At 44.7% G+C, this 222,500-nt stretch overlaps 7 protein-coding genes and 3 non-coding genes across 24 annotated transcripts in view; 8 read left to right on the plus strand and 2 right to left on the minus strand.

Annotated features, from left to right (window-relative positions):
- The window catches only part of LOC118389311 (patatin-like phospholipase domain-containing protein 6), a 42,596-nt gene extending 28,640 nt beyond the window's left edge, over positions 1–13,956 (plus strand). Inside the window, exons 28-34 of the mRNA XM_052490321.1 lie at positions 2,550–2,666; positions 4,500–4,648; positions 4,730–4,882; positions 6,770–6,889; positions 7,222–7,318; positions 8,265–8,425; positions 11,477–13,956. Of these exons, the coding sequence (XP_052346281.1) occupies positions 2,550–2,666; positions 4,500–4,648; positions 4,730–4,882; positions 6,770–6,889; positions 7,222–7,318; positions 8,265–8,425; positions 11,477–11,551 (872 nt within the window). The 3' untranslated portion in view covers positions 11,552–13,956. The remainder of the gene's footprint in view (positions 1–2,549; positions 2,667–4,499; positions 4,649–4,729; positions 4,883–6,769; positions 6,890–7,221; positions 7,319–8,264; positions 8,426–11,476) is intronic.
- A 10,423-nt stretch (positions 13,957–24,379) lies between these two features.
- On the plus strand, positions 24,380–51,094 carry LOC118389310 (myosin-9-like). 2 transcript variants are annotated; one of them, XM_035779226.2, is made up of 41 exons: positions 24,380–24,548; positions 30,248–30,579; positions 30,787–30,943; positions 31,033–31,060; positions 31,231–31,324; positions 31,807–31,824; positions 33,676–33,768; positions 33,865–33,928; positions 34,368–34,466; positions 35,254–35,397; positions 35,521–35,616; positions 35,913–36,184; positions 36,425–36,598; positions 36,866–37,039; positions 37,250–37,364; positions 37,708–37,901; positions 38,066–38,187; positions 38,308–38,377; positions 38,463–38,623; positions 38,771–38,879; positions 38,994–39,125; positions 39,467–39,673; positions 39,952–40,089; positions 40,503–40,626; positions 40,776–40,947; positions 41,247–41,459; positions 41,650–41,794; positions 42,345–42,551; positions 43,133–43,237; positions 43,358–43,510; positions 43,947–44,195; positions 44,364–44,576; positions 44,828–45,040; positions 45,181–45,342; positions 47,341–47,469; positions 47,550–47,638; positions 47,745–47,868; positions 48,138–48,346; positions 48,543–48,651; positions 49,245–49,417; positions 49,816–51,094. In XM_035779226.2, the coding sequence occupies exons 2-41, from the start codon at positions 30,253–30,255 to the stop codon at positions 49,925–49,927; spliced, it is 5,889 nt and encodes a 1,962-aa protein (XP_035635119.1). In that variant the 5' UTR covers positions 24,380–24,548; positions 30,248–30,252; the 3' UTR covers positions 49,928–51,094. The 2 variants fall into 2 exon arrangements, with proteins under 2 accessions (XP_035635119.1, XP_052346272.1); XM_052490312.1 differs by lacking the exon at positions 31,807–31,824.
- A 194-nt stretch (positions 51,095–51,288) lies between these two features.
- LOC118389315 (mitochondrial glycine transporter B-like) lies at positions 51,289–68,711 on the plus strand. Of its 4 annotated transcripts, none has more exons than XM_035779239.2 (8): positions 51,289–51,801; positions 52,012–52,119; positions 56,271–56,395; positions 60,430–60,514; positions 62,767–62,949; positions 64,107–64,275; positions 64,730–64,893; positions 65,124–68,711. In XM_035779239.2, the coding sequence occupies exons 2-8, from the start codon at positions 52,105–52,107 to the stop codon at positions 65,244–65,246; spliced, it is 864 nt and encodes a 287-aa protein (XP_035635132.1). In that variant the 5' UTR covers positions 51,289–51,801; positions 52,012–52,104; the 3' UTR covers positions 65,247–68,711. The 4 variants fall into 4 exon arrangements, 3 of the variants coding, with proteins under 3 accessions (XP_035635132.1, XP_035635131.1, XP_035635130.1); XM_035779238.2 differs by having other exon boundaries at positions 51,289–51,796; XR_004826710.2 differs by lacking the exons at positions 51,289–51,801; positions 52,012–52,119 and adding an exon at positions 52,346–53,529 and having other exon boundaries at positions 64,696–64,893.
- Positions 68,712–70,604: 1,893 nt separating this feature from the next.
- Positions 70,605–75,256, plus strand: LOC118389314 (40S ribosomal protein SA). Of its 2 annotated transcripts, none has more exons than XM_035779235.2 (8): positions 70,605–70,691; positions 71,679–71,850; positions 72,423–72,541; positions 72,997–73,242; positions 73,828–73,956; positions 74,494–74,680; positions 74,812–74,856; positions 75,094–75,256. In XM_035779235.2, the coding sequence occupies exons 2-8, from the start codon at positions 71,718–71,720 to the stop codon at positions 75,186–75,188; spliced, it is 954 nt and encodes a 317-aa protein (XP_035635128.1). In that variant the 5' UTR covers positions 70,605–70,691; positions 71,679–71,717; the 3' UTR covers positions 75,189–75,256. The 2 variants fall into 2 exon arrangements, with proteins under 2 accessions (XP_035635128.1, XP_035635129.1); XM_035779236.2 differs by having other exon boundaries at positions 70,668–70,691; positions 74,494–74,662.
- LOC118389646 (small nucleolar RNA SNORA62/SNORA6 family) lies at positions 72,760–72,901 on the plus strand. The gene has a single exon (XR_004826778.1). It is a non-coding gene; the product is annotated as a small nucleolar RNA SNORA62/SNORA6 family (small nucleolar RNA).
- LOC118389665 (small nucleolar RNA SNORA26) lies at positions 74,896–75,014 on the plus strand. Its single transcript, XR_004826796.1, has one exon. It is a non-coding gene; the product is annotated as a small nucleolar RNA SNORA26 (small nucleolar RNA).
- Positions 75,257–75,873: 617 nt separating the features above from the next.
- Positions 75,874–75,946, minus strand: trnar-ccu (transfer RNA arginine (anticodon CCU)). Its single transcript has one exon. It is a non-coding gene; the product is annotated as a tRNA-Arg (tRNA).
- Positions 75,947–75,996: 50 nt separating this feature from the next.
- LOC118389313 (intraflagellar transport protein 56-like) lies at positions 75,997–83,172 on the plus strand. The gene is made up of 18 exons (XM_052490316.1): positions 75,997–76,399; positions 76,736–76,882; positions 77,111–77,203; positions 77,309–77,423; positions 77,525–77,574; positions 79,391–79,536; positions 79,987–80,158; positions 80,301–80,375; positions 80,463–80,565; positions 80,666–80,721; positions 80,831–80,884; positions 81,056–81,119; positions 81,373–81,461; positions 81,582–81,665; positions 81,767–81,836; positions 82,006–82,112; positions 82,289–82,422; positions 82,732–83,172. Exons 1-18 carry the CDS (start codon positions 76,397–76,399, stop codon positions 82,844–82,846), a joined length of 1,677 nt encoding a protein of 558 aa, XP_052346276.1. The 5' UTR covers positions 75,997–76,396; the 3' UTR covers positions 82,847–83,172.
- Positions 83,173–83,694: 522 nt separating this feature from the next.
- On the plus strand, positions 83,695–107,722 carry LOC118389409 (ubinuclein-2-like). The gene is made up of 16 exons (XM_052490155.1): positions 83,695–84,421; positions 85,247–85,396; positions 85,616–85,726; positions 86,068–86,202; positions 86,479–86,582; positions 87,292–87,829; positions 88,314–88,384; positions 88,681–88,917; positions 91,183–91,296; positions 91,490–91,687; positions 93,436–93,478; positions 98,752–99,076; positions 99,165–100,219; positions 100,431–100,617; positions 105,322–105,390; positions 105,703–107,722. Exons 1-16 carry the CDS (start codon positions 84,119–84,121, stop codon positions 105,747–105,749), a joined length of 3,687 nt encoding a protein of 1,228 aa, XP_052346115.1. The 5' UTR covers positions 83,695–84,118; the 3' UTR covers positions 105,750–107,722.
- Positions 107,723–110,044: 2,322 nt separating this feature from the next.
- LOC118389408 (myosin-10-like) lies at positions 110,045–207,601 on the minus strand. 10 transcript variants are annotated; one of them, XM_052490304.1, is made up of 44 exons: positions 207,434–207,601; positions 205,232–205,608; positions 189,896–190,052; positions 165,824–165,851; positions 163,134–163,236; positions 158,736–158,765; positions 158,474–158,491; positions 157,356–157,373; positions 150,343–150,435; positions 147,413–147,476; positions 147,118–147,216; positions 146,699–146,842; positions 146,392–146,487; positions 144,918–145,036; positions 144,467–144,619; positions 143,317–143,490; positions 142,954–143,127; positions 141,961–142,075; positions 133,370–133,563; positions 133,015–133,136; positions 132,825–132,894; positions 132,483–132,643; positions 132,009–132,117; positions 131,721–131,852; positions 131,003–131,209; positions 130,641–130,778; positions 130,160–130,283; positions 129,439–129,610; positions 125,239–125,451; positions 124,817–124,961; positions 123,793–123,999; positions 123,555–123,659; positions 123,152–123,304; positions 121,741–121,989; positions 121,299–121,511; positions 120,673–120,885; positions 120,262–120,423; positions 119,319–119,536; positions 118,700–118,823; positions 118,182–118,390; positions 115,206–115,314; positions 114,560–114,732; positions 110,878–112,787; positions 110,045–110,844 (listed from the first exon to the last, which is right to left on the minus strand). In XM_052490304.1, the coding sequence occupies exons 2-43, from the start codon at positions 205,574–205,576 to the stop codon at positions 112,637–112,639; spliced, it is 6,003 nt and encodes a 2,000-aa protein (XP_052346264.1). In that variant the 5' UTR covers positions 205,577–205,608; positions 207,434–207,601; the 3' UTR covers positions 110,045–110,844; positions 110,878–112,636. The 10 variants fall into 10 exon arrangements, with proteins under 10 accessions (XP_052346264.1, XP_052346263.1, XP_052346262.1 ...); XM_052490303.1 differs by having other exon boundaries at positions 110,045–110,811; positions 163,128–163,236; XM_052490302.1 differs by having other exon boundaries at positions 163,128–163,236.
- Positions 207,602–222,500: the final 14,899 nt, after the last annotated feature.

The raw sequence follows: 222,500 nt of genomic DNA on the forward strand, positions 1-222,500 counted from the left end.
CTCTCTCTCTGGCTCTCTCTCTCTGGCTCTCTCTCTGGCTCTCTCTCTCTCTCTGGCTCGCTCTCTCTCTCTCTCTCTCTCTGGCTCTCTCTCTGGCTCTCTCTCTGGCTCTCTCTCTGGCTCTCTCTCTGGCTCTCTCTCTGGCTCTCTCTCTGGCTCTCTCTCTGGCTCTCTCTCTCTCTCTCTCTGGCTCTCTCTCTCTCTCTCTCTGGCTCTCTCTCTCTGTCCATGTTTGATGTCTCCTCTCCATCTTCCATTCTGACAGGCTCGCTGTGGCGCTATGTTAGAGCGAGTGCCTCCTACACCCCCTATTTACCTCCCCTCTGCGACCCCAAGGATGGCCACCTGCTTGTGGATGGTTGCTATGTTAACAATGTCCCAGGTCAGAGTTCATAGTTCAAACCCTGACCCCCGTCTCACCCCTTAACCCCAAAAGGAGTTGTAAAAGTTGCTCCTGACCACTGATACAGGGTCATATTATTTTCACCCACCTGATGGTTAATGTTAGGGGTTATGTCATCTGATCCCAGATCTGGGGTTAGGGGCAACTTCAACCTTAAGCTCTTTTGAAACGACCGACAATCGACCACTCCCTCCCCCTCCCTCTTTCCCACGTTCCGTCTCACCTTAACCCCACCTGACCAGTCGGACATTGGGAACCCATGGTTTGGAAGGAAAGTTAGGCTAATACAGTGTATATTTCGGTATGTGAGTGGAGGGGATGCAATGTTTCGCTCCCCGACACTCAGAACCACCCATTCTTAACACCAATACTTCTCTATTCAATTTGGCTTCAATAGTTCACACTCATACACACGACAGTTCCAAATTGGCTTTGTCCCGCCCTCCCAGTGTCAGTAAGCCCCTCCCCATGCCTCCGGATTGGCAGTGAGGCTCTGCTCATGCAGGTACATATCCATGGGTCATACAGAGAGGTGCATGATGGTCCTGCTTTTGGTGCCCCGCCCACTCCCTGTTTTTGGTTCTCCATGCTGCTCCACTTCATCTCCCACGTTCTCCTGCACTTGGCTGGTATACTACACACCAAGTGTACACTTACTTGTCTGCTTCTTCCTGAGCATGTTACACAGGCTTTTCCCTGAGGCCTTTCCACGCAGCTTGCTGCTTGTCGTTTCCCACGTTCTAAAGCTTGGGCCTCAGTCACTCGTTTGTCAGTGTAAGTCCATAGGTTATAGCTTTTTTGCGTATCGACCTAGCTATAGGAGCACAACATGTAGCGTTCTCTTCAGGGTTTTGAAGCTGATCCTATGGTGTCGGGAAATAAAGGTTTTGTGTTGAGGTCAGAGAAGGTCACCATATAGGCTATTTCATGTTTTTGTTTTTTAATTGTGGGTCTGTAGTCGGGTTTTTTTCTCTGTCCATTTGTCTGCCCGTTCGTCCATCGCTTGATCCCATGTCGTCATACCGAGCAGTGCTTATGAATGGCTTCTGTCAACCATTTGTACCCCCCTCCCCCAGCAGCTACACCTCCCCCTGTCCATGTATGTGCATGTCTGTGTACTGTACACATCTATATATCTACTCTTTACATATATATTGATGACAGTGTTGCTGATGCTACCCGTTTCCCTTTAGCCTTTTCTAGCGAGATGCCAAAAGTGTTCTGGATCCTACCAATGCCCATAGACGAACATACAGTTCCATCACTCTTGTCAGTGAAGGGCTTGATTGAAGCCTCAAATTAAAAGTGGGCTGAAAATGGTGACTGTGCGTTTTGTTAGTACTTCTAAGTCCAGAACTAGTTCAGTTCAATGATTCCACATTGAAATTATTCAGTCTCCTATGTCCCCTTCAAACTCCACCCACACACACAGCAGCATCCTTCTCTTCCTCTGGTGCTCCTTCTCCTTCCAATCCATGCAGCGCCCAGCCTCCCCCTGCCCTCTCCTGGTCCGGAGTGGTATTACAGGACTACAGCTCTGGGCAGGGCTGGCTGGTTGCCCCTAACATGTTCACTAGTGTCTGAGAGATCTCCAAATGCTGTGACCAGACGACCAACCCCCTGTGCTCCTTGTGTCTAGTTGAGGAGTCAGGGAACTGAAGGCAAAGTTTAAAAGGTTCCTCATACCTGTATTTTTGGTGATATTTGTTTTTGTATGTTTTCAACCAACTGACACTATTTTTTGTAAATGGTTATAAAAGAAAAAGCTTGACTTTGGCCTAATTAACCTTTCACAAGGGTTAACTCACAGGGAGCATACGGTTGTGGTTGGGGACAGAGTCTGGAGATCCAACCAACCCTTAATACTCTGTGGCTGCACCCTTACCCTGTGCCTAGACTTGACACACACAGGTCTCTGTGCATGGTAAGGTGGTTCAGGGGATGCAGAAGCAATTTGAGAGGTTGTGCAGCACCACATTCACATCCCGTGGCTAACCCTTTGATGGTTATCCACCTCTGGGTTAACCAATCGGGATGGCACCCTATGGTTTGGGGCTGTGGTCTGCTGCCAAAACGCATGACCAACCTGAAGTTACGCCAACATTATTGAGATGTTATCCCCCCCCCCCCCGGGTGTGGCTCACAGGGTCACTGTGGCGCTATGTGAGGGCGAGCATGACCCTCTCAGGGTACCTGCCGCCCCTCTGCGACCCCAAAGATGGCAACTTGCTTATGGACGGGGGCTACATCAACAACCTGCCAGGCAAGTAGATGATGAGGAGGAGAATAGGGAGGAGGGAGGGGGTAGTAGGACATTTTCAGAGTTATTTTAGTTGAGGGGGGGTTGAGAGATCGTCCATGGGTAAGTAGGGGCTGTCATTGACCATGGTGGAGATTACAATTTGACAGAATTCAGTTGCATTTTCTACCATCTGAGCAGTGGGAATGAGCGTTCAAATCGTTTCCATTGTCGAAGTGTTCAATTTAATTTGCCAACAATTTGCTCAAAATATAACCATAGAGGCAATTGACTGAGAGGGAAAACAAATATGTAAATGATCCCCGTAGTGTATTTGAAATTGGTCCGTAACATGCTTTCAGCTCAGGATCAATCTTTACCTATCAGATGGGAGTAAATTCAACACAGAGCGTCAAGTGTGTTAGTGATGGTGGACACTGGCGGTACAAAGTATCCCATTGTCCAGTATCCACAAGCTTTTTAAATCAGCACTAAATCAACAGAGTTTCAGAATGCTATGTGTCTGTCAGTAAGGCTTCCTGGTGTCTTACTGGCTGAGAACATCTAAAGGTATGGGACATACCATGTTCCTCAGATTATTTGGGTGTTGATAAGAGTTGTGAGCTTTAAAAACGATATACAGTTAGCTTTCTCAATGCCATAAAACAAATCCGTGACCTACAAGACACCAGTCGGCTCTGACGGTACATTCCCTTCCAGTATGAAGACGACACGCAGTATCAGGTCCCTCAACAAACTGCTATTCATTAGGCTGTTACCAACCTGGGAGTAATTCCAAATGGATGTATGGATTGCCTGTTGCATTCCTACTGGAAAAAAAGACAACTTGAAACACTTTTTTTCTGCATACTACTCAAATGTCTATCTCTTCTGCTATGCTACTCTTATCTCCTCTGGAAGTGGTCATTGTAGCGTGCAGGGAAAAAATGTGACTCACAAAACGATGTTTCACAAACCTGATGAAGTTGAACATCATCCTTCTCTATTTTGGGTGATTTAGGTTCATTTTAGATGTGGAATCTCCTTGCGGTTTGTGCAACATGGTCGGGTGGCTTCGAGGTTTACGATACTTGTGATTATTTGATGTTTTGGGTGGACACACCCACAGAGTTGGACCCAGTGTCTGTCAAGGTAAAGCAATGACTAGTCTCACATTCTAATAGGCAGAGGATGCGCAATGCCATAGCCACCATCTAGTGTTCAGTGGATTTAGATAGCTAGTACCCATAGAACTAAAGCTAATTATATACATTTAAGCTTTACATTTGTCATTTAATAATTAACAGATGCAACTTACAGGAGAAATTCGGTGCCTTGCTCAAGGGCACATCGACTGATTTTTCTCTGGCTTCGGGGATTTGAACCAGCAACCTTTGTGTTACTGGACCAACACTCTAAACCGCTAAGCTAAACACATTGGGTCAACACTGTGGAGTGGACTGGTGAGACCTGCACCCTTCACAGGGTACTTGGTCTCAAACCCTCTCTGGGACTCGCACCATAAACACACACCAAGGCTGCATTATCAACCATGCAGGAGCGAACCAAACGTGGAGATAAGAATTCACCCAAACTTTGGGACCATCAAAAGTAGATGCACTGTATAAAACTGGAAATTAAATGAAGTTTTGATGTGATTATCCAGTGAGCGATAATCCAGCCAATTGGGATGTCTGTTTCTGGTGGAGTGAGTTTGAATATGGTAATAAAGTATATGAAGGACAAGGTTCCTATGAGGAATTAACCCCAGACTGGGTTTTCCTTATCGTCCCCGCTGCCGGCTCGTGTACGTCCGTGTGTGTGTGTGTGTGTGTGTCACAACGTGACGTCCCACAGCGGACATCGCGAGGAACATGGGCGCCAAGACTGTCATCGCCATCGACGTAGGTAGCCAGGACGAGACGGACCTCTGTAACTATGGCGACAGCCTGTCGGGCTGGTGGTTGCTGTGGAAACGAATCAACCCCTGGGCAGAGAAAGTGAAGGTATGATGTTCAACGCAAATGGGCCCCACACACCGACACGCGTGCACACACTCCTACACACTATCGTCTATACCCACCCAGGTTCCAGACATGGCAGAGATCCAGTCCAGGCTGGCCTATGTGTCGTGTGTACGTCAGCTGGAAGTGGTGAAGAAGAGTGCCTACTGTGAGTACATCAGACCACCCATCGACCGCTTCAAGACAATGGACTTCGGCAAGTTTGACGAGATCTACGTGAGTTCCACAATTCCTTCTCAACACCTCTGTCTCGACTCTGGGATATGTTCAAAGTGTATTTACATTCATGATCACTTCTTTGTTACAGTTGAAGTCGGATGTTTATGTACACTTATGTTGGAGTCGTTAACTTGTTTTTCAACCACTCCACAAACTTCTTGTTAACAAACAATAGTTTTGGCAAGTTGGTTAGGACATCTACTTTGCATGACACAAGTAATTTTTCCAACAATTGTTTACATACAGATTATTTCACTTAGAATTCACTGTATCACAATTCCAGTGGGTCAGAAGTTTACATACAAAGTTGACTGTGCCTTTAAACAGCTTAGAAAATTCCAGAAAATTATGTCATGGCTTTAGAAGCTTCTGATAGGCTAATTGATATCATTTGAGTCTATTGGAGGGGTACCTGTGGATGAATGTCAAGGCCTTCCTTCAAACTCTGTGCCTCTTTGCTTGACATCATGGGAAAATCTAAAGAAATCAGACAAGACTTCAGAAAACACCACAAGTCTGGTTCATCCTTGGGAGCAATTTCCAAATGCCTGAAGGTACCACGTTCATCTGCACAAACAATAGCATGCAATTATAAACACCATGGACACATGCAGCCGTCATACCGCTCAGGAAGGAGACGTGTTCTGTCTCCTAGAGATGAACATACTTTGGTGCGAAAAGTGCAAATCAATCCCAGAACAACAGCAAAGGACCTTGTGAAGATGCTGGAGGAAACCGGTACAAAAGTATCTATCCACAGTCAAATGAGTCCTTTATTGACATAACCTGAAAGGCCGCTCTGCAAGGAAGAAGCCAGTGCTCCAAAACCGCCATTAAAAAAAGCCAGACTACGGTTTCAACTGCACATGGGGACAAAGATCTTACTTTTTGGAGAAATGTCCTCTGGTCCGATGAAACCTAAATATATCTGTTTGGCCATAATGACCATCGTTATGTTTGGAGGAAAAAGGGGAGGCTTACAAGCCGAAGAACACCATCCCAACCGTGGAGCACGGGGGTGGCAGCATCATGTTGTGGGGGTGCTTTGCTGCAGGAGGGGCTGGTGTACTTAACAAAATAGATGTTATCATGAGTGAGGAAAATGATGTGGATATATTGAAGCAACATCTCAAGACATCAGTCAGGGAGTTAAAGCTTGGTCGCAAATGTGTCTTCCAAATGGACAATGACCCCAAGCATATTTCCAAAGTTGTGGCAAAATGGTTTAAGGACAACAAAGTCAAGGTATTGGAGTGGCCATCACAAAGCCCTGACCTCAATCCTATAGAAAATGTGTTGGCAGAACTGAAAAAGCATGTGTGAGCAAGGAGGCCAACAAACCTGACTCGATTACACCATCTCTGTCAGGAGGAATGGGCCAAAATTCACCCAACTTATTGTGGGAAGCTTGTGGAAGGCTACACTGAACGTTTGACCCAAGTTAAATAATTTAAAGGCAATGCTACCAACTACTAATTGAGTGTATGTACATTTCTGACCCACTGGGAATGTGATTAAAGAAATAAAAGCTGAAATAAATAATTCTCGCTACTATTATTCTAACATTTCACATTCTTAATAAAGTGGTGATCCTAACTGACCTAAGACAGAAAAATGTTACTAGGATTAAATGTCAGGAATTGTGGAAAGTTTAGTTTTTAAATGTGTTAAAGGTGTATGTAAACTTCCGACTTCAACTGTATGTAATTTTAGATAACCACTGACATTAAGTTTTGGTCAAATACAGTCTCCTGTTCATAGCTAACAAATCACACGGTAAAAGACCATCTTCGAAGCTTGGCCTCCACCAGACTCTGTTGCTGAGGTAGCTTGTTTCTGTAAAACATGGTCTGTTATCCCAGGCTAACGTGTCCTCTCTGTCAGGATGTGGGCTACCAGCACGGCAAGCTGCTCTTCACCGGATGGGCCCGTGGTGACATCATCGACAACATGCTCAAGGACCACCGCTCGGCAGACTACAAAGACAGCAAGACCAAGACGGACGTGAGTCACACAAACACACACACGCGTCACAAATCTTACATTCACCATCTCACAGCTGCTCCACTTTACATTAGCACAGTTACATTTCTATAACGTTATTATAAGTCTTTACATTATGACCTTCTCCTAACATAACATTTACCTAACATTATTATAACATTCCCATGACATTCTCTTGTTTTAAGCTTTGTTCGTTATTACATTTTTACACAAATTCTAACATTCTCGTACCATAATGACATTGTCTTGTTTTAAGCTGTGTTCGTTATTACATTTTTACACAAATTCTAACATTCTCGTACCATAATGACATTGTCTTGTTTGTATTCCAGTCCTATACGTGTCCAGGGTCAGACTTCACTGACCTGGCTGAGATAGTGTCCAGGATTGAGCCGGTCCAGACCTACGTCGATCCCGACGCTGCTGAGGGTAAGAGGCTGTTATAAAGTGGAAAATGTACCGAAGTCTGGCAGCAGTAACCCTGCTGCCATGGCGATAAGGGTTTGAGCCTTTCCCCTTCCTCTCCGTTTGCCTCTTTACCCTCTCCGTTTGCCTCCTCTCCGTTTGCCTCCTCTCCGTTTGCCTCCTCTCCGTTTGCCTCCTCTCCGTTTGCCTCCTCTCCGTTTGCCTCCTCTCCGTTTGCCTCCTCTCCGTTTGCCTCCTCTCCGTTTGCCTCTTTTTTTCCCTCTCCGTTTGCCTCTTTTTTTCCCTCTCCGTTTGCCTCCTCTCCGTTTGCCTCCTCTCCGTTTGCCTCCTCTCCGTTTGCCTCTTTTTTTCCCTCTCCGTTTGCCTCTTTACCGTGTCCTAACGCTTCCAAGTGTCCTGCAATAAAATAATAATCAGAGCTCCAGAGCCAGTGTCCATGAAGCCTCTCAGAGCAGGATTGCTGATCTAGAATCAGGTTTGCCTTTTAGATCATAATGAATAAGATTTCTATGGAAAGATCCTAGGTCAGCACTCCTACTCTGAGACTGAATACGGGCTCTGGTCACCTTTTAAAAAATATATATTGAATGTGTCTTTACTTAAATTGTAGCTCCTTTATGATAGGAATATACCTGGAGAGAGACACTATATATACCTAGGTGTGGACACCTCTTCAAATTAGAGGATTCGGCTATTTCAAACAGTCAAACATTGGCAGTAGAATGTCCTTACTAAAGAGCTCAGTGACTTTCAATGTGTCACCGTCATAGGATGCCACCTTTCCAACAAGTCACAACACCATATTAATGCCCGTGATTTTTGAATGAGATGTTTGACAAACATCCTGTCGGTCATGTAGTGTATCACATGGCAATCTTCAGTCTTGCTAGAGCTACGGTATGGCTGGTCTCTTTCATATAGCGCATTACTGTGTCTGTGTCCCCCCCAGCGGGGGACGAGTCGGACTGCCTGACGGAATATGAGGAGGACGGGATGGACACGGTGAGAGAAGAGGAGGAGGAGGAGGAAGAAGAGGAGGAGGAAGAGGGGGAACAGGAACTCGATGACCTCTCCCCGGGAGAGTGGGGTCAGAACGGAGTCTTCCAGGCGGTACGTGTAACACACAGACCCCATATCAACATCATAGACTCACACACCCTGCTGTTAGTAGTGTAACACACAGACCCCATATCAACATCATAGACTCACACACCCTGCTGTTAGTAGTGTAACACACAGACCCCATATCAACATCATAGACCCACACACCCTGCTGTTAGTAGTGTAACACACAGACCCCATATCAACATCATAGACTCACACACCCTGCTGTTAGTAGTGTAACACACAGACCCCATATCAACATCATAGACTCACACACCCTGCTGTTAGTAGTGTAACACACAGACCCCATATCAACATCATAGACTCACACACCCTGCTGTTAGTAGTGTAACACACAGACCCCATATCAACATCATAGACTCACACACCCTGCTGTTAGTAGTGTAACACACAGACCCCATATCAACATCATAGACCCACACACCCTGCTGTTAGTAGTGTAACACACAGACCCCATATCAACATCATAGACCCACACACCCTGCTGTTAGTAGTGTAACACACAGACCCCATATCAACATCATAGACTCACACACCCTGCTGTTAGTAGTGTAACACACAGACCCCATATCAACATCATAGACTCACACACCCTGCTGTTAGTAGTGTAACACACAGACCCCATATCAACATCATAGACTCACACACCCTGCTGTTAGTAGTGTAACACACAGACCCCATATCAACATCATAGACTCACACACCCTGCTGTTAGTAGTGTAACACACAGACCCCATATCAACATCATAGACCCACACACCCTGCTGTTAGTAGTGTAACACACAGACCCCATATCAACATCATAGACTCACACACCCTGCTGTTAGTAGTGTAACACACAGACCCCATATCAACATCATAGACTCACACACCCTGCTGTTAGTAGTGTAACACACAGACCCCATATCAACATCATAGACCCACACACCCTGCTGTTAGTAGTGTAACACACAGACCCCATATCAACATCAGACTCACACACCCTGCTGTTAGTAGTGTAACACACAGACCCCATATCAACATCATAGACTCACACACCCTGCTGTTAGTAGTGTAACACACAGACCCCATATCAACATCATAGACCCACACACCCTGCTGTTAGTAGTGTAACACACAGACCCCATATCAACATCATAGACTCACACACCCTGCTGTTAGTAGTGTAACACACAGACCCCATATCAACATCATAGACTCACACACCCTGCTGTTAGTAGTGTAACACACAGACCCCATATCAACATCATAGACCCACACACCCTGCTGTTAGTAGTGTAACACACAGACCCCATATCAACATCATAGACTCACACACCCTGCTGTTAGTAGTGTAACACACAGACCCCATATCAACATCATAGACTCACACACCCTGCTGTTAGTAGTGTAACACACAGACCCCATATCAACATCATAGACCCACACACCCTGCTGTTAGTAGTGTAACACACAGACCCCATATCAACATCATAGACTCACACACCCTGCTGTTAGTAGTAACACACAGACCCCATATCAACATCATAGACCCACACACCCTGCTGTTAGTAGTGTAACACACAGACCCCATATCAACATCATAGACCCACACACCCTGCTGTTAGTAGTGTAACACACAGACCCCATATCAACATCATAGACCCACACACCCTGCTGTTAGTAGTGTAACACACAGACCCCATATCAACATCATAGACTCACACACCCTGCTGTTAGTAGTGTAACACACAGACCCCATATCAACATCATAGACTCACACACCCTGCTGTTAGTAGTGTAACACACAGACCCCATATCAACATCATAGACCCACACACCCTGCTGTTAGTAGTGTAACACACAGACCCCATATCAACATCATAGACTCACACACCCTGCTGTTAGTAGTGTAACACACAGACCCCATATCAACATCATAGACTCACACACCCTGCTGTTAGTAGTGTAACACACAGACCCCATATCAACATCATAGACCCACACACCCTGCTGTTAGTAGTGTAACACACAGACCCCATATCAACATCATAGACTCACACACCCTGCTGTTAGTAGTGTAACACACAGACCCCATATCAACATCATAGACTCACACACCCTGCTGTTAGTAGTGTAACACACAGACCCCATATCAACATCATAGACCCACACACCCTGCTGTTAGTAGTGTAACACACAGACCCCATATCAACATCATAGACTCACACACCCTGCTGTTAGTAGTGTAACACACAGACCCCATATCAACATCATAGACTCACACACCCTGCTGTTAGTAGTGTAACACACAGACCCCATATCAACATCATAGACTCACACACCCTGCTGTTAGTAGTGTAACACACAGACCCCATATCAACATCATAGACTCACACACCCTGCTGTTAGTAGTGTAACACACAGACCCCATATCAACATCATAGACTCACACACCCTGCTGTTAGTAGTGTAACACACAGACCCCATATCAACATCATAGACTCACACACCCTGCTGTTAGTAGTGTAACACACAGACCCCATATCAACATCATAGACCCACACACCCTGCTGTTAGTAGTGTAACACACAGACCCCATATCAACATCATAGACTCACACACCCTGCTGTTAGTAGTGTAACACACAGACCCCATATCAACATCATAGACCCACACACCCTGCTGTTAGTAGTGTAACACACAGACCCCATATCAACATCATAGACCCACACACCCTGCTGTTAGTAGTGTAACACACAGACCCCATATCAACATCATAGACTCACACACCCTGCTGTTAGTAGTGTAACACACAGACCCCATATCAACATCATAGACTCACACACCCTGCTGTTAGTAGTGTAACACACAGACCCCATATCAACATCATAGACTCACACACCCTGCTGTTAGTAGTGTAACACACAGACCCCATATCAACATCATAGACTCACACACCCTGCTGTTAGTAGTGTAACACACAGACCCCATATCAACATCATAGACTCACACACCCTGCTGTTAGTAGTGACTGTCTGTGTGTTGTTCCTCTAGGAGGAGAAGTCAGTCCGCCAGCGGAGGAAAACAGAAGGTGACACCAACACCTACTCCGAGCTCTCTGACTGCTGACAGGAGGAGAGGAAAAATGATAAAGAGACCGACTTTGGGTCCAAGAACTATGAGGAAGGAAGGAAAGGAGATATGAGTCAGGCTCTGTGTCCAAAAACTAAGGAGGTGGAAGATGAAAGTTGGATGTCGGGCAATTTCTGCAGCTACTGTAGTTCAACAAATACTTATTTATCCCAACTCTAATCTACCACACCTGATTCTAATAATTAGCTGGTTTATCAAATAAATCAGGGTAGTTACATCAAGGGTTGGAGTGAAAACCTACATGAGCGCTCTCCAGGAACAGTGTGGGAGAGCCCCGCTCTAACCCCTGACCCTTAACCCGTAAGCCATTGGTCCACTGGTGTCCAGTGTGACTTGGACCATGAATGGACTCTCTCCAATCTGAAGATGGACTCAACTGGGACCCCTCCACTCTCTCCCTCCTGCCAAAGCTGAAATACTTTTATTGGGGTGACTAAAGTGTGTCCCTCATACCACAGAGAACACATTAGTACTTGGTTGAAGTTAAAAACCTAGTCTCTTTAAGCTCCAATGCTTTGGGCCTATTCAGACTGTCTGTCTGCATGTCCTGTCTGTCCATAATCAGGAGAGGTTCTTATTGATGGTTCTCTGTTAAGACACAGATGGGTATTACGTGGATGGAAGTTGGAAAGGTGTGTGTGTCATTGTGATTTATTTGCTAGTAGTAGTATTGATGTTGAATGGAGAGGGAGAGAGATGTGTAAAAGGCTGATAATGAAAGAGGTGCACAACCGCTGACGCGCACAAACAGTAGAAAGACGGATGTATACTGAACAAAAATATAAACACAACATACAACAATTTATAAAAAGTTTTACTGAGTTCATATAAGTAAATCTGTCAATTGAAATTCATTAGGCCCTAGTCTGGATTTCACATGACTGGGCAGGGGAGCAGCCATAGGTCCACCCACTGGGGTGCCAGGACTAGCCAATCAGAATGTGTTTTTCCCCACAAAAGGGCTTTATTACAGACAGAAATACTCCTCAGTTTCACCAGCTGTCAGGGTGTCTGGTCTCAGACAGTCCCACAGGTGAAGAAGCTGGATGTGCAGGTCCTTGACTGGTGTGGTCTGCGGTTGTAAGGCTGTTTGGACGTACTGCCAAATTCTCGAAAACAACGTTGGAGGTGGTTTATTGTAGAGAAATTTACTTTTTTTAAATTCTCTGGCAACAGCTCTGGAGGACATTCTTGCAGTCAGCATGCCAATTGCACACCCTCAAAACATGAGACATTTGTGGCATTGTGTTATGTAATAAAACTACACATTTTAGTGGCCTTTTATTGTCCCCAGCACAAGGTGCACCTCTGTAATGATCATGCTTTTTAATCAGCTTCTTGATATGCCACACCTGTCAGGTGGATGGCTTATCTTGGCAAAGGAGAAATGTTCACTAACAGAGATTTAAACCAATTTTTGCACAAAATTTGAGAGAAGCTTTTTGTGTGCATATTAAACATTTCTGGGATCTTTTATTTCAGCTCATGAAACACTTTACATGTTGCATTTTATATTTTTGTTCAGTGTATATTATTGGAAGGTGAAGTAGGGAGATGAAAATGTGTGAGGAGAGGTGTGTGTGTCATTGGTTTCCACCATGCTTGCTACTACTGTATTCTGCTTGTTCCAAGCAGAGGATAACAATGCCTTTTTAACCTGAATTTAACAGTTTAAAAACGATGGAGGGGAGACTTTGCCAATGGACCTTTTAGTATAGCAACCCCTCGCCTCTCCCTACTTGCCTAATGCTTGCATGGGGTCCTGTGTACTCCCTAACCAACAAGTGTCAAACTCATTCCACGAAGGCCAAGTGTCTGGGTGGTTTTCGCTCCTTCCTTTTACTTGATGAATTAAGGTCGCTAATTCATAAAGAACTCCCTTCACCTGGTTGTCTTGGTCTTAAATGAAAGGAAAAACCAAAAACCCACATCAACTAGGCCCTCCATGGAATGAGTTTGACACCCCTGCCCTAACCTCTCAAATGGTCATAGAGTAACTTAGTCTAATCTTAGTAATAACTATATATACACACTATACGTACTTTACACCTGTTAATACTCATATGTATATAATAAATACTTTCTATGTCAATCTTTTTCTGCTGCGAAACTAGGACTCTTTTCGCCTGAGAGATGTCCTTCCTAAATCCATTCAAACGTGCACAGAATTTTTTTTTTTTGCCAATTTTAGTTTTTATTTTGTTTTACCACTGGCTTTTTTTTAAATAGCCTTTTTTTTTAACACTGAACAAAAAGGAAACATAATCCTAATGGAGAATTCTAATTACAGATGTGAATAATTAACTATACTGTCCTTTCTTATTAGATTGTGTTTCGCTATTTTGCACTGATGAATAAAAATAATGTTCCTTGGTTGGAAAGGAGGCTGTTTTATTTGCATCTTCCTTAAGATGCCCTTTGGAGACAGGATGGTATGGGATGTCATTTCAATTTAAAGAAATGTTCAAATGCATAACGAATAATACATCTAAATTGTAATGCAAACATTGTTTTTATTTTATAACAGGTAGAGGAGAGGATTTCTCTCCGGTAACTTTGCTTTTCCTGTACCTGTAGTTTCTGTAGTTGTCCACAGGAGGGAGCCCTGTTCATTCAACGTGATGAGAACCCCCCAACACAGCTCTACTGAATCATCATAGTTTGCCAGCATCACACCTCCCTCTCTCTACACAGCAGAGGTGGATGTGCAGAAACACGTCCAGAAGCGGCTCATCCATGCACCCTCTCGCTCCACCCCAGCCTCCGCTCTACATCTCTGGGTGCTGCGTCTGCAGTTCCCCCTCAGTGAAATTACTCAACCACGTTACATGACTGGACATGACCATTCCCTCCAATAACAGTCTTTGGATGCTTGTGAAAGGGATATAACATAATCTCTCACTCTGGAGGTGTTCATTGTATTGCTCTTTGTATTCCTACTGCACTAATACCTCTACATGGTATGTTGAAGCCATTAACAGTCCCATTACACTTTTTAACCTGTTTTGTCCTATGTTGTCCAGAAGCCGATGACAGGATGTTACATCATGACCTATGTTGTGTTACATCAAACCATGCACTGTGGTGGTACAAAATTGACTAACAGGATATTAAGAGTGAAGTCACACACACACACACACACACACACCAAATACTAAGAAGTGAACTACTGTGACAGACAAATTCCCCACATTTAAACTGTAAATCAGGTTGGTTTTATCAAGATGGCTGGTGTAATCTCAGGTAATCTAACTGCATAATATCTCTCCCCTTCAGTTGAACAAAATTAGTTCTACCCTGGACTGCAGATACCATATGTAATAAGTGTATGTTCATGTGACAGTGGTGGCTGGTGGCTCGCTTTCACTTTAGTGTCAACTGTTGCGACACGCCTACTCGCCTCCTCGGAAGCCTATCTGTTCATCTTTGATGCCAGGCTGATTGAAGGAGAGGGGGATGGGGTAATAGCAGGGTTGTAAAAGTAACTTGACACCACAGAACAAGCACAAAGAACCACACCTCCCTACCACTCTCTCTCTCACTCTTCTCTGGCCCTCTTTGACCATATTAGGTAGAGAAGTCACAAATGCCTACATTGGGGAACTGAGAAAGTGGAAGTGGAAGACAGTATCTCCTTATGAATGGTAGAAACAGATTGGTACATGTTTGTTTGGGGATTAGTGAGTCATGCCTGGGGCTAGTTTTCATACTCTTACCTGCGGAATCTTTTTTTGTGTGCTTTTTAACCAGATCGGTTTGTGAGGCATGTCATATCACCATACCTGGCTGTCTGTAATTGGCTGCGTTTCCACAGGCAACCCAATTCTGATCTTCTTTTTTTCCCCGCTAATTGGTCTTTTGACCAATCAGATCTGAAAAATATCTGATGTGAAACGATCTGATGTGAAATGATCGGATGTGATTGGTCAAAATACCAATTTAGTGGAAAAAATATCAGAATTAGGCTCCCTGTATAAACATAGGCTTTGGAAATTCATTCTTCTCTCATGACGTGACAAGGATGACGTGACAAAAAGTTGTATAATTATGTCACAGGTGTGATGAATGCCCTATTATTACTGTGCATGCACTCGCCCAGGTGCTCCTAATTTAGTCTTTGTTAACTGATTCATTGAAACATGTGATTGGCTGTTTTCCCCTGTCTCTTCATAACCCTTGTTCAGTTTGTTTGAGGTGTGGCTGCTTAGAGGAAGCAGTGGTTGTGGTAGAGTGCCTTTTAAGCCTTGGTTTTGCAAAGAGAAGTATGATTTGAGGAATGATGATGATCTGAGTTGATGTTTAAATGCGTTCCCTGCACAGAAACCTGTTTTTGTTTGATTTGATTGTTTTGTGTTAAATCCTCCCTTCATGTTGTTTTGCTAAGCAGAGATACTGTACATATGACAAGATGGTCTTGTCTCTGGGCTAACATTTTTGGGGACTCCAAAAAGTGGGAAGGTGGGTGGTCTGCTTATTGTGGACCGAGTTTGACGGGAGTTTAAACCCTCTCTCGTTGTCTCTTCCTCTCTGGGTAGAGTTAACTTGGTTTAGGGAAGCTGAAATCGGGAGTGAGAAATAAACTGTGACCTGTCTCAGACTTTCATTTCATGTACTTCCACTCAAGCCCATTCTAAAACAACCAGTGTGGTCTGTGCTATAAGTTATTCAGTGGCCCCTATGCGCTTGGTGTAAACCTAGGGTGTGTAGATTTGTCACATGCACCGAATACAACAGGTGTAGACCTTACTGGGAAATGCTTACTTACAAGCCCTTAACCAACAATGCAGTGCAAGAAATAGAGTTCAGAAAATATTTACTAAATTAACAAAAGTCAAAAATACCACAATAAAATAACGAGGCCATATACCGGGAGTACTGAGTCAATGTGCGGGGTACAGGTTAATCGAGGTAATTTATACATGTAGGTAGGGGTAAAGTGACTATTGTACTGAACTGAGTTGTCACAGCACCTCTCGGCCAGGGTCTGTCAAATGCATGCAAATGTTTACCTAGTTTTTAATACATGCTAAAGTGTACAGTACATGGTGAGGTTTTCAATCACATTGATGAAGAAATGCTCCTACAGCATCATTAGTGTATCTTTATTGACACCAGCCCACTTTGGCCATGTTCAGAGTGGCTGCAGATCAGACCTTTCTTACACCCCTCTCCCCAACAGCTAAAGGTCTCAAAGCTTCTACTGTCTCTCCCCCCTCCAGCCCCCAAGCCTTCTGTGACCTGGCTCAGAATATCACAGGAAGGGCAGGTACAGACAAGACTTCTGCATTTCTCCACACATACTCTCCTCTCTCAGACCAGATGCTCACCTTCTGTCACAACACCCCTTCCTCTCTCCTTCCCAAGCCTTACCATCCAGTATGGTTAAATAACAAACAGATCTGTTAATAGCAATATTTATTGGCCTGGGTGAGGTCTGCCTCTGGAGATAAGTGTTAGATATTTGACTATGGTGCTAAAGTAGTGGTAGTTTATTCTTTGGCAATTGACAATAGAAAGTGATAATTCACCAAATCAAACACATCAATATGCATGATCATCCCTCCAAATCCCACCCTATTTCTCCTACCACATTATGATGTTGTTGGTTGATACATAGGGTGTGAGGCACAAATACCTACCTGCAATATGGTGAACTGTCCCGGGTTGAAACGCCCAGAGAATCCCTGTCACCTCTTCTTTTGGCACCTGGCTACTTCCTTGTTCTAGAAGGTTAGGAGAATTATTAAAGCAGGTTAGGAGAACTAAAGTAGCAGGTTAGGATAATTAACATGGCAGGTTAGGATAATTAACATGGCAGGTTAGGATAAGTAATGTAGCAGGTTAGGACAACTAAAGTAGCAGGTTAGGACAACTAAAGTAGTAGGCTAGGAGAACTAAAGTAGCAGTTTGGATAATTAACGTGGCAAGATAGGAGAACTAATGTAGGTAGCAGGTCAGGATAACTAACTTGGCAGGTTAGGAGAACTAATGTAGCAGGTTAGGAGAACTAATGTGGCAGGTTAGGATAATTAATGTGGCAGGTTAGGAGAACTAATGTAGCAGGATAGGAGAACTAATGTAGCAGGTTAGAATAATTAACGTGGCAGGTTAGGAGAACTAATGTAGCAGGTTAGGAGAACGGAATCATAAAACACGGGACGAGACGTTAAAAACTGTCCATTGTGCCAATAGATGGAATGCACTCGCATGAGATTTGCCGTGATGTTGACAGAGTGGCATGGGAGGTTTATTTCTTAGACTGGGGTAAGATGTCAATTTTTGGGACACATCCTCAGTAGTGTGCCTTCGAATCAGTGGGTGTTTCAGCCTTTAATCACTAAACACCCTCATCAAAGGTGGCCAGCTAAAGGGTGATCAAGCCTTAGCTTGTGTCCCAATTAAGATGTCCCACGGGACTATGCAAGGCAGGGGCGTCCTCTTCCCTGAGCCAGCCCTACAGCTGACCGCATACCTCATATGCCCTCCTCAAGTTGGAGGGATCTGAATTGGGTTCTCAGGTGGGGGTGGGGGGTCATGAAGTTATAGCCCAGCAAGGGTCCTTCCGTTTGATCCAGATCCACTGGCTGCCTCTTTCAGCTGCTTGAGAAACTGCTCTGACGGTCTGCCGCAGAGCCTGTCCATGGATTCCAAGTTCTTTCAGCAACCTGATGATGGAAGAAGCCACAAATCCTCTGCATCCCACTTCAACTGGCCAGACTTTTGCATTCCAGCCACGCTGAGTTGTGTCTGCTGCTAACTCTGTGTAACACAGTTTCTTACGCTCGTAGGCCTCTTCAACAGAGTTTTCCCACGGGACTGTGAGCTCTATGATGTACACAGCCTTTCGTGAAGAGGACCAGAGTACCATGTCTGTCCTAAGGTTGGTAGAAGCAATCTCAGGTGGAAAAATGAGTTGCTGGCCAATATCGACAAGCATCTTCCAGTCCCGGGCCATGGCTAGGTGTCCAGTTTCTGGCTTTGTAGGAGGATACTTGGGCCTTTTCTGTCCCTCCCGGATGAATGTTGTTGTTTTGACGGGATTGCTTGTTTTTGGAGGTAATGAATTGGTTGCACTCCTCTTGGTCTCAAGTGCTGCAGCCAGGCTCTTGAGGACCTGATTGTGCCTCCAGGTGTAGCGGCCTTGTGAGAGGCTACTTGTCATTATATGACTGAGAGTCGCTGGAGCTGGGCAGAGGAGGCAGGTCGAGTCGTCGCCATACCATTGATGTAGATTTTTTGGTGATGGAAGCACATCATAAACAGCTCTTATGATGAAGCTGATGTTGCTTGCCTCCATTTGCCAAAGCTCACTCCAGTTGATCTTTCTCCTCTCCAGGCCTTCCCACCGCGTCCATTGCCCTTGTTTAGCAAGAGAGACAGCCTTTGCACTTCTTGCAGTCTCCTCCTGTCTGCGCACCTCCTCGACCACCAGCTTCCTGCGTTCAGATGTTGTTGCCTTATGGAACGTTGGTTTGCTTGCTGCCAGGCCAAAGCCTCCTCTTCTATGCTGGATATTCCCCACAATGTCTTGGTGTCTCAGGGCTGATGTTGCTTGCTGTACAGCCTTGGATGATGTCCATTTCCGTCCAGTTTGTAGGGGAGGTGCAGCCTTGCTAATGGTCTGGTCTTTGGAGTCCTTCAATGTCATCTGAAGTCTTACTTTAGAGCACTTGTACTCCTCCGTTAGACTTGTAAGAGGTAGTTCAAGGACCCCTTTGCTATAGAGGCCGATGTTACTCAGGCATCGTGGGACACCCAGCCATTTCTTCACGTATGAGGTAATGGTTCGCTCCATCTTCTCCACTGTTGTTATTGGGACCTCATAGACGGTGAGTGGCCACATTACCCGGGGGAGAAGTCCAAACTGTAGGCACCAAAGCTTGAGCCTCCCAGGCAGTAGGGTCTTGTTGATGTTCTCAAGACCGTCGGCGATGTCCAGCCTTACTTGCTGCACTTGATCTTTATCCTGTAGGCTTTCGTTGTACCATCTACCCAGGCTCTTGATGGGTTGCTCAGACACCGTTGGTATCGGGTCATCTCCAATGCAGAACCTCACATCTTTAAGCTGTCCCTTGACTATGGAGATGCTTCGAGATTTGCTTGGCTTGATTTTCATCCGGGCCCACTTGATGTTATCCTGCAGTTTTGCAAGTAGCCGCCTGGTGCATGCTGCAGTGGTGGTCAGTGTAGTCATGTCATCGATGTATGCTCGGATAGGTGGGAGACGGAGCCCTTCCTTAGTTCTCTCACCGCCGACCACCCATCTCGATGCCCTGATGATGACTTCCATGGCCATAGTGAAGGCCAGAGGAGAAATTGTACAGCCTGCCATTATGCCTACTTCCAAGCGCTGCCATGTTGTTGTGAAGTCAGGTGTTGTGAAACACAATTGCAGGTCTTAGAAATAGGCCTTTACCAGTGTAGTGATGGGTTCTGGTACATGGAAAATGTTGAAGGATTCCCAGAGGAGTTCATGGGGAACTGAGCCAAAGGCATTGGCCAGGTCGAGGAAGATGACATAGAGGTCTCTCTTGTCCTTCTTATCTGTTTGGATCTGGTGCCAAATCATACTAGTATGTTCCAGGCAACCAGAGAAACCAGGAATGCCTGCTTTCTGTACAGATGTATCAATGTACTTGTTCCTTTCCAGATAAGTGGACAGCCTCTGTGCTATTATACTGAAAAAGATCTTCCCTTCGACGTTGAGAAGGGAGATTGGTCGGAATTGACTGATGTCTGTCACATCCTTCTCTTTCGGGATTAGCACACCACCAGCCCTTCACCATGCCTTTGGTATTATTTCCTTCTGCCACACTATCCTCATGAGCCTCCAAAGAAAGCGTAGAACATCCAAGGCATTCTTGTAGAGCTTGTATGGTACTCCATTAGGCCCAGGAGCCGAGGCCACTCTTGCTCTTCGGACAACGTTCTCTACTTCCCTCCATTTTGGAGGGTCAGTGTCCAGATTGAATTATGGTGGTTGAATAGGTGGGATGTCTTGTGGGATGACTATCTGCTCATGCCTTTTCATGTCCTGGTGGACCTTTTCCAGATGTTCTTCCAGTTCAGGCTTTGGAGTTTTTAGGATTCCGCACTTTTCCTTTGCGAAGAGATCTTTGACAAACTTAAAGGGGTTTTTATAGAACCGTGTTCTTGGGTGTTCCTTCTTCCTACGAAGTTTCCTTAAGTTTTCCGCTCTTCGCAAGGTTGCCAGGTCTCATGCTTGGAGTAGCATGAGACCTTCTCTCTCTGCATCAGAGGCCTTCTTCCACTGCTTCCTCAGCTGCCTTCTCTCTCTGACAAGTATCTCGATCTCCTGCTGCCTCCTAGATTTGGCTGGCGCGGGTGGTTTCTTGCCACTTCTCCTTTCATTCACTCCAAAGTGCTCTTCTCCGTAGTGGTAGATAATGTCTCCCATCCTTTCAAGCTTTTTCTCTGCTGTTCCTACCTGTTGTTCCAGGATTTTTGTCAGGTCGTTGTTGATTGTTTCCCACTCTCTCTTTTCAACAGCTTTGGGCCACTTCACACTCGGTCTGTGCCCTTTGATCTTTTCCTCTTTTAGAGGTCTCTGTGGTCGGGTGAGTTCATCCACCGACATTTCTGTGCTTGTGTTATCCTCCTCAGTTACAGGGGTGCTGATGCTCTGCAAACTTTGGTTTGCGTCCCGTCGCTGTGCTTCATTCGACTGATTTGACTGGCTGCTTCATAAGAAGTACTGGTCAATGCGAGGTCCCTGTCTCTGCTCTCCCAAGCACCTTTTCCTCCCTTGATGGATCCTTAACCCCCTTGCCGATGTTACTCTCTCCCAACCACAGCTGCACACCTGAAGTGTGTGTCCTGCTGCTGTTATGGTTGTCTCATGTGCTGTGTTCCTTTTTTAAATTTTTTATTTCACCTTTATTTAACCAGGTAGGCTAGTTGAGAACAAGTTCTCATTTGCAACTGCGACCTGGCCAAGATAAAGCATAGCAGTGTGAACAGACAACACAGAGTTACACATGGAGTAAACAATTAACAAGTCAATAACACAGTAGAAAAAAATGGGCAGTCTATATACAATGTGTGCAAAAGGCATGAGGAGGTAGGCGAATAATACAATTTTGCAGATTAACACTGGAGTGATAAATGATCAGATGGTCATGTACAGGTAGAGATATTGGTGTGCAAAAGAGCAGAAAAGTAAATAAATAAAAAAAACAGTATAAAAACAGTATGGGAATGAGGTAGGTGAAAATGGGTGGGCTGTTTACCAATAGACTATGTACAGCTGCAGCGATCGGTTAGCTGCTCGCTGCAGCGATCGGTTAGCTGCTCGGATAGCTGATGTTTGAAGTTGGTGAGGGAGATAAAAGTCTCCAACTTCAGCGATTTTTGCAGTTCCTTCCAGTCATAGGCAGCAGAGTACTGGAACGAAAGGCGGCCAAATGAGGTGTTGGCTTTAGGGATGATCAGTGAGATACACCTGCTGGAGCGCGTGCTACGGATGGGTGTTGCCATCGTGACCAGTGAACTGAGATAAGGCGGAGCTTTACCTAGCATGGACTTGTAGATGACCTGGAGCCAGTGGGTCTGGCGACGAATATGTAGTGAGGGCCAGCCGACTAGAGCACACAAGTCGCAGTGGTGGGTGGTATAAGGTGCTTTAGTGACAAAACGGATGGCACTGTGATAGACTGCATCCAGTTTGCTGAGTAGAGTTTTGGAAGCCATTTTGTAGATGACATCGCCGAAGTCGAGGATCGGTAGGATAGTCAGTTTTACTAGGGTAAGCTTGGCGGCGTGAGTGAAGGAGGCTTTGTTGCGGAATAGAAAGCCGACTCTTGATTTGATTTTCGATTGGAGATGTTTGATGTGAGTCTGGAAGGAGAGTTTGCAGTCTAGCCAGACACCTAGGTACTTATAGATGTCCACATATTCAAGGTCGGAACCATCCAGGGTGGTGATGCTAGTCGGGCATGCGGGTGCAGGCAGCGATCGGTTGAAAAGCATGCATTTGGTTTTACTCGCGTTTAAGAGCAGTTGGAGGCCACGGAAGGAGTGCTGTATGGCATTGAAGCTCGTTTGGAGGTTAGATAGCACAGTGTCCAATGACGGGCCGAAAGTCTATAGAATGGTGTCGTCTGCGTAGAGGTGGATCAGGGAATTGCCCGTAGCAAGAGCAACATCATTGATATATACAGAGAAAAGAGTCGGCCCGAGAATTGAACCCTTTGGCACCCCCATAGAGACTGCCAGAGGACCGGACAGCATGCCCTCCGATTTGACACACTGAACTCTGTCTGCAAAGTAATTGGTGAACCAGGCAAGGCAGTCATCCGAAAAACCGAGGCTATTGAGTCTGCCGATAAGAATATGGTGATTGACAGAGTCGAAAGCCTTGGCGAGGTCGATGAAGACGGCTGCACAGTACTGTCTTTTATCGATGGCGGTTATGATATCGTTTAGTACCTTGAGTGTGGCTGAGGTGCACCCGTGACCGGCTCGGAAACCAGATTGCACAGCGGAGAAGGTACGGTGGGATTCGAGATGGTCAGTGACCTGTTTGTTGACTTGGCTTTCGAAGACCTTAGATAGGCAGGGCAGGATGGATATAGGTCTATAACAGTTTGGGTCCAGGGTGTCTCCCCCTTTGAAGAGGGGGATGACTCGTAGTCGTTTCCGTTCCTGGGTCCGTAACCGTGTGATCAGTCGTTGAGCCATCTTGCGCCCCAGCTCTCGCAGGCTCTAGGGGTATGTTCCTTTGTTGACTTTCAGTAGCACTTAGCGGGTGTCTCCAACATACTGAAACAGCGTCGGAGACTGCCAACATGGGTAGCTAGCCCATGACAGCCCCAGTGGGGTCTATTCCCTCCGGTCAGCTGTCTCTCCAAGCTGTCACACAGACTTTCCTATGTTGTCAGCTGTCCTTTCACAGCATTCACTGGACTGGTCCAGATGATCAGAATCATAAAACATGGGACGAGATGTTAAAAAACTGTCCATTGTGCCAATAGATGGAATGCACTCGCATGAGATTTGCCGTGATGTTGACAGAGTGGCATGGGAGGTTTATTTCTTAGACTGGGGTAAGATGTCAATTTTTGGTTAGGAGAACTAATGTAGCAGGTTAGGAGAACTAATGTGGCAGGTTAGGATAATTAATGTGGCAGGTTAGAATAAATAACATGGCAGATTAGGATACTTAATGTAGCAGGTTAGGATAATTTATGTGGCAAATTAGGAGAACTAATGTAGCAGGTTACGATAACTAATATGGCAGGTTAGGATAATTCATGTAGCAGGTTAGGATAATTTATGTGGCAGGTTAGGAGAACTAATGTAGCAGGTTATAATAATGAACTAGCAGGTTAGGATAATTAACGTGGCAGGATAGGAGAACTAATGTAGCAAGTTAGAATAATTAACTAGCAGGTTAGGATAATTCATGTAGCGGGATAGGATAATAAGGTTATGGTCAGCAAAAGGGTTAGGCTTAGGTAAAATGCTACAGGGAAAGCAGGTAACCTAGCAGTTAATGTTGGGCCAGTAACCGTAAGGTTGATGGTTCGAATCCCTGACCAGACTACGTGAAAAATCTATCGATGTGTACTTGAGCAAGGCACTTAACCCTAATTTTTCTGGATAAGAGCTTCTGCTACATTACTCAAATGTAAGTAGCCAAGAGCCAGTACAAGAGGGGCGGGCTTTCTATGGGCGTGGGCGTTTCTTACCTCGTTTTGGCGAGGACTCGGGTCGCAGTCAGACCTTTCTCACACCTGTGAATGATAAAGTGGGTGGATCATAGTTTAGATATGTCCACCCCATTTCAGTCACGCCCAGCGCAGAGACAACAGAAAGGGAGATAATTGAGAAGGAAATAATCTGCAGTAGGGTTTCTTGAGTTTGCTGTCGCGCGGAAGAAGTTGCCTTTGAAAACACGGAAACCGGTAGAGCAAACGAATTCACACCGTTGTGCCTACAACCCGAGTAGAAGGTAAGTTGTTTTTAATCAAGGTTACCTATCAGCTGCTCCCTCCGTAATCCTCGTGGGATGAGATCTGTTTATAATATGTTAGTACTCTCTTCGAGGGCTGTTGCGGGGAACTCTACGAACGACAGACAAGTAGGTTATTTTTTATTAGATCTGTGTCATGTGCGCTTTTGCGTTTTTATCGCGAATGTAGATCGAAAGATGACGCGTCCAGCAGAATCCGCACTACTCGACGTCAAGGTAGCCTTGTCACTGCTTCAGGTGAGAACCTAGTCGGTGGTAGTAACGAAGGGACACTTGGAAAGATTGCAAACTAACGTTACATTGCTAGTTGATGGGATTTAATATTGATTCTCTTTCTAGTCATTTCACATTAGTCCCGTCAAACTTGCACTGTTGCAGTTTGATTTGAGCCATTGAGTAAAGCTAACCTGGATAGCAGCATCTGCAAGGTTAAGCCAATTGTAGGCTACCTATACAAACAATGATTATTTCACCTTTCACCACGTAATTAACAATGACAACACCCAGCCAGTGTCCTATGCTCTGCTTCCCGAACTTGGTGGTTATTCCAACCCACAGCCATCAACCCTGTAGTAGTGCACTTTACGTTGACCAATTTACTGTTTTGGGGAAACTACGCTGAAAATATAGTTCACTAAGCTACCAATCATTTAACACTGAAAGAAGGTGAGCTACACTACACTAAAAAACACATGGTTTACTCAACTGACGGCTATAATACATTTTGATTAAATATGACCCCAAAGTGATTTGTTCTTTAAATTTGTAGTCTGACATTTCAGAAAATCTAAAAGGTATATTTTAGCCTATTAAACAAACCATGTTTCAAGTGAGAATTAGGCAGGTCTGATGTGGAAAAATATACATTTGCCTACTAAATATTTAAATGACTAGTTGGACTAAATGGAGTACACTGCTCAACACTGCCAATATATCTGATGTTTGCTTGTCTTGGTTTGAAGTTGTAATTTGAGACCATGGCTTGTAGGGTTGGTTGGAGCACAAAATGCACGCACGCCCTGATGGATCTGCCCTAAGGATACACAATTTGCACACACTTGCATTCAGATGTTTTTGGCACCTGAAATACTGGGTCTCGTGTTTGAGTTGTTTCGTCTGGTAAAGGTGTGGCATTCAACTATCAACTGTTGAGCCAAACCTGTATTCAGTTCAGTGAATGTCCTACTCAGGCCACTGCGCTGTCTCCAAGCTATTTTAGCAGAATGCAATGTTCCTGGTAGGAATAGAGTCCTTCCTTGGGGACTAGACCATACACACCTTAAAATATAATTATATGATTAGTACATGCATAGCTGTTCTGCAATCATATCTACCATCTTGCTTAGTTACTTCCCCCACCCATTTTATTATAGATACTAACGTTGTTAATGCCGGCCTCTCCTAGTACCTGCATTAACTAGATGATAAGAGACAGTCTGGTCTCAGACTACATGTAACATAGTAAATGTAAATCCGGCGGGACTCAAATGAGTATGAAATGTTACATTTGGTATAGTAGGGCGCCAGGTAGCCTAGTGGTTAGAGCGTTGGACTATTAACTGAAAGGTTGCAAGATCGAATCCCCGAGCTGACAAGGTAAAAAATCTGTTCCTCCCCTAGGACGTCATTGAAAATATTTTTTTCGTAACTGACTTGCGTAGTTAAAGGTAAAATGGTTACGTATGACAAGGTTATTTAAGACAAAAAAATAAAGTAGGGTGGTTGAGCGGGCAGAAGTATAAAGCACATTTCTTGTAACCCAAAGGTTGTGTGTTCTCATGATGATGGCCATCCACAAATTAATTCGTACTAATTAGTGTCCCAAATTTACATTTTCCCAAGAGTCAAGATTTTAAATAGGGGGGGCATTAAGCCTACCTGGAGTGCCAGATGGGTGATGTTTGCACTGTTGGGACTATGCCATTGGTTCCATTGTGCCACGAAATTAAGCCCAACTAGTATTTTACAGATTTTTCAAAGTGATGTTTGTTTCAAACCAGGTGTGTTGAGGTCACCACTGGCTAATGTCTAGCTCTGACAGACCTGTCCTCAGCAACACGTTTCAACACCTCTACGCACTTGTGTTCTTGGCCTACATTCAATCCAGTCTTTAGCTTGGATTCCCCCTGCCCTTTTAACAGCCACCCACATGCCACCTCCATCTGCAACAGCTTGAGCTATAGGACTTTATTATGCTGTCTGACAACAGTTTTGAGATACAATGACTGCATAACATAGGTAAATGACACTGTTTGGTAGCAGAGCAGTGTTTCCTAACCGGCTACCAGGCAGCCAAATACATTTCTTATTTTTCCCGCTGGTTTAGGACTCATTTTCTTACCTTTGTTTTTCAAGTACTTTTTGAACCCAGATCTAGACCCAATGCACATAAATCTAATCGGGCAACTGCAAGACGAACCATGCCGAGGTCCCTCGAGTGAATGGATAAGGAGTTGTGTTAAAGGGCAATTCTGCCACTTTTCAACCTCAATCAGTATCTCCAGTGACTTCTAAACTTGATGTGCATTTTTAAAATATGTAGATGGACACTGTTGTGCTGGAGATGATGGAAATTAGGTTGAAAGTGGTGTAATTGCCTTTTTTAATTGACACACTAGTCATTTGAGTTGGCAAGCCAGTCATACGAGTTGAAAGATGACTAGGAAATCCTTGACAGCCACAGCCCACTGCATGGGCTTACACTCTGATCCCCTTAACACTGTATGACAATGGGTACCGTCAATTGTGGATGTCAGTAGTGTCCTTTTCTAGACTGAAGTTGGGCAATAAGACCCTCAGGAAATGCATGTGTCAACACTGCAACACCATATCAAGCAACTTCCTGTGGAAGTTGGCCCACAGTTTGCACTTTGTTGCTGAAAACCCACGTTTGTGAGTCTCTCATTCTCATCTTGTCTGCATTTCCTCATGTCTCCCACGAGAACCCATTCCTCCTATGTGTTTCAGATGGGCTTATGTACATGAGATCAGCCTGATTCCCAGATCTGTTTGTGCCAACTTCTTGTCAGTCAGTGTCATTTTCGGTCTGAGTGACAAGGAGTTGGGATCAGGCAAGCTGATCAGGGTAGCATGCCTGGGTCATCATGAGTGGGAACAGTCCTGATTTTTCATCTGTCTACTCACACTGGTTTACTCTGGTTTAGTAGTCCACTCCTGCTGGCACATGTAGTGGGCAGCCAACAGCATGGACACAGAGATCCTTAAGGTGATCCTCCCCCTCTGTCTTTAATCAGAGCATCAGTCTGAGCCCATAATGAACTTAGACACCTGGATGTTATCCCTCTGTCCCTCTCTATCCCCCTTTCTCTCTGTCCCTCTCTATCCCCCTTTCTCTCTGTCCCTCTCTATCCCCCTTTCTCTCTGTCCCTCTCTATCCCCCTTTCTCTCTGTCCCTCTCTATCTCCCTTTCTCTCTGTCCCTATTATTTCACACTTTCTCCCTGATAGGGGGGACGTGGGTTAGAAACACAACACTGTTTAGTGTCACCACCTCGGGCACTATGGGTGACATGATCAACACGCGGTGATGTTTTGCTTGGAAGCAGGAGAAAACCTTGAGATATATGCTGATAGATCTGGACACAGCTTCATTAGCCTTCAACCAGTATACGGCAGCGTTTACACAGACATCCAATTCTGATCTTTCTTCCACTTATTGGTCTTTTGAACTATCACTTAAGATCCAATTGGTCAAAAGACAAAATGGGAGTTCTGAATTGTGTTGCCTGTGTAAATGCAGCCTAAGAGGCATAGCATTATAATGGTGGACAAGGCAACCCTGTACAAGTTATGTAATCCTAAAGATAATGATCTCACCTGGAATGTAATTAAAGTGTTATCATGGAGGTAAAAACTGGTTACGACTGGGTGTTGTAGTCTGTACTTGTAGCCTGAGGCCATGAGTATGTACACACACACACACACACACACACACCCTTGAAAGGGTCATAGCTAGAGACGCAAGCAGATAGAAATAGAAATTGACCTAGAATACCTGGGCCTGTATTCATAAAGCGCCTCAGTCTAGGAGTTCTGATCCAGGATCAGCCTTTTGGATCATATTGAATAAGCTTATGGACAGGTGGGCCCTTATCCTAGATCAGCACTAGAGCTACTCGGAGACGTTTTATGAATACAGGCCCAAGGATAGAAGGGGGAAGTAGTAGGTTAAGATGTGGATCTGTCTGTGTATTCACCAATTTAACCTGAAGAGTGAAGGTTTTCTTAAAGAGACATGGTGTCTGTTCTTAAGGGAGTGGTGGCTGAGTATTATGAAATGTTTCTGTCTAAACTTGCTCCAGACATTCCTCACTGGCTGTCCTGTTTTCTGTTCCCCTTCAAAGGAAGTAAGGGAGCCCTCATTTGTCTTTCTCTGACTGGTCCACCGCTCTTTACTTGTCTGTAAGACAATGTTATGTAATACATGACAGCTGGAGTGCATTCGTTATGGCAAACCGTAGCAATTTTTTTTGCAACAACACACAAAACCAAGCGATTCTTATTAGAGTAAGTTCAGGTAGTACTACCCCTCGATGTTGTCAAATTCATCGACTATAGGCATCAAGCTATAACGGGAGTGTTCTGTTTTTGGTTATTAAGGGACAGGAAGACAAGGGGAAGGTTAAGGTGCATGTATGGATCAGTTGTGGGAGAGAAAGACCAGCTTGTAAGTGCCAAAGGTCACGATGGAAAGGTGTCACTGGCTTTGTGTGTGTGTGTGACTCCAATGACGTGTGCATGCACAATTCCTGATTGTCACAACCCATTTAGAGTCTGATCCAGTTTATGCTTGGGCAAAGTCAGTCCATAACTCCTCTTATGTCTCATGGGGACAATCTACCAAGCTTATAGAGGATCATCCTCATAATACATCCTCATAGTACAACCTCTAGCGTGCGTGTGCCTGCGGGGGGTGTGTGAGCATCCTCTCATACATGGCAAATATTCCTGAGATGCACATTTCATGTAACACATGTTTATGTCACGCATAACAATCCATTTTCAGCAAATGGGAATCGCATGTTTAACATTGTAGAACAAGCTCATGTTCAGCGTTCTCAACAATGATCACGTGTTCTGAAATGGTTCCAGTCATTTATAGGTCCATGCTGCGCGTATGACCTGAACTTAGACAGGTTGAGTGAATTATACACTTAAACATTTCACTCAAACTTCGTCTCTAAATGGTGCTAAATCCAAGGAATGGGATGCTGTATGATCAAAATAATTACATCAGTTGAGCTGTACCTTTTACTCATTTGGTCTGAACTGCACCTGCATGTTGTTTGTGGTTGCCCCTCACTTTAAAGTAAGGCATTTCGACCAAAATAGTTTGCTGCGCTGTAACAATCTTAGGTTATTTCAGCATGTCTGCATTTTTATTCCTCCTCTGGACACTTGTCCTATTTTCCCTATCCATTCTACAGCCATGTCAGAAACAAATCAGTTATTGTACAGGGAGAAGCCGAACTCGATAAATCCGATCATGTGTTCCGTACAAACTCCTGGGCCAAACCATGATCATCAATTTTATTTTTCACTGGTTTCCATGTCTTGTTTTTCCTCTCCGCTCTACAGCCACTATGTTCTGGCTCACGTTCCTTTCCCTAGCCTCCCTCCTGGGTGGTCTTATTGTTTGTTATTGTCTTTGTCCTACAGCCACCATGTCGGAAGCGGACAAGTTCCTCTACAGAGATAGTGGGAAGGTCGCCAACCCCCTAGACCAGGCCGACTGGGCCACCAAGAAGCTCGTATGGATCCCTTCGGAGACGCTGGGGTTCGTGGCTGGCTCCGTCAAGGAAGAGAAGGGAGAGGAGTGTCTGGTGGAGCTAGCCGACACAGGCAAGAAGGTGACTGTGAACAAGGACGATATCCAGAAGATGAACCCTCCCAAGTTCAGTAAGGTGGAGGACATGGCTGAGCTCACGTGTTTGAACGAGGCTTCAGTGCTGCACAACCTCAAGGACCGCTACTACTCTGGCCTCATCTACGTGAGGGTTTTGCATGCTTCATATGCACATATTTACATAAAGACAGAATCCCCATAAATACGTGTAAAATAACACCGGTATACAGAAAACCCTTATCCAGAACAATTTACATTTCTGATAAATACACAGCACTCTGGACGGTTTTGTAACTTGGTATAGATGGTTAGTGTTGCCTGTGTGTTCAGTCCCTTCTCTTGTAACTTTCAGACGTACTCTGGCCTCTTCTGTGTGGTGATCAATCCCTACAAGTACCTTCCCATCTACTCTGAGAACATCATTGAGATGTACAAGGGCAAGAAGAGACACGAGATGCCCCCTCACATCTACGCCATCACAGACAACGCTTACAGGAGTATGATGCAGGGTGAGAGAATGTGATGCCACACACCTGTGCCACATACACACCTGTGACGCTCGCACACACTCACATGTATTTTCTGTCTTCTATTTCAGATCGTGAAGATCAGTCCATCCTCTGCACGTAAGCAATGTCTCTGCTCAAAATCTTCCCTGTTTTATTTATGCTTGTTGTCTAGCAAAAGACATCTCATCTGAGCTGTCTGTTCCGTTCAATCAGCAACTCCTGTTCTCTCCCTCCCTCTCATTTCTATCTAATTTCTCTCCTCCCTTTTTCTCTCTCCTTTCCTGCAGAGGAGAATCGGGAGCTGGAAAGACTGAGAACACCAAGAAAGTGATCCAGTATCTGGCACACGTTGCCTCTTCCTTTAAGTCAAAGAAAGACCAGGTCAGTACCAGCCCTCCTTTTCACCTCCTCACTCCCCCTCTTCCTACACCTCCATTCTGTCCTCTGTAGTTTTCCTGTTCTGCTGCTCCTTTTCTCATCCCCCTGTACTTATTCCGGGTAGTTGTCCCTAACATTCCTGTTTCAGGCCCGGACCTGCCTGGCTCACCTCCCTGTAGTCACCAGTCCCAGTATTCATAAACCGTCTCAGAGGGAGTGCTGATCTAGGACCAGTTTTAGCATTTTAGCTCTCAATATGAGCGAGATTTCATGGACTGAGCGACCTGATCCTTGATCAGCACTGTTTCCTACTGAGACGCTTCATGAATAGGGGCCCATTTCCTGATTTCAGGTTGTTGGACACAGCCCATTGACATTGGATGGGACTGTAATGACTGTTGCATGACACTGTATTAGTTTGTTTTACCTCTGTAGGCTAGAACTTGTGATAAACTCTTTCTCTTATCCATCGTTCCCATCTCTAGGGTGCAGCGTTAGCACATGTGAGTTAATCGCTCGCCATCTCTCCCGCTTGCCAGCGTCCCCCCCCCGATGTACATGTATACTAACTGCAGTCTGTCTGCAAGCTGTGTGGTGGTGTAATGTACAGGTGAAAGGGTGTATTTGAGGTGTGGTGAAGTGTTATGTTATACCGAAAGCTTAACACCTTAGAGATTTAGGCCGAAAAGAGTACTGTGTGATATTTCAAATGACTGCATAGTCAAGCAGATCAAGTAACAATGCTTCGGACTGTTGACACAGGCTGCCCAATTCTGATCTTTTTTATTTTCTTCACTAATTGGTCAAAAGACCAATCGGATCAGCTCTGACAAAGATCTGATCTGTAGTGGGGGGGGGGATCAGAATTGGGATGCTGTGTAAAAACAGCCCTAGAATCAAATGTAAGTTGTGTGTGTTTAGCCATCAGCAAAGTGCTCATGAGTCAGGCCACACTAGTAGTGAAGGGGTAACCCAGTCATTTTTGTCTGACCTGTCCCACTCCCTGGCCTTTGTCCACCTGATCTGGTTGGTCTTAGAACAAGTGGACAACAACAAAAGCTGATTTTATCTGTTTTGGGTGTTCCATGCCTGTGTGCTGTCTTGGGATCTTGGCGACTGTCTCGAATGTACTTTAAGTGCTTATCTTTTATGCTTGTAAGGCTGGGCTTGTGGTTTGGACGGGAGAGTGTCGGAATGTGGAATATTTAACATGAATGAGTGTGGGGGTTTATTTGGAAATTATAGCTTCCCTGGGGCCATACTTTCTTGGTTTGTATCATAATGGTAGAATATCCTGCTGTTTACTGCTTACAGCTATGCACACCTGCTAATTTATGTCTATGATAACTGATCTAAGGCAATATACACCATCACATTCACAAAAAATAATTTGCTCCTACAGACAGTGAGTCAACAAGCTGTGGCTTGCTATAAAAAGCAGGCAGACGAGTATTGAAGCATTCAGTTACTGTTTGAATGTTAGAATGGGCAAAACGAGTGACCTATGACTGAGTGTGGTATGATCGTTGCTGCCAAGCACCCCGGTTCCAGTATCTCGGAAACGGTCGGCCTCCTGGGCTTTTCACTCACGACATTGTCTAGGGTTTACAGAGAATGGTGCGACAAACAAAAAACAGCTTGGGTGAAAACTGCTTGTTAATGAGAGGTCGAAGGAGAATGGCAAGAATTGTGCAAGCTAACAGGAGGGCCACAAACAGGCAAAAAACCGGAGGAATGCACAACTCCTCCATCCTTGTCACGGGTGGGCTATTTCATCAGACGACAGAGTTCCACTCCGATCAGTGGCACGCAATCACCAACGCTGGACACTTAAGGAGTGGAGAAACATTCCTTGGTCCGACAAATCCTGGTTCCTTTTGAGTCATGCTGATGATTTTCAGGATTTGGCGTAGCACCATGAGTCCATGGCTTCATCCTGCCTGGCGTCAACGGTACAGACTGGTGGTTTCATGGTTTTGGGAAGGGTTTTCCTGGGGCACATTAGGTCCCTTGATACCAATTGAGCAACATTTGAACACCACGCCTTGTAGAATTGATGCCCCGGGTCCAACCCAATACTAGATGGTCATACCTAATAAACTGTCCGGTGAGTGTACGTGTGCATAACATGGCTATAGTTCCACGACAAACACATGGAGTCAAGTGGGTGCTCCCAATGCTTCTCGCCAAGATGAAATGCAATGCTTGCAGCGATGAATTAAGGAGTTGCAGCATCTTACTGCATGAATGCCCATGTTGAGTCATCCTGCCATCCTACTGCCATAATGATAACATGTGGTATACCTGTGAGTATGTTTGTGAATATACTGCATCTATATGTTTTTTGTCACTAGGGGGAGCTAGAGAAACAACTTCTGCAGGCTAACCCCATCCTAGAGGCCTTCGGAAACGGCAAGACGGTCAAGAATGACAACTCCTCCAGATTCGTAAGAACCTTTTTGTTAGCGTCTTTGTGCAATTATGTGGTGGCGATAATGACGAGACCAATATTGACTGTAATCTCTCCTTCTCTCTCTTTCTAGGGGAAGTTTATCCGGATCAACTTTGACGTCAATGGATATATTGTGGGAGCCAACATTGAAACTTGTATCCTTTCGATCAATACGTCTTCATAGTTCTTGAAGGACATGTACAGCCTTCACGCTAGAATCGTTAGTTGAAAAAGCTGAGGGATGGGCTTGGATAAATAAACACCCAAATTCATGGCTAGAGCTATGGGTGTGAGGACTGACCATCCATGATGGCAACATTTTAGTGTTAGCCATGTCTTGAAGCTATAGTGTTTAACATTTATATTTGTTTACAACCATTTTGAGTCAAACAAGCTTATATTTTGGGTTCTTGGGGTGCACGGCAGTATAGCTAAGCTAATGAGGCAGTTTAAGTTATTCTTCAAGAATCAATGGGTATATATCACTAAGTCCAGAAATAGGTGTAGCAACAATGGATTGTAGCTTTAACATCAAATATTCCACAACTTATTGGATGTCTGTGGTGGGTTTTTCTTGACGAACCATGTTGCCAGATCTGCTGGAGAAGTCCAGAGCCATCCGGCAGGCTAAGGATGAAAGAGCCTTCCACATCTTCTATTACATGCTCACAGGAGCTGGGGACAAAATGCGCTGTGAGTGACCAACAAACTCATTTTATATCAATGTTTATGCCGTGTCATTTTTTGGGGCGGGGGGGCAATTTATTACATTTTGTGTCATTATAGCAAAAACTTATCCAAAGTGACTTGGAGGAACAAATAGGAGTTCCTTGCTCAAGGGTACATTGAACAAACAACCGTTTGGTTACTGGCTCTTAACCGCTAGTCTACATGCCGGCCATTATTATAAGTATAATGTAAAAATAAGTTTTGATTTTAAATCAAATTATATCCAGTAACACATTTTACTTGAAGCATGTATCTTCCTTTTATTTATATATATATATATTTTTTTACCCCTTTCTCCCCAATTTCGTGGTATCCAATTGTTAGTAGCTATCTTGTCTCATCGCTACAACTCCCGTACGGGCTCTGGAGAGACGATACAACAAAGCCGCACTGCTTAACACAGCGCGCATCCAACCCGGACGCCAGCCGCACCAATGTGTCGGAGGGAACACCGTGTACCTGGCAACCTTGGTTAGCGTGCACTGCGCCCGGCCCGCCACAGGAGTCGCTGGTGCGCGATGAGACAAGGATATCCCTACCGGCCAAACCCTCCCTAACCCGGACGACGCTAGGCCAATTGTGCATCGCCCCATGGACCTCCCGGTCGTGGCCGGTTACGACAGAGCCTGGGCGCGAACCCAGAGGCTCTGGTGGCACAGCTGCCGCTGCAGTACACCTCCTTTAACCGCTGCGCCACCCGGGAGACCATATCTTCCTTTTATAATGGCTTATGTGTTTTGTCTTTAACCAGCTGAGCTGTGTCTGGAGGACTACAAGAACTACCGGTTCCTGACCCATGGGAACGTGACCATCCCTGGTCAGCAGGACCGTGACCTCTTTGTGGAGACCATGGATGCCTTCAACATCATGAGCATCCCAGAGGAGGAGCGGATAGGTACACAAACTCCCCTCTGTCACACCTGATTCTTAACCTGTACAGTATTCAAATAGCTTTTTCAAGATCAATGCAATTTCTGTAAATAACTGATATATTGTGACTGGTCTTGTACTCCATCAGGTCTTCTGAAAACTGTGTCCGCCGTTCTCCAGCTGGGTAACATGAGCTTCAAGAAGGAGCGCAACTCTGACCAGGCCTCCATGCCTGATGACACAGGTACTTTACATCTGTTTTTCACTAATCATTTCTGGGGTTCCCCCAGGATCGGTACTGGGTTCATTTTTTGTTTTATTTCGGCAGTAACTCAACTGTTTCTACTAATGAAGAGCTCTGTGATTTAATTGAATGAAGTGTATTCTGGGTTGGAACAAAAGTGTGCACCCTCTACTCCACAACTTGGGTCCTTAATGACACTTTGTCTCCTGCAACCCTCCTTCATGGCTTCGACAATCCCTTACGTTCTCCATTCATCCAACACCAACCACTCACCCACCCCTTTCTCTCTCCCTCAGCGGCCCAGAAAGTGTGCCACCTGCTGGGCATGAACGTGACCGACTTCACCCGGGCCATCCTGTCCCCCAGGATCAAGGTGGGCAGGGACTATGTTCAGAAGGCCCAGACCCAGGAGCAGGCTGAGTTTGCGGTGGAGGCCCTGGCCAAGGCCTCCTATGAGAGGATGTTCCGCTGGCTGGTGATGAGGATCAACAAGGCCCTGGACAAGACCAAGAGACAGGGAGCCTCCTTCATCGGCATCTTGGACATAGCTGGCTTTGAGATCTTTGAGGTGAGCCGAAGGTTGTGGGAAAGGGGTTTGTTGGTCATTGAATACAAAACAATGCATTGGCGTGAGTGGTCATTGATTGTCAATTTGTTTTCAAAATGCATCTTTATCTCTATTTAGATGGTGCGTGGATATCATTAATGTTTCCTCACATTAAGATAAATGTTGCATTTCTTAGTTTCCACCAACAAGTACTGTCTAATTCATGTGTACCTTCTGTCTTTTCCCTGCTTTCTCCTGTAGCTGAACTCGTTTGAGCAGCTGTGCATCAACTACACCAACGAGAAGCTGCAGCAGCTGTTCAACCACACCATGTTCGTCCTGGAGCAGGAGGAGTACCAGAGGGAGGGCATCGAGTGGAGCTTCATCGACTTCGGCCTGGACCTGCAGCCCTGCATCGACCTCATCGAGAAGCATGTAAGTATATTGCCGCTACCACCTCTTCGCTAATGGACATGAGGCTTATGTGATTTGTTCTGTTCCAAATTACACATTGTCTTTGAACAAGCATAAACAGCAATCCAACCGATGGTTGTTTACCTTGCTGCTGTCACCAAATGCAAACTTAGGCATTTTTTTTCTTCACAAAACCAATGCAAGTCAATATCCCCTAAAGTTAGCATGTCCTGCACAACCCAACATGCACTGAATTTATGTCTCCACCTTTCTCTCTGCTGTTCCTAGGCCAGTCCTCCTGGTGTGCTGGCTCTGCTGGATGAGGAGTGCTGGTTCCCCAAGGCCACGGACAAGAGCTTTGTGGAGAAGGTGGTTCAGGAGCAGGGCAACAACCCCAAGTTCCAGAAGCCCAAGAAACTCAAGGACTCTGCCGACTTCTGCATCATCCACTACGCTGGAAAGGTCAGTTTACCATTCGTGGGGAATCTATCAATCACTAATAGGGTGGTAAAATTCAGGACTTTATGAAAGTTTTCAGAGATTCTACAACTGGGTTTTCTGAAGAAAAAAAAACGGAGTTTTGCAACCCTTATTTATCTTGAACCTGAGACTTGGTAATACCACAACTTCTTGACTGGTCAGCTATGTGATCACAAAATGGTTCCTCCCCAGGTGGACTACAAGGCAGATGAGTGGCTGATGAAGAACATGGACCCTTTGAACGACAACGTGGCCACGCTGCTCAACCAGTCCACTGACAAGTTTGTGTCGGAGCTTTGGAGAGACGGTAAGTCTCGTGAGATACTGAGAGCTGATTAGACCTGTGGCGTCTGACGGTAGGAGGGCTCCTAATGATGGTTATCAAATGCCTGAACCATTCATTATGAGCCATCCTCCCCTCAGACACCTCCACTAGACTAGAAAGTAACTGGGTTGGGCTGTAGACTGTAGGCTGTATACTAATAGTGTCACCTACTGTTGGTACATGGAACTGCATGATTGGTGTTGGTAAATAGAACTACAGCAACCTTTCTGTGTTTGAACTGAAAGTATATGGTGAAAGAACTGCAGGAAAGATGAGTTGATAAGTGTTATCTATGATCCTGTTGCTCCTTTTCATTGTCTCTCAGTGGACCGTATTGTGGGCCTGGACAAAGTTGCTGGGATGTCTGATGGGGGGCTGCATGGGGCCACGAAGATCCGAAAGGGCATGTTCCGCACCGTGGGCCAGCTCTACAAGGAGCAGCTGTCCAACCTCATGACCACTCTCAGGAACACCAACCCCAACTTCGTCCGCTGCATCATCCCCAACCACGAGAAGAAGGTATGGTGTCTACAGACATAAACTCTTCCATTGATCAAAGTGTTTTTGACTAAACTTAAATAATAAATATATGATAAATATGAGGCCCAAGCAGTTGGTCTTTGCTTTAGCACATATACTATAAAATGTATATTTAAAATCCTACTTCACTTTGTCACTGTCAGGCTGGTAAGCTGGAGCCCCACCTGGTTCTTGAACAGCTGAGGTGTAATGGAGTTCTGGAGGGGATCCGTATCTGCAGACAAGGCTTCCCCAACCGCATCGTCTTCCAGGAGTTCAGACAGAGGTAACCACGGGAACATATCTTTGTGTGCTCATCTCCTACCTGTTTATCAGCTTCACTGTGAGCAGACTAGCCTGTTACTGTTTTTCAGTGTCTTACCTTAAACTTCTCCTGTTGTCCCAGATATGAGATCCTCACTCCCAGCGCCATTCCCAAGGGATTCATGGACGGCAAACAAGCCTGTGTGCTCATGGTAAGAGGCGTCAGAACAAACCATCATTCAGCAGTCTTCCAATGTCATTCCCATATGTCATCCTCTCTCTCCTTCCTCTTCCCAGATCAAGGCCCTGGAGCTGGATTCCAACCTGTTCCGGATTGGCCAGAGTAAGGTGTTTTTCCGGGCCGGTGTCTTGGCCCACCTGGAGGAGGAGAGGGACATTAAGATCACCGACATCATCATCAGCTTCCAGTCCTGGTGTCGTGGATACGTGGCCCGCAAGTAAGGAATTTGTCATTTAGAGCAGTAACTTGCATAGGTTTGGCTTGTGATTTTTCTACTGTATATTAGTTTGTTTGTGAGCATTCTATGTACACATTCCAATAACATCATTTATATTGATGAACTTTTATTTTTTTCTGTCTCCAGAGCCTTCACAAAGAGACAGCAGCAGCTGACTGCTATGAAGGTGATCCAGAGGAACTGTGCTGCTTACCTCAAACTCAGGAACTGGCAGTGGTGGAGGCTCTTCACCAAGGTACACGCACTGTTGCAAATCCATATGGGAGCATCCTAATATCAGTGTTTCAGACCTCATCCCCTACTCCTCAGCTACTTGCATTGTCCCCGTCTTCTTCCCCTACTCCCCCAGGTGAAGCCTCTGCTGCAGGTGACCAGGCAGGAGGAGGAGATGCAGGCTAGGGAGGATGAGCTGGAGAAGACCAAGGAGAGGCAGCAGCAAGCTGAGGAGCAGCTGCAGGAGTTTGAAGCCAAGCAGCAACAGGTATGGCGGGTCCCTTCTAGTAATTATATTTCTATGGATTGGACTAAGCACCAATGTAAGGTAATGACTGGTACACTCAGAATGATTATGAATCGGTGCCTTTTCAATACGTCTTATTGGTGTAGTTTCAGATTGACTCGTCCTGGACTGAAAAGCATTTATCTGAGTCACCATTGAGTTTGCTATTTAGTCCAAGGCTTAATCTGTCCAGGAAATCGCCCCTCGTGTCTTATACATTGTTGATGGATGGAGTGAATTACTTCCATTATAAACCAACAAGCATTTCAGCCTTTCTGTGTATCATTGCCCTGTTTCTAACACATGCCCCCGCCCCCCCCCAGCTGAATGCAGAGAAGCTAGCCCTGCAGGAGCAGCTGCAGGCTGAGACGGAGCTGTGTGCTGAGGCGGAGGAGATGCGCTCCAAGCTGGCCACCAGGAAGCAGGAGCTGGAGGAGATCCTCCACGACTTGGAGTCCAGAGTGGAGGAGGAAGAGGAGAGGGTCACCCAGCTACAGACCGAGCGGAAGAAGATGCAGACCAACATCACGGTAGTTTTTTTTTGTTTTATATATTTATGGTGGACTAACTTTCCTTTAATTGAGCCTTGTGGTCAACTTGTCAGTCACATGTAAAGATATGAACTTGATTTCTCCTATTAAATTGCCTTTGCAAATTGTCAATTTTCACTGGTTTTCATTTTCCCTTCCATTTCACCCTCCAAGGGGTGTGGTGCTTTTAGTGAACTTTGAGAGGGAGTGATGGAAGGAATTGAGGTTAAAACATCCCAATGAAAACGTTCCATCCCTCTCCCTCCGTCTGTCTGTAGGACCTGGAGCAGCAGCTGGATGAGGAGGAGGCAGCCAGGCAGAAGCTGCAGCTGGAGAAGATGACCACCGATGCCAAGCTGAAGAAGATAGAGGAGAATGTCATGGTGCTGGATGACCAGAACAACAAACTCAATAAGGTTTGTAGTAAAAGTTGATGCATTAGCATGTTTTTTTTTAGACTGGTGGAAGAATAAAATAATCAATTAGGCAGTTATTCATTCAGCCCAGCAATAAAGCAAGTAATCATGGACCAATTTTTATTAAGAGTAAATTAGGGACTAGGTGTTCTTTGAATATAATATCTGGTTGTGCTCTTATGGTTCAGACATTGTGTAACCGTGTGTGGGGTTATTTTGTAACCGTGTGTGGGGTTATTTTGTAACCGTGTGTGGGGTTATTTTGTAACCGTGTGTGGGGTTATTTTGTAACCGTGTGTGGGGTTATTTTGTAACCGTGTGTGTGGGGTTATTTTGTAACCGTGTGTGTGGGGTTATTTTGTAACCGTGTGTGGGGTGTAACCGTGTGTGGGGGGTTATTTGTTTACTTGCAGGAGAAGAAGCTGTTGGAGGAACGTATCTCAGAGTTCACCACCAACCTGACTGAGGAGGAGGAGAAGTCCAAGAGCCTGCAGAAACTCAAGAACAAGCACGAGGCCATGATCACTGACCTGGAGGGTAGGTGGACCGTAGACATACAATGACATAGATTCTAAGTTTGAGGTGAACCACTTTTCCTAGTCTCTTATCCTTCTTCTGTACTGATCTGAAACGCGCCGGTGAGAGCAGTAGTATTGAGACAACCCTGGTTTCTTCTCCCCCATCAGACCGTCTGAGGAAGGAGGAGAAGAGTCGTCAAGAGCTTGAAAAGAACCGCAGGAAGCTGGAGGGCGACTCCACGGAGCTGAATGACCAGATGGCTGACCTGCACGCCCAGATAGCTGAGCTCCGAGCCCAGCTGGCCAAGAAGGAGGAGGAGCTAATGGCTGCGCTGGCCAGGTGAGGGGGAAGGGCAATGCTTGATTGGAGAAAGGGGCCTAAATTAATTTTCTGATGTGTGTATTTTATAAATGACGCATGTATGAAGAAAAAACTCAGGCCACATTTAATTAGCATTTGGTTGGTCTGAACGAGATGTTGTTTTACTTTCCATTGAAAGAGTTTGATCTGCTGTTTATTAGGATTTATTTTAAGCCCATACAGTAAAACCAAAGTCGAGAAAATAATCTTGTATGATTTTTAATTTCAATGCTTTACACTCTAACCCCCATCCTTCTTTACTCCCCACCATCCTCCAGGATAGAGGAGGAGGCCGCGGCCAAGAACACGGCCCAGAAGAAGATCCGGGAGCTGGAGGCCCAGCTTTCTGAGCTGCAGGAGGATCTGGAGCTGGAGAGGGCTGCGAGGGCCAAGGCTGAAAAACACCGCAGGGACCTGGGAGAGGAGCTGGAGGCTCTGAAGACTGAGCTGGAGGACACACTGGACTCCACTGCAACACAACAAGAGCTCAGGTACTGGGAGTGTGCACACACACACACACACACACACACACACACACAGTTGGAGGTGAAGGACAGTGGTTTACTATGCATAAATGTCAAGTTTTAGTTATAGACCATTACCCGTTGAGAAGACATACGGGGCCAGTCCTCAATTCCCCTCTCCCTCCACCACTTTCAATCGCTCCGTCCTGTTGTTCAGAACCAAGCGCGAGACTGAGGTGACCCAGCTAAAGAAGGTTTTGGAGGACGAGGCCAAAGTGCACGAGCAGCAGGTGGCCGACATGAGGCACAAACACAACCAGGCCTTCGATGAGCTCAACGAACAGCTGGAGCAGGCCAAGAGGGTGAGGGCTCTTTATACTGTTCGTATGTAGGCATCATGGGGTGGCAGGGTAGCCTAGTGGTTAGAGCGTTGGACGAGTAACCGAAAGGTTGCAAGTTCAAATCCCAGAGCTGACAAGGTTACAAAGCTGTCGTTCTGCCCATGAACAGGCAGTTAACCCACTGTTCCTAGGCCGTCATTGAAAAATAAGAATTTGTTCTTAAACTGACTTGCCTGGTTAAATAAATGTAGTAATAATAATAATAATAATAATAATAATAATAATAATGGGTATTTCTCTCTTGGGGGGGCATATGGTTCTTTAGCATGACTGTGAATGGTGGAATCTTTAATTTTATATTGCCTGTCGATTGACCGGTCAGCCTGTAACATTCAAAGTTTTACTGTACTAGTTTGTATTTCATATTGAAGTTTTCATCCGCATGAATTTATATCACCAACAGTACAATATGAACATTAACTCTTTCTCTGAAGTAAAACAAGCTGTACGATATAGTATTTCAGGAGAGAACCGCCTGTGTAACCTCCTGTCCATGTGTCTGCTCGTTCAGAACAAGGCTTCAGTGGAGAAAGCCAAGCAGGCTATGGAAAGCGAACATAATGAGCTGGCCATCGAGCTGAAGACCCTGACCCAGGGGAAGAGCGAGTCAGAGCAGCGCAGGAAGAAGGCTGAGACCCAGGTCCAGGAACTGCAGATCAAACACTCTGAGAGCGAGAGGCAAAGGAAGGAGCTGGCCGAGAAGGTGGCCAAGATGCAGGTGGGTGTGGACTGGATGTTGGATACTGTGGCTTGGCTGTTCCTGATGGAGAAAGGGATGATATAAGGCAAGCGGGTGAATGAATGGGGTATCCAGAACACTTTGGGGGATTTCAAAGTACATGTTGGTGGATGGATAGATTAACATTATACAATAGTATTTGTCACATGCACTGAATACAACAGGTGTCGACCTTAGAGTGAAGTGATTACTTACGAGCCCTGAACCAACAATGCAGTTCATGTTTGAATGGAGTTAAGAGCATTTTTACTAAATAAACTAAAGTACAAAATAAAGTAATACAATAAGGCTTTATACAGGGTGGGTACCGAGTCAATGTGCCGGGCTACAGGTTAGTCAATGTGCCGGGCTACAGGTTAGTCAAGGTAATTTGTACATGTAGGTAGGGGTGAAGTGACTGCATAGATTAATAAACAGCGAGTAGCAGCAGTGTAAAAACAAAAGGGGGGTTTAATGGATGGTAATGAATATATGCATGTATATTAGGGATCATGGATTAACGTGGTTCTGGAGGATGAGGTTAAATGGCTGTTAATTCCTCCTTTCTGTGTCTTGTCTAGTCTGAGCTGGACAACGTCAACAGTGTGTTGAGTGTGGTTGAGAGCAAGTCCATCAAGGCAACTAAAGACTGTTCCACTGTGGAGTCTCAACTGCAGGATGTACAGGTACGGTCACACAGATGCGCTCGCCAACAGACGCGGTCACACACACCCATGTTGTGCTGTTTAGAAATGGCCTTAAATGCACACTAACCATGTTTTCCCTCCTTTTTGTCGTCTTTCTAGGCGCTGCTCCAGGAGGAAACTCGTCAGAAGCTCTCCTTCTCCACTCGTCTGCGTCAGATGGAGGAGGACCAGAACAACCTGAGGGAGACGCTGGAGGAAGAGGAGCAGGGCAAGAAGAACACTGAGAAGCAGCTCTACACCCTCCAAGCTCAGGTTAGTGCCAGCTCTACACCCTCCAAGCTCAGGTTAGTGCCAGCTCTACACCCTCCAAGCTCAGGTTAGTGCCAGCTCTACACCCTCCAAGCTCAGGTTAGTGCCAGCTCTACACCCTCCAAGCTCAGGTTAGTGCCAGCTCTACACCCTCCAAGCTCAGGTTAGTACCAGCTACTATCCAGTTTTGTCCCCTATCGTGCATGTATTACACCACCATACTGAATGCTTAAAGAAATCTTCCTATTTTCTCAAAATCCAGATTTGAACTATGCCACCTTGTACGCTAGGACATACAGACCATGAAGTCTGAGGCATTACATGTATTTTACGTATTGACAACTCTTTAGCTTGGCCAATCGGCACTATCTCATGTGCAGCTCTTCCTCTCCCTTTTTACCTTTCTACTGAACTTCTCATACTCTTCCCTTATCCTCAGCTGACGGAGATGAAGAAGAAGATGGAGCTGGAGACCCAGTCCCTGGAGGGGGCGGAGGAGAACAAGAAACGTATGCAGCGGGAGCTGGAGGGCGTGGTCCAACAGCTGGAGGAGAAGGCATCGGCCTACGACAAGCTGGACAAGACCAAGACCCGTCTGCAGCAGGAGCTGGATGACATGATGGTGGACCAGGACAACCTCAGGCAGACTGTGTCCAACCTGGAGAAGAAGCAGAAGAAGTTTGACCAGGTGAATTGTTTGATGGGTGATGATGGCATAGAGGTTCTATAGCATCATATGATGATGAATAGATCAATCGTTTTCAGTTCATATTTGCTTTGAGCACTATATCAAAACAAAAAAAATTGGATTGGACTCTGTCTTACTAAAATACCTTCTCGCCTGTCCCTGTAACAGATGCTGACTGAGGAGAAGAGCATCTCCAGCCGGAATGCTGAGGAGAGGGACCGGGCTGAGGCAGAGGCCAGGCAGAAGGAAACGCGGGCCCTGACTCTGACCCGCGAGCTGGAGACCATTAAGGACATGAAGGATGAACTGGACCGGGCCAACAAGGTCCTCAAGGCAGAGATGGATGACCTGGTCTCATCGAAGGACGACGTTGGTAAAAGTGTAAGTCTGATCACGAATGTTGCTGTGGAACTATTGCTAGTGGGTGACTCAAGTTCTCGATTCATTGCGTCCTGCCTTATAGACTCCTAAAAAATGCAAATCCAGTCTGACCTTCTCCTCCAATGTGTTTTGAAAATCGTGAGGATAGTTTGGAACATTTCCAAATGCCGTAAAATGTGAATGCACCATCCCTCCCTCATTGTTGAATGAAGATGTTTTTATTTTATTCCTCCTTCTTGCCTCTTGTGCAGGTCCACGAGCTGGAGAAAGCGAAGCGTGCCATGGATCAACAGTTGGAGGAGATGCGCGTGCAGCTGGAGGAGCTGGAGGACGAGCTGCAGGCCACGGAGGACGCCAAGCTGCGTCTGGAGGTCAACATGCAGGCCATGAAAGCCCAGTCCGACAGGGACCTGCAGGCCAGAGACGAGCAGGGTGAAGAGCGGAGGAAACAGCTGGTCAAACAGGTACTGGGTTGTGTTCATTACATGCCAATTAGAAGAAAGCATTCAAACCCGGAACAGACAACTTGTACAATAAGAAATGCAAAAACAAAAAAAACTCTAACCTATAAAACACAACCTTGGATCTGTGTGATGTTCCCCAGGTGCGTGAGATGGAGACCGAGCTGGAGGATGAGCGCCGGCAGAAAGCCCTGGCCACGGCTGCTAAGAAGAAGCTGGAGGCAGACCTGGGAGAGCTGGAGGCAGGCATCAGCATGGCCAACAAGGGCCGTGACGAGGCCCTCAAACAGCTGAAGAAACTGCAGGTAATACAGAGGCACGCACACAGGAGGGCAGTGTGAGTTTTGGGCTACTTTTTGAGGCACTCTGCTTTTACTGGTATTTCTAGGATTGTTCGCAAGTGTTGCTGTAATTGAGTTTCAGCTGAACAAATGTTTGGTGGCCATTAGGTTAGAACATTGTTTGCAGCTGGTATTTATCTACTGTAGGGCATTTAAATCTAAAAAAATATATATGTTTTGCAGGATTAGATTTCCCAGTTGGGAGTCTGAGTATCTGTTAGCGCTAGGCTTAATGGCTAACTGTTGCTATGGTTGGTAGCATTGTGCATGGCATGCTTTTTTTTTTTTTTTTTCCCCCCTCGCAGTGGTTCTCTTAGGCTTGGAGCATGTGCATGTGTTTGGTTAGCGGTGAGCTAATGGCTAACTTGTCAGTTGATTTATTGGTTTTCTTTGGCATACTGATTTTAACTATGGGGGCATTTGAGCTAGCAGTGTATTGTGTAGGGGTAGAGGATGTTGGGGTTTCCTCAAGCTAATGAGGGATCAGTTATTGAAGGTGGCAGAAATGCTGGAGGTTGAAAATGGCAGAGAAGTCTAACACTGTAGAGGTTACTTTGAATGATCAGTGCTTTTTGGGCTCCTTGGTACATCTCAAACTTTAACCCCTACTTTAAGTATATTTTTCAACTTCAAATGGGATGCGTCCCAAGGATCCCAGATGACGAGGATTGTTTAACAGACAGGTGTGTTTTTCTCCACTTGGTGGGTACGGCTTTTTCGCCGCACTGGTATGGCGGGAATTACGTATTTAAAGGACAGTGGTCATGCTAACAGGGTTCCCTAACTCTCTTTGTCAACTGGTCATTCAGAACAGCACTTGATTAAATGACTTTCCACTTTGCTTTGTACTGAATGCAGCCGAGCGTAGTTTCTCAAGGGGCGTTTTGAGTTAAGCCCAGTTTGTAAAGTTAATCATCTTTAGAGTGCTGATGGAAAAAAACCACACAAAAAACGATGGAGGTGGATTTGTGGGGGGCCCTGAAATAGTTTTTGCTAAACTAGATGGTGGCTCCCAGAATTCTTGTCTCTAGCTGAGACCTTCTGGGCAGAGATATGTGTGCCTTCTGCAGTTTGAGAGATTTGTGTCTGTTTACAGAAATGTTCCTTGTCAAAGTAGCTAAGGTTGTGGTTCCTCAGCAGGCTGACCGTGAGCTTGTTTGGGTGTCAGATTTATCTGACAATTTTCTCACTAAACTGTGTGAGGGAGATTCTTCCCAGTTGTGATGCTAGTGTGAATCTGCTGGGAGAGCTGATCTGGGTTTTGCGGGGTGACACTGCTGTTTTTGTGAGGAGAATCAAGAGCTTGAAAAATAGTTTGGAAAAGCCAGATCCACTGGTTTTGACACTTCCTGTTGAGGGGCGGTTGACAGTTCCTGTAGTATGTAGGCTTAGTGAGTCTCCTGTTAAGGTGGAGGAAAGTGAGGATATGGCTAGCGGTTTCCCTCCAGTGAGTACTCAGGGCTGAGGAAAGAGTAGTTGGGGAACAGGCTTGTTCCTAGTGACTTTTTTGAAGTTGGTTAATGTTCACTTGTCCCTGGTGGTGGTTGCTCTCATCGGTGCATGCATATCAGATGGCACTTGGTGCTTGTGACCACGGGCCTAGTTAATGGATTTGGTCTCAGTTTAGAACCAGAGGGGCCACAGCTGGTCCCTTGAACAAACCAAGTCAGACTTTTAGCAGGAAGTAATTACCTGAGTGCAGAGCTCTAAATTTCATGGGTTTTTGTTTTAACTGGCTTCTGGTTTTGAGAATGGTTTGATCTCTCACATACAGTAACCTTCTCTATGCACCAAAAGTGAGCTGAAGGCATGTTTAACAGCGGTTAGGTTTACACGGACAAAAACGTAGTTCACCGCTCACTACAAATTAGGCAGTGTGTGTGGTCTTTTTCAGTAGAAGGATACCAAGCCCTACAGTCTGGTGTGGTACTTGACTAAGTCCTTTGGTTCTCTCCTATACAGGCCCTGTTGAAAGATCAGATGAGGGAGCTGGAGGATCTGCGTCTGTCCAGGGACGAGGCCCTCAACATGGCCAAGGAGAACGAAAAGAAGGTCAAGGCAATGGAGGCTGACACCATCCATCTCCAGGAGGTATGTCTGTCTGCAGGGCTCTGGCTCGCTGTCTCCACCCCCACTGGCTATGTTCTTATACTCCTCTCCATCTTCCATAGGAGTTGGCGTCTGCTGAGCGAGTCAAGAAACAGGCCCAGACAGAGCGGGATGAACTGCAGGATGAGCTCAACATCCACAACGCTAAGAAGTACGGCTCACAGACACCTCATAGAAACACTATGAAAATGCATGGAATTTGCAAGTTCTGTCATGGTTTTCTTCCTCCCAACCAAAATGTCCCCCCCCACCCTCAGTTCCCTGACGGTGGATGAGAAGAGGAGGCTGGAGGTTCGTATCGCTAAGCTAGAGGAGGAATTGGAGGAGGAGCAGTTGAACACAGAGATGGTCAACGACCGCTTGAGGAGAACCACACTGCAGGTAATGAACTGATCGCAAAGCAGAAGAGCTGTAGCGAGGAAAGTTTCATTTATCTGGGTTAGTCACAAGGACTTGAAGTGAAAAGAGGGATTCTGGTTGAAGAATAATTGAGTTTGTGGTGTTTCAACCTGAGTCATTAGAGCTCTATTTGTAGGAAAAGTACTCCACTGAGACCAATACACCATGTCTAACGTTATGGGCTGGCCACTACATTGTCCAATTAATCTCAATGCATAGTCTTGTTCATACCTCCACACAATCCGCTCTAGACTGACCAGCTGACCATTGAGCTGACAGCGGAGCGCAGTACCGCCCAGCGCCTGGAGGGGACCCGGGCCCAGCTGGACCGGCAGAACAAGGAGCTGAAACTCAAGCTGCAGGAGCTGGAGGAGACTGTGAAGTCCAGATACAAGGCCTCTATCGCTGCACTGGAGGCCAAGATACTGCAGCTGGAGGAGCAACTGGACTTGGAGTTCAAGTAAGTGAAAACCATTGGCGCGGTCTCCCTTGGTCTTTCCTCAATTCCTCACGTCCTCTCTCCTTGTTTCGTTTTCAATGTATTGTAGGAGAGGATCCAAGGTCCCTACCCTTTGACTAACCAATGAATTTTGAGAAGCAGGTTAGGAGTAAACACTCCTTCATGAGTCATGTCTTGACTTTTCTTCTGTTCTTAGGGAGCGTCAGCATTCGTCCAGGCTGGTCAGGCGCACGGAGAAGAAGCTGAAGGAGGTGCTGCTGCAGGTGGAGGATGAGAGACGCAACACCGAGCAGTACAAAGCAGAGGTGGGTCTACTCCGTGTAGAACTCAATCAGTTACCTACTCCATCAGTTGCCTACCCCTATATCAGTAGCAACATGGGTGTAATGTATATCGGTGAAGGCTGCTGAATTTCTAGAACAGAGCGAATGGCATCAAACCCATATGTTTGTATTTGATATCATTCTACTCCAGCCATTACTAGGAGCCCGTTCTTCCCAATTAAGGTGCAATGTAACCAGACAAGTGAGACGACGGCTGCAAATTCTATTGTAAAGATCTGGGGAGTTAATTATTCAGATTGTAAATGTTTCCGTTGCAAAACAAACGGAAGTAAATGGAGAGGGACCTACCTGAATTTGTCTAATAAACTATATTTTGTTGCAAAATGTTTTCTGTTTGGAGTAAACGATTTCTGTTACTAAAACATTTTGCAAATGAATATATCCCAGATAATCTGTGCAGACCTGTCCTATATCTGGGAAAACAACAAGAAACCCGCATGCTGTATAGCTGCAGCCCACTGAACCACCTTGCACAGTCACTGTATAGCCTCCATAGATGAAGGATACATATATTTGCAGCCACTGATCGAAGGTCCTCTGCCTGTACTCCACAGGCAGACAAGGCGAACAACCGCACACGTCAGCTAAAGCGTCAGCTGGAGGAGGCAGAGGAGGAAGTGACACGGGCCAACGCCAACCGCAGGAAGCTGCAGAGGGAGCTTGACGATGCCACTGAGTCGCAAGACGCCGTGACCCGAGAGGTCAGCACCCTGAAGAGCAAGCTCAGGTATGGTCCATCCCTCCTCCCTCTACCCTATATTCATTAGAGTGAAATGTTGCACACTGTTTTGTTAGAAATTGATTGTGTAGAGCAGGGTTTCCCAAACGTGGTCGTGGGGCCCCCCTGGGTGCACGTTCTGTCTTTTTCCATAGGTGTAGAATGTATGTCGGATAGAATAAGGGATCATGTCAAATGTGTTTTTGGAAACATTCTGAATTCACTGAATACAACACAGCCTTTTTCTAGTTATGGTGTTTTTGTCACACCTTTTTACAGAAATACAATGTGTTATTGGGTCTTTTGACTTTGAAGAAGCATAAAAGGATCTCAATGTATTTAAATAATTGCGCAGTCATAAAACCTGTTACCAAATATCTCTGAAGTCGTTGATTTCCTCTTTGCAGGCGCGGGGACTTGCCTTTAAACATGCGCCGGGTCTTGAATCGCACAGGCTTGGGGGACAGTGATGAGGAGATGGATCTGACCAGCGACGCGTCCAAGCCTATACCTGAGTGAGATGAACGTGACAGGAGAGAGCAGCCAACTTTTACAGGGACCATACTGGAAATGCAACATTTATCATGGATTTAAATAGTGCATTCTATAGCTGCCTGCTCCATGAGCTATCCTTACTATCATACAAATAATTGTATACCAAGATTTATACTATTCTCCATTTTTGACACTCTGTTTTGTTCAGGTTGGAAATCTGAGATCGTTCTCATAGATTTACTCATTCACATTCAAAATCTGTACAAGGCATTTTGTGCGTGTGTGTAAAACAAATGTGGCCAAATTATATTTTGTCATAAATATTACTTTTTTTTTTTTAAGAGGCTAGCGTTCCAAATATGTGACTTTCTAGATCCATTTTTCTACTCAGCCATTTTCAATATTATAAAAAGTATATTATTCAGACATGGTTTAGCAGCTTAAATTGTTAGGTGTATTCTAGCCACACTATCTGCTGCAACCTCTTTTTCCCTTGGAACTTGTATGATACTGTTTCTGCCATCTTTTGCTGTGCACATATGGTTTTTCTTTATGAATGCAGTGATTTAATATGGGTTATTAGTGTTCTGGTGTATTTTTTTTTTTCCACTGGTATTTTCTGCACACAGTAGTACTTCACTTTTAATCCACACATTGTAGTACTTGCATCACATTAGGACATTTGTACACAGTTATTACATCTACAGTTAAAGCCTGCACTTTATACCTAACGGTCACACAGGAATGGAGTTGGTACATACACTGAGCATAACTACAGCCTAAACACTTGCAAATCGTATTATGCTGAAACGTGTGGTTTTCTCCGATAGTTATTGGTCTCTTGAAATTATTGACTGCTTTCGGTTGATCCATGTGCTCTGCTAAATAGGGAGAATGGTGGTGGTTTAGATGGCACTGTTCTTTGCACATGAGTGGCAGTAAATACAATATGGTGTGAATTCTACTTCATATCGAAGAATAGATACTCTTTTAATCTAGCTCGGTCACTTTCATTTGCTGTTATCGCACTTTCACATTTCTATTGAGTTTCTAGAGATTCTGCAAGATCTAGTGGGGATGTATGCTTATGCGCAATTTTCACTGTTTTAATGAATTGTAACGGGTATATTGACAATTTGTTTTTTCAGTATTTTATCAATGCCATGTGTCAATAAAATTATATTAAAAGGATGACTGCAATATTTAACCCTGAAATTAATTAATTTTGATGCAGTGAAAACATTTTCTCACACTAACAGGAGTTTTAAACAAAGGAGCGATACCACAAATTAGCTGCAGTATTTACACATGCAGTCCTCAAGGACACCACCAGAGGGTTCCGAGTATAACTATAAATATTGCCTATGCTCCCCTCCCACTATATTTTGCAGTGGAAAGCGAGATGAAACCGGTTGGCCCCGACTGGTACAGGGCAGAGAGGTGCTTGGGGCGACGTGGGGGGAAATTGCTTATCTCTCACTACGCAGGTTTGACAGTAAAAAAAAAATTAAAAAAATAAAGTGGATGGCAGTAACTGCATGGCTGTCTACGTTTTAAATCTAGTGAATTATATTTTACTAGCTAGTAGATGAATACTCGTCGGTTGCTGTGAGCAGTCAAACGTTTTAGTACAAAGCCAGCAAACTACTTTTGCGAAGTCAGTACAGCTAACGTTGGCTTAATTGCGTCATTTTGGTGAGACAGTTTGCTAGCTATCTAACGAGTAAAATTAGTATTTTAGCTAAACACAATTCAAGTATTACTCAAAGGTCCGCGCTTACTAAGTCGCTAGTTTTTGGTTCGGCTAACAGTTCGCTAGTTGGTGTAGTGACCGACTTAACGGGAAAATGTCTTTGAAATTAATAATCGATCCCTAGCGAACTTCAAAGCCAGGTAAGGTATGTTTGCGTGCCGTGTCCATGTCATTTGACCACTTTCAATAGCTAAAGAGGTAGCTAACTAGTGTGCTCAGTTTGAACTAATATATTCAGTTTGACCTGATGTAGTCATTTTATAGTTCAGTAGCTGTAGTGAGTCTCTGCAAAACATTGCATCATTATGTTGAAGTGCGTATATAATTGGTATAGCTATTCACCCCCTCACTGTAGTTGGGGCTGTAAACAAACCGCGACAAGACGGCAAGAGAAGGGAAGGAGGCGCTCGAATCGCTCCTTCAGGATTCATCCACTGCATCATCAAAAATGGAGTTTGCACTGGTAAGTTAGTAACGTTAGCTACAAATGTATACATGAACACTGTAGTTCACAGGCACCTGGCATCTTCGTCTTTGTTACTATACAAGCGAGCTTACCTGACTGACGGAGTGATACTCAGTCTCAAGATTCAGTTTAAAACTGCAGAAAACGCTCCACCATTTCCTGGTTGCTAAAAATCTAATAGTTAGCCTAATTTAAGTTTATATGACAAAAGTGTTGGGTATCGTTTTTTTTTACCATATAAACCGCTGTGAAATATATTTTCCATAACCAAATATATATCTTAAGATGTTTGTAGTTGGTGTGCAAAATTAAGACGCAAAAAACGAAATTAAGAACAGGAAGCATATAAATATGTACATAGAGCAGATCTAATTTAAAATGTATGTCAAATAAAAACCAATGACTGCAGAGTTAAACAAACCATACAACTCTCTGCACAAGGACTACTTCTACCAAATTCCACAAATGTTACTAAAACACATTTACTTGAACATTGCAGGTGCAATGTTTGGTAATAGAATGATGGCACAAACAGTTAGCTAAATTCGTTTTCTGCAAATATTTGGTTTGAATACCTGCGGTCATGGGCAGGATTTGACTATAATCTTCCGAAGTGCATGGAGGTGAGGCCTAACACCCTTTAATGTTCTATAGGTAGCCCTTTATTGGTCATAGTTGTCTGTTGCCATGGCATTCTTCAGAAAAATGACCTTTTTTTTTGTAATGATGAGAATGTGTTCTGAGCCTGTGACGTCGGGGTAAAGGAGGCTGCCATAGACGGAGAAAGTTGTATTTTCTGTGCAAACGTACTATTCTACTACACTAATTTTACATTGGTTATGTCATCCTGGCCTGGGGAAGACCGTATAGTGCACACAGGCTGAAAGTCACACATTAATTTGCATAAACAGACTCCCACCACCATCCAATTCTCAGTGACCCATATTTAGTGTCACACAGAGACAGACTCTCTCACACACAGTTTAAATCACAGACACTCTCACACACAGTCTAAATCAGACAGAGACACAGCCACTGCATGACTCATACATCATTTCATAGAGACAAAATTTGTCAGAAAGCGATTTAGAGGGGAGGGGAGAGATCAGCGCAATTCTGTTTGTGTGTGTGTGTGTGCGAATCAACGAGCAATTGAGAGAGAAACCAATTTAGAAGCCTGTAGGTGGGGGCGAGAAGAGGGATAGCAGCAGCAAACCATTGTATGTTAGATCGAGAAGCAAACCATTGTGTTTTAGATCGAGAGAGAGAGAAGTGAGAGATGGAGATGTCTTATTTTGTAATATGCTGTTCGTAGCAGCAGCACAGAGAGGGAGAGAGGTGAAAGAGGGAGACATGCAACAGAAACAGGATTCTCAAGGAGGCAAACCCTCAAGCATCCTGGGAAAGGTAGGGAGGATAGCCAGTGTCGTGTGTGTTACTGTCAAGGTGGATGCGTTTTCATGCTATGCTGTTGTGCAGTTGCGTCTACATGCTTTTAAAAGTCATTGTTAATCGCCATGCCTGTCGGCATCGATATGTCTTTGTGTCATTTGTGAGAGAGTGTGTATATATGTTTGTGTGTCCATGTGTTTCAGATTGAGTGTTTAAAATTCACATGTACAGGGTTGCAGGTGTAGTTGGATGGTACAGTGAACATCTGCTGCAGGACAATGTGAAATTAAACAATAGAAATAGCACTATAAACATAACTGGGGCAGTGATGAATAAATACATGTCCATTGAGGCAGAATAAAGACTGTTGGGGGGTGGAGGATGAACAGTGGGAGCAGCAGGCTGACTAAGACTGTTGAGGGGGTGGAGGATGAACATAGGGGGAGCAGCAGGCTTACTAAGACTGTTGATGGGGTGGAGGATGAACATAGGGGGAGCAGCAGGCTAACTAAGACTGTTGATGGGGTGGAGGATGAACATAGGGGGAGCAGCAGGCTGACTAAGACTGTTGATGGGGTGGAGGATGAACATAGGGGGAGCAGCAGGCTGACTAAGACTGTTAAGGGGGTGGAGGATGAACATAGGGGGAGCAGCAGGCTGACTAAGACTGTTAAGGGGGTGGAGGATGAACATAGGGGGAGCAGCAGGCTGACTAAAGACTGTTGGGGGGGAGAAGCAGGCTGAATTGACCATTGAGGGGGTTTGGGGACCAAGTGAAATAAAACAATAGAAATAATAATAATAATGTACATATTTACATCTGCAACAGTGATGAATGTCATTGGGGTGGAGAGGAAATGTCCATGGGGTAGTAGGATGCTGACGTGGTAGCTATTCAGCAGCCTGATGGTCAGGGTGTTGAAACTATTGGCCAGTCTTCCAGTTTTAGCCATGATGCTCCTGTACTGTCTGTATCTGAGTGATGGAAGCTGCGAGAACAGGCCGTGGCTACGGTGGCTGAGGTCAATGGTGATCTTCTTGGCCTTCCTGCAACACCTGGTGTTGTAGATGTCCTGGAGGGCAGACTGTGTGCACCCAGTGGTGCGTTTGGCTGAGGTGCCTTACGGTCAGAGGCAGTGGAGTTGCCGTACCAGGCTGTGATGCAGCCCGACAGTATGCTCTCGATGGTGCTCCTGTAGAACACTGAGGGCCCTCTTAGAGAGGCCCAATTTCTTCAGCCTCCTGAAGTTGTTCTGCCTCCTTCACCACGGTGTCCGTGTGATTTGACCATTTTAGCTTTTCTAAGACTTCTAAACAGAGGAATTTGAAGTTCTTGACCGTCTCCACGCGGTCCTGTTGATGAGGATGGGGGCTGTCCGACCTGGTTCCTACGGAAGTCCACAATCAGCTCCTTTGTTTTGCTGACGTTGAGGGAGAGGTTGTTTACCAGGCACCATGCCGTCAGAGTGCCTACCTCCTCCCTGTAGTTGTTGGTAACCAGGCCTACTACTGTTGTGTTGTCAGCAAACTTGAGGATGGAGTTGGAACTGTGTGAGGCCATACAGAGAATACAGGAGGGGCCTGAGGACGCACCCTTGTGGGGCCCCAGTGTTGAGAATCAGTGTCGAGCACGTAATGTTGCCTACTTTCACCACCTGGGGGCGGCCCGTCAGGAAGTCCAGGACCCAGTTGCATAGGCAGGAGTTCAGACCCAGGGCCGTGAGCTTTGTAATGAGTTTATAGGGCACTATGATATTGAAGGCTGAGCTGTAGTCGATGAACATCATCCTCACATATACATTCCTTTTGTCCAGATGAGTAAGGGGAGTGTGCAGTGAAATGGTTTATGTATGTATGTATGTATGTATGTATGTATGTATGTATGTATGCATGTATGTACATGCGCCTGTGTGTTGGTATTTATCAGTGTGTGTCCCATTTATCCCTGCGTCTCGAGCTATATTTAGTGTTTGTCTGTGTACATCTCCCCCTTCCATGTATGTCCATCAGACGTGTGAATAATGAGAATGCTCAGTCTCCATGTGATTCGCCATGACAGCTCCTCTGTTAGTGTGTTGACTGTCTGCACGCATCTCCATCACCACTGGTTGTGTGTCGACTGTCTGCACGCATCTCCATCACCACTGGTTGTGTGTCGACTGTCTGCACGCATCTCCATCACCACTGGTTGTGTGTCGACTGTCTGCACGCATCTCCATCACCACTGGTTGTGTGTCGACTGTCTGCACGCATCTCCATCACCACTGGTTGTGTGTCGACTGTCTGCACGCATCTCCATCACCACTGGTTGTGTGTCGACTGTCTGCACGCATCTCCATCACCACTGGTTGTGTGTCGACTGTCTGCACGCATCTCCATCACCACTGGTTGTGTGTCGACTGTCTGCACGCATCTCCATCACCACTGGTTGTGTGTCGACTGTCTGCACGCATCTCCATCACCACTGGTTGTGTGTCGACTGTCTGCACGCATCTCCATCACCACTGGTTGTGTTGTTATATCTGCGTGTACTTGTGCATATATCATGAACATGTTTCCGTACTGTGCGTAGCCTTTTAGGGCATCGTTTGTGTTTTCACAAACGGATTGTGCGGTGTAAGCTGTATTTCCTTCCTACATGCCCGTGTACTTAGCATCAGTCACACATAAAATGACATGTGGACGTGTGCTTATCCCTCGTCCTCTTTTTTTCTCACCCTCTTCTCTCCTCCCGACTCGCTCCATGCCCCCCGCAGGCGCATCCAGCTCTCAAGGCCTTCATGTGTGGCTCCCTCAGCGGTACCTGCTCCACGCTGCTCTTCCAGCCTCTGGACCTGGTCAAGACGCGCCTGCAGACCCTGCAGAACACCATGAAGCCTGGGTATGTAGTGGAGCTCGGCAATACAGACAACAATCCATATCGCCATAAATGGACACATTTGTTGCGATTCAATTAGGCTAAATTATTTTTGGGGGAGGTGCACAGTTACTCTCCGTTTGCACCCTATTTACACTGTGTCAAAGAAATGGCCATAATATATTATCCTAAGTTATTTGGTTACCAGGTGATCCAGCGTTTAAAAGATGATGTAACACTGCGACAGGAAGAGACCTGTATTTTAAACCGTCTACAAAGCACCTGCAGCTTCAGCTTCGATGTTGTGCAGTGTCAATGACATGTAGGGCTTCGCCGTCCTACTGGATCACATTTCAGTTGTTGCCAAATACTGCTCTGCACCCGTTTCAGCTCCGATGCTATTTTGCCATGACATTGTATTTCTTGTCCAGATTGTGAACCATCTTCTTTTGTGATGTGGTACGTTATGTCATCTGTAATTTCATTCCATCGGTTAGTGTGTGTTGCATTGTGTATGCAAACGATTCCTTATTGGGTTGTTGATGTATATGTTCCAAAGGTCTGCATCAGTGGCTTGTAGGCTATGTGTGGTAGCCAGAAATGCTAAACACGTTTATGTTAGTTAAGTCAATTACCGTTAGTCAGGCAGTTATTTGCATCACAGTCACCCGCTGTCAACTTTTCATGACAGTCCTAGTCATGACACTTGTTGACCTCTGCCTAATTCTTCTTCGCCATGCGTTCGTCATGCTGTATTACCTGCCTGTGTTTCAAAAGGTGGAAACAGTTGTTGGTGTTACCTCGAGTGGTTGTTATAGTTGTGCGACAGTTCAAGCACATCGCCTCACTCTGCTCAATGTCACTGGGTTGAAAACCAGAATAGGCCCAAACAACGGACACAGCGTCCTTATTTGGTAGCAATTGTTCTTGGATTTCTGGGACAGCAGTTTGTTTGTCTCTGTTCATTTGACCCCGCTAATGAACAAGGCTACTCGCAACATCACTTGGGAGAACTGCCAACAGCAGGTGTTGGAAGCTTGGGATAGAACACGGCTCTGATTGGCTCAAATAAAATGGCATAGATGAAAGTGTTGTGCTCCGGCAGCGTGATGCTTTCATATATGCATTCGCAAAATTTCTTCGGTATGATATGGAATGTCAGTGTCGGTAATTTTTGGTTTCTCGTCCCAGCTCTAGTCTGTAGGACACATACACAGAAAGAGCCGGAGACACACAGGCACACACACTCGCGCATGTATACTTGCATAAACACCGATACAAACACGCTGAGAGATGCACATACTGCAGGGTAGAATCCCTCTTCAGTAGCTTTCAGACAGTTTGAATCCCCTCATTTGGCCCATATATGCTAATTAGACACACTTCCATGCTAACAACTCCTCACTAAAATTGACCCCTGAAGACGTGTTGTGAACATATCTACAGGTGAATCTGTCTTTTTAGACTTTCGCTTATTTTCAAGTATCCAGTCTCTAAGCTTAATGGGTGTGTGTCGGAAAAGCTGACCACGACTCCATTTTGTTGATCCCTGCCTACAGACAGAAACTAAAACAAGAAGCTCCCGCGCTGAGGTCTGTTCAACGCTTGTCCGACCAATCTGATTCCACACTCCAAGACTGCTTCCATCACGTGGACTGGGATATGTTCCGTATTGCGTCAGACAACAACATTGACGAATACGCTGATTCGGTGTGCGAGTTCATTAGAACGTGCGTTGAAGATGTCGTTCCCATAGCAACGATTAAAACATTCCCAAACCAGAAACCGTGGATTGATGGCAGCATTCGCGTGAAACTGAAAGCGCGAACCACTGCTTTTAATCAGGGCAAGGTGACCGGAAACATGACCGAATACAAACAGTGTAACTATTCCCTCCGCAAGGCAATCAAACAAGCTAAGCGTCAGTATAGCGACAAAGTAGAATCTCAATTCAACGGCTCAGACACAAGAGGTATGTGGCAGGGTCTACAGTCAATCACGGATTACAAAACGAAAACCAGCACCGTCACGGACCAGGATGTCTTGCTCCCAGGCAGACTAAATAACTTTTTTGCCCGCTTTGAGGACAATACAGTGCCACTGACACTGCCCGCAACGAAAACATGCGGACTCTCCTTCACTGCAGCCGACGTGAGGAAACCATTTAAACGGGTCAACCCTCGCAAGGCTGCAGGCCCAGGCGGCATCCCCAGCCGCGCCCTCAGAGCATGCGCAGACCAGCTGGCTGGTGTGTTTACGGACATATTCAATCAATCCCTATCCCAGTCTGTTGTTCCCACATGCTTCAAGAGGGCCACCATTGTTCCTGTTCCCAAGAAAGCTAAGGTTACTGAGCTAGCACTCTCTTCCGTCATCATGAAGTGCTTTGAGAGACTAGTCAAGGACCATATCACCTCCACCCTACCTGACACCCTAGACCCACTCTAATTTGCTTACCGCCCAAATAGGTCCACAGACGATGCAATCTCAACCACACTGCACACTGCCCTAACCCATCTGGACAAGAGGAATACCTATGTGAGAATGCTGTTCATCGACTACAGCTCGGCATTTAACACCATAGTGCCCTCCAAGCTCGTCATCAAGCTCGAGACCCTGGGTCTCGACCCCGCCCTGTGCAACTGGGTGCTGGACTTCCTGACGGGCCGCCCCCAGGTGGTGAGGGTAGGCAACAACATCTTCACCCCGCTGATCCTCAACACTGGGGCCCCACAAGGGTGCGTTCTGAGCCCTCTCCTGTACTCCCTGTTCACCCACGACTGCGTGGCCACGCACGCCTCCAACTCAATCATCAAGTTTGCGGACGACACAACAGTGGTAGGCTTGATTACCAACAACGACGAGACGGCCTACAGGGAGGAGGTGAGGGCCCTCGGAGTGTGGTGTCAGGAAAATAACCTCACACTCAACGTCAACAAAACTAAGGAGATGATTGTGGACTTCAGGAAACAGCAGAGGGAACACCCCCCTATCCACATCGATGGAACAGTAGTGGAGAGGGTAGTAAGTTTTAAGTTCCTCGGCGTACACATCACAGACAAACTGAATTGGTCCACCCACACAGACAGCATCGTGAAGAAGGCGCAGCAGCGGCTCTTCAACCTCAGGAGGCTGAAGAAATTTGGCTTGTCACCAAAATCACTCACAAACTTCTACAGATGCACAATCTAGAGCATCCTGTCGGGCTGTATCACCGCCTGGTACGGCAACTGCTCCGCCCACAACCGTAAGGCTCTCCAGAGGGTAGTGAGGTCTGCACAACGCATCACCGGGGGCAAACTACCTGCCCTCCAGGACACCTACACCACCCGATGTCACAGGAAGGCCATAAAGATCATCAAGGACAGCAACCACCCGAGCCACTGCCTGTTCACCCAGCTATCATCCAGAAGGCGAGGTCAGTACAGGTGCATCAAAGCTGGGACCGAGAGACTGAAAAACAGCTTCTATCTTAAGGCCATCAGACTGTTAAACAGCCACCACTAACATTGAGTGGCTGCTGCCAACACACTGACTCAACTCCAGCCACTTTAATAAGGGGAATTGATGGGAAATTATGTAAAATATATCACTAGACACTTTAAACAATGCTACCTAATATAATGTTTACATACCCTACATTATTCATCTCATATGTATACGTATATACTGTACTCTATATCATCTACTGCATCCTTATGTAATACATGTATCGCTAGCCAGTTTAACTATGCCACTTTGTTTACATACTCATCTCATATGTATATACTGCACTCAATACCATCTACTGTATCTTGCCTATGCCGCTCTGTACCATCACTCATTCATATATCTTTATGTACATATTCTTTATCCCCTTACACTTGTGTCTAAAAGGTAGTAGTTTTGGAATTGTTAGCTAGATTACTTGTTGGTTATTACTGCATTGTCGGAACTAGAAGCACAAGCATTTCGCTACACTCGCACTAACATCTGCTAACCATGTGTATGTGACAAATACATTTTGATTTGATTTAATGGGTGTGTGTGTTTAACCATGTATTTATCTCCTGTCTCAGAGCTCCTAAGGTGGGAATGATGACAGTGCTTATCCAGGTCATTCGGACAGAGAGCTTCCTGGGCCTGTGGAAGGGAGTGTCACCGGTGAGAGTCTAATCGAAGCGGTCTGGCTTCCCTGTTCATCTTGTGGTTTACTTTCCCTGTTTTAACACAGTCTGTATACGAAGTCTGACTAACTGTATCACTTTGGTTAGTGAATCTTTTTCTAAGAACCAGACTATCTTAGTAGATCACGTCGCTCTCCAAAAGCGACAGGACTTTTTTTTTTACAACTGTTTTCTTTTGTGTTAACAATAGCAGAGATGCATGAAGATGGCGGCCCCGTGTACAGTTGATTTCAGAAGTTTACATACACTTAGGTTGTAGTCATTAAAACTAGTTTTTTCAACCACTCCACAAATGTCTTGTTAACAAACTATAGTTTTGGCAAGTTGGTTAGGACAGATGTAATTTTTCCAACAATTGTTTACAGACAGATTATTTCACATATAATTCACTGTATCACAATTCCGGTGGGTCAGAGGTTTACATACATACTAAGTTGACTGTGCCATTAAGCAGCTTGGAAAATTCCAGAAAATTATGTAATGGCTTAAGAAGCTTCTAATAGGCTAATTGACATCATTTGAATCAATTGGAGGTGTATATGTGGATGTATTTCAAGGCCTACCTTCAAACTCAGTGCCTCTTTGCTTAACTTCATGGGAAAATCAAAAGAAATCAGCCAAGAACTCCGAAAACAAATTGTCGACCTCCACTAGTCTGGTTCGTCCTTGGGAGCAATTTCCAAATGCCTGAAGGTACCATGTTCATCTGTACAAACAATAGTACGCAAGTATAAACACCATGGGACCACGCAGCCGTCATACTGCTCAGGAAGGAGATGCGTTCTGTCTCCTAGAGATGAACATACTTTGGTGCGAAAAGGGCTAATCAAACCCAGAACAACAGCAAAGGACCTTGTGAAGATGCTGGAGGAAACAGGTACAAAAGTATATATCCACAGTAAAACGAGTCCTATATCGACATAACCTGAAAGGCCGCTCAGCAAGAAAAAAGCTCCAAAACCACCATAAAAAAGCCAGACTACGGTTTGCAACTGCACATAGGGACAAAGATCGTACTTTTTGGAGAAATGTCCTCTGGTCTGATGAAACAAAAATAGAACTGTTTGGCCATGACCATTGTTATGTTTGGAGGGAAAAGGGGGAGGCTTGCAAGCCGAAGAACACCATCAAAACCGTGAAGCACGGGAGTGACAGCATCATGTTGTGGGGGTGCTTTGCTGCAGGAGGGACTGGTGCACTTCACAAAATAGATGGCATCATGAGGTAGGAAAATTATGTGGATATTTTGAAGCAAAATCTCAAGACATCAGTCAGGAAGTTAAAGCTTGGTCGCAAATGGGTCTTCCAAATGGACAATGACCCCAAGCATACTTCCAAAGTTGTGGCAAAATGGCTTAAGGACAACAAAGTCAAGGTATTGGAATGGCCATCACAAAGCCCTGACCTCAATCCTATAGACAATTTGTGGACAGAACTGAAAAAGAATGTGCGAGCATGGAGGCCTACAAACCTGACTCAGTAACACCAGCTCTGTCAGGAGGAATTCACCCAATTTTTTGTGGGAAGCTTGTGGGAGGCTACCCGAAACCTTTGACCCAAGTTAAACAATTTCACGGCAATGCTACCAAATACTAATTGAGTGTATGTAAACTTCTGACCCACTGGGAATGTGATGAAAGAAATAAAAGCTTAAATAAATCATTCTCTCTCCTATTATTCTAACATTTCACATTCTTAAAATAAAGTGGTGATCCTGACTGACCTAAGACAGGGAATTCTTACTGCGATTAAATGTCAGGAATTGTGAGTTTTGGCTAAGTTTTGGCTAAAGTGTATGTAAACTTCCGACTTCAACTGTACTTATCACAAATGCCTCATTTGCGCATTTCCCTGAATTGTACATGGCTCTCCTTGACTCTTTTATCGTGTTCTCATTAGCACAATATACATGACAACAATTCTAGCTCCAAGACGGCAGCAATTTGAAAACCCCAAAAAGTTGATTGTGCTGATTTATTGTTGTTGAACCATGTCGCGCTCCGTCGTTTAAAAACTCAGTGGATGTCATGTCTGAGTTCCACCGTCTTTATCCACTTCGCCATAGTTTCTACCTTAAAGAAGAATTCAGCTACAATCTACATCTTGAACTTTCTCTCTCACTCTCTCTCTCCCTCTCTCACCTCTCTCTCTGTCCTCGCACTCTCTCTCTCTGTCCTCGCACTCTCTCTCTCCCCTCTATCTCTGTCCTCATACTCTAACTCTCTCCAGTCTTTTGTGCGCTGTATCCCAGGCGTAGGGATCTACTTCTCTACCTTCTACTCACTGAAGCAGCACTACTTCCAGGAGGGCCGGGCCCCTAACGCAGGGGAGGCTGTGCTGCTGGGGGCCGGAGCCAGGGCCGTGGCTGGGGTCTGCATGCTGCCTGTCACCGTCATCAAGACACGCTTCGAGGTGAGAGCTTCTTCTCTGTGTTGTGAATGGGGATGGACTAAAATAAAAGATGGAGAGGGAAAGGAGCTGGGATTAAGTCATGGTTGACTGGGCGAGAGGTTGTTACAGCTATATCAGGATGGAAAAAGACTGAGGCAATGGTGTAGGATGGAGAGAAGGGGGTGGAGGGAGAGGAGCAAGGATGAGGTGAGGGTTGCTACAGCCATGAATGTTTAGGATGGATTTGGAGGAAGATTAGCATGAATGGATGGAAGAAGGGGTGGAAGGATGTATGAATTAAGATGAGGAATGGTTCAGAATCAGAATGTGTGTGAGAGGAAAGGGAGAATGAAGTCAGGAAGTAAACAAAGGAGGAAGGGGAGGAGTTGGTGGTTCAGTAATAACATAGAACAAGCACTAGCAGATAGGCTGGGATATTTCTGGTGTCTGTGGGCTGGAGCTGGAAGGTAGAATTAGAGAGAAGATGATGGTAGAATTAGCAGCCTGCCACCGCAGAGAGAGAAGGAGAAGATGAAGGGAAAAGAGAGGCGAGAGAGCGTGGAGAGAGAGAAGGTTATCTGATGGGAGAGCTGATTGCCTTGGGAATTAAACGCTTCTATCTGCATTTGAATAAATTCTGTTGTGTTGGTTTTATAAGGACTGAGCATCTAGCTGTGCGTAGTTGATCTGTCACGACTACAAATGTTTAATGTAACTATGTCACCTGTTAGTTTCTTCATCTGTATGACTACGTGTCATCTGTTTGTTAATGGCGCTCCGTTGGTTTCCAGAGGTGGTGGATATCTATCTGGTTTAGTGTTTAAATGTTGCTAGTAGTTGTGTGTAATGTTGTGTATTGAGTTAGTTTTCAATCAGTGGAGGCTGCTGAGGGGAGGACGGCTCATAATAATGGCCGGAATGGAGTGAATGGGAAGGTATCAAACAGATGAAAACCATATGTTTGATACCATTCCATTGTCTCCATTCAGGTCATTACTATGAGCCGTCCTTCGCTGTATTCAGAGTTGGGGTCAATTCCATTTCAAGTCAGTCAATTGAAATGGGACCGACCCCAACCCTCTTGGTAATCTGTAGGTATTCCAGAGCGGACGGTACAACTACGTGATCTACTGTGGTTGTAGTGTATAATGTGTTGTATTACTGTGTGTGTTGCGCAGAGCGGACGGTACAACTACGTGAGCGTCCTGGGAGCTCTGAAGAGCGTGTGTGAGACGGAGGGGCCCAGGGCTCTGTTCTCCGGGCTGACGGCCACACTGCTCCGAGACGCCCCCTTCTCTGGCATCTACGTCATGTTCTATAGCCAGGCCAAAAAGTCCCTGCCACCGGGTAAGAGAAACACACTCTCTATGTGAGAGGAGGGGAAGAGGGCGAGTGAGAGAATACAAAATGTCACACCGACACACTGAATAGTGTGTTACTTCAGCAGGATTTCTTTACATTGGCATCTGTTAGTGTAAACAGCTTTTAAACGCCATGTGGGGTATTGCTTGCATGTGAATTCCAAGTAATCCAGAATAATGACATGTTTATTTTACCTTTTTTAAATAGGCAAGTCAATTAAGAACAAATTCTTATTTACAATGACGGCCAAGGAACAGTGGGTTAACTGCCTTGTTCAGGAGCAGAAAGACAGATTTTTTTACCTTGTCAGCTCGGGGATTCGATGTTGCAACCTGTCGGGTTTCTAGTCCAACACTCTAACCACTAGGTTACCTGATGCTGTATTTTCTGTTAGTGCCCGTGTAGGTCTGACCATTCTCTGTGTGGTCTCTTCTCTCAGAGGTGAGCTCGTCACCCTATGCCCCATTGGGGAACTTTGGCTGTGGGGTGATGGCCGGAGTCCTAGCCTCTGTGGTCACCCAGCCAGCTGACGTGGTCAAGACTCACATCCAGGTCAGCCCCTCCCACTGGACCACCAAGGACGCCATTCGCTACATCTATACGGTGAGGCCTGAATCTTAATGAAAATAGACACTACATGATTAATTTCCTATGTGTAAGGTACCATTCTTGGTCTTCCATTTTTTCCTATTCTGAGGGTATTTTAATACATGAGATATAGCTATGGAGCACTTCTTATTGATCGTAAATGTTCCTCCAAAAGTGACTGAACATCTCTTCTTGCGCACACTATTGTTTTTACCAACTGAATAGTGAACTCTTCTCTCCTTCAGGAGCATGGTCTGAGGGGTTTCTTCCGTGGGGCTGTGCCACGCTCTCTGAGGAGGACTCTGATGGCAGCCATGGCCTGGACCGTCTATGAACAGCTGATGGCCCGCATGGGACTCAAGTCCTGAGGAGAGAAGACAGGGAGGAACTGATAAAGGAGGAATATGGGGACTTGTTTTTATACAAAGCAGCAGTATGAAGTAGAAGAAAGAGAGGAGGATGAGAAGGAGTGAAGGAGGAGGGAGAGAGGAGGTGTTTATCACTGCAACTAGCTTGGGAAAGAAAGAGGTGGGTGTCTGTGGCATGGAAGAGTGTGTGTGTGTTTTACACGTTGATGTTTATGAGTTATTGTGAATGTTTGATGTATGTCCTTACATTGTCAAACCTGACCTTAAATGACATCCCCTTTTGCTGAGAACTGAACTGATCCCTCTCTGACTGGGGAGAGCCTAGAGAACTATCTATTTCTATGGGGGAGACCATAGGAATGTATTTAATATATTTATATGGGGGAGACCCTCTCTGACTGGGGAGACCATAGAGAATGATCTATTTCTATGGGGGAGAACTTCAGACTGGGGAGACCATAGATAATTATCTATTTATATTGGGGAGACCCTCTCAGACTGGGGAGACCATAGAGAATGATCTAATTATATTTCTATGAGGGAGACTGCCTGGGGAGACCATAGAGAATGATCTAATTATATTTCTATGGGGGAGAACCTCAGACTGGGGAGACCATAGATAATTATCTATTTATATTGGGGAGACCCTCTCAGACTGGAGAGACCACAGAGAATGATCTAATTATATTTCTATGAGGGAGACTCTGCCTGGGGAGACTATAGAGAATGATCGAATTATATTTCTATGGGGGAGACCCTCTCAGACTGGGGAGACCATAGAGAATGATCTAATTATATTTCTATGAGGGAGACTCTGCCTGGAGAGACCATAGAGAATGATCTAATTATATTTCTATGAGGGAGACCATAGAGAATGATCTAATTATATTTCTATGAGGGAGACTCTGCCTGGGGAGACCATAGAGAATGATCTAATTATATGTCTATGGGGGAGACCTTCAGACTATAACCACTGTGGTTTAGCTCTGGATACCACTCCAGTGACAGAGACTGTCGCCGACTGTCACCCACTACCACTGTCTATGACTATGAATGACTGGGACCAACATCTAGGTGTCTCTAACACTCCCAAGACGAAACAGCAGCTTTGATTGAATTAGCTCAGCAAGAGGTTATCCGCTGGCTAAACGTGTAGTGGACTGGACAAAGCTACCCAGTGCCATAACCACGCAACATATTTACAAATGACCGGCAGAATACATTATAACAGCACAGTGATTATTGTGACCTGTCGACTGACTGAAGGAAATACTATATTTATTGACTGACTAAAATATTTCTTACTAGCTTGGACAATCAAGACAATATTGCTGTGCATTGTAGCAAAAGACTAGGCTGATACTTTCTATACTGCAACTGCACAATTAGCTACTAGCAACTTGGCATTGGCATACTTAGCCATTTTAAAATAGTGTACAGCAGGTGTTCTCTATACCCAATTCAACTGGGATCTCATTTCTAGTGCATTCCATTCTGGTTGCAGTGTTGTAGACCGGATGTGCTTTATCTAACCAGTAATGATAGTCAATCCCAGAGTCATAGATGGATAATTGATTCTAGTCAATGCCATTGGAACCCAGACAATGCAACTCTGGCCCCCATTGTGCTGTAGCATTGTGAGACAATAGTCAACATCACGATCATGAACATGCAGCTTCAGCATCACTGTATTACATGGGCCGGATTCAGTAGTCACAAAAAGAAAGCAAACCGGGGGGACGAGCTTATCTTGTCCTAAATGACATGTAAAATGTTTTTGTTTTTCAATGCAAAATATTTTGCTACGGTGTGCACTAATGTACACTACCCAGCTAAATATAGGAATCCATATCAGTGATGCCTCTTATTAGTTTTTTAAATTAATAGGCCCATGTATTCAGCATTTTGAGTAGTTCATTTTTGGAAGCCCATACACGTGTATATTTTTTAACCCACAGTGTCCAGTGTGCCATGTCATAGGTATTATTTTTTGAACATGCCAGTTTTAAAGACAATTATTATTGTTATATTTAAAAGTATTGTTAGAGATTCAAAATATACACTAAGTGAGCGCTACTCAGTATTAGGAGGGTGTTCTTAATGTTTGGAATACTCAGTCTATAGAGCCTGAAGCTTTGAGGACCAGAGATGGCTGAGAGAAACTGATTTAAATCCAGTATCATCACTACAATCACTGTTTGCCAGCTGTTTTTGCGTTTTACACACACAAATGTAAAGGACAAAACAGCTTCAATATACACTGTGGCCAGTTTATTAGGTATATCCAACTAGTACCGGGTCGAACCCCCTTTGCTTCCAGAACAACCTGAATTCTTTGGGGCGTGGAAACGTTGCTCAATTGCTATCAAGGGACCTAAACGTGCGCCAGGAAAACTTTACCCACACCATGACACCAAACGCCACCAGCCTGGATGGGGCAATGGACTCCTGCTGTTTATGCCAAATCCTGACTGCCATCCGTATGAAGCAACAGGAACCTGGATTCGCCAGACCAGGCAATGTTTTTCCACTCCTCAGTTGTCCAGTGTTGGAGATCACGTGTCCACTGGAAGCGCTTGTTTATAACTTATAGGACCGGACCCCGGTGTGGTTGTCTGTTGCAATAGGCCATCCTAGACTAGGATAGATGAGTTGCGCATCTCGAAATGCCGTTCCCCCCCATTATTTGCCTGTTTGTGGCCCTCCTGTTAGCTTGCACAATTCTTGCCATTCTCCTTTGACCTCTCATTAACAAGCTGTTTTCACTCACAGGACGGCCGCTTACAGGATGTTTTTTGTTTGTGGCACCATTCTCTGTAAACCCTAGACACTGACGTGAGTGAAAAGCCCAGGAGACCGACCGTTTCCGAGATACTGGAACCGGCGCGCCTGGCAGCAACGATCATACCACACTCAAAGTTGCGTAGGTTACTCATTTTTCTCATTCTAACGTTCAATCGACTGGTAACGAAATGCCTTGATGCCTGTCTGCCTGATTTTTATAGCAAGCCATGGCCACGTGACTCACTGTCTGTAGGAGCGAACCATTTTTGTGAATGGACCTAATAAACTGGCCGCTGAGTAGTTTGAGTCATTGAGAGGGGAAACACTGAGTTAACCCTAGCTCAATGCCAGTCAGTGACTACACTTTTCAACGCATATTTATTCATTCATTCAAGCCCCTTAGCAGCGGCTGGTAAAAGGACTGGGGTGATTGACGTTTCTTGAGAATTGGTAGCTCTTCAGCCCTTGTTTGTGTTGTCGTTACACCAAGTTGTTTTGTGCCATAACATTCTTACCATGGCGATTATCATCGCTATCACTATTGTCCTTGATATTGTGACTTTACACTGTATATTGTCTGTTATTATTGTCAATATTTTGTCTGTGTGTGTGAGTTTGCTCAGACCGATGTTGTGCCTGTTTTGTTTTTAAGTGAATAAAATTCCCCCCATTTTTGTACAATTCCTGGTGTTGATTTGATTTAATCTTTGCCTAGATTAACTTCAACATTGGTTCATCATGTTATCATCCTTTGTGAGTCTCTTTACCTTGAGCTGCTGTATTTTCAGGCTCAAACCTCAGTACCAGGGGTTACTACAACGCTGATCAAGGAGTTAACCAGATAACTTACCTAAATAGTCTTAAGTTTAAATTATTTATTAAAACAAGCATGAGATGGGCATGATCTAATTGATTAAACAAATGAACACACATCTAAGTTTAGCTTTTATAATGAAACAGAAGATCAATAGTTATTTCTGGTTGCTTATTAAAGTTAGCTGGCTAACTCATTGATCCTAATTTGTTGTATAGCCCGCTGGTCTCTCCAAAGCAACGCCACATTGACATAACAGACAGTGACAGGCTACAGCTCATGTCCTCAGAACACCAGGGTCCATGTGTCCTGAGGAAGAGACAGGCACTACACTAGATAGCCCCACAGCTGACTTTCCCTGATGTGGAGAGGGGGGAAATAATCAGTGTGATCGACACATGCTGATATGCACAAGGACACAGTCACTAAGACTGAGGTCAGGATAACGTATTCTTAAATTACCTCTTTAGCAAGTGTTCTCTAACAGCATAGTAGGAAAGATCTTCCTTGAAACACCAATCCACTGTATTTGCTCTCACACTTACCATTGACCCTGTTAAAATAACATGCATAACCATGAGAAATACATACACTCGTGAGTACTGTACCAATCCATAATGCAAACAGACTTGGCCGATATAAACAGAGTTAGGTGGTCAACCAGTGACCGAGAGGGGAACTAAAGACAGTGATGAGATATCAAACGAGTGAGGAGTTCACAGAGAAGTCTGGTCTTTCAATGGATTATCAGCCATTAGATATAGTTAGGTATGCTCTTGTATGACTCATTGCTTCCTACATTTACACTTATCCAGTGACTGGTAGTTAGTGCATTCATCTTAAGATAGCTAGGTGGGACAACCACATATCACAGGCAGAGTAAGTATACTTTTTCTTGAGGTGAGGAAGGGGATTGTTTTATATTCTTTGAAAGGGTAGGGTTTCAGGTGTTTTTGGAAGATGGGCAGGGACTCAGCTGTCCTAGCTTCAGGGGGAAGCTGGTTCCATCATTAGGGAGCCAGGACAGAGAAGAGCTTGGACTGGGCTGAGTGGGAGCTGCCCTCCTAAAAGGGTGGGAGGGCCAAGAGACCAGAGGTGGCAGAACGGAATACTCGGATTGGGATGTAGGGTTTGAGCATAACCTGAATGTAGGGAGGGGCAGTTTCTCTTGATGCTCCGTAGGCAAGCACCATGGTCTTGCTCCGCCGCAAAATCCACTGGCTTCCAGTCGAAGCTCGCCAGTGGTTTTTGCGGCGGAGCGGGAGAACTTGGGAAGGTTGAAAACTAGGTGGGCTGCAGTGTTCCTCTTCTCTCTCCTGACTATTTATTTCATCCCAGACAGGAACCGGCTGTAACTAATCACTTTCTTATGATGTGGCCTGAATTGATTTAATTTCAAAGCAGTGGATTTTATATTCCCTTTGAACAGTACCGAATTAGATAATGTTTTAATTGAAATGGCATCAAAATATTAAAAGATATAAGTACCTCAAAATGGCAACCTATAATTTTACTGACATAAACAGACTATAAAGCCGGTCAATCAATCATTACTATATGGGGTGAAGGCATGATCTCTTGGCAATAACTTTACTGTATTTAATTATACATTTAACAGAATTTGCAGTAACAACTGCTTCCATCACAATTTATGCCCGTTCTCATAGCACTTTAGTCTCAAATGATTTGACTACCATCTATCGACCTTTTTATGAATTGGTTCTACTACAATCATGGAGACGGAAATGGAAGATGATTGGTGGAATTTACAGTATATAAATACGTCACTTCCGTTTCTCTTTCTCTTTTACCGTGAGGTACAGAACTCCATACGGCGTTGTCTCGTGGTGAGATAACAATTTTCTATTTTCTTGGGGTAAAAGTTGCGGAGACGAATATTAAAGCCTTGTTACGAACAACTATGAAATTGTGTCTAAATGTTTCCCATATCCGTATAAATCCAATAGCTGTAAATTGAGAATTACATGTTCGACAGCTAGGCCAGAAGCCATGTAGCTACTACTAACCTTAGCACTAGTAGCTAGTTAGCCATGCGTGCTCGTGAAATCCATTGAAGATGCTGTATACTAATAACTGAGGTAGCCAACATCCATAAATTCAATTAGACTAGTTTCACGCATGTAATGCTCTTTTGCAACATTGTTTTTATTGATATGAATTGGTCAGCAATATTGCATTGAATTGGGGTTAGTGGACTAAACTTGCTGCTTACAACACTTTTTTATTTAACCATTATTTAACAAGGCAAGCCGGTGAAGAACAAATTCTTATTTACAATGACGGTCTATCAGGGAACAGTGGGTTAACTGCCTTGTTCAGGTGCCGAACAACAGATTTGTACCTTGTTGGCTCAGGGATGAGATCCAGCAACCTTTCTGTTACTGGCCCAACCCTCTAACCACTGTTACCTGTCGCCCCTCTTCCCCACATGCTCATGTCGATCATCACTCGAGATCAGATGTCATTCATAAGGAACTGCAACAATATTTTTTATTTAATAATTGTAAATTCTGTGTTTAGAAACAGATGCTGCCGCATGCCTGTATAAGTACACTAAATAATTATAAGCATTGCAGCATTGACAGTTGTTCAGCACACAATTAAAGCCTGACTCGGTCTGATGTCTGTGTTCAGGTGTCGGAAGTGTGCCAGAATGATCCGGCCGGGTTTTCGCTAACATCAGTAGGGCTACTGCCCCATGACTGGAGTTTGATAGTGACCTGAGCCACAATGACCCCTCAGTTCCAACTGCAACCATTCTCTGCTTCCCTACCTTTATGTAACATCTCACCTGTCTCATTTTTTTCCTGCAGCTTTTCCATATAACTCGTAACTTAGGAAAAGTGGTCACGATGTCCGGAGGTCTGGATGTGCTGCAGATGAAGGAGGAGGATGTGCTCAAGTTCCTGGCAGCCGGGACCCACCTGGGAGGTACCAACATGGACTTCCAGATGGAGCACTACACGTACAAGAGAAAGAGTGATGGTGAGTGGAGGAATACGAGATCCCTGGCTATTTGTCACTTTATGATCTGAAGACTTCCTAAACTCGCACATATTTTGACTGGAGGGTGTGAATGCTTTTCTTCCAGCCCTGCATTATCATATGTAATTCAACTATTTGTGGTCTTGACGTGATACACTGAATCAGGTGCTGGGCTGGAACAATAGTCTGCACACAAGTTTATAGGATCAGAGTTGTTGATACCTCTGAAATACACATTCCCCTTCTAAAAGCACTTGCGTTGTCCGGTCAGTGACTGGGTGAGTTGTCGTTGGAAGGGAATAGTAAAACCATCACTGTGGGTGAGATGGCAGTCTGAAACCGTAACTGACTCATCTCAATCAGTGACGGAACATCTCTTCCTAATATTGAATGTTTTTCTCTAGCTCAGACATTTATCCAGTAGATAATGAGCTTAATGTGGGTGAAACTCCACTCCTCAGAAGTTTTTTCTTCATGGATTGTCCTGAGAAAGGTTAGCATGTGTATAGACATTATGGCTGTATGCGTGTCGGGTATCAACATGTAAATAATGTAACTGGTTGTCCCCTCAGGTGTGTACATCATCAACCTGAAAAAGACATGGGAGAAGCTGCTGCTGGCTGCCCGTGCCATCGTGGCCATTGAGAACCCAGCTGATGTCTGCGTCATCTCCTCCAGGAACACTGGACAGGTGAGACACCCACTGCTAGCTCACCTGACACATTCGAGGGCCCAGAGTTTCTCCGGGGTTATGTTCAGGGGGTGCAAAATGGAAGTGAACGGTCTAAAGAAGAGAGGTACTATCTAAACTTGTCCAATAAGAAACTTGTTTTTATTTCCTGGTGTGCCCTAATGAACATTACTTTGGTCAGCTCAGTTGGCCTGATGTAATTGTGGGTGACTAGCTAAACGGCACACAATTAAAGCCTGGCACTGTGATGTCTGTGTTCGGGTGTCGGAAGTGTGCCAGAGTGATCCGGCCGGGTTTTCGCTAACATCAGTAGGGCTGCTGCCCAATGACTGGAGTTTGATAGTAACCTGAGCCACAACCAAAACATACTAAATTACTGCTAAGTTATATTCTTGTCTGGGTCACCTGCTTGTTAGCCAATCCACTAATTCCACTCTCCGTTCTCCTCCAACCAGAGGGCTGTGCTGAAGTTTGCATCCGCCACTGGTGCCACCACCTTCCACGGTCGTTTTACCCCCGGAACCTTCACCAATCAGATCCAGGCTGCTTTCCGTGAGCCCCGCCTCCTGATCGTGACAGATCCCCGTGCCGACCACCAGCCCCTGACTGAGGCCTCCTACGTCAACATCCCCACTATCGCCATGTGCAACACTGACTCTCCCCTCAGATACGTGGACATCGCCATCCCCTGCAACAACAAGGTACAGACAGGCCATAGACTACAGATATATGTTCTAGTGGTCTCATATATATATATACATATTTATATTTATATCTATATATATATGAATGACTTTAACAGCCTATCATATCAGTTTTGTCCCCAATGGTGTTTCCTCAAAGTGAAAGCGTAGATGGGGACTTCCGCAGATATCCTGGTAGACTGATGAAAATATGCACCACACAATTAAAGCCTGACACGGTCGCATGTCTGTGTTCAGGTGTCGGAAGTGTGCCAGAGTGATCTGGCGGCGTTTTCGCTAACATCAGTAGGGCTGCTGCCCCATGACTGGAGTTTGATAGTGACCTGAGCCACAACCATGAACCCTACTCGGTCTCTTCCTACCTAGGGAGTTTCCTTTGTACTTCCTCGTCAGTAGTTGAAGATGCCCTCCCATGTAGTCATGTTTTTACTTGGGATCAGTTAATCCACTAACCAATTCTACTAGTTTAGACTGATCAACTCTGTTGATGGCCTTCGTGTCTTTGTATGACTGACTGTTGCCAGTGCATATAATCGTCATTACAACCCTATGTCTAACTGACTGTTGTCTGATGTGTTCCAGGGCCACCACTCCGTTGGTCTGATGTGGTGGATGCTGTCCAGGGAGGTGCTGCGGATGAGGGGCACCATCTCCAGGGAACACCCCTGGGAGGTCATGCCTGATCTCTACTTCTACAGAGATCCAGAGGAGGTAACTGATGTACTGGGACACAATGGTTCACACACTGTTTATACCAGGGGTTTTCAAAACTGATTGTGGAGAGCTGTGTGTTTGGGGTTTTTGTTCTAGCCCTGCACTAATGGTTTGATACAACTTAACTAATCATGGGCCTCTGTCTGGACCACGATTAATTGCATCAGATGTGTTGGTGCTGGACTGGAACAAAAGCCTGCTCACCATGTAGCTATTCAGGAATGGAGTTTGGAGACCTCGAATGCACATTCTCCTTCTAAAAGCACTTGCGTTGTCCGGTCAGTGACTGGGTGAGTTGTCGTTGGAAGGGAATAGTAAAACCATCACTGTGGGTGAGATGGCAGTCTGAAACAGTAACTGACTCATCTCAATCAGTGATGGGATAACTTGAAGCAAAATATGCTTCTGATGTGGTGTTGGAGTGTTGTATGCTTGCGCTAAGAATCTATATACCTGTGGTGCCTGCTTACCTGAGCGCTCATGCAAATTGTGACTGTCACATCCCTAACTTCTAACCTCTTCATCCCGATCCAGATTGAGAAGGAGGAGCAGGCCGCGGCCGAGAAGGCTGTTGGCAAGGAGGAGTTCCAGGGTGAGTGGACCGCCCCCACGGCCGACTTTGCCCAGCCCGAGGTGGCAGACTGGTCCGAGGGAGTGGCAGTGCCCTCTGTGCCCATCCAGCAGTTCCCTGCTGGCATTGAGGGTAAGAGCTTCACCGAGGGTAAGCAATGAATACACAGGAGTGGAGGCCACAAATGCAAAGGTGGATGGAGTAGCACATTTTGACAATCGCAAAACAAAATGTCTACCGGAATACATTTGACTCAAACGTTGTTTAATTCTCCATTTCAGCCGCTGCACCTTCCAAGGCCCCAGCTGCAGCTGAAGGCTTTGCTGGTAAGATCTACTGAAAGTCAATTAGTATTGCCCCTTTTTTTGCCCATCTAGGACCTAAAATGTCCTATATGACTAACACAGGGGGGTAGAGTAGTTCTCTCATAAACCTGTAGTGAAGCCTCAAATCCTCACTGTGGATCCTGTCGGGAGAAACACAATTTCTCTTGACTGTGGAAATGTCTGTACAATAAATGGTTTGATTTGGATTTTCTCACACACATGATTGTATTCCTACAGAGGATTGGAGTGCCCAGCCCGCCACAGAGGATTGGTCCGCTGCCCCCACTGCCCAGGCTACCGAGTGGGGTGGTGCCTCCGCTGATTGGTCCTAAGTGGTGTCAATCAAAAAAGCTGTGCTTTAAACAGTGACTGTCAATAAACTTGGCTTATTGTTTTTAAACTTGTCTATTTTTCTTGGGATGAGGGCGATTACAAATACATGGTTTTATTATATTGTGTTTTTCTACTCTTGTGGTGTCTTCAGTTTCAACACACAACCACAGAGTCACAATGGATACCTAGAAATCCATTCAAATATTATAGTGACTGTTCAGTTTACAATTGATATTTAATGATGGAATCCTTAGTTGCTGCATCCATTTTTGGACTTGAATAGTAAAGACCCATTTTGTTTCTTGAAAAATATAATTTATAAATGCCTAATGAGCTTAGTTCAACTATTACAAAACTTGTTTCAATTAAGGATTCTAGCTTTAAAGGGGAATAACAGACGGTTGACTCCTGTGATGTGAATTTGTGCATAACCGGTTGTAGAAAGTTCTTGACAGATTTGACCTATTTGGCATCGTGTCCATTAAACAAAAGCAACGACTGGGGGTGGAACACCAATTAGATAGACCCAGAGGAGGAGAGTTGCACAGGGTAGGTAGTTATATAAGCTACATTTAAATTACATCAACAGCATCTATGTCCACTTTGCAGGCAAGATCGCCTTTATCAAGACTGATTTCACGTTATTATGCCTACCCAATGAAAGTTTCTGGGTGAAAATAGTATCACCCCAGATGGGACTCGAACCCACAATCCCTGGCTTAGGAGGCCAGTGCCTTATCCATTAGGCCACTGGGGCTGTTCCGAACACATGTGTTGAAACCACTCTTTCAATACCATGTGGTTGGCAATTTGAAAGAGTTAAATTTGCATTTCGACATCTGATCCTGACGTGAAAAGGAAGAACAACGTTGCTAGGCAACACAAGCGTAATCCCCACACAGCAAGGAAATCACAGTCAGATGTTTCATTAGCTAGTGGCTAACGTTAGCTAGCTCTTCGTTCACCTTACTTATTCATGCTATTTTTTGATAACAATTTTAGACAGCGAAAAGAAAAGGTGTCTTTTCTTTTCGTATCTGTTGGTTCACTGTTAGCTAGCCAGCCAGCTATGCTAATTCTAGCTAGAAAAAAATCTAATAGTGCTAACGTGTAGCTAATTTACCACTAACGTTACCAAGTGTTGTTATCTAGCTATAATCAATTTCTCTGAACAGTGACATTATGCAAGGGTAACTGCTGTGCCGTCATGGTAAGTCTTACAAGTTAGCCTACTAGTTGAGTAACATACTAGTTTGTTAGCTAAAAGTCTTTCTGTGTAGTTAACGTTAGCTAGTTAGCTTTTTAGATTAATCATTGTCGCTTGCCAGTTACCAGTCTATTTCACCTATCTGTGATATGTGACGAGGTTAATTTGAAAGTAATGGCAGGTAGCTAGTTTGACAGGATAAGTGCTACACTACATCTATTAAAACATGACCGTCTATCTTACCAAATGTGCAAATAGTGTTTGATTCCCGCTTTAGTAAACAAATTGCCAGCTGTCATGTCCACAATAAGGATTCTCTTCCTTGTCACATCCATCCAGATTCTGTCTCGGGTGAAGCCAGCAGTAGGTGGAGATTCTGCAGCTAGCGTCAGTGAGAAGAAGAAGAAAAACAAAGCCAAGAAGAGCCCTCGCCTGGAGGAATACCTCAACCAGAGAGACTACCTTGGGGCACAAACTCTGTTAGAGGTAGCCAGATAGGAACTCATGTAGCTAGCTGTCATGTGCAATCAGCAAATGAATGATGAGCAACTCTGTAATAAATGTGACAAGATATCATGCGATCTGTGAAAGTCCTGTGTCCTCTTAAGGTCTTTCTGTTTCCTTATTACAGTTGCATAGGTGTGTGTGTGAGCGGTGAGAACGAGCGAGCGAAAGCACTGTGTCCTACTGTTGATGTGTTGCTTTGTCTTCCAGTTTCAGCGAGATGTTGGAGAAAAAGAGGAGCATGCAGACCTTTGGATTGGCTACTGTGCCTTTCACTTGGGTGATTACAAGAGAGCAATGGAGGTGTGCGTGTGTGTGTGTTTGTTCAGTCAAATTAATTATTGTCTGAAAAAAAGCAATTTTTACAATACTCTATTTGACACATATGTCTATTTATATCCATGAAAGGAGTACAGGGCCTTGACACTCCGGTTAGAAGAACAAGGGGAGGTGTGGGTGTATCTGGCCTGCACTCAGTTTTTCCTGGGACTCTACAGAGAGGCAGAGGAGGCTGCAAACAAGGGTGAGTATTTAGCTAACATGTTTTGTAAATGTTCTGTTTTTCATCCTCCTGTTTCTATTTCTTGCCCTAGTCGATAAGGTGTTCCTCCTTTTTTCCTGTAGCTCCAAAGTGCGCACTTCAGAATCGCCTGCTCTTCCACCTGGCTCATAAGGTCAGAACTGTTACTTTTCTGAATTATTTCATATGTTAACCATAATTGATTCGCATTACTTTAATAAAATATTTCAGTTGTTGTGTATATTACGTTTGTTTTAGACCTATTTGATGACTGTATTATTTCATTCCAAGTCATCATCTCATCACCATAGAGCTGATACCTATGCTGTCTGACAAAAACTATTTTACTAGTTCTTCAAAGTAATTAAGGCATACTTTTATGACTGCTGAATACCAATTATCAATCATAGATCATGTATTTTCAGGTAGAGATACGTCACGAAGCAACTGACTGCTCTCTATCCCTCTCGATCACACGTTCTTCTCTCTCTTCTCTCCTTCTCAGACCAGACAAGTAGGCACGCAATGGATTATGGTCATTGTAGTTAATTACCACGTTTTCTTTGCTAAACTATGTTGAATATTGGCCTTTTGGAAACTACAACCACTTACTACATCGTACAGTTTGTGCTTGATTTGATTTATCTGTAGAGAAACTGTGCATTGAGCACAAAATGTAATTAAAATAATTTAACCGGCATCGGTCAGTTAGTTGTTTAAAGACGGAAAAATAACCAACAGTTAATCGCTCAGCTCTCAATACTTATACTGAACAAAAATATAAACGCAACATGATAGGGGCGTGGATCCGAAAACCAGTCAGTATCTGGTGTGACCGCCATTTGCCTCGTGCTGCGTGACACATCTCCTTCGCATAGAGTTGATCAGGCAGTTGATTGTGTCCTGTGGAATGTTGTCTCACTCCTCATCAATGGCTGTGCGAAGTTGCGGGATATGGACGAGAACTGGAACACGCTGTTGTACATGTCGATCAAGAGCATATATATATATATATATATAAGAGCATCAAAGACATGCTCATTGGGTGACATATCTGGTGAGTATGCGGGCCATGGAAGAACTGGGACATTTTCAGCTTCCAGAAATTGTGTATAGATCCTTGCGACATGGGTCAATGCATTATCATGATGAAACATGAGGTGATGGCGGCGGATGAATTGCACAACAATGGGCCTCAGGATCTCGTCACGTCATCTCTGTGCAATAAAATTGCCATCGATAAAATGCAATTGTGTTCGTTGTCCGTAGCTTATGCCTGCCCATACCATAACCCCAGCGCCACCATGGGGCACTCTGTTCACAACATTGACATCAGCAAACCCCTCGCCCACACAACGGTTGTGAGGCCGTTTGGACATACGGTCAAATTCTCTAAAATTATGTTGGAGGCGGCTTATGGTAGAGAAAAAAAAAAAAGATTTAGATGCAAGTGGCTGTTCCACTGGATGTCATAAGGTGTATGCACATTTTCTGGCAAGAGCGTCTGCTAAATGACTTAAATGTAATGTAATGTAATGCAACAGCTTGCCAATTACATGCTCCCTCAAACATTTTAGACATCTGTGGCATTGTGTTTTGTGACAAAACTGCACATTTCAGAGTGGACTTTTATTGTCCCCAGCACAAGGTGTACCTGTGTAATGATCATGCTGTTTAATCAGCTTCTTGATATGCCACACCTGTCAGGTGGGTGGATTGTGTTGGCAAAGGAGAAATGCTCACTAACCGGGATGTAAACACATTTGTACAAAATTTGAGCAAAATAAGCTATTTGTGTGTATAGAAAATTTGGGGGATCTTTTATTTCAGCTCAGGAAACATGTTTATATTTTTGTTCAGTGTACTTTTCTCTTTCTTTGTAATGCAACTGTATGCTACTGTAGGTGCACCTACTTGTGTAATAACAAAGCAATAGACAAACCAACCATCCCTTTCCTTTCTGTTCCCAGTTCAACGATGAGAAGAAGCTGATGGGTTTCCACCAGAACCTGGAGGATGTGACTGAGGACCAGCTGAGCCTGGCCTCCATCCACTACATGAGATCACACTACCAGGAGGCCATCGACATCTACAAACGCATCCTGCTACAGAATAGGTACTTATACTGGGCCATTCTCCCATGTCCCTTCATCAAAATCACTGATAGACAAGAGCATAGTCCCTCATATGCCAGATTACAGTGGTCCCACTAGTACCAATAGGTATTGTGGATTGTCTGAATGAGTCAGTGTCAATTTTACTGTAAATTATTATATCTATATACAGTAAACAAACCATAAGCCATACATTTAGGATGAAGTATTAGAAAATATGAAGGACACATTTCCTTGTGTTGAGACCGAGACAAGAAGATGGAGGGAGGCTATAGTTATTTTGCAGTGGAGGAAGATGCATTGGAGAAAGTGGAGAAAAGTGCATTATATTGGACGGTGCAGTCAAAAAGCAAGAGAGAAAGATGCACAAGGACTTCTATTCAAGAACGCAGTGTGAGCTATAGGACTAGCTATTGCGTGTTTTACCATATTTACATATTTATTTTAACCAGAGATTTCCTGGCTCTTAACGTGTACGTAGCGCTGTGCTACTACAAGTTGGACTACTATGATGTTTCCCAAGAGGTGTTGGCTGTGTATCTGCAGAGTATTCCTGAATCCACCATCGCTCTCAACCTCAAGGCCTGCAACCACTTCAGGCTGTACAATGGCAAGGCAGCTGAGGTAAAGCAACTCTGTATGCGTCTACGGTCAAAACAGACCGCCGTGCATCTACATGCGTAACAACCACAGTCGATGTTTATGCCTACACTTGTCATTGTACAGCAATAAATAATGTGGTTCAATTTGTTCTTTTCTCTCTCAGGCTGAGTTAAAGAACCTCATAGACATCTCCTCCTGCTCCTTTGAGTTTGCTAAGGAGCTTATTCGGCATAACCTGGTAACCCATTCTACCACCTCTGTTGTGTGACTGTGTTTGCAAGACAGTGACCCCATGCTCTATAACCTTTGACCTCTATCACCCCAGGTCGTGTTTCGTGGTGGGGAGGGGGCGTTGCAGGTGCTGCCCCCGTTGATTGATGTCATCTCTGAGGCTCGGTTGAACCTGGTCATCTACTACCTCAGACAAGGTGGACCTTAGCCACTGGTGGTTGTCTTTGAATCCGAATCCTAACATTGAAACGTTGAATGGCTCTTTTATCATCAATAATGTGCATCTTTATGTTTCAGATGATTTTCAAGAGGCTTACACCCTCATAAAAGACTTGGAGCCAACCACACCACAGGTAGTAATAGTTTCACATTATCAGGTGTCATAAGCAGAGGTCTCGTAGTTTAAAGACTAAAGCCTTAATAGCGTACATGCAGTGTCTTAACAAAATCTATTTCTTTAAGGAGTACATTTTGAAAGGAGTGGTGAATGCCGCTTTGGGTCAAGAAATTGGATCGGTGAGTAAGTGTTTGACAAACTACCCGAAAACCTCCTAGGACCACACAGTAGAAATGTCTGAGTAAATTAGGAATGTCTTATAAACCTGGTTAAGTAGATCATCACTGAAATCTGACTGACTGACTGTCTCTATTGCCTCCTCCTCGTCCCTGCCGGTATCTCTGCTGCAGAGGGATCACCTGAAGATTGCTCAACAGTTCTTCCAGCTGGTCGGAGGCTCAGCCAGCGAATGCGGTAATGTGAATGAATGAATCTAAAGCGATTCAACCAAGAAGCTAGGAGTTAGCTTGTGTGTGTGTGTGTGTGTGTGTGTGTGTGTGTGTGTGTGTGTGTGTGTGTGTGTGTGTGTGTGTGTGTGTGTGTGTGTGTGTGTGTGTGTGTGTGTGTGTGTGTGTGTGTGTGTGTGTGTGTGTGTGTGTGTGTGTGTATCTGCTTTGGAGTGAGCATGTGCGTCTTTGTCTCACTGTCTGTATCTCACTCTCCTCAGACACGATACCTGGAAGACAGTGTATGGCTTCCTGTTTCTTCCTTCTGAGGCAGTTTGAAGACGTTCTCATCTACCTTAACTCAGTAAAGGTTTGCATGGCCCAAAACATGTAGCATACAGACCAATAGGACAGTGGAATTAATATGTATACTTGGGGAAAGGAGGCAAGCATTATTTCTGTTTGTTTATTTTTGGTTTGTCATTAACAGAGTTACTTCTATACCGAGGATACGTTCAATTTCAACTACGCCCAGGCCAAGGCTGCCTTGGGCAACTACAAAGAAGCAGAGGAGGTACATCCTGTCAACATAGAAAAATGCATTACTGCTTGCATGAGTAGTGTATTGAATCAGTTCAATGTTCATGTTGTAACATTCTTTTATATTGGACTCAGATATTTCTGCTGGTCCAGGGTGAGAAGATGAAGACTGACTATGTATACCTGAGCTGGCTGACTCGCTGCTGTATGTATCCAGTCTGAAATACATTATCCATTTGTTGTCAATACATTTTCAATACCTATACCTTTACATCAATGCGATATCTACATACATGATCTAAAAAACTAAATATATTACTAACTTATTTAAATACATATATTATCTAAATAGTGTTGTCTCTCCTCTCGCTCAGACATCATGAACCAGAAAGGCCGACTAGCCTGGGAGCTGTATCTGAAGATGGGGGCTTCGCCAGACTCCTTCAGCCTCCTACAACTCATTGCCAATGACTGCTATCAGGTGAGGCTCATTACTATTCTATCTACTAACTTAGTTTCCAGGCTAACCACAAGTCAGCAATAGCTTAATCTCCCACACCAGACTTCCTCCACAATAGACTGGAGACGAGATTAGCAAAGGCCAAGCTTTCTCAATATTCAATGCAATTAAATGTTGCTCTGTCTGTCTGCTTTCAGATGGGTCAGTTCTACTGGGCAGCCAAAGCATTCGATACTCTGGAGAAACTGGATTCCGACTCCAACTACTGGGAGGGCAAGAGAGGGGCTTGTGTCGGAATCTTCCAGCTCATACTGGCAGGCAGAGAGTCGAAGTAAGTATTGGCTAAGTTTCTTTTTCCAATTTTGATACCAACACTTGTCTGTGTTAAAGATTTGTCCCCTATACAGTCACCAACACATAAAATATGAAAATCTTGTCCTCCACAGAGATGTTTTGGCACATCATTTTTGTGCCTTGTGTAATTTACATTGCATGGTAAAGTGTGACTTTTGTGATTCAAGCTCTTTCTTTTTAACTTTATTGACAACCGTTATGGTAATGTTATGAAAAAATTGCCATTGTACAATATGACCTGTTCCTAACTTCCCATCACTAATAACCATTGTCTGTGGTTCCACAGGGAAACCTTGAAGGAGGTGCTGCCCCTGTTGAGGAGCACACAGAACCCCCAGGTGGAGTACATTATCAGAGCTCTGAGGAAATGGGCCAAAGACAACAGGGTTCCTCTGACATAGCAATGTCATATAACGTGCTTAACTCACATAATACACTTACTACATGTTGTTATTACATTATATATGTGGTTTACATGTGCATTTTTTATCAGACTCTTTTACTAGTGAAAAATCTACAAAATAACCTGTTCTCATGAGTCATGCACAATGTGTATTGATGCGCTTTATTGTACGAGTCACAGTATTTATATCATGAAATACTTGTTTTATTTGCAATGTATATAATTCTGTACAATCTCGCCAATCAATTGTATTCAAATGTGTATTTTGTATTACTCAAATGATGCTGATACAAGTATTAAACAGTGTTCTCTTTATAAAGGGTTGTTGACCTTTTTCTCTATGGTTTGTTCTCTCTGCATTCACTAGTTCTGTCATGATGTCGTTTTTTTGTGGCCATACTGACACAAATACTGTAGGCATACATTTGAATTAAATAGTAAATGTACTGTCTTTTGAAGTCCAAAATGCCCTATTGCTAATCAGCTTCGTCCTCATCTAAATTAAAGGAAGCATTGTCTACAAAATAACTGAACACAAAACCCATCAATTTCAACAGGTGTCCACCAATGTTTGCTTGTGTTGCGTCATAGGTAACTCACAGAGCCACCCAACTGGCTTGTTTGGTTCCTTTTGGGATTTACTGTGAGTGTAGCTAGGTCATTGTGGAAAAACGCACAATTCAGCATTTCAGGACTGAATGGATGACATAAGAATGGCATCAAAACAGATGCCATCCATTTTCTATATTAGTGAGCAAAATGCATAAATTATTCTGGAGACATGATCTGATAAAATGTCCTTTCACAAAAGACATCTCCGTTAAGGTCATAATACTAGTGCCATCTTCAGATGTTCTTATTATCGCCTGTTGTGATAGGGGTGGGATTAAAATGGGGGCGAATGCGGTGATTGGCCATGATAACCGCCCTCGCTCACGCTCCTTCCGTTTTGTCTGTGCGCGCAGGCCCAGTGACCTCTCTCTGATATTTTATTTACTCCTGAAATCCAAGATGGCCACCTTGAATATCTCGATCCCATAGCAATTGAGGATGCAAGTAGCTACCGAAAAAACAACTTTTCCCCGACCATCTCATCCCCTGAAATTCAATTCGAATTTTGCGGATGACCCCCTTACATCTTATTAGCCACTAAATAGCCATTGCATTTTCGCGCAAACCCCTTCAATTTGCCAATTTGAAGTAGTTTCACGAAGTAGCTCGCGCTGTCGCTGTCTGTCCGAAGCGAGGTTCAGACAGGCAGCACATCCAAATGGCCGAACCGAGAAAAGTACAATTTGTCACCCTCTCGGCCTTCGCTGCTGGATCAGCCACGGAGACTAGGAAACGCCGGTTGGAGGATGACGAGGCCGACATCGACTTGGATGCGGAATGTGAGGGCGACACGAAAGCGTCCGGGGCAGATGGTGGCGGTGGGCTTTTCGGCAAAACTAGTAGTGACAAGGACAACGCTGAAGGAAAACGGATTACCGTGCGGTTGAACCTATCTCTGTCTGAGCCCAGCGATCAATCGTCGGCCGAGTTTAACTACAGCGAACTCATCCAAAACATCCAGGTATGACTCCTGTTTGGCCAAGAAAGACATGGATCAACACCAGTTGATTTTATTAACTTGGTTAGTGGGGACTTGTTATAAGATAGGATATGAAAGTGGGTGTATCTTGTCTTTCCACGGAATAGCGTGGTCGGTGGGAGGAAATTACTAGTCACGGACTTCACACAAAAGACCCTAACTCAGCCATTCATGAAGCCATTCACTCAAATCACTTGGTACTCAACTCGAACGGCACGTCAAGATTACAGTTGTAGGCACGCCTAATGCACATGCAGTGATAAAGGTTGTCTGGCGTTACCTGTTTCCTGTTCTTGTTAACTTGCCAACTCTCTTGTTAGTTTACACCAGTCATACAGCCATTAATATGGCACGTAGAATAAGTGCCCCAGTACAGTTGAGTTTAGCCTCCTATGGGTGACATATTGAAGATCAGTCAGTGCTGAATATATGGAGTAGGTTTGAAAGTACAAGGATGTAGCCTAAATGGAGTTGTGAAAATATCGGTGTATTGTGTTACCAAGACACTCGGTGGTGTGTACAGACATCATTGCATGGTACAGTAGTTTACGCTTTTATGTTACATATTTGCATAGCGATTATGCTGAATATATAATACATTGTTCTCAAACTTGTACAAGTGATACTACTTTATAAACCAGCTGTAAATATAAATGCGTCCTCACCAATGCTATTTGGGCTATATGATTGCATGACAATATGCTTTACATCCGGTACAATAACAACACAATATTATTTGGTCGTTGTTTGTTTATTGTGGGTAAGTCCATTTATTTTACAGTACACTTTTCTTCACCCCCCTTCTAGGCAAAAAAGATCACTCCTTCTCCAGCCCCGACTCAGACTCCAACTCCTTTTATCCTGCCTCCTGCCCTTGACCCTAGCGACCCTTTCAACAATGACGAGAGAGAACGACTGCAGGTGGAGGCCCTGGCCAAGAAGTTTGAGAACAAATATGTATGTTATTTTTTGGAGCCGTGGTAAAACCTTGTGCTCTAATAACTCCACTTATAAGATACACGTTTTAAGATTAGTTTGACTTGTTTTTATCTGGTTAATAGTTAGTTGTACCAAGTTTTAAGCCTGTTATATCTGGTTATAAGCCATGTTTTTCTCGTTTATGACTACTGGTTATACAGTATGTAGATGTGAAAGTATGTATCGCCTGTGACACAGGGCAATGAGAATGCACCAGGAAAGAGGAAGAGGAAGGATAGGATGCAGGATCTGATTGACATCGGCTTCGGCTACGACGAGACCGACCCTTTCATTGACAACTCAGAGGCTGTAAGTATCCCTTTATTTTTACCTTCTATACCCCTTCATGTGGAGAATGCATGTTAGGCTGTATTATAGGTGGAGAAAACAGGAATCTGCTCGATTCTGGCAAACTCCTCTCTGGAGTTTTGCTTCCTGTTTGGAGCGTGCTTAAGACTGTCAATCAACCACAGCACCAATTTGCACAAGCAATCAACCTCACCCCATAAATACTAACCTACATCCACCACAGTGACATGTTTTTTTTGTTTTTTTTGTCAGAGACTCATTGAAGTTACTCTGTGTTCTGCGTCTATGCTCTCTCCTGTGTGCTATGAATGTAACGGCTGCCATTTTGTTTTGTGTGACAGTATGACGAGCTGGTCCCGGCCTCCCTGACGACCAAGCTGGGAGGGTTCTACATCAACACGGGCACGCTGCAGTTCAGAGCTGCTTCCGAGTCCGAGGGAGAGGATGGGGGCAAGGATGTCAAACCCAGAGTAAGGGTGGGATACTGCCATGATGTATTGTATACAGTGAAATTACACTATATTAGTCAGCTGGGGTCAATTCCATTTCAGTGATATCAATTCAGGAAGTAAACAGAAATTCTAATTCATTCAAAATCATTGAGAAAATCCATGAATTTTTGTTTACTTACTGAATTGATGAGAATAATTGACCCCATCCCTGATAGGAGTATGACAAACCTGCTTTATTTGTGTTTATCCAACTGGTTTTGGTTTTTCATGAGTTGTGTCTGTGCCTTCTGGTGGTAGCAGGAGCTGAAGGATGGCGAGGAGCAAGTGATCAAGAGACGAAGGAGGAAAGAAGGAAACAATTTGGAGGAGAAGAAACCCCGGAAGAACAGAGTGCCCAAACCAGGGTGAGATGATAGGATAATGGGATGGATAAATCGCTGCTTCTTGTGCCTGTCAGACATGTCTGTACCTTCACAGATTACAATTTCAGATAGAATGGTTGTTGAATAATTCGGATGATTTTGTTCTTGCTGTAAGAGCAAATCATCTAAGGGGACATTGTGGTTCTATGCATATTTCTCAAATAGAACTGAGCACATTGCAAGAACCATTCCTCAAAATGTCTTGTAATGGTTTTTGATTCAGTTTTTATACCTCCCCGCGTCAAACCCTACCGAATGTGTACTGAAATTGAAATGTGTGCACTTCAGCATAGAATACAATAGACAAATTCAACAATATTTTTGTTCATTCCTACCCATGTACAGATATGTCTGGCTATGACATGATACAATGTGATGCTCTCCCTGAATGGCTCGTGGGCTTGTGTGACAGGCCAAGTGTCCTTAACAAAGGCTCCATTAGCTACGCTCTGATAGGCTGATCACTCCGCTGCCATAAATACACCTATTCCCAGAAATAGACCAGCAGATATTACGAGACTGTTTTTTCCCTTGTATCATATTGACAAGACATTGCCTTGCTTATAGGTTTCTTGTCTTTGAGATTACACATCAGAAAGTCCCTCAATATTTTCTCTCTCCTTTCTTTTTCTTCCTTTTCTCTTCGCTCTCTTTCCCCTCTTCACCCCTCTCTCTTGTCTTTCTGACCCAGAGTGTCGTCTCTGATGAACATCCACCGGCCAGAGAAGAAGAAGAGGAAGAAGCTGATGAAGGACTCGTTGTGCTTGGCAGCCATGTTGCGCCGCTTCACCCGGGAGAAGCAGGAGATGAGGAAGATGAACCCCACCGTGCCGCATCCCGGCATGGGTAGCTCCGTGACCAACGCCCCGCGAGCCAACCACCTGCTGGCTAACTCCCACCTGCACGCTAACGCGGCTAACAACGACGTCTCGTTGGCCGAGCTCACGGCGGACCCCGCCATGATGTCACTGCTGGGCTCGGCAAATGAGAAGGAGCTTCAGGATCTTTTGGGTGACCTGGACTTCAGCCTTCTGGACAGCTCGACTAATCCGCACGTGGCCACGCCCGGGAGAGAGAATGGTCTGATGGGAATTGGAGTTTCAGGGCCGAAGCCTAGTGGGGGCGGGTTAGGGAGGGGGCTGGGGGTTTCAGGGGGTCTCCTACACCCACCTCTGCTCCCTGACGGCCTGCCTGCTCCCCTCATAAAGCGCATCGAGGACCTACGGGCGGTAGGTCTCACTGATGAGTCTTACTGATGAGGCTTTTTTTATTTTTTATTTTTTGGTTATTTAATGTTTATGTGATCATCCCTCGATTTAATTGTTGAGTAACTTCCTGGAAGTTTGTACAGTTGAAATGTGTGGCAGCCATTTTCTTAAACCATGACGATATCACTTAAAATAGTGTTTCAGTTCTTGGACGATTTGTAATGCATTTCTTGACAGGCTGATAAAAATGCAGAGAGGTTAGAGAGGAGCAGAGCAGAAAGGAAGAGCGGATGAGAGCAAAACACATGAAGGAAAGGTAGACTAGCAACAGACAACTGGTGGCCAAAAGGGAGAGAGAAGAAAGAGAGAGTGACAAATCAAGGATGAGCAAAAACTGGCAAGATGACGATGCAGCCATTTTGAAAACTGACATGGAAGGCTTATTTTTGCTTTTGTGCATCTTTCCATGGAAGACAGTATGCTCACCAACCGCCTTTCTTCACAGGCCTCTCGTCAGTTTGATCAAGAGGGAAGGAAGAAATTCTTCACCCTGGATATGAATAACATCCTACTGGAGTGAGTTTGTCATTCTTTTGACACGTTGTACATCTCTCTCCATCTCCACCCTGAATGTGTCATACTGCTGATATTGGAGTCGATTGTTCACCTCTTTCCCTGTCTTTTTCACCTCCACTCTGTTCCACATTCCTCCCAACATCCTTCTCTCTCGCTCAAATCGTTTTATTCTTTGTCGTGTCTCCTTTATCCCTTTTCTTTGCTTACCATCTTTCTCTCTCCATCCCCCCTTTCTCTCACTCCTGTTACTTCCCTCTGTCGCTCCTCTCCCTTCCCTCCACTCTCTCCTCCCCCAGTATTGAGCTGCAGGTGCAGGAGCAGCCGATGGGGCTCCGTGGGGAGGTGTATTCTCACCTGGAGGCCTTTGTGCCCTGCAATAAGGAGGCCCTGCTCAAACGCCTCAAGAAGCTTAGCCTCAACATCCAGGACGACCGTCTGCGTACGCCCCTGTTGAAGCTGAAGCTGGCTGTGTGCAGTGTGATGCCCGAGCAGATCCAACGATACAACTTGGACTGCATGGTCAAGGCTGCCAAGTAAGAAGACTACAATACTCCATAGTGTACTGCAGCCAAACTCAACAGGCGGACCGCGGTCCGGATGTGGACCCAGAAGGGGGTCAATACGGACCGCGGCTCCCGACTTTACATTTGGTATTGCATTGGGCAGTTTGTCATCCCCTGACAGAGAGCCATTTTGATTTAGTACCTGTCAGAAATGTCCAGTTGATCAAATAGCCCATGTTAGGTATATGGGTACGCCCAGGGGCCTCGACCCCCAGCGGGCCCCCATTTGATTTTGTTGAGTCATTCACTCAGGTATCATATGGTAAAATGTGTAGAAGTGCAGGAAATTAGCTTTAAAACGGCAAAAGAAATCTCCAACAAGAAGCATGTGAACAATTTGAACAGTTTGTAGTTGTTGGAAGGGGGTTTGTTACTACACCAATAAATGACTAAATTCATCCTGACTTTTGCCACCTACAGTGGGGCAAAAAGGTATTTAGTCAGCCACCAATTGTGCAAGTTCTACCACTTAAAAAGATGAGAGGCCTGTAATTTTCATCATAGGTACACTTCAACTATGACATACAAAATGAGGAAAAAAATCCAGAAAATCACATTGTAGGATTTTTAATGAATTTATTTGCAAATTATGGTGGAAAATAAGTATTTGGTCACCTACAAACAAGCAAGATTTCTGGCTCTCACAGACCTGTAACTTCTTCTTTAAGAGGCTCCTCTGTCCTCCACTCGTTACCTGTATTAATGGCACCTCTTTGAACTTGTTATCAGTATAAAAGATACCTGTCCACAACCTCAAACAGTCACACTCCAAACTCCACTATGGCCAAGACCAAAGAGCTGTCAAAGGACACCAGAAACAAAATTGTAGACCTGCACCAGGCTGGGAAGACTGAATCTGCAATATGTAAGCAGCTTGTTTTGAAGAAATCAACTGTGGGAGCAATTATTAGGAAATGGAAGACATACAAGACCACTGATAATCTCCCTTGATCTGGGGCTCCACGCAAGTTCTCACCCCGTGGGGTCAAAATGATCACAAGAACGGTGGGCAAAAATCCCAGAACCACACGGGGGGACCTAGTGAATGACCCGCAGAGAGCTGGGACCAAAGTAACAAAACCTACCATCAGTAACACACTACGCCGCCAGGGACTCAAATCCTGCAGTGCCAGACGTGTCCCCCTGCTTAAGCCAGTATATGTCCAGGCCCGTCTGAAGTTTGCTAGAGAGCATTTGGATGATCCAGAAGAAGATTGGGAGAATGTCATATGGTCAGATGAAACCAAAATAGAACTTTTTGGTAAAAACTCAACTCGTCGTGTTTGGAGGACAAAGAATGCTGAGTTGCATCCAAAGAACACCATACCTACTGTGAAGCATGGGGGTGGAAACATCATGCTTTGGAGCTGTTTTTCTGCAAAGGGACCAGGACGACTGATCCGTGTAAAGGAAAGAATGAATGGGGCCATGTACCGTGAGATTTTGAGTGAAAACCTCCTTCCATCAGCAAGGGCATTGAAGATGAAACGTGGCTGGGTCTTTCAGCATGACAATTATCCCAAACACACCGCCCGGTCAACGAAGGAGTGGCTTCGTAAGAAGCATTTCAAGGTCCTGGAGTGGCCTAGCCAGTCTCCAGATCTCAACCCCATAGAACATCTTTGGAGGGAGTTGAAAGTCTGTGTGGCCCAGCAACAGCCCCAAAACATCACTGCTCTAGAGTAGATCTGCTTGGAAGAATGGGCCAGAATACCAGCAACAGTGTGTGAAAACCTTGTGAAGACTTACAGAAAACGTTTGGCCTCTGTCATTGCCAACAAAGGGTATATAACAAAGTATTGAGATACACTTTTGTTATTGACCAAATACTTATTTTCCACCATAATTTGCAAATAAATTCATTACAAATCCTACAATGTGATTTTCAGGATTTTTTTCTAAATTTGTCTGTCATAGTTGAAGTGTACCTATGATGAAAATTACAGGCCTCTCTCATCTTTTTAAGTGGGAGAACTTGCACGATTGGTGGCTGATGTAATACTTTTTTGCCCCACTGTAGGTAATTTGTATGACCGGACCTTCTTAAATAGTTGAGTACCCCTGGTATACTGTAATGCCATATCGCTAATCCATAATGGTTGTTAGGTTATTTTTAGTGCTGTACTCTGCCTGTGTTCATTTATGCTTTCATTTATATGCGTCTCTGCCTCTGCGGGAATATATTGAGGTTGGTAGAATATGTTGGTTCTGAGGTGTGTGTGTGTTGGACCCTAGCAGGCAGCAACCCGGAGAGGGAGAGAAGAATGGATCAGAGGAAGAGGACGAGGGGAAGCCGGGGAAGAGGATGATGGGCCCACGGAAGAAGTTTGTCTGGGACGACAAGCTCAGGTAATGGCCCATCCACTGCCCTCAATCAAATCTTATTTATTTGTCAGTTGTCACAAAGTGCTTTTACAGTAATCCGGCCTAGACACTAAAGTGAAATTCTCGAGCAAAGTCATAGAGAAAATGGCTGATTTGAAAATATAAAAGATTAGTAAGCTTTCTTTGTGTGTGTGTGTGTGTCTGTGTTGGTGTGTAGGTCGCTGCTGTGTAACCTGGTCCGTGTGAAGTTGAGCTGCTATGAACTGGAGTCATCTCAGTGCTCTCTCTCCGTGGAGGATTACCTCAAGGCCTTCATGGAGAACGAGGTCAAACCACTGTGGCCGAAGGGCTGGATGCAGGCCAGGATGCTGTTCAAGGAGAGCCGTGTTGTACACAGTCACCTCACTGTCAACATGTAAGTTATCTCCACTGTAGTTGGACCTTATAAATAAGTTGACGTTATAATGGTAATTATACCTTTTTATTGTATATATGCCTGATTGACAGATCAAGTTAAATATTATTGGTCGCATACACATATTAACATCTGCGGGCGGAGCGAAATGCTCGTGTTCCCAGCTCCAACAGTGCAGTAATATCTAACGGTGCACAACAATACACACTAATCTAAAAAGTAAAATAATGGGATTTAGAAATATTAGGACGAGTAATGTCGGAGTCCGTAGTATAAATATACAGTGCCTTCGGAAAGTATTCAGACCCCTTGACTTTTGTTACGTTCCAGCCTTATTCTAAAATTGATGAAATACATGTTTTTCCTCATCAATCTACACACATTACCCCATAATGACAAAGCCTAAACAGGTTTTTAGAAATTTTAGCAAATTTATTAAAAATAGCAGAAATACCTTATTTACATAAGTATTCAGACCCTTTGCTATGAGACTTGAAATTGAGCTCAGGTGCATCCTGTTTCCATTGATTATCTTTGATCTTTCTACAACTTGGTTGGAGTCCACCTGTGGTAAATTCTATTAATTAGACATGATTTGGAAAGGCAAAGTTGACACTTCATGTCAGAGCAAAAACCAAGCGTTGAGGTCTAAGGAATTGTCCGTAGAGCTCCGAGACAGGATTTTGTCGAGGCGCAGATCTGGAGAAGGGTACCAAAAAATGTCTGCAGCATTGAAGGTCCCCAAGAACACGGTGGCCTCCATCATTCTTCAATGGAAGAAGTTTGGAACCACCAAGTTTCTTCCTAGGGCTGGCCGCCCGGCCAAACTGAGCAGTCAGGGGGAAAGGACCTTGGTCGGGGAGGTGTTCCTTCCTCTATGGAGATGGCAGAACCTTCTGGAAGGACAACCATCTCTGCAGCACTCCAACAATCAGGCCTTTATGGTAGAGTGGCCAGACGGAAGCCACGCCTCAGTAAAAGTCACATGACCACCCGCTTGGAGCTTGCCAGAAGGCACCTAAAGACTCTCAGACCATGAGAAACACGATTCTCTGGTCTGATGAAAGAAGTATTGAATTCTTTGGCCTGAATGCCAAGTATCACGTCTGGGGGAAACCTGGCACCTTCCCTACGGTGAAGCCTGGTGGTGGCAGCATCATGCTGTGGGAATATTTTTAAGCGGCAGGAACTGGGAGACTAGTCAGGATCAAGGGAAAGATGAACGGAGCAAAGAGATCCTTGATGAAAACCTGCTCCAGAGCGCTGAGGACCTCAAACTGGGGCGAAGGTTCACCTTCGAAAAGGATGCGCAGAGAAGAATGGGAGCTCCCTAAATACAGGTGTGCCAAGCTTCTAGTGTTATACCCAAGAAGACACGAGGCTGTAATCGCTGCCAAAGGTGCTTCAACAAAGTACTGAGTAAAGGTTCTGAATACTTATGTAAACGTTATTTCCGTTTCCCTGTTTTTGCTTTGTGAAAATGGGGTAGATTGATGAGGGGAAAAAACAATATAGAAACACACACACACACACACACACACACACACACACACACACACACACACACACACACACACACACACACACACACACACACACACACACACACACACAGTATGTGATGGGATGTATAGACTATATGGATAGAAGATGTACAGAATATCTGAATAAACAGATGATTTATTGACAGATGGATTAGCATTCCTGTGCAGATGTTAACTTAACACACCATTGGTTTCTCTGTCCAGGGCCAAGAAAAGGATGGTCCCCACCCCCAGGGCTAAAGCAAAGGTCAGTGAAATCTCTTCACTCTCAACTAACCTTTTCTAGGTTCGATGGCTCTGAACGAACTTTATTTAACTCTTTGCAAACTGGAAACCATTTATCCGGAGGCTGCATTCATTGTAGCTGGGGATTTTAACAAAGCTAATCTGAAAACAAGACTCCCTAAATTTTATCAGCATATCGATTGCGCAACCAGGGGTGGTAAAACCTTGGATCATTGTTACTCTAACTTCACGACGCATATAAGGCCCTGCCCCGCCCCCTTTGGGAAAGCTGACCACGACTCCATTTTGCTGATCCCTGCCTACAGGCAGAAATTAAAACAAGAGGCTCCCACGCTGAGGTCTGTCCAACGCTGGTCAGACTGCTTCCATCACGTGGACTGGGACATGTTTCGTATTGCGTCAGATGGAAATATTGACGAATACGCTGATTCGGTGTGCGAGTTCATTAGAACGTGCGTCGAAGATGTCGTTCCCATAGCAACGATAAAAACATTCCCAAACCAGAAACCGTGGATTGATGGCAGCATTCGCGTGAAACTGAAAGCGAACCACTGCTTTTAATCAGGGCAAGGTGACTGGTAACATGTCCGAATATAAACAATGCAGCTATTCCCTCCGCAAGGCTATTAAACAAGCTAAGCGTCAGTACAGAGACAAAGTGGAATCTCAATTCAATGGCTCAGACACAAGAGGCATGTGGCAGGGTCTACAGTCAATCACGGACTACAAGAAGAAACCCAGCCCAGTCACGGACCAGGATGTCTTGCTCCCAGGCAGACTAAATAACTTTTTTGCCCGCTTTGAGGACAATACAGTGCCACTGACACGGCCTGCAACGAAAACATGCGGTCTCTCCTTCACTGCAGCCAAGGTGAGTAAGACATTTAAACGTGTTAACCCTCGCAAGGCTGCAGGCCCAGACGGCATCCCCAGCCGCGCCCTCAGAGCAGCTGGCCGGTGTGTTTACGGACATATTCAATCAATCCCTATACCAGTCTGCTGTTCCCACATGCTTCAAGAGGGACACCATTGTTCCTGTTCCCAAGAAAGCTAAGGTAACTGAGCTAAACGACTACCGCCCCGTAGCACTCACTTCCGTCATCATGAAGTGCTTTGAGAGACTAGTTAAGGACCATATCACCTCCACCCTACCTGACACCCTAGACCCACTCCAATTTGCTTACCGCCCAAATAGGTCCACAGACGATGCAATCTCAACCACACTGCACACTGCCCTAACCCACCTGGACAAGAGGAATACCTATGTGAGAATGCTGTTCATCGACTACAGGCTCGGCATTCAACACCATAGTACCCTCCAAGCTCGTCATCAAGCTCGAGACCCTGGGTCTCGACCCCGCCCTGTGCAACTGGGTACTGGACTTACATTTACATTACATTTAAGTCATTTAGCAGACGCTCTTATCCAGAGCGACTTACAAATTGGTGCATTCACCTTATGACATCCAGTGGAACAGCCACTTTACAATAGTGCATCTAAATCTTTTAAGGGGGGGGAGAAGGATTACTTTATCCTATCCTAGGTATTCCTTAAAGAGGTGGGGTTTCAGGTGTCTCCGGAAGGTGGTGATTGACTCCGCTGTCCTGGCGTCATGAGGGAGTGTGTTCCACCATTGGGGAGCCAGAGCAGCGAACAGTTTTGACTGGGCTGAGCGGGAACTGTACTTCCTCAGTGGTAGGGAGGCGAGCAGGCCAGAGGTGGATGAACGCAGTGCCCTTGTTTGGGTGTAGGGCCTGATCAGAGCCTGGAGGTACTGAGGTGCCGTTCCCCTCACAGCTCCGTAGGCAAGCACCATGGTCTTGTAGCGGATGCGAGCTTCAACTGGAAGCCAGTGGAGAGAGCGGAGGAGCGGGGTGACGTGAGAGAGAACTTGGGAAGGTTGAACACCAGACGGGCTGCGGCATTCTGGATGAGTTGTAGGGGTTTAATGGCACAGGCAGGGAGCCCAGCCAACAGCGAGTTGCAGTAATCCAGACGGGAGATGACAAGTGCCTGGATTAGGACCTGCGCCGCTTCCTGTGTGAGGCAGGGTCGTACTCTGCGGATGTTGTAGAGCATGAACCTACAGGAACGGGACACCGCCTTGATGTTAGTTGAGAACGACAGGGTGTTGTCCAGGATCACACCAAGGTTCTTAGCGCTCTGGGAGGAGGACACAATGGAGTTGTCAAACGTGATTCATGGAACGGGCAGTCCTTCCCCGGGAGGAAGAGCAGCTCCGTCTTGCCGAGGTTCAGCTTGAGGTGGTGATCCGTCATCCACACTGATATGTCTGCCAGACATGCAGAGATGCGATTCCCACCTGGTCATCAGAAGGGGGAAAGGAGAAGATTAATTGTGTGTCGTCTGCATAGCAATGATAGGAGAGACCATGTGAGGTTATGACAGAGCCAAGTGACTTGGTGTATAGCGAGAATAGGAGAGGGCCTAGAACAGAGCCCTGGGGGACACCAGTGGTGAGAGCGCGTGGTGAGGAGACAGATTCTCGCCACGCCACCTGGTAGGAGCGACCTGTCAGGTAGGACGCAATCCAAGCGTGGGCTCCGGAGATGCCCAACTGGGAGAGGGTGGAGAGGAGGATCTGATGGTTCACAGTATCGAAGGCAGCCGATAGGTCTAGAAGGATGAGAGCAGAGGAGAGAGAGTTAGCTTTAGCAGTACGGAGCGCCTCCGTGATACAGAGAAGAGCAGTCTCAGTTGAATGACTAGTCTTGAAACCTGACTGATTTGGATCAAGAAGGTAATTCTGAGAGAGATAGCGGGAGAGCTGGCCAAGGACGGCACGTTCAAGAGTTTTGGAGAGAAAAGAAAGAAGGGATACTGGTCTGTAGTTGTTGACATCGGAGGGATCGAGTGTAGGTTTTTTCAGAAGGGGTGCAACTCTCGCTCTCTTGAAGACGGAAGGGGCGTCCAGCGGTCAGGGATGAGTTGATGAGCGAGGTGAGGTAGGAAGGTCTCCGGAAATGGTCTGGAGAAGAGAGGAGGGGATAGGGTCGACGGGCAGGTTGTTGGGCGGCCGGCCGTCCCAAGACGCGGATTTCATCTGGAGAGAGGGGAGAAAGAGGTCAGAGCACAGGGTAGGGCAGTGGAGCAGAACCAGCGGTGTCGTTTGACTTAGCAAACGAGGATCGGATGTCCCGACCTTCTTTTCAAATGGTTGCATCTGCAGAGAGGAGGAGGGGGAGGATTCAGGAGGGAGGAGAAGGTGGCAAAGAGCTTCCTAGGGTTAGAGGCAGATGCTTGGAATTTAGAGTGGTAGAAAGTGGCTTTAGCAGCAGAGACAGAGGAGGAAAATGTAGAGAGGAGGGAGCGAAAGGATGCCAGGTCCGCGGGGAGGCGGGATTTTCCTCCATTTCCGCTCGGCTGCCCGGAGCCCTGTTCTGTGAGCTCGCAATGAGTCGTCGAGCCACGGAGCGGGAGGGGAGGACCGAGCCGGCCTGGAAGATAGGGGACATAGAGAGTCAAAGGATGCAGAAAGGGAGGAGAGGAGGGTTGAGGAGGCAGAATCAGGAGATAGGTTGGAGAAGGTTTGAGCAGAGGGAAGAGATGATAGGATGGAAGAGGAGAGAGTAGCGGGGGAGAGAGAGCGAAGGTTGGGACGGCGCGATACCATCCCGAGTAGGGGCAGTGTGGGAAGTGTTGGATGAGAGCGAGAGGGAAAAGGATACAAGGTAGTGGTCGGAGACTTGGAGGGGAGTTGCAATGAGGTTAGTGGAAGAACAGCATCTAGTAAAGATGAGGTCGAGCGTATTGCCTGCCTTGTGAGTAGGGGGAAGGTGAGAGGGTGAGGTCAAAAGAGGAAAGGACTTCCTGACGGGCCGCCCCCAGGTGGTGAGGGTAGACAACAACATCTCCTCCCCGCTGATCCTCAACACGGGGGCCCCACAAGGGTGCGTTCTGAGCCCTCTCCTGTACTCCCTGTTCACCCACGACTGCGTGGCCACGCACGCCTCCAACTCAATCATCAAGTTTGCGGACGACACAACAGTGGTAGGCTTGATTACCAACAACGGCGAGACGGCCTACAGGGAGGAGGTGAGGGCCCTCGGAGTGTGGTGTCAGGAAAATAACCTCACACTCAACGTCAACAAAACTAAGGAGATGATTGTGGACTTCAGGAAACAGCAGAGGGAACACCCCCCTATCCACATCGATGGAACAGTAGTGGAGAGGTTAGCTAGTTTTAAGTTCCTCGACATACACATCACAGACAAACTGAATTGGTCCACTCACACTGACAGCGTCGTGAAGAAGGTGCAGCAGCGCCTATTCAACCTCAGGAGGCTGAAGAAATTCGGCTTGTCACCAAAAGCACTCACAAACTTCTACAGATGCACAATCGAGAGCATCCTGGCGGGCTGTATCACCGCCTGGTACGGCAACTGCTCCGCCCTCAACCGTAAGGCTCTCCAGAGGGTAGTGAGGACTGCACAACGCATCACCGGGGCAAACTACCTGCCCTCCAGGACACCTACACCACCCGTTGTTACAGGAAGGCCATAAAGATCATCAAGGACATCAACCACCCGAACCACTGCCTGTTCACCCCGCTATCATCCAGAAGGCGAGGTCAGTACAGGTGCATCAAAGCTGGGACCGAGAGACTGAAAAACAGCTTCTATCTCAAGGCCATCAGACTGTTAAACAGCCACCACTAACATTGAGTGGCTGCTGCCAACACACTGTCATTGACACTGACCCAACTCCAGCCATTTTAATAATGGGAAACGATGTAAATATATCACTAGCCACTTTAAACAATGCTACCTTATATAATGTTACTTACCCTACATTATTCATCTCATATGCATATGTATATACTGTACTCTACATCATCGACTGCATCCCTATGTAATACATGTATCACTAGCCACTTTAACTATGCCACTTTGTTTACTTTGTCTACACACTCATCTCATATGTATATACTGTACTCGATACCATCTACTGTATGCTGCTCTGTACCATCACTCATTCATATATCCTTATGTACATATTCCTTATCCCCTTACACTGTGTATAAGACAGTAGTTTTGGAATTGTTAGTTAGATTACTTGTTGGTTATCACTGCATTGTCGGAACTAGAAGCACAAGCATTTCGTTACACTCGCATTAACATCTGCTAACCATGTGTATGTGACAAATAAAATTTGATTTGACTTGATACAAGATGGTTATTTGGTATTACTTGCGGTGCCATGTGTTCTGATGCGGGGCTAATGCTAACCTTTGTCCTTTCCCTGTGTTCCAGGAGGGCCAATGGATCCAGCAGAGGCCTAATCTCCCCACCGCCACCACCCCTTCTCTCCCCCACGTCCCCTCCACCCCCTCCGTCATCCAGGCCCGAGGGACCTCCTCGTCCCCCTCGGAGCCCATCTGCCTGTCCGACTCGCTGGACGAGGATCTCCGTGCCCCCTCCCTGGATTCCGTCTCCCACGCCCTCGCCTTCCTCAGCCAAGCCGCCAAGGGCCTGGGTCCCCACGGCAGCGTCACTGACCTCACCCTCACCTCCCCCTCTCCCCCGCCTCTCCAGATCCCCAACTCCTCCCCCTCCATCACCCCTCACTACTCCCCTCGTCTTCCCTACTCACCTCACATTCTCTTTCCAAGATAAACGCCAACTCGTCGACGACGGTGACGATGCCATCGATGGCCAACATTAAGACCACACTATCTACCTCTCCCTCCACTTCTACGGCGTCGTCGGCTCGCATGCAGCTCGCGGGGCCACGTTGGTGTCTCGTGGCGCCGACGGAGTGTACGGCGTGATGAAAGGGGCAGGCTCTATGGGACAGACTCAGAGACACAATGTCAGCATGGCGACCTCCACTCACAGGCAAGGGGGCATGACCGGAGGGAGTAAGCTCCACCCACCGTCGTCCCCCTCCCCGCCCACCAAGCAGCGTCCCCCTCCCACAGCCTCTCCGCTCCTGCCCCCCCATCAGAAGGTCGCCCTGGGCATGGGGGTGGCAATACCAGGACTGGGGAAGAGCAGTGTCAAAGCCAACAGCAGTAGTAATGGGGGTGCCATGATGAGCAACATGCCCTCCTCCTCCCCTCAGTCCCGTGCCACCAACTCCCACTCACATCCCCAGCAGCTCAACTCCAAGAGCCCCCAGCAACCCTCCTACCTCACCTCCACTGTGGGCTCCTCACCCTCCCAGTCCCCGTCCCACCACCAGGGAAAATCCAAGCCCCACCACCAGTCCAACTTCATCACCCCCATGCAGGCAACCCTCACCAAGTCCTCCCACAGCAACAACTCCTCCCCAATCATCAAGCTCACCCCTCGCCCCCCCGCCCCCACCCCTCCTCCCATCTCCTCCCCTTCCTCCTCCTCTTCCAACCTTCTCTCTCACTCTCAAATGATCTCCAGCCCTCTCCAGTACCAGTCCCCCAAGACTGCCGGTTTCCGCCCCCCATTTAGTGTCCAAGGTGGGTGTCAGGTGAAGTCGGGCCAGGGCAGTTATAGCTTCGCGGGGAGCCAGAAGGGTCCGTCTGTCATTAGCAGTAGTAGCGTGAGCAGCGCTACCTCCAACAGCAGCCCCATGCGCATGTCGCCCGTCACCAGTCGCCCGGACAACAGCCCCTCCCCCTCCGGCACGGTCTCGACCAATCACGGACAGAGACAGAGGGCCGTGGGCGGATCCAAGGCTGTAGGCAGTCGGGTGCCCACGTCAGCCATGGCCACACCCTCCGTTACCTCACACCTGACGCAGGTGAGTCAGCCAATCACAGGCGACCAGAAAAAGTGTCAAGAACAGTGAAAAACAGGATCAAGCACCTTTTAGATACTGACTGCATTTGTCTCGCTAGAGTTTTGCATATGTTCTGCAAAGACTTGGCCAAGTTGGCCAAGGGAAGAGATTGTGTCAGGCACTTCACATGTCACCTGATCCCTTCTCTCTCTCTCTTTCTCTTCCCCCCCAGGTGTCAGCTGGCAGTCCCCTCCTGGGCGGGCCACTTAGCTTTGGGATGTTGGGGGGGCTGGTCCCCGTCTCGCTGCCCTTCCAGTTCCCCTCGCTGCTCAACTTCACTCCTCCTGGAGCCCCGGGGGTCAGCAGCCTGGGCACGGGCGCCAACTCAGGATACAGCCTCTCACAAAGCGACTTAATGGGTGAGTAATTGGCACCTGGTGCCCAACTGGCAGTCGCTCCACAAGACTGATCTTTCAAAGCACCGGGCATGCAAATGTATAGGATCAAAAATAAAGCATTTGTTCTCTCTGTTCTTTACGGTTCAGTAGAACTTTTAGGGCTCTTAATACCACAGAAAAAGTCTGTACTGTACAACATGATGTGGTAAAGTCTTAAAATAATTTACTACTTCATTAGTATGACATTTTATTGGATGAATTTGATCAAATGACAAAGAAAATCAGTGATTATTAAGATGGCAAAATATATGGAGCCGCAGTTAGATTTGTTTGTGGTCCCTTGAGATTCATCTAGTCTTAGTTTGTGTTATTCATGGTCAGTGTGTGTGTGTGCAGTGTGTGTGTGTGTGCGTGCTGTGGATCCATACTGAAGTATAACCAGCTCTAATGTGCCTCTGCTCCAGGTTTCTTACTGTAAGTCTTGCCCTGCCTGTCTGTCTCATCCAATCCCTCACTCCTTCTCCCCCTCCGTCCATCATCCTTCCATCCATCATCCATCCATCCTCTCCTTCCTTCACTCCTGTGTTCTTTAATCCCCCTTTTATCTGCCTTCACTTTCTGATTTTTTTTATTTTTATTTTTTTATTTCACCTTTATTTAACCAGGTAGGCTAGTTGAGAACAAGTTCTCATTTGCAACTGCGACCTGGCCAAGATAAAGCATAGCAGTGTGAACAGACAACACAGAGTTACACATGGAGTAAACAATTAGCAAGTCAATAACACAGTAGAAAAAAATGGGCAGTCTATATACAATGTGTGCAAAAGGCATGAGGAGGTAGGCGAATAATACAATTTTGCAGATTAACACTGGAGTGATAAATGATCAGATGGGCATGTACAGGTAGAGATATTGGTGTGCAAAAGAGCAGAAAAGTAAATAAATAAAAACAGTATAAAAACAGTATGGGAATGAGGTAGGTGAAAAAGGGTGAGCTATTTACCAATAGACTATGTACAGCTGCAGCGATCGGTTAGATGCTCGGATAGCTGATGTTTGAAGTTGGTGAGGGAGATAAAAGTCTCCAACTTCAGCGATTTTTGCAATTCGTTCCAGTCACAGGCAGCAGAGTACTGGAACGAAAGGCGGCCAAATGAGGTGTTGGCTTTAGGGATGATCAGTGAGATACACCTGCTGGAGCGCGTGCTACGGATGGGTGTTGCCATCGTGACCAGTGAACTGAGATAAGGCGGAGCTTTACCTAGCATGGACTTGTAGATGACCTGGAGCCAGTGGGTCTGGCGACGAATATGTAGTGAGGGCCAGCCGACTAGAGCATACAAGTCGCAGTGGTGGGTGGTATAAGGTGCTTTAGTGACAAAACGGATGGCACTGTGATAGACTGCATCCAGTTTGCTGAGTAGAGTGTTGGAAGCCATTTTGTAGATGACATCGCCGAAGTCGAGGATCGGTAGGATAGTCAGTTTTACTAGGGTAAGCTTGGCAGCGTGGGTGAAGGAGGCTTTGTTGCGGAATAGAAAGCCGACTCTGGATTTGATTTTGATTGGAGATGTTTGATGTGAGTCTGGAAGGAGAGTTTGCAGTCTAGCCAGACACCTAGGTACTTATAGATGTCCACATATTCAAGGTTGGAACCATCCAGGGTGGTGATGCTAGTCGGGCATGCGGGTGCAGGCAGCGATCGGTTGAAAAGCATGCATTTGGTTTTACTCGCGTTTAAGAGCAGTTGGAGGCCACGGAAGGAGTGCTGTATGGCATTGAAGCTCGTTTGGAGGTTGGATAGCACAGTGTCCAATGACGGGCCGAAAGTATATAGAATGGTGTCGTCTGCGTAGAGGTGGATCAGGGAATCGCCCGCAGCAAGAGCAACATCATTGATATATACAGAGAAAAGAGTCGGCCCGAGAATTGAACCCTGTGGCACCCCATAGAGACTGCCAGAGGACCGGACAGCATGCCCTCCGATTTGACACACTGAACTCTGTCTGCAAAGTAATTGGTGAACCAGGCAAGGCAGTCATCCGAAAACCGAGGCTGTTGAGTCTGCCGATAAGAATTTGGTGATTGACAGAGTCGAAAGCCTTGGCGAGGTCGATGAAGACGGCTGCACAGTACTGTCTTTTATCGATGGCGGTTATGATATCATTTAGTACCTTGAGTGTGGCTGAGGTGCACCCGTGACCGGCTCGGAAACCAGATTGCACAGCGGAGAAGGTACGGTGGGATTCGAGATGGTCAGTGACCTGTTTGTTGACTTGGCTTTCGAAGACCTTAGATAGGCAGGGCAGGATGGATATAGGTCTATAGCAGTTTGGGTCCAGGGTGTCTCCCCCTTTGAAGAGGGGGATGACTGCGGCAGCTTTCAATCCTTGGGGATCTCAGACGATATGAAAGAGAGGTTGAACAGGCTGGTAATAGGGGTTGCGACAATGGCGGCAGATAGTTTCAGAAATAGCGGGTCCAGATTATCAAGCCCAGCTGATTTGTACGGGTCCAGGTTTTGCAGCTCTTTCAGAACATCTGCTATCTGGATTTGGGTAAAGGAGAACCTGGAGAGGCTTGGGTGAGGAACTACGGGGGGGCGGAGCTGTTGGCCGAGGTTGGAGTAGCCAGGCAGAAGGCATGGCCAGCCGTTGAGAAGTGCTTATTGAAGTTTTCGATAATCATGGATTTATCGGTGGAGACCGTGTTTCCTAGCCTCAGTGCAGTGGGCAGCTGGGAGGAGGTACTCTTGTTCTCCATGGACTTCACAGTGTCCCAGAACTTTTGGAGTTGGAGCTACAGGATGCAAACTTCTGCCTGAAGAAGCTGGCCTTAGCTTTCCTGACTGACTGCGTGTATTGGTTCCTGACTTCCCTGAACAGTTGCATATCACGGGGCTATTCGATGCTATTGCAGTCCGCCACAGGATGTTTTTGTGCTGGTCGAGGGCAGTCAGGTCTGGAGTGAACCAAGGGCTGTATCTGTTCTTGGTTCTGCATTTTTTGAACGGAGCATGCTTATCTAAAATGGTGAGGAAGTTACTTTTAAAGAATGACCAGGCATCCTCAACTGACGGGATGAGGTCAATGTCCTTCCAGGATACACGGGCCAGGTCGATTAGAAAGGCCTGCTCACAGAAGTGTTTTAGGGAGCGTTTGACAGTGATGAGGGGTGGTCGTTTGACTGCGGCTCCGTGGCGGATACAGGCGATGAGGCAGTGATCGCTGAGATCCTGGTTGAAGACAGCGGAGGTATATTTGGAGGGCCAGTTGGTCAGGATGACGTCTATGAGGGTGCCCTTGTTTACAGAGTTAGGGTTGTACCTGGTGGGTTCCTTGATGATTTGAGTGAGATTGAGGGCATCTAGCTTAGATTGTAGGACTGCCGGGGTGTTAAGCATATCCCAGTTTAGGTCACCTAACAGAACAAACTCTGAAGCTAGATGGGGGCGATCAATTCACAAATGGTGTCCAGGGCGCAGCTGGGAGCTGACGGGGGTCGGTAGCAGGCGGCAACAGTGATAGACTTGTTTCTGGAGAGAGTAATTTTCAAAATTAGTAGTTCAAACTGTTTGGGTATGGACCTGGAAAGTATGACATTACTTTGCAGGCTATCTCTGCAGTAGACTGCGACTCCGCCCCCTTTGGCAGTTCTATCTTGACGGAAGATGTTATAGTTGGGTATGGAAATCTCTGAATTTTTGGTGGCCTTCCTGAGCCAGGATTCAGACACGGCAAGGACATCAGGGTTAGCAGAGTGTGCTAAAGCAGTGAGTAAAACACACTTAGGGAGGAGGCTTCTGATGTTGACATGCATAAAACCAAGACTTTTCGATCACAGAAGTCAACAAATGAGGGTACCTGGGGGCATGCAGGGCCTGGGTTTACCTCCACATCACCCGCGGAACAGAGAAGGAGTAGTATGAGGGTGCGGCTAAAGGCTATCAAAACTGGTCGCCTAGAGCGTTGGGGGCAGAGGATAAGAGGAGCAGGTTTCTGGGCATGGTAGAATATATTCAGGGCATAATGCGCAGACAGGGGTATGGTGGGGTGCGGGTACAGCGGAGGTAAGCCCAGGCACTGGGTGATGATGAGAGAGGTTGTATCTCTGGACATGCTGGTTGTAATGGGTGAGGTCACCGCATGTGTGGGGGTGGGACAAAGGAGGTAACAGGGGTATGCAGAGTGGATCTAGGGGCTCCATTGTGAACTAAAACAATGATAACTAACCTGAACAACAGTATACAAGGCATATTGACATTTGGGAGAGACATACAGCGAGGCATACAGTAATCACAGGTGTTGAATTGGGAAAGCTAGCTAAAAACAGTAGGCGAGGCTAATCAGCTAGCACAACAAACAGCAGGTAAAATGGCGTTGACTAGGCAACTGGGCCGACAGATAAACAAACAAGCAGAATGGGGTACCGTGATTAATGGACAGTCCAGCGTGCGTCAGCTATGTAGCCAAGAAATCAGTGTCCAGGGGCAGCGGTGGATGGGCAGGGAAGCTGGGCTGGCGAGTGTTATCCAGGTTTTTTTTTTTTTTTTTTTTTTAAACTAACAATGACTAAATGCTTTACTTAAATTCTACTTTTATCTTTTAATGTACCGTTTCTCACCTTTATTCTCCTCCTCCTTCCTCCTCTCCATTCTTCCGTTTTTTTAACCTCCTCGCTCTTTCTTCTTCTCGTCTCTCCATCCCTCCCTCCATCTCTCCTCAGATCTGTATAAGAGTCTCCAGTCAGGGTCACAGGCTGCTCTACCTCCTCACTTGCAGCTTGCTTTCTCAGGTAAACTTCACACCTCCTCCTCCCATACTTCTCTGCTCCTCCCTTACCTCCCTCCTCCTCTACCTCCCTCCCTCCTCTTCCCTTCCTCCACTTGTGTTGTCATTCCCTGCGTCATGTTGATATCGCTCACTCACTGTTTGGCTGTAAAGTCTTCTTTCCCAACCTGTCTGCCTGCTCCAGTGTTAGTGGTGATCTGCATGACTAGGTTAACACTAGAGGCACGTGTCTTGTCTGTCGATGAATAATACCCTCCCTGTGTGTTGGGTATGTTTCTGCATCTTCATGTATTATTATTTTACCCCCCTTCCTCAGATGCGAACCAAAGCCAGGGTGGCGACACGAAGAGGAAGTCCCACTGACCAATAGAGACGGAGGACAGAGCGTGACAGAGACATCCACTAGGATCACTTTGATTGGACAGATGGACACAATGATGTAATAATACAGGGGGGTGGAGCCTTCTTCCCTCAATATGGACCTGAAGAATCAATTCCCCCTCACCATGACGATTTCTGAATTTAATTTAACTGTATTTTTATTATTAATGGGTATAAAATGGACCTTGGGTGAATGATAATGAAACTTTTTTTCCTTACATTTTTTTTCGTGTCAACATGTTTACATGACCGACCTTTATCACTGTGGAATGAGGACAGGGTCGTATTCATTAGGCTCCAAACATATAGAAATTAATACAGAAACAAGGACGGACTGCCTGAACACTCGTTTTCGAAAAAGCGTTTTGCTGTGTTGTGTACCAACACATACTGCAACGAATGTGGATCCGGTCGTTCGGCGCGGTCTGTTTTACAGACCACCCTGCCAATGACGGTCTGATTGACATTTTCGCTCGATTCTACATGTAGAATCAGTTTGCAAATTACGGCTGGCACTCTGTTCAGAGGTGCTAAGTACTCTCGGCCTGCAAACGCTACCAGTGTGTCCGTTCCGTAATGAAAACCACCCAGGAGAGGGAATACGCTGTTAGCGAAGTCATTTCATTTGAATTTAAGTCTGTTTATATTTTTATTCTCATCTAAAGCAGATTTGAGTATATATAATTTTTTGGTCGTTGTCTTGACTGTCTGAGAAAGGTAGTTGTTAACTTGTCTCCGATGTGAGATGGTGTGTCCATTGAGTTGTATGTTTTAAAGTCTCCTCTGCTCCCCACAACTGACTGTTAAGGGTTAAGGTAGTATAGCTAATATAGATATTGATAAATTATTTGTAATTTACACAGGGATAAAAAAAAAAATATTTAGAGGTATGTGTGTGCCGGTGAGATTGAGTGTGTGTGTGTGTACACAACCTACATATATTATTATATATTGTATTTTCTTTCCAGGTCAGTCTGTGCTGTGTGTGTGTAAATTGCATACCCTCTTTTCTCTGTTGTGTGTGTTTGAGAGAGTGAGTATTCCCCTCTCTTGCTCAGTGTGTCTTTGGTGCTGTATAATCACACTGGACCTTTTCTGGAGAAAAACTTGAACTGTAAAAGCTAGACTCCTCTTGGAGGGTGAGAGAGGGGACAAAGATGCCAGATTGTAGCCTACTTGAACTTTTTTTTAAAATTGTAATTCATTTACTTTGTAAAAAAAAAAAAAAAAAACGCTTATCAACTCAAACACTCAATATGACAAAACGCCTTAGTTTGTAAGTTTCATTAAAGAACTATGCAGGACTATAAATGCTTCAATGCAAAAGTGCAAGTCGTCGCTTGGCTTTCAACCTCTTACTCAGCTGTCAATGCATTTCTGGGAGTTGTGAATGTTTGTGTGTATGTATGTCTAGGTCCTTTTCCCATCTAAAGAACTCTCCCTTCTCACCTACTGAATACCTCTCTAGAAACTGTTCTTCCTTACTCTCTTCCTATATCTGGGAAGATCTCAATAGCATACTCCTCACTTCCTCTCTCCTAGTCGTCTTCACAAAACCCATTGGGGGAGAAGGTCAGAGAGGAGGGACCTCTGGCTTTCTTGCCTCTGTCCATCTCTTATCATCCTTCATCCCTCCTTCCAATGTCAGTATGAATGTCGACCAACTGCACCAAGAATGGAGCCAAAGATGAGTTTCCTAACATATAGATGGGGTGCCTTGGTCAGTGTGTTTTCCTACCATTCTCTTTGAAATGTACCCATGAGTGTTTCTGTCTGTGGTCTGTCAGGATGTCATGGTGAAAAGTTGTTTTTTCTGTGACTGGAGCAGGTGGCATTTTAAAGCTTTTTTGGGGGGGTAAAGATTACATTTCATGGTAACTGGTTACTTAATTCGGTCTCTTTTGTAGATGATTTTTGTGTGTTGATTTATGGAATAAAATACAGTTGGTTTTCAATAGGTCCTGATTCATTTCTTTGTGGTCCCTGTCTTCCGTCCTCCATTGTGACCGATGTCTTTCAAAAGAACACTTCTAGTTCTGAAGGTAGGGCACAACTACACTCTCGAGACACCTGTTAAAGGAAGTTCTATTCAATCTGTATTGTAGGGCACAACTACACTCTCGAGACACCTGTTGAAGGAAGTTCTATTCAATCCGTATTGTAGGGCACAACTACACTCTCGAGACACCTGTTGAAGGAAGTTCTATTCAATCCGTATTGTAGGGCACAACTACACTCTCGAGACACCTGTTGAAGGAAGTTCTATTCAATCCGTATTGTAGGGCACAACTACACTCTCGAGACACCTGTTGAAGGAAGTTCTATTCAATCCGTATTGTAGGGCACAACTACACTCTCGAGACACCTGTTGAAGGAAGTTCTATTCAATCCGTATTGTAGGGCACAACTACACTCTCGAGACACCTGTTGAAGGAAGTTCTATTCAATCCGTATTGTAGGGCACAACTACACTCTCGAGACACCTGTTGAAGGAAGTTCTATTCAATCCGTATTGTAGGGCACAACTACACTCTCGAGACACCTGTTAAAGGAAGTTCTATTCAATCCGTATTGTAGGGCACAACTACACTCTCGAGACACCTGTTAAAGGAAGTAAGGGCTCTATTCAATCCGTATTGTGGAAGTTCATTTAAAGACAATGTTCCTGCCTTATAGGTCATTTCCGATTGACAGCTCAATCAGAATTAACCTTAATGTTTCTAGTGTGCGAACTATAACACTTCAGATTGAATACAGCTTTTTTAATTTATTTAACCAGGCAAGTCACTTAAGAACAAATTCTTATTTACAATGACAGCCTACCCCAGCCAACACTGGTCCAATTGTGCACCACCCTATGGGACTCCCAATCACAGCTGGATGTGATACAGCCTGGATTTGAACCAGGGACTGTAGTAAAGCCTTGCTCTGAGAAGCAGTGCCTTAGACCACTGCGCCACTTGGGTGCCCCAAGTGAAGAGACGTTGCACTCGGGAGCCTTAAGACATTGCAATATTTTTTTTTCATACATTTGTCATAAGTCCATGACAGTCCCTCAATTATGTCAACATTCGTGTTCACTTTCTGTACCCTGGAAAGGTCAGGGCTCGATTCAATCCATAAGGCTGAAGATCTGTGCTACAATGCAGTTTACATGTAAAGGTAAATTCCTATTAAGTGGACATCAGCAGTGTTTACTGTGAATGCAGTCTCCTGCAACTGCGGAGACATTGTCTTTAAACCTCAATCGCGCTGTATCACGGATCTTCTAACGGATCGAATCGGGCCGTCACCATCAAAATACATCATTACACTTCTGCTCTTTGACCTTTCTCACCCATGCCGGTGGTTTCCAGGTAACAACAGGCCCTAGCCTTGTGGAAGGCTCTTCTTCTTGGCCCGGTTTGGATTCTTTAAAAAGTGCATCCTTTGTTCCTCCCTTGAAGTAACTGATTAGAAATGACTGGTAGAGCCCTTCCACTCACCTGCCCAGGACAAAAACAAATCTGCTCTTTACTTGTAAAATGTTCCAAAAAGGACGTTGTCTTTTTACCTAAATATGCAAACAGTCGGAGAATTCATAGCAAGCAGTGCACTGGGTTAGTCAGATTTGATTAAATATAACAGAACAGATCACCTGGATTTACATTCACTCTCACTGGATGGGTTGCAAAAAATTAACTAACTGAAAGCCACACCCCCAATAAACCATGAATATGAACGACTGCATTAAGCCAATTGCCACTGTGTTTCTATGGCTATAATCACCATGCTACTGCCTATTTCATTTGTTCATTTAGCAAACAAGACAACTCATAATCCAGTACGTTTATCAGTCAACACACCTATATTTGAGCTGCAATTAGTCTTAAAAATGCTACATTTTCAAAATGTGTAGAATAGCATGAGATGAGCTATAAAACTGCACATTTTCCAATACCCAATGGCAAAATTGCAGGAAGTTAGCTGCCCAAATTGATACAGGCCCACCTGACAAGCTTCTGGCTACGCCAATGATGTTGCCCCCCAGCTGGTGGAGAGTATAACATCTGGGTTGCCATCTGAAGCAGGTCCCTGGTTCAAATCACAGAGTCGTTTTTGTTTTCTAACTTCTCCCGACTCCTTACTGAATTTAGACCACTTCCCTAAAACAACCCATCATATCTGTCCCTTCAGGCGTAGCTACCCTCTGTGCTCTCCAATCTGGGGAGAGAAACATGCATGACTGAATTGAAAGTCTGTAGGGGCTCCTCCGCAAGGGACCAAGTGGAATCACATTATTTCTACAATGAATATGCTTTATTGTCTTTATAAAAAAAAAACGACTGTAGTCTAGAAATACAGGAGGGAAACAAGAAATAAAATGGGGGGGGTTGCTGTTGTAATGAAATCCTGGTCGTCAACAGCCAGTCTGAGAATAATAATAATAATAATACAAACACAAGTAAAACTACATAGATGTTAAAGCTTTTAACCAAATGAAATCACATTCTGCTCTTGAAGGGGGAGCAGAAGGCTCCACATCTCACATAGTTAATAGTAACACTGATTTCTGACCCACACACACACCACCTATGGAGAGAGACATTGCTACAGGTATATGAACGGGAGAGGATGTATCGCACTGGGTATGATGACACACAGCAAAAATACACAAGACGAAGGGTTAGAAGAATAAAAGAGTAGTGTTTGTTTTCCGTTCACCAGGTTTGCCTCGTTAGCTTTTTATGTAGCACACACAGCTCACCTACACGTCCTTCTGTTTAATACAGGTGCTCACCTACACGTCCTTCTGTTTAATACAGGTGCTCACCTACACGTCCTTCTGTTTAATACAGGTGCTCACCTACACGTCCTTCTGTTTAATACAGGTGCTCACCTACACGTCCTTCTGTTTAATACAGGTGCTCACCTACACGTCCTTCTGTTTAATACAGGTGCTCACCTACACGTCCTTCTGTTTAATACAGGTGCTCACCTACACGTCCTTCTGTTTAATACAGGTGCTCACCTACACGTCCTTCTGTTTAATACAGGTGCTCACCTACACGTCCTTCTGTTTAATACAGGTGCTCACCTACACGTCCTTCTGTTTAATACAGCTGCTCACCTACACGTCCTTCTGTTTAATACAGGTGCTCACCTACACGTCCTTCTGTTTAATACAGGTGCTCACCTACATGTCCTTCTGTTTAATACAGGTGCTCACCTACACGTCCTTCTGTTTAATACAGGTGCTCACCGTGCATTACCCACCAGTGCTCTTATCTGGTGTCTAAGGCACTTTAAAGAAACATGTCATCACAGTTTCCATTCATTACCCTAATACCAAACAGAGATGCCAAAGGAAGATTAGAGTGATGATGAATATGGACATTCTGGTACGTTAAGAGTGGCTTAATAGTTTTAGAGGTTTGAGATGCTATCCCCAGTGGAAGGCTGTTATATCTAGGAATACTAAGTGCTTGGTAGTTGGTGTGTCAGCGTATACTAAAGGAGAGTTAGGGGTCCTACTTTACAACCAAACCATGGCACAAACACAGTGAGATGGCGGGGCGCCCCTTGCTCTGAGCGGTAGGCTTTAGCTTGTCAAACTACACGTTCAATCGAAGCTCTCAACATTAGTGTTGGACTAAGGGGCTGTATTGTACATCATGTGACCACTCAGAGAGAAGCTTGGGGTTTCCTGGCTCCAGTTACAGGGGCATATGAACACTCATTGTGCAGTTACGTGCAGTTTCCAGGGATTCTCTGTGATACGTACGCCAGCGACCATCTATCTAAGCCACTCAATCTACCACACCTCACTGCCTTCAACGCTTCTTCCTGAACAACAGGACAAATAGTGTTCCAACTGGTCAAAATACAGCAACCTACAACGGCCATCATGACCTATGCGATTCCTATAAGAAGTCAGTCACCAATTGTTTTCAAAGAGTTGTGACGAGATGCTGTAGCAAGTGGAGAAAAGCTTTTCACAGTTAATACGTCCTTTCCATTCCATGTTTTTCTCCCAGAACAGGTCAAGACTGTGTGAATCCACCATCTTGTTTCATTGTAGTGTTTGGAAGCGGAACAATAGTCTGTACGTCAGGAAGAGACTCGTGCAATGAGGGAAGCGGAGGCAGTCCATTGACCTCTAACCTACTGTTGAATTGGACTATGTCCTCTCTGATGAGAGTTTTGTTAGGCCTGCTTTAAGCCAGGGGAGAGATGATGGCTTTACATTTGGTGACACACTTGTATTACAAGACAATGTTTTGTTTCATGTGGGAGGAGGATGACAAAGGGGAACGTTTCCTAGTTTCGCTCCTTTCCTTGCAGTTTGGCATGTAGGGGCATACCCATACCTTACATACTCACATGTGCACACACGCATAGTTCATAAGTAAAAAGCACTTGTACATTAAGTTTACATACTCATTTAAGCGGAGCACATAATTCCACACCTAGGGAGGACTATATTAAGATCGTTGGGACACTCGCCGGGCCGAGCAGCTAGCCAGAGTAGAGTAGGAATATTGTTAGAGTAAGGCAGAGTAAAGCCGCTCAAGTGGGAGTAATTGTTTTGTCATCCCCAGGAATGGAGCATTTCTGGGGGGTGGGGTGGTCTGGGTTGTATCCATTAGAACACACCGTAGAAAAACTTTTGGAAAAGTATTTCAATGGAAAATGAAAACAAGTTGTTCTTTATGGACAAATCCAGGTAGTCACTCCCTGTTTCTTCTGTTTTGGTGCCTAATGAACAGGACCCTGGTTCTCCCTGCTGTTGACTCGTGGACAGGGACAGATGGAGAGGCTGAGGTGTTGTAGTCACCATTCTGCCAGGCTGGCTAATTGATAGGGTTGGTAGGATTTGCAGGGAGCGTCTATTCGGTCTGGTTGGAGGCTTGCGTGTCGTTGTGGTCGCTGGCGCGGCTGTCGGCATCGTCGTCAGAATTGTCCACCGAGGTTCCGTCAATCTGGAGCTGCCGGCTGCGGCCTGAACGGCTAGACGAGAAGCTGATGGGGCCTCCACGCCTGAGGACGACAGGCAAATACAGTTGAAGTCGCAGGTTTACATATACCTTTGCCAAATACATTTAAACTCAAGTTTTTCACAATTCCTGACATTTAATTGCAGTACAAATTCCCTGTCTTAGGTCAGTTAGGATCACCACTTTATTTTAAGAATGTGAAATGTCAGAATAATAGTAGAGAGAATTATTTATTTAAGCTTTTATTTCTTTCATCACATTCCCAGTGGGTCAGAAGTTTACATACACTCAATTAGTATTTGGTAGCATTGCCTTTACATTGTTTAACTTGGGTCAAATGTTTTGGGTAGCCTTCCACAAGCTTCCCACAATAAGTTGGGTGAATTTTGGCCCATTCCTCCTGACAGTTCTGGTGTAACTGAGTCAGGTTTGTAGGCCTCCTTGCTCACACACGCTTTTTCAGTTCTGTCCACAAATTTTCTATAGGATTGAGAACAGGGCTTTCTGATGGCCACTCCAATACCTTGACTTTGTTGTCCTTAAGCCATTTTGCAACAACTTTGGAAGTATGCTTGGGGACATTGTCCATTTGGAAGACCCATTTGCAACCAAGCTTTAACTTCCTGACTGATGTCTTGAGATGTTGCTTCAATATATCCACATAATTTTCCTACCTCATGATGCCATCTATTTTGTGAAGTGCACCAGTCCCTCCTGCAGGAAAGCACCCCGACAACATGATGCTGCCACCCCCGTGCTTCACGGTTGGGATGGTGTTCTTCGGCTTGCAAGCCTCCCCCTTTTCCTTCAAACATAACGATGGTCATTATGGCCAAACCGTTCTATTTTTCTTTCATCAGACCAGAGGACATTTCTCCAAAACCTTTGTCCCCATGTGCAGTTGCAAACCGTAGTCTGACTATTTTATGGCGGTTTTGGAGAAGTGGTTTCTTCCTTGCTGAGTGGCCTTTGAGGTTATGTCGATATAGAACTCGTTTTACTGTGAATATAGATACTTTTGTACCTGTTTCCAGCATCTTCACAAGGTCCTTTGCTGTTGTTCTGGGATTGATTTGCACTTTTCGCACCAAAGTAAGTTCAACTTATACTTGCATACTATTGTTTGTACAGATGAACGTGGTACATTCAGGCGTTTGGAAATTGCTCCCAAGGATGAACTAGACTTGTGGAGATCTACAATATCTTTTCTGAGGCTGATTTCTTCTGATTTCTTTCTGATTTTCCAATGTTTTCAAACAGAGCCACTGAGTTTGAAGGGAGTCCGTGAAATACATCCACAGGTACACCTCCAATTGACTCAAATGATGTCAATTAGCCTATCCGAAGCTTCTAAAGCCATGACATCATTTTCTGGAATTTTCCAAGCTGTCTAAATGCAGTCACCTTAGTGTATGTAAACTGGAATTGTGATACAGTGAATTATAAGTGAAATAATTTGTCTGTAAACAATTGTTGGAAAAATTACTTTTGTCATGCACAAAGTAGATGTCCTAACCGACTTGCCAAAACTATAGTTTGTTAACAAGAAATTTGTGGAGTGATTGAAAAAGTTTTAATGACTCCAACCTAAGTGTATGTAAACTTCTGACTTCAACTGTACATACATGGTCATTTATCACACCCACAGATCTATGACAGGTGTGTGTCCTGTTGCATCTATAGGTGTGTTGATGAACATGTATGGGAAGTGAATGAATGTCTTCTTCTTTGTTTTAAAGAAACTGGCAGAGGGATTGCTGATAGGCATAAATAACTATGTGAAGTGTATATACAGAGTGTTATGAGGGGCTGCACCTGAGGCGGTTCTTGAGTGTGTTGACCTCGCGGGTCAGGCCCTCGCTGGCCTCGGTGGCGTCGTCCAGCTCCCTCTGTAGTTTCCTACGGGAGGCGTTGGCCCTGGTAGCCTCCTCCTCAGCCTCCTCTAGCTGACGCTTCAGCTGCTTCATTCGAGAGTTGGCCTTCTCCATCTGACAGGTGGAGGATTTGAATTTTATTGGCACAATTCAACGTATTTACATTGCAAATTCATGGGCCAATTCAAGATTAAAACACTGCAAGTGAGCGGGCGGAGACAGGAGAGAGAGAGGAGAGAGAGAGAGATAATTTGGAAAAACAAGGATGGAGACAAAGGTTTGGAGACAAAGGTTTGGAGACAAAAGTTTGGGACAGACAGAGGAATTCAGAGAGAGAACCAAAGCTACAGAAGAGCGTGGGTGGGAATAGGAGAGAGAACCAAAGCTACAGAAAAGCGTGGGTGGGAATAGAGAAAGAGAGAGAGCCAAAGCTACAGAAGAGTGTGGACGGGAATAGGAGAGAGACAGAGACACTCTGATTATAGTGAATTAGTAGCTAACATGGCATCCATGGCCTTTTACTCAGCGTTTCTAAATGTCGGAACAGATTGTTTCAAGCTCAATGTGGACCCGAGACGACCACTCACCTGCTCCTTGTACTGGTCGGCATGGCGACGCTCGTCCTCCACCTGAATCACCACCTCTTTCAGCTTCTTCTCTGTGCGTCGGACGATCTTATTGGCTGCTGCCCTCTCCCTGGGAGAAAAAAAGAGTGATACCGGGAAAGTGGGTAAATAGTGTAACTGACTCATATCTGATGGAGACATACATTTGCATCAGGATCTAGTAGAAGCCTCCACTTTAGGCAAACTTGTACAATACCGTTCAAAGGTTTGGGGTCATGTAGAAATGTCCTTGTTTTTTAAAGAAAAGCATGTTTTTTTGTCGATTAAAATAACATTGAATTGATAAATGACTATTGTAGATGGAAATGGCTGATTTTGAATAGAACATCTACATAGGCATACAGAGGCCCATTATCAGCAACCATCACTCCTGTGTTCCAATGGCACGTTGTGTTAGCTAATCCAAGTGTATCATTTTAAAGGCAATTATGTTAGCATGGCTGAAAACTGTTGTTCTGATTAAAGAAGCAATAAAACTGGCCTTCTTAAGACTAGTTGAGTATCAGAATTGTGGATTTGATTACTGTTAGAGGAAATTATAGTTAAGATGATTAATTATGTATACATTATTGATTAGAACCATTTATTCTAATACTATTATGTTATGGTATGAAAAGTAAAAGTTATTGGTTAAGCTGTTACTGAAAATATAAGCAGAACAAATTAATTGTCTGTGTCTCTTGGGAAGGTTAAAGGGGGAGCGATGCTATGGCTTTTCATACAGATAAGAATGTTTTGGTTGGATTCCATTAGTGGAGAGAAGTATATCTTTTAGACAGGTTGGAATGTAGTTTTATGAGGGGAGTAAAACATCTCTAGGACTGAATACTACCTATTGTAAGGATGGGAGAGGGTGTGAAACTGATGACATCATTTTATGTTCTCTTTCTTTAAAATGTAATGTTCTTTGTATTTTGGGTCAGTACTCATCAAGAATAAATGCTGAACTTGTTTTTAAGACTGGTCTCTTGCTAATTCATGCAAATTATAAACTTACAACTTATCATGAATTAGAAATTAGTGCGAATTGAATTGGTTTTGGCAATAAAACATAAAGGAATTTAGAATTCCTCTATCAATTACAGGCTCAAAATGGCCAGAAAAAAATAACTTTCTTCTGAAACTCATCCATCTTTTCTTGATCTGAGAAACAAAGGCTATTCCATGCAAGAAATTGCCAAGAAACTGAAGATCTCGTACAACGCTGTGTACTACTCCCTTCACAGAACAGAGCAAACTGGCGCTAACCAGAATAGAAAGAGGAATGGGAGGCCCCCCGGTGCACAACTGAGCAAGAGGACAAGTACATTAGAGTGTTTAGTTTGAGAAACAGACGCCTCACAAGTCCTCAACTGGCAGCTTCATGAAATAGTACCCGCAAAACACCAGTCTCAACGTCAACAATGAAGAGGCGACTCCGGGATGCTGGCCTTCTAGGCAGAGTAGAAAAGAATAAGCCATATCTCAGACTGGCCAAAAAAAGAGAGAAAAAAAAAGATTAAGATGGGCAAAAGAACACAGACACTGGACAGAGGAAGATTGGAAAAAAGTGTTATGGACAGACGAATCTAAGTTTGAGGTGTTCGGATCACAAAGGAAAACATTCGTGAGCCGCAGAAAAAAATGAAAAGATGCTGGACGAGTGCTTGACGCCATCTGTCAAGCATGGTGGAGGCAATGTGATGGTCTGGGGGTGCTTTGGTGTTGTTAAAGTGGGAGATTTGTATAGGGTAAAACAGATCTTGAAGAAGGAAGGCTATCAATTCATTTTGCAACGTCATGCCATACCCTGTGGACGGCGCTTAATTGGAGCCAATTTCCTCCTACAACAGGACAAAGACCCAATGCACAGCTCCAAACTATGCAATAACTATTAGGGAAGAAGCAGTCAGCTGGTATTCTGTCTATAATAGAGTGGCAGAGCAGTCACCGGATCTCAACCCTTTTGAGCTGTTGTGGGAGCAGCTTGACCGTATGGTATGTAAGAAGTGCCCATCAAGCCAATCCAACTTGTGGGAGGTGCTTCAGGAAGCATGGGGTGAAATGTCTTCAGATTACCTCAACAAGTTGACAACTAGAATGCCAAAGGTCTGCAAGGCTATAATAGCTGAAAATTTAGGATTATTTGACGAAAGCAATTATTGTTTCAATTAAAAATAAACATTTATAACCTTGTCAACTTGACTATATTTCCTATTCATTTTGCAACTAATTTCATGTATGTTTTCATGGAAAACAAGGACATTTCTAAGTGACCCAAAACTTTTGAATGGTAGTGGATGTTTTCAACCCTCTAATGTTAAAGGTCCAATGCAGTCATATATTCTGGGTAACAATGAAGTACCTTACGGTGATTGTTTTCAATTAAAATGGTCAAAAAGAAACAAAAATAGCTTCTTGGCAAAGAGCAATTTCTCAAGTAAGAATTTAACTACGACTGTCAGGGAGTGGGGGGGGACAAAAAAAAGTGCTGTGATTGGCAGAAAAGTTTGGAACTCTTTCTTATTGGTCTATTAACTAATTTACCATATTGTGATGACACCAGGCAGGCAAAAACTCCATCCCACCAAAACGGGCTGAAACTTTCAGGCTGTCTTTATACTAAAAGGACATCATCATAATTTTCACAATTTCACAGTATTATTTCAACCTCCAGGTGTGGAAATGTATATACACAGCACAGAAAATCATCATTTTTGACTGCACTGGGCCTGTCAAGGTCCAGATTTGGAGTAGTTTGTAATGTGATTATAGATCTGTGGTTAGGGGAAACTCCTACCTCTAGCGGTCTATTGAGTATGGGTAAATCATTACATTGAGTGTATGAGCTAGAGTCCACCTATTCAAGCCTACATTTAATTCTAGGTAACCTCCCATCTTTAAACTCTGACCCCCATTCTGACATCTATTTAGTACAGTATATTGAAGGCTTCTTACTTGGCCTCCTGCTCCAGTTGCTCCTCCAGCTGCAGTATCTTGGCCTCCAGGGCGGTGATGGCAGCCTTGAACTTGGACTTGACTGCCCCCTCCAGCTCTCCAAGCTTGGCCTTCAGCTCCTTGTTCTGCCTCTCCATTCCTTGACGGGCGTTCTCACTCTTCTGGGCCGCGCTGCGCTCCCCAGCCAGCTCCGTGTTCAGGATGTCCACCTTGGGAGAGAAATGGGGATAAAGGGAGAGAGGGTCACTCTTTGTCCATCTCTATATAAAGCCGTTAGTTGTGGGTCCCAGGAAGTAGTCTGGTGTGCTACTTGTTAGTGCCGTTCATTATAGACTACTCTCCAGGCCATAGAATGGTCCAGGAATCGTCTATGTGTATGAGTGAATCTCAAAATTACTTTCCTCTTGTCCGATCTCCTCCTCAAAACGTCAAGAGACAATGCCGGTTTAAAGAGTTTTACATGTTCTGTACCTTCATGAGCTGTGTACGTGTTTGACAATGTGAGAGTTGTACTGTACCTGCATGGTGGTCTTGCGGAAGCGGTCGTTGAGCAGCTCCATGTTGCTCTGTTCTTCCTCTAGTTCCTCCTCCAGCTGCGAGATGCGGGCCTCCAGCCTCCTCTTCTCATCTAGCAGGGCCGACCTGACACAAACAAGTGATTGATTCGGTGATGTGGTTGGTACAGAACGCAGTATAGAAATCGGGGGCTGCTGGTCCACTTAAAGCTGCAGTATGTCACTTTTTGGGAGACCTGACCAAATTCAGATAGAAATGTGAGTTATAGATCTGTCATTCTCATTGAAAGCAAGTCTAAGAAGCGGTAGATCTGTTCTACACGCGCTATTCATATGCTTGCCGTTCTTAAGTTTCATTTTTGCGTCTTTTACTTTCAGTTTTGTACACCAGCTTCAAACATCTGAAAATATAAGATTTTGGGTTATTGAAAATATATTTCATAGCGGTTTAGATGGTACAATGATTCTCTACACACGATACGTTGTTTGTTTTGTCACAGAACCTGAAATTAGGTGACCTGTTACAATTGTAGCAACCAGCGATTTCTGCATGTTGCACCATTAAATCTGGAAAATATCATGCTTGAATTTGATCATTAATCAGCTAAATGTAGCGACTCACTTTCCAGAGGCGCTATTTGAGATCTCGTCGGCCAGCTCGTCTCTCTCCTGCTCAGCGTGTCTACGGGCCCTCTCTGAAGCCGCCAGGTCCTCCTGCAGCTGTAGGATCTCAGCTTCCAGGCCCTTTAGTTTCTTCTCATTCTCTTTAGACTGTGCAAAGATCTCATCACGGGATGCTCTGGCCTCCTCCAGCTCCCTCTGGTAGTCCTTCATCTGGGCCTGCAGGGGGCAGCAGCGAGGCAAAGAGTGAGACCAACGTTCTGGGGTAACTCTACAGGGTTAGTTAGGGGTCAACTCCATTTCAAATGAGATTTTATTCAATACTCCTCTATGGCAGCATTTACACAGGCAGCCCAATTCTGATATTGTTTGCCACTAATTGGTATTTTAACCAATCAGATTAATCTGTTGCCCATAATTGGGCTGCCTGTATCAAATGCAGCCTACGAGAAAATGTTACAAATTCAGTTTTTCTTCCCGAATTGAAATGGAACCGACCCCCTGTACTGAATATAATAGTGTACGGCCAGCAGGGAAGCTACAAATGAGACCAACTTGGACAACTAGAGTTTACAGCATCAGGGATGTCATCTAAATACAGATGTTGGTAGTCCTGGACATATTCTAATCTAGGATACATTAAAGCTGACTACACAGTGGACAGACAGGCACAGATACCATACCTGCAGAGGCTACCAGTCCATTTTAATGATAAAAGGATACAGGTGTAAGAAATAATATTGCTGATTATCAGAGATCAGACAACTAGAAGTTCCTAATTAATCAGGCAAAATATATTGACATTGTAGGAATGCAAAATTCTGCTAACTTTCCCAATATTCCCAGAATTCCTGGTTGGAAGATTCAATATTTATAAATCTACATAATAGATCAGCACAAGTTGAGAATGAACAAGCAAACAGAAATCCTGTATGAAGTCTCACCTGTAGTTTTCTGAGCTGTTTGATGGCTTCATCTCTGGCTTTGTTGGATGCTTCTATTTGCCCCTCCAGGTCCTTGAGGTCCATCTCCAGCTTCTTCTTAGCTGCCACGGCCAGGGCTCTCTGCTTCCTCTCATCCTCCAGCTCTGCCTCCATCTCACGAACCTTGGGTCAGACAACAAGATATTACAGAGGGTTGAAAACACCAAGTAAGTGAACTTGCTCGGATGCAATAATGGTTAGGGTGAAGATGGATGGGAAGTACACAACGAGTCCATAAGTTAAAGTTTTTCACCATATAATAATATGGTGATTATTTTCTTCCGAACTGTTGGCCAGGCTAAATCACCCGAGTTTCTATTAGAGGTCTGAATGTTACTCCCTAAACAGGGTCCTCTCTGCTCGTCTCTGTACCTGTTTGACCAGCGTCCTCTTCTTCTCCTCGTTCTGTTCGTCTCTGGCCTGCAGGTCCCTGTCGAACTGGGCCTTCATGGCCTGCATGTTGACCTCCAGACGCAGCTTGCCGTCCTCCGTGGCCTGCAGCTCGTCCTCCAGCTCCTCCAGCTGGGTCCTCATCTCCTCCACCTGCTGCTCCAGGGTGCGCTTCGACTTCTCCAGCTCATGGACCTACACACAGGGGGACGTGGAGAGACTGTTAGCAGCAACATCTCTTTTCTGGGTCGAAACTGTCATAAGGAAGCCATCCCATAGGATTAGTCAAACAAACTTTCACTCAAAGCAACATTCTATGGTGGGTGGACAGCGTTCTTTCAAAATTAAGTAATTTACAGAAGGCTTCATGTGTGTAAGGTCTCCAACAACGTTTAGGAACCACCACCAGCTCCTGTAACACAGGGATTCTCACTCATTCTGTGGTGTGTGGATTGGTGGCCATATTGGAAGAAACATACCAAAACCTATATATTTTGGTTCTATCAAATCTCATTGGATGAGCCTAGTCAAGTCAAGGCTTAGGACTGGGTTGTATAAGGTATTTATGAACCTTCAGCTTCTGTATGGGGGGGGTGTAAACTACGTACGCTCTTGCCCACGTCGTCCTTGGAGCTCATCAGGTCCTCCATCTCAGTCCTCAGCTGCTTGTTGAGCCTCTCAAACTCCTCCTTGGCCTCCAGGGCTTCGTCCAGAGCCCGGGCCATAGACAGAGCCTTGGTCTCCTTCTCCCTGGCCTCAGCTTCGGCCTTGTCACGCTCCTCAGCATAGCGGGCAGAGATGGTCTTCTCTTCAGCCAGGAGCTAATATAGAGGGAGAAGATAGTGATGAAGAAGGATGGCAAGCAATGTCTTACTGGTAAGTTAATGTTAACGAAGGCAATCATTGGAATCAAGAAATCACAAAAACAGCCATTCCTTCATTAATGGCAGGTCTACTTTTATTTTGCGGAGGGGGGAAGGAGATAAGCAAAGGTGAGAAAGGGAAGCAAGATAGAGGAAAGGATAGAGACAAATGGAGATGATACGATACCTGGTCGAACTTCTTCTGCTTCTTCTCCAGGTTGGAGACGATGGTCCTCTGGTGGTCCAGGTCCACCATGAGGTCGTCCAGCTCCTGCTGCAGGCGGGTCTTGGTCTTCTCCATCTTGTCGAAGGCGGAGGCTTTCTCCTCCAGCCGCTGGCTGGTCAGCTCCATGTCCTTCTGCAGCTTCCTCTTTACCTCCTCCAGAGACTCCAGGGTCCCCAAGTCCTCATCCAGCTTCTTCCTCGACTCAAACAGCTGTTTGGTAGAGAAGACAACGGTTTTCAGGTTGTTGTTGTTGTTTCTGTGGTTCTTACATGAGGAAATAATGTTCACAGCTTTGTGAGTGAGCATTTGATATACAGAAAATGACAGTGGTCTTTTTTTGAAAAACCACATTACATCATCTTAGTGTTGGGGAAGCTACTATGAAAATGTATTTTTACCAAGATAGCAATTACTTCACAGTGAAATAAGTTAAACTACACTAAAGCTACCCTTAAGAAAAATATCAGTTTACTTTAAAAAAGTAGTTCAATGTGTGAAGAAACATTTTATGTTTGTGCTTTTCTAATAAACAATTCGACTGGGTTCATGCAAGTGACTGATCGTGCCCGGGAGGAACCCTCACTACCAGTATCTGCAATTTGGCAGTACGCCCAGAACATTATTTTGAGAACGAAAAGGGATATCTCAGTTTCAAGGTCTCAGCTTGGAGAGAAGAAGCCTCATGAGGTACTGGTCTGTCACATGCATGAACTAAACGTTAATGATGAATTCATAATGAATAAGCTAAATCATGCAAATATAACTTGTCTGTGTAAGCTGTATATAAGAGATCTAACGGGACTGCCCCGACAGAGCTCACTTCAGACCGGTACTTTAGTTTGACTGTGACCTATCCAGTCAACCTATCCATTTAATAAAGAATGATTCATTTAAAATTGACTTCAGGTGTCCCTGGTGGTAACTTCCATGACAACTACATCCAAACTACTTCATGAAAAATGATATGTGAATCTGATGTGTCGTACACTAAAAATAGCAAGAATAGATCACTTCGGGGTCATATGTTAACAGAATGTATTATTTAGCCTATTAAACAAAAACAATGTTCCATGAGAGAATTAGGCAGGTCTGATGCTGAAAAGTAAAAATATGTATTGCCTAACTACTGACAACACTACCTAGATTTGAATTTAGTTCAACTACCACCAAGCTACTGCAAACTGTAGTTAGATTACTAGTAGAACTACATGTAGTTCACTTCTCCCCAACACTGTATTCAACTTATACCCAATACCTATTTTGCGAGTAAGGAATCTAGCTACCACAACCTGTAGTAAATGGTGGGTGTTCACAGCTGGAAAACCCTGTCCTATTGGCAGTGAAACATTAAGAATAACAGTGGGGTACATACCTGAGCCTGCAGCGTGGCCAGTTGTTTCTCCAGGTTCCTGCGGGCCTCCTCGTCCTCCTCCTGCTGCTCCTGCAGGGTGCTCTTGTCTTCCTCCAGCTGACGGATACGAGAGCTCAGGTTCAGCTTCTGACGAGTCTCCTCCTGGAGCAGCTCCTACACGCACGCACGCACGCACACACACAAAAGACGCAAAGACCCAACGGTAGTGAAACATCACTTACAATGAGACTCGTTGGATGGAGACAGTGATATGCTGTTTATACAGCCGATTGGCATTAGCTACAAGTGTCTCCAATAATGAAGCGTCATCAAAGGACATTTGCTTCCATAGCACATTACAATACCTCCAACTTCCATTTCAACTATTAGAGCATGTAATGATGTATAAGAAGTCTCTGCTCACCTGTGTGTCCTGTAACGCACTCTCCAGGCCGGCTGAATCCTTGGCCAGCTTGATTCCCTTCTTCTCAGCGTCCTCCAGCAGGGCGGAGACAGTGTCCAGCTCCGTCTACAGACAAAGGTCAATAAATATCTCTTCATAGTCACATGAAAACATATTCACTCCCATTTTGAGAAACCAATTGACTTCCAACACATAGTGACAACGACAGACAGCGTGGTCCGTTGACTTGGCCTCTAACCTGCAGTTTGTGTGTGCGGTCGGCCAGTTCTAATTTAGCCCTCTCTCCCTCGGTGGCTCGGGCCATGAACTCCTGCAGCTGAGCCTCCATCTTCTTCCTCTTGTGTTCTGACTCTGTCTTGGCCTGCTGAAGCCCCTTCACCTCGCTCACCAGCTCCTTGTTGTCACTCTCCAGGGTACACTTGTTCTTCTCCAGGTTGGACTTGAACTGCAGCGGAAAGAGGAGAGAGAGGGGTTGTGGTATACATTGGGGAGATGAGAGAATTTTACAGAGGGTATGTTGGGTAGGCCCGTCCTCTTGGCCGGCTTAGCAAAGAAGTGATAGTCTAGTGTTACTACTGTATGAGATGACGTTATGTTGACAGGTCTATTTTCTCAGGTGGCGACCAATGATTTATATATACATTAGATGACTAATAGGGCTAATAGGGGGTGCTGTGTTGAAACCACCGTGCCTCCATCTTGGGAGTGTAAAAAAATAGTTTGGAAGCGAGAGAAATGCATTTATTAAATGTCTACATTCGTTTTTGCCACGTGTATTCTATTAGAAACACCTTAATGCATATGTTTACATTTTATTGTGAGATAAATATATATTTTTTTTTAAATGAAAATCAAATATAAAAACACTATACTTTTTAGAGATTACTAATGCCACTGTCCCCATGACAACTTACTTAAATACATGTCATTATGTCCTTGAAACATTTCATTTAAATACTGTAGAATTCCATTCATTCCTATGGAGGACTTCTCCTACTGGGGAGTGTCAATATGGCCGACCGGTGGCTTCAAAGCCTCTCAATGGCCAATACATATCATCAGCAATCCAGAGTTTATATACATCGTTGGAGGAGATCCACCCTCTTGACCTGCTAAACATGTGGTGTTACTATTGTATAACGACGTTATAGTTGGCAGGTGTCATGTCTGATGGTGGACCTAGCCTCTAGGCCTGCTAAGCATGTAATGAATGATATGTTACTAGATGATTGACAGGTGCATTGTCTCTGATTTAGACCCACCCTCTTGGCCTGCTCCAAATTCTCAGACAGCTCCTCCAGGGCGGTGGAGTGTCTCTGTCTCATCTCCAGGACCTGAGACTCGTGGTTCTTGGTCTCCTCGTCGATGGCCGTCTTCAGCTCAGCCACCTCCTGCTCTCGCTTGGTCCTGAGAGGAGAGAAAGGAGAGGAGAGAGGGGTTAGGAAGGAAGGTAGACCCTTAAACCTTACACCTCCCTGAGGTGCTGTGTCTCTCCATGGCCCTCATGCAGATACACACGCATGTACTTTGCCAAACTATGACAGTGCCACTCTTTCAGTGCGACCCTACATCGGCTCTTTACCCTTTTCTAAAAGCACCGAATAAACATATTGGGACTACAGTAAACATATAAGTGTATCAGCGCAGCAGAGAACAGTACATCTGACAAGCAGTCTCCCAGTACCTGAGCTCCTGCTGGGCAGCGGTGGTATCCAGAGTGTCCTCCAGCTCAGTCTTCAGAGCCTCCAGCTCCTCACTGAGGTCCCTCTTGACTTTCTCTGCCTTGTTCCTGGACACCTTCTCTGACTCCAGGTCCTCCTGCAGCTCTGACAGCTGGGCCTGCAGCTCCCGCACAGCTTTCAGAGCGTTGTTCTTCTGGGCCCCCTCTTCATCACCCCTGGTACACACACACACACAACAAACCAATCAATTCCAAAATCAATTCCAAACAACAACATAGAAATCCTTAGATTAGCTAGCTGATGCCAGGATACATTCCATTTCAATTAAGAGGTGAGAAATCATGTTGTGGGGCGTTCATCTGAGCAGTGCTTCTATAGTACCAGAGATGTCCAAATGTTATTATTATTATTATTATTAGGATCATTTTGGGTAAAACCATGGTACGTAAAACTGCTACATGAAATCACTGCACATTCTCTAAATCTCCCAAAATGGCTGATCATTTCAAAATCATACAGGCCCTAGCAAGTGAGACTGCAGCGTGGTGACAAAATCCCAGTGAACACAGGTTGGCGGTGTGATCGACCTTCCAGCGAGTGAGCTCATGAGGACCTGTGTGTGTTAGTCAGCCTGCCGTGTGTGTGTGTGTGTTTGTGTGTGTGTCCGAGCAGTGGGTTTCTTGACCGTGTCTGTCTGTGCCTTTCTCTGTCAGTAGAAATGCCATTGCGGGCGGGGCCATAATGAGATTGAATATGTGTTGTTGCTGGCAGTCAGGCTAGATTAAACTACTATTATTATTATTATTATTATTATTATTATGGATTCTGACACATACTCACTCTAATACACAGTGGGGCAAAAAAGCATTTATCTACCCCACTTTATCTACCCCTGGATTGTTTAATTGGACTCGTTCTGTCATTTCTTGATTTGAATTTGAATTATTTGTGTATGTGTATTGTGTTTGAGAGACATTCTACTACACTGTTGGAGCCAGTAACATAAGCATTTCACTGCACCTGCTACAACACCTGCTAATCTGTGTACGCAACCAATAAACTTTCATTTGATTCCTGAGCCCTGCCTGCATTCCTTAGACATTCCTGCGTTAAGAGCTTCTGAAGAGGCCTGTGCCTTTGCCAGGACCAAATAATGACTCCATGTCCAATTAGGTATTACACTGATGAAGCCATGAATAATAATATAGCTACTAATGAGACATTATAGTCATTATAGTCAAATAGCAACTGTCCAGACTGGTAATTCAATAGCCCTACAATTATAAACAGTCATAAAATTCCAACTGGAATACTGTAGCCTAAGTAACGGTTTAATCAACTAGCCAAGTGATGATTTCAGAAGGTCATTTAGGGGAGACTGTTTTCCATTGGCCTACAGTCTACACCTGAATTCACCACAGTCTACACCTGAATTCACCACAGTCTACACCTGAATTCGCCACTGTCTACACCTGAATTCGCCACTGTCTACACCTGAATTTGCCACTGTCTACACCTGAATTGGCCACTATCTAAACCTGAATTTGCCACTGTCTACATCTGAATTCACCACAGTCTACATCTGAATTCACCACTGTCTACACCTGAATTCGCCACTGTCTACACCTGAATTCGCCACTGTCTACACCTGAATTCACCACTGTCTACACCTGAATTGGCCACTATCTAAACCTGAATTTGCCACTGTCTACATCTGAATTCACCACAGTCTACATCTGAATTCACCACTGTCTACACCTGAATTCACCAGTCTACATCTGAATTCACCACAGTCTACACCTGAATTCACCACAGTCTACACCTGAATTCACCACTGTCTACACCTGAATTCACCAGTCTACATCTGAATTCACCACAGTCTACACCTGAATTCACCACAGTCTACACCTGAATTCACCACTGTCTACACCTGAATTCACCAGTCTACATCTGAATTCACCACAGTCTACACCTGAATTCACCACTGTCTACACCTGAATTCACCAGTCTACATCTGAATTCACCACAGTCTACACCTGAATTCACCACTGTCTACACCTGAATTCACCACTGTCTACATCTGAATTCACCACAGTCTACACCACTGTCTACACCTGAATTCACCAGTCTACATCTGAATTCACCACAGTCTACACCTGAATTCACCAGTCTACACCTGAATTCACCACAGTCTACACCTGAATTCACCACAGTCTACACCTGAATTCACCACTGTCTACACCTGAATTGGCCACTATCTAAACCTGAATTTGCCACTGTCTACATCTGAATTCACCACAGTCTACACCTGAATTCACCACTGTCTACACCTGAATTCACCACTGTCTACACCTGAATTCACCAGTCTACACCTGAATTCACCACAGTCTACACCAGAATTGGCCACAGTCTACACCTGAATTCGCCACTATCTACACCTGAATTCGTCACTGTCTACACCTGCATTCGCCACTATCTAAACCTGAATTCACCACTGTCTACACCTGAATTCGCCACAGTCTACACCTGAATTCGCCACTATCTAAACCTGAATTTGCCACTGTCTACATCTGAATTCGCCACAGTCTACACCTGAATTCGCCACTATCTACACCTGAATTCGTCACTGTCTACACCTGCATTCGCCACTATCTAAACCTGAATTCACCACTGTCTACACCTGAATTCGCCACAGTCTACACCTGAATTCGCCACTATCTAAACCTGAATTTGCCACTGTCTACATCTGAATTCGCTACAGTCACCACCTGAATGATTGGACTTCACCTTCATGCCAATGACCTCTGTTGCAGCCAGAGGAGGAGCTCATTAGTACGTGGTCTCAGTTTCCCTAATCAAAAGGGACTTAATTGAACGTGACACCAAATGTGTTGCTCATTAATATTTTCCACTAAATTAGGTCTGAATTGGCTTCGGATTACAAAGAATGTTAAATGAACAATCGAGGTAATACTTGGATGCACTCTTTCTCCTTCTTCCAAGAGACAGGTCTTTTTCAAGCCAAACCTGGTAATGTTTTCCTTGAGTCCAGCAGTCCTGTTCAGAAGCTATTAAAAATAAGCGTCTGTGAAGCACAAACAGATTCCGTGACCAATTCCCTCTGAGGTGTGAGACGATCCGTCATAGCTGCCATGCCCACGCTGAGATTCCTTTTCCTTTCCGTTGGGAAATGCAGTGAGAGACTTGGATGGGGCATATCATCAATCTCTATCAATCTGCCTCAGAGTGTGCGTGTGTGCTATGTCTCTAGTGAGGGTGATAGCCAGCATAGCAGCACGCACTGCACTAAGGAAGGCATTAGTTAAGTTTAGAGTGAACCGATGCCACTGAACAACTAAGCAGCTGGACTGTGTGGCTGATTTTACATATTCAGTTCAAAGCCAACATGAGGGTATTTGCCCACATGAAAAAATACTGTAGTATACTGTAGTTAAATAATATTGTATTCACTGTAGTGTTTTTGCGGACTTTACTGTAGTGTACTGTAGTACAATCTACTGCACTGTTGAAACTAGTAACGTAAGCATTTCGCTGCACCTGCTACAACACCTGCTAATCTATGTATGTACTATAGTCATTACTGTAGTGTTTTTGTGGTCTGTAGCATACTGTAGTATTTACTATAGTATACTACAACATTCTATAGTAAGTACTATACATGATTGAGGGATTCTACAGTGTGTAGTATAGTATTCTATAGTATACAACACAATTCTATACTAAGTACTACACACGATTGAGGGATTCTACAGTGTGTAGTATATTATTCTACTGTATACTACAGAATTCTATAGTAAGTACTGTAGTATTCTATAGTAAACTGTGGTATTATTTAATGTGTGTGTGCCCGCCGGGTCTCAACTGCTTGGGCCCTGCAGAGTGGACTGTTGCTATGGGGACAGGCGATGAAAGTGGGAGTATATGTGTGGGTGCAGATCCAGCTGGTATGGTTTACTGGACCACAGTAGTGGTCGGGCAGGTTGCCATGGGAACAGGCAACATGCGCGGTACCGGCCTGCATGGTGGGCAAAGCTTATTGATCCAGGTAGCTTTCACATGGTACATCCTCCATTTAATTCGATTTCACCGTTTCAAAAATGTTTCACTTGTATGGTGCAAACTGAACACAACCTATGAACGTTATTGAGAATCCATTTTGGGGCTAGAGGCGAGTATCTCACCTGGACAGAGCGGCCTGTAGCTCCTCCTCCTTTTTGGCCAGCTGGATCTTGAGCTCCTCTATCTGGGCCTGCAGCTCAGCTATCTGGTCCTGGAGGTCTGTGGTCTCAGCGTCTAGCTTCCTCTTGGCCTTCTCCAGCTCCTGACGAGTCTTCTCCTCCTTCTTCAGGCGCTCTGATGACACACACACACACACACACACACACACACACACACACACACACACACACACACGCGTACGCAGACACACGTACGCAGACACACGTACGCAGACACACGTACGCAGACACACGTACGCAGACAGACACACACATGGTGGAAGGGCAGCGGGGTCAACCAAACGATGAAAATAGATGTAGGCCCAGCACTCAAAAGTATCCACTCCAACATTCCACTTAAGCAGAAGTAACAAGAGTCTTCAGCTTGGTAAACCATTAAGTCATTGTGGTGTCCGAACTGAAATGGAATTCCTATGCATACGCAGAATCACATTACGAGAAGTCTTCCTCTTATCTAGTCTGTACTCTCATCTTAATGTTATTATATGCAGTTGAACTACAACTTTCCTCGATTCCTTGTATCATCAAAATGCTTTGGAGAAGAATGCCTGATGGGAAGGACCTTGGACCTTATCCTCCAGTGAAGGTAGAGAAAGAGAGCGAGGAAGAAAGAGAGCAAGAAATCGAGGAGACCAATTGAGGAAGAGCCACGTGAAGCCTTTACCTTCCAGGTCGACCATCATCACCTCCTGCTTGTTCTTGACCTTGCCCAGGTTCTTGGCCTTCTCTTCCTCCTCCGTCAGCTGGGAGGTCATCTCGGCCACACGGTCGTCCAGCAGCTTCTTCTCCTGTTGGGTGGAGAGAGGAGAGGAGAGATGTTAAACCTCTCTACAGTTTTCTACAACAGGGGTCAGCAACGTGTGGCTCCAGAGCCTCGTGGTTCGTAATAAATCATTTGTATCAGATTAAGATCATCTTAAAAATCTCTACTATTCCCTGTACCCTTCAGGGTTCTATACAGGTCTAATACCTCATTTATGCCTTCTGCTTCAATCAAATGCCCGCTACCGTCCGCACGGTGTTCTGCGTTCAGTGTTGGGAGGGGACATTCGATATTACGTCTTCTGGTTTCGTTCGAGAGGACCTAGCGGACGGTTTGGAAGCAGAAGGTGTAAATCAGGCTTAAGAGTGCATTCTTCTCTGACCTTGAGGAACTTGGAGTTCTGGTCCTCTAGCAGTAGAATGTCCTCCTCCATCTTCTTGATCTTGGCCTCGGCCGTCACCTTCTCCAGCTGCAGCTTCTGCCTGGCTGCCTCCTCCTCATCTAACTGTTCCTCTAGATCCTATGGATAGACAATGGACATACATATGTTCAACCAACAGAGACACTCAGTATCTTAAGCACAAGGATATGTACTGCAATGCTGAAGTTATCAATAGTTTTAGTTTGAATGAATTCCAGCTAAACCAACATTAACTCATGAACTGATGGTGTGTGTGTTTGTGTGTGTGAGCGCAGGTGTCCATGCTGCATCCATATGTGCATATATGCGTCTCTCTCTCTGACCTGGATGTGGGTCTGCATCTTCTTCTTCTCGTTCTGCATGCTCTGGTTCCTCTCCTCCTCCTCCTCCACTCTGGACTCCAGGTCGTGGAGGATCTCCTCCAGCTCCTGCTTCTTAGCGGCCAGGCGGGCCCTCATCTCCTCCGCCTCGGCAAACAGCTCCGTCTCCGCCTGCAACTGCTCTGCAAGGATGTTCTTCTCCTCTAGGAGCTGTGGGGGACACAGAGGATAGAGTGCAAAGTTTACCTACTCTTATTTTCTAGATATTATTCAATTACAATGTTGAAAGGTCAAACCTTCTCAAGCCTTTAAAAAAGGTGCTATCTAGAACCGAGAAGGGATCTTTGGTTGTCCCCATAGGATAACCATTTTTGGTTCCAGGTAGAGCCCTTTTGAAGTCCATGTAGAATCCAATCCACAGAGGGTTCTACATGGAACCCAAAATAGTTCTACTTGGGACCAAAAATGGTTATCCTATGGGGACAACAGCAGAACCCCTTTGGAAGCCTTCTTTCTAAGAGTATACTACTCAACCTTCAAACCTAGTGGCTGGACATCTACTACACAGCATGAACTATGGAAGCCAACAACATTCACAACGGCTGGAGCAAGTTGTGTTATGTTGTTTTCTCTCCAGCAGTGCATATTTCAGAAGAATAGCGAGACTGAGGTATGGAACCATGGCATTGGGTTCAGGTACGGGCTCCAGGTAGTAACTCACCTGTTGGTGTTTCCTCTCCATATCCACCAGCTCTCCCTCCACCTTGCTCTGTCTCTCCTTCACCTTGACCAGCTCCTCGTCTTTGGTCTGCATCTCCTCCTCCTGCCGGGTCACCTGGAGCAGAGGTTTCACCTGGAAGGGAAACAGGAGGGTCCCATCAAGGTCAGGGGAGGGAGGAATGGAAGAAGGGAATAGGATAAGGTGTAGAGAAATGGTCATATGCATCCTGTTAACAGAGGGTGTAGATGTGGTCTCACGGCACGCTCCATCAGTAAAACCCCCACTCACCTTGGTGAAGAGTCTCCACCACTGCCAGTGGCGCAGCTTGAGGTAGGCAGCACAGTTCCTCTGGAGGACTTTCAGAGCACTCAGCTGCTGCTGCTTCTTAGCAAACGCCCTGAGGAGAGACATAATTAAGAGACTGATATCCCATACAGCTTTACTTTCACTATTTAACTTGGCCACAGCTGTCTCCCAAACCATACAGTGTCATTTTGACTTTATACCGTTTTAGCAACATCATAACTTATCTGTACTTATGCCGTCGTTTTTGTGAGTTGCATTGAAATCAAAGGGCATGAACATGCCTCAGTAATGAGGTGGACATTTAAACCTACTTGACTGAGTGATAGGGGAGAGACAGTGGGGCTGCTGAGTCATGGTACTTACTATGTAAAGTGATTTGAAGTCTGGAAGTCTGGAAAGTCTGGCTATATAAATATGAATTAAGTTATGAATCAATAATTAATCCTAATGACTCACTTGCGTGCCAGGTAGCCGCGGCAGACAGACTGGAAGTAGATGATGATGTCAGTGATCTTCAGGTCTCTCTCCTCCTCCAGGTGGGCCAGGACTCCGGTCCTGAAGAAGATCTTACTCTGGCCGATACGGAACAGGTTGGGGTCCAGTTCCAACGCTCGGATCTGTTACAATACACAGGAGAATACGAGTAAATGAGGGAAGTCAGCATGCAAATCAGATATTTTTTGTTTGTTAATTGTGTCATTTTAAACAGGGTGGTGCAATGACACAACTCATATTTTCATAAGTTTCAAAACTTTTGCTCATTGTGTTAGTTATTAGATAACACTGGACGCCCTTTACCATCCTTTCGCAGGCCTGTTTCCCGTCCATGAAGCCCTTGGGGATGGCATTAGGGGTCAGGATCTCGTACCTGGGATAAATAGAGAAGTATTATACCCAGAGATCACTGTAAGTGAGGGCAGTCTAGTCGGTTCACAGTGAAGACAAAGAACACAAGCACAATAGTTATGTGTCCTGTTTCCGTGGTTACCTCTGTCTGAACTCCTGGAAGACGATGCGGTTGGGGAAGCCTTGTCTGCAGATACGGATCCCCTCCAGAACTCCATTACACCTCAGCTGGTCCAGAACCAGGTGGGGCTCCAGCTTACCAGCCTGACATGGGAGAGAGATGAAGTGTTATAAATAAATAATGCACAAATATGGTACAGGTATACAAGCAAAGACTATTACCTATTTAACCTACAGAAGGTCTAGCAACATATACTCAGAGAAAACCCTGAAATTAAGAGATCAATTCAAGTCTCACCCCTGTTGGCTAAAGTATAGAACAGGTGGCCTAGTATAGTTAGACTGACATGTAAAGTATGACAGGATATACTACTCACTTTCTTCTCGTGGTTGGGGATAATACAGCGGACAAAGTTGGGGTTGGTGTTCCTCAAGGTGGCCATGAGCTTGGTGAGGGACTCCTTGTAGAGCTGGCCCACCGTGCGGAACATGCCCTTCTTGGTCTTGTAGGTGGCTCCGAACGTCGTCTCCGCCATGCCCGCCACCTGGTCCAAGCCCACGATGCGGTCCACTGGCGAGAGAGGGAAGGAAAAGGGTTAGAATGGGGGGGGGGGGACTTGGAGAGAGGTGTTGGAAGCTAAATCACAGACAGACGGACGGACAGACAGACAGGCAGACAGACAGACACAGGATGCCGGGAGTAGCAGCAGCCAGCAGCAATGTGTGTCAGCTGTGGGTGTGGATAGATTAGGACCACTAGGTATGACTGGCAGCCTCTGTGGACTGGTGGGGACGGGGCAAGGACAGGGCTAGAGGATCACCTAAAACTGTAGCCCCGGACAAGCACAACTGATTCAACACGTCAAGTAATCATCAAGCCCTCGATGAGTTGAATCAGGCATTTTTATCCGGGGCTACGACAACGACGTGTGCTGTTGGGGGTACTGGAGGACTGGAGATGGGAACCACTGCTATACAGTATACATGCTTGGTTCCAGGGTCTGTATTCATAAACGTTCTTCAGGCTCGGTACAGCTGATGAGGGGAGGGATGGTTGCTAGTCTTCTTGAGCACTATGTTCTCACACTACTCCTTTCAGCAGTCATTCAGAGTGACACCCTTTTAGGATAACCACAAATGAAAGGCCTATTCTTTGGTATGAAACAAAAGGCATTGACATTGACATTTCACAGCCTGGGACCTTTCGTACACGTTGGCTTTTTGCATCATATTAGCATAATCTGACAGTAAGTCACACAGGGCCACATCATATCCGTAACTTCAGATTCACAACACGTCTTGTTTTATTTTGGTGTGTCATTATTGCTGGGCTGATGTGTTGACAAGCGTCATATTTACAACACGTTGCATAAAACAGTTTTGATACGAGGCATGCTAATGAATTAACCATTGTTTATCCAGGAGTCCATACAGGTAATTCATCAATATCAAACCTCCAACTGTGTTATTTGGCTCCTATGTTTTCAGGCAAACAAAACTCCAGGAATGTCCTACAAAGTTCCAGACGTTTTGGATTCAGTCTGTAGATATTGTACCACTGTCACACCTGCTGTGTATCAACGTCTGTAGTACTGTAGAATCGGGCCAAGAGAAATGCCAAATACTACATGTGGTTCCAATTCTCTGCTACTTTGAAAAAATAAAAGGGGGAAATGAATGCAATTAATCTTTCGTCAGTCAAGCCTCAATTCTTTAATTCTCTTTACGCTTAAATATATGCCTTGGAAAGGGAATACAACCCTTAATAAAAATACAGATTCCAGAAAGGAGAATAGGCTTTGGTTCGAAATACTGAATAACCAGTGCTCTTAACTTTTCCACCATACTGTAAGGAAGCGGTCGAAATTGACACTATTGTTACCCGGAGGAAAATGGGGGAGGGTCATGCTTTTTCAATTTCAGTCAGGAGGAGGGTTCAGTAGTTTTTTATTTGGTCCAGGGGAGGGTCATGTCATTCGGAATAGATTAAATGTCATACACTCATAGAAAAAAGTTCATATCTAGAACCTAAGTATTTGGCTGTCCCCATGGGAGAACCCTTTGAAGAAGCCTTTTTGGTTCCAGGCAGAACTCTTTTGAGTTCAATGTAGAACCCTTTATACAGAGGGTTCTTCAAGGAACCCAAAATAGTTCTACCTGGAACCAAAAAGGGTTCTACCTGGAACCAAAAAGGTTTATTCTACGGGGACAGCCGGAGAAACCTTTTTTCTAAAAGTGTATTGTTCAGTGTTTGAGAATTAGTTGCTTATTATATCTGGATGTGTGCCCGATGCTGCCCCGCCTCCCTGATTCTCTGCTTGGTGCACAATATCAGGTGCCACTACTGTGGTCTCAATAAAATGATCCATAGACTATACTATATGCTATAAGCCTAGGCTATATGAAGAGTATGCTTGGAAAAGCACAGAGCAACATTATATTTCTCATAAAATGTACTTCCTTCTCATGTTTTTGCGCTGCTGGGATGGTGTACAACCAGGCTACACTCTCAACCAATCAATCAAATTGATTTATAAAGCCCTTTTTACATCAGCAGATGTCACAAAGTGCCTATACAGAAACCAAGCCTAAAACTCTAAACAGCAAGCAATGCCGATGTAGAAGCACGGTGGCTCGGAAAATCCCCTAGAAAGGCTCTGAGGAGTAGGCCAGTCCTCTTCTGGCTGTGCCGGGTGGAGATTATAAGAGTACATTGCCATTAAGGCCAGATTGTTCTTCAAGATGTTCAAATGTTCATAGATGACCAGCAGGGTCAGATAATAATCACAGTGGTTACAGAAGGTGCAACAGGTCAGCACCTCAGGTGTAAATGTCAGTTGGCTTTTCATAGCCGAGAATTCAGAGGTCGAGACAGTAGGTGCGGTAGAGAGAGTGAGAGAGAGCGAGGGAGGGTTGTAATTACACACTGCAATTGACAGGCTGGCCTGCCCTGCTCCTGTTGATGTAGGCCTAAAATCTTTTGTTCAGCCTAACCATTTTAGTCCCAAAAATGCTATGTTTGTGTGCGCGGACTAGCCCTACTGATGTCCTGTTCAGTTTGAGAGGAAGAGCGTGAAGACGAGAAGGAGGACCGGAGGTAAGCTTGCTACTGCTATAATTGATTTGAATAAAAAAACAATGTTTTGTTGCCCATAATGAAGCTATTTATCAGAGTTACTGACCTCACAATAAGCCATATTCAAGTAATTTACATAGCTTACATTACGATGAAGTGGCAGCCGCGGAGATGGACAGCGCATGGCTGCTGGAAGGCTAGATCAAGTCCTAATTCATTTAAACGATCTTCATTTTAATTTGACTTCAGGCTATTAACAACAAGAGGGCTTTGTGTTGGAGACGATTTCTTCCTATTCAAGAAATAAGAAGTAGGCCTACCTGTTTGACAGATTAAATTATAGTCTACCTTCCATAGACTTTGTCAGCTAAGTCCTTCAGACACCATTACACTCCTTAAATATCTCAGTGTCAGTGGAGGGCTTGGTGTGTGAATTTAAAATCAGGGCGCGAATTGAGGTGGTATGCAAGAAGGGTAGTGTGGATTTTGTGAAAGAAAATGGCATAGGCCTGCCCCTTGTTCAATAACGCAATGTTTGTGCTAGAAACAAGTTGTAAAATGCAGGGGAAAGATGTGACGCCGATGCATATGGGATATCTTTGGTTTGTCTCTATGCTACAACCTTCTATAGCCGAGGAGACAAAAACAAACTGGGGAGTAATGTGTGATTCTGTCACTATTGTTGGATTCTAGCTTGAAATATACTTCTTCATGTTACCAGAACTTCTTGATTACTGTACATGTACAAGGAATGTATATGTTGGGGTCAATGGAGGGTGGATAGGAACTAAGTTTATGGAAAGTTACTGACTGAGGGAGTGCAGAAAGTTGACATTCTGTCAAACATGTTATTGTTCAATCTCATGGCTCCTAAGGAGGGAGGCAAAGGGCTACGGTCTGGTTTCAGTCACTGATAAGGTAGGTCAGTCGTGGGTTAGGGAGGAGCAAGGAATTCAAGCCCGAGATCAGGTCAGATGAAGTGAGAAGGAACAGTCCAATCCCACACACACACATACTTCCACGCCCACGAAGGTTCCAGCATCAGGCAAGGCCATGACGACACCAGTGAGAGGAACCAATTAAGTTACTGACTAGCAACATAGGTGTATTGGCTGTCTAGATGTGCAAGGAGTTGACTCCTCCTAGTAGGAGGGTATAAATATATGTGTTTGTGTAAACATGTCTTTGTCTTTGCAGCTGTATGACCCAGTGGGTGGATAAACTTGGCTTGAGCTTTTTCTAGTTGTCCGTGAGTTTTTACTCTGCTAGTTCAGAACCTAACAGTTGGCGTTGTCGGCAGGATTCACCACGATTTACAGTCAAACTAAAGAGTCCGAATCAGTGAAACAGGAGCCGGCACCAAAAACAAGGTAGGCACAGTTCCTACACCTGTTACCACTCACTCTGACATCTTGGGGAGATGAGAGTCATAGGCTGAACGAATTATAGGACACGGACCTAGAAAGCCTAAGTTTATCCAGTAGTCTCATCGTGTTACGACCAGTCGTAAAATATTGGGGGAGGGTAGGTTCCGTATGTATAGGTCCCAAGTGGGGGTGTTCCTCTGCAAGATCCATAGAAATATAGGGTTACGGGTAGGTTCCTTAAGAATAGGTTCCGAGTGGAGCTAGTTCTCTGCAAGTTCCGTGGGTGACACTACAGTGTAAGGTAAGTTCTGTTTAGGATAGGTCTCTAGTGGGGGTGTTCCCCTGCGAGATCCGTAAGTGGGACGAAAGCCCCAGGCGCAATGGCCGTGAAGCCGTAGAGTGTGTGTGTGTATGGATAAAGTGTCATGCTTGAGTACTAGAATGGCAGGTTGTAGAGAAGTAGTCCATGGGGAAGGACAAAGGAGAAACGTGGATGGAGATAGAAGGTTGCCTATAAGTTCTGGAGGAGAGCCTCATTCACGGTTAGAAAAGGAAAAAGATATTCAAATATATATTTGTGTGTATGAGTAGTTGCAATAAGGAGAATGTTTGGTTTATGCCCTATTGGGGCAGGGAACCGTGACAGATTGTGTGGAAATAGGAAGACATCTGTGAATAATTCCGGTTGTGTGTTGTCAACAACAAGGATATATGAAGCGTGACACCAGTCTGTATAAGACATTAGGTCTCCCGTATTCTCAAGTAGTAAATTGTCAGACACTTCAGTATTGGTTCTAATACAAAATAGGTCTCATGACCAAATGATTAGGTACCTATACCATAACTACTCTCCGGGAAGTGGACTAAATTTGTCTGAAAAGCCCATATTATTGTTTTGTTGTATTTTCTTCATGGTGTAATCATTAAATAATTTGAATTGAACAAAACAATAATACAGGCTTTTCAGACCAATTCAGTCTAAGTAGGCAGTATCTTATGCGAGCAGGAGAAGAGCATTACTGAAAGGTATTGCCATCCATTAGCCTAATGACTACTATACTAGTACCGAGACATAGGCGTCAACCAACAATGACATGCAGCCTAGAAGCGACGGGAGCCTCTGTATGGTGGTAGGCTTCACCATGCTGCGCTGCTAAGCCATGGATCTACATCAGCGTGTCATAACATAAAACGTCATCCATCTCTATGGACAACACCATGCTGCGCTGCTAAGCCATGGATCTACATCAGCGTGTCATAACATAAAACGTCATCCATCTCTATGGACAACACCATGCTGCGCTGCTAACATAAAAACGTCATCCATCTCTATGGACAACACCATGCTGCGCTGCTAAGCCATGGAACTACATCAGCGTGTCATAACATGTATCCATCTCTATGGACACATCAGCGTGCGTGTCATAACATAAAACGTCATCCATCTCTATGGACAACACCATGCTGCGCTGCTAAGCCATGTATCTACATCAGCGTGTCATAACATAAAACGTCATCCATCTCTATGGACAACACCATGCTGCGCTGCTAAGCCATGGAACTACATCAGCGTGTCATAACATAAAACGTCATCCATCTCTATGAACAACACCATGCTGCGCTGCTAAGCCATGGAACTACATCAGCGTGTCATAACATAAAACGTCATCCATCTCTATGGACAACACCATGCTGCGCTGCTAAGCCATGTATCTACATCAGCGTGTCATAACATAAAACGTCATCCATCTCTATGGACAACACCATGCTGCGCTGCTAAGCCATGTATCTACATCAGCGTGTCATAACATAAAACGTCATCCATCTCTATGGACAACACCATGCTGCGCTGCTAAGCCAGCTACATGTATCTACATCAGCGTGTCATAACATAAACATAAAACGTCATCCATCTCTATGGACAACACCATGCTGCGCTGCTAAGCCATGGATCTACATCAGCGTGTCATAACATAAAACGTCATCCATCTCTATGGACAACACCATGCTGCGCTGCTAAGCCATGTATCTACATCAGCGTGTCATAACATAAAACGTCATCCATCTCTATGGACAACACCATGCTGCGCTGCTAATCAGCCATGTATCTACATCAGCGTGTCATAACATAAAAGCGTGTCATAACATAAAAACATCCATCTCTATGGACAACACCATGCTGCGCTGCTAAGCCATGGAACTACATCAGCGTGTCATAACATAAAACGTCATCCATCTCTATGGACAACACCATGCTGCGCTGCTAAGCCATGGATCTACATCAGCGTGTCATAACATAAAACGTCATCCATCTCTATGGACAACACCATGCTGCGCTGCTAAGCCATGTATCTACATCAGCGTGTCATAACATAAAACGTCATCCATCTCTATGGACAACACCATGCTGCGCTGCTAAGCCATGTATCTACATCAGCGTGTCATAACATAAAACGTCATCCATCTCTATGGACAACACCATGCTGCGCTGCTAAGCCATGGATCTACATCAGCGTGTCATAACATAAAACGTCATCCATCTCTATGGACAACACCATGCTGCGCTGCTAAGCCATGGATCTACATCAGCGTGTCATAACATAAAACGTCATCCATCTCTATGGACAACACCATGCTGCGCTGCTAAGCCATGGATCTACATCAGCGTGTCATAACATAAAATCCATCATCCATCTCTATGGACAACACCATGTCTGCGCTGCTAAGCCATGTATCTACATCAGCGTGTCATAACATAAAACGTCATCCATCTCTATGGACAACACCATGCTGCGCTGCTAAGCCATGGATCTACATCAGCGTGTCATAACATAAAACGTCATCCATCTCTATGGACAACACCATGCTGCGCTGCTAAGCCATGGATCTACATCAGCGTGTCATAACATAAAACGTCATCCATCTCTATGGACAACACCATGCTGCGCTGCTAAGCCATGTATCTACATCAGCGTGTCATAACATAAAACGTCATCCATCTCTATGGACAACACCATGCTGCGCTGCTAAGCCATGGATCTACATCAGCGTGTCATAACATAAAACGTCATCCATCTCTATGGACAACACCATGCTGCGCTGCTAAGCCATGGATCTACATCAGCGTGTCATAACATAAAACGTCATCCATCTCTATGGACAACACCATGCTGCGCTGCTAAGCCATGCTACATCAGCGTGTCATAACATAAAACGTCATCCATCTCTATGGACAACACCATGCTGCGCTGCTAAGCCATGGGACAACACCATGCTGCGCTGCTAAGCCATGTATCTACATCAGCGTGTCATAACATAAAACGTCATCCATCTCTATGGACAACGTGCGCTCATAACATAAAAGCGTGTCATCCATCTCTATGGACAACACCATGCTGCGCTGCTAAGCCATGTATCTACATCAGCGTGTCATAACATAAAACGTCATCCATCTCTATGGACAACACCATGCTGCGCTGCTAAGCCATGGATCTACATCAGCGTGTCATAACATAAAACGTCATCCATCTCTATGGACAACACCATGCTGCGCTGCTAAGCCATGGATCTACATCAGCGTGTCATAACATAAAACGTCATCCATCTCTATGGACAACACCATGCTGCGCTGCTAAGCCATAAGCCATGTATCTACATCAGCGTGTCATAACATAAAACGTCATCCATCTCTATGGACAACACCATGCTGCGCTGCTAAGCCATGTATCTACATCAGCGTGTCATAACATAAAACGTCATCCATCTCTATGGACAACACCATGCTGCGCTGCTAAGCCATGTCTATCAGCGTACATCAGCGTGTCATAACATAAACATAAAACGCGTCATCCATCTCTATGGACAACACCATGCTGCGCTGCTAAGCCATGTATCTACATCAGCGTGTCATAACATAAAACGTCATCCATCTCTATGGACAACACCATGCTGCGCTGCTAAGCCATGTATCTACATCAGCGTGTCATAACATAAAACGTCATCCATCTCTATGGACAACACCATGCTGCGCTGCTAAGCCATGTATCTACATCAGCGTGTCATAACATAAAACGTCATCCATCTCTATGGACAACACCATGCTGCTCTGCTAAGCCATGTATCTACATCAGCGTGTCATGACATAAAACGTCATCCATCTCTATGGACAACACCATGCTGCGCTGCTAAGCATGGAACCTGCTACAGCTACAGTCATAACATTCACCTGGAGGCTCATCAAGACAAGTGACATTGTTCTGTATCTCTACGATACAGAGATACAGGGGGATAAAAACACCTGACAGAAGAGAAAATGAAAACAGAAAAAGGTGAAAACACAAACAGAGGTTAGAAGGCTGAAGTCAGACTGATTACTATTAGTCCCTAAATCCCTAAAACAAATAGGCCTGAATTATGATGAATTAACCAATCTAAGTAATAATAACTGTTAATCATCAAGCCAGCGCTAACACATTCCTTCTCTGTTAACCATGTGGACAGGACAGGGACCGGGGACGTAACTTACCGTCTCTCCAGAGCTCGGCCACAAACTTGTCAGTGGACTGGTTGAGCAGCGTGGCCACGTTGTCATTCAGGGGGTCCATGTTCTTCATCAGCCACTCATCTGCCTTGTAGTCCACCTGGGGAGGGGGGAGAAGGTCAGAGCCATCCAGGCCTAGAGAGATATAAGCAATAATTGCCCTTCAGGGATGAATAAAGTTTATTGAATTGAACTGTCGGAGAGTGGTGATATACAACAAAATGACCGTTGAGGTTCCAAATTCATTTCACTAGAGATGACATAAGACTCCAAATCATTCCAGGAAAGTGTGTTCAAAGACGACGTCTGCATAATTTGAACAGATGTGGTTACGGTGTACCGCAGGACTGCCTGTACTGGAAAGGGCCCGGGTCTCTAATTGCGCAACACTGACTGGACGCTAGAGCTACTAGCCAAACCTTCTCCCACATATCTGATACATAAAACCAGGATGATACTCCTGCGGAATTTGAATACCACAGAGGAGAAGTTGTGCGTCAAGAGCGATACAGCAGCCAGAGGTTGATGGGAACAGGATAGGGGCTAGTGACGGAACAGACAATTCCTCAGGACACATTATAACAGTGGCTTTCCAAAAGGACCTGGTGTGCCTCCAAGACCACTACAGGGGAAAACCTCAGAGAAATCAGAAGATCTGGAAGGTCTAGAAGTAAGTTCTGCAGCTTGAAAGGACCTGGTGTTCCTCCAAGAATACTACAAGCCAAAGGCTCTGGGGTCTACAAGTAGTGCAGATGACGTAATCCAAAGTCATTTATAAGTGGATACATAAAAATAGCCCCAAAAACTGCCTCAGAAGAAAATAACCTGTCTATAATCCATCCCAGTGTATTGTACATGTTTAATCTTTGACTCTCGATAGTCTTCTGGAATTTTACACCAATCTTTGGGTTACAAGAAAATGTAAACTATCCCTTAAACTATCCTCCACCACCTATATGTAATCTCACCGGTCCGTACCTTGCCAGCGTAGTGGATGATGCAGAAGTCAGCCTTGTCCTTTAGCTGTCTGGGCTTCTGGAACTTGGAGTGGGTGCCCTGCTCCTGGACCAGCTTGTCGATGAACGTCTTGTCTGTGGCCTTGGGGAACCAGCACTCCTCATCCAACAGAGCCAGCACACCAGGAGGGTTCGCCTGCAGGATGACAGCACACAACAGGGCCGTGTTCAATAGGACACCGGGGAAAAACAGAAAACAAATGGTTTTAGTTAACTTTGATTCCCTCTGTTTCAAAACGTTAGCTGCTCATTGAACATGACCCAAGTATCGACAACAGCACAAAAACACAGGACACACACACACACTCACTAAACGGATACTGACCGGCCTCTCGATGAGGTCGATGCAGGGCTGCAGGTCCAGGCCGAAGTCGATGAAGCTCCACTCGATGCCCTCCCTCTGGTACTCCTCCTGCTCCAGGACGAACATGGTGTGGTTGAACAGCTGCTGCAGCTTCTCGTTGGTGTAGTTGATGCACAGCTGCTCAAACGAGTTCAGCTACAGGAGAAAGGCATAAACATTGATTTGATCTTTTCAGAACTCAAGGAACTTTGTCTCAAAAGTGAAGAAAGCAGTAAGATGGATAATTTCTTAATTCATCCCTAGGGGGAAATTGATTCGTAAGGAGTTTCAGACATGTAAAATCAACAAGACTACATTATTTAATTTATGAAACACCAATGAATACCACTTCTCCATAGCCAAGATGGTGAGATTCCTTCAGCTCAAACTGGCACCGGTAACCTACTGCTTTTTACAGTCTTCGTTCTGAACTATGAGGGTTTTGTCTTTTTAACCAATAAGCCAAAACAATAACTGCAGCTGATTGATTTTTGTTTGCTCTCACTAAATTGATCCCAGGGATCGTGATTTATTTTCCTGTTCTTTTGGCCCAACATTACAACGCTGCAGCCAAGGCTCTTAGTGGGGGAATAAACAGCTGCCACAAACCAGAAGGGAAACAGACAGGTTGGAATTTCAGCACAAGATGTAGTGATCTTGGGAAATTGAGTGTTCTATCGACGACAAGGTTCATGTCAACAATGTTTGAACCGTCTGAACTCGCCTCTTGTTGAACCAGCCTCGCATGATAACTATCGTCTATCAAGTCATAGACCAACTAATGACCTTGGTGTGAATGATATAAAACTAAATGAGGATGACACCCAAGAGGCATTTTTAGAAGTGCTGAGATTCCCATATTTGACCCTGAGGGGGGAATGGGTTCAAAGTGCAATTGGTCCACAGGATAAATGATCAGCTGTTTCCCAAAAATGTCAATCAGATAATTTTCCCACAAAAAAAACATCCTTAGACCATTCAGATGACCAGTTCCATAGACAGGATGAACTAAACCAAGTCCCCTCTCTCTTCTCTAGCGGTTTTCTCTGTATCTGGAAGAGATGGAGGGACCTTGTGGAGGCCTTATTTGCCATGTATTTAAGTACCTGTAGAGGCCTACGCAATTAAGTACCTGGAAGATCTCAAAGCCAGCGATGTCCAGGATGCCGATGAAGGAGGCTCCCTGGCGTTTGGTACGGTCCAGGGCCTTGTTGATGCGGTGGACCAGCCAGCGGAACAGACGCTCGTATGTGGCCTTGGCCAGAGCCTCCACTGCAAAGTCAGCCTAGAGAGAGAAAATGAGACAGAGGGGTGGGGGAGAGGGGGAGAAAGAGAGAGAGAAATATGCATTCCTTATTAGATTGTCTTTCTCTGGTATGACTAGGCAAGTGAGTCTGCCATTCTCAGCCTTGGGGTCGCACGGCTAGACCTCTCTGTTGTTCTAAATCTAACACAGAGGTGGACGGGAAACACACCCCACAGTACTAACCTTATCCTGTTCCAGAGTCAGTAGTACAGTGAGTCCATAGAGGGGTGATGAGTGAAGCAAGGAGAGCTTCTGTGGTGTAGTGTTTGTGTCTTACCTGTTCTTTGGTCTGGGCCTTCTGGACGTAGTCTCGTCCCACCTTGATCCTTGGAGACAGGATGGCCCGGGTGAACTCCATCACGTTCAGCCCCAACAGGTGGCACAACTTCTGGGCCGCTGGTAGAGGAGAGGAGGAGGAGGAGGAGGAGGAGGAGGAGGAGGGAGATAGAGGAGGGGTGAAAAAGGGAAAACAGTAGTAACATTAAACGTTCGTTCTCAAGATGTTATTACAGGCAACACAAATAACTTTACAATACTCAAATATCCCTTACATAGACTCAAAGCAGTAGCAGGGAAAGAAGAAGCAACATTTGAGGTTAAATGTTATTGGGATATAATTATATATATATATATATATATATATATATATTTTTTTTTTATATATAGACCCGACACATAACCCTATTAATCCTCCAATTCCCATAAACGCCAGTGAGTTGGAAAACAGTAAAAACCATATAGGACTTTCCACCACCGCTTGAGACCACCAGAAAAGGCATACATACCACTGGCAGCAGGCCACAGCTCCACATGGTCGGTAGCTAAGAATGACATTCTCCCCCTTCTGCCAGAAGTTGCTCACATTTGACCGTTAATGGTAAAGAATAATAAGCAAGAACTGACTGCCTCCCCCTGCCAGTCCAGTAACTCTAAGGTATGCCTGGAGCAGACCTGGATCCAAATACTATTTAAAATATTTCAAGTAGTTTGGGCATTGGCTCTAGTTTGTCTGGAGTGTCAGGTGAATGGGGTTTGCACTTTTGGGAATTTTGTATTGGTTCCATTGCAAAATGCAAGCTCAACCAACCACAGCTTAAGTATTTGAAATAACTTAGAATAGTATTTGAACCCAGGTCTGGACGAGAGCTCAGCGTAGGGGGTAGTTAAATACACAGCTATTTAGAACACCCATGGGTTAACAACACAGACTTGATTTAAGACATGTCAAAATGGCTTTAATGATATTTGTCTTTTGGATCTGGGGGAGATGTTTGAATTTTAAATATTTGTCACAGCGGGAGCTTCTGGAGAGGTAAGAACGATACCATCTGCATCATTTCCAGGGGTAGAGTTGCCAGCGCAGAGCCTGCTAAAAACATCTGCTTCTGTCCTAGATCTGTTTTCCACATTTGGTAATAACTGTCTGGGCCACGGCATTGACACGCACTTGCTACCCTCTCCTCTTTAAATACCAGGAATGCAGCAGTAACACGCACGGCAGAGGCAACTTTTTTGTTTGTTCTTTGTTCGAAGTAAAGTAGGGGAGTAAATCTGAATAACGATGTTGCTTGAAGGTGTGTGACAGGGCCAGGGAGAGATGGGAAGGTTAAATCGTTAGAGCTCTGACATATGACCCAGCCTGGTTAGCACAGGTCTGGGAGGAAGATGATGAAGAGGACGATAAGGTCTGAGCGTGAGAATGTGAGGAGCTTCCTTGACATCAATACATGTGACAACTGCCAACTACCTACCTGTGTTCTCAGGCATAGAGGCCTGGTCAGAGTTCCTCTCCTTCTTGAAGACGATGTTCCCAAACTGAAGCACGGAGGAGACCACCTTCAGCATGGCTGCAAGCACAGACGACATTATCATAAACTTACCATGAACGGCACACACTGCTCTGTGTTTGCTGGAATACATGGAACTGTTATGAGCATGGAAAGTTATAATAATTACTAATAAAAGTTATAATAATTACTGCAAAGCTGTAAAGTGTTGATGTAAAAAAGGGCTTTAAAAAGTTGACAGTCAGACAGATGAGAGTGAGGATGGTGGTACCCAGGATCTCGTCGTGGGAGAAGCTCATGATGTGCATGGCCTCCATGGTCTCCTGGAAGTTGTCTTTGTCCTGCTGACCAGGGACGGTAACGTTGCCGTTGGACAGGAAGCGGTAGCTGTTGAAGCCCTCCAGGAGCAGGTCCGCTACACAGAGGAAAGGGAAATGACGTGGAGATAGCTGCTCCGAGGTCACAAAGGACAAAAGGCAAACATGCATTTTTGACAGTCAGCCCACTGACAGGTGATGTTATTGTGATACTAGCTAGTGAGCGACACTGAGTCTGAGTGGGCGTCAAGACACCTCAGGCCAATGGCTAGAGAAACAATGTTCTGCATGTCAGAGGGTGACTATTCTTTACAGAGGCCATATGGGTCCGGGTTGTTGAAGTTATGCTGATGATACATATCAGACTACTTACACCTGAGATGTTCTCCCGCACCACACAGCAGCTGGTAGAAGATGTGGAAGGTGCGCTCGTCTTTGGCTTGGCGAACAGCTCTCGATTTCTCCAGTAGATCTGTCCCATCGCAGTCAAGGAAGGGCAGCCTTTATACAGTAAAGAAAGATATTAACCCCCTAGAGTAGATTTATGCGGCCCCTGCTGGAATCTAATTAGCATAATACAACAATACCCATCAAAATATGTCCGTTTATGTAAATGATAAATATCATAGCTTGCATGGAACATTTAAGATAGCTGTTTGGAAGGATACAAGTTTCAATGTTGGCCCCGACGATGTATCCGGTGACATCAAAGTTGATCCGGATGAATTTTCCCTGCAGGGAGAGAGAAACGGAGGGTGAGAAAAGCAGACAAACCATTTCACTGCATCCACGTCTCCCACAACCAGGTCTCACACTGTGCTGCAAGGCCTTCCCTTTTCTCCCTCTGAGTCACATCACAATAAGGCTACATTTGATTAGTCTGGTCCCAGAACTGTATGTGCTTTAGTCAACTACTGTAGTCAGATGAGTTGGCTAAAGCACATACACAGATCTGAGACCAGTCCAGGCCATTGTATTTTATCCTCATTTGGCCACATTCCTGTTGGTCTCTACTGTCCTGGGGTCTGGATTAGACTACATTCCTGTTGGTCTCTACTGTCCTGGGGTCTGGATTAGACTACATTCCTGTTGGTCTCTACCGTCCTGGGGTCTGGAGTAGACTACATTCCTGTTGGCCTCTACTGTCCTGGGGTCTGGATTAGACTACATTCCTGTTGGTCTCTACTGTCCTGGGGTCTGGATTAGACTACATTCCTGTTGGTCTCTACTGTCCTGGGGTCTGGATTAGACTACATTCCTGTTGGTCTCTACTGTCCTGGGGTCTGGAGTAGACTACATTCCTGTTGGCCTCTACTGTCCTGGGGTCTGGATTAGACTACATTCCTGTTGGTCTCTACTGTCCTGGGGTCTGGATTAGACTACATTCCTGTTGGTCTCTACTGTCCTGGGGTCTGGATTAGACTACATTCATCTTGGTCTCTATTGTCCTGTGGTCTGGATTAGACTACATTCCTGTTGGTCTCTACTGTCCTGGGGTCTGGATTAGACTACATTCCTGTTGGCCTCTACAGTCCTGGGGTCTGGATTAGACTACATTCCTGTTGGTCTCTACTGTCCTGGGGTCTGGATTAGACTACATTCCTGTTGGTCTCTACTGTCCTGGGGTCTGGATTAGACTACATTCCTGTTGGTCTCTACTGTCCTGGGGTCTGGATTAGACTACATTCCTGTTGGCCTCTATTGTCCTGGGGTCTGGATTAGACTACCTCTACTGTCCTGGGGTCTGTTACATTCCTGCCTCTACTGTCCTGGGGTCTGGATTAGACTACATTCCTGTTGGTCTCTACTGTCCTGGGGTCTGGATTAGACTACATTCCTGTTGGTCTCTACTGTCCTGGGGTCTGGATTAGACTACATTCCTGTTGGCCTCCACTGTCCTGGGGTCTGGAGTAGACTACATTCCTGTTGGTCTCTACTGTCCTGGGGTCTGGATTAGACTACATTCCTGTTGGTCTCTACACTCCTTCCTGTTGGCCTCTACTGTCCTGGGGTCTGGATTAGACTATATTCCTGTTGGTCTCTGTCCTGGGGTCTGGAGTAGACTTATTCCTGTTGGTCTCTACTGTCCTAGGATAAGACTACATTCCTGTTGGCCTGTCCTGGGGTCTGAGTAGACTATGAGGGCCTCTACTGTCCCGGGGTCTGGATTAGACTACATTCAGATTGTCCTGGGGTCTGGACATATTCCTTTTGGCCTCTACAATCCTGGGGTCTGGATTAGACTCATTCCTGTTGGCCTCTACTGTCCTGGGGTCTGGATTAGACTACACTCATGTTGGTTTCTATTGTCCTGGGGTCTGGATTAGACTATATTCCTGTTGGCCTCTACTGTCCTGGGGTCTGGATTAGATTCCTGTTGGCCTCTACTGTCCTGGGGTCTGGATTAGACTGCATTCCTGTTGGCCTCTACTGTCCTGGGGTCTGGATTAGACTACATTCCTGTTGGCCTCTACTGTCCTGGGATTGGATTAGACTACATTCCTGTTGGGCTCTACTGTCCTGGGGTCTGGATTAGACTACATTCCTGTTGGCCTCTACTGTCCTGGGGTCTGGATTAGACTACATTCCTGTTGGCCTCTACTGTCCTGGGGTCTAAATTCCTGTTGGCCTCTACTGTCCTGGGGTCTGGATTAGACTATATTCCTGTTGGCCTCTACTGTCCTGGGGTCTGGATTAGACTACATTCCTGTTGGCCTCTACTGTCCTGGGGTCTGGATTAGACTACATTCCTGTTGGCCTCTACTGTCCTGGGGTCTGGAGTAGACTACATTCCTGTTGGCCTCTACTGTCCTGGGATCTGGATTAGACTACATTCCTGTTGGGCTCTACTGTCCTGGGGTCTGGATTAGACTACATTCCTGTTGGCCTCTACTGTCCTGGGGTCTGGATTAGACTACATTCCTGTTGGCCTCTACTGTCCTGGGGTCTAGAGTAGACTACATTCCTGTTGGCCTCTACTATCCTGGGGTCTGGATTAGACAACATTCTTGTTGGGCTCTACTGTCCTGGGGTCTGGATTAGACTACATTCCTGTTGGCCTCTACTGTCCTGGGGTCTGGATTAGACAACATTCTTGTTGAGCTCTACTGTCCTGGGGTCTGGATTAGACTACATTCCTGTTGGCCTCTACTGTCCTGGGGTCTGGATTAGACTACATTCCTGTTGGTCTCTACTGTCCTGGGGTCTGGATTAGACTACCCCTGTGCATGAGGCTGTGATCTGACTGTGAACAAACAGAACAAACCTCTCTAATCTAAACTGGATCCAGAATCAAAGCAGTCATTAATGAATAGCAGAAATGTTTCTTGTCCTGCTGCAATGTTCCTGTGTAATAATAGAAAGATAATAAAATACATTCCTCTCCATTGATTTCTCTTCCTTATCATCAAAAAATTCCAGGAAGTTTTGGAAAACTCCCAACAAACACACATGCCGGCTAAATCTGTCTCAAGTGCCAGTTATTTGAGCAAGAGATAGTGAGTGAGATGGCATGAGTGGCTTTTAGTAAGCCACAGAGGAACATACGGTCTTGAGAATGGCATTCTTTTGGGGAAATATGTATACATGCTTTACTTACGAATCGTGATGAGTTGTCATTCTTCACTGTCTTGGCGTTGCCGAAGGACTCGAGGATGGGGTTGGCCTGTAAGAGTTGACGTTCCAATTCACCCTGAAAAAAAGGAGCGATATTACAGCCAAGCACTGGGTCCAAGCACCTATGCCCCCTTCCCCCAACTAAACCTTTTACAAATAACAAGCACATATGCCCCCTTCCCCCAACTAAACCTTTTACAAATAACAAGCACATATGCCCCCTTCCCCCAACTAAACCTTTTACAAAAAACAAGCACATATGCCCCCTTCCCCCAACTAAACCTTTTACAAAAAACAAGCACCTATGCCCCCTCCCCAACTAAACCTTTTACAAATAACAAGCACATATGCCCCTTCCTCCAACTAAACCTTTTACAAATAACAAGCACATATGCCCCCTTCCTCCAACTAAACCTTTTACAAATAACAAGCACATATGCCCCTTTCCCCCAACTAAACCTTTTACAAATAACAAGCACATATGCCCCCTTCCTCCAACTAAACCTTTTACAAATAACAAGCACATATGCCCCTTTCCCCCAACTAAACCTTTTACAAATAACAAGCACATATGCCCCTTTCCCCCAACTAAACCTTTTACAAATAACAAGCACCTATGCCCCCTTCCTCCAACTAAACCTTTTACAAATAACAAGCACATATGCCCCTTTCCCCCAACTAAACCTTTTACAAATAACAAGCACATATGCCCCCTTCCTCCAACTAAACCTTTTACAAATAACAAGCACATATGCCCCCTTCCCCCAACTAAACCTTTTACAAATAACAAGCACATATGCCCCCTTCCCCCAACTAAACCTTTTACAAAAACAAGCACATATGCCCCCTTCCCCCAACTAAACCTTTTACAAAAAACAAGCACCTATGCCCCCTTCCCCCAACTAAACCTTTTACAAATAACAAGCACATATGCCCCCTTCCCCCAACTAAACCTTTTACAAATAACAAGCACATATGCCCCCTTCCTCCAACTAAACCTTTTACAAATAACAAGCACATATGCCCCTTTCCCCCAACTAAACCTTTTACAAATAACAAGCACATATGCCCCCTTCCCCCAACTAAACCTTTTACAAATAACAAGCACCTATGCCCCCTTCCCCCAACTAAACCTTTTACAAATAACAAGCACATATGCCCCCTTCCTCCAACTAAACCTTTTACAAATAACAAGCACATATGCCCCCTTCCTCCAACTAAACCTTTTACAAATAACAAGCACATATGCCCCCTTCCTCCAACTAAACCTTTTACAAATAACAAGCACATATGCCCCCTTCCCCAACTAAACCTTTTACAAATAACAAGCACCTATGCCCCCTTCCCCCAACTAAACCTTTTACAAATAACAAGCACATATGCCCCCTTCCCCCAACTAAACCTTTTACAAATAACAAGCACATATGCCCCCTTCCTCCAACTAAACCTTTTACAAATAACAAGCACAAAAGAAATGTTGGCCCAGGATAATGTTTTCCCCCCAATACACACAATGACCCATTTTATGTTCGTCAATGTCAATTTAACAATCACATAGTGTCACACAGACTATTGATCATGAAACATATGTAGGAGGACGGACACTGTTTCCCCAGTAATGTTGATGACCATAAAAACTAGTAGAAAAGAGAGAATTGACAGGTATTGGACAGGAAACGACAGGTATTGTAACGCTGTAAAAGACAGATCAATGGAACATGTTCAGGAAACCACTTTACAGTCTCTCTGCTCAATATCCTACAACAGTACGTCCAACTAAAACTAAAGAGATGGAGAAAGAGATGAGAATAAATTGGGCCTGTTCTGTGCGTTAACGGCACACGTTTCCTGTAGTCTGGTCACTCAGTGTAGAACCTCTGGGTTGGGAATGGAATGGATTAGAACCTTGTTGCTCAGTGGTGGAACACAACAGAGCAGAACTGCAATGACTCTCTCCACACCGCATATGGTTCAGTTGAAGCTCAACACATCCACAAGTGAATGTTCAAACCCATCTGGAGTCTGGGCTTGCATCTCCTCTTTCTATTGTGAGACCAACATCAAAGGCATCAAATCAAATGTTATTGGTCGCATACACATATTTGGCAGATGTAACTGCGGGTGTGGCGAAAGGCTTGTCAAATAACAACAAAGAAAGAAAAGAAATGCTCCAACGTTGCTTAGGAGCGAGAAGCAGAGCTGCCAATGTCTGTCGGCGCCATCTTGATGATGGAAGCCATTGTCTAACCATCGAGCCTGCAAAACAACCTAATCCAATCAATCCCTGTTCACACTGTCGAGGTACACAGTACAATCATGAAAAGTACCAGTATATTTGTGCAACAGACAAACCAATAAATCTATCCACAGATGTCTCATGTATTGAACAGTACACAGCTGTGTTTCAGCGTGGTGGTGTATTACGTGTGGGGAGCTCGCTGCTGTGAGCCAGGCGGATGGGTGGTTGCTGGATGAGTTGGGGCGAATGAGATGACTCAGAGAGGAAGGCCATATCTCTCCAGTTAGTGATTGAGATAGAGATCCTGAGGAAACGGACTCAATCGTTTAGCACACTGACAGATACTGGGGAAACAGACCAGTTTAACACACTGACACAAGCCAGAGACACACTCAATCCTATAAGGAAGAATCAGTCATCATTAGAGATCCCGTTAAGGGAGGGAGGGAGGGAATGGTGCTCTGTTCACTTCTCACACCTATCGTAGATCCTATCTGGCTGACCGCCGGGGCGGAATTGAATGTTCAATAGGTATGAAATGGAACGAAACGCTCCAAAATGTAAAGGTGGTATCCAAACGTGTCCAATAAGAAACACTGGTTTTCATATTCTGTTTCTACAGTATACCCTAATGAACATGACCCTGTGCAGATGTTTAGACAGGTGGCCCATTACGATCCCATCCAGAACCTCATTCTAGGCTTGGTCATGACTGGGGAATCCAAGATGGCCCACCAAAAAAATAACATGGCCCGTACTTTGAGCTTTTCCTTTCTGCGGCTAGGTGGGAATGGGATTTTCCCATTACGTCAAGCTCACCCAGACACATTTTGATCGCTCAAGACGGTGGCGTTTTTCCAAGGATGTCTGTGGGATGAGTTAGGGGTTAGGAAATCAGCCTTGCGTTCAGACGTGAGACGCGTAATGTGATCTTTGGCTGCCAGAGCTGGGCCAGAGAGCCCGACTGCTGTTTTCATTGAGTTTTCGTGCTGCTGAAAATGAGGCAGGAATGAATTGAATAAGCCCGTTCCATCCTCGTCCTGCCAGTGGCAGATTGCACAGACGATTAATTATAGCATGATCCTAGATCTGTTAGTGTGGTCATACCATTTCCTATAGTCATTGTCACACGCTGTCTCTATAACGCAGTGCTTTATGGCACAACTTGACAACACCACACGCTTTAGAACAAACTAGAACAGAGGACATAACGGAGACTGTTTAATGTCCACAAGCCAATCTCTGCCAAACGCAGTCTACAGACTAGGACCAGACTGGGGAGAGGGTAGGAACAAAGGGGAGAACACAAAACACCAGCAGGGGTCCACTTTAGGAGCATTACAAGCTGACCCACATTCCAGCGTTCCGGAGTGTGTTACTCTTGTTCTGACAGATTCCAGAAACCATCATTGTCATGTAAGGAGGCTAATCACTAGCCGTGCCAACAACTGACAGGCCTGGAAGACCTCCGGGACATGTATTGTACCACATAATCCGGATTATGTGAGCAAGAAGACCATAAAATGACTGTTGATAGAATGCATTACACTTATTCTGATGAACAGTGTCTGGAAACCGTCATAGCCACGTTAAGAGGCTATTCACTACAGTGTCAACTACTGTAGGGGGCCTGGAAGAACTCAGGGACACATAGTTGTTGATAACATAGTTGTTGTTAGTGTGACTGCGGACAATGCTAGCGTTTACCACTTAACATTGACACAACTATGAAATTAATGTAATCTTTTGTGAAATAACTCCTCTCTATTCTCAATCTTTCCTCTGTAGCTTTGTAGCCTGTTCAACCTCACTTGTTATCAGTGTTAGGGCCTCCGGGCAGTGCTTTGGCCCAGTTTGTGGAGACTGGGGGGCCAGAGGAACAGTCAAAACCCTCCTATTAAATCTTCAAGGAAGAGGCCAGGTGGGGATGTGGGCTCACATCTGCTCCACAGACTAGAGTCCCTGCTAGACAGACGTTACAAATCTCTCCAAGTCCACAAGCAGAGTCCCTGCTGGACAGACGTTACAAATCTCTCCAAGTCCACAAGCAGAGTCCCTGCTAGACAGACATTACAAATCTCTCCAAGTCCACAAGCAGAGTCCCTGATGGACAGACATTACAAATCTCTCCAAGTCCAAAAGCAGTCACTGATGGACAGACATTACAAATCTCTCCAAGTCCACAAGCAGTCACTGCTGGACAGACATTACAAATCTCTCCAAGTCCAAAAGCAGTCACTGCTGGACAGACATTACAAATCTCTCCAAGTCCACAAGCAGTCACTGCTGGACAGACGTTACAAATCTCTCCAAGTCCAAAAGCAGTCACTGCTGGACAGACATTACAAATCTCTCCAAGTCCACAAGCAGTCACTGCTGGACAGACATTACAAATCTCTCCAAGTCCACAAGCAGTCACTGCTGGACAGACATTACAAATCTCTCCAAGTCCACAAGCAGTCACTGCTGGACAGACATTACAAATCTCTCCAAGTCCAAAAGCAGTCACTGCTGGACAGACATTACAAATCTCTCCAAGTCCACAAGCAGTCACTGCTGGACAGACATTACAAATCTCTCCAAGTCCAAAAGCAGTCACTGCTGGACAGACATTACAAATCTCTCCAAGTCCACAAGCAGTCACTGCTGGACAGACATTACAAATCTCTCCAAGTCCACAAGCAGTCACTGCTGGACAGACATTACACATCTCTCCAAGTCCAAAAGCAGTCACTGCTGGACAGACATTACAAATCTCTCCAAGTCCACAAGCAGTCACTGCTGGACAGACATTACAAATCTCTCCAAGTCCAAAAGCAGTCACTGCTGGACAGACATTACAAATCTCTCCAAGTCCACAAGCAGTCACTGCTGGACAGACATTACAAATCTCTCCAAGTCCAAAAGCAGTCACTGCTGGACAGACATTACAAATCTCTCCAAGTCCACAAGCAGTCACTGCTGGACAGACGTTACAAATCTCTCCAAGTCCAAAAGCAGTCACTGCTGGACAGACGTTACAAATCTCTCCAAGTCCACAAGCAGTCAATGCTGGACAGACATTACAAATCTCTCCAAGTCCACAAGCAGTCACTGCTGGACAGACATTACAAATCTCTCCAAGTCCAAAAGCAGTCACTGCTGGACAGACATTACAAATCTCTCCAAGTCCACAAGCAGTCACTGCTGGACAGACATTACAAATCTCTCCAAGTCCAAAAGCAGTCACTGCTGGACAGACATTACAAATCTCTCCAAGTCCACAAGCAGTCACTGCTGGACAGACGTTACAAATCTCTCCAAGTCCAAAAGCAGTCACTGCTGGACAGACATTACAAATCTCTCCAAGTCCACAAGCAGTCACTGCTGGACAGACATTACAAATCTCTCCAAGTCCACAAGCAGTCACTGCTGGACAGACATTACAAATCTCTCCAAGTCCAAAAGCAGTCACTGCTGGACAGACATTACAAATCTCTCCAAGTCCACAAGCAGTCACTGCTGGACAGACATTACAAATCTCTCCAAGTCCAAAAGCAGTCACTGCTGGACAGACATTACAAATCTCTCCAAGTCCAAAAGCAGTCACTGCTGGACAGACATGCTGGACAGTTTTGGGAACAGGAACAAACCCCCACCCCTCCAGGGGGAGTCAGAATAACTTTCTGTGTAAACTCCTCCCTCATGGCAAAGTAGGGAGCGGATGAAATACTTGCGAAGACAGGAAGAAGCAGTTCTAAGGGGATTCATTAGTGATCTAAGTAGCACTGCCACTGAGACACAAACGGCAAAATTCATAGTCAACATCCCGTGGTGAATTCAATAAAGTACAGTACGTGGTCCTTCTGTAGCACAGTTGGTAGAGCATGGCGCTTGTAACGCCAGGGTAGTGGGTTTGATTCCCGGGACCACCCATACGTAGAATGTATGCACACATGACTGTAAGTCGCTTTGGATAAAAGCGTCTGCTAAATGGCATATATTATTAAAATCCCCATTGTGGCTGGGTCTGATTAGACCAAGCAGAGGAGAGGCTGCTGTAGGTCTTGGACCATGTCATGGCCCTCTCTCCCTGGGGGAGTCTGTTGAGCTGAGCTCTGGGCTGTGGACCCCTTGGCTCTCCCTCCCTAGCTGCTCTCCTCCAGAGTCCTACTCCAGCTCCAGTTAGCTGGAAGCCAACTGACTATTTAGTAAAGCCTGCTATGGCTATTTGGCAGCACCAGCACCTCGCGAGTGAAAAGCTCTCCAGCAGGCTCACCGGGAGCCAAATTGGACGCGGGAGAGAAGTTTGTGACGAGGTCCTGACAGGAGTCTTGCTCAATGTCTGCCAGTATAACAGTGGAACATATTACAAATGCACTGTTTATGACTTGTGGTGTATGATTGTTTCAAATGGGATATGGCAGTTAGGAAGTGGGAAACGTGTTTATTAGTTTGTATTAAACTAGGAAGTCATGTTTATTTTCCAGAATCTGAGATATTTGAAAGAAGCAGTGCCAACTATAGGTAAGAACAGGGACACCACACAGTGCATGGAGTGGATTAAAACTAAACTAGTTTAGTCCCAAAGGTGATAGAAAAAAAAGCTGCTATTGGGTCCCCATTGACAACCATAAAAGGGACAGACATACAGAATAGTACACAGAGACAATAGCAGCACCTTTACAGGATATTCTGCCCATTGTGTTTTGAGCTAGTCTTGTGAGTGGAGTGCGATAGGTGAGAGAGAGGTGAAGGACGGACTACATGCTACTCACATAGAACAGGGCTCCACTCTGTAGTCAAGGGGCAGATTGTCAAATGTTACCATGGAAATAAACAGGAAGTGTTAATGGTCATGGATACTAAACACACATACAGGATATGCATACCGTACATACACACCAAGTAAGACAATTACAGGTAGTACTCAAAGACAATTCTGACTAGGCTAAATAATGCATAAAGGCAAACGGTTTAAGTGAAATCTACAGTAGTACACTAAAACAGGAAGCAGGGGGATGGATATGTTATTCTGAAAGGCTTTATTCCAAGAAGCTATCTCACTGACAGTTGCAAATCCATATGTTTCTCATATTAGCCTTGGGGGCAGTGTGCCATAGTGAGCATCACATCTTTAGTCAGAACACCTGCCCTCAGGTGATCATCTGCCCTCATGTGCCGTTTCCATGATCTTCACAGTATCAACAAGACCTACAGCAGCTGGTGGTATTAATATATAATATTAAGCTACTGAACTAACTACTGTAATGACAACCACAGCCAGACAGTCTGTTTTTCAGTAATGTCCATTAACTGACCTCGTGTGTGTTTCTGGTCTTGTTCTTCTGATCCTCGTGGGGAACTGAAATGTCCAAATGTCCCTCACAAGGATAATAAAACGAGGAAAATTGTCCCTTGTGGAGACATTTCCCACGTCCTCATGAGGACAAAGGCTACTTTAAGCTTAGGGGTTAGGTTTAGGGTTACAATTAGAGTTAGGGTTAGGCATTACGGTTGGGTTTAGGGGTTAAGGAAAATAGGATTTTAAATGGAAATACATTTTAGGTCCCCACGAGGATAGAAGAACGTGTGTGTGTGTGTCAGTTCCATCTTCAGACCCAGGAATATATGCCTTCATCTCTATTTCAACATCTTACTACTCAACTTCTACTCGGCATTGTTCAAAAATAGCTCACATAGTACGGCATGTCTGCCAAACGTTGACTGGTGGCGACCAAACACAACAAAGCCATGTATATGACTGTTTCATCTAATGTGGAATAACAACATTTGCAAGCACATTTTACAGTACAGTACAGTGCATTGGCCCACAGGTATACATGGAAAAGCTGCATACACATCAATATTCATGCCAGATTTAAAGTTTACTTACGACATGATTATTTTCCGCCTGATAGAAAGAGAATCTGGGTCAATACCCAAACTTTGTTTGTCTAATTCTTGCGCAGATGTCAACATTACACATACTCTGCATTCTTCACAGTGTGCAAGAAAATAACCAATGGCACCATTTCACAAAACATAAATATATTAAATTGCCACTAGCTTTACATAACAGTAGGTCCGTTTGGGAGAAGAAAGTTGGTGATGAAACATGCACATGAACGTGTTGAGAAGAAAGTGTAAAGACTTGCCTGTAGTTTTACTGGTTTAGGCGACTCTGGCTGTTTGTTGCAAATAAACAAATGCAAATATGTTAGAGGGTTGTGCACGCCAGCGCAATCTATAGAGCCCACTATAGGTACTACTGTAGGATGTGTTCACTTTGGCAACACACATCATGGGACTGGAGCTCGTCTATATGGATTCTTAACACATTTACAGGCATGTTATGCAAAAAAAACATCTGTATATATTGGCACATTTTATCAATTGGTAAATTTTTATAAACTGGGTGGTTCGAGCCCTGAATGCTGATTGACTGAAAGCCATGGTATATCACACTGAATACCACGAGTATGACAAAACATGTATTTTTACTGTTCTAATTAAGTTGGTAACCAGTTTATAATAGCTCCGCGTTGTGTCGTGCCTAAGAACAGCCCTTAGCTGTGATATATTGGCCATATACCCCACCCACTCGTGCCTTATTGCTTAATGAGCCTATTTTTGACTGCCGTGGTAATGTTCCAGCATCACATAACTACAGAAGGACCTGACTCTTTCGTGACCTCATCACACAGCCCATGTCCACTGTCAGATACTGTTGTTCTCTAATGATTATACCCCCATTATCATATGGATCTATCTGATATGGATTAACAAGGGTCGGAGTTAATCCACTGTACTTTAAATACCAGTGGATCAAACTGGCCAGGTATTAGGGGGACATTGTGGATCAAACTGGCTTGGTATTAGGGGGACATTGTGGATCAGACTGCCCTGTTATTAGGGGGACATTGTGGATCAGACTGCCCTGTTATTAGGGGGACATTGTGGATCAGACTGCCCTGTTATTAGGGGGACATTGTGGATCAAACTGCCCTGTTATTAGGGGGACATTGTGGATCAGACTGCCCTGTTATTAGGGGGACATTGTGGATCAGACTGCCCTGTTATTAGGGGGACATTGTGGATCAAACTGCCCTGTTATTAGGGGGACATTGTGGATCAGACTGCCCTGTTATTAGGGGGACATTGTGGATCAGACTGCCCTGTTATTAGGGGGACATTGTGGATCAGACTGCCCTGTTATTAGGGGGACATTGTGGATCAGACTGCCCTGTTATTAGGGGGACATTGTGGATCAGACTGGCCTGGTATTATGGGGACATTGTGGATCAAACTGGACTGGTATTATGGGGACATTGTGGATCAAACTGGCCTGGTATTATGGGGACATTGTGAATCAAACTGGCCTGGTATTAGGGGGACATTGTGGATCAAACTGACCTGGTATTAGGGGGACATTGTGGATCAAACTGGCCTGGTATTAGGGGGACATTGTGGATCAAACTGCCCTGTTATTAGGGGGACATTGTGGATCAAACTGGCCTGGTATTATGGGGACATTGTGGATCAAACTGGCCTGGTATTAGGGGGACATTGTGGATCAAACTGACCTGGTATTAGGGGGACATTGTGGATCAAACTGCCCTGGTATTAGGGGGACATTGTGGCTCAGACTGGCCTGGTATTAGAGGGGCATTGTGAATTAGTCTGGCTTGGTATTAGGGGGACATTGTGACTCAGACTGGCCTGGTATTAGAGGGGCATTGTGAATTAGACTGGCCTGGTTTTAGGGGGACATTGTGAATTAGACTGGCCTGGTATTAGGGGGACATTGTGGATCAAACTGTCCTGGTATTAGAGGGACATTGTGGATCAAACTTCCCTGGAATTAGGGGGACATTGTGAATTAGACTGTCAAGGTATTATGGGGACATTGTGGATCAAACTGGCCTCGTATTAGGGGGACATTGTGGATCAAACTGGCCTGGTATTAGGGGGACATTGTGGATCAAACTGACCTGGTATTAGGGGGACATTGTGGATCAAACTGGCCTGGTATTAGGGGGACATTGTGGCTCAGACTGGCCTGGTATTAGAGGGACATTGTGAATTAGTCTGGCTTGGTATTAGGGGGACATTGTGACTCAGACTGGCCTGGTATTAGAGGGGCATTGTGAATTAGACTGGCCTGGTATTAGGGGGACATTGTGGATAAAACTATCCTGGTATTAGGGGGACATTGTAGATCAGACTGGCCTGGTATTAGGGGGACATTGTGGATCAAACTGGCCTGGTATTAGGGGGACATTGTGGATCAAACTGGCCTGGTATTAGAGGGATATTGTGGATCAAACTGTCCTGGAATTAGGGGGACATTGTGAATTAGACTGGCAAGGTATTATGGGACATTGTGGATCAAACTGGCCTGGTATTAGGGGGACATTGTGGATCAAACTGGCCTGGTATTAGGGGGACATTGTGGATCAAACTGGCCTGGTATTAGGGGGACATTGTGGATCAAACTGGCCTGGTATTAGGGGGACATTGTGGATCAAACTGGCCTGGTATTATGGGGACATTGTGGCTCAGACTGGCCTGGTATTAGGGGGACATTGTGGATCAAACTGGCCTGGTATTAGGGGGACATTGTGGATCAAACTGGCCTGGTATTAGGGGGACATTGTGGCTCAGACTGGCCTGGTATTAGAGGGGCATTGTGAATTAGACTGGCTTGGTATTAGGGGGACATTGTGAATTAGTCTGATTTCGTATTAGGGGGACATTGTGACTCAGACTGGCCTGGTATTAGAGGGGCATTGTGAATTAGACTGGCTTGGTATTAGGGGGACATTGTGACTCAGACTGGCCTGGTATTAGAGGGGCATTGTGAATTAGACTGGCTTGGTATTAGGGGACATTTTGACTCAGACTGGCCTGGTATTAGAGGGGCATTGTGAATTAGTCTGGCTTGGTATTAGGGGGACATTGTGACTCAGACTGGCCTGGAATTAGGGGGACATTGTGAATTAGACTGGCACGGCATTATGGGGACATTGTGGATCAAACTGGCCAGGTATTAGGGGGACATTGTGGATCAAACTGGCCTGGTAGTAGGGGGACATTGTGGATAAAACTGGCCTGGTATTAGGGGGACATTGTGGATCAAACTGACCTGGTATTAGGGGGACATTGTGGATCAAACTGGCCTGGTATTAGGGGGACATTGTGGCTCAGACTGGCCTGGTATTAGAGGGACATTGTGAATTAGTCTGGCTTGGTATTAGGGGGACATTGTGACTCAGACTGGCCTGGTATTAGAGGGGCATTGTGAATTAGTCTGGTTTGGTATTAGGGGGACATTGTGACTCAGACTGGCCTGGTATTAGAGGGGCATTGTGAATTAGTCTGGTTTGGTATTAGGGGGACATTGTGACTCAGACTGGCCTGGTATTAGAGGGGCATTGTGAATTAGTCTGGCTTGGTATTAGGGGGACATTGTGACTCAGACTGGCCTGGTATTAGAGGGGCATTGTGAATTAGACTGGCCTGGTATTAGGGGGACATTGTGGATAAAACTATCCTGGTATTAGGGGGACATTGTGGATAAAACTGTCCTGGTATTAGGGGGACATTGTGGATCAAACTGTCCTGGAATTAGGGGGACATTGTGAATTAGACTGGCAAGGTATTAGGGGGACATTGTGGATTAAACTGGCCTGGTATTAGAGGACTTTGTGGATCAGACTGGCCTGGTATTAGGGGGACATTGTGGATCAGACTGGCCCGGTATTAGGGGACTTTGTGGATCAGAATGTCCTGGAATTAGGGGGACATTGTGGATTAAACTGGCCAGGTATTAGGGGGACATTGTGGATTAGACTGGCCAGGTATTAGGGGGACACTGTGGAATAAACTGGCCTGGTATTAGGGGACTTTGTGGATCAGACTGGCCTGGTATTAGGGGGACATTGTGGATCAGACTGGCCTGGTATTAGGGGGACATTGTGGATCAGACTGGCCTCGTATTAGGGGACTTTGTGGATCAGACTGGCCTGGTATTAGGGGACTTTGTGGATCAGACTGGCCTCGTATTAGGGGACTTTGTGGATCAGACTGGCCTGGTATTAGGGGACTTTGTGGATCAGACTGGCCTGGTATTAGGGGGACATTGTGGATTAGACTGGCCGGGTATTAGGGGGACATTGTGGATCAGACTGGCCTGGTATTAGGGGGACATTGTGGATCAGACTGGCCTGGTATTAGGGGGACATTGTGAATCAGACTGGCCTGGTATTAGGGGGACATTGTGAATCAGACTGGCCTGGTATTAGGGGGACATTGTGGATCAGACTGGCCTGGTATTAGGGGGACATTGTGGATTAGACTGGCCTGGTATTAGGGGGACATTGTGGGCCGTACAAGTTGTTAACTCTCCTCTTTCATCAATTACCCCTCAATAGAAAGACATACTGTAACTGTGACATTTAGAACAGGGCTTAGGGGGAGATCTAGAGGTGTGGAAGGGAGATAAACATGGCAGGGGGAATATAGTGAAAGAAAAGACAGAAACTTACACTTACAGGAATGCTGTGGTCTTTTTTTCCTTTATGGGAGGAAGCCACATGTGCAAGGTACTGGATGACCTTTTTAGTGTTTTCTGTCTTGCCAGCACCAGATTCACCTCTGAGAAGATAGAAAACACACAAGACAGATTCCTAGGTTAGTAGATGGGGATGAATGAAGTGTGTGTGTGTGTGTGTGTGTGTGTGTGTGTGTGTGTGTGTGTGTGTGTGTGTGTGTGTGTGTGTGTGTGTGTGTGTGTGTGTGTGTGTGTGTGTGTGTGTGTGTGTGTGTGTGTGTGTGTGTGTGTGTGTGTGTGTGTGTGTGTGTGTGTGTGTCGGAACTGTATTTCTGACTGGCAGATGTTTTTGCGAGGAGATTATGGCACTTGGGAAACTCCATAAACAGTCTTGAGCTTGGGTAGAGGGAGCTAGCCACGCTCTGCTCCCTGCAACGCCGCTAAACAACAAATGAATGAAAATAAACCACAGGTGCAAGGTTCATCGGATGAGGCGGTGTAGCTGGGCTTTTGTGTATCTATATGTGCTGTTTATTTTCTATGCGCTAGTTTAGTTCAGCAGCTGTGGTTGAGGGCGGGACTCACGGACCCACAGCGATGACAGCTTTAGAGCAAGGAAGTATGTTTTTGCAAGCTCTTCAAGCCATGCAGAAAGAATCCTATCCCCAAGTGACACTTACTGTACAGTAACGTCAACACACAATGCATACCAGTGGTTTTAAAATAGGTACTCATTCTACGTAATCACAGGTGGTTAACATTGAACCTTCTCCCAGATCTCAAGCTCAATGCTAGGTTATATCTATTTGAGCAAAATGATCTGCAAAATAAAACTAACGACATGATGATCTTCAAAGAAATGACAAGGCCCCTGAATACTCACTGAGTGTAAAACCAATTACCATAACAAAGTCACATGTAGTTTCCTTCATATTCCCCTTACCTGGCTATGTGGTGAAGTCCTATCGTAGTCTAGTCTAGTATTATGAATATGTTGTATGGCTGATGAGTTGTGTGTTTAGTGTTGAGCTCAATAACCACCGGGAACAGAGGGTGTTTCTGGCTGCGTCTGAAATGAAGGGGCTCTGGTCAAAAGTAGTGCACTATCTAGGCATTAGGGTGCTATTTTGGACACAGACCGTGAGTGAGTGATTGCGTCAATGTCCATGAGGTTGGCATTGAACTTTAAGTGTTAGATTCCTCAGGTTGGTTCGCCTTGCTTCAGAGGAGACGACTCATATTCTCAGGGACTGACTTACAATCACATGGCATCTCTGTGCAGCATTTACAGATGACCACCATCTCCTACAGTGTGTGTGTGTGTGTGTGTGTGTGTGTGTGTGTGTGTGTGTGTGTGTGTGTGTGTGTGTGTGTGTGTGTGTGTGTGTGTGTGTGTGTGTGTGTGTGTGTGTGTGTGTGTGTGTGTGTGTGTGTGTGTGTGTGTGTGTGTGTGTCACAGTTGGCATATAAAAGCATCAGAGCAGATGGTAGATTTTATGATAGTGTTCAAGCCACACTTCCGACATCCATCCAAATTCTTCCATGCTTCCCCAGACTTAGTCATGTATGGTGAGAGGTTAGGAAAATATGTGTTGACTGGTGGCTTGTAGCCCTGGCGGCTCCAGGGACATTTTGGGTGGTGGTGGATCGGGTTCAGACCAGCGCAGGGAGAGAACACACACACACACCTGGAGAAACGTTACCCTGTATACTCTTTCACACATCATCGGTGTAGGCCTGTCACAGAGGCTTACGATGAGATGCCACGCTGACATGTTTCTTGGCAGCAGTCCTGTCATCTGTAGATATTGGGCGCAAGACTGGAATACAGCCAACGGGTAAAGGGTAAAGTGTGTGTGTGTGTGTATGTGTGTGTGTGCGCGGCAGAAATACCAAACATTTCCCAGCTTCCCTGCCCCAAGCCTAAGTCTCTTTCCCGTAAGTGTCTGTGTCACTGTTCTGTGTCACTAAGTTGCTCCTTTTGAAATAGTCATAGAGGCCTCTGGCTCTGTTCTCGTTCAATTCAATCGATTCCTCCTTCGACCTATAATCAGTGCTAAGTACATTCATGTCGGCTTCAACAGGCTACAAATCATTTATATAGCCCTTCGTACATCAGCTGATATCTCAAAGTGCTGTACAGAAACCCAGCCTTAAACCCCAAACAGCAAACAATGCAGGTGTAAAAGCACGGTGGCTAGGAAAAACTCCCTAGAAAGGCCAAAACCTAGGAAGAAACCTAGAGAGGAACCGGGCTATGTGGGGTGGCCAGTCCTCTTCTGGCTGTGCCGGGTAGAGATTATAACAGAACATGACCAAGATGTTCAAATGTTCATAAATGACCAGCATGGTCGAATAATAATAAACCATACACTTCATTCGGTGTTGAATAGAGCTTCTGCAGGAATGCAATGCAGCAGGTCATTTCACATTTCATTTTCGGGACTACTAAGTGAGGAAGAGACGCGCATAACAAAGATAATTGAGTCGTGAATGTTATGCAATTAAGCTGGTGCTGCATGACCTTTCTAAACCATCTGGTCCAAACCAGTGACGTGTGGTATGATACTATGCAGGCTGGATGCAAGGAATCAAACTGAGAAGACACTGTAAATCCAGCAACCCATGCAACACAGAACACGAAAAGAGAGAAGAAAAGGGCTGGGCAGACACGGCTCAGAGGTTACTCACGTGCAGAGAATTGATTGGTCCTCTCGGTCTGGGAGGGAGAGAGAAAGAGGGAGAGAGAGGGGGGGAGAGAGGAGGGGGGGAGAGAGGAAAATAGAGAAATGGGGGGAGAGAGAAAGAGAGAGAGAAATTATACACAGTGTCAGCATTTAGCATACTCATCGGGCAATGGCCCAATCCCCCAAATCCCTCTTTCAAAATGAAATGAGTTCTTGTACCAAATGTATCACTGGCTGACACCAAAGTCATTTTACAGAACATAGCCAACTTTACTGAGCTTGGTGAGTTTGCCATCGAATGAGATACTCCCTTCAAACAGGTTGAAGGTCATTGTCTGCACCAGGAACGAAATGTAATTTCACTAAACATTTCAAAAGCCTCAGGATCCAGACATTTCACAGGTGTTCTGAGGCACACAAAATGGAGGAGGAATCGAGGAGTCTTTCAAAGGAAAGCTTTGTAGTGCCAAACCTCTGCGTTACAGAGATAAGGGCTGATAGTGTACCTTGTCGCTATTAGGCTGGGGAATTGAGGGAAGCTGAGCGTAAAAACTGCTGAAAGCTACACACACAAAGAGTTCCAAAAGGGTTCTTCGGCTGTCCCCATAGAACCCCTTTTGGTTCCAGGTAGAACTCTTTTTGATTCCATGTAGAACCTTCTGTGGAAAGGGTTATACATGGAAACCAAAAGGGTTCTAAATAGCACCTTTTTTTCTAAGGCTGTATGTCGGCTATGTCCATCATGTACATGTAGCCTATGTGAAAACAGTTTACACATGAACTCATTGAACTCAGCCAGACCACGGTAGGCGCAATACTGCAACCAAATGCCATCTTTCCCTGTATGTACAGACTTGTTATTTTAGAGCCCTGTATCACTGAACTGGTTGGCTGATGATAGAAACACAGCTCTCTAGGAAGAAGGCAGAGCATCAATGTGATTTACAGTCAGCAGGAGATAGAGGAGAGAGAGAGAGAGGAGAAAGAGAGAGAAAGAAGCTCTGGTTTAACACCTAGAGAATCAGGAAGAAGCAGGAGGGAGCCATTTGAAGTGACAGTGAGGTTGAAACAGTTTGCCGACAACAAGCCAATCACGGAGCACCTTCTCATCTAATTGGCTGAGGTGAACGGGGGCGCCACAATGGGTTTTTTATTACATGTTTTTATTTCATCTTTATTTAACCAGGTAGGCTAGTTGAGAACAAGTTCTCATTTACAACTGCGACTGCGACCTGGCCAAGATAAAGCAAAGCAGTGTGACACAAACAACAGAGTTACACATGGAGTAAACAAACATACAGTCAATAACACAATAGAAAAAAAGTCTATATACAGTGTGTGAAAATGAGGTAAGATAAGCGAGGTAGGCAATAAATAGGCCATAGTGGCAAAACAATTTAGCAATTAAAAACTGGAATGATAGATGTGCAAAAGATGAATGTGCAAGTAGAGATACTGGAGTGCAAAGGAGTAAAAAATAAAAAATAAATAACAGTATGGGGATGAGGAAGTTGGATGGGCTATTTTCAGATGGGCTATGTACAGGTGCAGTGATCTGTGAGCTGCTCTGACAGCTGGTGCTTAAAGTTAGTGAGGGAGATATGGGTATCCAGCTTCAGTGATTGTTGCAATTAGTTCAAGTCATTGGCAGCAGAGAACTGGTAGGAAAGGGGGCCAATGAGGAATTGGCTTTGAGGGTGACCCGTGAAATATACCTGCTGGAGCGCATGCTACGGATGGGTGCTGCTATGATGACCAGTGAGCTGAGATAAGGCGGGGTTTAACCTGGCAAAGACTTATAGATGATCTGTTGCCAGTGTGTTTGGCGACGAATATGAAGTGAGGGCCAGCCAACGAGAGCATAAAGGTTGCAGTGGTGGGTAGTATATGGGGCTTTGGTGACAAAACGGATGGCACTGTGATAGACTGCATCTATTTTGCTGAGTAGAGTGTTGGGGGCTATTTTGTAAAAGACATCGCCGAAGTCAAGGATGGGCAGGATAGTCAATTTTACAAGGATATGTTTGGCAGCATGAGTGAATGATGCTTTGTTGCGAAATAGGAAACCAAATCTAGATTTAATTTTGGATTGGAGATGCTTAATGTGAGTCTGGAAGGAGAGTTTACAGTCTAAGCAGACACCTAGGTATTTATAGTTGTCCACATATTCCACAAGTCAGAACCGTCCAGAGTAGTGATGCTGGACGGGAGGGCAGGTGCGGGCAGCGATCGGTTGAAGAGCATGCATTTCGTTTTACTTGCATTTAAGAGCAGTTGGAGGCCACGGAAGGAGAGTTATATGGCATTGAAGCTCATCTGGAGGTTAGTTAACACAGTGTCCAAAGAAAGGCCAGAAGTATACAGAATGGTGTCGTCTGCGTAGAGGTGGATCAGAGAATCACCAACAGCAAGAGCGACATCATTGATGTATAAAGAGAAAAGAGTCGGCCCGAGAATTTAACCCTGTGGCACCCCCATAGAGACTGCCAGAGTTCCGGACAACAGGCCCTCCGATTTGCCACACTGAACTCTGTCTGAGAAGTAGTTGGTGAACCAGGCGAGGCAGTCATTTGAGAAACCAAGGCTTTTGAGTCTGCCGATAAGAATGTGGTAAATGACAGAGTCGAAAGCCTTGGCCAGGTCGATGAATACAGCTGCACAGTATTGTCTCTTATCGATGGCGGTTATGATATCGTTTAGGACCTTGAGCGTGGCTGAGGTGCACCCATGACCAGCTTTGAAACCAGATTGCATAGTGGAGTAGGTACGGTGGGATTCGAAATGGTCGGTGATCTGTTTTATTAACTTGGCTTTCGAAGACCTTAGAAAGGCAGGGTAGGATAGATATAGGTCTGTAGCAGTTTGGGTCTAGAGTGTCTCCCCTTTGAAGAGGGGGATGACCACGGCAGCTTTCCAATCTTTGGGGATCTCAGACGATACGAAAGAGGTTGAACAGGCTAGTAATAGGGGTTGCAACAATTTCGCCTGATAATTTTAGAAGAGAGGGTCCAGATTGTCTAGCCCGGCTGATTTTGCAGCTCTTTCAGAATAAGCTATCTGGATTTGGGTGAAGGAGAAATGGGGGAGGCTTGGGCAAGTTGCTGTGGGGGGTGCAGGGGTGTTGACCGGCGTAGGGGTGGCCAGGTGGAAAGCATGGCCAGCTGTAGAAAAATGCTTATTGAAATGTTCAATTATTGTGTCCCAGAACTTTTTGGAGTTTGTGCTGCAGGGTGCAAATTTCTGTTTGGAAACGCTATCCTTTGCTTTCCTAACTGCCTGTGTATATTGGTTCCTAACTTCCCTGAAAAGTTGCATATCGCGGGGGCTATTTGATGCTAATGCCGTACGCCACAGGATGTTTTTGTGCTGATCAAGGGCAGTCAGGTCTGGAGTGAACCACGGGCTACATCTATTCCTGGTTCTACATTTTTTGAATGGGGCATGCTTATTTAAGATGGTGAGGAAAGCACTTTTAAAGAATAACCAGACATCTTCTACTGACGGAATGAGGTCAATATCCTTCCCCGATATCCGGGCCAGGTCGTTTAAGAAGGCCTGCTCGCTGAAGTGTTTTCTGGAGCGTTTGAAAGTGATGAGGGGTGGTCATTTGACCGCAGACCCATTACGGACGCAAGCAATGAGGCAGTGATCGCTGAGATCCTGGTTGAAGACAGCAGAGGTGTATTTGGAGGGCAGGTTGGTTAGGATGATATCTATGAGGGTGCCTGTGTTTACGGATTTGAGGTTGTACCTGGTAGGTTCACTGATAATTTGTGTGAGATTGAGGGCATCAAGCTTAGATTGTAGGATGGCCGGGGTGTTAAGCATGTCCCAGTTTAGGTCACCTAACAGCAGGAGTTCTGAAGTTTGATGGGGGGCAATCAATTCACATATGGTGTCCAGGGAACAGCTGGTTTAAGGGCACAGCTGAGTTAGCAGACAAGTTGCTTTTTGTCAAACAAGTGTTCCAGTGATTTAATTTTCTTAACTCGACTGGATTTCATTAATTGTAACCAGATTTGACATTGGGTTGCATAACTTCTTCAGATTACAGTAAGTTACTGGAGAATCAGAACAGCTCTACACAGTACTGGTGGTTGACGCTAATGTACATGACTTAACATCTGTCCAGTTAATGGGTGATGGAAATATTTTAGATTTTTTGTAACCACAGTTTCATATATTTTGTAAGTTTTTCATTGGGGGGGGTACAGGTACAATATACAAATTAATATAATTTAATATTCAGTTCATATCTTATTTACCTGTGGACTCAAAAAAGAAAAGAAAAAAACATTTAGAAAAAATGTACTTAAATACAAAGTATTGATCATTATGATCATATTACAGAGTTATAATACATTTAGTATGTAAAGATTAATGCTAGTAGTCCAAGTAATTGCCACCAGATCATGTTTCTAATACTTCATTCCTCCCACTCGTCTACACCACATAAAGCACTGTCTGCCACCAGACCAAACTGACACAATGGGAGGCATCCGATCAGTCCCCGGAAGCAGTGGGCTCCAAATGAACCCAAGTTCGTGGCTGCCGGCCAGGTTTGCACCAGAGAGTGGCAGTAGAGAGGAGCGTAAGGGGTTGGTGAGGTGGGGGGTGGTGAGGTGTGAGGTCATGGGAACTAACTGTGGTTCGGCTGCCAGCATCAGCGCCTCCTCAGGCCTCTCAGCTGTGTCACATGCCTGGCAAAGCTGGAGTACCACAGATAAGACAAAGGCCATCAGCTCCCTTCCCTTCTGCAGTGAGTCCCTTCCTCTGGGCTCCGGAGGAGACCACTGACGACAGATAGACCTTTGTGGTCTGTTCTGGCTGCGAGTCTGACGAGGGCTGGGCTCTTGTCACCAAGGCAGAGCAAGGGGCTGATCCACAGTAAGAGGCAGAGCATGGGGCTGACCCACAGTAAGCGGCAGAGCATGGGGCTGCCACACAGTAAGGGGCATAGGGGTGACCCACAGTAATAGGCAGAGCATGGGCAGACCCACAGTAAGGGGCATAGGGGTGGCCCACAGCAAGAGGCAGAGCATGGGTAGACCCACAGTAAGGGGCATAGGGGTGACCCACAGAAGCAGAGCATGGAGCTGACCCACAGTAAGAGGCAGAGCATGGGGCTGCCACACAGTAAGAGGCAGAGCACGGGGCTGCCACACAGTAAGAGGCAGAGCATGGGGCTGACCCACAGTAAGAGGCAGAGCATGGGGCTGCCACACAGTAAGAGGCAGAGCACGGGGCTGACCCACAGTAAGAGGCAGAGCATGGGGCTGACCCACAGTAAGAGGCAGAGCATGAGGCTGACCCAAAGTAAGGGCCCAGAAGCACAGTTTGGGACTGTACATAACCCATTATATTTACTAGCAGTGAGCTAGTTTATAGAGGGAATGTGGGAACATAACTGACCAGATTTCCCATATGAAGTTTCATAGCCTAAGTGCCATGTGCCGAGTTCTCAGACTGGACTATAATAGACCATGACAAATATAGCATAAGAGAGAGAGAGAGAGCTGCTCACACCAGCAATGACTCATCAGGAGCAGAACAGCATCGTAGCCCTGAAGACAGCCTTCTGTCCAATCTGTAACTCTACCAAGGAGGAGCACTTCTATGTTTGATGGCCTTTAGCCCAGAAGACATCAATAACCTGATTGTGTCTGGGAATACACTCCTTATTAGGTTTAAAGAGTTTCCATCCAATCTGGGAGAGTCATGATGAGCAGTGGAAAGGTGGATGGAAAGGATTGTGACGCATTATTAGATTGTCTCCTGTGAGGTACCGTAGTCAATCATTCAAGACGGGGATGCATCTTTTCCTTCATAGGGGCTGTGTATTTTCCTGTATACACCAAAGGACTAACTCTTGTCTCTCGGCTAAGCGTTATCAGCTTTTCAAGGACGTCAATGACCCAAATGATTTAATTTCCAAAGTTTTGAGCCTGAAGGAGGCTGAAGAAATTTGGCTTGTCACCTAAAACCCTGACAAAATTTACAGACACACAATTGAGAGCATCATGTCGGGCTGTATCACCGCCTGGTACAGCAACTTCATTTCAGTGAAATACGGAACAGTTCTGTATTTTATCTAACAGGTGGCATCCATAAATCTAAATATTACTGTTACATTGCACAACCTTCAGTGTTATGTTATAATTACGTAAAATTATGGGAAATTAGTTCGCAACGAGCCAGGTGGCCCAGAATGTTGACTCTGCGTGCAATGAACGCAAGAGAAGTGACACAATTTCCCTAGTTTAATATTGCCTGCTAACATGAATTTATTTTAACTAAATATGCAGGTTTAAAAATATATACTTCTGTGTATTGATTTTAAGAAAGGCATTGATGTTTATGGTTAGGTACATTCGTGCAACGATTGTGCTTTTATCGCAAATGCGCTTTCATTAAATCATCCCCCGTTTGGCGAAGTTGGCTGTCTTTGTTAGGAAGAAATAGTCTTCACGCAGTTCGCAACGAGCCAGGCGACCCAAACTGATGCATATACCCTGACTCTGTTGCACAGAACGCAAGAGAAGTGACACAATTTCCCTAGTTAAAAGAAATTCATGTTAGGAGGCAATATTAACTAAATATGCAGGTTTAAAAATATATACTTGTGTATTGATTTTAAGAAAGCGTTGATGTTTACGGTTAGGTACATTGGTGCAACGACAGTGCTTTTTTTGCGAATGCGCTTTCATTAAATCATCCCCCGTTTGGCGAAGTAGGCTTTGATTCAATGATAAATTAACAGGCACCGCATCGATTATATGCAACGCAGGACAAGCTAGATATACTAGTAATTTCATCAACCATATGTAGTTAACTAGTGATTATGTTAAGATTGATTGTTTTTTTATAAGATACGTTTAATGCTAGCTAGCACCTTTACCGTGGCTCCTTGCTGCACTCGCATAATAGGTCAGCCTGCCACACAGTCTCCTTGTGGAGTGCAATGTAATCGGCCAAAACAACATTGGTTTTATTAGATTTCCTAATAATATCAGGAATTTCACCCCGACCTACGAGACGGCTAGATGGGTGCACTACAAAGCAATCCGATGAATTCATGTGAAATTTGGAATTGTCGCTGTGATGTAACAAGTGATGAATTTAACGTGTCGTGTTCAAATCTAGCAGGTATTCACCATCTCTTAGGAACAGAGAGAGAGGTGCTACTGGTTTCCATATTTGTCTGACACTGAGTTTGGGTTGCTGCTGGGCATTCAAGTAGGTACTGTAAATCTCCTCTCCATTCATCCTCACTTAGCGGATTAAAAGGGTTGTGGAGAAAAGTCTTGACGTGCAAATAAATTAGTTATACCACCAATGTATTAGTGGCTACATAGCATGATGTTGCCATTTGTTGTTGGCAGCCGGTCATATTAATGTTTGCTTTGCATCGCAAATATGAATTCTTTAAACATAATAATCATGTTTTTGACCACATCTGAAGAAATACATTGGAAACCGTTTGATATTAAACCAGACTCAGAAGCGGGGCATGTTTCATTTGCTTCTCCCTTCTCCAAATGGGTTTTCCCCCTCTTCTGTTTCCGCTACAGATTCTACAGATGGCGGCTGGCCACTGACACTTCCCATGACCTCTTCCTGAGTCACTGGAAATGACACTCTCTCTCTCGGATATTAAGGTCTTTCACACCCCAGGACACGGTAACAACACAAGCCTGTGCAATAGACTAAGACCCTTTCAAAGGCATCAGAGGAAGAGATGATACCTGAATAGTTACTCAATGTCCCTGAAGGTGAGGCTTTGTCTGGACCTGGCCTCCTGGAGGGAATGTTCGGATGCAATTTCTGTCCTGGATGAGCTCATTTGTGATTCCAGCCCTGCACAGCCAACACGATATACATGAATAAAATAACACTTGTCATTCCAGCCCTGCACAGCCAACACGATATACATGAATAAAATAACACTTGTGATTCCAGCCCTGCACAGCCAACACAATATACATGAATAAAATAACACTTGTGATTCCAGCCCTGCACAGCCAACACGATATACATGAATAAAATAACACTTGTGATTCCAGCCCTGCACAGCCAACACGATATACATGAATAAAATAACACTTGTGATTCCAGCCCTGCACAGCCAACACGATATACATGAATAAAATAACACTTGTGATTCCAGCCCTGCACAGCCAACACGATATACATGAATAAAATAACACTTGTGATTCCAGCCCTGCACAGCCAACACGATATACATGAATAAAATAACACTTGTGAAGCCCTGCAAAACACGATATACATGAATAAAATAACACTTGTGATTCCAGCCCTGCACAGCCAACACGATATACATGAATAAAATAACACTTGTGATTCACAGCCCTGCACAGCCAACACGATATACATGAATAAAATAACACTTGTGATTCCAGCCCTGCACAGCCAACACGATATACATGAATAAAATAACACTTGTGATTCCAGCCCTGCAAAGCCAACTATACATGAATAAAATAACACTTGTGATTCCAGCCCTGCACAGCCAACACAATATACATGAATAAAATAACACTTGTGATTCCAGCCCTGCACAGCCAACACGATATACATGAATAAAATAACACTTGTGATTCCAGCCCTGCACAGCCAACACGATATACATTAATAAAATAACACTTGTGATTCCAGCCCTGCACAGCCAACACGATATACATTAATAAAATAACACTTGTGGTGGAAGGAGAGCGGTCATTCAACCATGAACCAACTCTTAAGAAATGCTAATGTCCTTCGCTACAGTAGCCGTAACTATTCTAATTTGGCCCAGTATTGTCACAGAGAGAGAGGCAGACCTGGCCCGGTCTTCTGATGGAGGGAGAGAGCTGGTTTGAAAAAGTGAACTGGAGAGAGGAGAGAGGCCAGAGGTGGATGGGTTGTTCTGTAGATAGGGATGCCTGAGGAAAACAGGGTGTGTGGTGGGGGGGGTGGACTCAGGCACAGCTGGATGGCTCATCAGGGACAGTGCAGCTTCCTTGATTTGAGCAGGTTCTTCCTGGCTTTGATGACGGGCGGGGGGCCTGGCTTGACACATTCTCACTGATGCACAAGGATTTACAGGCATTTCATGGTATGATGTCATAATCCGCTGCTCTATGCACGGCCGTACTGAGAAGCACGCACACACACCATTGTCTCATCCTTCCTGTGTCTCCCTTTACATCCAAAACCCTGATCTCTTTCAGATGAAAACACAGCCCAGACAGCAAGGCTGATGTGGGAACATTTCTCACTTTATCTGGCCAGCTGCAGATGTGGGAAGGATATAATCGAGTCAAGAGGACGTTCTTGAATTCCATTCATTCATGTCAATGCATCGACCTCAACAACCTCTCCAAGATCGTAAAACTCTGATGACTATTTGAGGGGGGGGCATAGATGGGGAACCAAACGGAGCTGTTATTTCTGTAACAGTGTTTTATAGCCTAGTCATGAGAACCGTTGTGTGGGATTCACATGATTGGTAGTGTTCTTTCCAGCTTCACATGACTTGATTATTTTGGATGGCTTCACGAGGCTGCTCCACGAAATAGGATAGGATTGGTTGTTCAAATATTTGAGGAAAGAATACAAATGATTTAAAACCCTATTCAGTTGTACGGTGTTTGGCCAATTCTTTAGTAATGGACTGTCTCATGGGAGTACCAAAGTTTTGTTATTAATGCTCAAAATAATAGAATAATTACTTAATAATGTATAGCCTAATTAAAGTTCACCACCAGGCTTGGATGGATGACTCTACTTGAGCTCCTCCACAGACCATAGACAACAAAAACAAAATACACGTCACCATCTTTTCAAACCTGTGACAAAGTGAAAAATGGGAGGACATCTTGGGCACAGTGGCTCTGCGTGTGGCGTTTGTGACAGAGAGGAGACAAGGGAGGATGGGACGAGGGAGAGAAGATCAGAGCAGAGGGGGCAGAGGGAGCTGATCTCAGCCCACAGACAGTGAGCTCATTGTGACCCTGGGGCCCGCTGGCCCTAGCCGTCATCTGTGCTTAAAGCAGTCAATATTGCTGTTAACAAAGTGGTTTTGAAGGAGGAAGACCTCAGAAACCAGTTTGATATAAATAGAGGTACAACACATCCACTGGGCTGTGGTGGATAATGAAGACAAACTGGTGGTCTGTAGCTTTAATTGAGGATAGTCTAGTTTTCATCAGTTTTAGAAAAAAGAGAGGAAATGTCTCAAAATGAACTCTGAGCACTGATCACTTATAGCAGATGCACTCTTCAACAAATAAGGCATCGTCCAAGTGTTGTGTGGTGAGCAGTAGTATGTCAGTCAGCAGATATCAGAGTCCAAACCAGAGTAAAATGAAGATCATTGTTGGTTGGCCTGGCTCCTCCAGGGGAAGTTCCACCCAGCCACGAGACAGGGGGGATAGGGCCTCTCTCACACTGTAGACTGTGGGCAGACTGCTTCCCCACTACCCCACTACCCCCCTCCCCTTCAGATCCCCCCCCCTTGCTGAATTAATGCAGTGACCAGACTCATTCCACACATTCCAGTTCACATCCCTGCCAGCCACGAGCCTCAATCTCAATTCTAACTAAAAGTGTGCTCATGCTGGAAATAGAATGCATATGAGTGAGAGAAAACAGACATGCCGCGAGTGTCAACAGCATCATAGCACGTCAAATTAGCAAGCAAGTCTATTTTTCACGCGTCTACACGGCGCAATTCTGGTAAAATAACCAGATAGCTTGCTTGGGGTCGTTTGTAGAAAAGAATTAGGGAAGATAATTACAATTCCTCTATGCTAAGTAGACTAAAGATGTAGTTTAAAATGTATTGGGCTGTAAGCTAAGGTCGCAGCCTACCTGTGTTGATTTCATAGGCATGTAGCCTTGGCAGGCTACGTCTGGAAAACTTGAGGACCGCTTACGTAGAAGAACAAGAAAGACTTGGTTGTTTATAAACAACTCGGGTTTAGCACAGGTACGGTGGCTCCCGTAGGACATCTAAGGAACTCACAACAATAACTCTCAGGGGCTTCATAGGGAACATAGATAACTGTTTATTATGGATTTTCATTGGCATACGCTATGCAGTATATGTGAATTAATGCTCGCTAAGGGCGTCTCTCCATGTGATTTCGGCTTCACTCTAGACTAAGGCAGAAGGCAAGCCTCTCGTTCACATCTGCTGTATGACGACACCTGTACTGACCATATATGGACAAATACCTGGCCATGTACAAAGAACACCTGTACTGACCATGTATGGACAAATACCTGGCCATGTACAAAGAACACCTGTACTGAACATGTATGGACAAATACCTGGCCATATACAAAGAACACCTGTACTGACCATTTATGGACAAATACCCGGCCATATACAAAGAACACCTGTACTGAACATGTATGGACAAATACCTGGCCATATACAAAGAACACCTGTACTGAACATGTATGGACAAATACCTGGCCATATACAAAGAACACCTGTACTGACCATGTATGGACAAATACCTGGCCATATACTAAGAACACCTGTACTGACCATGTATGGACAAATACCTGGCCATATACTAAGAACACCTGTACTGACCATTTATGGACAAATACCTGGCCATATACTAAGAACACCTGTACTGACCATGTATGGACAAATACCTGGCCATATACAAAGAACACCTGTACTGACCATGTATGGACAAATACCTGGCCATGTACAAAGAACACCTGTACTGACCATGTATGGACAAATACCCGGCCATATACAAAGAACACCTGTACTGAACATGTATGGACAAATACCTGGCCATATACTAAAAACACCTGTACTGAACATGTATGGACAAATACCCGGCCATGTACAAAGAACACCTGTACTGAACATGTATGGACAAATACCTGGCCATATACTAAGAACACCTGTACTGACCATGTATGGACAAATACCTGGCCATATACAGAAAACACCTGTACTGAACATGTATGGACAAATACCCGGCCATATACAAAGAACACCTGTACTGAACATGTATGGACAAATACCTGGCCATATACGGAAAACACCTGTACTGAACATGTATGGACAAATACCCGGCCATATACAAAGAACACCTGTACTGAACATGTATGGACAAATACCTGGCCATATACGGAAAACACCTGTACTGAACATGTATGGACAAATACCCGGCCATGTACAAAGAACACCTGTACTGAACATGTATGGACAAATACCTGGCCATATACGGAAAACACCTGTACTGAACATGTATGGACAAATACCTGGCCATATACAGAAAACACCTGTACTGACCATGTATGGACAAATACCTGGCCATATACAAAGAACACCTGTACTGAACATGTATGGACAAATACCTGGCCATATACAAAGAACACATGTACTGACCATGTATGGACAAATACCTGGCCATATACTAAGAACACCTGTACTGACCATGTATGGACAAATACCTGGCCATATACAGAAAACACCTGTACTGAACATGTATGGACAAATACCTGGCCATATACGGAAAACACCTGTACTGAACATGTATGGACAAATACCCGGCCATATACTAAGAACACCTGTACTGAACATGTATGGACAAATACCCGGCCATATACAAAGAACACCTGTACTGAACATGTATGGACAAATACCTGGCCATATACGGAAAACACCTGTACTGAACATGTATGGACAAATACCCGGCCATATACAAAGAACACCTGTACTGAACATGTATGGACAAATACCTGGCCATATACGGAAAACACCTGTACTGAACATGTATGGACAAATACCCGGCCATGTACAAAGAACACCTGTACTGAACATGTATGGACAAATACCTGGCCATATACGGAAAACACCTGTACTGAACATGTATGGACAAATACCTGGCCAAATACAGAAAACACCTGTACTGACCATGTATGGACAAATACCCGGCCATATACAAAGAACACATGTACTGAACATGTATGGACAAATACCTGGCCATATACAAAGAACACATGTACTGACCATGTATGGACAAATACCTGGCCATATACTAAGAACACCTGTACTGACCATGTATGGACAAATACCTGGCCATATACAGAAAACACCTGTACTGAACATGTATGGACAAATACCTGGCCATATACTAAGAACACCTGTACTGAACATGTATGGACAAATACCCGGCCATATACTAAGAACACCTGTACTGAACATGTATGGACAAATACCCGGCCATATACTAAGAACACCTGTACTGACCATGTATGGACAAATACCTGGCCATATACTAAGAACACCTGTACTGAACATGTATGGACAAATACCCGGCCATATACAAAGAACACCTGTACTGAACATGTATGGACAAATACCTGGCCATATACAAAGAACACCTGTACTGAACATGTATGGACAAATACCTGGCCATATACAGAAAACACCTGTACTGAACATGTATGGACAAATACCTGGCCATATACTAAGAACACCTGTACTGACCATGTATGGACAAATACCTGGCCATATACTAAGAACACCTGTACTGAACATGTATGGACAAATACCCGGCCATATACAAAGAACACCTGTACTGAACATGTATGGACAAATACCCGGCCATATACTAAGAACACCTGTACTGACCATGTATGGACAAATACCCGGCCATATACAAAGAACACCTGTACTGAACATGTATGGACAAATACCCGGCCATATACAAAGAACACCTGTACTGAACATGTATGGACAAATACCTGGCCATATACTAAGAACACCTGTACTGACCATGTATGGACAAATACCTGGCCATATACTAAGAACACCTGTACTGAACATGTATGGACAAATACCCGGCCATATACTAAGAACACCTGTACTGAACATGTATGGACAAATACCCGGCCATATACTAAGAACACCTGTACTGAACATGTATGGACAAATACCCGGCCATATACTAAGAACACCTGTACTGACCATGTATGGACAAATACCCGGCCATATACAAAGAACACCTGTACTGAACATGGATGGACAAATACCCGGCCATATACGGAAAACACCTGTACTGAACATGTATGGACAAATACCCGGCCATATACAGAAAACACCTGTACTGAACATGTATGGACAAATACCTGGCCATATACAGAAAACACCTGTACTGAACATGTATGGACAAATACCTGGCCATATACAGAAAACACCTGTACTGAACATGTATGGACAAATACCTGGCCATATACGGAAAACACCTGTACTGAACATGTATGGACAAATACCCGGCCATATACAGAAAACACCTGTACTGAACATGTATGGACAAATACCTGGCCATATACAGAAAACACCTGTACTGAACATGTATGGACAAATACCTGGCCATATACAGAAAACACCTGTACTGAACATGTATGGACAAATACCCGGCCATATACAGAAAACACCTGTACTGAACATGTATGGACAAATACCTGGCCATATACAGAAAACACCTGTACTGAACATGTATGGACTGCTCTATCCATTTGACTGACTGAGGAACATTGGGTGTTTACAACCTTTCCACAATAAAAATGAGATGTGGGGTTTGTTGCCCTGGCCTGTACATTCAGAAGGACCAGGTCCAACATCCTAAAACGTTGTTGACAGTTTGACTGTAATTCAGCAAGCAGGGGAGCGAAGGATTGCTGGACTTGGCCAATTTTGAAGTCTACAATGTGTGGAGAAGCATGGAAAGGCTATCCCATTAAAGCTTTAGAGTGGTCAGTCTGTTAGTATAACACCTCAGGAGCAGTTCATAGCCTGTACATCAGGCAGGACTCCAGCAGTGCTCAAGGGTCTAGTCAGATTATACTGTATTTACACTGAGTGTACAAAATATGACACTTTCCATGACATAGACTGACCAGGTGAATCCAGGTGAAAGCTATAATCCCTTATTGATGTCACCTGTTAAATCCATGTTACCGTCTCATTATAAAACAGTTAATTCCAGCAAGGCATTATGATTGGTCGAGAGGCGTTCACAGCCTGCAAAGCTGTTTTTGACAGCAAACAGCTGGCAGGCGGTCAATCAGGGTTTTTGGACTGTTTCTATGTGCCTGGTCCCTGTTAGCCGTCATCTGTGCTTAAAGCAGTCAATATAACACTCACAAAAACAAACACTGTGGAGTGCCTGCTTGTGAATGGGGTCTAAGAGGCAAAACCCCTGGCCCCTGAAACGGCCATTAAACCGCTGTGGCAGGGCTTCTGCTATGGGGCCATTAAACCCCTGTGGCAGGGCTTCTGCTATGGGGCCATTAAACCCCTGTGGCAGGGCTTCTGCTATGGGGCCATTAAACCCCTGTAGCAGGGCTTCTGCTATGGGGCCATTAAACCCCTGTGGCAGGGCTTCTGCTATGGGGCCATTAAACCCCTGTAGCAGGGCTTCTGCTATGGGGCCATTAAACCCCTGTAGCAGGGCTTCTGCTATGGGGCCATTAAACCCCTGTGGCAGGGCTTCTGCTATGGGGCCATTAAACCCCTGTGGCAGGGCTTCTGCTATGGGGCCATTAAACAGCAGTGGCAGGGCTTCTGATATGGGGCCATTAAACTGCAGTGGCAGGGCTTCTGATATGGGGCCATTAAACAGCAGTGGCAGGGCTTCTGATATGGGGCCATTAAACTGCAGTGGCAGGGCTTCTGATATGGGGCCATTAAACTGCAGTGGCAGGGCTTCTGCTATGGGGCCATTAAACTGCAGTGGCAGGGCTTCTGCTATGGGGCCATAAAACTGCAGTGGCAGGGATTCTGCTATGGGGCCATTAAACTGCAGTGGCAGGGCTTCTGCTATGGGGCCATTAAACTGCAGTGGCAGGGCTTCTGATATGGGACCATTAAACTGCAGTGGCAGGGCTTCTGCTATGGGGCCATTAAACTGCAGTGGCAGGGCTTCTGATACGGACAGACCCAGCAAATCTAGTTTCCATTTCAAAACGTGGATCTTTCCTGAGAAATGGATCCTTAGAAGAGAAATGTGATAGGCTAGGCTAACTAGGCGGATTCATAATTTTGAGAAGTTAGACAGCCCTTGACATCTGGACATTTATTCAGTGTGTGTTGTTTACGTGACCCAGACCAAGGCACCTAGTACAGTACACGTCTAGGAAATCTGTGTTTAATATTTACCTCAGGAGTGAGATAAATTACAGGAGACAGGTTGTGTACTACTGGACTACAGCTGCCACAGCAAAGACAGAGGGAGTGACGGGGAGTGACAGAAAGTAAGGGATGGGAATCTCAATTAAGCCAGAGCCTGAGGCCTTGTCCTACTTCAATATTTAGAATACTTAGATCACGGGGCATAATGCAATGTAACACACACCTGCCATTCTGGTAAAGTAATAAGAGACGTTCAACATCTTTCCCCTATCATGAGACTGACCTGAGGGAAAAACCCAGCAGTTGAAAGTCTGATGACAAAAAAGTAGCACAATATCAAGAGCTTACCAAGGCCCTGAGGACTTTCAACAGGGCTCATTTACTGTGTGCTAGCTCTGCCAAAAGCCAATCCATGCTGGGTGACAACACAGAGAGGAATTCTCACTGTGAGTACGGCACATAGTGTATTTTTTTCAGATGAGTGGACAGCCAATGTGGCTCAGGCCTGGCTGAGGAACAGAACCAGCTGTCCCGAGGCGGGCGACCAACCGCACCGCGCAGGTATTTGGCAGGTAGTGGTTTGAAGTGATTTTTCATTAGTCACACAAACTGGAGGAACTGATTGTGACCTCATCTACAACTTCCCGGAGAAGCCAGCCACAAGACCACCTGCCGGACCGTCAGAAAGGCCCCCTTAGAGCACGGGAGACCGCATTCCTCTAACGACCAGGGCTCAGTCCAAGCCAAGGTCAAAAGGAAGGGGAGAACGTGGACCTGGGTCTCCTGATCTGAAGCCATTGTATTCCTGAGTCAAGATGTTCTAATAAATTAAATTCAAGACGAAACATGAAAGGTGTTTCAAAGGGAGAAGCACATGTAGAATACTGAACACTTTGGACACCATGGAACGTTGAGAGATGACATTTCCCATCCCTTGTATTGTTCAATCCAGGACTGACCGAGGCTGAATTCAACAGGTGAGATCAAACGCATTCCTCAAATGTTCTAACCTCATTCCTCTCTCTCTATCCTCAAACTGTCACTACAGAACCAAAATCCTTACACAACAGAAAAGGGATGACTTGGCTATAGCTGCAGTCAGTCTCACCCTGCCCCGGACAGAATAGGAAACGGTAATCAGCAGGTCTTGCCCTCTCACTGTCCTGTGTGGCTTCGTTCCTCCCAGGCCCAGGGTCATTAGGAGTCCTCTTAGCCTCCTCCCACCTCTGTAGACAATGATTTATTCTTTGTTCACCCAGAGGATATACAGCAGCCCAATGGCCACCCCTGCATTCCTTGCCATTGAACTGTAATGGCCAGCAGAGAGGTTTGGTCACTGCAAGAAACACTTAAAAGTTCAAGGGTAATGGTTATTTTCTAGCTTCCTCAATGTGGTACAAAGTAGCATTGGTATAATGATGGTGGAGTGTTGGCATAGTGATTGTGGAGCATTTGGCTCTACTGGCTCAATGCCAGCTGTTTTAAAAACCCTTGAGGGAAAAGGCCATAGAAATTGATCATTGTCAGCATATTCCAGAACTTTATAGGTTTATGACATCAACCACGCTCGTATTATATCTCTAGGGAAAATGGCTACGTGCTGCAGTGTTGCCGGACCTGCCGTGGATCTCAGGGGAGGCTAAAGAAACAGCTAGACCTCTGCTCTGTCTGGAGGGCACAGTCGTTTAGGTGCTCAGACTGTAGAGTGTCTCCAGGGACATCATTCCCATGTTTGGCAGCTGGAAACATCAGAGGAGTGCTGAATCTGCTGATATTCAGGGTAAAAATTCCCTGCAGGTTGAATGAGTTTAGGGCCAGAAAGACTTGGAAATTGGGGGGGAATGGGACAAATGTTATCTCAATTCCATAACATATGAGAAACGCAACAGAGCAGGCTAACTCAATCAAAGCTGCTCCAACTATTAGGCTAATAAAAATCCCATGGTACACTCAACCTGTTCCAAATATTAGGCTAATAAAAATCCCATGGTACACTCAACCTGTTCCAAATATTAGGCTAATAAAAATCCCATGGTACACTCAACCTGTTCCAAATATTAGGCTAATAAAAATCCCATGGTACACACAACCTGCTCCAACTATTAGGCTAATACAAATCCCATGGTACACACAACCTGCTCCAACTATTAGGCTAATAAAAATCCCATGGTACACACAACCTGTTCCAACTATTAGGCTAATAAAAATCCCATGGTACACACAACCTGTTCCAACTATTAGGCTAATAAAAATCCCATGGTACACACAACCTGTTCTAACTATTAGGCTAATACAAATCCCATGGTACACTCAACCTGTTCCAAATATTAGGCTAATAAAAATCCCATGGTACACTATCTAGAACGTAAAAGGGTTCCTTGGCTTTCCCCATAGGATAACCCTTTGAATAACCCTTTTGGTTCCAACTAGAACAGATTTTGGGTTCCATGTAGAACCCTTTACACAGACAATTCTACATGGAACCATAAATGGTTCTACATGGAACCAAAAAGGTTTCTCCTATGGGGACAGCCAAAGAACCCTTTTGGAGTGTAGAGGAAATGAGGGATTGAATTTGATTAAACATTGTTGTGCCCTTGAGCAAGGCACTTAACCCTAATTGCTCTTGTAAGTTGCTTTGGATAAAAGCATCTGCTAAATGACTCCTATGTAAACACATGAATCAGTACTGTAATTCATCAAGTACTTTCAGCATCCATAACTGCATCTGGTCAATGTTCTTCTGAACCAGGTAAAAGCAAGAGAACACTCACCAAAACAACAGATTGTCATTTTCTTGTGTTAGTTTTTGATATTTATTTTTTTACTTTAGATTATTTAGTCAATATTTTCTTAATTAGTTAACTCTATTTCTTGAACTGCATTGTTGGTTAAGGGCTTGTAAGTAAGCATTACTTGTAAGTAAGCATGTGACAAATAAAATTGGATTTGATTCAGAAAATTAGATCAAACCTGTGTTTTCTTGGCTTGAGGTCTCCATCCACGGAAATTTTCCTCCACACCATTTCCTTAACATTTCGTTATCTTTGAGACTATTATCAAAAGACATAAGTTACTGTCCTTTGCACACATTTTATTTGATTGATTCATTTAGTAACGGAGAGGGTTCCTATGAGGCAAATGTAGGCTTATTTGCTCAAAGCTTATGAGGCCAATATAGATCTGCCTTGAGTGGACCTAATGGCCTATCCAAACACAAGGGAGAGAGAGTCCTTACAGAGGCCATTCTTCTCTTCAATCTCACAAAGCCTTGCAACTATGTTGCTGAGGGACAGTGTTGCCGTTGATACGAGTTCAGTCTACTCTTGAAATCCCCATGCTGACATGGGCATTTCTTCTCTCAACCAACACATGGTTTCATTCAAGAGAACATCAGCGCTTTGCATTTCTTAACGACACGTTCCAGAAATGTTCAAATTAGCCCCTTGTAACTGACTGGACGCCATCAGTCCAGAGCAACGAGGGAGATTATGGAAAGTATCTGGAGAAGTAATTAATGGCAGATGTGTGGGTCTAGTTGTGGTGGGGGGGGGCCTAGTTACACAACCAGGGCTTTGTAACGTTACCCCTCATTTAACCCTCCATCTGGCAATTGGCTGGCATCTCATAAATGCTGGGATAATGAATGGCCCCTGGAAAGGTTTAGACACCCTTAAGGGACTACAGATGAAAATGATCCAGCTGGCTAAATCTGACACAGTTGCAGAAATGTTGACCAATGTGCATTGTTCATGTTAAGTATACATAACCTGCTGAATCTGCTGATAAATGACATGAAGCAAATGCCTGTTCCTCGTGGCTAAATTTGAACTTCAATGTCCAAAGGGATGTGATACTATCATCACGATCACAGCATTTAGGGATGAAATCATGGCACTGAGATAATGCCGTGATGATATCCATAACACTATGCAGTGATCCAGCAACATTTTCATACAACCAGTACAGGGTACCAGCGCCTAAATCACTGAACTGGTTATAGACCTGCTCAGGGGCAGAGCAGCAGCTGGTATCTGCTAATCTCCAACCTACAAACGTCTTTTTGAGCCAAACCACTGGTTAGCTGGTTAGCCATGATGACTATACTGGCGATGACTACCACTGTGACAAGCCTGCATAAAAGTTCATAGGAACTGCAGGTCCTGAGAGGTATCCTTTCATTTCTACATTGGTTATTGGTAGAAACCGATGCCTCATTTGAATGGGTGTAATGAAGTGAAAACAAAGAAGTGATTTGGAATGGAACTTATTCCGAGTTAAAGTCTCCAGTCCCTGCCCCCCACCCCTACATCCATGCAGATGCTCAGAGTGTGAGAAAGCTGGAGGGTGTGAAGGGGGTGATGGGAAAAACTCACTGGGTCATGGGACAAGTAGGGCTCATAACAAAAGTATGATTGGGGAAGCACTATGTATTTGCATGCACATACAATGTCCAATAGTGGCATTACCACTCCATTACCAGTACATCCAACCAGTGTCTTTGGAGAGATTCTTCACAGAGGACGCTACTTGAGGTGTCAATGCACACATTCTCCACGCTGAGAGAGAACTTCCTCCTGACGGGACTGCCCAACTCGTCACAACCGACCCCCACTGGACGGACAAGCCCTAGCCACTCATCTCTCTATGATGTCTGTTGTGACAGTAATGGGATGATGCTCCATGATGTGTATCCACACCAATAGCACAGCCCTATGTACATCCAGAGTCTGTACCTAGATAGTATTGCTGGGGAGCTGCCCCTCACCCCAAGATCCAGAAAAAGAGTTAACCTGTTTGGGATAGGGGGCAGCATTTTCACGTTTGGATGAAAAGCGTGCCCATAGTAAACTGCCTGCTACTCAGTCCCAGTTGCTAATATATGCATATTATTAGTAGTATCTGGATAGAAAACACTCTGAAGTTTCTAAAACGGTTTGAATGACGTCTGTGAGTATAACAGAACTCATATGGCAGGCAAAAACCTGAGAAAAATCCAACCAGGAAGTGGGAAATCTGAGGTTTGTAATTTTTCAACTCTTGGCCTATCGAATATACAGTGTCTATGGGGTCAAATTGCACTTCCTAAGGCTTCCACTAGATGTCAACAGTCTTTAGAACCTTTTTTGATGCTTCTACTGTAAAGGAGGGGGGAATGAAGGGGATTGAGTCAGTGGTCTGCCACGAGCTGGGCACGCGCGTTCACGTGAGAGTTAGCTTGAGTCCCATTGCATTTCTGAAGACAAAGGAATTCTCCGGTTGGAACATGATTTAAGATTTATGTTAAAAACATCCTAAAGATTGATTCTATACTTCATTTGACATGTTTCTACGAACTGTAATATAACTTTTTTGACTTTTCATCTGAACTAAGCGATCGCGCATTGAGCATTTGGATTACTGGGCTAAACGCTCAAACAAAAAGGAGGTATTTGGACATAAAGATGAACTTTATCGATGAACTTTATCGATGCATTCTGATGAAGATCATCAAAGTTAAGTGAATATTTATAATGCTATTTCTGACTTCTGTTGACTCCAACATGGCGGATATCTGTATGGCTTCATTTGCTGTCTGAGCGCCATACTCAGATTATTGCACGGTTTGCTTTTTCCGTAAAGTTTTTTAAAAATCTGACACAGCGGTTGCATTAACGAGAAGTGTATCTCTAATTCTGTGCATAACACTTGTATCTTATATTAAAGTTTATGATGACTATTTCTGTAAATTGATGTGGCTCAAAATCACTGGATGTTTTGGAAGCAAAACATTACTGAACGTAACGCGCCAATGTAAACTGAGATTTTTGGATATGAATATGCACTTTATCGAACAAAACATACATGTATTGTGTAACATGAAGTCCTATGAGTGTCATCTGATGAAGATCATCAAAGGTTAGTGATTCATTTGATTTCTATTTCTGCTTTTTGTGACTCCTCCCTTTGGCTGGAAAATGGCTGTGTGTGTTTTTGTGACTAGGCTCTGACCTAACATAATCATATGTTGTGCTTTCGCTGTAAAGCCTTTTTGAAATCGGACACGATGGGTAGATTAACAAGAAGTTTCTTTCATTTGGTGTATTGCGCTTGTTAATGTTTGAAAGTTACATATTTTTTTAAATTAAAAAAATTGGCGCGCTGCCTTTTCCGCAGAATGTTGTCGAGGGGTTCCGCTAGCGGAGGGGAGGTCAAGAGGAACTGTGCAAAAAAAAAACTCTGGATAAATTAGAGAAAGGGGGACTGGGAAGGATTGTTTGCTGCCTGGAATGATATGTTGGTTTAGTCAGGTGTCTGGGACAGGACAGATCAGCAGGTAGCTGCAGGTAGCCTAGTGGTTCGAGAGTTGGACTAGTCACTGAAAGGTTGCCAGATCAAATCCCTGAGCTGACAAGGTAAAAATCTGTCGTTCTGCCCCTGAACAAGGCAGTTAAGTCACTGTTTCTAGGCTGTCATTGAAAATAAGAATTTGTTCTTAACTGACTTGCCTAGCTAAATAAAGGTAAAAAATAATGGGTGTCTGTGACAGATAATGTGGCTATTTCTACTTGGGAGTATAAGATACAAAAGACATGAAATAAACCAAATGTCAACAGGCAAAAAATGTGATCAATACATTCCAAGAAAGAAACAGAGCTGTTCAGAGAAAGCCAAGAACATTGGCAATTAGGGGGTAAAAAGATGGAGTATGTGGTTTGAAAGAAGCAATAGGTTACTGGCACCAGAATGATGGGTGCTTTCTTTAAGCAACTCCTTGTAAATCAATTCTGCCAGTCACTATTTTTCCACTGATGTGAGGAATAGGAGGTGGATTCTGAAGTGGATTCTCTCTACAGTGACTAAAGGCTTTGGGTTCTCAAGCTGAGATTTAGACCCATTGGTGCTTATAGCCCATAGTGGTGCTGAGAAGTGCATAGTTCTGAGGTATCAGCACTTCATGGGGAAAAAAACAGTCATCCTTCACTTCCCCTTTCCACTGTGCTCCCCACATTCCAGACATTGCTGGCAAAATTCATTTCTCTCTGGAGGTGGAAATATGAACAGAAAAATAAGACCAGCTCCTTTGGACTGTTTCCACCGAGCCCTTTTTCCTCAATGTGTGCCATTTGATACCATAATGCTGGAGATGCTTGCATGAATTTAGGGCAACTACTACAGTTGGCCAGTGCACTAAATCAAAATAATTGGGGGCGACTTTAGTATGCAACAAACCATGGTTCAGCTGATGGTTTCAATTAAGCCTTCTAATGAAATGAATGGCCCTAAAGCTGTTGAAATTGAGTAGTAATCCCGTAAATCACAGGGCGACTGTAAAACAACTTTTATGAGCGTTGGCGATGGCGACATGTGGCTTGTTTTGGTTTGGTAACTTGAGAGCGAAAGCCTTGAGTATTGTAACAGTAGAGCTAACGGAGATGCCCTGCCAAATGCAACAGGGGGAAAAGTAACATTTTGACAATTTACAGAAGGCCCCCCCCCCCCAAAAAAAAAATCAACAAAACTAAAATGATGACACAATGGCCTGTTCATCCCCTAGAAACAGTTTCAATTGAAACACAACAATAACATCTGGCCTTGGGGAACTGACAATGTACAGTTAACATGACAAATGATCCAATCAGGCTCCACTTAACATCACAGACCTGGGAGATAAGTGCACCTGCCACAGTGGAGACAGGGCTGTCCTAATATCAGTATGTACTGTACCTACCAGTTGACTGCCTCTCAACAACAGCCTTAATCCCAAAACAACCGGTTAAATTGGCTTTGACTTTCTGGTTCCAGTAGACTGAATCAGATCATTCATACAATTTCCCTGTGTAGCAAGCATATGCACATATTTTGTGCATTGACACTGATGGTTGTGGTAAAGGGAGGGATAGACCATAACCAATTGAGACTTACCTTGGAGCATGCATCTGTACGCGGACTCTGAGATGGCGTAGATGTGAGGGGGCATCTCGTGTCTCTTCTTCCCCCTGTACATCTCTATGATGTTCTCTGAGTAGATGGGCAGGTACTTGTAAGGGTTGATCACCACACAGAAGAGGCCAGAGTACGTCTGCAGGAGAAAGAAGATTACGTCATTCAGTGTGAAAACAGGGAATCTGAAGACACCATGATTTGATATCACCTTTTTTTGTAACATTTACTAATACACGTTTTCCAGGTAAAGAGAAACCATCTGAAACAATTGTGGACCAGTCAGCTGTCATTTAATGAGAAAGAGCTAAGAAATCCCTTCAGTGCCCCACGGGGAATCACCACTATCACCATTTACTAATGATGATGAAGCAAATCGAATCAAAGTGTATTTGTCACATGCTCCGAATACAACAGACCTTACAGTGAAATGCTTACTTACAGGCTCTAACCAATAGTGCAAAAAGGTATTAGGTGAACAATAGGTAAGTAAAGAAATAAAACAACAGTAAAACGACAGGCTATATACAATAGCGAGGCTATAAAAGTAGCGAGGCTACATACAGACACCAGTTAGTCAGGTTGATTGAGGTAGTATGTACATGTAGATATGGTTAAAGTGACTATGCATATACACTGGGGAGAACAAGTATTTGATACACTGCCGATTTTGCAGGTTTTCCTACTTACAAAGCATGTAGAGGTTTGTAATTTTTATCATAGGTACACTTCAACTGTGAGAGACGGAATCTAAAACAAAAATCCAGAAAATCACATTGTATGATTTTTAAGTAATTCATTTGAATTTTATTGCATGACATAAGCATTTGATACATCAGAAAAGCAGAACTTAATATTTGGTACAGAAACCTTTGTTTGCAATTACAGAGATCATATGTTTCCTGTAGTTCTTGACCAGGTTTGCACACACTGCAGCAGGGATTTTGGCCCACTCCTCCATACAGACCTTCTCCAGATCCTTCAGGTTTCGGGGCTATCGCTGGGCAATACGGACTTTCAGCTCCATTCAAAGATTTTCTATTGAGTTTAGGTCTGGAGACTGGCAAGGCCACTCCAGGACCTTGAGATGCTTCTTAAGGAGCCACTCCTTAGTTGCCCTGGCTGTGTGTTTCGGGTCGTTGTTATGCTGGAAGACCCAGCCACGACCCATCTTCAATGCTCTTACTGAGGGAAGGAGGTTGTTGGCCAAGATCTCGAGATACATGGCCCCATCCATCCTCCCCTCAATACGGTGCAGTCGTCCTGTCCCCTTTGCAGAAAAGTATCCCCAAAGAATGATGTTTCCACCTCCGTTGTTCACGTTTGGGGTGGTGTTCTTGGGGTTGTACTCATCCTTCTTCTTCCTCCAAACACGGCGAGTGGAGTTTAGACCAAAAAGCCCTATTTTTGTCTCATCAGACCACATGACCTTCTCCCATTTCTCCTCTGGATCATCCAGATGGTCATTGGCAAACTTCAGACGGGGCCTGGACATGCGCTGGCTTGAGCAGGGGGACCTTGCGTGCGCTACAGGATTTTAATCCATGACGGCGTAGTGTGTTACTAATGGTTTTCTTTGAGACTGTGGTCCCAGCTCTCTTCAGGTCATTGACCAGGTCCTGCCGTGTAGTTCTGGGCTGATCCCTCACCTTCCTCATGATCATTGATGCCCCACGAGGTGAGATCTTGCATGGAGCCCCAGACTGAGGGTGATTGACCGTCATCTTGAACTTCTTCCATTTTCGAATAATTGCGCCCACAGTTGTTTCCTTCTCGCCAAGCTGTTTGCCTATTGTCCTGTAGCCCATCCCAGCTTTGTGCAGGTCTGAAATTTTACCCCTGATGTCCTTACATAGCTCTCTGGTTTTGGCCATTGCGGAGTCTGTTTGATTGAGTGTGTGGACAGATGTCTTTTATACAGGTAACGAGTTCAAACAGGTGCAGTTAATACAGGTAATGAGTGGAGAACAGGAGGCCTTCTTAAAGAAAAACTAACAGGTCTGTGAGAGACGGAATTCTTACTGGTTGGTAGGTGATCAAATACTTATGTCATGCAGTAAAATGCTAAATTATTACTTAAAAATCATACAATGTGATTTTCTGGATTTTTGTTTTAGATTCCGTCTCTCACAGTTGAAGTGTACCTATGATGAACATTACAGACCTCTACATGCTCAGTAGTACAGAGAACAGTCTATGACTGGGGTGGCTGGGGTCTTTGACAATTTTTAGGCCCTTCCTCTGACACCGCCTGGTGTAGAGGTCCTGGATGGCAGGCAGCTTAGCCCCAGTGATGTACTGGGCCGCACGCACTGCCCTCTGTAGTGCCCAGCGGTCAGAGGCCGAGCAATTGCCATACCAGGCAGTGATGCAACCAGGATGCTCTCGATGTTGCGGCTGTAGAACCTTTTGCGGATCTCAGAAAGCATGACAAATCTTTTTAATTTCCTGAGGAGGAATAGGCTTTGTCGTGCCCTCTGTGTTGTTGTTGTCGGTGATCAGGCCTACCACTGTTGTGTCGTCTGCAAACTTAATGATGGTGTTGGAGTCGTGCCTGGCCATGCAGTCGTGGGTGAACAGGGAGTTCAGGAGGGGACCTAGCAAGCACCCCTGGGGAGCTCCAGTGTTGAGGATCAGCGTGGCAGATGTGTTGCTACCTACCCTCACCACCTGGGGGCGGTCCATTAGGAAGTCCAGGATCCAGTTGCAGAGGGAGGTGTTTAGTCCCAGGATCCTTAGCTTAGTGATGAGCTTTGAGGGTACTATGTTGTTGAACGCTGAGCCGTAGTCAATGAATAGCAGTCTCACATAAGTGTTCCTTTTATCCATGTGGGAAAGGGCAGTGTGGAGTGCAATAGAGATTGCATCATCTGTGGATCTGTTTGGGCGGAATGCAAATTGGAGTGGGTCTAGGGATTCTGGGATAATGGTGTTGATGTGAGCCATTACCAACCTTTCAGAGCACCTCATGGCTATGGACATGAGTGCTACGGGTCTGCAGTCTTATAGGCAGGTTGCATTTGTGTTCTTGGGCACAGGGACTATGGTGGTCTGCTTGAAATATGTTGGTATTACAGACTCAATCAGGGACATGTTGAAAATGTCAGTGAAGACACCTGCCAGTTGGTCAGCACATGCCCGGAGCACACGTCCTGGTAATCCGTCTGGCGCCGCAGCCTTGTGTACGTTGATCTGTTTAAAGGTCCTACTCACGTCGACTACGGAGAGCGTGATCACACAGTCGTCCGGAACAGCTGATGCTCTCATGCATGCTTCGGCTTTGCTTGCCTTGAAGCGAGCATAGAAGTAGTTTAGCTAGTCTGGTAAGCTCGTGTCACTGGGTAGCTCGCAGGTGTGCTTCCCTTTGTAGTCTGTAATAGTTTGCAAGCCCTGCCACATAAGACGAGCGTCGGAGCCGGTGTAGTATGATTCAATCTTAGCCCTGTTTTGACGCTTTGCCTGTTTGATGGTTCGTCGCAGGGCATGGCAGGATTTCTTGTCAGCTTCCGGGTTAAGAGTCCCGCATCTTGAAAGCGGCAGCTCTACCCTTTAGCTCAGTGCGAATGTTGCCTGTAATCCATGGCTTCTGGTTGGGGTATGTACGTACAGTCACTGTGGGGATGAAAAGGAGTGTGAACTGCTTAGTGGACAGTGAACAAGCACAAACAGAATAATATCCTGACCTTGGCTTGTATGGTGGTGGAAGGACAATGAAGATGTGAAAGGATACATACAGGTGGCATAGAGGGAATGAGAGAACGAAGATCGTTGCTGGTCCGTATCAAAGTAGCCTAATGATAAGGTTGACCTTCAGTTTGCTGCTACAGGCACTGAGAATAAAGCATTAACATCATAATGATTAGGCATCATAAAAAGACTGGTTGCCTCTGGTTCAGAGCCACCGCGCACACTGGCCGAGATTTATTATCCCTTATCTCTCACTCTCCCCCTGACCTCCAAAAACTGATCATACAGAAACAGTCTCTGTGATATAGATGCTGCTAGGAGGATGGCTGCCAAAGTGCTGCACCATTTGAGATTCCTCCCACATGGCACTCACAGCTTTCTCCTCCTCCGCCACCAGCTCATTGCATCCGGCTGAGAGGACAGCTCTTTATTCAGTGCAGTCCAACACACACGAGCCAGGGAATGAGTTACGCTGTGTGTGATGCATTGTAATAACCCGAAACAGAGAGCAACAAATCTGATCTCTTTAACACTAATGCAGACCTCTAAGTGGGGGTCGTTGCAGTTGCGTACAAAACTGCCATATCATCCCTGCAGTGTCAGACTGAGGGGGGGCAGGCCAGGAGAGGGTTAATCCCTGTCTACAGTCTGCCGGCCAGGATATTCCATTAACCAAGTAAGAGGAGGGACGGGTGATTATGCAGAAGGGTCAATTTCCCATTCTGCCGTTCTCTCTGTGTCCATGCACCCTTTCTCTCCATCTCTCAGTCCCTCTCTCTCGGTCAGTCCAAGCTTGGCTGGGCGGCAGAGACACATTAATGTAACTATGTTGTCTATCGTGTTGGGGCAGGGGAGGCAAAAGACAGGGGGCTGCAGAGGGGCCCAAGGTCGGCTAACCAAGTTGCTGAGCTGGAACAATGGCGGTGTGGCTGCGGCATACTGGTGGGGGGTGGGGGTAGCGGCAGGGTCCTAGTTGAAAGACTCTTGCGGAGCAAAGCTCACCGCCACAGCTGTCGCCTGTCTGCAGCGGGAAATGCGATTGTGAGTCACACACACTCCTTCTCCTCTGGGAGAGAAAACAAAGTTGTCTGCTCACACACCAGCTAGCTGCTACACCTCTTATCTCGGTCTTTGGACCACAGGGGACTTTTACTGTACTCTATTTGATTGCAGCATGACTGAGGTTTGTGGCATTGTGTTATGTGGTATAAAAATAATGCCAATATATTGAAGGTCATGATGAATGACACCATCACCATTGTAGAATGTGATGAACGGTCCCTTTGAAGCGACACGTGGTGCAGTGATTTTGGGTGATATCATGGTGTGCATTAGGGGAGGGGTGAGTAGGTCACCAGATGGCCAGTCTTTCATATGTACACAGACAGATCCCTCGGAAGGGCAGAGATATGCTCTAGCCTGGTCATGGTCCAGCCACAGCAACAACAAGCTCGGGAGGAAGCAGAGATTTGTTGTTCAAATCAAATCAAAGTTTATTGGTTGCGTACACAGTTTAGCAGGCGTTATAGCGGTGCAGCGAAACGCTTACGTTACTAGCTCCTAACAATGCAGTAAAATGGCCAAATTAAAATGATACACCACAAAAGGAAGAAATCAAGAACAGCGGGACGAATGTTCATGAGTCACATTGGGGGACTAGGTCGCTTTTTGGGGAGAAAAATGTTGGATGCAGGGGTCACTAGCAAGGGGTATGTGGCTACACAGGGGTAACTAACATTCTAGTGCAATTCATCTTGGTGCACTGGTCGATGAGTATGTATGGAGTTATGGAAGAGATTCCTGCGGAATCCACAGATCCCCACATAGTTGCAAGCCTCACCTTTAGCTGGCAGCAGAGTAGGGCCAGCGGACACACCACACCACCTGTCGCCCCTTCCCCTTGCCCGCCACAGTGGGTGCAGCGCCAGGCAGACGGATCAGCATTCCGGCTGGCGCAGCCCAGACCCAGAAGCAGCAGTGGGGTCGGGGAGAGATTGGACTCGGCTGCCCAGCCTGGATGGCACCCCCTGGGGAGTACTTGGTGGATTAGTGGGGCTCTGGGTCTGCAGGCGGGGGTGAGACGTGTAGGAGGTATATGAAGGGAAGGAGGCCTTGGCGAAGAACCTGTCCCTCTCTCTCAATACAGTAGAGATCGGGGTGAGACGCCGGACAAGAAAATATATATCTCACACAGCACGATGCCTTAGGTGGAGGGAGGCGTGAGCCAAGAACCTGTCTCTCAGTACAACAAAGTAGTGTACCCAGATAGCCAGGCTGTGGTTAACAACGGAGAACTCTGACACAGTTGACTAGGTTCCCAGTTCTCCGGAAATGTCCAAGTGGTCCCCCTTGCCAAGCCCAAGCTGAGCGTAGCTGAGCAACGGCATGAGTTGAGGGCCTCTCCATGGAGAGAGTGGATGTTTTCATTCTCATTCTCAACATTGTTCCGTCTGCGAAGCTTAGCTCAGTGCCACTCCGTTTTAATTGTCATAGCATATTGAAAAGAGGCGATGATTATGGAGAATAGAATTTTCAAAGGGTTTATAGAGAGAATGGTCTAATATTGTTCACTATGAGCAGTGCTTCATTTCCAGTGCTCCAATAGCATTGGGGTCTGAGCATGGGAGGAGACCAACGGCGCACTAGTGCAGAGCAAGCAGTTTTGCTCCATCTACACAGTGTGTGTGTTTGTGTGCTGTGTTTGCATACTGATCTCTGCCTCACACTCATCCCAGCGGTCCTGTGACCAGGCTGCGAGTCTGAGGCATCAGGCAGGAAAGGAGTGGTTTGGGTCCCGTCTGTCTGCTTATGGGGACTTAAAGAAAATATTCTCTTGATATTGTTTATAGGAAAAACATAACTGACGCACTGGTTTCAATTGAGAACAGACACCCATGCTCCAGTGAAATCCAGGCTTAGGGGAGACTGAAGAGGGGATGTCTGCAGATGAAGGTAACCAAACATCAACTCAAAGCTCCAGGCCTTGGGCCGTCTTCCCAGTCTGCACTGTTGCAGTACAAAGGATACAGCAGATACTGTTACTTAAAAGGTTACAGAAACACATGCATTTAATAACACATCACACATTCAGGCCAAAAGCTATCCCTTTCCTGGGGGCATTGAGGTTGGCCACAGACCACAAGGGGAAACGAGAATGCTATGCAGCTGACCAAAAACGAGTGCTGAGCAATTAGTGCTTTCTGAGGTCGGTTCGGTTTCGGTTCGATTACAAAAAAATATTTCACTGTTTCGATTTTGATTATTAAAACGTTAAATGCGCTGTGCATTATGTGGGTTAAATGCTGTAACAACACACAATAAAACAATAAATAAAAGTCCCATGATGGTAGTGACTGTCCATTACTGCTTATCACCTATTAACCTTCATTCACATCATTCACATGTGTTTTATTTGATGACTATTATTTCCTTCCAAGTCATCATCTCATCTCTATAGAGCTGCTGCCTATACTGTCTTGACAAAATCACTATTTTGTAGATCTTCAAAGTAAATAAGGCATGACTGCTGAATACCAATTATCAATCATTTAGATCATGCACTTTCAGGTAGAGACACCTTGAGGAGCAACAGCTGCTCTCTATATCCTCTCACAATCACGCATTATTTTATCTCTTCTGCAGAAGGCGTAAAAGAAACACAGACCGGACAAGTAGATGTGCAATGGATTATGGCCATTGTAGTTAATTAGCGCATCTTATGCGCTAAACTATGTGGAATATTGGCCCTGTTGGAAACTCCCTACTACATTGCACAGTTCAGGCTGTATCTGATTCATTTCTAGAGAAACGGTGCAACATGCGCAGTGAGCTCACAGGGGGAAAAAAACGTGTATTGCTCAGTACTACAAAAAACAGACATCTGGAGGCAAGTGTCCTTCCTTACCACCTCAACAGCCTCTGTTCAATACGCACCTGGAGCACATCAGCGTTGTTGAGGATTGAGTCAGTGGCAGTTTCAAAGTGGGACTGTTCCCTATGAAATGTCCCTGGCCTCTACTGTATTGGATTGCAAGGTGGTCGGCACCAGTCATGCCTATTAACCATCTTTGGCTCTGAGAGTCCTACAGTTCTCGGCCTATAACATTCTATTTCATTAGCATAGGGTAGCCAGGGGTCAAGAACCTGTGGCACCAGGAGAGTTCAGGATCGGCAGAGCTCCCTGTATACCTCGGTGTTGTTCTTTTATGACCGGAGTGCATATGAAACCTATTTTACAAGAAAGAAACTGCAACGTACAGCCTCGCAAAAACAAACCAATATCTTCAGCACCACCAGAGGGACAGAGGAGTGACCCTGTGACCTGAGAGTCATTAAAGTCACAGGATCATACATCAAACAAAACACACAGTACTGTGCAAAAGTTTTAGGCAGGTGTGGAAAAAAACTGTAATGTAAGAATGCTTTCAAAAATAGACATGTTAATAGTTTATAATTATCAATTAACAAAATGCAAAGTGAATGAACAGAAGAAAAATCGACATCAAATCAATATTTGGTGTGACCAAGCTTTGCCTTCAAAACAGCATCAAGTCTTCTAGGTACACTTCTAGGTACACAGTTTTTGAAGAAACTCAGCAGGTAGGTTGGCCCAAACATCTTGGAGAACTAACCACAGTTCATCTGTGGATTTAGACAGCCTCAGGTACCTCTCTCTCTTCGTGTAATCCCAGACAGACTTGATGATGTTGAGATCAGGGCTCTGTGGGGGCCATACAATCACTTCCAGGACTCCTTTTCTTCTTTACGCTGAAGATAGTTCTTAATGATTTTCGCTGTATGTTTGGGGTCGTTGTCACGCTGTAGAATACATTTGGGACCAATCAGATGACTCCCTGATGGTATCTGCCTTTACTTATCAGCATTGAGGAGACCATTCATTCTGACCAAACCCCCAACTCCATTTGCAGAAATGCAGCCCCTAACTTGCAAGGAACCTCCACCATGCTTCACTGTTGCCTGCAGACACTCATTCATGTACTGCTCTCCAGTCCTTCGGCGAACAAACTACCTTCTGCTAGACAAATATTTCAAATTTTGGCTCATCAGTCCAGAGCACCTGCTGCCATTTTTATGCACCCAGTTCCTGTGTTTTCATGCATAGTTGAGTCGCTGTGCCTTGTTTCGGAGGTATGGCTTTTTGGGCGCAAATCGTCCATGACGGCGACTTCTGACCAGACTTCTCCGGACAGTAGATGGGTGTACCAGGGTCCCACTGTTTTCTGCCAATTCTGAGCTGATGGCACTGCTGGACATCTTCTGTTTGCTAAGGGAAGTAAGCAGGATGTTTCTTCCATTTGCTGCAGTAAGTTTCCTTGGCAATACTATAGTGCCTATAAGACTTCTGCCGAAGTCGTTGCCTCTCCTTGTTCGGGCGGTGCTCTGCGTTCGACGTCACCGGTCTTCTAGCCATCATTGATCCTTTTTTCATTTTCCATTGGTTTGTCTTGTCTTCCCACACACCTGTTTTCAATCCCATTCATTACCTGTTGTGTATTTAACCCTCTGTTTCGCCTCATGTCTTTGTCAGAGATTGTTTATTGTCAGTGCGCGTCGGGTCTTCGTACCCATATTTTGTTTATGTTCTTTTCCTGTTTAGTGTTATGGAGCATGTTACTAGGACATTATTAAAAGACTCCATTTTACACTTCGTTTGACTCTCCTGCGCCTGACTTCCCTGCCACCTATACACATATGCCTGACACAAAGGTATATGAAATACAAATGGTATAGAGAGAAATAGTCCTATAAATACTATATTAACTACAACCTAAAACCTCTTACCTTGGAATATTGAAGTCTCATGTTAAAAGGAACCACCAACTTTCATATGTTCTCATGTTCTGAGCAAGGAACTTAAACGTTAGCTTTTTACATGGCACATACATGGCACATATTACTTTCTTCTCCAACACTTTGTTTTTGCATTATTTAAACCAAATTGAACATGTTTCATTATTTAATTTGAGGCTAAATTGATTTTATTGATGTATTTATATTAAGTTAAAATAAGTGTTCAGTCAGTATTGTTGTAATTGTCATAAATTACAAATATTACAATTTTTTTGTAATCGGTCGATTAATCGGTATCGGCTTTTTGGTCCTCAAATAATCGGTATCGGTATCATCGTTGAAAAATCATAATCGGTCGACCTCTAGTTCACAGGATGGTTTTTCAATACCGTCATTACCATTGAAACTATTTCTTTGAAGTTTAACACATTTTAATATTTGTAGCTACTTTAAGTAAATGCCTGCACTCAACTTGTGCAATCAGTTAGGAGATCAAGACTGCGTTCTTCATTTCACCTGTCACATTTTTCATAATGAAGCTTACCAGTAGTCCCCAGTCACGTGGTGTTTGTTTACAAGCACACAACAACGACAGACCGGAGCCTTGTGAGTCACACGCTGTTGTGCAGCACGCGCCAGGTAATGTAGTTACATTCACAACTAAATGTTTGCCAGATAGATATCTTATAACTAAGTTAACTGTCTAAAGGTTGCTAAATGCTCTGCAGTTCTGCATTTTGTTTGCTAATTTAGTGGTTCGCTTCTTCGTTTGGTAACAACAGAGAAACCCCTCCCGGAAAAAGAGCAGGGTTTCCTTTAGGAAAATGTGACCCTGGACATTTGACGGGCACCATTTTAATTTACCAGGACATTTGATAAATTTACCCGACCCATATCCATGGGGTGCGTAACCTGATTAGGGCGTCCACACACGGTGCTCAGAATGACAGAAATCCCATTTAGATGATGGTCATTTATCTTAACAGAACACGCAAGTTGAGGATGCAACGATGTGCGTCCTTCTTACTGAATTCCACGGCACATTTTGAAGATGTTACATTTACTTTTCCTCAGCCAACAAGATGCATAACGAACAGCAAAATCAAAAGCCCCTGTCAATCTACTACTCCTCATACTAGAAAAGTTGACCTATTCTATGGGTCAGCTTGTCGAGAAAGAAATAGCACAAAAAGACTGACAGTTGTGGGACGATAGATCCCAAATTCATACAACCAGCAGGAGGCCTAGGCCTAGAAACAATTCTAAAGCAATGAGTCTGATGCAACAGATCAGAACATTTAGCTTAAAATGGCAATAAACAATTATTTCTTCACATTATAACCACAGCAATGTGCCCAGGGCAGTAGGCTACGTGTGAAAATGTGTTTCATAATGTAATTAGCGGAAAAATACAGTTAGAAATGTAGAAATTGGGGAATTCTAATATGCAACAACTAGCATGGGTTGCTAAAATGACTAGGATTGTCCCTTTGGCTACCGGACAATGAAAGAAAGTTGAAAACCAATAGAACATGTGAGAAATAGACTACTGGTTTCAATGGCATATGGAAGTCTTTATGAAAGTAATTGCCTCCACAGATATGGTCAGATTTGCCGAGGTGACTTTGAAGCAAACTATTTTCAACGCGCAATTTAGAATTAATGTGCAATGATTGGGCTTATAAAAGCGCTGTCTGACAGATTTACCGTTCAAAAGCTCTGTATCTGTATGCAATGCATGTGTGCTAAATAAGATACATAACAAATATACACCAGCGCCAATTTCATCAAACTAAATTATGTAAATGAACCTATAGACCAAAAAGCATGACCAGTCAAATGTATTAACATCGACTAGTATTTCCATCAACGAATAGGCTAAAAATAATTATTTCGCTATGGGGATTTTTTTTTATCCTTACCAAGGACAGGCCGGTGCCGATTTTATTTCTCTGCTTTTCACATTTTTTTATGGGCCAAAAGGCAGCTGTTACCTGCTAACGGAGACCCTGATCAAGAGTCTTGCTGTCTAATATTTGTTTTGTTCATGCAGCAAACTGTGAGTAGCATTTTGTTACTTGTAGAACTTTATTAGCAGGGATGTCTGTCCTGCCAATAGTTTAGGATAAAATGTATAAAATGTTCGCAATGCTCTCGTTAGCATTAGGGGGGTAGCCTAGTGGTTAAGAGCATTGGGCCTGTAATCAAACGGTTGCTGGTTCGAATGCACGAGCCGGCAAGGTGAAAAAATCTGCAGTTCTTCCCTTGAGCAAGTCAGGTAACTCCCAAAAAAACAACTGTTCCCGGCATACATTAAAGCATAAATAAACCGAAAGTAGGCAAACTATACACATTTCAGAAACCAAGAAATTGTGATTTCTGCATAGTGCATCTTTAAATGTGCAATAAACATTTTGTTTGAATGCATTCAGTTGTGCAACTAAGTATCCCCCCTTTCCCTTTTTGAAAATAGCGCCCTTAGTGTTCAGTGCTGGTAATACCGAATATCCCAGGATGGCACATAGCCGGTATGACAATCTGGATACCGCCCAAACCAAATACAGATCCAGCGAACTTGACAGTAGGGCTGTCTCTGGCAAAAAAAAATTATTGGTTGACTGAGAGTCATCTGTAGAACGTGTATTTTTTCCATATATAGACACACCCTATGTCTTTGAATAAATCCAACTATATACACTGAGCTTGTCTGATGCGTTAAGCATACTGTTTGATTAAATAATTAAGACACAAATAGCTCAAGAGGGAGCCCGATGGCCACGCCGTTGTAAAAACAAATGACAGCGAGTGCCTGTGAACAGGCACCGCAGCACAGCAAGTGTTTATCGCGCTGTCCGTGCTGAATCTGCCACATAATTACAGCCATTTAGTTTCTTTCTTGTTTCTCTGGCTGAAATGTTCTGTTACCAAAATACCTCATTTGTATAAAAAAAAAACATTTCCTTTTCCTGCCATCCCTTGCTCTCTTTACGTGAAACATGTATAACTGGCATGCACGTGACCAATAGGTCCTGACCTATAGCCTATCACGGTCAAACATGTATAACTGGCATGCACGTGACCAATAGGTCCTGACCTATAGCCTATCACGGTCAAACATGTATAACTGGCATGCACGTGACCAATAGGTCCTGACCTATAGCCTATCACAGTCAAACATGTATAACTGGCATGCACGTGACCAATAGGTCCTGACCTATAGCCTATCACAGTCAAACATGTATAACTGGCATGCACGTGACCAATAGGTCCTGACCTATAGCCTATCACAGTCAAACATGTATAACTGGCATGCACGTGACCAATAGGTCCTGACCTATAGCCTATCACAGTCAAACATGTATAACTGGCATGCACGTGACCAATAGGTCCTGACCTATAGCCTATCACAGTCAAACATATATAACTGGCATGCACGTGACCAATAGGTCCTGACCTATAGCCTATCACAGTCAAACATGTATAACTGGCATGCACGTGACCAATAGGTCCTGACCTATAGCCTATCACAATCACATTAATATATTTGTTATAACAAACTCAGAACATCATAACACATGTGACAGCATAATGGATGCAGAGGACATGAAAAAGAAAACGGGGGAATTGCTCTGGAGGGAAAGGGGAAGTCAGATGTGTGGAAGACATTTGACTTAGTCGTGGAAACTATTAGAGAAGAAGAAAAAGGAGGGGATATAGGAACAAGTGCTGTGTGAGTATTGTGTACCAAACAGCTGCTTTTAGATCACAGTATTATCATTGTTTAGGAGCGAGAGCTAAATAAGAACAAGAAAATCAAGAAAAAGGAGGCTATAGGAGCGAGAGCTGCGTGCACATTATGTGTGACAAACAGGAGCAGTTAGATTACCATATAATTGTTCTGCCCGTTTGGAAAAGTGTAAACAACAGTAAATAAATTAAATGTAATACCAGAGTCTGTTCTAACAAAAAAAATGTTGTAAAGATTGTATTACAGCAAAGCAAAGATTAAAAACAGCTGAATTTGTGACATTTCTTTATTCTACATTTTAAGGTTGCATGAGGCTTGGTGGTCACGAAATCAGTAGGCTATTAAACAAATACTCATTCTGACAACAGAAGCAGGATTTGTCTTATTGGTTATATAATGTAGATATATATGGATGATTTATAAAGCCAGGCATGTTTAACAGTTAGGCTATTGATTATAGACTTAATAAAGTTGGGGTTTCCTCTCTCCTCAATTTTCTTAGACAATTAAGGCAAGGGCTGCTTCCTTATGTCCTCACTCCGCTGCTGCCTCCGCCACATTGTTCTCAACACCAACATGCTGGTTAACTACGCCATTATGCACTAAGCAACATATGGAGAAAGGCGACAATTCAACAGCGCCCTGAAGATTACGTTTCAGAACCACGGACGGCGCCTGCTATCCATCACGGGAGAAAGCGCATTTGTTATAAAATAATATATTTATTAGTGTTGCACCATTATTCTTACATTATATAACCATTTACAATATCAGTAGCACGTGTCATAAGAGTGATGGGCTGTGCCATCTCTGTGGACAGGTGAAAAATAGACAGGTGTCTTGTGCACCATGAAAAACAAAATCTATTTACGACCAAACAATCGACCAGTTGACTAAATGTGGTCAGCCCTACTTGACAGGGAGTTATTTTTTAATCAAGTAGTGGATTAGGTACAGTACTACTGAAGGTTGAAAATATGCCAGTTATTCTGTGCCAGCTGTTGCTTATCTGCAGGGAGACAAAGAGCCCTGTGAAGGCGGTACAGTTAGTCTGTGTGAATGACTCAGCACGAGCCTCCCTCCCTGGCTGGCTGATTACTGCAGATCAGGCCCATTGGCAGGGAGCCATTACATTAGCACTATTAGCCACATGAATGGATGGAGCACCGACAGGGCCTCACTAAAGCCTGGTGCTCACCTAGCAATCCAGCCCCTGCCAGGGAGTGTGTTGGACGGGGCATGGGGTTTGGGTCGAGAGGCCTTCTTGTCATTTCTAGCAGGTCAGTTACTATGACAAATGGCCCACTTTGTTACTAGTAGGGATCATCAACATTTTTTTATTGACCAGATGGTCAGGGGGCTGGTACATAATTACAAATAATTTGAAGCAAGAAGCTCAAACCGATATAATATTTGACTAAAACATAATCATTTAAAACCATTTCTATATTATTCCATGTTTCTCTCTATTATGTGTGGGAATACTTGAACAGATTTCCAAAATTAAAATCACTTGGAGTTGATTTCCTGGTGTTTTAAAAGTATTTTAGCGATGTCCAACAATAAAACAATAAAACCTCTGCTTCATTAACATCCCAAAATGACCTCACCCCCGAGCTGTCCTTCTGCCTCTTATTGCAGCCACCTGGGTGGGGGACCACAGGAATAGCTGGTACTGTGGAACTGTGGAGGCAATCACAGTTGTCCTCCCTTCTCTCTGGGTTTCAGGTGGCTAACTGACTTTCCATCTATTCCAGGAATGCATGTCATGACACTAAGTGGGTCGTAATCACAAGGGAAACGCTGGTTATCTGGGACATTGCTAATGCCATTGCCAACTTATTAGAACCCTGGGATATGGTGGTGTATCAAAGGACAAATGGTTTTGGGGGTCTCTGTGGGTTTGGTATTGGACAATGCTGGTTGATGTGATGGGTAGTTGGGTACAATATACCAAAAAGGGAGGGGAAAGGCTACTGGTTTACTTCAATAAGATACCAATGTAAGGTAAATAAGCCTACACCTGGTTTTCTCAAGTCAGAAGTCAAAAGCAGGACTTCTATCCTACTTACATAGATGAGGCCAGAGTAGTAGCGGTCCTTGAGGTTGTGCAGCACTGAAGCCTCGTTCAAACACGTGAGCTCAGCCATGTCCTCCACCTTACTGAACTTGGGAGGGTTCATCTTCTGGATATCGTCCTTGTTCACTATGGCCTTCTTGCTGTTCTCAGCTAGCTCCACCACCACCTCGTCGCCGCGCTCCTCGCGGATGCTGGCTGCCTCGAAGCCGTGGCGCTCCGAGGGGATCCATATGAGCTTCTTGGCCGTCCAGTCGGCCTGCGTGGCCGGGTTGCAGACCACGGCGCGGTCCACGAACAGGTACCGCTCCGGGTCCTCCTGCCCGCTCCGCTGTGCCATCTCTGGGGTACAACCAGAACACACTAGGACACCTGGACGGGAGACACAAACAGTTAACACATTGGTTGAGTTATACCCATTATTTAAAAACTCAGGTTGACCCCTAGCCCCTACCGAAGCTCTCCTGTAGACCTAATGATGAATGTGATGCCCAGGGGTAGTTTGGGATACAGAGTACCAGTAATCCTCAAAATCTGGAGCTTAAATACCAAAACAACAGACAGCTGAGCTGAGTTCTGAGGTCTCCTTGTAAATCAGACTCTCTCCTACAGTAACACATTCCCAGTCCAAGTACATTACCCTCAGTGTGTCCCTCTCACCAACTCCCTCAAAAAGAGACTTTCCTCAGACAGCACACATGACAATTTTCACCCTGATGTCTGAGCCAAGCTATGTGTGGGTAGACTAGAGGCTCTCCCTCTACAGAGATAGATCCACAGTCTGTCTGTCATACACTGCATATGTATGAATTCCAGTTCAGCTAGGCTAGGGATTGGAAGGGAGAGCCAGGAGGGAAAGCTGACCCTAGACCAGTGTTTGGAGAACACTTCAGCCTCCTTTGCACCATGACTGCAGAAAAACAACATAATATATCCTCGCCTGAAGCATCCACGGAGGAGTGGAGGAATTGCAGTCTTCCATGTAGCCCAGCCCTGCTGAAATGCTTCACAGACCACCGCCACCAGATTCTGTATCAGTATCTAGTGTTTACAGAGCCTGATTAAGCTGACTAGACCAGACTAGACTAAATAGGAAGAAGCGACCAAGCACACTTCCTGATCCAGGTAGTAGCCAAGCGTGCCATGTAATTTCTTACTGTGATAAGAATGATTGGGATATGATGTCATCAACTCCGATAACACTATTTTATTGTAATAGTCTATTACTGCTGACATGAGCTATTCAGCATTTCTAGACTGATAGTGGGAACATTTTCTGAAAACTATATGAACTTTTGATAAAGCCTATGGCTCTAGTAGATTAGGCTGTACTTGAGAATATTAACAGAAAATCAAGAGATGTATTGACGCCGCTCACACAACTGGGCATGCCAGCTTCAGCTGATGACGGCAAGCAGGGTGTTTACACCGTGTTGCTTCAACCCGAAACTGGGCCAGATCCCTGGATAGAGGGATCAGGGTGCAGCTAAGCGTACTGTCGTGCCACTGCATCCCCTCTCTACGTCTCAGAAAACCGATATGATATCTGACCGCACGCCAAACAAGTCATCCAGCCAAGGCATTGCCAGCCTTTGTTGAAATTACCAAGCCCTTCGCTGATAAACTTGCCGAGTAAACCTGTTTAGAATAAAATGCATTGCCCACATCACACTGATTCTTGCTGTAATGTTAGCTAGGTAACGTTAGCTAACATTGTCTGGCAAGCTCTGTATTTAGCTGCATTGGTGAGCATAGTTTATACAATATTGAATTTCTAAATAAAAGTTCAACTTCTATTATCATAACCGAGCAGTACATGAATGTGTTAAAATAGCATATGTTAAAAGCACGAGCTAAAGCAATGAACATCAAAAGGAGTTCTGATGCAGTTGTAGGGTCCTCGCGATGCATGCACCATCACTGAAATGTATAGCTGGAAAGACATTTTAGAATATTCCTATAATGAGCATATCAATTAGTTTGCTATTATTAAAACGATCACTTAATTCAATTGATGATTTTTTTTTTTATCTAGAAAATGTCATTGAAACAATTGAGCATGTTAGCTAGCTAGCTAGTTTGGTGTCAACTAGCCAGCAAGGTTGAGGTCTTCCATCGTTGAAAAGGCATGGCAAAATAATCCGTTAGCCAGCTAACCACCCCGGCATCCCTATGAAAACGACTCTAATAAACTCACCTGGTGCAGATGATAATGAAAGTCAGACACTTTTATGAATATACTGATAGTAAGCAATATAAATACAAAGTAATATTCCTCAGAATTCTTGGAAATTTCTGCAAATATTCCCTTTTTTTCGGCCGCTTCTCATCAATGGTACACCCCCACCATCCAACTTCTTCTCAACCAAACTCGCCATGCAGAACTTTTCTATTCCTGCCTCTAGGACCAGACGTGCGGCACACCCACTATTCAAAGATACAATATGATTGGATTCCACCGCCTGAAGTCTACAGGCGATTGGTTGAAATTCCGCCCGTTTGAAAACCTTGATATTCTTGATTATCCGCCCGAGCCATAGCGTTTCACCTGCAGACGGGTGGATGCTGCCATGAGATAGTTGCAGCGAATAAATTGGATAATAATTGGATAATATCAAACGAAAAAGGCCCATTCACTGGTCTTTGACATGTCCATCACATACCACATTCTCTGAATATGAATTCTCCATCCCATCAATTTGTTTGTACCAAGTTAAACTCAAGTTATTGCGATGAAGCGGTAAAGCATCTCCCACAACAAATTGCCTTTCGATTGATTATTACACCCAAATTTCGATATTTTTCCGTGAACAGCAAGGTCCATTTATTTGTGGGATTTGTAGCCTATCAACTAATGTGATATGGACACATAACTGCCCCCATTTATTATGCATTCTTTATAACCAAATCAAATATATTTATATAGCCCTTTGTACATCAGCTGATATCTCAAAGTGCTGTACAGAAACCCAGCCTAAAGCCCCAAACAGCAAGCAATGCAGGTGTAGAAGCACGGTGGCTAGGAAAAACTCCCTAGAAAGGCCAAAACCTAGGAAGAAACCTAGAGAGGAACCAGGCTATGTGGGGTGGCCAGTCCTCTTCTGGCTGTGCCGGGTGGAGATTATAACAGAACATGGCCAAGATGTTCAAATGTTCATAAATGACCAGCATGGTCGAATAATAATAAGGCAGAACAGTTGAAACTGGAGCAGCAGCATGGCCAGGTGGACTGGGGACAGCAAGGAGTCATCATGTCAGGTAGTCCTGGGGCATGGTCCTAGGGCTCAGGTCCTCCGAGAGAGAGAAAGAGAGATAGAAGGAGAGAATTAGAGAACGCACACTTAGATTCACACAGGACACCGAAAAGGACAGGAGAAGTACTCCAGATATAACAAACTGACCCTAGCCAAACTACTGCAGCATAAATACTGGAGGCTGAGACAGGAGGGGTCAGGAGACACTGTGGCCCCATCCGAGGACACCCCCGGACAGGGCCAAACAGGAAGGATATAACCCCACCCACTTTGCCAAAGCACAGCCCCCACACCACCACCACTAACCCACTATATTAGATTTGTCTGGTCTGGATTAGCTAATAATGTAGCTAATACATTTGTATAAAAAGATGAGAAAACAACATCCCATCATCACAAATCAGAAGTCTTTTGTCCACTCCTTGACTACTATACTGAACAAAACTATAAACGAAACATGCAACAAATGTTACAATTTTACGGTTACAGTTCATATTAGGAAATCAGCAGGTTTGGGGAGTAAGAGATTACATGTAAAGGATTACAAAAAACGGTAACAGTAAACCATTACATTACCAGCAGCAATAGTGTAATCAGATTACAGATTGTTTTTAAATAACTTGATGATTACTTCGATGATTACTTTTAAATTCAGAAAGGATGTTTGCGGGAAAAAATATTTGACACTTCTCTGTTTTCTCAAGACATTCAAATCAGCTTTGAAAAAAGGCGCAAATTTAAATTTGTTCCACCTGAGCGAGTCTGGCCACAAATCAGAGACCACTATGATGACACACGAAATGTGTTTGATGGATCGCGGGAAACGAGCTGGAATAAATAGGATTTTGTAGGCTACAGTCCAAGCTATGTCTTCCAATTGTGTGACTGCTGTTGGCATCCAAAGATTATCCAATTTGTGGTTGTTGTGGATGGCTGTTCAAATATTTTTGAAACCAGTGGACAGCCAGTGAAAAATGTGCTCTTGCAACAGCTGCATAGTGCGGATCCAAGCCTATGGAATCAAAGTGGGGCTTTTATTGCTCAATCTAATTCATGCTGGGAAAAAAAAAAATCCATAGTCCTAATGGACACATGCTTAAACTTGGCCAATCTGTAGTTGTTACATCAATTTTGGGATATATAGTAACCAAAAAAGTGTTAAACAAATAAAAAAATGTTTTATATTTGAGATTCTTCAAAGTTGCCACCCTTTGCCTTGATCACAGCTTTGCACACTTTTGGCATTCTCTCAACCAGCTTCATGATTTAGACACCTGGAATGCATTTCAATTAACAAGTGAACCTTGTTAATGCGTTTGAGCCAATCAGTTGTGTTGTGACAAGGTAGGGGTCGTATACGGAAGACAGTCCTTATTGGTAAAAGAACAAGTTCATATTATGGCAAAAACAGCTCAAATAAGCAAAGAGAAATGACAGTCTATCATTACTTTATGACATGAAGGTGAATCAATACAGAACATTCAGAGAACTTTGAAAGTTTCTTCAAGTGCAGTCGCAAAAACCATCAAGCGCTATGATGAAACTGGTTCTCATGATGACCGCCAAGGGAAAGGAAGACCCAGAGTTACCTCTGCTGATGAGGATAAGTTCATTAGAGTTACCAGCCCAAATTTTATCCCAAATAAATGCTTCACAGAGTTCAAGTAACAAACACATCGCAACATCAACTGTTCAGAGGAGACTACGTGAATCAGGCCTTCATGGTCAAATTGCTGAAAATAAACCACTACTAAAGGACACCAATAAGAAGAAACACAAGCAATTGGGCCAAGAAACACAAGCAATTGACATTAGACCGTTGGAAATCTATCCTTTGGACTGATGAGTCCATATTTGAGATTTTTGGTTCCAACCGCCATGTCTTTGTGAGGGTAGGTGAATGGTAGGTGAATGGTAGGTGAACGGATAAGGTGAACGGATGTATGTGAACGGATGATTGATCCTGGCTGACTGGCAGTTCTGGTGGATCCTGGCAGACTGGCGGATCCTGGCAGACTGGCGGATCTAACTGATCCTGGCTGACTGGCAGATCCTGGCCGACTGGCAGATCCTGGCAGACTGGCGGATCCTGGCAGACTGGCGGATCCTGGCGGATCCTGGCTGACTGGCAGTTCTGGCAGATCCTGGCAGACTGGCGGATCCTGGCAGCGCTGGACTGAGGAGCACTGGTGCCTCTGGAATGAGGGGCGGCTCTGGCACCTCTGGCATGAGGCGGTAGCTCGGACAGCGCGCTGGGCAGGACAGGCGGGAGACTCTGGCTGCGCTGGAGAGGAGGAAGGCTCCGGCAGCGCTGGACAGGCGGGGCAGACGCACTGTAGGCCTGATGCGTGGTGCTGGCACTGGTATGCCGTGCATACTATGCCAAACCAACAGCTTTCTTTCTAGACTCTGTCCAATACATCCTCCACACTCTCAGACTCAGCACTCTGCTTCACCGGAGGAAGGCAGCTCCAATTCCATCCATGGCTCTGCCCAGGGTCCTTCTCCATCAAGGATCTTCTCCCAAGTCCATTTATCCAAATAGTGCAGCATCTCCCACTGCTGCTGCTGCTCCTGTTGCTGCTGCCTCTGTTCCTTCTCCTGCAGCTGCTTTTGCCGTTGCCCGTTACCACGCCGCTTGGTCCTTGGTTGGTGGGTGATTCTGTCAGGGTTTTCCTGTGGTGAAGTAGAGGAGGACCAAAACGCAGCGTGGTTATATTGACTCATGTTTAATCAAAAAACGGATAAACATTAACACTACAAAACAATGAACGTGGAAAACCAAAAACAGCCCTATCTGGTGCAAAACACAGAGACAGGAACAATCACCCACAAAACCCATCACAAAACATGCTACCTAAATATGGTTCCCAATCAGAGACAATGACTAACACCTGCCTCTGATTGAGAACCATATCAGGCCAAACATAGAAATAGACAAACCAGACACACAACATAGAATGCCCACCCAGCTCACGTCCTGACCAACACTAAAACAAGGAAAACACATACGAACGATGGACAGAACGTGACAATTTTTATCTTCTTCTAATGCCTCTTAAGGGGAACGTAATCTAAAAGTAACGGAATGTAATCAGATTACGTTACTGAGTTTGGGTAATCCAAAAATTACATTACTGATTACAATTTTGAACAGGTAACTAGCAACTGTAATGGATTACATTTCGAAAATAACCTACCCAACCCTGGAAATCAGTCAATTTAAATAAATAAATGAGGCCCTAATCTATGGATTTCACATGACTGGTCAGGGGTTTAGCCATAGGTGGGCCTGGGAGGGCATAGGCCCACCCACTTGGGAGCCAGGCCCAGCCAATATGAATAAATTGTTCCCCACAAAAGAGCTTTATTACAGACAGAAATACTCCTCAAACGATATCGCAGGTGAAGAAGCCAGATGTGAAGGTCCTCGACTGGCATGGTTACTCGTAATCTGCAGTTGTGAGGCCGGTTGGACGTACTGCCAAATTCTCTAAAACGACGTTGGAGGCAGTTTATGGTAGAACATTCAAATTTAAATTCCCTGGAATCAGCTCTGGTGGACATTCCTGCAGTCAGCATGCCAATTGAACACTTCCTCAAACCATGAGACGTCTCTGGCATTGTGTTGTGTGACAAAACTGCATATTCTAGAGTGGCCTTTTATTGTCCCCAACACAAGTTGCACCTGTGTGATGATCATGCTGTATAATCAGTTTATTGATATGCCAAACCTGTCAGGTGGATGGATTATCTTGTTAAAGGAGAAATACTCACTAGCACTCACTAATAAATCCACAGAATTTGAGTTAAAAATACTTTTGTAAGGAAGGAACATTTCTGGGATGTTTATTTCAGCCCATAAAACATGAGGCCAACACCTTACATGTTGTGTTAATATTTGTATTGAGTATATACAGTATATTACCAGCCCAAGGCATGCAGTGAATGAATGAATGTTTGCCACCCTCTAGTGGAAAAAATCTAAAACATACAGTGACCTGTAAATGTTGGAAATTAACAGAAAACTGACATGACTTTACACTTTACTGTCAGTAGAGGTCAGAGTAACTTTAGAAATGGAGAGAGAAACAGCTAGAGATAGCCAATCATACACAGAGATGATGTTCTGGGAGGATGTTTGCATGTGAGGTATAGGATGATTGCTGGACTAGGTAGGCTACTATTATGATACACATAGATTAAGTTGTGGGATGATATTTGCATGTAAGGTATGGGATGATTGCTAGACTAGGTAGGCTACTATTATGATACACAGAGATTAAGTTCTGGGACGATATTTGCATGTAAGGTATGGGACGATTACTAGGCTACTATTATGATACACAGAGATTAAGTTCTGGGATGATATTTGCATGTAAGGTATGGTATGATTGCTAGACTAGGTAGGCTACTATTATGATACACAGAGATTAAATTCTGGGAGGATGTTTGCATGTAAGGTATGGGATGGTTACTAGGCTACTATTACTTCCTATAATAAGTGACACACAGGTCTACAGTGTCATTACTGTTTTGCAACATATTCAGATCTACCGGAGTTTGGCCGAAACCTGAATGAAACCTGAATCTGTTGCACCTGTAGGTGTCACAGTTGCTCAGTTACTTACACACCTCCCTAAGCATTGGTGTCTGTATCTTGTCCATCTACAACTGTTTAATGAATACTAATTGGCAGGTGTTCAGGACAGACCCTGTTGTACTAGTTCACAGGAGCCGTAAAGCAACACATGTATTAAACGCAGGCATCCCTTTGTTCATAGGTCATTTCATACATTGAAGGCTATCAACTCTGTACTTACCTGCCTACTGTTGTTTAAGTCTCTGTCTCTCTGTCTCTCTGTCTCTCTCTCTCTCTCTCTCTCTCTCCCCCTCTCTGTCCCCCCTCTCTCTCTCTCTCGCTCTCTCTCTCTCTCTCTTCCATTCAGATGACGCAGATGGGTGGATGACTCACCATGGTCTCCCAGGACCAGATATTTTCTCGCAGTTTGTTCTTCCGTCCTCCTCCCTGCGTCACTGGCCTCACATGATGTGCAGTCATTACGCTCAAGCCCCAGCACTCATTGGCAAATGCCATCCGTTAAGGCCACCAAATCCCTGTCCTCCTCTCTCACTCCCTCTCTCTCGCCTTCGATCCTATCACTCAGTAACCCAAGGAACCATTACCATTCCTTTGCCATTAGTGTTCTGTTCTCCAAGTCTGAAACCTGGTCCAACTGAAAAGTACTGAACTAAAGACTGAAGTACCAACTGAAGTACTGCCTCCCTACTGTTCTAAGAACAATTTAAATGAGTGTTTTGTGTGTTTTTCTCTTTCTGGTTTCTGTGTTTTGCTGTGTGTTTTGTCCATCGATGAGGTAAGGACAGGGTAACAGAAGATTTCTGTGTAAGATTCTTTGTTGTCTGATTCCATCCAATGGTTGAACCACAGAGACGAGACAGTTCACTCCTCTTCTTTCTTTAACCACATGGATATTGTTTTCCCAGTAAGCACACATTTTACCAGGTCCTCCTCTCTGTGACAGGTTTCTTATCAGGACATGGTCTCCAGGTTCCAGTACTGAACTCCATGTACTTAGTTAACTTCCTGCATCGAAGTCTTCCATTTCTCTGCACATCCTGCTCGAGTCCGTGTTCTTCCTTCTTCTTCTCTCAGGAATAGCAGGTCGATTGGCAGTATTGGTTCTAGTCCAAAGACGAAAAAAAAGGGTTGACTCATGTAGAGTTGAGTTATAGGCATGAACAACTTTGTGAGGTAATCCGTCCAGTTCGGTTTCTGTATTTCTTCCAGTTTACTCGGCATACCTAACAAAGTTCTGTTGAAGCATTTCTGCTGGATTTGATTGTGGAAGGTATTGTGTCGTTTATTGAGGGTTGTATCCCACTGTAGCTTTGCAACTTTCCGAACAGTTCATTCATAAACTTCTTCCCCTGATGGGTAGCCGAATCACACAATCATGTCATTGAAGATCTTGCTGCTGCAGTCCTGCTGGACTTGTTCGGTGTAGTGTAAGTCTGGGAAAACTTTGCGAAGTGGTCTACCAAAACCAGAATGTATTCAATACCACAATTGCTTCTCTCCAGATGTTTTTTTTTTTTTTTTGAATACTTTATTTAAAGAACAAATTCTCATTTAAGTTGAAGGTAGTTGATTGAGATGATCTCAAATGGAGTGTAACGTCGTTCTTCGTTTGTGGAAAGAGAGTCGGACCGAAATGCAGCGTAGTGGTTACTCATGACTTTAATAGAAAAAGTGACACATGAAATAACGATACAAAATACAAAACAACAAACGGAACGTGAAACCGAATTACAGCCTATCTGGTGAAACTACACAGAGACAGGAACAATCACCCACGAAATACAAAGCGAAACCAGGCTACCTAAATACGGTTCCCAATCAGAGACAACGAGAATCACCTGACTCTGATTGAGAACCGCCTCAGGCAGCCAAGCCTATACAACACCCCTAATCAGCCGCGATCCCAAATACTACAAACCCCAATACGAACATACAATTCAACATAAATCCATGTCACACCCTGGCCTGATCAAATAATTAAAGAAAACACAAAATACTAAGACCAAGGCGTGACATGGAGCAAAGGTTTCGATGCTTTGCAATGGTGTTCTTGTCGTTCTGTTTGGTTTCTTTTGCTTCAGACAGCGGCTGACACTTGTCACACAGTGTCCCATTTCTTCTCTCAACTTCGGCCAAAAGAAGCGTTCTCTGGCTAAGGAAACCAAACAAGTGGTGTGCCAGAACTAGTGTTCAAGGGATTTCCTAATTGCACGCCATTTTGCAAGAATTCTCTGATGCACGTTCCTGTTCAGTCAATAACTCCTCTGACTTGACTCCACCAGACCCCACTTGAAGATAGTTTGTACCTGGCTGGGCTGCTATAGACTCAAAACCATATAGGCCTTGTTAATGAACGTTCTGATTAAGTGTACACGTTCAGAATGTTTTTGTTGCTGTGTCTCTCTCCACATGTCTTCCTCCACATTCCGTGTAAAACAAAGCATGTGACAACGACATAGGTGAAATGTGAGATAAACATGAAGAAGCCAGTCGGCGTGAATGTCAAAGTCCCTGCATTACCTGCGTCATCACACTCACTGTGATGGGAGAGAAAATGTGATGTTCTTTATTCGTGTCTTTCAATTGTGAGCTGTAACTGCCAGTTCGTAAATATGGCTTCTACCCTTTACGATCGTGCTATCACTGTGAGATGGAATTATACTACTAGAACGCTGCTGTTTTGATGCGTACTGTTGTACTGTACTAAGAACGCAGGGAGCCTATAAAGAGTTCAAGTTTGCGAAAAGTTAAATGTTTTACCATTTTTTTATATGCCTGGTTTATGAAGTACATAGAGTGGGGAGAACAAGTATTTAGTCAGCCACCAATTGTGCAAGTTCTCCCACTTAAAAAGATGAGAGAGGACTGTAATTTTCTTCATAGGTACACTTCAACTATGACAGACAAAATGAGAAAAAAAATCCAGAAAATCCAGGATTTTTTATGAATTTATTTGCAAATGGTGGAAAATAAGTATTTGGTCACCTACAAACAAGCAAGATTTCTGGCTCTCACAGACCTGTAACTTCTTCTTTAAGAGGCTCCTCTGTCCTCCACTCGTTACCTGTATTAATGGCACCTGTTTGAACTTGTTATCAGTATAAAAGACACCTATCCACAACCTCAAACAGTCACACTCCAAACTCCACTATGGCCAAGACCAAAGAGCTGTCAAAGGACACCAGAAACAAAATTGTAGACCTGCACCAGGCTGGGAAGACTGAATCTGCAATAGGTAAGCAGCTTGGTTTGAAGAAATCAACTGTGGGAGCAATTATTAGGAAATGGAAGACATACAAGACCACTGATAATCTCCCTCGATATGGGGCTCCACGCAAGATCCCCCGTGGGGTCAAAATGATCACAAGAACGGTGAGCAAAAATCCCAGAGCCACACGGGGGGGCCTAGTGAATGACCTGCAGAGAGCTGGGACCAAAGTAACAAAGCCTACCATCAGCAAGGGCATTGAAGATGAAACATGGCTGGGTCTTTCAGCATGACAATGATCCCAAACACACCACCCGGGCAACGAAGGAGTGGCTTCATAAGAAGCATTTCAAGGTCCTGGAGTGGCCAAGCCAGTCTCCAGATCTCAACTCCATAGAACATCTTTGGAGGGAGTTGAAAGTCCGTGTTGCCCAGCAACAGCCCCAAAACATCACTGCTCTAGAGGAGATCTGCATGGAGAAATGGGCCAAAATACCAGCAACAGTGTGTGAAAACCTTGTGAAGACTTACAGAAAATGTTTGACCTCTGTCATTGCCAACAAAGGGTATATAACAAAGTATTGAGATAAACTTTTGTTATTGACCAAATACTTATTTTCCACCACAATTTGCAAATAAATCATACAAAATCCTACAATGTGATTGTCTGGATTTTTTTCCTTCTCATTTTGTCTGTCATAGTTGAAGTGTACCTTTGATGAAAATTACAGGCCTCTCTCATCTTTTTAAGTGGGAGAACTTGCACAATTGGTGGCTGACTAAATACTTTTTGCCCCACTGTATATCATTCATAAATGTTGATCTCTGAAATTTTTAACGGTAGACTAAGGCAGAGAAAATGCAGAAAATCACATTCAACAGTCTGACCCTATCCTGAAAGAACAACACAATTTCAGATTTCTCCATCAGATTAATATCAGTTCATGTTCAATTTCCCCTGAGTCACAGTTACGACTCAGTTTCCTTTTTTGCCACCAGAATTCATGACACTGAATCAGTTGAATTACTAAGCCACAATGAGCCACGACAGGAGCCACGACAGGACAAATCCTCTTTTGTGCATTAGGACTTAAAATAAAATAAAAACACTTGTTTCTCATTGAACTCCCCTGTAAAATAGATGAAAGGAAAGGGAAAGAGGGATACATAGTCCGTTGTACAACTGAATGCATTTAACTGAAATGTGTCTTGTGCATTTAACCCAACCCCTCTGAGAGAACACAATTTTAGGATCTTGATGATAATCTCAACCTTAGTGTGGAAAGGTTCAAGTATGAGTGCCTGTTAGTTTCCACAAGTGTGTGTGACCTTTGAAACAAATTGAAAAAGCAAAAGGCATTAACCATAAACATTTAAAAAAGGATCATTTCGGGCTCCCGAGTGGCGCAGCAGTCTAAGGCACTGCATCGCATTGCTTGAGAGGTCACTACAGACCCGGGTTCGATCCCAGGCTGTGTCATAACCGGCAATGACTGGGAGTCCCGTAGGGTGCCGCACAATTGGCAAAGCGTCGTCTGGGTTAGGCGAGGGTTTGGCTGGGGGGCTTTACCGGATTAAACGAGCGGTGTTAAGAAGGGTGGTTTCGGGGGTCATGTTTTGGATGGACGCATGACTCGACCTTTGCCTCTCCCGAGCCTGTTGGGGAGTTGCAGGGATGAGACAAGATTGCGATTGGATATCACGAAATTGGTGAGAAAAGGGGGGTAAAGTACAAAAAACTAAATATAACTAATTCAATTCATTTCAAACATATGATTGCGTACGACCAGTTGTGTGTGCTATGGGCATGCAATAGTGGTAGTAGGCTTACTATTGGGCAAACAAATCTGACTGACAGCTAAGACATCTCCATCAACTAAACCACGAATGACAGGCAGGCAAACCTATACATAGCAGCATCTCGTTCACTGACGGAACATAATGACTTTCCCATATATATGTAAATGCTGCAGGTTGTTGGCGTGTTGCTAAGGAACAGTGGGGTGTAGGAGCTGGTTGTGAAGGCTGCTAATTGCAGAATGCACATAAACTAAGTATCCTAGAAGGTTAATGCCCCCCCACACACACACACACTTGCATCTCTTTAGTGTGTGTGGGAGAGAGAGAGACAGAGGTCTTTAATAAGGACAATGGGATGGATGTATTATGGTGTGAAAATCAGTACTGTAATCTAAGCCCATTTGCTCAACTGTATTTTAAGACATGTAGGACAGTAAGAAGTTTTCTCTTCTTCCCTAAACAAATCTCGATAAATAATGTATAGAGAATGTATACTAATGGCAACCTATCTTATTTTGAAAGAAAAGGATTCAGCACAAAAATTGATTGTACATACATTTTTAATGTCAGCTGATCAAAGTCTTCAACCAAGATTCCAAGGTCACTAGCTGGGGGGAGGGAGAGAGGGAGAGAGGGAGAGAGAGAGGGAGGAATGGAGAGAGAGAGAGAGAGAGAGAGAGAGAGAGAGAGAGAGAGAGAGAGAGAGAGAGAGAGAGAGAGACAGAGACAGAGAGAGACAGAGACAGAGAGAGGGAGAGGAATGAGGGAGAGAGAATCAATCAGATAGCTGAATTACCCAGCACGGTACCAAGGTTTGCATTGCTTTTTCACTCATGCAGCGTAGCCAGATCAATTACGATTAGCCCCCAACAAAAGGAATTCTAAAATAATGCATCGTTGGTGCAACACGTGGTCAATTATATGCTTTTATCAGATAATTAAATTAGTTACGGTAGGATGGGTATTCAAGTTAGGAAAACTAACTCCAAAAGGGACTACAGGAATCAATAGCTGAAACAAGTGACTAACGTACATGACGTGACTAACGTACATGTACACAGCAAGGGCTTGTGGGTTCTGGTACCCATGGCGATACAAAGTGTGTTTGCCTGAAACCTGAGGATGAGTCATCCACCGTCTCTGCAATGCAGCACACTTCAGGAGAGACGCGTTGAGGAGTGTGTGTGTGTGTGTGTTTGTGTGTGTGTGTGTGTGTGTGTGTGTGTGTGTGTGTGTGCGTGTGTGTGTGTGTGTGTGTGTGTGTAAGACAGAGAAAGCTGCCTATGTCTGTGTGTGTGTGTGTGTGTGTGTGTGTGTGTGTGTGTGTGTGTGTGTGTGTGTGTGTGTGTGTGTGTGTGTGTGTGTGTGTGTGTGTGTGTGTGTGTGTGTGTGCGTGTGCGTGCGTGTGCGTGTGTGTGTGTGTGTGGCATGCCTTAGCACACCATATACACTCTATTCTCACGCTTGTTGCCAGAACAATCACAGACACCGTCAGGACCCCAGGATACTATAAAGGTTTGGTCAAGGGTCAGATGGTAACACTTGACGTCCAATCACCATCAAGGCTGTATCCTGTAATTTGTTGACATCTCCATTAGGCCACCCACCTTGACACTGGTAACACAGATACATAACACGTCTACGACTATCGTCTGGCTATGCACGGCCTCGTAAGCCATTATCCACGTAATATACTGATCAGCTGAAGAGTTGTAAGAGAAACCCAGCATAGTGAACACCAACACTAGTCTAAAAGATCTAACTAGCTACTCTGGCTGTGGAGTTTATAACAGACTGGACCACACACACACACAATACACACACACACACACACACACACACACACACACACACACACACACACACACGCACAACACTGAAATCGTATTATTCAAGACACTTCATTCACATAGACTCACCACCCAATACCCTCCTGCTTATATAAACGTCATGAACATATATAATTCAAGGGACTTCATTCTCCTATAAATGACAGTCACATGATCCAAGGTGATATTCAGTGCATATCAGAGAGATCAAATCAAATGTTATTTGTCACATGCGCCAAATACAACAGGTGTAGGTAGACCTTACAGTGAGTTGCTTACTTACAAGCCCTTAACCAACAATGCAGTTTCTAGTGGTGTAATGATGACACCACTCATTGAATGATAATAGCATATTCAATTATTAGAGCAGCCAAATGGCAAATTATATGGTTGACTTCAATAGAGGATTTCCATAAATGTCAAGGGCATAATACAAATAGAGAGACGAATGTGACATTTCAGTCCTTTAGCACTCAAATCATATTATTCTATTCTAGACATTCTAGACATTCTAGACATTCTATTCTAGACATTCATTCATTATTCTCACATTCACAGGCTCATTGCTCAACACCCTTGCTCAACACCCTCCTGCCTATATAAGTAAAAATAATATATATTATTCAAGGGACTTCATTCTCATATAAATGACGGTCACATCTCTTAATGATCCAAGGTGATATCCAATGTCTACCATAAGCATTTCCCCCCTTGGGTTTCTTAAAAGTTACAACGTGGGATTCAGATGGATTTCATTGTCATGTTTTGTCAACGATCTACAAAAAATATGCTGTTATGTCAACGTGGAAGACAGTTTTATAACATTTTATAAAGATTCATGAACAAAAACACTAATATACCTTGATTAGATAAGTATTCACCCCCCTGAGTCAATACATGTAGTGGCTGCAATTACAGCTGTGAGTCTTCTTGGGTAAGTCTCATAAGAGCTCTGCACACATGTATTGTGCAGTATTTGCCTATGATTATTTTCTAAATTCTTCAAGGAAGGTGTTGGGGATCATGACTAGACAGCAATTTTCAAGTCTTGCCAGAGATTTCCAAGCAGATTTAAGTCACAACTTGATCACTTGATTCACTGTCTTCTTGGTAAGCCACTCCAGTGTAGGTTTGGCCTTTTGCTGTAGGTTATTGTTCTGCTGAAGGGGGAATTCCTCTCCCAGTGTCTGGTGTAAAGCAGACTGAAGCAGGTTTCCCTCTAGGATATTGCCTGTTCTTAGCTCCATCCCGTTTATTTTGATCCTGACATACTCCCCAGTCGGTGCCGATGTCAAGCATACCAATACCATAATGTAGCCACCACTGAGCTTGAAGATAAGGAGGCAGTTACTCAGCGATGTATTGTGTGTCACACTCTGATCTGTTTCACCTGTCCTTGTGATTGTCTCCACCTTCCTCCAGGTGTTGCCCATCTTCCCCATTATCCCCTGTGTATTTATACCTGTGTTCTCTGTTTGTCCGTTGCCAGTTCGTCTTGTTTGTCGAGTCAACCAGCGTTTTTCTCAGCTCCTGCTTTTCCTAGTCTCTCCTTTTCTTGCCCCTCCTGGTTTTGACCCTTGTCTATCCTGTCTCTGAGCCCTCCTGCCTTGACAGCCATCCTGTACCTTTGCGCCTATACTCTGGATTATCGACCCCTTGCTTCCTTGACCTGTCTTTCCCTGCCCCTGTTGCTATAATAAACATTGTTACTTCGACAGTCTGTATCTGGGTCTCACCTTGATTCCTGATATTGTGTTGGATTTGCTCCAAGCATAAGGCCTTTTTTTATGCCAAAAAGTGCATTCATTTCCCATGTTGTTTTGCAGTATTACTTTAGTGCATTGTTGCATACAGGATTTGGAATATTCATTATTCTGTAAATTTGTATACTTATTTTCACTCTGTAATTGAGGTCATTATTGTGGAGTCATTTCAATGATATTGATCCATCCTCAGTTTTCCCATAACAGCCATTGTAGTGGTTTTAAAATCATCAATGACCTCATGGTGACATCCCTAAGCAGTTTCAGTTCAGAAGGACGACTGTATCTTTGTGTCTGGGTTGTTTAATAAATCATCCACAGCCTAATTATTAACTTGACCATGCTTAAATAGATATTCAATGTCTGATTTGTTATTGTTACCCATCTACCAATCACTGCCCTTCTTTCGAGCTTTTGAAAAGCTTCCTGGTATTTGTAGTTGAATCTGTGCTTGCAACTCAGTACTTGACTGAGGGTCCTTACAGATGTTGTAATTATGGGGGACAGAGGAAGGGGTAGTCATTCAAATATCAGTTAAACCCTTATTTTACACAGAGTGAGTGCATGTAACATATTGTGTGACTTGTTAAGTCATATTTTATATGTTTTACTAATTTAGGCATGCCTAAAAAAAGGATTGAATGCTTATGCAGCACTTATATTTTAGTTATTTAATTTTTATACATTTGTAAAAACAAATATATATATATATATATTCACTGGCATTATCAAGTATATTGTTTATTTCAATGACAATTAAATCTATTTCAATTCCACAAAATGTGAAAAACTCCAAGGGGGGTGAAT

This window comes from Oncorhynchus keta, chromosome 32 (genome assembly GCF_023373465.1).
Source record: "Oncorhynchus keta strain PuntledgeMale-10-30-2019 chromosome 32, Oket_V2, whole genome shotgun sequence".
NCBI classification, from domain to species: Eukaryota; Metazoa; Chordata; class Actinopteri; order Salmoniformes; family Salmonidae; genus Oncorhynchus; species Oncorhynchus keta.

What these genes read in the sequence shown, in the direction of transcription:
- LOC118389310 (XM_035779226.2), top strand. Translation starts at nt 30,253, where the DNA reads ATGTCGGAAGCGGACAAGTTCCTCTACAGAGATAGTGGGAAGGTCGCC. An exon ending in ACTACTCTGGCCTCATCTAC is followed by an intron (nt 30,580 to 30,786) that starts GTGAGGGTTTTG and finishes TGTAACTTTCAG; the next exon opens with ACGTACTCTGGCCTCTTCTG. An exon ending in CTCAACTGCAGGATGTACAG is followed by an intron (nt 43,238 to 43,357) that starts GTACGGTCACAC and finishes TCGTCTTTCTAG; the next exon opens with GCGCTGCTCCAGGAGGAAAC.
- LOC118389315 (XM_035779237.2), top strand. Translation starts at nt 53,425, where the DNA reads ATGCTGTTCGTAGCAGCAGCACAGAGAGGGAGAGAGGTGAAAGAGGGA. An exon ending in CCTCAAGCATCCTGGGAAAG is followed by an intron (nt 53,530 to 56,270) that starts GTAGGGAGGATA and finishes TGCCCCCCGCAG; the next exon opens with GCGCATCCAGCTCTCAAGGC. An exon ending in TCATCAAGACACGCTTCGAG is followed by an intron (nt 62,950 to 64,106) that starts GTGAGAGCTTCT and finishes TGTGTTGCGCAG; the next exon opens with AGCGGACGGTACAACTACGT.
- LOC118389314 (XM_035779235.2), top strand. Translation starts at nt 71,718, where the DNA reads ATGTCCGGAGGTCTGGATGTGCTGCAGATGAAGGAGGAGGATGTGCTC. An exon ending in CCTCCAGGAACACTGGACAG is followed by an intron (nt 72,542 to 72,996) that starts GTGAGACACCCA and finishes TCCTCCAACCAG; the next exon opens with AGGGCTGTGCTGAAGTTTGC. An exon ending in CCATCCCCTGCAACAACAAG is followed by an intron (nt 73,243 to 73,827) that starts GTACAGACAGGC and finishes GATGTGTTCCAG; the next exon opens with GGCCACCACTCCGTTGGTCT.
- LOC118389313 (XM_052490316.1), top strand. An exon ending in GAGCTGGCTGACTCGCTGCT is followed by an intron (nt 81,837 to 82,005) that starts GTATGTATCCAG and finishes CCTCTCGCTCAG; the next exon opens with ACATCATGAACCAGAAAGGC. An exon ending in CTGGCAGGCAGAGAGTCGAA is followed by an intron (nt 82,423 to 82,731) that starts GTAAGTATTGGC and finishes GTGGTTCCACAG; the next exon opens with GGAAACCTTGAAGGAGGTGC.
- LOC118389409 (XM_052490155.1), top strand. Translation starts at nt 84,119, where the DNA reads ATGGCCGAACCGAGAAAAGTACAATTTGTCACCCTCTCGGCCTTCGCT. An exon ending in CCCCCAGGGCTAAAGCAAAG is followed by an intron (nt 93,479 to 98,751) that starts GTCAGTGAAATC and finishes CCTGTGTTCCAG; the next exon opens with GAGGGCCAATGGATCCAGCA. An exon ending in CTTGCAGCTTGCTTTCTCAG is followed by an intron (nt 105,391 to 105,702) that starts GTAAACTTCACA and finishes CCCCTTCCTCAG; the next exon opens with ATGCGAACCAAAGCCAGGGT.
- LOC118389408 (XM_052490303.1), bottom strand. Translation starts at nt 205,576, where the DNA reads ATGGCACAGCGGAGCGGGCAGGAGGACCCGGAGCGGTACCTGTTCGTG. An exon ending in CGGGGCCAACATTGAAACTT is followed by an intron (nt 147,217 to 147,412) that starts GTATCCTTCCAA and finishes GCGATGGGACAG; the next exon opens with ATCTACTGGAGAAATCGAGA. An exon ending in CAACTGGAGCAGGAGGCCAA is followed by an intron (nt 115,315 to 118,181) that starts GTAAGAAGCCTT and finishes TTTTTCTCCCAG; the next exon opens with GGAGAGGGCAGCAGCCAATA.